Raw genomic sequence first — 288,358 nt, forward strand, 5'->3', positions numbered from 1 at the left:
AGTGGGATGCATTCCTGACTTTACAAGCCGTCCCGCGTGAGGACTTGTAAACAGGCACACATCCAGGCACTGACAGGGCAGCCAACCGTGTCGATCGCTGCCCTGCATCCTCACACGGCTCCTCATTCTTACCAGCCAGGAGAACAGAGTTGAAAGGCAGAGCAGCAGAGAGAAGGAAAGATATCTTCCATCTGCTGGTTCACTCCCTAAATGGTCACAGCCAGCTGGGAAGCAGGGGAGCTTGTACTTGAACTGGCACTACAACAGAGGAGGCTGCTGTCTCAAGTGGTGGCTTAACTCACACTGCCACAAAGCAGGCCCTCATCACAGTAAATTTTTGAACGATTTTTATTTGGAATCAGTTTAAGATGAACAAGACATTACAAAAAATTCCCGTATGTTCTTTACCTGGTTTCCACTGACAGTGTCTTAAACAAGAATTGTATAATGTCAAAACACCAGGAGCTTGATGTTGGGAAAAGTCTATTATATTATATCAGACTTTCAAGTAATATGTATACATCTCTTTTTTTAAATTTTAGCTTTAACATTGTTAACATTGTTGAGATGGATGCACACTCATGTGGGTCTCTGATTAGGGTGGGGAGGGTCAGGCACGGAGGAAGGTGGATGGGACAAATGTTTCGAAGTTTTGTTTTTTTTTTTCCTCCTGTGTCCATGGCGTTGGGGAATGGTGGGGGCCACTGCTTGTTGTCAAGTCACCTTGGGATAGGAGATGGTCGTTTGATGATGCCTCAGAGACCTTGATAGTGGAAAAAAGTGTTCTGAGGGTGTCACATGAGTAGTTTTGATAGTTCTGGGATGGCATTGGTTCCATTGCTCCAGGGATGAGAAAATCTGTCCAAGGTCTATGTGTTGACCAAGTCCACTTCAATGAGTGCACAAGCCCAGGAATATGCTGCAAAATTTGGCCAGGAGAGTGGTCCAACCTGTTTTGCTTTTCATCCTCTGATGCGGCAGTCGAGGTCCCCTGCTGACCTAGATAAGCTGGCTGTCATGTTGCCCGTGTGCATCTGGGCCTGTTGCCCACTGTGCAGGCATCAGCAACTGAGGAGGCCTAGTCCCAATAAAAGCACTCCCAGGAAGTACCACATCTATTGTGTTTTTCCCTCGGGTTTGAGTCCAGCCATACAGTTAAGGAGTCTTCTAAAGAACTTGCCCGGGGTGACCTCAGGCTTGACCCTTGTGCACTAGCTGCTGTCTGGTCAGGTTTTGTCACCTCTACCAGTCAACACCACATACCGGCAGATGTAGCTGCCTGTTGAGTTCTGCCCTTAGCGCCATCTCTCTCATGAACTGATGGGTACTGTAGCATACCAGTGGGTGCCACAGCCTAGTCTAGGTGAACCCCAATAACCCTGACTAGGCCCATCCCCAGCCCCGGTTTTTGCTTGTGTTGTCATGTGCTACAACCAGCTTGGTCTGTCCCACATCCCATCTGCCTCGCACGTACAACCATGGGGGCTGCAACACGTGTATAGTCTATATTCTACTAAGAAAAGACCTACTGTTTCCTATGAAGAGCCTTTATAATCTAAACAAACCACAAAGCTATCTTGCCAAGTAACAGAACTCAAATTCAGCAAAGTATATTTTTGGACTTTGGTTCAGGAAAGCAGGGGATTGTGGAAAGACTACACAGGATTTCAGATTGCCAACATTCTGGGCTGTAAGCTTTGCTGCTTAAGACTTACATGTCACTGGGAAAGAAATGCCCCTAATCATCATTATCTTCTTCTTTTTTTAGTTATAAAATGGAGGATCTTCAATGAAACACTAATACAGTCATCCCTTGGTATCCATGGATACCAACCATATCAAAATTCACAGGTATTCAAGTCTCCTCTAAACAATGGAAAGGCATATCTATAAATCTGCCGCCATCCTCTTCTGTCGTTTAAATCATCTTTAAATTACCTATGAGCCCTAAGATAGTGTAAATCTATGTAAATAGTTGTTATACTGCAATGTTAAGGCAGATGGTTTGGAAACAAAAAGTTGGTGCATGTCTAATACAGATACATTTTCCTGATTTTTTTTCATTTTACCCATTTAATTTTTTCTGAAGATTTATATATTTTTATTGAAAAGGCTGATATACAGAGAGGAAAAGAGACAGAGAGAAAGATCTTCCATCCAATGATTCACTCCCCAAGTGACTGCAACGGCCAGAGCTGAGCCAATCCGAAGCCAGGAGCCAGGAGCTCTTCCGGGTCTCCCATGCAGGTATAGGGTCCCAAGGCTTTGGGCCGTCCTCGACTGCTTTCCCAGGTCACAAACAGGGAGCTGGATGGGAAGCGGGGCAGCTGGGATTAGAACCAATGATCATATGGGATCCTGGCGCATGTAAGGTGAGGACTTTAACCACTATGCTGTCACACTGGGCCCTTACCCATTTAATTTATTGTAACTTTGTTTGAAATGCAGTTAGAGAGTTAAAAAAGCCAGATAAAGAGAGAGTTCCTGCCCTCTGGTTCGCTCCCCTGGATGCCCACAATAACCAAAGCTGGGCCAGCCGAAGCCAGAAACCCAGGACTCCATCTGGGCTGTTGCCCGCTGCCTCCCACGGGGTTCATGGCAGGAAGCTGGTTTGGAAGTGGAGCAGCTGGGACTCTACTTAGGCAATCTGCTATGGGATGTGGACCCACCACACATGTCCCCGATTTTTCTTGAATATTTTCGGCCCACAACTGGTTGAACCTGTGGCCATATGAGGCAATTAGAACAGTGCTTTGTACTTTGTAGGTATTCAATAAATGACCAATATAATGATTATTGATAAAATAGGAATCCTCAAAGTCATAAGGCCTTGGTTGTCGCCATGAGTTCAAGTTCTGCTCAGATACCACGAATGAGCCATGTGCGGCTTTGCATTGCAACAGAGAAGCCAGCAGGTGTTCCACATGGAGGAAGCGAGGGCCAGTGGGGCAAAACCACCTTCCCGAACAGACCACTCTGGCCACTGCCCTGGTCTCCCTGTTTGCACATCAGTGCTTTTGTGAGGTGCCAAGTTTTAACAAAATGCTAGCAGCTTCCCATTTCTGTTTTTATATATAAAAAAATCTTTGGTAAAATGACCATGATTCTTTTGGGTGTACTATAAGGTAGGGACCTACTTGAAATATCCATAAGGAGAGAGCCATATCCACTTCCCACGTTATCACCTCACCCACAGACAGATCAGCTCAGGCCCAGGGCTTTTGCTCCTGTCCCCCACTCAGGCCACATGCAGGTCTCCGGCTCTCACCCCAAACAGGATGTTTTTACATAGCAGGCATGGTGGGAATGGATGAGAACTGAAACACGCATCCAGATTCTACATTGATCTACACTAGACGTTTTGAACAAAAGCACCAGTCTGTGTTTGAACTTGGGACTTCCCACAGGCTCCTCCTTGGGCCTCCTGAGGCGGGCCGTTGTGACAGAGGCACACTTGGTGCCCTAGGTACCTTCATCGGCCTTGAATTTCATGCCCTTGGCATCCAGCACCCGGAAGGAGCCCTACCCGATTGCGAGGGCACACGTGTACCTTGGGGACTGGGGTGTATATCAACCGTTCCTGGAGAGGAAGGAGGCTGCCTTGCTTTGGAGCTCTGTTTGAAGGTTTACTGTGCAAGATTGGGAAGCTCTCACCATCTGGTGTATAAGATGTTGGTTGGGTGGAGTGTGTGCAGAGGGACCATGGCACGGGAGCCAGGGAGCAGAGAGCCACAGCGAGCATTTGCTTCTTCTCCCTACTGGCTCGCCCTAGGAACCCATCGTGATTCCTCTCTTCGTGACGCCATCAGATCTAGTGGTTCTCATGTCGCAGAAGAGGCGACTGACATAATGAGGGTCTGATGGAACTGGGACTCAAATTCAAGTGTGTTCGCGTTCCGCCCTTCCTCCTGGCCAGAACTAAGGATCCTGGTGGGGCTCCTAATCTCCCCACTTCCATGGGAGAGAGAGAGAGAGAAATTTCCGTCCTCTGCTTCACTCCTTAGATGGCTGCAACAGTGCTGAGTCGGGCACAAGACGGAAGCCAGGAACTCCATCCGCATTTCCCACCTGAGTGGTATGGGCCCAGGCACTTGGAGCATCCACTGCTGTCCTCCAAGGTGCACGAGTAGGGAGCTGGGTTAGAAGAGAAGCAGCAGAGACCTGAAGCAGCACTCCAACGTGGGGTGCCAATATCGCACGAGGCAGCATAACTCACTGTGTTGCAACTGCCTCTCCAAGATCAGCATCCTTGATAGGGCTTGGCACCCCTATTTTGTTCTCCCAAGAACACAGTGCCATTTTGATGCCTTTGCTTGTCAATATGAAGTTAGGGACTGTGACTGGTCAGGGTTATGTAACAGACAACAGAATCCACTTGAATTAGCTTTTAGTGGAAACGGGTTTATTACTGTTGGCTTTCAGCAGAGGGCTTTAAGTTAGTGTGCATTAGAATTGTCCAGAAGTCTTGTTGAAGCCAAGATGTCCAGACTAAGCTTCTGAATTTCCAATCCAGCAGTGCTGGAATGGGGCCTGAGAATCTGTAATTCTAGTAAGTTCTTCAGGTACTGTTGACATTGCTGTTCCAAAGAATACTCTTGGCAGTCCTCTACACTACAGAATGACCACAAGGAAGGGCTTGAGGAGGTGATTACAGGGCTGGGTCTGGGTTGCAACACCCAGAGCTGCACTGCCAGATGGGCCTGGCCAGGTGGCTGTTGTACTTGTTACCTCAGAAACCACACTTTCTCAGCTGTGGGCTGAAAGCTGCTGAACCGGGGATGTGGGCCAATGCTGACCGACACTACGCATGGTATAGAGCAGCTGAACCCTGTGCCTTTGTCACCCCATCAGGGAAGATCCAAAGGCCTTCCTTTCAGCTTCTGCAGGAGCAATGATCCCACTGCAGCAGGTGCCAGAGCACCTGCCCTCGTCGGTGTTCGCTCCATCTGGCACGTGGCTCATGGATACTCCACTGCAGGAGAGTTAAGAGAATGAGATTTTTAAAAAAGATTTATTTGTTTTTATTGGAAAGGCAGATTGACAGAGAGAAGAAGAGATAGAAAGTTCTTCCATCTGCTGGTTCACTCCCCAACAGTCACAACAACTGGAGCTAAACTGATCTGAAGATAGGAGCCAGGAGTCTTCCATGTCTCCCATGTGGATGCAGGGTCCCCAGGTTTTGAGCTAACCTCTGCTGCTTTCCCAGGCCACACACAAAGGTCTGGATGGGAAGTGAAGCTGTCAGGATACAAACTGGCGCTCATGTGGAATCCTGATGCTTGCAGGCGGGGGCGTGAGGGGGAGGTGCGGATTAGCCAGTTAAGCCATCACGCCAAGTCCATAGAGTGAGGTCCCTTAGTGTCACAGCCTTTAGTGTGCAGGAATCTCATTAGAAGGAGGATGGAATGGCTTTGAACATGGCTGGAGCCTCTCTGCCCCAGTGTGTGTTTTTCCTCTTGGCTCTTCAAGTACCCATGCCTTAGGAAGTGGCACATAGTAGGTCTTCATGAGTAAGTATTCCCTTCTTCTTTTCTCCCTGCCATATGCTTGTGACAGTCACTCCCCTACAGCAGTACCAAGTGTCCCAGCTGGAGGGGGAGAGGTGACCTGCTGGCGTCACGAGCCTGACTCCTGGATTGTGTCTTTTTTCTGCCTTTTTCCCAAATGGGAGGAGGGGGAAGTGCACTAGGTATTCAACCACTGCAAGGATTAGGACTGGGGTTTTAGGTCAACATGTAACATTTGTGCATTTTGGTGGAGTTCAGTGCAGTATTTTAACACATGTTTTGGTGTAAACTGATCAAATTAGGTAAGTTGCATTTCCATTTCCTCATCTTTATGTTTGGAGCCTGTAAGTTGACTCACAGTTCTTAGGTGTACGAAGCTAAATAACATGCTCCTGAACAATGTGTTGCTTAAGAAATGCAAAAAGAAAATCAAGAAGCATTTGTTAAGTACTTAGCCTGCAAGATGCTGGACATACAGAACTGAAAGAGACAACTGCTGTCAGGAGTCTCACATGATTGAGGCGGGGAGGCAGCCACACCCTCAGAATCAGATGGGAGCTGTGTGTGGTCACCGGGATGTGTACTGGGCTTAAGCCCCCAAGGGGAACTGGCAAGGGAGGAAGGCGAGATGAGGGTTGAGTGTCTGGACTGGTCTGGAGGGGCACTTGGCAGGATGCTGCGGGAAAGCAGTTGAGTGGCCAGAAGGTATTTGGCTTCTGGGTGCCTGTGGGACTTGGGTGCAGGGTCATGCTTTCAGCAGACATATTTTGATTGCAACAACCACACGACTGTGGATCATTCTCAGTAATTCTGATTCCAGTGTTAGTATACATAGCCAATTAAAAGTCAGGGTTGTGGATACAACAGCTTGGTCAAAGGGTCACACCAGGCTGTCTCCCAGAATTCTCAAGAACTCTGACTCAGCCACATCGCCAAGCACAAACCTTCAGAACTCAGGAAAAATTTCATACTTTATTTGCATGTGAAAACTGTAACAAGGAGGAAGAAATATGCTGTTAAAGTGATCTGGGAGTCCAGGTAAATCTGTTCAGAGGGGCAAGTGTCTGAATCTCCCAGCCGTGTGGCCTCCTGCTGGGGATCTTAGCTCCCCATCCACTGAGGATAAGTGGTAGGAAAATCCTGAGCTTGTCCAAGCCAGAGGTCCAAGAATTTCCTCCATCCACAGTGATCATGCTGTGGTCAGATCTCTGACGGCTCTGGGCATGCTCAGGATTATGGCTCTGCCCACTGCCTCCATGTTGGTGGGCGGAGTGCAGGTAAATTTGCTTAGAGGTGTGGGTGTCTGAATCTCCCAACCGTGTGGCTGTGACTGGAAGAATTCACACTGAACCAGGCTTCCTGCTGGGAATCCTAGCTCCCCACCCACCACTGCAAAGCAGTGGACAAATCCTGCCCTCATGGGCAGCCAGAGTGACAATAGAGCTGGGCTTCACCCACTGGCTGCCCGGCGGTGAGCTCTGGGGTCTTGGGAGTGTTAGTTACTGCCTAGGGACATCCATGCATAAGGCCACTACTTGTGTAGGTAAGGAATGAATCCTGGGGGACACTCAACAACGGGGCCACTGTACTTGCACGTAAGTGAGGGGACTGAGATCTGGAGGTTTGGAGGGGGTAGACTGGAAGATCTATATGGGTCGAACTCACGCATCAGCCCACATGGAAGTCCTGAGTTGGGCTTGATATCATGGAACGCTGCTGACCACTCCACACTAGTCCACGTGAAAGCTAGGACTGGGGGCCTGTCTGGCAGGACTAGATCCCAGTATCTGACTGAATGTTGGAACAGGAGACGGGTCACATTAGGCTGGGTCATGATACTAACCAGCATGCAAAAGAACCAGGTCCAGGGGTAGATTCTGTGGGGAGTATGTGGACTCAACCTTGTGGAGATACAAGTCATACTGGTTAGCTCAAGAGTTAGGGTGGTGATGGGCTGAGCTAAGTGTGACCATGGAGCCTGCTAACACTCACAGGTACAGGGACCGATAACTGTCTGGGCAGGTCTAGGCTGCATCACCTGCATGTGCATCCTAAAACAGGGTGTGGAGGGGGCCAGGCCACAACACTCACCAGCTCATACTAGACCAAGCTATATGGGCAGGCTAAGCCAGGTAAGGGCCTAGCACCCGCCAGCATGTGTGAGATCTGGGTCTGGGAGTGGGCTGAGTGGGGGAATGTGGGAAACTCCTCTAGTGGGTTATAGTTCCTGCTGGTGAGCATGTGGTCCAGGACAGGGGGTTGGCTGAGCTGGGCAAGGTAGCTCTAAGGGTTGGCAAATGTGTGGGTTGGTTTTGGGAGGGGACAGACCAGGCAGAGCTTAGCAAACCTTAGCTCACCGGCAAGTGTAGAAACCAGGCTGGAGTGCAAGTCATGCAGGGCTAGGTTGCACTTGCCAGTTTGCATGAAACCAGGGATGAGAGCAGACTGAGCAGGGCCAGGTCACCCGCCAGTGAGAATTGGGACTGGGAGCAGGCCAGGTCAGGCCAGCCTACATCATCCAATGGCAAAGATCAAGACAGGGGAGGGACTATGCCAAGATGGGTTAAAGTAACCACTGGTATGCACAAGATCTATTGCTGGGAACAGGCCTGAGAGCAAAGAGGACATCCTAACTGGACTGTGGTTCCCACTGGTGAGTGCGAGGCCTGGAGTGGGGCTGCTATCTGGTCTGGGCATGGCTGCAGTGTTCCTTGGCACAAGTGTGGACTGGATGTGTCGTGCGCCACACTGGGCTAGATTTTAGCATCCACTGGTGCTCTGGAGAACCAGGGTGTGTGTAGGACAGACTAAGTTAGGTCTTTGCTCCTGCTGTGCCTTATGTGAGCGGTGTCTGGGTGTGGACCAGGCTTGGCTGGGTTATAACATCCAACAGAAAAAACTGGAATGGGTGAGGGCTGGTCAGGAAAGGCCTATTAACCCACTGATGGACATGAGATCTGGGTTCTTGGGAGAGGTTCTGATGGAGGAGCTTGGGGAATTCCTCTGTCGGGACACAGTTTCTGCAAATGAGGGCAAGAACCATGCCAGGGAGCAGCCCAGCCCAGACCAGGCAAAGGTACCCACGAGCATACATACACCAGCAAATCAGACTGGACCAATTCATATTACCCACTGGCAAATCCGAGCACCAGAATGGACTGTGGGTCAGGCCTGGTTGGGCTGCAATACCAGCCAGTTTACATGAAGGCTGGAACTGGAGACAGGCTAGGCTGGGCTAGGCTGTAGCTCCTACCAGCGTGAACTGGAACTGGGGGTAGGCCAGGCCTGGCCAGGCTACAGCACCCACTGGCAAATGCTGAAGTGAAGCAGGTCATTCCAGACTGTGCCACAGCACCCAAGCAGCACATGCAAGACCCAGGGGGAGGGGAGGGAAGTAGCAGACACAGTGAGGGGTTGCATGGGGCTCCCCTGCTGGACCACCACTCCCATTGGTGAGCATGAGTTGGAACTGAGGCAGACCAGGCTGGGCAGAGCTACAACACCTGTTGGACTCGTATGAACTGGATCAGGGAAAAGCCAGGATGGGTGGACTGTACCTACTGTACATGCATAAGCCAGAGTGGGTATGGGTTGGTTGGGCTTTGCCACAGCATTAGCTGGCAGATACTGGCACAGGGGGCTAATTCTGTCAAGTTAAACTACAGAGCCACCTGGAGAATGCAAGATCCAGGAGTGGGAGTGGGCCCATTTGGGAAATAGTGGGCACCTCCCTCTTGGTTTACTACTCCCACTCGAGAGCATGGGAACCAGGACTGGGGCAGTCATGGCTAGACAAAGGGTGGCATCTGCCAGCATGTGTGTGGGCTGGATAGTGGGGCTGCTTGGGCTGAACTAGGCTTCAATGTCCATTGACATATATAAGAGCTTAACAGGATGTGGAAGAGACTAGACCAGTATGCTGTACATACTGGCAAGCACAGGAGCCAGGGCAGTGGGCAGGCCTGGTGGGGGTTATTGCAGGTTGCTCCGACCAAGCTACAGCTCCCACTGGTTTGTGTGAGGGTCGAGTGTGTAGTGAGCAGGATCAGGATGGGCTGCAACACCCATTGGTCTATGCAGAAGACAGGGCTGGAGACAGAACTGACCCAGCAATTGCAACCATCAGCATGGCAACAGACTGCCAGATTCTGTACTGGCAAACACACACAAGAATCTGGTCTGGGATCACCTGAGATGAAGTTTCTTTGGGGATGCCTCCCACTGAACTGCTGGATTAGGAACCATAACTATGGAAAGAGTTGCAGGTTCTGTGGTCTGACTGTGGAGTGTATGTGTCAGAGCTGGGTCTCCTCAGTGGCTTAGACGGAGCAGTGTACAGCATAAACATGTGCACATGGAGGATATGGCAGTATATTGGAGACTGCAGAGGACACCTGGTACCATAATAGAGGATGGAGGACAGAACAAATTGATCAACTACCCCAGGCAAATGTTTGCAGTGAATATCTGGGCAAATAGAGACTCTAAGTTGGACTGTGTCAACCAGTGGATTCTGGAGAGACTTCACCATGCTTCGAATGGCGAGATCGGCAGTAATTCAGAAATGTTAACTATCAAAACCTCTTAAGCAGGACCCTCAGAGCATGCCCCACGTCAGGGATGCTGGGGTGCTGTCGGGTGACTGTCCTCCATCCCAAGGTACAGAGGTATTTGGGAGGCTGGGTGTGGCTTCTCCCCTTATCTCTCCCTTTCTTCCAGATACAGGAAGGAAAAAAAGACAACGTGGAAATAATGGTTTCACCCACCTTCCTGTAGCCCTTGGCCCTTATCACCCTAATTAACATTGCAAAAATCATCAAAATAAATAAATCCTCAAAAAAAGTAAATATAAAAATAAGTAGAAATGGGAAAAAAGAAGTAAAAAAGAAAAAAAAAAGAGAGAGAGTGATCTAACCAGGTGATGCTTGACTCTCGGGGTTACAGTCCAGGCCAAGGCATTCAAGAGAACAGCAAGAGAAAACCAAACACCGGTGTAGTTGTCGAAGATTTGGGGGAACTTGGAGGGAAACTGCTTTCTCAGTTCGAAAGGTTTTCCTTCCAGGTCAGCTGAAGGCGGGCATTAATTGCAAAGAACTGAAACTATGGGAGGGTATGTTAAAAGGTAAGCAAGGAGGCCGGGCCTGGGTGTGAGACAGATGGTTCAAATGTCATTTATGTATGGAATATCGAGAATTCTCATACGTTTTACTCATGTGTGTGTGCGTGTGCGTGCTAGAAATACGTAGAAACAAAACTTGTGCTGCACAGGCAGGTTCTGATGCTGGCCACTTCGCTCTCTCCTTCAGACACCTTTGGGTCATCATGTTTGCTGCTTGAAAGCCAGCAGCTAGTGATGTTGGCCTCTTAGTGCGTCAGCCAGCCTCTCAGATACAAATGCATTTACTGTGGTCTCAGGCAGTGGTCCCCGCAACTGCCTGTCTGCATATCTGGTGCTGCATTGTGTAAGGGTGAACTGCCAGCAGCCAGAACCAATCCACATCAAAGCTTGCAGAAGGAAGACTACACAAACGTGAAATGAAAAGGTGGGGATATTTGGTGTCAAATACTTTGAAATCCACACAGACAAGGGATCTTCAAAAATTCATCAAGAGTGTGTATTAAGAAAAAAAAATGCAATAAGTGGTTTTTGAAGTTGTTTTGCACTGAAATAAACTCAGCATTTTAATGTCATTTATTCCTCTACCATTTTGTCTTAGGGAAAAGCGCAAGCTAGGGAGCCTTGAAGCTGAATGTTTGGTTAACCTGCAACCACCCCGAGCTGCCTGGCCAAAGGTGTGGCTCGCTGCTTCGTGGTGAACTTGGACCTCACAGCTGGAGGATTAAAAGTTGTTTGCTCACTTTGTTCAAAACAAGAGGTGTAGAGGAAGTTCAACAACAAACCAAGGATGACTGGATGACTCGCAACTTGTAACTGACTGGCCGTGCCTGAGGAACCTGGTGTGTTTGTAATCTTTCAAAGCCAAACGCAGAGGCCCCAGAGTGGTGAATCAGCGAGCTGCGACTTTGCTTCTGATCGGGCAATTTGCCGTCACACACCTGAACGGAAGCAAACCGGTCCCTCCCTAGGGTTTCCTGGTAATGAAAGAGACACCGCTCGCGCCCAGCTAAAGGCTTACACCCAATGTTTGTTTCTCGCGGCGGGCGCCTCGGGGCTGTAATTGCAGAAGTAGAACCTGGCGGTTGGACCACGTGGTCCGAGAAACTGCCAGGGCACCAAGCTGCTTCCTGCCAGATGAGCCTCTGCAGCTGGAGGCACTAGTCCCACCCTGTCTGCGGTCCCGTTCTCTGACAGCCATGAGACGGGAGACACACAAAATCTGGAATCCCGAGGCCTTTTGGTCGCCGCATCATTTTCCTGTTAATGAAGCAGCTTGGTCAAGTGTTAACTGACAAGCGTTTGTTATAAAGACAGCTTTTTTTTTCTACTTTATTTCTATTTACTGAAAAGAGCAGAGTGTTAGAGTGATTTCACACACAGAGGGAGAGAGGGGAGTGAGAGAGAAAAAGAGAGAGATTGAGACTGTTTTCTATCTTGTGCTTTGTTCTCCAGATGCCTGCAGCAGTTAGGGCTGAGCCAGGCCAAAGCCTGAAACCCCATCTGGGTCTCCCAGGGGAGTGACAACGACCCATGAACTTGAGCCATTATCTGCTGCCTCCCAAGATGAATTAACAGGGAACTGGATTGGAAGTGGATTAGCAAGGACAATCGTTGGCGGCAGTCCTGGGATTTGAACCTATGCTTGTACATGGATGCGCTTGCCTTTTGTCCCACAGTGAGCAGCACGGGTGACACAGAGCAGAGTGCCCAGCTGGTTGGCTCTCTAGACACTTGAACAGAAAAGGGTGTGATGGTGCTACGTGCTGCTTTTCAAACGCTCAGTCCTGTCTCTCTCTGTTTTTAAAGATTTTCTTATTTACTGGAAAATTAGAGTTACAAGCATACACACATACACAAACACATACAAACACACAAAAATCTCCCCAGAGGCCACAATGAGCAGACTGGGTCAGGATGAAGACAGGAGCCAGGAGTTTCAGCCCGTTCTCCTACACAAGAGTGCAGGAGCCCAAACACTTCGACCATCTTTCCTTTGTTTTTCCAGGTACCTTAGCAGGGTATTAGATTGAAAGTGGAAAATTTAGGGTTTGAATTGGTGCCCCTATGGGATGCTGATGTCACAAGCAGTAGCTTTACCTGCTGTGTCACAGGGCTGGTTCCCTAGTTGTTCTATGGACGCAAGAGTCTGGAGCAGCCAGAAGTCTGGTAGGAGGCCAACTCAGTATGGGGGTGGTAAGCTGTCACCAGATTGCTGCTGAGCCGGGTTCAAGAAATGATGGACATGCTATTCTGTTGGGAATCTTGCCACACGAGCAGGGAGAAGGCTCGAGGCCTTTGCGCGTGTTTGGGGAGTTAGAAGCGCCTCAGCAGACATTTGGTGGGGGGGTCCTACTGGTGTCTCAGCTTTCTCACATTGAAGTGTAGGAAGAAATTCAGGAATGAATGTGTGACCTCCCATTTCTCCCTTCCTCTGTTTTGTGAGTGGGAGGAGTGTGTGTTTTCATGTGCAAAGCTGGCTCAGAGCTTGAAGCGCTCTGGGCATGTTGGGGGGTGATGCGGCTGTCTGGCATTTACCCTGTCTCCTGGAGACGCTATCACTCCAAGGCCAAAGCTTGCTTTCAAGTCCTAGCTGTGTGTCACTGTTCTCTGTCTGGTCAGGCATTGCCCAAGGGCTTGGGAATTCCAGGATAGTAGAATCCACAGCAATAGGAGGTCAGAAATGAGCAGGTGCAGGGGATAGAAGACCAGGAGAGGAGCAGCTGTGCCTTTATGGCGGGGAGAGGCAGGGGAAAAGGCAGGGAGGTCAGGGCCCCGAGATGTTCCTGTTGCTCTGTAGAGAGATGCTCTGTGGCAGCGTGGGAGCTCAACAATGGCTGAGCCTGAGATGACGATGATGGTAAACACATACGAGGTGCTGAGGATCTCCGCTGGGATGGAGGTCACGGGCGAGCCAGGCACCTCAGGCTGTTCTGGTTGTTGCAGCAGAATGCCCGGGACTGGATCTTATAAAGAAGAGGAGTTTGTTTTTCACAGCTCTGGAACTTCAAGGTCAACGTGTCATCGTGTAGTGAGGGTTTTTGTGCTGTGACCTCCCGCAGTGGAAGATGAAGGACAGAAAGGGAAGAGAACACACGCAGGAGAGAGATAAAAGAGGGAGTTGGATTCGCTTTCTACTTACTCAACAACGGCGTTAATCCAGTCAGGAGGGCTGGCCACCTGCCCTGTTGGCATCACCTCCACACTTGGCTGCTCTGAGGATGAAGTTTCCAAGCCGTAAACTTTGAGGAACACGACTCAAACCATCGCACCAGGCAGAAAAGCAGCACCTGAGGTCTGACTGGTGACAGGGTGAAGCTGGATTCAAGGATAACGCCCAGGTTTCTGGCTTCAGTGGCCAGGAAGATGCAACAAGAAGAGGGCTGGAGAGGAGGTGATGTGCAATTGAGAAAATTAAAAAAAAGAGACACACACAGATAAGGACTAGGAGAGCAGCCCGAGGGAGGCCTCCTTTTCTCAGGAAGGTCGATCCAAGAGGCATGCTGCCTTGATGTTTTAATTTAACTGCTTGGAGAGTCAAATTACAGGAATCGATGTGGCACAAATGTTGATAACTCTGTCCCATATTGGTGTTAACCAGCCAATGTTTGATGATCAGAAAGCAACAGTGTGGCCTATGTGTAGAAGTCAGTAAATTTAAAAAAAAAATAAATAAAAGAAGTTGTCAGCACGTGACTGTCTCAAGGTTGCCCTAAAGCACACAGTCCTGTGGCCTTGGGCCCAACTGCACACCCTTGCCTGCAGGCCTCGGCCTCGGACTTTCGCCCACTCACAGACCAGTGCCTGCAGAGGCTGACATCTGTCTGCAGCACCAGCAGTGTGTGAACTTGAGATTCCAGACACAGTGTGTCCTGCTGTTCTTCGTTAAGTCACGTTGTCACTTTTTACACACTGCCTGTGTCAATGCTGGTCCCAGTGAGTAGAAAACGAAAGGAGAGGGGCTGAGTTGGAATAGGACATGTCAGTGTGGAACATGCTCAGAGCTTGAGGAGCCGGATGGCGATGGAGGCAGAAGGCCCAAGAGGCAGACCAAGATGCCTTGGCTAACATCGAACAGGTGCTGACACCCCAGAGGAGAGAGGGGCTCAACTGGGAGGCAGGTGGAAGAGGTAGAATGGGGCTCCAGGAAATGGACTGGGTAGTCCTGGCAGCCTGAGACTGGGGTGGCATCAGGAGCAGCAAAGGCCACTGCTGTGGACCAGACTGCAGTGGACAGAGGAGCTGCAGGGGCTTAGGCGGGCTTTGTAAGCATTGGGGCAGAGTAGGCCTCTTTCAGGGATGGGGACAGTGTGTCTCAATGTTAGTTCTACTGCAAGGCTGGGGAGAAAGGGCACTTGGATAGCTGACTTCTATAACTGACACACAGCAAGTGGTTATAGCCCGGCATCATCACTGTGTGAGCACTCTAGGGTCCACCCAAGCACATCAAGATGGCACAGCCTGCTACATACCTGGACTGTGTGCTTGCAAGCCACAGACCTGGCCAGCCTGCCCTGAACCTTGCACAGGGTTGTAAGACGCAGCCAGCATGTGTGTCTCTAAGTGCATCTCACAAATAGACAAGGAACATTAAAATCGCTAGGCAGTCAGGGGCATTCAGCTCCTTTCTGATCTCATACAAGCACTGGCAGGTGTGCAGCCCATCGGTGAGCAACACCATGCAGGGACAAATGCCTACCTGCTTGACTCAAACGCCGGGGCAGGGCAGGGTGTGTGTGTGGGTGTGTATGTGGCATCGGGGAAGTGCTGTGTGTTCTGGCTCTGGGGAATGGACCCAACCTTCTTTCCTGGTACTTTGTACCCTCAGTCTGCACCACGAAGAAGCGTTGCTGCTAGCAAGCCTGGTGCCAAAATCCTTCTTGGGTCTGGGAGGACCAGAGCCCTGCCCTCAATGCCTATTCAACAAAGGGTTCTTATGACACTCTTGTGGCCCCCACCCTTCCTGTAAAACCACCCTACTCTACATTTCTCCTTCATCTTTGTTGATAGGTTTCTCCCCTCCACTGCCTCTATTATTATTATCCTTAAGTGGTAAGGGTCAGGTTTTGGAATCATCCAGGTTTCAATTCCAGCTCTATTTAATTTCACCAGTTCCCCGCTGCATGCTTTTGGCAAGTTACTTAGCATCTCTGAGCCCCAGCACATGTATAAAATAAAAATAGTGTTGCTGTTTACGTTCAGGACAGTTCTGAGGCCAAGATAGCAGTGGCAGGCAGCTGTTTGACACATAGAAAGCTGACAATACAGTTTGGATATCATGGTTTAAAGAAGATGCATTTATTTGTTTTAAAGGCAGAGTGACAGTGAGGGAGAGAGAGAGAGAGAGAAAGAGAGAGACTGTGAGATCTTCCATCTGCTGGTTCATTCCCCCAAACAGCTGCAACAGCTGGAGCTGGGTCAGGTGAAAGTGTGGAGCCCAGACCTGCACTGTGGGCTTCGCATGGGTGGCAGTGGCCCCAGTGGCTGTTCTCCCAGGCTCGTTAACAGGAAGCTAGATCAGAAGCAGAGCAGCCAGGCCTCAAATCAGCACTCTGATGTGGGTTGGTGGTGTTGCAGGCAGCTGCTTAACCCTCTGTGCCACAGCACCTGCACTCTGATGTCATGATTCTGCCCTCTCTGAAGGTGAGAGTGTGTTCTTGGGGATCCTCGAGTCCCTGTACAGGAGCTAGCAATGAGCTTGTCCGAGGATTTCTGTGAATGCATGACATAAGAGAGACTGTGCTGAACAGGAGACTGGGAGCTTGGAGAATTATTTGAATATCTGACATCATCAGATGGCCTAAAAATGAAAAGCTAGGGGGCCAGCATTGTGGTACAGAGGGTTAAGTGGCTGCCTGCAATGCTAGCATGCCACATGAGCATTGTTGGATCCAGCTCCTGTCAATGTGCCTGAGAAGGTAGCAGAAGGCCCAAGTACTTGAGTCTCTGCCACCCATATGGGAGACTCAGATGGAGCTCCAGTCTCTTGGTTTCAACCTGGTCCAGCCCTGGACCATGTGACCATCTGGGGAGTGAACCAGTCAATGTAAGATGTCTGTTTCTCTCCCTCTCTTAAATTCTGGCTTTCAAAGAAAAAAACATCATTAAAAACAAAAGCCAAGGGCCCAGTGTGATAGCCTAGCAGCTAAAGTCCTCACCTTGAACGTCCTGGGATCCCATATGGGCACGGGTTCTAATCCTGGTGGCCCCGCTTTCCATCCAGCTCCCTGCTTGTGGCTTAGGAAAACAGTCAAGGACAGCCCAAAGTCTTAAGACCCTGCACTCACGTGGGAGCCCTGGAGGAAGCTCCTAGCTCCTGGCTTCAGATTGGCTCAGCTCCGGCTGTTGCAGCTGCTTGGGGAGTGAACCATCAGATGGAAGATCTTCCTCTCTGTTTCTCCTCCTCTCTGTATATCTGCCTTTCCAATAAAAACAAATCTTTAAAAAAAAAAAAAGCCACTGGAAGCCGAAGCTTTTACAAAAGCAGTGAGCTGAGCAGAAAGCAAAACACAGAGCAGGATGCCAAGGACAGGGACACAGAATTGTAATGTTCAAGGGAGATGCGACTGGGAGGGGGTCATGTAGAATCAGGTCAAGTTCTAGGGGAAAGAGGGAGTGAAAATGCATGATGAGTGAGTGCTAATTAAAGTGGCAAAGGAGAACAGCGTGAGGCAGCAGATGCCAGCAGAAGCAGCAGTGGCAGACTCTGCGACCCAACAACGCACGCAGAGAGGACAGGCGGGCACTTGCAGATCTCCATTCATCTTTTCTCCCATGCTCAGGGCCTGACAGAGGGGTAACGGGGCAGCCCAGGGCAGCCTCTGTGAGCTCAGCGCTTGCTGCCCGCCTGTGTGTTGGGCCGACCCTCTTCCTGCCCTTCCTTCCCTCTCAGCCTGGGTGTAGATGCTTATCCGGGAGCAGGAAGCGAGTGTATTGCTGGGCTTTTCTGCCATTAGTCTGCTAAAGAGGAAAACTAAACAAAGCCAGAAAGCAAGCTGTGCATGGAAGGATATCCTACAAGCTTTCCACCCTGCCTTGGCGGCTCCGGGGACTCCGTCTCAGGCTGGCCTGTGTGCAGTCTGTGTTTCAAGCACTCGGAAGGTTGGCTGGCAGAATGCAGCCCGGAAGAGGAAGCTCTGATTGCACTGTCACAGGTCTTTTTTGGTGGGAGAAAAGCTGCTTTGGGAATGCCAGGGAGAGTGGGCAGAAGGACAGGGTCCCTGGGGTGCCTGTTGGTGGCCAGTCCCTCCCAGGCTCTATGGGCTGCCGGCGGGGGTGGGGGGAAGCCAGAGCTGGATAAACTGAAGGTGCTGCTGGAGTCTGGCTGCAAATGGAGCCTCTGGGTTGGCCTTCAGTGTCACCATGGAAATCTGCAAATATGGTCCTCAGTGTTTTTCTTTTCCCAGCGGATCAGCTGTTAAACATTTACCAGCAGCTGCTGTGTGTAAACAAGATCCCTGAGAGCCTGGCCAGCCTGCTGGAGCTAGCACAGTTTAGCATAAAACTGGGCAGACACTCAGATAAGGTTAATGGTGTTGTGTATCCCCGCACTAATGGAGGCCTGCTAGGAATGCTGCCCACAGTGACTCAGCGCTAAGAACCTTCCACTGCCTGTCCTTGGGTGGAAGAGAAAGGGTTTTATTATGCCTCCCCACCCCCTGTCCTCAGTTGCAAGGCTTCTACTTGTCAGATTACATGTGCCTGATGGCCACAAAAAGTCTCCCACGGGGCTGGCGCAATGGCTCAATTGCTAAATCCTCCCCTTGCAAGTGCTGGGATCCCGTATGAACGCCAGTTCATGGCCCAGCTGCTTTACTTCCCATCCAGCTCCCTGCTTGTGGCCTGGGAAAGCAGTCGAGGACAACCCAAAGCCTAGGGACACTGTACCCATGTGGGAGACCTGGAGGAAGCTCCTGGCTTTGGATTGGCTAGCTGTTGCGGCCATTTAGGGAATGAATCAGCAGATGGAAGATCTTTCCATGTCTCTTGTTTTGGTGAATCTGCATTTCCATTAAAAACAAATACATTTTATAAGTCTCCCAGAAAGAATTTCCTGATGTGAAAATACATGATGTTGCCTATAACCAATGGCACAGATCCTTGCCTACAACTTACAGGGTGATATGCCTGATGGGATGAAAGAAAAAGGGAACAGGCACAGTGGCTCAACAGGCTCATCATCTGTCTACAGTACAGGCATCTCATATGGACTAGTCCTAGTCCTGGCTGCTCCACCTAATCCAACTCCCAGCTTATGGCCTGGGAAAATAACAGAGGATGGCTAAAGTCCTTGAGCCCCTTCATCCACCTGGGAGCCCTGGAAGAAGTTCCTGGCTTCGGATGGACTCATCTCAGGCCATTGTAGCCATATGGAAGATCTCTCTTTCTGTCTATCCTTTTCTGCAAATCTGCCTTTTAAATTAAAAAAAAAAAATGTTTTCAAAAAGAAAGGGCAAAGCTACAACAGACGACCTCAGGAATAGGCAACTGATGGATGCCACATTGCATTCCTCAACAGCTGCGTTCTTGGTGAACTGTGGCTATGACATCCTGGATAAGAAGGGTTTTCTGTGTAGACCAGGCACTTTTCGACTAGGAATGATGGTTCATCTAGTGGTGGATTTTACAGCTCCTCTAAGGAATTTGAGCAACACTAAAGTAATCTTCCCAGTTCTCCTGCTAAGAACTGTAGCCTTAGGCCCAGCTCAATGACTCAGTGACTAAATCCTTGCCTTGTGCATGCCAATATGCCACAGGGGCATTGGTTTGTGTCCCAGCTACTCCACTTCAGTTCCCTGCTTATTGCCTGGGAAAGCAGTAGAAGCTTTTGGTCTGTGTCCCAAAGCCTTGGAACCCTATACCTGTGTGGGAGACCTGGAAGAAGCTTCTGGCTCCTGGTTTCCCCATTGTGGCTACTTGGGAAGTGAACCAAAAGATGGTAGATGTTTCTCCTTCTGTGTGTAAATCTGCCTTTCCAGTAAAAATAGATAAATTAAAAAAAAATGTAGTCTTTGAGAACCTTCTATCTAATCTGCCACGTTGACTACCAGATCCACAATCACAACCATAGGAACTGCTAGAGCCTATTGCACCCAAACCCCCTTCCATGGGTCCGTCTAGTTCCAACATTCCCATAGTTGTGCTTGGGAGTGTCTCTTACTCTCACGGATCTGTGAGTTGCCCCATTTCTCAGAATATTCTCTCAAACTTTGTCATTTCAATGCTGAGTCCACCAATAAAATATTTTTTCTCAGTTGCCCTGCTCCTTTTGGGTTATGGCCCTCATTTTGAGACCAGACTCACTTTTTTCAACTCAAGTTTCAAATGGGACCGAGAGCCAAAGCCGAATTCTGACCCTTCTCTTTTCAACCGTAGAACCGTTTTCCTCCAGTGACCCACCTGCATGGGGAGGTGCTATGGAGCTTAGCTACATAGTAGAGCCTTTTTATGTTTTTGGAGTTACTCTTTATACAATCCTAAAAATGAGAGGCTCAAGCACCATGCCACTAGATGACCTACTTTTTCAGCTGAAGGACAAGGCTCAGCTTCCCTGCTGGGTAGTGATATGGGTTAAGGTAGTCAGGGACCAGAGATCCTATCACACCCTGCACTGCTCTCCCCCGTCCCCAGAACTGCCTCGAAAGCCACTCCTCTGGCCATTACCCCCAAATCACCATCATAGCAAGGCTTCTTTCCAGAACCAGTGCCAGCTGAAAACAGCCAACATGGCTACTGACGGTATCCCTGCCATGGCCTGTGGTGTATTATGATGTCACTATAGTAAAATTACTATGACTGACACTTGTACTCCCATCATGCAACTTGGTGCTGCGACACTTCTGAGACTCTCTAAATGTGCTAGGTTCCTGGAACTTTGTGCCCTTTCTTGGAAAACTCTATCCAAAGTACCACTTACTGTACATCAGGATCACACAGAATGACCCTGAACCTGACGGGCTGTGGCTCACTCCCATGCACCCTGCATTCTCTCTTGCATGTACACTTTTACTTTGCTAGTAATCCTTACTCTTTTTCTCTGCTAGCTTTTTTGTTCTTTTAAGATTTATTTATTTACTTGACAGGAAAAGGAAGAAAGAGGGAGAAGAGATCTTTCATTTGCTGGTTCACTCTCCAAATGCCCCAAAATAGCTGTTAGGCCAGTCTGAAGCCAAGAACCAGAAACTCCATCAGGACCTTCCACATACGTGGTAAGGACTCAAGCCATCCTTTCCTGTCTTACAGGCACATACACAGGGAACTGATCAGTTCAGCCAGGACTCCAACCAGTGCTCCTATGTGAGATGTCAAGATCACAAACAACAGCCTAATCCCCTGTGCCACAACACTCGCCCCTCTTGTAACCTTCAACTGCATCTCATCTTCTTTGTGTTAAAGGCACCCTCCCATCTCAACATAGTGGGATCCATGGTCTGAAGATGGGGCACGGTGTAACAGCAAAAGAAGAGGTTTGGAAAGTGGAGTGTGGAGTAGGAAGACTTTGGATCAAGGCAAAACTAACCTCTAGGGCAGAGGAAGACGACAAGGTGGGGGTTTACTGAGAAGGGGCCCAAGGAGATTTTCTGAGCTACTGGAATGGCTTTATTCTTTCTGGCTAACAGTTATGATATAGGTAGGCAGGTAGCTGGCGAAAGGCAAGGATCTAGCGATTGTCAACATCCAAGCCATGGACACCACTCAAATTCTCTATCTCTCCATGCCAACCCAATGTGGTGTGAAGGTTTGGCACACTCACTCCCTTTCAGGTACCAGATGTGGTGCCATCTTCCTGGAGACCACCACCCCAAACCCTGCGTCCTCCAGTTATTCAATCAAGCCCTGTTTTGAGCACCACCCCTTAGTCTAGAAAAGGAGCCCCTAGCCAGTGTGGATGAGTCTCACTTTCAATAAATCCTGCTTCCCAGCTCACCTCTGTTTATATCTCCTGGATGTATTCCTTCACATGGGAAGAGAAGAACCTGGCCCAAGCCCAGCAGGGAGTCTTCCTGAGGCCAGCCAGGTTCCCAGTCCTCATGATGAAACCTAGGGAGCCCTCAGCACCACAGCAGCCTCACAGGTGCTTACCCTGTGTTCATCAAACTGAACACTGAAGAGTCACGTCTTATTGGAGAGAATTCACATGGCAGCTTAACAAAAGACAGGTTCAAGGGTACAGAGAAGTTCTTCTCTTGTTTGGCTCTCCTTGTCTGTAAGATGGGAGTGCTGTGGGGAGGCATGGATGCTAATCAAGGCTGTGCGAGTCCAAATCGCCTTGTATCTGGTGAGGAAACCCTCTTTGCTTTCCATGACTGCTGGTCCCCCTTGTTGTACCCCATTGCTTTCTGGAGTGGACTCTACCACGCTCGGGCGAATCTGCAGGCTCTGCACCTCCCCTTGGAGATCTGTGTTGATCTATTTTCAGGACGCTCTGGGGACAGCACAAGGCTGCATCAAAGGAAATGGAATATGGATTTGCTGGGTAGAGTTGGGCGGGCTGGAAGGGAACGGTTGGGGGGGGTTGGGGGTGGAGAGAAAGAGACAGAGAGCTCTCCAATCCAGCTCGGCAGCAGCGCCAGGTGGATGCTGGGAGGGAGTTGCTAAGTGCCTGGGAGAGAATCGTGACCAGTAAAAGCAGCGTGAGCTTTAAAAAAAAAAAAAAAAGACATCCTGCCAAACAAACTGGGTCACATTCGTGATGGAGTTAGTCACCGAGCAGAGCTGAGAGAGCTGTGTGGGGCAGAAAGCGAAAAGCTTCGGAGAGCATGGTGACTCAGCGGCAGCGGCTACTCGGGCCTCCTGGGAGTCAGGACTCTCTCCTGAGGTTCCTGCTCCGCCTGCCTCTCGCGGTATTGCTGGTTTGAACTTGATCTGCATGCCTAGAGGTGATCGCAAAGCACCTTTCAACTGCCACGGAGAGTGCGAGAAACAGTTTCAAAGGGAGACATCTTAAGGAGAAGCTGAGTTAAGCCAGGAAGAAGGGAGAGCAGGAAGGCCTTGCTGGAATTCACCCTTGGAATGGAGTGGGAGGCCACAGTGGCTGAGCCCAGCCAAGCTCCTGAGGGATTAGGCCAAGTCCTTTCAATTTAGAAACTGAACAGAGCCAGTGTGTGACAAATTCCTGTCAGCCGATATGGAAACTGAATTGTAAATGGTTAGCCTGGAAAATGAAGTTAAAATAGGGAACCGTTGAACAGAAAGGCATCATCTACAAGAGAAGTGTGATGTGTGAAATTTTGATTTTTGTCCTCATTCTAAACATTTTGGTGCTTTCTGTGGGATAGTTCTGCCAAGAAATGTGGTATGCTGAGAAAGAAGAGGAAACGCTGTGACTACGCAAGACAGTTTAAAATGACACGAATCCGTCGAGGTTTTCCTAAAGACCGAGCTTACAAAATTAGGCTCTTCAACCAGAAAAATCAGGACAAGAAAAAAAAAAATCTTGAGCAAAGGCAACTTCTAAATTTATCTTAATAAAATTTCCATCATCCCACGATGTTTGTCTTTGCTCTGGGCATTGGAAATCGCTTGTGTCCTCCGTTTTTTTAGCACCAGAACTGTCCCTACTGCAACAAAAGCAGAGGGTTGCGGAGAGAGCGGAGAGGGTGAGGAGGCGCTGGGAACAGGTGGGCGCCTGAAACAGCCAGCACGTGCACACACGGCCCTTCAGTGCGTGATGCCAGCACCCGAATGAAGTCTGCATGGGAAGAAACTTCATCCAGCTCGTCATTTTGCTGCAGATCTTGAGACATACACCTGAGCCCCTACTTGCACTCAGTGGTCCCAGTGCCAGGCTCTGCCCCTCTGGGACCTGAGGTTGGTGCCATGTGTTTCCTTACCCCATATTTTTCCTAGGACAGAGGAAGAATTGAAGATGCAACCTTTCCACCAAATGTCTTGGGAGCTGAGTTCCAAGCAGAATTATCTCCACTTCCGGTTTGGGGGCTGCCAGACTGGAGTCTGGCCTGCATCCCATTGTTGATCAAGCCAACCAGCAAGCCTCTGTGAGCACCGGTGTCCTTGCTGTGGAGGAGCACGCGGTGGTGAGCAGCAGCCAGTCAGAGCTGAGGAGCTGTGGATGTGTTACTGCTGCTGCTGGTAACTTGACGAGAGATGTCCATGGCAAGTCGGGCCAATCATCAGATAGGCAGCTGAGGGCTGGAAATAATTTAAACATCTGACCAAGGGACTGATTCCTGTGGAATGCCAAGAAGCTGTTGAAAACAGTTGAAGTGGGGCCAGCATTGTGGCATCATGAGTTAAGCCATTACCTGTGACACTGGATGCTGGTTCAAGTCTTAGTTGCTCCATTTCCAATCCAAGTCTATTCATGTGCATGGAAAAGCTACAGAAAATGACCCAGGTGCTTGGGCCCCTGAATCCATGTGGGAGACCGGAAAGAATCTCCTGGCTTCTGGCTTTGGCCTGGTTGAGCTCTGGTCATTATGCCCATTTGGAGATGAACCAACAGATGAAACCTTTTTCCGTCTCTCCCCACCTCTCTCTAATTCTGCCTTTTAAAATAAATAAATTTTTTTTTTCCTTTTAATTGAACCCTCTCATGTGCTGACCAGGGTACAATTCAGGTTGATTTGTGAGAACAAAAGTGCTCAGTACTATGTACACAGTAATTCCAGTTCTTCCATAGCAATGACGGTGGTAAATGAATACACAAGTGTGTGGATGTTTTATCTAGGAAGACATTAATTGTGGGTGGGTGCAACTGTAGGGAGGGGAGGGAGGAATGGAGGCAGAAGTTTATGCAAATACATGTGTTCAAGGGATGGAACAATGAAATTTTAAAAAATCATTTTGTTTAGGTATAACAAAATGTTCTGGAATCAATACACAGTTTTTCTACAAAATGAATTTGCATTAATTTTTGAAGACCACTCATGCATGAATTTCATTTTTTGGTGTCAAAATAGACTTGTCTTTAATTTCTTCTCCTTGAACTCTTTCAGGTACTCTCCTAACGTGTGTAGATAGTTGGTTCAGTCAGGTTTTCACATCGGTGGTTTCCACATCCCTGAATTCCAGCAACCAAAGATAAAACATACGGGTATTTTTGCATGCATGTTATAGTGCAAGGTGCTAAGCCAGCACGTGGCATGTCTGCAGCCCCTATTGTCCTGCGGTCTGCTTCTGATCCACTTGCCTGCTAACGTATGCTGGTAGGAAGCAGACAGGGCTCACGTGCTTGGGTTACTGCCATGCATGGCGAAGACCACATGTAGTTTCAGAATCCTGTTTCAGCCTGGCCCCGTCCTGACTGCTGTGGCCATTTAGGCAGTGAGTCAATGGATGAAAAAATCTCAGTCAGTCTCCATCTCTCTTTATTGCGCTATCTTTCCTTTAGATGAAAATAAACTTTAAAAAGTGGATATTTGGGGTGCTGGCATTGTGACTTAGCAGGTAAAGCCATTGCCTGCAACACTAATGTGCCTGGGAAATCAGCAGAGAATGGCCCGAGTGCTGGGACCCCTGTACCCACGTGGGGGACACTGCAGCTCTTGGCTCCTGGGACTGACCTGGCCCAGGCTGCTGCTGCAGGTACCTGGGGATAAACCCACGGCTGGGAGCTCTGTAGATCTCCCTGTGTCTTTCTTTCAAATAAATGAAAAGAATTTCTTAAAATGATGACTGAAAGGATATGGAAGTGAACGTAAAGCTCAAAAGAAAGCAATACAGCATTTTAATGAAAGGACTTGAGCATCTGTAGATGTGGGTGTCTGTGGGTGTGCCGGAACCAGGTTCCCACAAATCCTCACAGGTGACTGTACACATATTTATCTTAAATTCTTCATTTGGTGCGTGCATCACTTCGAGGACCTTTAATAATTATTTCCTTTGCGCCAACTATTTGCTTTTTGAGGCTTCTGCCTCTGGAACAGGAGGACGTGGGTTCAAGTCCTGATCCTGCTCCCAATCGCTGCTTCCTTCCTTCCTACCTCCTCTTCTTCTTTTTAGGACTTATTTATTTTTGTTGGAAAGTCAGATTTACAGAGAGGAGAGACAGAAAGTTCCCTTCCCAAGTGGCTGTATGTTACAGTGCAAGGGACTATAACTTTCCCAGGCCACAAGCAGGGCGCTGGATGGGCAGTGGAGCAGCCCGGATACAAACCAGTGCATGTCATATTAGCTCCCAGTGCATGCAAGGCGAGGACTTTAGCCATTAGGCCACCATACTGCCCTCCCCCAGCTTCCTTCTAAGCAATATTTCAGTAGGCAGTAAGTGATGAGTCAAGTATTTGCTACCCACATGAGGGACAGGAGCTGAGTTCAAGGCCCAGCCCTGGCAGCTGCCAGCATTTGGAGACAAAACAGTGGTTAGAAGATCTCTTCCATCTGTGTTCCTTATCTCTGCTTTTCAAATAAATGCTATTTTTAAAATTAAAAAAATAAAACTGGGGCCCGGCATGGTAGCCTAGCAGCTAAAGTCTTAGCCTTGCATGCACCAGGATCCCATAAGGGCACCAGTTCTAATCCTGGCGGCTCCACTTACCTTCCAGCTCCCTGCTTTTGGCCTGGGAAAGCAGTCAAGGACAGGCCAAAAGGCTTGGGACCCTGTACCTGTGTGGGAGACAGGGAAGAGGCTCCTGGCTCCTGGCTTCGTACTGGCACAGCTCCAGCCATTGTGCTCACTTGGGGAGTGAATCATTGGACAGAAGATCTTTATCTCTGTCGCTCTTCCTCTCTATATATCTGACTTTCCAATTAAAAAATAAAACTTCCCTTTTAAGCCCTGGCTCACTGTCCGCTCCTTGTAGCTGTAAAGAACATCTCCTACCGCTGCTGTACAACAGCATGCATTCCACGCTTCTACGGTGGTCCCCTCCAGCAGCTCCTGTCCAGGCTGAACAGATCCATCTCCTCGCATCTTCTGTTGGGCATCGGGTCTCCTGCCTGTTCTCATGCTCGGCAGACCCCAAACCTGGGGGTGTTGTGCGGCCAAAGCAAGTGCCCAGCGAGCGCTCTTCAACTGGCTGGACCTGGAGTGCCGCGAGGGTGAGGAACACCCACTCGGGCAGTGCCACCCAGAGGGCCTGGCCTAAGCAACAGAGGGTGCTGGAGCCAAGGGAGTGGGGGTGGGGCGATGTGCCAACCGTGTTCCCCAGGCAAGATTACCATTAGGCAGAATAAACTAGAAAATCGGAGTCCTTTCTAGGCACGTGGCTACTTCATACCCGTAAGGAGATTTTTACACCGAGGCTGCATTTGCTGCTCCCCACAACCCTTCTGAGCGAAGGTCCGGGGTTATTTTTCCTCCTTTCAGGGGGAAGTGGCCTCAGCCTGGCAAATGAAGGATTTACCGTAACCCCAGTAGTGGCGCCGTTAATTAACACACAAAGGCAAGCAAAGGAACGACACAACCAAAAACAATCCCTCTCCCACCCCAAAGAAATTACAGCCAAATGTCAGGACTTGGAAAGATGGGGCAATTTTTATTTATTTACTTATTTATTTTACAGAGTCGCAAGTGACTGAAAGATGCCCCTAGGTCTCGATGCGCGCCCGGAGCCCACGGCTGTCTGCCGGACGCCCTTTCTATCCCCCCCAGCCCCAGCCCGACCCCCAAGCCCTGGCCGAGCTATCAGGGCCTTGCTGGCCAGCCCTGGGCCTGCCTTCCCAGCTCCGCCCGGGGACCTGGAAGGGAGCCGCTGAAGGAGGCAGGCGGGAAGTCAGCGGGTCCCAAAGGCAGTGGCGATTGGGCATCCCGAGGCCCGTGCGGTGTTTTGGCCGCTCCCCTGGGAGTCGGCCTCCCGTAACTCCGTGTTTTTTCTTTAGAGAATGAGCTCACTGGACATTTTCTCCTAATTTCATCAGGATCGCAATACGCGGGGGAAGACGAAGGAAGGACGAAGGGGCATATTTCCTTGCAGTCTGCAGCACCGGGCGCCCGTGGAGGCAGGAAAGCGCCTCTCCTCTCGCACAGGGGGAGCAAGAGCTATTCTGGGGAGGAGACGGGATAAGTTTTCAAACTGGAACCCGCTGGGCCAGCAAGCTCAAGAGGCGGCGAGAGCAAGGTGGAGGAGCTGCCGCAGGAAGTCGGCCCTCTGGCTTCCCGGTCGGCAAGCAGGGAGTGGCCTTTAAAATATTTAACCGGGGGACCAGGCCGATCCCAGCGGCCCCGGGCTGGGCCTGGCCGGCTCCGGGAGGCCCCCTGCTGGGCCCTGCGCGCTGGGGGCGGCGGCCGGCGCCCCGCGCTCCGGGCTGGACGCGTGTTGCTGCGTCTGTTGCGCAGATCCGCCCTGCTAGGGGGTGGGGGCAGGTGTGGGAGCGCTGGATCCTGTAGGCCTGTCCTGATGCCGCGCTGACGCCAGATGGCTGCAGGAAGCGAATGCCTCAGTCAAGTTCCCGGAACTGCAGCTGCTGCCTGGGCCACCCAGAGCTCACCCTGCCCCGCGGAAAGCTCTGCGCAACCCAGGCGTCCGCCGGGCGCGCAGCTCCTGCATTTTCCAAGAGGACTCAGACTCCCCTGGCGTCCTCCCTCTGGCGGGAATCCGGGGCGTCTGGAGGGATCCCCCGGCTTCCAGAGCCGCGAGGGGACGTCAGCGCGAGAGGGGGGCCAGGGTGCAAAGCACCGGCCTCTTTCCCGCTATTTGGGTCACGAGCGCTTGAAAAACTGGTGTGCGCTGCGCTACCGCGTCCCTCACGCAAGACCAGAGCTGACCTCCCAGGCAGTGAGAACTCAGCCGCGCTCCGCAAGCCGTGACAGGACATGCTGTCCTCCGAAGCCTTTTTTTTTTCTTTAATATTTATTTATTTTCATTGGAAAGGGAGATCTACAGCGAGGAGATCCACTGGTTCACTCCCCAAATGACCTAAAGGGCCGCAACTGACCCGATCCAAAGCCTGTAGCCTCCTCCAGGTCTCCCACGTGGGTGCAGGGTTCCAAGGCTTTGGGTCACTTGCTGCTTTCTCAGACCGCAAGCAGGGAGCTGGATGGGAAATAGAGCAGCCAGGACAGGAACCGGCGCCAATATGGGATTTCGGCACTTGCATGGGGAGGATCAGCCAACTGAACTAACGCCCTGGCCTCAGGAGGCCTGGATTTTTACATTTTAATTTATTTGATAGGCAAAAAAAAAAAAAAAAAAAAAAGAGGAAGACAAGGAAGGCGGACCCATCTCATTGATTTTTTATATTTATATGTTATGTGTATTTCTAATACATTTGCAAGAGTACTTGATAAAGTTTGTGGGTTAAGTTTGATAATGATAAACTCAGTTTGGTACAAAAAAAAAATAGGAGCCCATTCATGTGAGTGTCTTCAAAAAAGTTCATGAAAAATAAGTGTAATGGAAGATACAGGAGAAGGGGGAGAAAGAGAGCCACCCGTCATTCACTAGTTCTCTGTACAAATACCCACAATGGCAGAGATGACCCAAGCTCGGACTGGGGGACTCAGTGGGTGCCACCCCCACTTCTTTTTTGAAAATCTAAAAAACATTTTAGTTGGAAGGCAGATTTCCGTGGCAGAAGCGGGCTGCTGGAGAAGGGGGTAGGGAGTGGAGGCAGGGTGGAGAGCAGGGGAAGGGGCACAGTGGAGGGTGCCTTTTCTGAGGCCCGGAGCGGGCATCACGGCCGCGAGGGATTGGTGGACAGGATCGTGGGAGCCACGGGGGATTGGTGGACAGGATCGTGGGAGCCACGGGGGATTGGTAGGTGGGCGGGATTAGGAGACACGGCCTCAAGGGCTTCATGGAGAGGGCTGCCGGGCACAGCGCCACGGCTTTGCAGCGGATTGGTGGGACCTGGGTTACTGAATTACTGCGGATTGCCCAACGATAAAATTTTAATCTGAAGGACGTGCAAATCTTAAAAGAAAGACAATCTAGGGAAGCAGACATTTAAAACAGTACTGAGTCCCAAATGGCAGAGGCCTTTGAGGCTGATGTTTGAGTCAGTCCTCATAGAAAGGGTTCCTGGCAGGTAGCTGTGGACTTTGTGTCTTCATGCTTTCATTGTATTTGGCAGCTTGTCTGGGCGTTGGATTCTTGAGTCTACTAAGCAAATCGTTTTCCTCTGTGCTGGAGGCTTCTGGTACGCGTGTGATGGTTTTCTGCTGGTGCTTAAGTGACGGAGCTTGGAGACTCGTGGAGGACTCTAGCTGTTGTCACTGAGATCCTGCCGTGACCAGGACATGTCGCTAAGGGATGCTACAAGGTGTTTTCTCTTGGACTGGTCAGCTTCCCTGGCAACCAGGAGTTGAATCTTCTACCTGCGCGATGCTCACCGCCAGCATGCTGGTTGCCAAGGAGGGAGTGAGCTGCGGGGCTTCACGGCTCAGAGCGCGGGCTGTCTTCATTTCTGATTCTACGTGTGTCATGTGCCAGCTCTCAGTTGTGCTGGCAGTCCTTGAGCCTGGCCCTTCTCTGCGCCAAGGCTGGTGCGGGAGGGTGGTGGCTGGGCAGCACAGGTGTGCACGGGTGCACATAATGAATGGAGGGCACTGAAGGGGGTGTCTCACTGCTCCTTGCACATATTTCCAAAACCCTTGGTTTTAGCTGCCTGTATTGTGTTGTGCCCTGTGTCTGGTGACTTTGCTGCTGTGTAAACCTTCAGCGTTATCTTTTGTGCTGCATTCATGGCCTCTCATTCACCTGCTTTTTGCATTTCCAGCATATTGTTAACGTTCATTGACCCTGTTCCTGTTCTCCCTCTGTCCTTAAGGTGTCCAGGCAGTGGTGCCCTAGAATAGCTGACAAACAGCTTTTGGGAAGAAGAGAGAAATGTTGATCTGTAGCAGTCTGACTTGTGTGGTAAATACTCCTTCGGTGGCTAGTGTCAAAGCAGCACAGGGACTTCGCTGAGCATAGAGTCAAAAAGAAACGCAAAGTAGCACCCCCATATTCAGTATTTCCACCAGGTACAATGGGCACGGAACTAGAGAGAAATAACACAAGGAACTGCGTAGTAAGAGTATCGTGAAGTGAGCAGTGTTTTAAGTTTATTTAGTTGCTTATTTTACTTATTTTCATGTTATTTGGAAGGGAGAAAAGCAGCTCTCGTGTCTGCCGATTCCCTTGCCGGAGGTGGGCCAGGCTGAGGTCAGGAGCCAGGAACTGCATCGAGGTCTCCCGGGTGGCTGGTAATGACCCAGGAACATGAGCCATCCGCTGTGTCGGACATGCTGTGGTTAGCACTCTGATGGAGAGTGTGAGCCTTCCAAGTGATGACCCCGTACCACGTGCCCACTCCTGAGGCTGGGAAGCCGGTAGAGCCTGAGAATTTACTAGCTGTTCATATTAGCTACTCTCATTAAAGATGTATTTCTATGAAAGGTGGGAGACAGGGTTAGAGACACATTTTTCATCTGCTGGCCCACTCCCCAAATGACCACCATGGCCAGGTACCTGGAATTACATTTGAATCTTCTAAGTGAGGTCAGGGGCTCAAGCACGCAGGCCGCCCTCCACTGCTTTCCCAGATGCATTCGCAAAGAATTGCATGGGAAGTAAGCCAGCTGGGACTTGAACTTGCACTCACATGGGATGCTAGTAGCATAGGTGGTAGCTTAACTCACTGTGCCATGACACTAGCCCAGTTAGCTTTTGTTTTTAATATAAATGCTTAAATGGTGAGTTTATATAACTTAGCTTCTAAAGTGACTGCAATTCACAATCAGGTAGCACATTTGCTGAAAATTCAACTCTCAGATCTCACAATCTCAACTGCCCCTGATACGCCACTGGCTTTATGACTTTGTCATAACTTCATTGTCTTCTTAGCCTATTCATACACAATTTTTCCATTTTCTGCTCTACCACCAACAATTACCTTTCCTCATGTATTATTAACACAATGGTAATGCACAGGAAGTTCACATTGTGTAATTATAACTCTCCAACTATGAGGAAGGAAGGGTGACCGGCCCATGGCACGAGGAACATACAGCAAGGTGTGGGCAGAGAATCAGCGTAGTGTCAATGACATTGGCCGTGACCCCGTCCCTGAAGGACAAGGCAGTGACTGCACCAACGCTTCCTTCCGGTTTAATCTCAGCTTTGAAGATCATTGAGCACATCTGTGTTTCTGGGTGGTTCTCTGATGTGTTGCCAGACTGCCTCTTAGCCTAAACACACTCGGCCGTGCAAGGGCTGTGTGATAACGCTGAGCGCCTACACGGAGCCTCTCATTAGAGGAGCTCAAAGCCTTTTACCAAGGGCACCTCATTAAGTCCCATCACACTGCAGTGTGGGAGGAGAAGGGAACATCATTACCCCATTTTGCAGATGGATAAAGGCACAGGCCTTAAAGCAAATCCATAACAGCCGAGATGAGCTGGTTCACTTGAAAAGCCAGTGTGCCTGCTTTTCATGACAACAGAATATGGCGGGACTGGGGTTTGAGACATACATGTTCCGTATCGTTGTGCCTGTTCTCGTCTCCAGCTTCCCAGTGGCGTGGATCCCAGGAGGCAGTGTGATGGCTCCAGTGATTGGGTTCTAGTCACTGCAAGAGGCCTGTATTCCCAGATCCCATCTGTGACCCAGCCGTCTTGGTCTCTCCGCATGTTTTGGGGAATAACCAGTGCCTGGGTGCTGTTTTTTTTTTTTTCTCATTCCATCCATGTGTTCCTGTTCCTGTCCCCTTGCTTCTCAGATGAATGAATACATCTAAAACAACAGCAGCCATGGGTCCTGCTGTGTCAGGCCATGAGTTAAGCCACTGCCTGCATCCCAGTAGGCACGGGTTCATGTCCCAGCTGCTCTGCTTCTAATCCAGCTCCCTCATGATGCCCCTGGAGGATGGCAGAGTGGCCCAAGCGTGTCTCCCGTGTGGGAGATCCAGATGGAGCTGTTCAGGGAGAGTCGTGCCCTCTATCTCTGTAACTCTGCCTTTCAAATAAAATGCAATGAAATAAAAAAATCATTGAAACAACACTCATACAAATTTATTTTAAAAAGAAAAATGAAAATTGTGAGCATTGAGTTATATTTCTGCCTTCATTTGGTCCTGTGAAGGGCACAGTTGTTTTTTTTTAATTTTCCTTTTTAAATGCTGCTTTTGGAAAGATTTCTCCCTTTCTTCCCTCCTTCACTGTTCCCATCCTTTCCCCCTTTCTCCCTGCCTCCCTCCCTCCCTCCCTTCCTTCTCTACCCTCTTTCCTTCATTCCTTCCTCCCTCCCTCCCTCTCTCCTTTCCTTCCTTCCTCCCGGCAGAGTGACAGAGAATGGGGGAGAGAGAGAGGAAGAGAGAGAGAGGGAGAGGCACGGATGGATCTTCTATCTGTTGCCTCACTCCTCAGATGCCTGCAACAGCCAGTACAGACCCAAGCTCCCAGGTGTGTTGGCAGGAAGCTGGATCAGAAGCAGAGGGGCCCCAGGTCTCAAACCTCCACTCTGATGAGCTGCAGGGGCCCCAGGGGTGGGTGAGCCAGCGCCTGCCCCGAGGAGGGCTCAGTTTTGTTATCTGAAATATCAAGGAATTCTTTGAAGTCATAAATCGTATGGTGTGGTTTGGGCCTTTTTTGGACTTGCTACCTTCTTCCCTGTGTGATTTCACAGTGTTTCATGCTGTGTTGTCCAATATATCTTCAGTGCCACCATGGGAATAGGAGAGCTGGCCAAGAGGAGGAGCCAGTCTCATAAAAATGAGTCGACCAGGTACTGCGGTTTGATCTATATGGAGGACAGACAATCAAACATTACCAGTAGTTAAAACAACAGACTTGTTGAATATTTATTATACTCCAGAAATGGAATGTAGCACTTCATATGCCTCAGTGCATTTGAATTATTTTGTTTATTCATTTTAAATTTCTGCAGCCACAGAAATGGCTGGCATTAATGTGATCTCAATTTTATGGAGGAGGATAGTGAAACTGAGTGGGGAAGAGGATTGGGCGAGTATACACAGCAAGTGAGCGCATCTAATTCCAGACCCACAGGCTTGGCGGGGGGGTGCTGCTGAGTGGCTTCTCCCCTCTGCCCCCTTTTCTGTGGCCGAGCTGGCCTCTGTGTCCTCACCCATTGGAGCCCAACTCCAGGATCCCACCCACCAGGAGGCCTGAGTAGGGAATCCTGTATATTTCCCGGTCATAGAGTCTTTGATAGTTCCCACTGAGATAAACTCGTAAGTCTACTGCTGTGCGAAGACAGCCCTGTGTAAGAAGAGGGGATGAAATCCATACACGAGAGGCAGAAAAAACAGGGACAACAATTCTGAAGGCATTCCTAGTTGCTGCCTCCGTTACACAGGTAAGTTTGAGTTCAGCTTTTGTCCAATAGAATTTGTGCACCTGCTGGCCTGCTGCTTGTCAGTACCACGATGGGAACTTAAGAAGGCCTCCCTGGCTGAACTGCCCCTACCTGTCCCAGGTCAAACCTGTGTGCAGGTCACCTTCCCCTACTTTCCTTCTGATTCTAGAAACACTCTGTATCTCATTGTAAGACTCTAGATTCTTCTCTAAGCTTCCTATGGTCTATAGTGATGATGTAGACATTTTAGAGTTGCATTTTTTTGGTCTTCCTGACCTCAAGAGATAGGGAACAGCCATGGGATGAGTAACACGGACAAGAGGATGATGACATAACTGCCTTCAGCTGTGGATTGCCACAATTTCACAGGCCGGATTTTTTTTTAAAAGGGGCAAGGGTGGAAGGAAATACCAAAGCATTACCAACTTTCTTTTGCCAAATAGGATTAGTAGACTTAAGTTTACTCTTGCTTAACTCTATTTTTTTTTCCCAAAGATTTATTTATTTATTTTATTTGAGAGTCAAAGTTACACACAGAGAGAGACCTTCCATTTACTGGTCCACTCCTCTGAAGGTGGGTCTATCCAAAGCCAGGAGCCCATAGGTTCTTCCAGATCCCCCACATGGGGGCAGGGATCCCAATCCCTGGGCCATCCTCTGCTGCTTTTCTAGGCCTTTGGCAGGGAGCAGAATGGGAAGTTTGGCAACCAGGAGTCCAACCTGTGCTCATATGGGATGCCAGAGCTGTAAATGGAGGATTGGTTTGCTGTGCCACAATGCTGTCTCTGTCCCCAGTTCTTTTAAAAAAAGATTTATTGACTTCAGGTCTGTGAGAAATAAATGTCTGTTGTCACCAGGGTAGGCTATTCTAGCAACCCATTTTTATATAATATGAAGGAATCCCAAAAGTTCAAAAGAAAGACATTGGTATATATTTTAAAATTTCTGGCACCAAATAAGCTTGTTTTTCAATTTCATTTTTTCATTAAAGTTTTGAAACATTTTTATAAATAAAAGTAAGAATGAAGAAGAGACAAGATAGAACTTTATCATCAATGTTGCTGTAAAAACATTTTAGGAGCAATCAGGGATATGAAAAACACCCACACAAAAAGATTTTGATGAATTTCACCACAAGGGTATAAAAAAAGAGAAGTTCAAACCATTTACTTCAAAGCAGCTCTCAGGCCTGGCGCTGTAACCTAGTGGCTAAAGTCTCTGCCTTGCATGTGCCAGGATCCCTTATGGGCATCGGTTCTAATTCTGATGACCCTGTTTCCCATCCAACTGTAGCCCCAGAAGAGGAGCCTGCTTCCTGGAGGGCATCGCCTATGTATTCCCACCCATTTCGTGGTAAGATTGGTCAACACGGGCAGTACGACACAGCAAAGGTGAGTGGAACTGATTTCCTGAATTAGGTTTGAAAAGCTGTCGGGTTGGACTTTTGGCCTAGAGGCTCAGACGCAGGTTGAGGCATCCGGGTCCCAGGTCTGAGTGCCTGAGTTCGAGTCCTGCCTTTGGTTCCTGGGTCCAGCTTCCTGCTGATGCAGACCTTGGCAGGCAGTGCTGATGGCTCAAGCATCTGGGGCTCTGGCACCCAGGTAGGAACCCCAGCTTGCTGGGGACTGAGCCAGCACTTGGGAAGTGAACCAGCTTTCTTCCCCTCTCAAATAATGATTTACAAAATTAAAAAGAAAAAAGAGTCCACGACTTTCACACTGGAAATCACCCATTTAGTAAGCCATCTGTCACATCAGGACAACACAGAAACTCTATGGCAAGACCTTGAGGCAAGAAACCGAGGCTTCCAGCCGACCTCCAGGGAAAGCCTGAGGATGCTGGCGGTGATGCCTGTGTGCGTGGGAGTGGCTCTTCGACCCCAGCTGAGCCTCAGCTGTCTGTGCCCTTGCTTGCCTGCAACACTGGGAGAGACCCTGAGTCAATAGCACCTGCTCTATCACTCCTGGTCCTGGTTGAGAGTTCTTCCACATCCATCGTTGTGTGTGGCTATGTCTGCAGGTAACTCATTTTGGAGCCTTAGGTAATAGCGAGAGGGAGGGTGGTGTTTGTTCTTTGTCTCTGGCTGCAGGGGGAGGGGCATTCCCACTTGCTTTGCTGGACTAGGTGCACTGGCATTTTGAATTAGATATAGAAAGGAATTTTCACTTCGTTCATTGTTCTTCATGTGTAAGATCTTGTGTGGATGATGAAGCAGATAAAATCTAGAGGGTGGAGGCTGACATTGTGGTGTTGTGGGTTAAGCTGCCTCTGCCTGCAATGCTGGTACCCACATATGAGTGCTACTGGGGTCCTGATTGCTGTACTTCTGATCTGCTCTCTGCTTGCTGGTGCACCTCAGAAAGCAGCAAAGATAGCCCAACAGCTTGGGCTCCTGCACCCACACAGAAGACCTGGCTGTTGGTTTCAGCCTGGCCAGCCCTGGGCATTGTGGCCAACTGGGGAATGAATCAGTAGATGGAAGTTTTTTCTCCATCTCTCTCTTTCTGTGTGTAACCCTGCTTTCCAAACAAGTAAATAAATCGTTCTAAAAAATCTAGATGGTAGTGCCTAGAAACTCTTGTCCCTGTTCTACCTGCAAGGCATCCGAAACCGTTGCACACTTTAGTTCTCCCAATGAAAACAGGAACACCTGTGCTGTGAAAATAAGAAAGCAATATCTTTAAGTGCTATTATCCCTGCCTCCATGCATAAACAGTCAGCAAGTGGAGTGTGTGGTCACCCCGAGTCTTCATGGAGGGCTGTTTCCAGGGTTCCCTGCAGATACCCAGACTCACACAGAATGGTGGAGTATGCGTGTTTAACTCAGCAGTAAAGATGGTGCTTGGAGAAACATCATGCCGTATCAGAGTACCTGGGTTGGAATCCCAGCGCTGCTCCTTACGCCTGGGCACCCTGTGAGGCCATAGGTAGTAGTGTAAGTACTTAGATTACTGTCACCCATGGGAGAGAGCTGGGTTGAGTTCTGAGCTCTTGGCTTCTGCCCTGCCTGGCCTAGCCTGGGCTGTTCTGGGCATGGGGCGGGGGAGGGAGGGTGGATAAACAAGTGGATAGAAAACCTGTCTTTCTAGCTCTGTCTCTGAATCTATGTTTCTCCTCCCCTTCCCTTCTTGGCTTTTCAAATAAAAATAAATTAATTAGTTAAAAGGCATAGTGTTTGCATAGAACCTGGGCATTGTTTTTCTGTAGATTTTAAGTTATCTCTAGATTATTTGTAGTATCTACTGTAGTGTGATTGCCATGTCGATGGCTGTCATTCAGTTTTGTTTGGGGAGTGATGACAAGGGAAAAAAAGTCTATGCATGCTCAGAAGAGACAGAATTTGGGTGGAATATTTCCAGTCTATGGTTGGTTTGTATTCAGGAATACTGAATCGACAGACACAGAGGGCCAACTGTATTTGTTTTACACAAATAGGTCATTTAGTAAGTATTATTTGTATGATTCGTTTTTAAATTGCTAGACCATGAACATGTGTTCATATCATTAGCTGATTATGCTGACATGCCATATGAGAGTGCCAGGTAGTCTTGACTATTCTGCTTCCTGCCAGTGTCCATCCTGGGAGGCATAGGTGAAGGCCAAGTCCTTGAGTCCCTGTGTCCCAGGAGAGACTCAGATAGAATGCTTGGCTCTTGGTTTTGGCTTGGTCTAGCCCGGGTTATTGTGACCATTTAGAATATAAACCACTGGGTAGAAGAGCTCTCTGTGTATGTGTGTGTTACTCTGCCTGTCAAATAAATGCATCTCTAAAACATATACACATATGAAACAATTGAAGAAATCCAAGAAGACACAAAGCCTTGGATACTGCAACTGCATGGGAAACCCAGATGAAGCTCCTGGCTCCTAGCTTTGGCTCAGCTCTAGTCATTGCAGCCATTTAGTAAACCAGCAGATGGAAGATCTTTCTGTCTCTCCTTATCTCTGTAAATCTGATCTGCCTTTCCAATAAAAATAAATAAATCTTTTACAAAATTAAACTTAGCAACTATATAATAGTCCATCAATCTGTCTTCTTGGAACCCTGTACCTGAGTGGGAGACCTGGGGAAGATCCTCGCGTCTGGCTTCAGATTGGCTTAGCTCTGACTGTTGCGGCCATTTGGGTATTGGCCCGGTGGACAGAAGATCCTTCTCTCTGTCTCTCCTTTTCTCCCTCAATCTACCTTTCGAATAAAAATAAATAAATCTTAAAAAAAGAACAATATGGGCCTTGTACACTCTCATGTGGGAAAATGTTGCTTTATTCCCTTTTATTTTAATATTTATGTATTGATTGGAAAGGCAGTGTGACGGGGGTGTGGGAAGGGACAGAGAGTGAGAGAGAGAAAAGTTGGGGCTGGACCAGTCCAGAGCTTGGGACTCCATCCAGGTTTCCCACGTATGTGGTAAGGACTCAAGAACTAGGGCCATCTGTCACTGCTTGCCTCAGGTACAACAGCAGGAAACTGAATAGGAAGTAGAAGAGACAGGACTCAAACATGTCCTCAGATGGGATGACATAAACCTGTGCTCACATGAGATGCCAGCATTCCAGATAGCAACTTAACTCATTGCAGTGTTGCACAAGGAAATGAGGAAGTTAATTATCAACATCACTGTTGTGGTAGAGAAGGAAAACAGCTGCTGTTTGCTACTGCTCAACCCCCTGTGCATCTGTCTGCATTCTCATGTTGCATGTAAGGTGGCAGAAACTCAGCTGGGGACCCATGGGGCCTATCAGACAGGTGGCCTCACGCCTCCAAACTGGAAGTATGGAGGAATTTTCAAGATCCCAGGATAGACATGCTTCAATTTTGGTGTGGTCAGTACCAGAGCTTAACTTGACGGGCCTGAGATTGTTCTTTTTTTTACTATACGATCAGTAAAATGAGGATACTTCACAAAAATTTGGGGAAAAAACAGAATTAAAAGATAAGTTTACTTAAATACAAACTTTTTTCTTAATACATGTTTTCTGTGAATTTTTCAAGATACCTTATATGCTGAGAATTTAAAAAAAAATTGCACCAAAATAAATAAATGCTTAATTCCATTTCCATGAGTTTTTGACAATACCCTCATAGCAGACATAAAAACGGATCTTTCCCAAAACTGATGGATAAACTAGCACCTGATACGTCACTGCAGCTGCATTGCCACAGTTCAAGTTTCCCACACAGAGTCCTGGAAATCAGTTTGATGCAAATATTATGTTTTTGAAAATGATGCATACAAATGAGTCCTGTTGCTCTCGCTGCAGAGTAGTGTTGGGTAGCTTTCAGAAACTTCTGGCAAACAACCAACCTGGTGCCCAGCTGGGTCTCCAGCTCCCCGTGGGGGTTGTGTCCCTGCGTGGTACTCTCTTAGCTTCAGAGTGGGCCTAAGATCCTGTAACTCCTTGGGTATCTGCTCTGTGACAGCAGGTTGCTAAAGCTGTCGCAGGTGCTTCCCTTCCATTCTGTACCGCAGAATGACCACCTGCTAGTATGGCTGCCGCAGTAGCTGGCTCTCTGACCGTGAAAGCCTGAGGGCTAACACAGATCTGCCAGATAAGGGCAGGAAGACTGGCAGATCACCTGAAGGACAGGGTACCAAATCACACGTGAAAGTATGCTGTCAAACCAGCTCCCTCCCCTGCTGTCTTCTTATTGAATTGGTAAGGTAATGCTGAAACCTTAACCCATGTGCCACCCTGTGTGGGAAAATCTACAGCTTCTCATTAGATCCTCCATTCATCCTGCTTTGGAATGTTGTATGTAATAAACTAGTAAACTATTTTCTTTTTAAAATATTTATTTAACTTATTTGAAAGGGAGAGTTACAGAGAGGGAGAGGAGGAAACCGAGACATCTTCCGTCTGTTGGTTCACTCCCCATAGGACGGCCGTGGTTGGGACTGGGTCAGAGTAAAGGAGCCAGGAGCTTCATCCAGGTCCTCAGCACTCAGCCACCCCATGCTGTTTTCCCCAGGCCATTAGCAGGGAGCTGGACAGGAAATGGAGAATGCGAACTGGTGCCTGGAGGGAATGCTAGTGTTGCATGCAGCGGTTTAACTTGCTACACTACAGCACTAGCCTCTTTATTCTTCTTCTTCTTTTTTTTAATCTAAACATTTATTTATGTGGGAGAGAGCTGGGGGTGGGAGAAAGTGGAGAGAAAGGGAGAAAGGGAGACTGCTTTCTCCTGGGTCAATTCTCAAGCATCTGAGATTGCCAGACTGGACTAAGACTCAAGTCAGAATGGAGGAACACAGTCCAGGTTTTCTGTGTCAGCCACAAAACTCCAGTCACTTGAGACATGACTGCCTCGCAGAGTCCACATTAGTAAAGTGGATTCAGGAGCTGGGGCCAGGCATTGAACTTGGGCACTCCGAAGTGGGATGTGGGCATCCCAGCTGATGTCTTAGCCACTGGGCAGAACATCCACCTCTAAGCTCTGTTTGTACCTGGTACTCCTTTTATTCTTTTTTTCTTTACAGATTTATTTATTTTTATTTGAAAGACAGAGCGAGAGGGAAAGAGAGGGAGAGAGAGAGAGAATCTTCCATCCACTGGTTCACTACCTTAATGGCCACAGTAGCTAGAACCAGGGGCCTGAAGCTTCATCTGGGTGTTCCACACAGATACGGGGGCCCAAGGACTTTGACCATCTTCTGTTGCTTTCCCAGGCTACTATTGGGGAGGTAGTGGGAAGTGGAACAGCTGGGGCTCCAACAGGTGCCCAAATATGATGCCAACACCACAGGCAGACAGAGACGTAACTTACCATGCCATGGAGCCAACTTCCTTTATTCTTTAGTCTCAGGATTCCTGCTCAGTTTGGGGATGGTGGTCTTTACACACTTCCCCAGATTTCAGACAACCACAGGGAGCCGGGCCCCTTGACCCCGTTCTTACATATGTACGCAGTGTCTGGGAGTGAATGTTGGCTGACTACAGTCCAAGGACCAAATCTGGGAGCTAAGAATGGTGTCCACCTTTTTTTTTTTTTTTTTAAAGTGACTGGAAGGGAAGAAAAATAAAAACCAAAAGGAGAAGAAATACTATTTTGTGATATGTGAAAAATCATATAAATTTCAAATTTAGGTATCCCTAAATATAGTCTTACTGGGACAGCCTTACTCATTTATTTGTGTCTTCCTCGTCACCATGTGTGGTCGCCTTTAAGTCACAGTGACAGTGCTGCATGGTGTGACACACACACCGAATGGCCAGAAAATCTTAAAATAATTGTCATCCGACCCTTCACATAAGGCTTGCTAACCATTGTTTTGGAGCTTCCCACATCTTTGGAATTCATCTCCTTGCCTTTCCCTTTAAGGAGCCAATAGCATTTCCTCATGGATACTATGTCCTTGCTCCCGAGAGGATAAACCCCGCACACTGTCCCTCCTTCTCCAGGTTCCTGCTGGGTCGACGGTGGTAGATTTGGTTCAACCAAGGCAATACCTCTAAGGTGAGAACAGAATGATGGGCAGATAGCAGAGTGTCTGCTCTGATCCCAGATGTTTGTAGCAAGCCTTACTGTGAAATAATTAGGACTTGATTGTTAGCTGCATGGTGTCATTTTCATTCTGGGGAGTCAGAGCTGACAGGTCATGGCATGTAGGAACGCCGGACACCGTGTTTGGGGTTGTGGATGTGGATGGGGAAGACTGGGAGAAGGCAGCATCAAGATTCAGCTGTGATTAAATCAAGCTTATGATTCATGAACAGCACAAGTAAGACAACTGGTCACGTGAGCCTGAGAACTTGGCATCAGAACTTGGGAGCCATGGGCAGGTGGTTGGTAGGGAAAGTTTGTGGGAGGTGACGTTGCTAAGAGGGCCTGTGGGGATGGGAGAGAGAAGGCTTTGGAGCTGGTCCTTGCACATCTAGAAGTTGGGTAGAGGAAGAAGAACGTACAAGGGCCGGTTTCTCGGTGTCCCCAGCACTGCATGTCCCTAGTCCTTGAAGCAGCGCATTCTTTGTGTGCCAATCATTATGTGTTCACTCTATCAGGTAGGGGATATTGATCACATCACTTGTGGGCCACGTGGAATTACCAGCTTAAACCTTCAGCTGATGTGGAATTACTGAATGTTTAAATCCTGCCTGGAGGATTTCAAGGGCCTGATATAGCCCGCAGGCCAGCTCTTCCTCATCCCTGTGTAAGTGACCTTGAATTCCAATGATTAACCTCTTTCATTCAGAACACATTCTGCAATAGTAGCAACCTCCCCTTTGCCAAACTTTTCTCCCTCTTTCCTTTTAATCCTTTCTCCCTGGTCCCTCTTTTCTATCTGTCTTCTTCTCTGACGGATGTTAAACCCGGCAGGTTCACCGAGGCACCCAAACTTAAGGACTACAACTCTGGCTACAACTCTGGGTCTCATTGGTTGCTAGCCTGACAAATGAATCAATGTAAGTAGATACAGCCAGGGTTTTTTCTTTTTTTTTTTTTCTTTTTGTTTGTTTGTTTGTTTTTTAAATCTCACTCTGTTTATGAACTGCTTCCTGTCGGTTAATGCTGTTTTGAGTTCCTACCTTTTTTGGTGAATGCCTTTCAACTTGATGTCATCTGAGATCTCGGTGAAGAAGTCCTCAGTTCCATCAGAGGGGATGCAGAGAGGGTGGGTAACGCTCGGAATGTCTGCTTGGGCTCCCCTATGGCTTCAATGAGGTCATACAAGACCCTTCCGACTGAGACTGGGTCATTGATAGGTCGATCACCTTCTGTTATTTTGCTATTGGCACCTGCGCCCAAGAGAGGAAAGCATGTGTCTGATTTCCTTTGATGTAGTTGATGAAAAGTCACCCATGATGCAATCTAAGGTCATATTCCATTACAGAGAGATTACATCTCCTGCTCATTCCTTATCCACACGGCCGATCACTGAAGAAAATTAAATTGGTCTGCCAAGATCTTCACACACAATTGAGGTGAGTGCAGCTAGACGGCTTGTTGTTCCTGGATCTCACAGCTGACACTGAGGAGCAGTGGATCTGTGTTACAGTCTGCTCGGGAGTCATGTGGGGTAGGAAAAGGGAAACTGAGAGTTGGGCAAGGTGCAGGCATATCGGGCACCAGGCATCATGCCAGGCATTTGACGCAGCTTTTCTCATTTAGTAATAATGAAAGCCAACACAGGTTCAGGAGGTAGAGCATATACTTCCTTAAAGATTTAATATATTTGGGGCCAGTGCTCAACTGGCTACAAGTGCTGGCATCCCATGTGGGCTCCAGTTCATGTTCTGGCTGCTCCACTTTTGATCCAGCTCCCTGCTTATGGCCTGGTAAAGCAGTGGAGGATGGCCCAATACCTTGGGCCCCTGCACCTGCATAGGAGACCGGGAGGAGACTCCTGGCTTGGATCGGCTCAGCTCCAGCCACTGTGACTGGGGAGTGAACCAGCAGATGAAAGATCTTTATCTGATTCTCTTTCTCTCTGTGGATCTACCTTTCAAATAAAAATAAAGAAGTCTTTTAGAAAGATTTATGATCCTTATTTTATTTGAAAATATTTTTGTTTGAAGAGGCAGAATTACATAGAGAAGAGAGAGAGAAAGAAGGGGAGAGAGAGAATTTTCCATTTTCTGGCTCACTTTCCAATGGCTGCAATGGCCAGAGCTGTGCCAGGCTGAAACCAGGAGACCAGGAGAGGAGCTTCTTCTGGGTCTTCTATGAGGATGCAGGGGCCCAAGGACTTGGACTGTCCTTTACTGCTTTCTCAGGCTATTAGCAGGGAGCTGGATTGGAAGTGGAACAGCTGGGACTACAATTGGCGTCCATATAGGATGCTGACTGCAGGTGAAGGATTAACCTCCTACACTGTCAGGGAGCTGAGGGGAAGCTCACTAGTGAGCACAAGAGCTGGGGGTAGTGAACTGGGCTAGACATGGCTGTAGCATCCCTTAGCACGGGTGTGGACTGGGTTTGGGTGTGTCAGACTTGGCTAAGCTCCAGCAGCTACTGAAGAGCCAGGGTAAGTGTAGTACAGGCTGGGCTAGGTCTATGCCCTCCCTGAACCCCAAGAGAGCTGGGTCCAAGGGGTGCACCAGGCATGGTTGGGCTGTAGCACCCAATAATAAGAGATGGAATGAGTGTGGGCTGGTCAGCAAGAATGCTATTCTTGTCGGGACAGGAGATGGGCTAAGTCAGGCTGAGCCAAGGATCCCCTGGTATATGTAAGATATGCCACTGAGAGGTGACCTGATAGAGGAGCTTGGGGAACTCCTCTGTCAGGACAAGGTCCTTGCACATGAGTGAAAGAACCAAGGCTGCATGCAGCCCAGATCAAACCAAGTTATGGTACCTGCTGCCATACATGCCGGTCAGGTCTGGTGGCAGGCCAGGCTGGGCCAGTTCACAGCACCCACGGGCAGATGTGAGAAACAGGACAGGATGCAGGATGGGTAGGGTTGAGTTACAACGCCAGCTAATTCACATTAGAGCAGGGACTGGGGGCTGGCTGGGTTGGGCTAGGCTGTAACACCCATCAGCATGAGCTGAAAATGGGGGCAGGCTGCTGCACCTGCAGGTAAATGCTGAGGTGAGGCGACCCGTGTCAGTCTGGGCTACAGCTCCCATCCAGGATTGGGGCGTGCCTCTTGAGCCACTACTCCTGAGATTAGGGGAAGACCAGGTGGGGCAGGACTGTAAAACCCATTGGCCTTTATGTTAGGGGGAGAGCCAAGCTGAACTAAGCCACTGTATCCACTGGTGCAGGCATGAACCAGAGTAAGTGCAGGCTGCTTGGACTTTGCCACAGCATCAGTTGGCAGGTGCTGGGACTGGGGGCAAGTCTTGTCAGACTTAGCTGCAGAACCACCTGGAAAGTACCAGATCTGGGGCTGGGAGTTGGCCTAGGAGGAAACTGGGCACTCCTCTGATGGGCCGCAGCTCCCACCGGTGAACGTGGGAACCAGGGCTGGGGCAAACCTGGCCAGACAAGGTGGTGGCACCTGCCTGCATGAATGTGGGCTGGATAGTGGGGTCGGTTAGGTTGAGCTAGACTCCACTGTCCATTGATATGTATGAGAGCTGAATAAGATTTGGGACAGACTGGACTAGTCTGTTGCACATACCAGCATGTGCAGGGTTGTGGGCAGACTCAGTGGGGGTTACTGGGGGTCACTCTGACTAGGCTGTAGCTCCCACTGGTGAGCGAGAGGGCAAGTGTGTGGTGGGCAGGGTTAGACTGGGCTGCAGCATCCATTGGTTTGCGGTGAGATGGGGCTGGGGACAGAACTGACTAGGTGACTGCAGTTACCAATGAGTTATAGGCTAATGTGGGTGATGAACTGAACTGGACCCCGTACCGGCTGGCACAAATAGGAGTCAGGTCTGGGGTCACCTCTGATGAGATTTATTTGGTGACTCCCCGTCCCAACTGGGTCACTGGATTCAGAACTCCAACCACAGTGAAAATCGAAGGATACGTGGTCTGACCACGGAGTGCATGCATCAGAAGCAGTGGTGGTGGATGGCATGCCCATATACTCATGGGGGACATGACAACCAATTCACTGGGGCCTGCAGAGGATGTATAGTACCATAGAGGGCAGAACAAACTGGACAGTTCCTCTGGCAAGTATCTGGGTGAATCAAGACCATTAGGTAGACTATGTCAGCCAATGGACCTTGGAAGGATTTCCTCAATCTTGGAGCAACAAAACCAATAGCATCTCAGAACTATCAAAACTTCTTGAGCAGTGTCCTTGGAATGTGCTCCACATCAGCGGTCCTGGGATGGCATCCCTGGGTACTGATGTGGTTGGGTTCCTGGGAGAAGGCCTCTCCCCTCTCTCTCCACTTTCCCCAGATATTAGGGGGAAAAAAAGGAAATTGGAGGCAGTTATCTCATCCACTTTTTCCCAATCTTTGGCCCTCCTCACCCTAATTGGTGGTCCACATGGGCATGCATCCCTCTCAACTATGTAAACATCATCAAAATTAAATGAATTTATTATTAAAAAGTAAAACAAAACCAAAACCCTTTTATGCCACAGCACCAGCCCCATTATATTTATTTTAAAGACAGAATGACAGAGAGAGGGATTCACACACACACACGGCATATAAATAGAGAGAGAGAGAGAGAGAGAGAGACAAAGAGAGAAATATCCCATCCTCTGGTTCACTCTCCTAATGGCTGCAGCAGCCAAACTGAAGCCAGGAGCCAAAACCCCATCTGGTTCTCCCATGTTAGTTAGCAGGAGCCCAAATATGTGAACCATCACCCACTGTTTTCCCAGGCATATTAACATCGATCTGGTTCAGAAGTGGAGAAGCCAGGGACCAAATTGGTGCTCAAATGGGATACACCACAGTGCCAGTTCCCTGGAGGTAGAGTATATTGTGCCAGGCCACTGATAAGTAACAGAAGTAGAATTTGAACTTCTTGCCCTTCACACTGACTCCTGGCAGGTGCAACCATGGAACTCTGAATCGTATTACAGTTTAAAGGTGATCTTTAAACTGCTAGGGCTTCAAACATCACCATGGCACAGAGGGCTTCAAAATGCACCATTCTTTCCTCTCAAATCCAGTTCCCATCTCCCACGGCCTCCTGAAACTTTCTCCTTGGATGTTCTTCTCAAAGCAAGATCTCAGCTTATAAACTCCGTGGCTATCTTCCCTCACCAGTGTTGGGTGTTTAACGCTGCACCGTTCTTTCAACCTTCTCAAAACCTGAGTTATTTTAAACCTCTCCCTGGGGGTTCTGCCCCTAAAATATTTCTTGCCTACAGCTCCTATTTTCCATTTCTCTGTAGCTTTTCTCACCTGGTACTCAGATGATCACAGTAGCAAAATACAAAGGTACTTCAAAAAGTTCATGGAAAATGGAATTGAAACATAAACTTGAACCAGTGGGGGGAAAAAAAACCCTGAAAAGCATGCAGAGTTTTTAAACTTCTAACACACATTTTTGTGAACATCTTGAGGCCCACTCATATGCATGGTTTTCAAAATGTTTTTGCACTGAAACACATGTATCTAAAAAGAGGGGGGTTATTTATTGGAAAGGCAGAATTACAGAGCTACAGAGAGAAGAGATCTTCCATCTGCTAGTTCACTCCTCAAATGACTGCAATAGCCAGCCACGCCAGGAGCCAGGAACTCCGCCAGGGGGTCCCAAGGCATTTGGGCTATTTCCCACTGTTTTCCCAGGCACAGTAGTAGGGAGCTGGATCAAACTGGAGCAGCCAGGACACAAATGTGCTCATATGGTATGCCAACACTGCAGGTGATGCTTAATCCACTGTGCCACGTTGCTGGCCCCAGGCCTATGCTTTAATTCCAGTTTTTGTGACTTTTTGAAATTCCTGTTAATATTTTTCATCAGTTGTCAGTTTTACACTGCCTAATCAAGTAGTTCCTTAAAATATGTAGTCCTTTTTTTGTCTTCGGCTAGTTTTAAAAAAGATTTATTTATTTTTATTGGAAAGGCAGATCAAATTTATGGAGAGACCGAGAGAAAGAGCAAAAGATCTTTCATCTGCTGGTTCACTCCCCATGTGGCCACAACAGCCAGAGCTGAACCAATCCAAAGCCTGGAGCCGAGAGATTGTTCCAGGTCTCCCATATGTAGGTGCAGGGTCCCAAGGCTTTGGGCTGTCCTCGACTGCTTTCCCAGGCCACAAGCAGGGAGCTGGATGGGAAGTGGAGCTTCCAGGACACAAAACAGTGCCCATATGGGATCCTGGTGCTTGCAAGGTAATGATTTAGCCATTGAGCCAACATGCCTGGTGCTACAGTCCTCAATTTTGCATATTGAAACTTTCTGAGAAACTTATAAAGCACTAAAATTAAGTAAGGAGGGGCAGGTTTTTAGCACAGCACTTAAGATACTGCATGAGACACCTGCATCCCATATTGAAGTATCTGGGTTCAAGACCTAGTTCAGCTTCCATTCCAGCTTTCTGCTGATGCCGTGGGTGAAGGCTCAAGTTCTTCAAGAACCCATACCACTCATGTGAGAGAGCTTGATTGAATTCCTGATTGTCCTGGCTGCTGAAGATATTTGAGGAGTGAATGAGCAGGTGGAAATCTTTGTCTCTCTGCCTTTCAAATAAAAACTGAAAAAAAAAAAATAAAAGAAGTGTGCTAATTTCCTTAAAAAAAAAAAAGAATTAGCTAAGTTTCTGAGTTTCTCCAATTCAGCATTATAAGGGCTATGTCAAGTGTGTAAGTGTGTTGTGTCTTTGGTGCTATTGAGGTGGGAAGATGGTGAGAACAAACTTAGTCCAGGGCATTATGGCCACAGGACACTAGCCAAACTCTCGTCTCTGGATTATATGAAGGTGAGGGAGTTAGACTGCTGACAAAAGTGGATCAGGTGGGGCAAGCATCCTTGTGGTTCCTATGACCCTCTGAAGAGAGCCGCTGTGTCCAGTGACTCCTTCCGGTGGTATCGTTGTCAGCCTCTGACCTTACAGAAAAGGGTTATGTTTTGGACTTGCTGGATTCACAATTTATGTCTTTTCTGGCTAACTTTCTTAGAGCTCCTTTTCCATAACAAGGTTGTTTTTCAAATCTGGTCGATCAGCCCAGAGTATAATGGCAATTGCTTGTGTTTCATATAGCATTAGAACCACCAGACACTTTACACAGAGGAGAATCCCGTAGATAAATAATTTTAGCAACTCTATTAGAGACGCACTTTAGCATGTTAAATGCTGTGGGAAGGTCTGCGTTACACATTTTTGTTTAATTTGGTTAATCATTTCCAAGCTTATTTCACAATACAATTTTTTCTTGTAATTTTCAAGAAGTGTTTTCTAGAAGCTGTTGTGCAGTGCAGAATGAGTGCCAGTTCAAGTCTGGCTGTTTTGGTTCTGATCCAGCTCTCTGCTAATATGCCTGGGAAAGCAGTGAAAGATGACCTGACTCCCTAGACCCCAGCCACCTTGCGTAGGGGTGCTGGAGGGAGTTTCAAGCTTCAGCTTTGTCAAGTCCCAGCTGTGCGGCCATTTGGGGAGGGAACGGGTGGATGACAGATGTCTCACTCCGTGTGTGTGTGTCTCTTCCTCTCTCTGTCATTCAAGTAGATAAATCTCTTTTTAAGAACTATGTTCTAGTAAAAATAAGATGCTGTAATACCTACAAGTTGCTTCATGATTTCAAAGCAGTTCAAGCATAAGAAAAATGGCTAGTGGTGATTATAAACACATAACCAACAGTGTGATCTTAGAAATATGAAGAAGTAGGAGTTCAGAGCAAGCATTTGACGTAGTGAATAAGGCAGCATTGAGGATACCTGCATCGCATCTCCAAGTACCCGAGTTGTATTCCTGGCTCTGACCCCAATCCCAGCTTGCTGCTCACGCAGATCCTAGGAGGCAGCAGTGAAGGCTCAAGTCCTTGGGTTCCTCCCGCCCAAATGCGAGGCCTAGATTGAGCTCCTAGTTCTGGCTTCAGCTCCAGCCATGGAGGGCATTTTGGAGAGTGAACCAGCAGCTGGGAAATTTTTCCTTGTGTCTTTGTCCTTCCAACTGTCTCTTTCTGTCTCTCCAATACAATTCAAGATTAATTATAATATAATATAGAATATAATTATATGTGATATAAAATATTAATCATATAACAACTAATATAATTATATACCTAATATTATATATAATATAATAATTATATGATAATATAATATAATTAAAAATTTCTCAGAAAACCTGAATTAACTGTTAAATATACAAATTAAAAATATGTGTAAGACTCTGCATCTTAATCTTAATGAAATGTGGTGAGACACAGTAACATCCCTTGGACTGGGGCCTTGAGGAAACCTGGTAGGGAGCAGGTGGACAAGAAGGTTCTACTCCTGCAGGAATCTTCTGGATGGCGTGTCACATGGGTAGGATGGCAGGAGGCCCAGGAGAGCAGGCCTTGAGGGCAGGGGGATCTGCGCAGCTCCAATGCCTCATGTTCAGAAGTGGCCGGGAAAGGAGGGATGAGGTTTTCCTTGCCAGTACCCTGGGTTTGGGTTGGGAGAAGAGCGGGGAGGTCCTGTCCTGGAGAGAAACAGCATGGACTAGAAGGACAAAGAAGTAGAGGGTTCGCTCTCTGCCCACCTCCCCTGCTGGGGAAGGGTCATGGAAAGGGATCCTGGACTTTGGAAAGGTTTATGCCTTTGATAATTGGGTAGCAGGGGAGCCATGGCAGGTGGCTGGTAGGAAGGGCATGGAACACCCACCATGCCTATTCCGGAGGTCAGAATCTGAGGACAGTTCTTAACTTCCAGAACTTCAGTCTCTTAACATGTAAGTGAAATTCTTCACTCACTCACAGATCATACTGTAGCATCATTTTCTTTTTTTTTTTTTTTCAAAATTCATTTACTTTTTTTTTTTTTTAAGATTTATTCATTTATTGGAAAGTCAGATATACAGAGAGGAGGAGAGACAGAGAGAAAGATCTTCCATCTGATCATTCACTCCCTAAGTGAGCACAGTGGCCGGTGTTGTGCCAATCTGAAGCCAGGAACCAGGAACGTCTTCTGGGTCTCCCACACGGGTGCAGGGTCCCAAGGCTTTATGCCGTCCTCGACTGCTTTCCCAGGCCACAAGCAGGGAGCTGGATGGGCAGTGGAGCTGCCAGGATTAGAACTGGCACCCATATGGGATCCCAGCACGTTCAAGGCAAGGACTTGAGGCACTAGGCCACGCCCAAGCTGGGCCCAAGATACATTTGCTTTTATTGGAAAGGCAGATATACAGAGAAGAAGAGAGACAGAGAGGAAGACATTTCGTCCAATGGCTCACTTCCCAAGTGAGTGCAATGGCTGGAGCTGAGCCAATCAGAAGCCAGGAGCCAGGAGCTCTTCTAGGTCTCCCACATAGATGCAGGGTCCCAAGGCTTTGGGCCGTCCGCAACTGCTTTTCCAGACCACAAGCAGGGAACTGGATGGAAAGTGGAGCTGCCGGGATTAGAACCAGTGCCCATATGGGATCCTGGAATGTTCAAGGCGAGAACTTTAACCACTACGCTATCATGCTGGGCCCTGTAGCATCATTTTCTTCAAGAAGGTTCTTGATTTTCATGTTCATTTCTTCTATGACACATTAGTCATTCAGTAGCATGTTATTTAACTTCATGGCATTCTTAATATCTTTTTAAAAATTCTGTTGTTGGGCCCGGCGTGGTGGCGCAAGTGGTTAAAGGTCCTCGCCTTGCACGCCCGGGATCCCATATGGGCGCCGGTTCTAATCCCGGCAGCCCCGCTTCCCTTCCTGCTCCCTGCCTGTGGCGTGGGAAAGCAGTGGAGGACAGCCCAAAGCTTTGGGACCCTGCACCCGCGTGGGAGACCCGGAAGAGGCTCCTGGCTTCGGATCGGCATAGTATCGGCCCATTGCGCTCACTTGGGGAGTGAATCATCGGACGGAAGATCTTCCTCTCTGTCTCTCCTCTCTGTATATCTGCCTTTCCAATGAAAAAATAATAAAAATAAATCTTTAAAAAATTCTGTTGTTGATTTTGTTTTATGGCTTTTCATTTAAGGGGATGTACAGTAACTGTGTAATGGAGACTGTCATATCCAGACGTGAGGATACAATGCAGTATGCATCTCTACTTCCAGATCAAAGATAGACTCCCAATGAAACTGTTTACTATATCTTGACAATAGGATGCTTGACTCTGTGCCATTGTCCATGTCCACAAAGAAGTATACTATTGTAAAGATATAAGGGAAATTAGTGGGGGAGGCGAGGGGATTTGGGAGGAGGGAAGGGAAATCCCAGAGCCTATGGAACTGTATCATAAAATACTACTACTACTACTACTAATAATAGAAAAAAAGATATTGGGGGGAGTGACCCAGTAGATTGAAGAGTACTCTCCTTTCTCTTTCTCTCTAGCCCTCTGTTTTAATTAAAAAAAAAAAAAGAACTAAAATCCTGTGATATGATCAGATACATGACATTTGAGTTGTGGTTTGTGTAACAAAAAACTGATTGGCGTGGCTCCCTAAGTGGGGAGTTTCTTTTTTCTTGTATTTCTCAGGAAGTTTAAGCTGTAGGCATTTTGGAAAAGGGTGGGGACATCAATGTCCCAGGTTGTTTCTGCAGTGGCATCCGTTTGTCTTCACATTTCTCTCCTCATGGTGGCAACGTGGCTATGCTACCACCCACACAACTCGGCATTCCAGGCAGAGAGACAAAAAGATGGAGAGAGGGAAGGAGAGTTATATTTTTAGGAAAGCAAGACAGCCTTACCACAGCTAGATTCTGGTTAGAACACACCGGTCAGCATCATTGTCAGATGGCCACTCAGGGCTGCAAGGAGCTCATCCCACAAGCAAAACTGGTGGGTAGTTTGCCATCCTGCCAGAAACAAGACACGGGGATTCCACCGCAAACAGGGAGAAGGAGGCTTCCGAGTGAATTCCTGGCGGCAGGGCCCTCGGTGTTGGTCTCCTGGGGCTGTCAGGGTAGGTATGGCTTCACACATGTGCATATGCCCAGCCCTGTGCCGGGCACAAAACAAGCAATCAATCTTACTACACCCCCAGGTCCCATAATGCCTGCTGGCTTCCACTTCTTCCCCCGGTGGAAAATATGTTGTAACTTGCGGTTGGACCACAAGGTGGCACGTTACCAAGAGGGAGTGAGAGTGGTGGTGTGAAATCTTGGGTCCCAAGCAAGAGATGAGGCGTTTTGCAATAGGAAGCCTGGGACAGATGCCAACTGGCAAGCGGGACTGCAGGGCAGTAACTCATAGTCTTCTTTCTCCTTGGACAGAGTGAACAGCAGGGTTAAAGTCCTTCCCTGACGACCCACGGGGCTTGTTGCCTTGTCCTCGTCCTTTATGTCCCCAGGGGGATCGCTGTGTTAGTTACTTGTGCCCTTGTGCCACTTTGTGAAACCGCCTTTTTTTTTTTTTTTTTTTTACAGATGTGTTTATGTGTTTCTGATTTGTGTCATCAACCATGCTGTAAACTGTTTCAGGACAAGGCTTCTGCCCTGTTCACTTGGCTTTTGGCCTGACCCTGAGATGTTTCAATAGCTCAGTGCCTCTGGGAGCCAGCCAGGTCCCAGGTACTGCTGTGTTAGCCTGGGGTTGGCAGGCAGCACCTGGAAATATTTACAAGCTCTGCCCGAAGGCACTGAACTTTAAATTTTAAAAGTGAGCCAACAATGGGAAAGGATGGATCTTGGTGTAGATCTGTAGTGGCCACTTGCCTGATGGGAAAATAGCATTTATCTCATGTTCTCTGATGAAGTGCACCTCCGGGGGAGGAGTACATCGACAAACCTTGATACATCCATGAATTCATAGGACATCAGTGCAGCAGGAATGCGACCGGGAAGATCCAGACTGGGTTGGCTTTATGGCACAGTGGGTAAGGTCATTGCCTTGACTCCAACATCCCGTGGCAGTGCCAGTTAGTATTCTGGCCACTTGACTTCCAATCCAGCTTTCAGCTAATGTGCCTGGGAAGGCAGGGCAGGATGATCCAAGCGCTTGGGCCCTGATACCCAGAGAGGAGACCCAGCTGCAGCTCCTGGCTTCTGGCTCCTGGCTTTGGCCTGGCCCAGCCCCGAGCTGTTGTGACCACCTGGGGAGTGAACCAATGGATGGGAGAGCTCTCTGTTTCTCCCTCTATTTCTGTGTAACTCTGCCTTTCCAAGAAATAATCCGATCTTTTTTAAAAATGCCAGGAAACTGAAATGTGTGGAAGAGAAGCCTACGGATGCCTATCTAAGAGATTTGAGCGCTCTTCCAAAAGTCAGGGAAAATGCATAGGTAGAAAAACCTATGCATGGATTGCAATTTTTTTTTGAGCCAAAATAACTATTTAAAACATCTCTGTGAACTTTAAATAGTATCTTTCTATTTCAGCCCATCCTGATGTATACCTCATTTGGTTCCTGATCCAAACTGCAAAATAGGCTTTTGGCAATTAAAAAAGAATTTTCAATTGATTCGTTAGTGAATTTAAAAAATGGAGTCAAAAGGAGTGCAATACAGGGAGCATTCTCAGATGGTCATTTACCAAATGCCCACCACGGCCAAGGATGGGCTGAGGACATGGGTAAACACTGGGAATGCAAGCCAATTCGCCCACACAGGGGGTGGGAACCTGGGTACTGAAGCCATCCTGGCTGCCTCCCAGCCAGGGAGCAGGGAGCTGTCGTGCTGGGATGTGGCATGCAGGTGTCAGGAGTGTTGAATAGCACTCCTGGGATCATCAGAGATTCAGGCCTCCCACACCTCTTCTTGTCCCCAGACGACAACCAGCTGACTGAACCCTATTTTACACAATCGGTAAATGTTTGCCAATGTGATTTTAACAATACTTTTAACAAAGATTTTCAGACTTATACCCCAGTAGACACATCATGTAACAAACCTCAGGGACGCTTTCTCCATTCAAGAGAGCAGCATTTCTGCCCTGTTTGAGTGATCTTTTACTTTTTTCTTTCGTTCTTTTCTTCCCCCTCCTTCTCATCTCAAGTAGTTTTACTTTCTAGCTTCATTTCTTTAATAATCACGTATCATTAGCAGCACTGACCAAATCAGTAAAATTAGCAAAAAGTATTTAAGGCCCATCCAAATTGAAGTGTCCCATGTCAAAGGGATGGTTCTCAAGTGGAGATCTCCAACTATTGTTGCAGTATGAATATGAGATGAGAGCCACTTGTGCATTCTCTCCTTTTTTGCATTAAAAGTTCATTTCATTCAGGTCTTCCCCTTCCCCTTCCCCGCCGCCCGCCTGGTGACATCATTTGAAACTGTTGCAAAGGCTGACATTTTATGAAATGTAATTGTGCTTGTAAAGTTAAAACAGTTACACTTATCAGTGGCTAGCAAAGGTGAGTAAGGAAGATATTAACAAGTTAGCCAAAAGAAGAGCTTATCTGAAATTTAAATAAGACAACCTCTGGGTCTGCTCCATTTCTTTCTGCAGATAATAGCTGGCAGTCTGCCCTTAGCCATGACCTTTACTTGCAGGCGTGCCATTCAGTAATTACCTCATGTTTCATGTATGTTTTGCATACCATGCAGACCACTTTATAAAGAATAGAATAATGCATATTGTATGCAGTTTCTAAGAATACTGTATTCTACTAGTTTATTGAGCATCACAAGGTCAAGAACCAATGAATACACACTTTACATTAGCCAACGCAGTCTGCCATAACAATATACCACCAACCAGGTGACTCAGAACAACAGAGATTTGTGTTCTCACTATCCTGGAGGCTGAAAGTCCAAGATCAAGGCGTCTCGCCCTCCCTCCGTGGGCTTGCAGCTTGCACCTGCGCCACCTGCTGCGTCCTCCCGCAGCCTCTTCTCTGCAGGCCTGGATGTGTGAGAAGGGGAGAGAGCTCCCTGATGTCCTTCCTTCTTTTTATCAGGATGCTAGTTCCTCAGGATTAGGGTCCTCGCCTTAGGGCCACCTCTCATGGTTTTGTTTTTGTTTTTTAAGTCAGATATACAGAGAGGAGGAGAGAAAGAGGAAGATCTTCCGTCCGATGGTTCACTCCTCAAGTGTCTGCAAAGGCTGGTGCTGCGCCGATCCAAAGCCCGGAGCCAGGAGTTTCTTCCAGGTCTCCCACATGGGTATAGGGTCGCAAGGCTTTGGGCCACCCTTGATTGATATCCTAGGCCACAAGCAGCAAGCTGGATGGAAAGTGGAGCAGCCAGGACATGAACCAGTGCCCATATTGGATCCTGCAAGATGCAAGATGTGGACTTAGCTATCGTGCTGGGTTGAGATTTGACACTCTTAAGCTCGCCACCTCTGTGGCATGTGAAGAGTGAAACCAATATTAGAAAGTAGCCAGGAGGAACTGTTACCTTAGAAACTTTTATTTGAAAAGGAGAGAAGGTATATAGGGTCAGTGGCAGGTTTTTTTTTTTCCCCAAGTATCAATTTTTAGGAAGTGAATAAGTAAGTAGGGAACGTTGAATAATTGGTAATGGATGTGTAAGAACTCTCCAGAGATACTTGGTTCAATAGTTTCAGGTGAGAAGTTAGAAGTCCAGAATGGTGTTCCTCATTTTGGACGACAATCAGGCAATCGTCCAAGCTAGACGATTCTGGAACACTCTTGATTCCAACCCCTTCAGCCCCTGGGCCTCCTTTTGTTCCAGTCATTCTGTCACATCTTCATTGAACCTGTCTTTTGGAAGTCACGTGGATGCTCCCCCAGCCAGCGTAATCTTCTAAGTTCTATCTACTTCTGTCCTCCCCAGCAGCATCTCACCGGTCACTGGGAAGAACTCTTCCTGCACCTTCTAGCTCGGGCGATTGACTCGCTTACTATCTAAAATGAGTCAACCGAGGCTGGGCTGATGGGTTAGATGTCCAGTGACCCTGCCCAAGACCCTCTTACTTACTTTCTCTCTTTTTAAAAAAGATTTATTTTATTTTTATTGGAAAGTCAGATATACAGAGAGGAGGAGAGACAGAGAGAAAGATCTTCCGTCCGATGATTCACTCCCCAAGTGGCCGCAATGGCCAGAGCTGATCTGATCTGAATCCAAAGCCAGGAGCCAGGGTCTTCTTCCAGGTCTCCCATATGGGTGCAGGGTCCAAAGGCTTTGGGCCGTCCTCTACTGCTTTCCCAGGCCACAAGCAGGGAGCTGGATGGGAAGCAAGGTCGCCAAGATTGGAATCGGTGCCCATACAGGATCCTGCAATGTTCAAGGCGAGAACTTTAGCCATTACGCTGTCGTACCAGGCCCAGACCCTGTTCTTTCTCTCTCTCTCTTTTAAAGTTTATTTGAAAGATTGAAAAAGAAGGAAGAGAAGAGATATCCAGAGCAAGAGATTTTCCACTGGTTTACTCCTTTAAATGGTAGCAATATCTGACACTAATCCAGAGAAGAACCAGGGTCCTGGAACTCCATCCAGGTCTCCCACATGGGTGGCAGGGACTCCAAAACTTGGGCTATCTTCTGCCAGCTGCTGTCTCAGGGGCATTAGCAAGGAGTTGGATAAGAAGGAGCTGGATCAGCCTGGATTTCAACCAGTGCTCATATGGGAGCAGTGCTCATAAGTGTCACAGGTGACAGCTTAATCCACTGTCCTCTCAGATTCCGTGGAGGAGCTACGTCCTCCTTGTGTGTCCATGGTGCTAGGCGGACAGGATGCTGGCCAACCTTTGTAGGAGCAGAAGCCCTCACCCTGCACCAGGATTCCAGCTGTGCTCGACTCTGCTGTTTGGGCTGCATGCCTGGAGAGATGTTTCTCTATGCTGCTTCCTGGAATGTGTGGAGGGAATTTCCCCAAGTCATGCGAGCAAAATAACATTCAGAAGAGTGCAGGAAAATGCTGACTTCACAGCCCTAGCTAAAGAAATTAATAACACATTGAGAAAATCCTTAATTTCTGAAAGATCTTTTTATAAAATGCCTAATTTTAGAATTCATTCCCTTTGCTGACAAATGAGACTAAAAACGTGTGGAAGAAGAATTCTTGCTATTGTCCAAAGAGCTACATGCAATTGTCAAGAACGTTGACAGGATTTTTCCATGCTAATAAGCTCCTACACAGACTCGACAGGTTCACGGATGTTGGGACAAGACACAAGGCTTCTGGATCAGAAAGGGGGATGGTTTGCTGTTCACAGTCATCACAGACCACCAGCACATGTTGAAACAATTCCACTGGTTCTGCAAGTCTTAACAGAATGATCCGAGAGAGCCCACTGCACCTGCTTATGCACTGCACTCCTTCCTGGAGTGGGACTGTGAGTTTCAGGCCCTGAATCAGGAACAGACATTATCTTTATCTTCCTGTGATGCAGACAGATCTGCCCTTTGCTCCCGAGTGAAATGTGGTCTCTAACTTCAGGTTGTTGGGAACAGAACTATCCTTCAGCACGTGATCCGGGGAAAGGACAGCCTGTGGCTCTGTCTGGATGCACAGAAATGCAGGCTAGCTCCCCGGTGGTAATAGGTGGTTGTAATCTGAAAAATGTTGTGAAGGTTTATTTCTTTATTTAAAAAGCATAGTTACAAAGCAAGAGAGAGAAACACACAGAGAGAGAGACATCTTTTACCTGCTGGCTCATTTGCCAAATAGCCACAACAGCCAAGGTTTGGCCATGCTAGAAGCCAGAGTCAGGAGCTTCCCATGAGTCTCCTATGTGGGTTCAGGAGCCCCACCAGTTGGATTAAGCTCTGTTGCTCTTCCCAGGCACACTAGCAGGGTGCTGGGTTGGGACAGGTATCACAGGTGGCAGTTTTATTTGCTATGCTGCATTGCTGGGGCCCTGGGACTTCAAACTTTAAATAGACGGAATGAGCACTAATACAGTTTTACTGCTCCTTGTGTCTGTTGTACCCCAGATCCTCTGTGCAGCATCGCTATTGAAGAACTCCTTGGAGAGGTTTCCAAGTATCTCCAGGAGCTTCACGAGGGTCTTCCGTATGCCACTGCCTTTACGTCAGTCGTTTCTAGCTTAGGCACTTCAGACTCCTTCCAGCTAAGCCAACTATTCCCCGGGCATGCTTCTGGCCAGCTGGCAGCGTGCCAGCACGTCCTGCCCAGTCCCCTGACTCACTGATGCCTTCTCTCTGCCTACTGCCAGCCTTTTTAGAGCTTTTTTCCTGCTCATGCTGTTACTTCACTTGCTTTTGCCTTCCTCATTTATGCAAGAGGACCTTGAACATGTCCACTTCTGAATGCCTGCCTTCTATTCCCACATAAAGTTGAGAGGAATGTTGGAAGATACCTGGTCCAACATGCTCAGTTACAGAAGTGGCCAGCACATGCATGCAGCGTTTAGAAGTTACACATATGCAATCTGCTCTGGAGAACTATTTGGCAGAATTAATTTCTTTGAAAAATGTTGCTTGGCAGTTTTTGCAAAGTTAAACATCTAGGCTCTATAGCCAAGGAATTCCATTCCTAAATGTTTATCCAAGAGAAATGAAAACATGTGCATTAAAGATCTGTCTGCAAATGGTCACACCAGCATTGCTCATAGTAGTCAAAATCTCGAATCAATCCAAATGTCTAGGAACGAAAGAACGAATAGACAAATTGGGATGTCATTATTGGTTTACACACACATGCACACACACACACACACAGGAACAGAAAACAAATCAACACTGAAACTGATGAAACAGAGATCTCAAACTGAGCAAAAGGAGCCCAACTTGCAAAAATATATTATACAGCGCAGTCCAGGAGCAAGCCAGATCCCACTACAAGATGAGAGGGCAGTGGTTGGCTTGGAGGGGCTCCAGGACGTGAGGGGAAGGGAATGCAGGGAGGCCTTCTGGGGCGGGAGGACTACTCTCTACTGCCTTTTATTTTCTTAAGATTCACCTATTTTTATTTAAAAGGCTAATTTGCAAAGAGGAAGAGAGACAGACAGAGGCAGATCTTCCATTTTCTAGTTTACTCCCCAAATGGCCGCAAGCCATTTGCAGAGCTGATGCAAAGTCAAGAACCAAGATGTTCCTCTGGGTCTCCCTTGTGAGTGCATGGGCCCCAGTGATAAGCAAGGAGCTGGATTAGAAGTGGAGCATTTGGGATGTAAACCAGCATCCACAGAGGATGCCAGTGTGTCTGCTATGCCACCGCTCCAGCCCCATCTCGGCCTTCTTTTAGACGGTGGTAGTGTTAGCAGACACAAGGGGTCTGATCACTTGGGGAATAACAAAACACTGAGTCCGCAGTGGGAGTTACTCTGAGGAAAGCTTTGTTTCCTTGAGAGGGGTTGAAGAGTGGGTGGGAAGGTGCATTTCCCTACAGACACTAAACTGCCTGCCTGAGGAGTTTCCAAGGCTTTGACAACCAACGTTGGAGAAATAGAAGAGGATGAGCCAGCCAGAGGACTGAGTCTAGCGGAGCAACGTGCGTCTCCATGCCCTGCAAGTTCAGAAGATCCAAGTCTGGCATCTTACAGCTCTACCCATTTGTGATGGTCTGGGCTCCCGAGTGCCATGTTGCAAGGTGAATTTTACTGGAACATCTGCTGAAAAGCAAGCTGTGAGCACTCACTTGTTGCAGGTTCTCTGCTGGTTAAACAAAATGGTGTTCCTACACCCCCAACTGTGATAAATACAGTACTAGATTCCCAAAACTCATTAAGCTATAATTAATTATGATATATGCTTATTGGTTATGTCTCAATTTGTTTTTTTTCATTAAAGATGCTTCTTTATGATGCAACTTCTGAGAGGACTTAATAAGGAAAACTGTACTGTGAGTCTTTCGAAAGGAGACAGAGCTCAGGTATTTCTCGTGTATTTTGGAGAGGGTAGCAGCTCTGAGAACAGAAACCACTGGGTTATGCAGAGACCGAATGCACATCACTACACTGGTCACCTTCCGTGGCTGGTTTCCCTCCTTCTGTTTGTCATAAACATAGCTGCTCACGGGGCAGATGCTAAGTCCCTGGCTGTAACCCACTTCTCCCACCTTCCTGTTACCAGACTGCATCCTTCAACTGGCGCCTGCCTCTCCCAAGTCATGGGGTCACTGTCTACCCTCCGTCCGACCACCACCCCATTGCCTCTTCTCAGTGGCAAGGGCAAGGCAGCATGGCTATGGGTGACATTTGCAGGATTCTAACTGTATCAGTCACTCGAATGCCTCTATTCACTCAGTTCCAATCTACCTCTGTGTAAGTGCTTCTTATGGGATCCATCCATGAGCAATGCTCTGTAGACATGAAAACAAGTAGGGTACATGTCCTGATTCAGGAGAATAGAGAACTTTAACAACACGGTGTTAGAACGATGACAAGGGTCTTTCTTCTGGCCTATTCCTTCACCTGAAAACATATGATTCTCTCTTTTCTTCTCCTAGGGATCTGCCAAAGCTAAAAATTAGCACACCAATCACATGACACACAAAAGAGAATTTTGACCTTGATGCAAGGGGTGTTTGCTGCAGTAGACATACAGCACGTGCCAGAGCGGTGGGATGGCGTAGAAGGGAGGAACCTCAGGACCTGCAGGGTTTTGTTTTATTTTTAAAGCTTTATTTATTTTTATTGGAAAGTCAGATATACAGAGAGGAGGAGAGACAGAGAGGAATATCTCCTGTCCAGTGATTCACTCCCCAAGTGAGCGCAACGGCCAATGCTATGCCGATCTGAAGCCAGGATCCAGAAACTTCTTCTAGGTCTCCCACACGGGTGTAGGGTCCCAAGGTTTTGGGCTGTCCTTGACTGCTTTCCCAGGCCACAAGCAGGGTCGCCGAGATGGGAAACAATCCCGACGCATGCAAGGCGAGTACTTTAGCTGCTAGGCTACCCTGCTGGCCTGATCTGCTGGGTTTGAAAGCCAGCGACTGGTATGCCAATGATGAGGCGCGATGGATCTATGAGCTTTGATTCTGTTGTGTCCGATTAGGTCTTCCTTTTGGGGTAGAAGGCCGTCTTTACAGATTCTGTGTGAACAGGGGATATCTCACAAAAAGGCATGCATGCATACAAAGGATCTTCAAAAGTTCATGAAAAACACATGCTATGGTCTTTTTTTTTTCTTTTCTTTTTCTTTCTTTTTTTTTTTTTTGGTATCAAAGTAAACTTGTCTTTCAATTCCCTTTCCTCATGAATTTTCTGAAGGACCTTGATACTCATTGTTCAGCTCAATTATGTGATTTTTTATTCCCTTGAGCAGACAGCAAGGCAGGTGGGAAGGTAAATCAGGCTGTGAGTTGGACTAAGGGACGGCAGTAAAAGCCTGGAATTAAATATGACCATAGCTTCATTGATGACCTTCACAAGCAGGTGTACAAAAGTGGGGTGAAGTCCCAAGTGTTGTTCAAAGACTGGAAGTTTCTTGGGAGACAACATTGGTGTTCGCTGACTTTTAAAGATGGTGTACAATGAAATTGATTTTGTGTGTGTGTGTGTGTGGGGGGTAGAATTCTGTGTTTTAATATATTTTTACGATGTGCAGAACAACTTAATGACTGCTAGCCCATTTAAATCCCAGCCTCATCCTACTCCAGCCCCATAGCAACACTCGGCTAACCTGTTGCCATGGTTTGATTTTTGGGGGAGCACTACATACACGACGTTTGGAAGTGCTTTCTATCCTGGCTTCTTTTATATCGAATGATTCTATCTATAGAATTTTTTTTTCCCCAACAGTTTTATTTTGCTTTTTTTTTTTATTCCCAGTTTGATTAGATTGTGTCTGGGCCTATTTTATTTCTTTAAGATTTTCTCTGTTTGAGATCCACTATACTTGAATCTATGGGTTGTTGCCTTTTGCCAAATTTTGGGATTTTCCAGTCTTTGTCAAGTTTTCGTTTTGTTTTGTTTGCACAATACTGTTATTCTTGTCCACCTAAGACTCCAATGACACAAGTGTTAGACTCTTGGGGAGTCATTCCACAATAGCCTGAATTCTATTTTGTTCTTTCTTCCATCTCTTGTTAAGCATAACCAATTGCAGAGTGTAATGGTTCAATTGGCTAATCCTCCATCTCCAAGTACTTGTATCCCATTTGGGTGTCAGTTCATGTCCTGGCTACTCCACTTCCCATCCAGCTCCCTGTGTGGGGACTGGGAGAGCAGTTGAGGGCAGCCCAAGGACTTGGGTTCCTGCACCCACGTGGGAGACCAGGAAGAGGCTCTGGGCTCCTGGCTTCGGATTAGCTCAGCTCCAGCCATTGTGGCCATTTGGGGAGTGAACTAGCAGATGGAAGATATTTCTGTCTCTGCTCCCCGTAAATCTCCCTTTCCCATAAAAATACATAATTAAAAAAATAACCAATTGCTCTACCTTCATATTGAATGACTTTTTCCTTCATCATTTTCTCTTTAATTAGTGAGTCTGTTAGTGAATCGTTTCATTTTTTTTCTCAACTCAAACACATGTTTGGATTCATTTTTTGTATATTTCTTTTCTCATGCTTCTCCCCTGCCCCCACGGCTTTCTATGTTCATGCTCAGTCCTTGGAGCATTTTTATAATAATTGCTAGAAGTCTATGTCCAATAACTTCTCATTTTCACATTGACACCCATTTTTTCTTGTTAGTTGAGATTTCTTGTTAGTATGAGATTTTGAATCATACCACGAACATTTAGAGTTTATGTTATGAGATCATGGCTCTTATCTCAATCTTGTGGTGAGTATTTGCTTATTTTTTACCAGATAATTTACAGAGTTGGTTTAGACAAGTTTTGACTCATCTTCTACCAGTTGCAGTTGCAATGTCAATTCTGTTTTCAAAACTTTTACAGTGCTTTTGGGATTCCTCCTGCAAGCGTGCTGTCTCATGGCCAGGCTGAGCCTAGAGGTGGTTGTGGCCACTGATTCAGTTCTCAAAGTCTTTGTTGTGCTGTTCAAACCCATGCATGCACAATTTTGGGGGAGGAGTCTGAAAGTTAGCAACCAGCTACTTGCATTTGTTTGGCCAACCTCCTTCCTCTCCCAACACTTTCACTTTCCAGGGATCCAGTAAGCTGGGATTTCATTCTCCTTGCTCTTGCATGTTTGCCTTGGGATTCTGTCTCTGGCTGGGACCACGTGGTAGAGCACAGAGAGACGGCAGTGTGGGCTCTTGAGATCACTGCTTCTTGGGAGAAGAAAGTTGGAGAGGGCGTTCCCCTGGCTCAGTTTCTGATGCGCTGTGGGCCTTCCTAGCAGGAAGGAAATGGGCAGCATTCACTTATTTCACTGAGCTTGAGTTAGGAGGTTCCATGGGAGCTGTCTGACCACAATGAAGCCTGATTTCCAGGGAGTGCTGGGGGGGAAAGTGGTGACTCTTCGGTCTTTGGTTACTGACTTTCTTTCCCCATTTATCCATGACCGGCTCCTTTTCAAGGTTCTCGGAGGCTGCCGTATATGTTCTGTTCAGGTGCTGTCACTGTAGTCAAAGGGAGAAGCAGTCCGAGAGGGAATCCCTTGATTTGGGCTGTCATTTTTCCAATCTTTGCTTGATCTGGGAACTGAGGACAGGTTCCTCGTTACAACTGTGGAATAAACATGTCAACCTAGAAGTTGTCACTTAACATGTGTATGCTTAAAGGGCTGGTTCATTTATTTGAAAGGCAGAGAGAAAGAGAGAGAGAGAGAATGAATATCTTGTATCTGTTGGTCCACTCCCCAGATAGCTTAAATACCCAGATCTGGATCATGCTGAAACCAGGAGCCAGGGGCTCAATACTGATCTCCCACAGAACAGCAGAGGTTGAAGTACTGGGACCATTCACCACCACCATTTCAGTTGCTTTAGCAGGGAGTTGGGTTAGAAGCAGAGCTGCCACGTTTTTTTGTTTGTTTGTTTGCTTGCTTTTTTTTGTTGTTGTTGTTAAGGTTTATTTAGTTTTATTGGAAAGGCAGATCAGATTTATGGAGACAAGGAGAGACAGAGAGAAAGATCTTCCACCCACTAATTCACTACCCAAGTGGTCTCAATGGCCACAGCTGAGCCAATCCAAAGCTAGGAGTCAGGAGCTTCTTCTGGGTGTCCCACCTGGGTGCAGGGTTCCAGGGTTTTGGGCCATTCTCCACTGCTTTTCCTGGCCACAGACAGAAAGCTGAATAGAAAGTAGAGCATCTGGGACACAAACCAATGCTCTTATGGGATGCTGACACTTGGAAGGAGAGGATTTAGCCACTGAGCCATCCTTGCGGTGCCATTGATCACGTCAGGCTCAGCTGCCAAATCTTGAAGTAGTACTACTAGTGCTTAAATATGGGATTCCATCACTGGAAATGAGAGCCAAAACCACTTTGCCACAATACTAGGCCCAAAAAAGTGAATTGCATTCAAAGGCATATAAAATGTTAAACATGGATAGCACATGCTACATAGGGCAGTGTGAAAGCTGCAGGGAGGGCCCCAAACCTTCTCACAGACTGGAATGGTGGTCACTTCTTGTTACTCCTAACCTCTTTAGCTGGGAAAAGAGGGTCCTGCCTATTCAGCAGCTCAGCCCTGAGACTGTTGGGCTCATGTACTGTTTTAGATCTGAAGCTCATGGCCTGCATTTCTCTGCAGGTCCTGTCTGAAGCCTTCTTTTCCTCTACTCATGTTTTCTGCCATCCCCTTATCATATATGGCATAATGTGACTTTAACAGAATGACTCTTCCCCAGTAGCAGCAAAGGGCGACAGAAGGTACATGTAGAAGAAAGAGATTCCTACAGGCTGCACTTGCTGTGGTCTAGGCTGGAATGGTCTTAGTGGCCTGAAGAGCTGGAGTGCAGGAAAGCATTCCTTGATTGCTAGCGATCTAGCTGTTCTCACTCAAGCCCATCCAAAGGATCTGCAGCCTCCCCGCTGCCCAGCCTCCTTAGTCCCGCCTCGTGAATAAAGAAGGTGAAGATTTGTGGCGTCACCCTCTTGAAAACCATTCCTTGACAAGGTGTTTTGGGTCTCTTTGAGCATTTCGATTCACTTGTATTAGGTTTGCTTTCTTTTCTTCCTTGGAAAGAAAACATTCAGCCTGGTTTATCATTTTGGATTCCTTTTCAGAGAGCTAAAATGATTGCAGCTCTCTCCAGATGGAGTGCAAATAGCAGTTATTTGGCTGTATCTCCTAGTACCCGGAGTCTTAGAGTGCACTGAACATGGGAGGAGTGCCTGTGATGTGTTGGTCGATTTCTGTCCGTGCAATGTTGGGTCAGTTTGATGGCTGTGTATGTTGCACATTTGTGTGGTATTTTTGAGACAGTCATGAATCTGTAGTGGCAAAAAAAAAAAAAAACCAACTCTGAAATAGGCAATTGAAGTATTGTACTACTTTCCTTTTTCAACAAATATTACTTAGCTTTAAATTTTTTTAAAAAAAATTGTTTAATAGGCAGAGTGACAGTGAGCAGAGGATGGGGTGGGGGGGGGCGGAGAGACAGAGAGAGAAATCATTTATGCATTGGATCACTTTATAATGTCCGTAAAAGCTGGACCAGCGCCTGCTGATGTCAGGATCCAGGGAATCCATGTGGCTCTCCTCCAGGGGTTGCAAGGATCCAAGTCCTGGTGGCCTCACAGCCGCTGCCTCACAGGCTGTGTATTAGCAGGAAGCAGAAGTGCATTTGGGAAGTACAGGTGGAACCCTGGGCGCTCTGATAGGAGATGGGAAGTCCCAGGCATTGGCGGAGCCTGTTGTGTCACAATGTCCGCTCCTTTTACTTATTTTTATAAAAAATTTATTTGTTTATTTTTATTGAAAAGGCAGATCTACAGAGAGAAGGATCTTCTGTCTCCTGGTTCATGCTCCAAGTAACCATAACAGCTGGAGCTGAGCTGATCTGAAGCCAGGAGCCAGGAGCTTCCTCGAGGTCTCTCATGTGGGCGTAGGATCCCAAACCCCCGAGCCATGTTCTACTGCTTTTGCAGGCCACAAGCAGGGAGTTGGATGGGAAGTGGAACAGCCAGGACACAAACTGGCACTCACATAGGATGCTGGTGCATGCAAGGCTAGGATTCAGCCACTAGGCCATCACGCCGGTCCCAAGGGACTCTGCAACTATGTGGGAGACCCAGAGGAAGTTCCTGGCTCCTAGCTTCCGATTGGCCCGAAGCCTTTGTGACCATTTGGGGGATTGATCAATGGATGGAATATTTCTGTATCTCTCCCTCTCTATAACTTTAACTTTCATGTTCAGTTCTGGCCATTGCAGCCACTTGGGGAGTGAACCAACAGGCAGAAATCTTTCTCTCTGTCTCTCCTTTCTCTGCATAGTATAATTTAAAAAAAGATTCATTCTCTCAGCAAATACTTATTAAATAGCTCTGAATGCATAGATAGTGTTAGTATCTGTGGATGAAGAGAACATGCTAGGATCCATGATTGCTCAGGGGTGGCAAATCTCTTGTGAAGCTAAGACACATGAGCAGGTGGCATTGTCAGAGGTCAGAAGGCTGGGTAAAGTTCACCTTCACTGGCTCCTCATTTCCCACATGAAATTGGCTGTCAAGTTCTCTGGACCCTTTTTCCAAAATGCTTCTCAGCTTTGGTTGTCCTTGTCTGATTGCTGCTGCACCCGTTTGGGCTGTTACTAGGAGTGCCTGGACAATAACAGAGTTCCTTAACAGCCCTTTATTATGTCCAGATGAAGCCCCAGACTCCTTAATCCGTTCTTTTGCTTGTGTTGTCTGGCTCTAACTTCTTCCATATCTCTCTTTCACCAGACCTAGGTCAATTGCTCTCTGAGAAGGCCATGTTTGCACCTGCCATGCCTTTGTTCTGGCTATCTTTGGCTTACTATTCTCTCCTTTTTTTCTGCCAAGAAAAACCAAATTTGTCCTACCCATCAAATGTTATCTCTTCTTGTGGTCAACTAGTGGTTATAACCCATATTTCTTCTTTCCAGCGGTACTTTGGGTGTCATTTACTGAGCCACTTTAATCATTAATCAATATTGTAATCTTTCATCCACTGGTCATGCCCCCAAAGGGTCACAAAAGCTCAAATACTTGTGAGTTAGGATGCAGAAGGATTGCAGAGACCATAGCAGGGGCTGCAGAACTCAACTTGGAGATGATGCTAGGAGCCTCCTGCCTTGGATGGGAGTTTAGAAAACAGTCGTGGGTTCTATATCTGATTCAACCAAATGCAGTTAGAAACTATTTTAAAGGAAATTCTATACTAAATACACACAGGAATTTCTTATTTTTTCTTTCTAAAGATTTGTTTCTTTTATTTGAAGGGCAAAGTAACAGCAAGAGGGAGAGGCAGTAAAAGAGGTAGAGAGAGGTCTTCTATCAATTGGCTCACTCTCCAAATGGTTGTGGCAGCCAGGACTGGGCCGGGTTGAGGCCAAGAGTGAGGAACTCCATTTGGGTCTCCACTATGAGTGATGGGGTCCAAGCACTTGGACAGTCTCCTGCTGCTTTCCCGGGTGCATTTTCGGAAATGGAGTAACCAGCCTCAATCTGATACTCAGATGTAGGATGCTCATGGGGGGTGGCTAACAACACAGGCTCACAAACAACTTTCCTTGTCATCATTCCCTAAATTTATACTGCAAAAACTATTCACACAGAATCTAAATTATAAATTATTATATTTTATATTTATAAAATAAATCTTAAAATAAGATGATGTGTGTTTTTTTCAAAACATAAGAAGGTAACATCTTATGGAACTTTTTTTTAAGGATTATTTATTTTTATTGCAAAGTCAGATATACAGAGAGGAGGAGAGACAGAGAGGAAGATCTTCCGTACTATGATTCACTCCCCAAGTGAGCGCAATGGCTGGTACTGCGCCGATCAGAAGCTAGGAGCCAGGGTCTTCTTCCAGGTCTCCCATATGGGTGCAGGGTCCCAAGGCATTAGGCCGTCCTCAACTGCTTTCCCAGGCCACAAGCAGGGAGCTGGATGGGAAATGGGGCTGCCAGGATTAGAACTGGCGCCCATAAGGGATCTTGGCATGTTCAAGTAGAGGACTTTAGCCGCTACGCCACTGCGCTGGGCCCTGGAACTGTTTTAAATATAAAGAATCACTTTGTCCTCCCAAGTGTTCGCAGTGTTATTAAAAGAGCACAACATTTATTTCTGAGTGTTTGAACCAATGTAAAAAGTAAGCATTCCCATTTTCTTTCTATTCTTTCTACTCTCCCTGAAAATTCCTGCAAGATGGTACTGAACAATATTTATTTAAGTGGGTTGAATTTGACTGAAAATAGTAAATTCTAAATGTTAAAAATAATAGAGGAATGTTCTATTTATATTACTATAAAAACAACACTGATCTTCTTTTTAAGCACGTGGTTCTACATTGTGCATGCTGCTGCCTCTCCCTCTGTGGGCTGTGGCTTACACACACACACACCACGATTCCATGGATTGCTGGGTATACACCCCCAACACCATTAATTCTGCACAAGGCAGCTGAGGCTCTAAACTTCCAGAAAATGCTCCAGATGTCTGTGATGCTGTGAGTGAGAAACCACTCTTTGGATAGCTCTTCTTTTCACTGCACTGTCTCTATCACTAAATACAACACAAAGACCATACATCTGTATATTACTTGCTGAGTTGAGGGCTTTTCAAGAAGCTATGCAGACTAAGCTACTAGCCAAGCCCACTCAATGAGGTGTCAAGAAAAGCAAATAATTCTGCTTTCATGCCCCAATACTCACAGAAATGGAGCTTGATTGTTCTGCTTATGACATTTCGTTCATCTTGCATAAGAAATAACTCTATGACACAATATGAGATATGTTATCACACACATAATAAATGACATGTAACCTTCCAAACCACAAGTTGATGCTATGGAACAAAGGTAACTAGCCAGCTCAGCCTTTTGACTCGAATTTCAGGCTGCAATTGTTGTCATTCAACATCTTCAATTGTCCACGGCTATTCATCATCTTTTTACTACAATGACAAAATACCCGAGACAAGCTTCTTACGAAGGAAAGAGGGACGAATTTAGTTCATGGTTTTGGAGGCTCTTGTGAAGGCCACGTGGCAGTTGGAATGAGTGCAGAGATGGGATCACGTGGTAATCCAAGAAGCCGAGAGAGTGGTGGGCCCAAAGTCAGACTTCCATGCCTACCCTCTAGGAGAACTGTGACCTAAGCACCTCTCACCAGGCCCACCTCTTACAGCTTCTATCACCATGTAGGAGACCAGGCCTTTAATCTACAGGTCTCAGGTGGACGTTCAAACCCCAGCTCCCAGCGTCAACCCTATTTTCTTGTTTTATAAAGTTTTTGAGGAATAACCTAGGTGAAATAAACTGTTTCCGTTTGGTGAATGCCATAGTCCTCCCTTACGCTGGGGGTGGGAGGTGACATGCTCCAAGACCTTCCAGTGGATGTTTGAAACTGCTAGTGAGGCCGGTAGACACAGTATTTTGTCTTGTACATACGTATGATAAAGTTCAATTTTTAAATTAGACCTTAAGTGATTAACAATGACCAATAAAAAAAAAACAGAAAAATTACAATATAATAAAAGATATTTAAAATTTATGAAGTGTTATTTCTGAAATCTCCCATTTTAAAAAATAAAGCTGCAGGGGCCTGGCGGCGTGGCCTAGCGCCTAAAGTTCTCGCCTTGAATGTGCTCGGGATCCCATATGGGTGCCGGTTCTAATCCCGGCAGCCTCATTTCTCATCCAGCTCCCTGCTTGTGGCCCGGGAAAGCAGTTGAGGACGGCCTAAAGCTTTGGGACCCTGCACCTGCGTGGGAGACCCGGAAGAAGTTCCTGGTTCCCAGCTTTGGATCGGCGCAGTACCGGCCGTTGCACTCACTTGGGGAGTGAATCATTGTACAGAAGATCTTCCTCTCTGTCTCTCTCCTCTCTGTATATCTGACTTTGCAATAAAAATAAATAAATAAACCTTTAAAAAAGTAAAGCTGCAGATGGAAGTCTGACCTTTTAAACTACTAAAAGGACAAGCATTTAGTGTGTACATTAAAATGCCATATGGGCTGCCTCCACCCTGTATGAGTAAATCTGGTTTCAAGTTTTGGCTCTGCTTCTGATTCCCTCAACACACAGGAAGTAGACGGTGTATCTGGGTTCTTGCCACCCATATGGGAGACGTGGCTGGAGTTGTGGGCTCTTAGCTTTGCCCTCTCCATACCTGACATTGTGGGCATCTGGTGAGTGAGCCAGCAGAGAGAAGGCCTCTGTCTGCTTGTCTGCCTCTCTCTCTCTCCCACTCGCTTTCTGCCCCTGCTTATCAAATAAATAAAAATTAATTGATTACAAAGTTCAAAATTAAACTGCTAAACTCTAGGTTCATTAACTTACAATGGCACATCCAGTAAAGTCACTGTGTGTGACACTAGTCCATTTCCCAGCTGCTCCACTTCGAATCCAGTGCCCTGGTAATGGCCGTGACAATGGCAAAAGCAGTGGATGATGACCTAACTGTTCAGGCCTCTGCCACCCACATGGGAGACCCAGATGAAGCTCCTGAATCCTGGCATTAGACTGGTCCACTTCTGGCCATTGTGGCCACCTGGGGAGTGAAGCAGCAAAAGGAAGATCTTTCTTCTTTCACAACCATTTAAATCAATAAATAATTTTTTGAAAGAAAGGCTCGAGAGAGTAAATAGGACCCAGGATGAGTCTACAAGGACTTGAGGCCTGTAGCATCTTTGTCCTATCTCATCTGAGGAGGAGGAGAGGACCCCTGAACCCAGATGCCCTTGTGCAGGAGTCCAGCTCCAACTGAGTTTGGGGCTAGGGAAGGGTGCGTGGATTAGACGTAAAGAGGAAAGAAGCAGACCACTACAATTTCAGCTTCATAATGGACAAATGCAAGAAAGCTGTCCCCTTTATTTATACAGAAACCCTCAGGAGCTGTGGCACAGACTTTTGACATCCTTGTCAAGTGGGTGCATCCAAGAATAATTCTGCTGTTAGTTTCACCTTAAAGCTCTCAATAGAAGTTCTCAATAGACGGTGCATATCAAGCAGTAACAATCAGTAACACATTCCTACTACAGTCCTTATTCTACAACTTAATCTTGAATCCGTTAAGGGAAGAAATGTATCACAAAGAAAAGGAGAACCTAAAAATCCAGGAAAGAATGAAGCCCTAAACACAGACCTCTTGATCAGATAAGGGGTGGGGACAGCATGAATAATAAAAGGCCCTTTTGCAAGAGGTTGTTGACATTAACCTCCAAGCTCACACTGATAGTAAAAAGCCAACTCCACCGCAGCAAACAATGCCCGGATGGATTACAGAATTCTTCCACAGGGTGGTCCAGTGTCCGTGTGAAGGAAGGTGGAGCTGTATTCAGGTGGCTGTAGAGATATCTGCTGGGCCCTACTGTGTAGCAGGAAATTCCTTGCCGTCCTGCCTGCAAGGGAACAGTCCGGGACACAGTGGAGTGCCCAGTGGAGTTTTAGCTGTTTTTGCTATTATTATTATCCCGGTGCGTTCAAGGCGAGGACTTTAGGCGCTAGACCACTGTGCCGGGCCCATTAACAGACTTATTTAAAAAGCACAGTGATGGGCCCAGTGCGGTGGCACAGTGGTTAAGGTCCTCGCCTAGCACGCCCAGGATCCCATATGGGCGCCGGTTCTAATCCCGGCAGCCCCGCTTCCCTTCCAGCTCCCTGCCTGTGGCCTGGGAAAGCAGTCGAGGATGGCCCAATGCTTTGGGACCCTGCACCCACATGGGAGACCCGGAAGAGGCTCCTGGCTTTGGATCGGCATAGTATTGGCCGTTGCGCTCACTTGGGGAGTGAATCATCGGATGGAAGATCTTCCTCTCTGTCTCTCCTCTCTGTATATCCGCCTTTCCAATAAAAACATAATAAAAATAAATCTTTAAAAAAAAAAAAAGCACAGAGACAGAGAGGGAGGAGCAAGAGAGAGGAAAGGGACCTACCACCTACTGATTTACTCCCCAAATGGCCACAATATTTGGATCTGGGCCAGGCCAAAAGGTGGAGCCAGGAGTGCCATCCGCAGGTGGAGTGGAAGTGGAGTGGCTGGGGCTATCATAAGGGACGTGAACACTGCAGGTGACAGTTTAACTGGTACACCACCATGCCAGTCCCCTACTCTGCTGCAAACCCATTTCCTTCCTAGCACATCTCTCTCTGCTTCATATTGTGATCAGGGAGCATGCCCAACTGCCTGGGCTCCTCCCACCCACGTGGGAGACCTGGATGGAGTTCTTAGATTCTGGGTTTGGTCTGCCCAGCCCCATGGATGCCTCTTTTGCAAACAGGCAAAAATAAATAAGCATGTGGAAACCACAAAAAGCTAGGTCTTTGCTGATCTCTTACAGCAAATTTTATTCTGTATTTATGTATTTATATATATACGTATGTACGTATATATTTATAATTGGAAAGAAAGCTTTACAGAGAGGAGAGAAAAATCTTCCATTCACGGATTCACTCCTCAAATGACTGACACTCAGCTGATCTGAAGCCAGGAGTTTCTTCCAGATCTCCCGTGCGGGTGCAGGAGCCACTTCGGACCCTCCCCCACTTCCTTTCCACATGACAAGCAGGGAGCTGAATGGGAAGTGGAGCAGCCAGGAAACAAATGGGCACTCAAGGGGTTCCTGGCACTTGAAGGGGGAGGATTAGCCAATTCTGTCACTGTGTCAGGCTGGTAACTGTTTCTGTTGTAAATCAGAATCCCAGGGAGGTCCACCTTGCTGAGTTGCCCCGTTCACCAAATGAGGGTGATACTTGCATGTCCCTCCCAGCGATGCACGGAGGCGCAAATGAGACCAAGCACCCTCCGGAACACAATGCAAGCAGAAGCTGTCCCTATTGTTAGCAACTATGGGAAGAAACAGCGGCGTGAGAGGACAGGTTATTTACAATGCTGCTTTTCTGCCCTCGGTACTTCAAATTGTGCCCGAAGCATGGTTCATTTCCTTACACCATTTTCTGGGTGTGTTTTAATACAGATTGCATCTGTTTTCGGCTTGGTTGGCTCATGATTTTACCAGCCAGAGCCGCACCATCCACCTGGGCAGACCAGGCTGCTCGGGGTCAGAGAAGCACCTGGGGTTGAGCCACTGGATCCACTTTGGAATCATTGCACGCCAGACCACGTCCTAAGCCTCCCTCCAAGTCTCTAACATGCCATGTGGCCGCATTCTGGTTACAAGGGATTATTTTAGAAGCTTGCATCTGTCTTGTGGGGGAATTTAACCAAAATCACCTGAATAGCCCTTCTGGCGCTATCCAGGGAGGCACTGGGCCTCCCTGTTTGAAAGCAGACCTGTGCTGGGGAGCAATGTGTGAGGCATGTCTGAGGTTTCTCGCAGGAATTGGTTTCAAAAGGAGTGGAAGAAAGAAGCTCTTTCAGTCACTCAGCTGACTGTCTCTGAGCTGTCAGATGCAGTGTAAACGCGCAGGCAGTCTTTTTTCTAAATACAGGTCTTTGCATCTCGCTTTTAAAATTTAATACTGTGAAGTCTCGCTAATTTTTTCAGGAGTCTTTCCAGAACAAGGTTCTACGTCCTACAGATTTTCAATACTGTTGGTAGGAACGTCTTTTCTCTAGGACACCAACTTATTTGTTCACTTAAGAAACCTTGTTTCAAGTTTGCCTTTCCATCAGTACTGTGTTAGGGTTGGGCATCCAGGGATAGAGATGTGATCAGGCTTGCATTTCAGTACAATTATTCTTACTGCAGCCAGTGAGGTGAATGTGCGTGGCTGGAATGTAGCCCAGTGGCAGGTGCTGGGCAGCAATCTTGCACAGTGAGGCAAAAGCCACATGTTGTGAATGATGAATCAATGAGCAAGGACAAACTTAGGTTGCTGATGATTATGGAGCTGTCATATCAGTACTACACTGCCTATCCAGACTTCTAAATAAGAGAGAAGTAGGCCTCCAGTCCTTGCTAGTCCTCTGTAATTTGGTCTGCAACAGCAGAAGAATCACCAGTCCTAGTTACTGTATCTGCTGTGGTGGACAGACACTCAGGTGGGCTATAATGGCCCCTTATCTCGCTGTGTTCACACTTTTCTAGAGTCTGGATGCAACTGGGGCTTGCTTATAACCAATAGAAATGGCAAAGAATGACACTTCCAAGAACAGAGTATTTGGGATTCTGACTTCCTTCTTGTTGGCATTGATGAAGTGGTTGGCTTGCTACCAGCTGCACTGGCATGAGGCTCCAACAGCAAATAACTGAAAGCACCCCCTGATCAATAGCCACGTGGGAAGAAAATCTACCCATAGGAGGCAGATGAGGGAGCAGTGCTGTGGCACAGTGGGTTGAGCCCCTGCCTACAAAGCTGGCATTCTGTAACAGCGCTGGTTTGAGTCCTAGCTGCTCCACTTTTCAGCCAGCTCCTTGCTGGTGCAATGAAGAAAGCAGCGGAAGACGGCTCAAATACTTGGGCTCCTGCAACCCACCTGGGAGACCCACAAGGAGTTCCAGGCTCCTGGCTTCAGCCTGGCCCAACCCTAGCTGTTCTGGCCATTTTGGGAGTGAACCAGCTGATAGAAGATCTCTCCTTTTCTCCTTTCTCTGTAATTCTGAAAAGAATGAACACAGTTAAATTTAGAATCTTCTGATATTATAATAGAGGTGTATAAATCACTTATATTTTTTGGGTTTAAAGCTAAAAGCCAAAGTTATCTAAAAATCACAATCATTTGTTAAGTGATATACAGTTGTTATGGGTTGAATATGATTTATCTCTCCCAAGTTCATGCAGCTGTTCAAACTCTGATGTATTCATATTAATGTTGATGGATTGAACTGGCATTGTGGCACAGTTGTCCTGCAATGGAGCATCCCACATGGGTGCCGGCTCCAGCTCCTTGCTGATGTGCCTTGGAAAGCAGTAGAAGATGGGTAAGTCTTTGCGTTTTGCATCCAGGTGGGACACCAGATGGAGTTCCAAGCTTCTGACTCTGCCTAGCCCAGAAATGGCTGTTGGAGTCGTGAGGGGAGTTAGCCAGTGGATGGAAGATCTCTCGCCCTGACTCTCTCTCTCTGGTCTCACTGCAACTCTGCCTTTCAAATGAATAAAACGCATTTTCAAGAACAGGTGTTGACAGGGTGGAAACCTGATCCAAGCGAGGAAGTGGGGCTGGTGGAACTTGTTAGGCTGTCAGGGTGTGCCCTTGGAGTCTTTGCGAGGGGTCTGAGTACTTGAATTCAAGTTCTTCCTGGTTGTTCTTGGCTTCCTGGCTCACATGTGATCATTCCTCTGCACCTGCCATGATCAACTTCCAAAAAGCACTGTGGAGTCACTGATCCTGAACTATAACCCCCAAGCTGTGAGCAGAAATAAACCTTTTTTTTTTCTCCCAAGAAGCTCCCCTAGGATATTTTAGACAAAGTAATGAGAAGCAGACTACACAGCAATATATAAATATGCAAATGATGACATCAAAATGTGGAGGGAGTGAGTTACAATTGCAGAATTATGTGTGTGCTCTTGTGAGCTGTTATTAGCCTAAAATAACCTGTAATAAGATTTCTCCTCGAGTTTTATTACAACTGCAATACAAAAACATCTATCTAGTAGATATACAAAAAATAAGAAGCAAGGACTCAAAACACACCACTGAGGAAACGCCACTTGACCAAAAAGGAACATAGTGAGAGAGTCCAGGAGGGACGAAGGTTGCGGTATACCAGTTGTCTGATACTTGTCATATCAGAGTGCAAGTGCTGCTCCAGGTTTCAGCTTCTGGCTGCAGTCCTCTGGGTTGTGCCAGGCGGTCGTTCAAGCACTTAAGTCCTTGGCCAGCACAGGGGTTAGGGCCGGAGGTGGTGGGGTGGGTTGAGTTTGAGCTCCTTGGTTTGGCCTAGTCCAGCCCCAGGTGTTACAGGCATTTGTGGAGTGAAAAGTAGCAGGTGAAAGAATTCCCCTTACCTCCCTTTATCTTTGCCTGATGTTCTTCAAGGAAATAAGTAAAAACTAAAAAAGGAAGAGGCAGAGGGGCCAGCACCGTGATGAGCAGGTTAACCCTCATCCCGTAGTGCCAGCACCCTTCTTATGGCCCAGGAAAGCAGCAGAGACTGGCCCAAGTCCTTGAGCCCCTGCACCCACATGGGAGACCTAGAAGAAGCTCTCGGTTCCTGTCTTCAGATCAGCTTAACTCTGATTTTTGTGGTCATTTGAGGAATGAACCAATGGATGAAGATCTCTCTCTCTATGTCTGTAAATCTGCCTTTCAAATAAAAATGAACATTATTTTTATAAGGGGGGAAAAAAGGACCAAAAGATCTACAAAGCAACCAGAAAACAAAGTGTCAACAGTAAATCTTTAGCTACCAGTAATATGATTGAATAAGATGGATCAATTGTATTATATATCAACTAAAAGAACTAAATCAATGTTTGTGGATTCAGAAACATGATGTGTAATAACAGCAAAAAAGGGCAATCTCGGGAAAACATTGTATAACATTTACATAAAGCTTGCACATAAGCAAACCTATATGTGTAATTATGTATGTATCTTACATACACAAACATATAGCCTAGAGATGTGCAATAATAGTATTAAAAAAAAAACTGTGTATCTAAAAAGTAACATGAAAATCAGGATGTGCTGAGTTCTAGTTTTTTTTTTTCTCATTATGCAACTAGCTATGAATTTTTGCATTATATTGTGAATGTTAGGAAAACAAATCCTGGAATGTTTACCTGTCATGAAGGTGTAAGTCCCGGCAGAGACTGAAGAGCAAGGAACAGACGTTTCTTCTCAAACTTACGTAACTGCTGTCTTTATTTCACTTAACCTTGCTTTCAGATAGTATGAAGAGGTAGTGAGTGGTCTTGCAAAACAGGACGAAGCGGAGGTTGAACAAAGTCCCGCTAGGATGCTGTATTGTCCGAGAGGGATTTGGGGGAAATGTGAAAATCGAAGCGAGAATGGAGAAAGGCATGAGGCAGCCTGATGAATGTAGGAGGGCAGGGACGAGAAGTGCTTTCCCTGAATAGCCAAGCAGAGAGGAAGGATTCAAGCCAGTGGACATGGCTGAAAGGAGAATAAGAGGCATCTGAGTGGTAAGAGGGAAGGACAGAAACGGAACCTCCCTTCCAAACCCGTCACTTTGACTTCTCCGCAGCGGAAACATGGCAGAGCACCAGGGGCAGAGAGCAAGACCGGCCGTGCGGCGGGGGGGGCCTCTGAAGGCGTGTCTGTCCAGGAGGGACGTGGGATCCCAGCTGTTCTGTGCCTTTCTCCAGGCTGACTTGCAGTGCTCTGCAGCTGGGCTTGCTCGGCATAAGGCTGCCTTCTAGGAATGGAAAACCTGATTGCAAGCTGTTTTCTTCCTCTTGTGACACGCCACCCACTGTAACAGGTTCTAGCGGATAAATCACAAGAGGTGTGCTTCTAGTTCTCCAAAAGATGCTTTGTATGCTACCCACGTAGGAACTCTTCCTGCCATTTGCTTGAGTGTTTCATGTCTGCTAAAGGCCAGCTCCTTAAACAAGTGTAAGAAGTCTAGCTAACGTATTAGCTTGGAGCAGAACCCCTAAGATGACTTAGCCCACGGTGTTCAATGCAAGTCCTACCCCTCCAGCTACCACAGACAACAGGATGCAGTCCAGGGGCTGTGCACCCACAACACTGTAGAGTGCTACAATCCACTCAGCAGCCCCTCGGCCTTGGGCTTTCTATTTGCCTTTTTAAATGAGCCTAAAGAAATGCTAAAATCGTAAGCAAGAAGAATCCTAGACAGCTGCCAAAAGGCTTTCTGTTTATTTTGGCAGACATGCGACATATTTTGAATTCCTAAAACAGAGCAGTTCTTCTCATTAGAAATATGTGATTAAGTCTCTTGTAATAGGAGACAGAAATGTAAGCACAGTAAGTGGGTGAAAAATAGAACAAAATCTTCATTTTGCCTAGATGAGGAAGAGACAGGGGCATAAAGTCTGTTCACTTCCTGCTCTTGTCTCTCATCTTCTCACAACACCTGCTTGAAAAGGCAGTTCAGAGACAAAAGGGCAACCTTGAATATGCTGTGAGTCCTTCTCCGTTCAGCAAGTTCACTTGATGAGGTCTCTGGGACTTCGCCTTGGCTCTCTTCAGCATTAACTTTTTGCTGGTAAGGAGTAAAGGCGTCCCAAGTGAGTGAGAGGTCCAAGGTGGTTGAAGTTGGGGATTCATCTGAACTTGGATGGACAACTTGCGGGTCCAACAGTCGTGATTCCCACAGTGCAGGCTGGGCCTGGGGTCTGACCATGAAGCTATGTTTGGGTGGAACTGGGTCTTGATCCTCCACAGGCTTGAGATTCAGAGGACCCTTCAATGTTAAGACTGCACTCTCTGCAGTCAGGCCGTTGGGCCTGTTTATGCCCCGACTGCTCTACTATAGGAAGTATTCAATACATTTCAATAGGGAGTGTTTAACATAGGGCAGTGGCAAAACATATGCTGAAGGGCTAAGAAACTTGGAAAGTAAAATAACACATAGGCGTAAACTGCTACAAGCAGCCGCTGCCTCTCCAGTTGCGGATCAAGAGAGGAGAGCAGGTTGGAGCTATCAGGACTCAGCAGTGGTTTGGAGGGACCTCACAGAGCCAGAACTGAGACCACCGACAAGGGGTTCTGCCAGGCTGGTGCTGATGGGCAACACATACCAAGAGACTGGTTCTGACAGTGCCATTGTGGAGGTGACACTGACAAGTGAGACAGATCCAGAGGAGAGACAGGTCACTTGGCTTTGTCTAGTCTTGTGGTCTGCCTCAGTCGCCATGCATGTGCAAATTTTGTAGCCCCCTCAACACAAAGCTGGAGAGAGAGGGTAGGTGTGAAGCAGGAGAAGACAAGGTCAGTAACTGCCACTCAGTGTTCAGGCTGTGCTTTCCCCATGGCTTGAGCTTCTACTTCACTTTCCCCTTCGTGACTATAAGCTTGTGTGAAGTGTAAAAATGCTGCCGCCTGTGTTGTGGTGCAGCTTGTTAAGCTGCTGTCTACATCCCTGGCATTCCCTCGGGGACAGCAGTACAAATCCTGGGCTGCTCCACTTCTGATCCAGCTCCCTGCCTAATGTGCTTGGGAAGTCAGTGGACGATGGTCTAAGTGTTCGGGTTCCTGGAAGTTTTAGATGGAGTTCCAGGCTCATGACTTTGACCTAAAAGTCCGTCTTTGGCCAGCCTCGTCTATTGCGGTCATCTGAGGGGAGTTAAACAGTGGACATAACATCAATGTTGCTCTGTAATTCTGCCTTTCAAATAAATAAACAAATCTTAAAAACTATATAAAAACTGCAAGAGACCTATCACACTATGACCCACATATCACTGTGGGATCGTTTTTTTAAAAGGTGTATTTATTTTTATTGGAAAGGCAGATCAGATTTATGGACACAAGCAGAGACAGAGAGAAAGATTTTCCACCCACTGGTTCACTCCCCAAGTGTGCACAATGGCCAGAGCTGAGCCACTCAAAAGCTTCTTCTGGGTCTCCCACATGGGTGCAGGGTCCCAAGGTTTTGGGCCATCCTCGACTGATTTCCCAGGCCACAAGCAGGGAGCTGGATGGGAAGCAGAGCAGCTGGAATATGAACTGGTGCCCATATGGGATCCTGGAGGATGCAAGGTGAGAACTTTAGCCACGAGGCTACCACCCTGGGCCCGATTTAGCACTATTTTTACCTCCTGAACTGCTCCCATAGCAGCAGGAACTTAACGGGAATGTGTCCACTGAATCTGGCGGGACTACGCTTCCACAGGCATCAGGGATGACTTCACCTTTACAGGGCACCCATGTCCTGCATACGGTAGTTTTCTCCTTACCTGCAGTTTTATTTTCAACAGTTTCAGTTGCTCCTGGAAAAGAGCCATTTGAAAGTATTATACAGAATGTTCCATGAACAACCCATGCATTTAAAATGATTTGTTATTTTATATTGCTATAATTGTTCTATTTTATTTTGAGCTATTATAATTATGATCCATTATGAGCTATTTTGGTTACTCTCTTACATTGCCCAATTTCTAAATGACACTTTTATATATGTATGCATGGGGCGGGGGGAAGCCAGCACATACAGGCTTTGGTACTATCTGAGGTTTCAAACATCCAGTAACGGTTGCAGAACATCCTCTCAGTGGAGAGGGCGGGGGTGTGGGGATGATGATAGTACCAGAGGCGGGAGACTACCACACAGAGGAGGATTTGCTAAGGAAAATCAGGAATCACTGATCATGAACATTTATTGTGTCCTTGTTATGTGTGAGGTTTTAAGAAGGTGCTTTGGGGAATGCCCAGAAGTGCACATGAGAGGAGTCTGAAATACAGAGAGAGAAGAGATGAGAGTCAGTGATGGACTGCCACTGGGTTAGTTGTCAAGTGAGTGACAGGGTCAAGAGGCATGGTGAGTGCAGAGCAAGATGATGTACTTGTGATATGTTTGTAAGCAGGAATGACCTGATTCTGGGTAAAGGATTCATAAATTAAAGCACAGTAAGAGATGAACAGCAGTAACTATTAGCAGATTATTAATAATAACCATAGTTAACAATAAATCAAAATCATGGCATGTACTGTGTACAAGATAGACTGCTTAAAGCTTGTGAATTGTTGCTTCTGGAATTTTCCATAGAATTGTTCCATGTACCATTTAAATGGGACAAGGGAATGGCATCTCAGGTAGACAGACCAACGGAAGCAATGGCATAAGGGAGCACAGACCTGCTGGGTGTGGTACTGGAGCTAGGGGAGGGGGATGAGAAGCCAGAGAAATTCAAGTGTCAGAGCTGGGAGGTGAAGTCTCAGCAATGGAAAGGGTGTGGAGATTTGGTTTCAAGTGCTTCATGCATGTGCACATTGTGTGTGTGTGTTTGAACGTCAGACAGAGAGGTCTTCTACCCACTCCCTCCAAAGACTGAACAGTGGAGGTTGGGTCTGGTGGAAGCCTGGAGTCCTGAACTCCATAGGGCTTCCCAGGAGGGTGGCAGGGACACAGCAATAATGAGCCATCACCTGCTGTCTTCCATATGTGCATTAGCAGGAAGCTGGACTTCAGCGAAGCTAGGGCTCAAATCCACGTGTTCTGATGCAATGCAGATTTCCTAATCACTGTGCCCAAACACCCAAACTATGAAATAGTTTACAGAGATGAGCTATTGAGAATATAACACATTCAAGGAGCAGATGAGTAACACAGTTAAGTGTGGTTGGTAAGTTTTGAAGAGAACCACTGAAGAGGGAGAACAAAGCCAAATGTTTTGGAAAAACCTTTTTAGAAAAAACAATTTTTTTTTCGAAAGTCAGTTATACAGAGAGAAGGAAACATAGAGAGAAAGATCTTCCATCTGCTGATTCACTTCCCAAGTGGCCACAACAGCCAGAACTGAACCTATACAAATCCAGGAGCCAGGACAACATGTTTCTCATCCAGGTCTCCCATGCAACTGCAGGGTCATCCTCTTCTGCTTTCCCAGGCCATAAGCAGGGAGCTGGATGGGAAGTAGAGCAGCCAGGATACAAACCTGTACACATATGGAATCCCAGTGGATGCAAGGTGGAGACTTTAGCCACTAATCTATTGTGCTAGGCCCTGAAAAATTTTTTGACTTTGAGGACATGTGAAATCTCTTCTTTTTTTCTTCATTTTTGACAATCATTACATAGTTGATTAGGGCACAAAGGGTCAAGGGCTACAGGTATGTAGGTAAGACCATTGCTTCCGCATTATTTTTTTTTTTTCCTGTATCTGGGGTAAAGGGGGAGATAAAGGGAGAAGCATGCGATCTATGGTTGGGAACAGCCTGATTGGGGAGCTACCAAGGCACCCGAATTAGGTTGAGGTTCCCATTGGTGAGTGCCGGGACTGGACTTGGGGCTGCATTCTGTTCTGGACATGGCTACAGTCTCCCTTGGCAGTGTGGACTGGGACTGGATGCACCAGGCTGGGCTAGACTCCAGCACCATCTGGTGCTCTGGAGGACCAGGGTAGATGTAGGATAGACTAGGCTAGATCTCTGGCTCTACTGAGCCATGTGTGGGCCATGTCTGGGAATGGATGAGCCTTGATTGCTGAAACATCCAACAGTAAGAATCAGAATGGGTTGAAGGCCAGTCAGGAAAGGCCACTGTTCCCGCTAGGACAGGAGGTGAACTAAGTAGGGCTGGCTCATGGACCCACTAGTATGAGTGAGATTTGGCAATGGGAGAGCTTCTGATGGAGGAGCCTGGGCAACTGCTCTGGCAGGACACAGTCCCTGCAGGTGAGTGCAAGAACCACAATAGAGGGCCCGGCGCGGTGGCGCAAGTGGTTAAGGTCCTCACCTTGCACGCCCGGGATCCCATATGGGCGCCGGTTCTAATCCCGGCAGCCCCGCTTCCCTTCCAGCTCCCTGCCTGTGGCCTGGGAAAGCAGTCGAGGACGGCCCAAAGCTTTGGGACCCTGCACCCGCGTGGGAGACCCGGAAGAGGCTCCTGGCTTCGGATTGGCATAGCATCGGCCGTTGCGCTCACTTGGGGAGTGAATCATCGGATGGAAGATCTTCCTCTCTGTCTTTCCTCTCTGTATATCTGCCTTTCCAATGAAAAAATAATAAAAATAAATCTTAAAAAAAAAAAAGAACCACAATAGAAAGCAGCTCAGATTAGGCCAGGGAAAGGTGCCCACCGGCATACATTTGTCATGGGTTGGGGGCAGACAAGGCTGAACCAGTTCACATCACCCGCTGGTGAATCTGAGCACCAGAACAGAGTGTGGATCAGGCCAGGTATGGTTGCAACACACTCCAGTGCACATTATGGCTGGGATTGGTTGCCTACTGGGCTGGGCTAGGCTATAACCCTCACTAGCGTCATCTGGAATTGGGGGTGGGCCAGGCTACAAGCCCCACTGGCAAATGCCAAGGTGAGATGGGCCATACCAGACTGGACTGCAGCGCCCAACCAGCATGAAAACAAGGAAGGGAGGGGGCAAAGCCGGTAGGGGGAATGTGGAGGGCTCCCCTGCTGGACAGCCACTCCCACTGGAGCTGGGATGGGGACAGACCAGACCACGCAGGGCTATAACACCTGTGGGCCTCATGTGAGCTAGATCAGGTAAAAGCCAGGCTGGGCTGATTATTCCTACTGGTGCAGGCATAAATTAGAGTGGGTGAGGGATGATTGGATTTTGCCGTAGCATCAGATGGCAGAGGCTGGCACTGGGGGCTAAATTCTGTCAAGTTAAATGCCAGAACCACCTGAGAGTGCATAATCTGGGAGTGGGAGTGGCCTAGGTGGGAAATAGTGGGTAGCTCCTTCTCGGGTTACCATTCCCACTGGACAGCATGAAAACTAGGACTGGGGCAGGGGTGGCTGGACAGAGCAGCAACCGCCAGTATGTGTGTGGGATGGATAGCAGGGCAGGTTGGCTTGAACTAGGCTTCAATGCCCATTGACCTGTACGAGAGCTAAATGGAATGTGTGACAGACTGAACAAATCTGCGGTATATACTGGCAAACACCGGAACCAGGGTAGGGGGCAGGCCTGTTTATGGGGAGTCGCCCCAACTAGGCTGCAGCTCTCACTGGTTTGTGTGAGGGCCGAGTATGAAGTGGTTAGGATCGGGCTAGACTGGAACACCCATCAGTTTGCATGGAAGACAAGACTAGAAACAGAACTGACCCAGCAATTGTAACCACCAGCATGTGCATAAGCTGATTGGGTCGATGGACTGTGTCGGACCCTGTGCTGGCAAGAACACCCAAGAATCAGGTCTGGGATTACCTCAGATGAAGTTTCTTTGGAGATCCCTCCAACTGAACTGCTGATCTCAGAATCCCAACTATGAAGAGTCTATGTCAGCCAGTGGATTCTGAATAAGATTCATTGTGCTTGAAATAAAGAGACTGACAGCAGTTCATAACTATTGAACTATCAAAACTGCATGAGCAGGACCCTTGGCACATGCCCCACATCAGGGACCTGGGATGGGTGGGAGGCTGGGTGGGGCTTCTCCCTTTATCTCCCCCTTTACCCCAGATACAGGAAAAAAAAAAGCAATTATGTGGAAACAATGGTCTTACACACATATCTGTAGCCCTTGACCCTTTGTGCTCTAATCAACTATGTAAAGATAACCAAAATAAAACAATTTAAAACAACAACAACAACAAGAACAAAAGGGGGTTTAAAATGGTGGCTTTTAATTACTCTGGCTGTGTGGCTTAAGCTGTTAATATTTTCAGCTCCATCTTTCAGATCACCTTCTCTTTCACTTACATGGTGCAAAGTATCAGCTGAAAGCTGTTTGCTCCGTTTCTTCCCAGTGTGCATGGGCCGGATGGCATTGCAGCCTGTGCTCCAGAGGCCCAAGGTCTCCCCTCACCTGATTTTCTGTCCCTGGCTCATTGCAAAACAGATGTTTGCTTTTGCTGCAATCATTCACTCCCAAGTGGCTTGTCCTGCCGAGTTGATTCTCTGAAATCCTGGCTTCGAAACCCGGCAGGGTTATACATCCAAATTTCTTCAGCCTGTACCCCAGGCCCAGCCAGCTGCCCTTGCAGACAAGCGACTGGTCACAAAGGAAACCAGAGGAGAGATGACTGGATCAGGTGGACCCAGCATGCTGGCTGCAAAAACATGTGTTCATTAGGAGCAGATCAGTATCGCTTTCTCCAGGAGTGAAGGAGAATCTATTTCTAGTCTCATTACTTATGCACAGTTGTGACTAAACTGCTACAGGGGACAGGCTCAGGTGTTGCTTCTCTGACGATGTCATTACAGCATCGCAGATCTTCTGGACTTTATGCTTAACTGCTATCACGTCGCTTCCATAACAGAAGCTATGGTTATGTAGACTTTGGTTTCTTTTCCTCCCTCCGTATCTCTGAATCCAGTTATTCTCACCTGCTTCATCATCTACACCGAACAGAGTAAGCCACTATTATGAATGTAAGAATAAGGTTCCCCAAACTGTGCCAATGAAGGCAATCTTGACAGATTATGTGCCCAAGCTGCTTAATATGTATTGAGCATACCATGAAATACAATCATTAGTATACACAGATGTATATATAGGGGTGAAAATATTATTTTGATAACTAACCCCAAGCTTTTCCTGGGGAAATTACTTTCTTTGTGCAGAATATACTTTGGGTCCAGTGCTCTGGGATAGCTGTTTAACCCATCGCCTGGAGTGCCACTGCACTGGGTGCCAGTGAGTCCTGGCTCCTCCACTTCAAACCCAGCTCCCTACTACTACGCCCAGGAAAGCAGTGGAGGATGCCTAACTATCTTTGCCCCTGCACCAAGTGGGAGACCCGGAAGAAGCTCCTGAGATCGCCCTAGCTCCAATAACCATGGGCCATATGGGGAGTGAATGAGCAGATGGAAGATCTCTGCGTAACCCTACCTTTTAAATGAACAAGTCTTTTTTTTTTTTTTTTATAAAAAAAAAACACCCTTTTGAAAACAGTTAAGGAATGGTGGGCATGAAAGCATAGATTTAGAAATGGAGATGACTGAAACACGACATAACGAGAGGCTAGATGATGGACCATGTGAAATTGCCGCTTAGGGATAGGGTTGGGGGACAAACATGCCATGGGGGAACCGACATTTTTTTAAAAGAGCCTTTTATTTGAGAGAGTTGCAGAGTAAGAGGGAGAGATCTTCTATCTGCTGGTCTCTTCCCAAGCAGCTGCAATAGCCAAAGATGGGCTGGTCTAAAACCAGGAAGGACCCCAAGCTTCTTCTGGGTCTCTTCCACGGGTGTCGGGGCTCAGGTACTTGGGCCATCCTCCGCTGCTTTCTCAGGCCATTGGCAGGGAGCGGGATGGCAAGTGGAGCAGCAGCAACCTGCATGGGGCCCTAAGGGACCGTAGTATGCAGAAGTGCTAAGTGCTGTGTCACAAAGCTGGCCCCGACTGAAGGATTCTAACTTTAGTGTGTCCTTGCTGTTCTTGTTCGTTTTGCATCCCTTACTTAAAACCCCTCAGCTGCTGTATGCCTTTAGGGGAGTCAAAGAAAAGGAATGGATGTGGGCATTATGTGTTAGGAGAGGAGAGGAAACGAGGCATGGGGCGGGACGCCAGGGATCCCAAGTGCTGAGGAGCCGCAGTGACCCTGGAGCGTTAGCTGCGGGCACTGCCGGTGTGGAGGGGACGTGTGGTGGCTAGGGCACTGGGGCCAATTTCATTCCTGTCTCTGACACGCTGACCCTGATAGCTGCAGTACATACTACTAGTTTGCTACTTTCAAGCACAATTTCTCAAGAGATATTTATTATTAGAAAATAACAAGCTCAGTAATTGACTGTTTCCCTCCACACTCCTCCCCCTTTTTTCCCTTTTCCTATCGCATCTTTGGACCTCATCCTCTTCCTCTATAAAAAGTGGAGAGTGGGCCTACAATATCACTCTGGATTTGATTACACCAGTTTTTTTTTTGTTCCTTTTTATTTTCCCAGCACATTTACATGCTGCAAAATGTGTACTATTCCACGAATATCTGACAGTTGTGTGAGCTTCTGTGACCTAAACTGTCACATACAGAGCTTTTTCATTACACACACACACTCCAAGAAACCTTCGCTGCTCAGCCAAATTCCATCTCCGGAGCCTGGCCGACCAGTATTGGCCTTGATGAATTTAATGCCATGTGGAAGCGCTCCGTGAATGTCAAGCTTTGTCGAGTAGGGTCGGGCAGTGTCACGGCGGAGTTTCCTCTGTCCTAGAACGGAAGCAGGCGGTGGCTGGCAGGGCAGGTGGGTCAGGCCGCCCAGGACAGGCACAGGCTCAGCCCGCCACCTTTCGGGGGCGTCCACCATAAGCTCCCAGCCGGAGGGATAGTGCCGATGGAAATCCAATGGAAATCACCGCCACCGATAAATTCTAAGCCAGGAAAAACCCGCGGGGTGCCTTCCAGTTCCTTTCTAAACCTAAAAGGGCAGGCAGATGGCAAATGTGGGAAAAAAAAGACCACACGTGTTCGACTTCTCTGGCTCAGAAACAAACCGAGCGGACCGCGAGCTGGACCAGTCGCCCTCGAACCCGCCCACCCGGGCGCCCCCTCTCTCTGACGGCACAAACGACCCTTGGAACCCAGTTGGCAGAACGCGCCCTGCCCGGGGATGGGACGCCGCTCCGGCAGGCCCCTCAGAAACGGCCAGAGCGCTGCCCGGTAGCCGCTGTCCTCCTCAGGGACGCCCAGCGCGGCTCGTCCCCGCGTCCCGCAGCCCGGCGGGCTTCCCGGGCCGACCGCCCCGCGCGGCCCCTGCGGCCCAGCCCGCGGCTGCCATGGCAACCGCACGCCGCCGGTGCCGCCGCCTCTTCACGCACGCCGCGAACTAACGGACGGTGCGGCGACGGCCTGCGCCCCACCCCACCCCGCCGGACCGCAGCATCAACGGTCCGCCGACCTGCCGCACTGAGGTAAGGCGCGCCCGGAGGACAGGCGCGCCAGCGGGAGAGCAGCGGGTCGGGTGCCCAAGTGGACAGCCTCGCCCGGCCTCCCGGTGGCGGAGACGCCCCAACAGTGGCGGGGCGGTGGGAGTGGGTGGGTTGGAGGGTGTTCGCTTCTCGGGCCGTCGTGCGGGGGACCAGAGTCGAGGCTGGGAGCTGGGCAAGCGCGAGGCTCGCTGTGCATTCTGGGGATTGTAGTTCAGCGGCTGCTGTCGGGCAGGCGGCGTCGGCGGCGCGGCACGGATCGGCGAACTACAAAGCCCGGCGGCCCCGACAGCTGGCAAAGACCGATAAACTTTGAGCGGACCCGTGAGAGAGAAAGAAAAAAAAATCTCTCTTTGTCTTGAGGGTGCTCCTGGGTGGTCGCGACACTGGGCTCTGTGCGCTGGGAAAGGGAAGCGGAGGTGAGAGCTGGGCTCCCCGCCCTGAGGCGTGGCCTGGACTGCAGGCGCCCTGCCCCGTGCCGGCTGGGCCACCGCCCCGCCCGAGTGCTGGGGTGAGCAGCCGCCCCCGCTGCACGGGCCTCGGGCCTCCGGCGCCTGGCACCCTCAGCAGGCTGCTGCCTCTCGGTGCAGGTGCAGAACCGTATGTATGGCACGCATCGTGTGTGTGTGAGACCGGAGCAGCTTGATTTCAGCAGGCTCTCCGCCTTTCCCGGAGACGTGTCTTTCCGTCCTGTTCGTATTGCAGAAGTGCACAAGTGCTGGCATAGCCGACCCATCCGTTAGTGATTATTCAGAGGGCGGCAGTGTTGAGAGGTTAGTGTGGAAGTGGATTTAAAAAAATCGGTGTTATTGGGTGGTATCCGGTACTTCTACCGTTTTGCATTGTAGGGTTATGAAATGAGACGACCTACCCCCCCACCCCCAACTTGAATCAACACTGCCTACACATATATGACTGCAGCTTGGAGGATTAGTTCAGTTTTGAGTTGCTGGCAACTTTTAAAGCACTGATTTATTTATTTTTTTCTTTGTTGCTTTTTTATTTGGAGCATTGGGTAGCACTCGTTTTTTGCTTGGCTTGGCGCAGTGTATATTGGGAGCACGCGTTTAGACACAAGAAGGCTATGTTTGAATGGTCTGAAGCACACCTCTGTTGTAGGGTTGGCTCTGAGCCCGGTGGTCAGGAGGCTGACCCAGATGGCGCACATCTGCCTTGGCTGGCTGCCCTTTAAAATTTCCAGTAGGTAGACAACCATCCCAGAAATGCAGTGCTTTTATGGTTTAAGTTGAAGAATTTTCAACAGTATTATGAGTTTATTGTTGTCTCTGATAGAAAAAAAAAAGCCCCTTAAGACCAGGAATATTATATGATTCTGTTTTTCTTTAATTGAAATGAAGCTGGCTGTTTGTATTTTACTTCAAGCAATGATGTTGAAAAAGGAGATGGAAAGTAGGGTTGGTAAGACCATTGTGGGAGTGGAAGCTAACAGGAATTTGGAGCATTTTGTTTGTTCTTTCAGATTTTGTTGAGGATCTAATCGTGTGCCAGACCTTATATGCCAGCTGGCAGGACCAGAGATGAGTGAGAGATGGTCTGTGTGTCCTGGGCACCTCCCTCAGTGTGACAGGAGGTTTCTGCATATGATTCTAGGAACGCGAGTGGGAATAAGCAACTATGGAACGGTATAGATGGATGGATTTATTGAATATGTATGAACTGTGAACTATGAACTGTATATGTATGGGTTTATTGAATCCTCAAATGTGGCGCTGTGTAGAGGATTTTGTGCGCAGGTGTAGAATTGTGACTGTACATAGAGATGAGGAAAGAGTATAAAAAGCCTTCACAGGATATCTGGTGAATGGGAACGCTCATGTCAGTCCAGGTGGGTCTAACTCACACCCTGATGTCAGTCACTCCTGTCATTCTCCCTCCCCACTAGTTGAAAGATGTGTATGCTATCTAGCAGGTCAAGGGTGTGGCTTTTGACTTGTGCTAAGAAATTTGGATGAGTATCCATTAGAGGATGAGGAAGGTTATTCTTTGCAACTTGTGTCACCTGAGTCAAGGAGAGATTTAAGAATGAATGCTTTGTGTTCGGGAATCCCCAAGTAATTCTGAATGACTGGGTCCCCACCCAGAACCTCTTGTGCTGTTGCAGGAGAGACCAGATCTTAAATAACTTGATACAAAGGTCAGAGTTTTAGAATTTCATCACGGGACAGTCCTTGAAGACGTTCTGCTAGAGCAGTGTCGTTGGCAGGTTTGTGTATTTAGAAGGGCAGTGCCAGCTCTGCATGGTGGAGACGGTCCTAGGAAAGATCGCAGGGGTGTGGGAAGCCAGCTGCAGGGAGAAAAAAAAAATCCAGTAGAGGAATTAACAGATTCTGAAGTAAGCAATTGGAGATACAGAAAGAGATTTAAGGAATGTTCAACAGATGAAACTGCTGTGTGACTTAGTGGGAGTTTCGGTGTCGGTAGCCAGGAAGATTCAATATCCTAGGATGTGCCTAGATTGCTACTGAGGTACCTGAGGATAAGTGAAAGGGCAGGTTTTTCATGGAGGTGAAAGATGAGTTAGTTGAATTTTGAACATTTGTTCAGTTTTGAACATTTATTCAATACCAGACTTAAGAGATAGCGGCACTGGGTGTACAGGTTTGCTTATAGGCAAGTAGCTAAAATGATAAAGGACCTGGGTGGAGTAGAAATAAAGAAGGAAGAAGTTTAAATTTGCAGCTCCGCTGGAGGCACTACTGTTTAAGGTGTGTGTTAGAGAAGTGGAGGAGAGCCCACAAATGAGGCTGGGAAGATCAGGAGGCAAAGAGGAAGCGCAGGGCCCGGCGTGGTGGCGCAAGTGGTTAAAGGTCCTCCCCTTGCACGCCCGGGATCCCATATGGGCGCTGGTTCTAATCCCGGCAGCCCCGCTTCCCTTCCAGCCCCCTGCCTGTGGCCCGGGAAGGCAGTCGTGGACGGCCCAAAGCTTTGGGACCCTGCACCCGCGTGGGAGACCCGGAAGAGGCTCCTGGCTTCGGATCGGCATAGTATCAGCCCGTTGCGCTCACTTGGGGAATGAATCATCGGACGGAAGATCTTCCTCTCTGTCTCTCCTCTCTGTATATCCGCCTTTCCAATGAAAAAATAATAAAAATAAATCTTTAAAAAAAAAAAAAAAGAGGAAGCGCCTGGAGAGAGAGAGAGAGACAGCACAGGTGAGGGCCAGGGAGTGCTGATGGCAGGGCTGGGCCGGTCAGCGTGACAGGCGTCCAGCGGATGTGCTGGCTTTAGGTCACTTCAGGACTGCAGTGAAGGGGAATCAGGACACATAGGCTTCTTGGAGGTCTGGCTTCTGCTCGTATACAAAAGGGAATAATGAGCCCCTGCCGTGTGTATGTCACCAGCTGGAAGAAGGAACACATGACCAATTTTGTTTGATTTGCAACCCTCACCTCCTAAGTCAGATTATTTTGAAGTTAAACTCAGATGCTATATGTGATGATTATTTTTCATTATTATGTCTACATACATTTATGATTGTTAAGGATCATTTTCTTAAAAAAATTAGCCATATAATTATTCTACTTAACAGTACTTCCTTAATATAAAATTTCCAGGCACATTTCTTTATGAAAAAATATTTTCATCTACTTGAATGACAGAGTGTCAGAGAGAGAGGAGAGTGCTCTTGCATTTGCTGATTCAACTCCTCAATGTATGCAACAGCCAAGGCTGGGTGAAGGAAAAATCAGGGGCCTGGAACTCCATCGGGTTCTTCCATGTGGGCGGCAGAGGCCCAAGCATATGAACCATCATTTGCTGTATCCCAGGATGACTCCGTGGAGAGCCGGGTTGATGAAGTGTCTGAGATTCCAGCAGGCACTCTGATGTGGGGTGCAGGCGTCCCAAGTAGCCACTTCATCAGCCGTGCCATTCTTGTCCTGACATTTCTATTTAAAAGAGCTTGACCGTGAAGCTAGGAGGCAATAACTAAAAGTGATTTTTTTTTTTTTGCTTGTTTGTTTTTTGAGTGCTGACAACAGATGTTAGGGAAAGACTCAAGAAGGAATGTTTGAACCTGGAGTGGATAAAGTCTTAGAAGTCTGTTGGAAGTCTATAAAAGTATGAAATGGAATGGCATAAGCAGGAGGAGAGAATTGGTGAACTTATCACATTTAGCAAGTATTATTCAAGTGCTAGCTCATTTATGTTTCTGGGCAGTGTGCTGGCATTGGGTGGGAGGGAAGGTACCCTGGGAAAGGAAGAAGTGACAATGGCTGGAGCTAATCAGAGTTTGGGTGGCAAAACAGTGGACGAGTTCACAGCTGATTTTCTCTGAGAGGTGGTTAAGCGTAAGGGTCCACTGGTGCGAGAGGAGATGGGAGTGCTGAAGGGAGAAGGGCAGAGGTTTGCAGTGGCTCCACGGGAAAGAAGCTGGCCCAGTGCGAGTGAGAATTGGTTTTGTTGAACAGAGATTAGAAATCCCTGGATTTTCATCACAGCACAACATGAGGCTGGGCAATTTTACTCCTGACATTTTGATTGATTTACCAAGGAGGAGCTTCAAATATTGAGGAAACCAGTGAGCTTAATGTATTACTGAAGAATGTGTGAGTCAAGACGTGAGGGTCCCAGCATAAGCTGCTGTGAATTTACTTGTTTAGTTAATAATTACTGGCTTTTGTGTGAGTATACCATCTCAGCTGAAATGACCTGTATACATATTTCTGAGTCTTACCTTGTGTATCCTCTCTGGTTGTAGAGAACATGTCCTGAAGGCATTGACTGTGGTGCTGTGAATGAATCCAGCGAATGCGTCTGCTGTCAGTGCAGCTCATTTTCGGTACAGTCCTAGACAAGTTCTCAGGCCAGCAGTGAACTCTTACCTCCTTCATGGTTTTGGACAAGGTGAACAGTTCAGTGGACAGAAACCCTAAATGCTCAGCAGTTGGAAGCATTTTCTTCCCCCCTTGTCCCCTTTCTTGCCAACAACATGGCAGCACTGTCAGTTGTGTCTGGCAAGAAGGCTGTGTCCTGTGACTTTGTCTCACCCTGTTAGGCAGGTAGATGAGGTGGTACAAAACATTACAAAATGATTTGGTCTTGTGAAAGGATTCGTTAGCTTCTCTTCCTCAGAGTTGGGCCTTTGGCCTCGTGGGTAAGACGCTTGATGGGAGAGCAGCGTCCCACACTGAAGAGGGCTAGGGTCCCGCACTTAGGCTCGTAAATCCCAGCTTCCTGCTCACAGGGGCCGAGGGACAGCAGTGATGACTCAAGTTGGTTTCCTGTCGCCCATGTCAGGGGTGCGTGTATTGAGATCCTGGCTCTCCACTTTGGCCTCCTGGCCTTTGAAAGCATTTGCAGAATCCATCAGCAGGTGAAAGCTATTGCTGTGCCTCTTAAATAAACTAAATAAAAAGACACTCCTTAAATGCTAGGAAATGTTACTTTACAGGCCACGAATAACATCCTTGTCATAGTTTCATTGTCAAATACATAGGAAGTTTTGGATGTCTTGAACCCCAGAAGCTTTAAAATCCTTTGCACTCTCTTCTGTGTTGATCTGTATTATGGTCACACTGAAATTTAGGCATGTGTTTGTAAATACAAGTTCATATGCATTTATGTGCAGCAGGATTTGGCGCCTAAACTCATACCGACCTTTGAATCTCCAAGGTGAGGGTTGGTAGTGCCAGGAGGGTGAAGGATTGATGAAGACGTAGGACATGTGATGGGAGGGCCTTGGCTGACTGAGGGCATGCCCTGGAAAGGTCTTTCCAGCCCTGCCCTGTCCTTCTATGGTTCACACATGGCTGCAACAGTTGGAGCTGAGCTGATCTGAAGGTAGGAGCCAGGAGCTTCTTCTGGGGGTGCAGGGTCCTCTACTTCCTTCCCAGGCCACAGACAGGGAGCAGGATGGAAGTGGAACAGCTGGGATATGAACTGGTGCCTGTATGGGATCCCACCACATTCAAGGTTAGGATTTAGCCACTGAGCCATCATGTTGGGGTCTGGGAAGGTAGTTCTTCTAGTTCTAAAAGCAGAATTGGGCCTTGCCACTCTTGGCATCCTGGCTCCACACACACTATTTGTATGATCCTCTGGCCTCCCCAGGTGGCTGAACCAGTAAGACCTGCCTGGTCTTGACCTGTGAGCTTCCAAACCTGTGAGCCAGTTAAACCCTCTGCCTTCATGAGTAGCTTGTGTTCAGTTAAGGTAGGAAAAGCTAAGGCACAAGTTTATTACTGACAACTATTCCTGAAGGTGTGGAGGTTGCTTTGGCATTTGTTATAACCAGAGGAGAGCATGGTAGAGCAGGCTAGAGAAAGCCAAGAATGCTGTCAGTGCAGTGTTTGGTGCGTGATTCTGCTGGAGCTCAGAACACTTGAGTACGGGTGGAGGTGCAGATGGTAAAGGCCAATGGAGATGAGGTTTCAGATGGAAATGAAACTTCTGCTGGGAATTGGACAAGGCCAACCTTGTCAATGGTGAAGAACTGGGCAGGATTGTGCCCATGTCCTGACATTTTGTGAGAGGTTGAACCTAAAGATGATGAGCTAGCTTGCTGGAGGAGATTTTAAAACAGCAAAGTGTTCAGGCTTGAGTGTTCTTAGCTGCTGTAAGCTTTACAGTAAGAATCAGGAACAAAAAGGAACAGAATGGAAAGATTGGGTAAAATTGCAGTCTGGTCACAGAAGCAAGGGAAAACTCATGCCTTAAGTGCGGATAAATGGAGTCATGTGCTAGCACCAGCAAGATGAGGAAAGGAATACTCAAGGCGTTTTAGAGCTCTCCAAGCTGCCTCTTTCATTGCAGGCCCAGAGGCTTGCAAGGGCAGGTAGATTTTGTGCAAATCTAGGGCACGTTCCGAAAGCTTACCCAGGCCAACTTTGGGCTTCCTGTCCTTGTACAAGTTCAGCTGACAAAGTGCTGTGAGGCCCCGGTTCAAGTAGGTCTGTGCATAGCTCCTGCTGGTCGCTGGTCTGGGTGCCATGCACTTACTTCTGATTTTGCAGACATGTGGAAGGCAAGAGCTGTGAGGCCTTGGTGGCTTCCACTGAGATTTCAATGGAAAGCCTAGGAAGCCGGGCAGAGTTGTGCTTCAGGGTTGGAGCCCTTGCCTGCAATGCTTTGTGATGCTGCGTGAGTGAAGCTGGTATATGTGAAACACCTTGTAGAAAGCTACACTTGTTTTTGTGCAGCCTCAGAGCTCAGCTCTATTTGGATTTCCAGCCCGGGGGCCCAGCCAGAGAGCTGGTGCTGCAGAAGGTCCCTGTTAGGGCACTGCCTAGCGGAGCCACAGACTCCAGACTCCTGTGCCAACTGAAGCATGGGTCATGACCAACATAGCCAGAGGGGCAGGGCCGCTCCTGCCACTGTGTGCTCCTGGCGCTGGACCTGGAACTTTAGGATTTAATGTCTGCTGGGTTTTGGTCTTGCTTTGTTCCAATCAATCCTTTCTATTTCCCTGGCACCCCCATTTGGACTGGGTGTGTATTCCCTGTACCTGTCCAGCTGTTGTGTCCTGGTGTATGTAACTGGGAGTTTTATAAGATTGCTGCTCAGAAGTTGCCTTGGGTCTTGGAACGAGCCCTTGTAGTTTGGAATGATGTTGGACTGAGTTTAGACTTTGGGACCATTAGGGTTGGAATGTTGGAATGTTACATGTGAATTTCAGGGAGACAAGAGTGGAATGTTTTGGTTTGAGCAGATACTGGTGCTAGGAGGATAGAGGCTTGATTCAGTTGTGGTGCTGGAGAGGTGGGCCTGGTAGGAGGTCCTTAGGTCATGGAGCGCATTGGTTCTAAGGACGTTCGGTTGGTTCTAAGAGTGGAGTTGGGCCTCAGCACTCTGTCCCGGCTTGCCGCATAATCCTTCCTTTGCTGTTCCCCTCCTCCATCCTCTGGCCTCACCAGACAGCCAAGCCAATAGTGCATGCCCTAGGCTGGACTTGGAACCTCCAAAATGGGGAACCAAAGCAAACTTCCTTCCTCCATTAGTAATTTTCGTTAGGTATTTTGTTGAAATGATGAAAAGCTAATACAATATTTTTTATGTGCCCAACATTGTTTTAAGCATCTGTCTTTTCAGTGATAGCTACACTTAAAATTGGTAGATATAGGAAATTAAACCTTAGAATACTTAGTAAATTCAGATTTATCTATCTATATAGATATATGTGTATATATGTATTAGACTAATATACATACATAGATACATACATACCTATGGTGTCAGCAACGCCCGTGTCGTCACCGTGTACCCGAGCTGAGTAGAGGGACTAGGGTTACAAAACAGACAACACAAAGTGGGTCATTCTTGTAAAGAGAATGCCATTTATTCAAAGTCAATCTGCATCTTTTATAGTCTGCTTGGCTCCTCCCAGTATTTTCCCAGTGTTCAAGCAACACCTAAGCTCTCCAAGGGCATCTTAATAAGGAGAAGCAGGGAAGAGGGAACTTGCTGTCAAGCCAGGGGCTTAATGTACCAGGCCAAGATTGCCCATCCTGTTGCACCTTGAGAAACAGGCTAAACTGTGGAGTTAACCCTTGGGAGACCGGGGCCTACACTATAGGCATAGGCCAGATAAACTAAAGGTGTGAGTTGGGAGAGCAGCTAAGAATGCGGTGAGGCTGAGAATGGCAGTAGTGACAGCTGGGTGCCAGTTTTCTCAGCTTCCAGGTCAGTCCTGCTTACGTTTGTCATGTGATATCCACTTCATGTAACAGCCACGGCATGTGAAAGGCTTTTCCTGACTTTGTCCTGGACAGTGAAGTCCCACCATGCAGAGCACGAGAGAGTGGAGTTCATTTCCTACCCTGTCTCCGCATCAGGCGTGAACCCTTTCCCTGGGGAGGTGGTAACCAGGCTGTACTCCATGACCCTGGGTCAGCCCTCTTCCCACTGGCCGTGAAGATGAACTCTAGGGGCACCAATGGCCACAGCACTGATTCAGACCATCACTCTGCACATGGACCAGAACCTTTCTTTTGTGCATCGAATGGTCACATTTTTCTGGTCTTCCCTCCATTTGCTCATGGCAGGAGATGGCTTAAATAAACTGAAAAATTTGTTTTCAAGGTGGGTTTAATATCTACTGAATGCCTCTGAATATGTTTCTTTTTGCTAGGGATGGTTTGATTGTTGCTGTACTTGAAGTTAGGGGAAAGAAATCCGTGATCTTTTAAGTCCTTTCCTCACTTTGTGTTTCTGTTCAGTAGTCATTGTTAGAAGTTCCTCTTTAGCAGCTATTGAAATGTGAGTGATGCGGCTGGGTTGAAACAGGTTAAGTTTCTGTTTATAGTACCAGCATCCCATATAGGTACAGGTTCAAGTTCCAGCTGCTCTATTTGTTATTCAGCTCCTAGCTAATGTGCCTGGAAAGGAAGCTGAAGATGGCCCAAGTTCTTGGGCCCCTGTGTGCTGGAGTCCAGCTCCAGCTGAGTTTGGAACTCGAGAAGGGTGCGTGGATGAGGTGCAAAGAGGAAAGAAAGACAGACCACTAGGATTTCATGATCATAATGGACAATGCGGGAAAGCTGTCCGCTTTATTTAGACAGAATCAGTCAAACTGGCTCAGACTTTTTACGTCATGGTCAAGTTGGGAATTTCTAAGGATAATTCTGCCATTAGTTTTACCTAGAAACAATAGAAGTTCCTGCTACAATTCTTATCCTACAACTCAATCTTGTATCACAAAGAAAAGGAGAACCTAAAGATCAAGGAAAGAATGAAACCATAAATATAGGTCCCTTGATTAGCATAAGTTCAATGGGGACAGCCAAGACAGTAGGAATAATAGAAGGCCCCTTTGCAAGACATTATTATTGACATTAACTTCCAAGCTCACACTGAGTAAAAGGCCAGCCTCACAGTAGCAAACAATGCCTGAATGGATTCGAATTCTTCTGCAGGGTGGTTTGGTGTCCATGCAAAGGGAGGTGGAGCTGCATTCAGGTGGCTGTAGAGACATCCGCTGGGCCCTGCCAAACAGCGGTAAGTTTCTTGCGACCCTGCCTGCAATGGAACAATACTCTTCACACCTTCGTGTCCCCCACATCCACTGCACGGACCCCAACATCCGTGTTCATGTGGGAAAGCGGGAGGAGTCTCCTGGTTTTGGCCTGGCCCAGCCCTGGCTGCTGTGGCCACTTGGGGGAGTGAATCAGTGGATGAAAAATCTGTCGCTCTCTGTCTTTCTGTAACTCTGCTTTTCAAATAATTAAGTTTTTTTTTTTTTTTAAGGAGTGAATGTTGATTTGGAATATTTTGAATGTCCTTTTCGTAACTAAGTATTTTTTATAATTTTAAATCTTGTATGAGTACTGTCAAAACGTTTTGTGCTGAGTTACCATCATCGGCTGTATCTACTGATCACGTTATTCTAAAACCCCTTAGAACGATCATTTTCCTGGCATTTATGAAGCAAATGTTCCCAGCATTTCAGCTCAAGAAGCAGCTTGTGTGTGTCTGCGTTGTGTGTTGCACTAGACCTGATGACACATGGATGGGTCGGGCCCCTCTGCAAGGCTCTTCTGTTCTAGCCGGTGCTCTGCGAATGTTAGCTGTGTTCAGGCTCCTGGGTCGTTTAGGAGATGGTATTTTATTTCTTTCATTGTTTTGCAATGAAAAACGTGTTGCAGAGATAAATAGCACCACTTAGTATGCTGTACTTTGGTACCACGCTTCTTTATTCTCATTTATTCCTTTCTTCCTATAATTGTCTTCACATTTGCAAACCCATTCCTCCTTGTATCTTAGTTTCTGTTTTCTTTGTGAGGAAGGAGAGAGAGGGAAGCAGTATTTTTTCTGACCTACTTATAGGAGAATTTGTGGTTCTTGACACTTTCTGATGTGGTATAGATATAGTCATTTCTATACTTTTTCCCTGTGCAGTATTGCACATTCTTTGAAGTTAAGAATCATGACACATTCCATATGACCTTACATCATTTCTTACATACACATAGATATGTGTTTAATGGGGTTGGTACTTACTAGATTAGATGATGAATGGCTGAGTGGGTAGGCATGATAATAAAATCACCTTAAACACCACTTGATAAGGTAATGTAATACAAACCAGACAGTTTTAAAAAGTTTTATCATTCAAAACACTGAAGTTTTTAAGAAAAGGTATTATAAACACAGTTGGAGCAAAATTCCTTCCCCCCCACTCAAGTTTTTTTTTTTTGTGTGTGTGTGTGTCTAAAAGGCACAGTTAGAGAGAGAGAGGCAAGAGAAAGCTCTTCCATCAAATGGCCTCCGTGGCTACGACCAAGCCAGATTGAAGTCAAGAGCTTCTTCTGGATCTCTCCCTGTGTGTGCAGAGGCCGGAGGACTTGGGCCATATTCCACTGCTTTTCCAGGAATGGAGAGAAGCTGGATCGGAAGTAGAGCAGCCTGGCTTAAGTCAGGGCCCATAGAGAATGCTGGCGTCACACGCAATAGCTTCACCTGCCAGTGCCCCCAAAATACATTTTCTTCTCCGTCTCTCTTAAGATGTTGTACCCAGATTGAGATCCCCAGAAATCACCAGGAATCTGAAGTTGATCCAAGTGCACAAGGTCAAGCTCAGCACATTTGAGCCTGGTTCTTGGTAGAGAGCAGGCAGCTGGTCGGTTGACTGGCCAGTTGACTAGCTGGCCAACCCGGACCAACACCCCTTACTGGAGAGTGGCATTGGTCAGAACATTCATAGGGTTTTTATAGGGGCAGTCCACAATAGCTTGAAAAGGCAACTCAACAATAGCCTGCAAGGTGAGGGGAAATACCACACATTCCCTAGCTATCTCAGCAACTAAGAGAAGCATCCACTTAATTACTTGGAGCCTCCTGTGAGATAACCATACGTGGGTGGGCCTTGATTCATAAGAATTGGGACCCATCAGTACTAAAGGTCACATAGGCCGTTTAGCCTGCAAGCTCACACAGTTTCTTAATAGCAATGAGCCATGAGCAAATGGTTGTGATTTTGATACTGAAGTTCTTCAGAGACTTATTTATTTTTTTTGAAAGGCATATTTGCAGAGAGAAGGAAAGACAGATCTTCCAACTGCTGTTTTACTTCCCAAATGGCTGGAACAGCTGGAACTGAGCCGATCCAGAGAGAGGACCAAGAGCTCTCTTAGGTTTCCCACAGGGATGTGGGGGCCCAAGGATTGGAGCCATCCTCTCTTGCTTTCTCAGGACATAAGCAAGAAGCTGGATGTGGAAATGGAATAGCTGACATTGGGATGCCAATGCTGCATTTGGAGGATTAGCTAGCTAACCTACTGTGCTGGCCCCATTCTTATTAGCTTAGCTAATAAACCTTTTGTTTTCAGATTAGCTGCATGAGTTTAAAGGAATTGGTGCTTTTTTTTTTTAAGATTTATTTTTATTGGAAAGTCAGATATACAGAGAGGAGGAAAGACAGAGAGAAATATCTTCCATCTGATGATTCACTGTCCAAGTGACCACAATGGCCGGCTGGTTCTGCACCGATCTGAAGCCAGGAGCCCAGATCCTCTTCCGGTCTCCCACATGGGTGCAGGGTCCCAAGGATTTGGGCCGTCCTCCTTTCCCAGGCCACAAGCAGGGAGCTGGATGGGAAGCGGGGCTGCCGGGATTAGAACCAGCGCTCATATGGGATCCTGGCGTTCAAGGTGAGGACTTTAGCTGCTAGGCCACTGTGCCAGACCCTTGTATTTTTCTTAATTGTTTGTCCTTAGGACTTGCATTATGTGAAATAAACTTTTTTTTTGATGTGGTTTATTTTTAAAGATCCATTTGTTTATTTGAAAGCAGAGTGACACAGGGGGAGGGAGATCTTCTCATCCACTTACTCTTCTCTGGATGCCCACAATAGCCCAGGTGAGGCCAGAGCTGGGAGCTGGGAACTTTATCTGGGTCTTCCGTGGGGCTGGCAGAGTCCTAAATACTTGGAGCCGAATTGGAAGCATGGGTTAGCTGTGGCTTGAACCGGGCGCTCTGGAAGGATGTGTTGAGTGTCTCAAGTGGCAGTTTGGTCCGCTGTGCCCTCAGTGCCTGTCCACTGTGCCCGCAGTGCCTGCCTTGCATGTAGGCCTCTGCGTGGTGCTCAGTGCTGGAGGTCTGATGTGTTTTTGGCTGCTGCTGTTCCAACTACTGTGTGGTTCGCAGTGCTGTAGTGAAGGCTCCTTCATTGTTTTTGTTTGTACATTTTTTTTTACAACGGTTTCAGTTTAAAAAAAATCTTATTTGCTTTGAAAATCAAATTTAACAGAGAAATCATCGTGTTGTATGTATTTGTAAAACTGACTAGGATGAATTTAACATAAAATAACCTCAAGAAAATTCCTTTTCTTTTTAAGAATCATATTGTGGAGACAAAATAATGATATATATTACGATTTTGTTAGAAAACAATTAGTGACATCCTTAGAGATATTGGGTTCTGATCACAGGTTCTGATTATAAGCTAGCTTTTAATTTCCCACTTAATGTGTTTCATGAGATAAAAATTCCGGCAGAAGGTGTTGGTTGTAGTGGTTAAGATGTCCCGTGGAACAGTGTCTGTTTTTGAACCCTAGACCCCTTTCTCATTTCGGCTTCGTGTTGATGCACACCCCAGGAGGCAGCAGGTAATGCATCAAGTCCTGGCATCCTTGTCTCCCACACAGGCATGGTTGAGTGCCCTGGTCCTGGCGTGGGCCATGCCTACTCCTGGGTGTTGTGGACATTCTAGGGAGTGAGCCAGCAGATAAGAAATCTTTTTCTCTCTTTGCCATTTTCAGTAAATGGGAATAAACAAAAAAATTTAAAAATTGAAATCTGTTGGAGGAAAAGTATGTGTGTGTGTGGGGGGGTGGTGAATGATAGATTTAAAATCAAGAAGTGAGTGGTTGGAGGTATGGCTGAGCAGGTAGTTGGAATCATATGCCGTGTTTTAATGTTGAACTCTGAGTCATGAAAGAAGAACACTTGAGTTTTATTTTTATTTATTTTAAATGTGGAATTGTAGAGAGAGGAGAGACAAAGATCCCTTCAAGACTATAACTGCCAGTGCTGTCCCAGGCTGGAGCCAGGAGCCTGGAGCTTCTTCTGGGTTTTCCTTATGGCTCTAGGGGCTCAAGTACTCGGGCATCCTTTGCTGTGTTAGCAGCAAGCTGGATCAGAAATGAAGTAGTTGGAACTTGAACTGGTACCCATGTGGAATACCAGTATAACCTGTAACACCACAATGCCGAGTCTCAACACATAATGCTTTTTCTGAACACAGACTTGAGCTTCAGCCTGAATGTGGTGCTCTCCTTGCAGATATTATTCAAATCTTTTGGTATAGGGCAGCTTTATTAGCTCATTTTGGCAGTATGCATTGTAAGAAAGATGCCAAGTTCTTCTTTGAATTCATGTAAACTTAGGAGAAACCATTGTCAGATGTTAGAGATTGCTAAAATATTTCTTGTAATTTTTACATTTAACCTTTTTTAAAAATCTTGGAAACATCTAATTAGAGAAGACATTAAAAACTTTAAATTTCAAGATTTTAGTTAAAAGTAGTTAAAACTTTGGTATAGTTTCTAGAAATTTATAATGAAAACTAGGCCAGTCAGTTTATTTATTTATTTATTTTATAAGGCTGTTAGCTGCTTTAATCCTACTTACTGTGTTTGGTATTGAAAAATAATCCCTTACATCAGTTCAGTGCTTATTGTAAACCAGCAATGATGCCAACATGCTATCACATTTAATTTTCAGAATAACATTTTCCCTACTTTATATACCTCACATAGATTCACCTGAGCTCACAGCAGGAATTTGTAGTGCCTGGATTCTTGGCCAGGTTTGTCTGTCTGGAATTGTTATATTGAGTCATTTAGTTTGTCCCATTCCAGGTTGGCACATCCTTTCACCAGCCTGGTAACACCTGGAAGGTGTCATTCCACTGTTTACAGGGTTTAATTTTCCTCTTGAACAGTCAGTGGTCAACTCGATTTTCTCTTGCTGGTTAATCCATTGAATTGCTTTAAGTGATCTTAACACTTAATCTGTAGTCTAGGCGTGAATTTATTTTTATTTACATTGAAACTGAGGATTACTCAGCCATTGTATGTTTGAATATTGCTTTCTCCTTCTTTTTTTTTTTTTTCTTTAAATAAGATTGTGCTTGTTTGTTTTTTGAAGATTTATTTATTTTACTTGAAAGAGTTCTGGAGAGAGCCTTGATGGATGTTTCTGGAGAGAGCCTTGGTGGATGTTTCTTTGCCTGCTGCAGTCTAGGCAGTTTCTGCAGCGCTGTCTTCTGATTTATTGATTCTCCGTTCATTTGTCCAAGCTGTGCTCCATTCACCACGTTTTTAATGTCAGTCAGGGGCTGTATATTCTGCTCAACTTAGGTTATCTTGAGTTTCTCTTAGTGTTACTGGTAGTTGCTGGCTTGCAGATCTTAGGTGTATTTTGCTAGATTTGTCCCTGAGTATTTAATATTTCTGAATGATTTCACTGTTTTGTTTTAGTTTCCAATTATTTGTTATTGAGTACAAATGCAGTTGCTTGGTTAATGCTGATCTCGTATCCTGTAACCTTCACAAATGACTTTCTAGCTCTAAAGCTATTTGTAGATTCCCTCATTCCTTATCCATTGATATTCATGAGGCTTATGAGTCAAAGCAGATTTTTTTCTTTTCCACTCTTTTTTTTTCTTTAATTTCCTTATTTTTATTGGAAAGTCAGATTTACAGAGAGAAGGAGAGACAGGAAGATCTTCCATCCACTGTTTCACTCCCCAAGTGGCTGCAATGGCTGGAGCTGAGCCAATCCAAAGCCAGGAGCCTCCTCCAGGTCTCCCATGCAGGTGCACGGTCCCAAGGCCTCCTACATTGATTTCCCAGGCCACAAGCAGGAAGCTGGATGGGAAGCAGGGCCACTGGGATCTGAACCAGTGCCCATATGGGATTCCAGTGAGTGCAAGGTGAGGACTTACTTTTAATTTGTACTTATTTGGAAGAGAGAGAGAGGTATCTTTCATCTATTGGTTCACACCACAAAAGCTTGCAACAGTTCATGTGGGAACAGGCTGAAGCCAGGAGCCAGCACTCCTCTGGTGAGCCTTGGGCCCAATTTCTTGAGCCATGACGGTTGTCTCCCTAGGTGCACATTAGCAGGAAACTTGAATTGGAAGTGGATCTAAGGCTGGAACCCAAGCATTCCTGGGTGGCACATGAGTGTCCACAGTGTCATCTTAATTGCTGCCCCAAGTGGCCTGTTCCATGGTAAACTCAGATGGTAGGGAATTTTCCACACAAATTGCAATGCTTATGATGTTTCATTTATATTCTCTTAAAGTTTTTGTTGATTTTTTTAAAATGCAAAACATCATGCATTCTTGGGATAACTCCACTGGGTTTTTATGTGTTTTATGTAGTATTTGCTTTGGTTAGTTAAAATTGAAATAAGTTGAAAGTGTTTTATTTCTTTTATTTCCTGGAATACTTTTAGAATTAATTTCACCTGCAAGTGTTTGATAGAATTTACTAGGGAAAACATTTGAGTTTGGAGCATATTTTTAGGAAATGGAAGATTTTTAATTATAAATTCAGTTTCATTAATTGATTAAGGATCTTTAAGAACACCCACTGTTGCTTCTTGAGTAAACTGAAGTATGCTCGGCAATCAGAGAATTCATCCAGTTCATTGAGAGCTGTTTTTTGTCTTTCGCTACCTTTAAGGTTTGTGATAATCCTTCGCCGTTGGGTTTTTTCTTTCCTTTTCCTTTCCAGTCTTGCCAGATGTTTATTTATTTTATTGACTTTGGCTACATTGAATTTTTTCAGCTGTTTGCTTTCAATTCCACTGATTTCTTTATTACATTCTTCCTTCTGCATCTGTTGGGTTTATTAGCTTTCCTTCCTAGATTCAGCAGGTAAAATACTTATGGAAGGAGTTAGCAACTTGCAGTTCAAGGGTGAAATCCAGTTAGCCCATCTTGACTGTCCAAGAGTTAGGAATGACTTCTACATTTTTATTTTTTAAATTTTTTTAAGATTTATTTTTATTTTATTTATTTATTTTTTATTGGAAAGGTGGATATACAGAGAGAAGAGACAGAGAGGAAGATCTTCCGTCCGATGATTCACTCCCCAAGTGAGCGCAACGGCCAATGCTATACCAGTCCGAAGCCAGGAGCCTTTTCTGGGTCTCCCACGCGGGTGCAGGGTCCCAAAGCTTTGGGCCGTCCTTGAAAGCTTTCCCGAGCCACAGGCAGGGAGCTGGATGGGAAGTGGGGCTGCTGGGATAGAACCGGCGCCCATATGGGATCCCGGGTGTGCAAGGTGAGGACCTTAACCACTTGCGCCACTGCGCCGGGCCCGACTTCTACATTTTTAAATGGTTGAATCAGATGGTTATTATTTTGTAACACATTGAGATGAAATGAAATTCAAATTTTTTTATCCACAGATTTTTACTGGAATTCAGTAACTCTCAGTTGTTTTTATACCAGTACTGCTGCTATTTCTGTCTTTAGTGGCAGGGTTGAACAGTTCTTTTTTTAATTTTTTTAAAAGATTTATTTTATTTTTATTGGAAAATCAGATATACAGAGAGGAGGAGAGACAGAGAGGAAGATCTTCTGTCCGGTGATTCACTGCCCAAATGAGCACAATGGCTGGTGCTATGCTGATCCAAAGCCAGGATCTAGGAACCTCTTCCAGGTCTCCCATGCAGGTGCAGGGTCCCACAAGCAGGGAGCTGGATGGGAAACAGGGCTGCCAGGATTAGAACCAGTGCCCATATGGGATCCTGGGCGCATTAGAGGCGAGGACTTTAGCCACTAGGCTACCACACCAGGCCTAGGGTTGAACAGTTCTAACAGAGGCCCTGGGGCATTCTCATTTCTTAGGGCTATTCTTTGGGTCTCTAATGTAGCATAGCCCTGTGTTTTTTTTTTTTTTTTTTGTAAACTTAAATTACTATTATTATCCATGATACAGTTTTGAAGGTATAGGGATCCCCCTCTACCTCCCTTTCCTTCCTCCCCTGCTGTATCCCCCCATATTATTATAATAGTTTAGTCCTTGAGCAATAGTCACAAGTCCAGCATTTAAGTGTGTCATGGCATTGTAGGTGTAGGCAGTGGTAGGAAGCCTAGTATCATATTGTCATTGGGAGTCCTCCTTTTATTCAGAAGAAGAGATGCATACTGCTTGTTTCCATTATGCAGTTCATTTATGAGAATATATGTATATACATATTTACTTATAATATCTATTTGTTTTATATTTTGTATGAATATTGCTTTACATCAGAGAAAACATATGTTTGTCTATTTAGGATTGAGTTATTTCACCGAGTATTAATAGTCTCTGGGATCACTTTGTTGTAAATGGCAAAATTTCATTCTTTTTGATGGCTGAGTAGTATCCCATGGAATAGGTATACCACAATCTCTTTATGCATTTCTGAAGAGAATTGAGTAGCATAGTCTCGGTCCTGAAAGAAAAAGATGTTGTTAGTCCAGGATAACATAAACAGCAGAGCTTCCCTTACTTAAAATACTTCCAAAGCGAACAATGCCTGAAGGATTTCCCCTCTACAAATGTTGCTTAAATATCTGTGACAGAGAAAAAGAATAAAGGCTACCAAACCCAAAGGCAAACGTGTAGAACATCTCAATAAAACGAAAAAAGAAACTTAAATCAAACAGCGAGAATCCCAGTGCAAAAATGACAGGACCAAATCATTACCTGTTGATATTAACCGTGAAAATAAATGGCTTAAACTCCTCAGTTAAAAAACACAAATTAGCACATTGTATTGAAAAACAAGATCCTACAGAAGACACGTATCTCACTCATGGAAACTGAAAAGGATGGAAAAAGATATTCCAGGCCAAGGGAAAGGAAAAATGAGCTGGTGTAGCTGATCTTATATCGGATAATATAAACTTCAACATGAAAAGCTTTAAAAGAAATGAAGACATCACATAATGATTAAGGGATCCATTCAGCAAGAAGAGATCACCATGATAAATACATATGCATGAAATACCGGAGCACCTGTTGGATTTAAATAGAGAAATAAGCCCCAATACAATACAATAGTAATGGAGGATCTTAACACTCCACTGGCTTCGATGGACGGATCTTTGAGACAGAAATTCAGCAGGGAAACGACAGAACTCATCCAGACAATAGAACAAATGGGCCTAAATGAGGACTGCAGAGCCTTTTATCCTACAGAATATACTTTTTTTCATCAGTACATGGACGCTTCTCCAGGATCGATCACATTAAAAGCCACAAAACAGACCTCAGCAAGTTTGAAATGATTGAAATCATACCATGCATCTTCTCAGACCATCATGGAGTGATGGTGGAGACTGACAAGTCAGAATACCCCAGAAGATAAGCAGGTACTTGGAGACTGAACATCATGCTGCTAAATGAACAATGGGTTATAGAAGAAATCAAAGAGGAAATTAAAAAATTGCTTGAAACGAATGAAAGCATCAATACAACAATGACATAGTAAAACTTGTGGGACACAGTCAGGGGACAGCTAAGAGGGAGTTCATTTCAGTCAGTGCCTGTGTCAGGAAACTAGAAAGACGGGAGGTATAAGGGCTAACTCAAATGTCTGAACAAACTATAAAAACAATAGCAAAACAATCCTAAGATTAATTTTTAAAAAAGGAATAATTGAAATAAACCAAATAGAGACCGAAAGGACAGTACATAAGATTGGTGAATCAAAGAGCTGTTTCTTTGAGAAAAGTCAACAAAATAGATTTTCCCACTAGTAATAGTGGGAAAAATAATAAAAAATATAATAAAAAAAATAAAATAATAATAATAATAAAAAAATACAGTGCATCTCTGCTTCCAAACAAAAGATGGACTCTCAATGAAGGTATTTGATATGTCTAGACAATGGGATGATGGACTGTCTGACGTTGTCTGTACCAGCAATGTCGGGGCACACTTAAACAGACTGATGGAATTGTAACTCCTTATGAAGAGTTGTGACATTATGGGAAAAATCAGTTGGGGGGGAAATGGAGGGAGGGGAATCCCAGTGTGTACAGAATTGTACGATAAATAAAAAAAATAAATAGATAAAAGAGATGAAACAAAAAGTAGAGGGATAAGATACAATTCAATGAATAAGACAAAAAAGGAAATACAACAATGGATATCTCAGACATACATAGAATGATAAGAAACTGTTATAGGTAACTGTATACCAATAAATTGGATGAACTAGAACAAATGGATAGATCTCTGGACACACGTAATTTACCCAAATTGAATCATGAGGTAATTAAAAATATTTAATAGATCTATAACCAGGGGGAGATTAAATTGGTAATTAAAATCTCTCACAACAAAGAAAAACCCAGGATTGGACGGCTTCACTACTGGATTCTACCAAACATTTCATGAAGAACTTACCCCAGTCCTCCACAAGCTGTTCACAACAGTAGAGTGAGGCAGGCCTCCAAACTGCTTCTATGAAGCCAGCATCGTAATACCAAAGCCAGATAGATACACAACAGAGAAAGAGAGTTACACATCTATATCCCTAATGAACATATATGCAGAAATCCTCAACACAATACTAGCCAACAGGATCCAACAATACATCAAACATATCCTTCATCCAGACTAACTGGGATTTTAATCCTGGCATGCAAAGATGGCTTAACATATACAAATTGATAAATGTGATACACCACTTCAATAAAATGAAGAATAAAAGCCATATCATCTTAATAGTTGCAGAAAAAGCATTTGAGAAAATCCAGCATCACTTCATGTTAAAAACTCCAGCTAAGGCACAGAAGAAAGTTTCTACAACATAATCAAATAAATATATGAAAAATCCGATCCTAGTATCATACTGAATGGAGAAAGATTGGAAGCTTTTCCACTAAGATCGGGAACCAGACAAGAATTTCCACTTGGACCACTGCTATTCAACATAGTATTGGAAGTCCTCACTAGAGGTTTAAGGCAAGAAAAAAATTAAAGGAAATCAAATAGAAAGTGAGGAATTAAAATTATCCCTGCTCACAGATGACATGATTCTATATGTAGGAGAACCAAAAGATTTAATGAAGAGACTATTGGAACTCAGAGTTTGGTAGGGTAGCAGGGTACAAAATCAATGAACACAAATCAATGGTCTTAGTATATACAAATACTTCATGGTTGAGAAAGAACTTGTCAGTACAGTTCCATTTAAAATAGCAAAGAAGAACCTTAAATACCTTGGAATAAACCTAACCAAAGATGTGGAAGACCTCTATGATTAAAATTATAAAGCATTAAAAAATAAAGACATAGAAGATAGAGAAATTTACTGTGTTTCTGAGTTGGTAGAATCAACATCATCAAAATGTCCATATTTCTGAAAGTAATATATAGATTCAGTGCAATCCCAGTCAAAAAATCTCAACAACATTCTTCCCAGAAATGGGAAAAAATGATTAAAAATTCATTGGAAATACAAGAATAAAAATAAAGCTGGAGGAATTACAATTCCACACCTGAACACACTACCAGACAGTGGTAATCAAAATAGGCTGATACTGGGACGGAAACAGAAGATCTGTGGAACAGAATTGAAACCCCCAAGTGAGCCCATACATGCAAGGCAACTAATCTTGTCGCGCCCACGTTTCTTATCATCCAGCGATAAGAGGCAGACGCGAGTGAAGTCTTCTGCGGTAATCTTTATTGCGCGCACCAAGATGAGGAGGGAAAGGCTCAGATCCCGGCAGGCTGTCTGCTCTTATGTGCTGACTGGCCCCGCCTCCGCCGATGATAGGTCGGCGTCATGATTACGCAGGGTCCTGGGCGATTGGATTCGTCAGTCCCAGTGTTCATGTGCCGGCCACGCCTCAGCTCACTGGGCATGTGCTAGGCGCCTGCGCAGTACCACGAAAGCTACGTCACCAGGAACCAAGGTGTGGCTTTTCCGGCCGGCGCCATTTTGGGTACGGCATATAGCCAGTACATGCAGATGCGGCTGGCAACATCTCCCCCTTTCTTATACAATAGAAAAAATAAGCTGGTATGGGCCTGTCTTAGGTTGTAGACTCAAGGCGCACGATCCGTCATAGGGAGGCTGCGTAGCTTGACGTAGTCCCTGTCTTAGACCGATAATTGTCTGGGTCTATCTTACCCGTCATGGGCTACAACCGCGGTGGTTGTAAAGAGCAATGTCTCGACAAGGCAGTTATAAGAGTGACTACCCTCTCGCGTGCAATGGACAAGTCCTGCGAGGTGCAAGGGCTAGTCGGGCACATCATGCTCGAACTCAGTGCAATGCCATAATGGCCTGAGGTGCAGGAGCCATGATGTCCATGCTCTTAACTAAGCCTGTTGAAGCATGCTCAACCATACCATGGGGGAGTCACCATTCTGCATGGCTAGTAGGGCTTGATGTATTGCCACACGATTTCGCTGAGCGCGGCATCTCAGACGACACAGGAAAAAAGGCATAAGGCACAGCCTGCACACAAGAGCAGAATCAGCACAACCATTCCCACCCATTCCTTAATATGGGAAGTGATGTTCCAAATCCAAGTGGCCAGGGTTTCAGCAACAACAGGATCCACCCGTGTAGAATTAATCTGGACAATGGCAATTCACAAGTCAGACTGTAGAATATCAAATTCTCTCGTCCAGTTTCTTAAAAGGTGAGAAGAAAGCTGGCAGGAAAGATTAGCAGCCGTTGCCTCGTGTAAGCGTTCCAGCGGTTGCAGAAACGTCAGAAGGCGGTGATGGACAGGAACGAGTCAATCGAGCTGGAACCCAAACCGGAACTGGGGCGTCCTGTGGAAACACACAAATGGCTCCTCGAGCCTGCCTAATAACTGGGTCTGGGCCCTTCCATTTGGACTCCAGAACATCCTTCCACTTGACCCAAGATTGCTCTTGCGCCGTGTTAAGGGAATGACGATCTGCAGCACTAAGGCCTTGCTCATCCAGCTGTAAAAAATTGATGGTGAAGAGAGCCAGGGCTAGAGTGGCCTGAGGGCTCTGACTGGCGAGGCCAAGCGATTCCCAGGTGGTTTTTTGCTTTTGTAATAATTCTTTAATAGAGCGATGAGCACGTTCGATTATTCCCTGACCTTGTGGATTATAAGGAATGCCAGTCACTAATTTGATGCCCATCTTCATGCAAAAATCACGAAATTTGGCTGAAGTATAGGCGGGGCCATTATCAGTCTTAATACACTCAGGTTTACCCCATGCGGCCCATGCTTCTAAGCAATGTTGGATTACATGGATGGCCTTCTCCCCAGTTAGAACTGATGCAAAGAGCACACCAGAAAAGGAGTCCACGGATACATGAACAAATTGGTTCTTCCCAAAGGATGGGACGTGTGTCACATCCATCTGCCACAATTGATTAGGTCTCAATCCCCTAGGATTGACCCCCTCATGTGAAGCAGGTCTAAATTCGCAGCAGGCAGGGCAATCAAGAACTATTTGGCGCGCTTCCTTTCTAGTGATCCCAAATCGGAGTCTGAGGGTCTGGGCTGAAACATGAAATTGTGAATGAAACTGGCAGGCTTTCTCCCCTGAGGATGGTGGAGACACCATCATAATCATGATTTGGGTTCTGGTGGCGGCATCGGCAAGAGCATTCCCTCGAGCTAATGGCCCTGGTAAACCTGAATGAGCTCGGATATGGGTTATATAAAAGGGGTGGCTTCTATGCCAGATGGCCTGTTGAATTTGTTTAAAGAGATCCGCCACTGGGCCGGACCCTGAAATAGAGCCAGCGGCCTCCAAAACATTCACTGCATTAACTACATATTGAGAATCAGAAACAATATTCAAAGGTTCTAGAAAGGTTTGTAAGGCAAAAAGCACCATATGGCATTCTACCCTCTGAGGAGAGACCGTCGCAAAGGTCTTTTTTATCACAGTATCTCCGGCAACTAAGGCTCCGGCTCCTGTCGAGGAACCGTCAGTAAAAATTGTAAGAGCACCAGGGAGAGGACAGGCACTGGTTCTTATCGGAAAAACCACAGGATGTCGCTGTAAAAATTGTAGTAATGGATGCCTTGGAAAATGATTATCAAAAATTCCCTGATAGACAAACATTAAGATGGACCACTCATTGCTACACCCACTCAGCACTTGTAATTGCTGGACAGTATAGGGGACTATTATGCGGTCTGGATGACGCCCAAAATGAATTAAGGCTAATTTTAATCCTTTAAACACTATTGATGCGACTGCAGATGGATACCACTGAATAGACTTAATCTGAGAAACCTGAGAATGAATCCAAAGTAACGGGCCCTGTTGCCATAATACAGCAGTGGGGAAAACTTCTGTAGGCAATACACATAGCTCAAAAGGCTGATTTTGATCTAGGCGTACTAATTGAGCCTTTTCAATAGCTTCCTGGACTTTTATTATGACCTGTTGTGCCTCATGGGTGAGGGTTCGCCTGGAAGCGAGATCAGAATCGCCTTCAAGCAGAGCAAACAAAGGCCGTAACTCTTGAGAAGAGATCTTAAGGAAGGGTCGCAACCAATTAATATCCCCCACTAATTTCTGAAAATCATTCAAAGTTCGCAAATGAGAAATCTTGAGGCTTATCTTTTGAGGCTTAATACATGTTTCTGTAATTAAAGACCCTAAGAAGGCTTTCACCTGCTGCATTTGAACCTTCTCGGATGAAATTATAAGGCCATAATCCTGTAAAGCCCGCTTCAGATCAACGTAAATCTGTAACAACTGATCTTGCTCTTGAGCACAAATTAAAATATCGTCCATATAATGGACGACACGGGCCACTGGAAAACGATCTCGCAGTGGTTGTAACACTTGGGCAACATAAAGTTGACACATGGTAGGACTGTTAGCCATCCCCTGGGGCAAAACTTTCCATTGATATCGCTTATCCGGTTCTTCATGATTAATGGAGGGAATAGTAAAAGCAAACCTCTCCCTATCCTTCAATGCTAATGGTATAGAAAAAAAGCAATCCTTTAAGTCAATCACTAATAACGGCCATTGCTTAGGGAGGGATGACAAAACTGGAAGGCCACGTTGAACGGGACCAAAGTACTGCATCTGTGCATTTACAGCTCTTAAATCATGTAGGAGGCGCCACTTTCCTGATTTCTTTCTGATAACAAAGATAGGAGTATTCCAAGGAGAAACAGAGGGCTCCAGATGTCCCAAATGTAGCTGTTCCTGAACTAATTGTTGAGCAGCTTGGCATTTTTCAAGAGAAAGCGGCCATTGGGGAACCCAAACCGGCTCCGCTGTTTTCCAAGGTATGGGCAGCTGCGTGCCAATGGCCACTACTAAAAACCCAGACCTTTACGGCCTGGATTTCCCCGGGGTTCAATTGGCTGGACAATACCTTGACTCTGTTTACCTAAACCCTTTCCTTGAATATAGCCCATTTTATCCATCAACTTTTGAGAGACTTCAGAATAACCGGAGGCATTGGAGACTAGTCGTATCCCCATCTGTTGAAGAATATCTCTTCCCCAAAGGCAAACCGGTAGGTTCAGGACATAGGGTGTGACTGTCCCGCAATTGCCTTCCTTATCCTTCCACTGTAGGGCTCTGGCACTTTGGGATGGAGCTTGTTCAAACCCCAGACCGCGTAGGCTGTGAGAAGTTTGAATCAAAGGCCAATCACGCGGCCAATACTTGGAGGTTATGATGCTCTTATCAGCTCCCGTGTCTAAAAGCCCCATAAACGGTCTATTCTCTATTTGCAACTCAAGCATGGGTCTATCGATCATATCCATCATTAAATTTATATAAGGAACCTCTACTTGGGTCTGGACAGTCTTATCTGCACTAATTAAAGCTGGTAAAAATATGAGTTGGGCTATAGGATCACCTGAAGCGACAGCAAAAGCACCTCGTGCGACTGAGCACAGCACTGAAAAGGAGCTAGCTTCCGGATGTAAAATTCCAGGTGTTACAATAAAACCTTGAGAGCTCAAGGCTGCTCGGCCTATCACAAGCCCAACCGCACCAGGTGGTACCGTGTCTGTTAAGATGACCGGTACCGGCGTAATGCCGTCCTCTGGTTTTAAGAGGATTCCGGTGGCAGCACAGAGGTCCAGACTTGCAGGGTGTCGCTCCTGGCAGGGTTCCCTTGTGCATGACGGAAGAGTGCCCGATCGGTCGAGGGGACCTAGGCCTTCGATCCCCATCTCCCATTTTTTGACTCCTGGCTTAAGGGGTGTTTTGGCTCCTGACTCGAGAGAGGGCGTCCTTTTATATCCTTCACTGACTTGCATTCATTGGCCCAATGTCTACCTTTGCGGCACCGTGGGCATATCCCAGGAGGCTTATTGCTAGGCCCTGCACGGCATTCCCTTTTCATATGTCCTGGTTTGCCACACTGAAAGCACACGGGTGATGTTCTCTCCCTATGATTAGACCTCAAAATGGCGGCTGCTAGTCCATGAGCTGTTAAAGGGCCTCCTGTATCCCTACAAACCTTTAGCCAATCTGAAATTCCCTTGGACTTACGATCCTTGAGTAGGGCTCTACATTCTGCATTACACTGCTCCCAAATTATCTGCTCTACCATTCTAGTGTTCTGATCTCCCTCTCCAAAGGTCCTTTCCACGGCCTGCATTACGCGTGCCACAAAATCAGCAAAGGGCTCATCCGGCTCCTGCTTAACCTGTGTAATGCCCAGTTTCTCTTGCCCTTTAAGTGAAAGGGCCTTCCAAGCCTTTATAGCTGCAGTAGAAATTTGAGTATATACTGGCCATGGATATCTATTTTGATCATCAGAGTATTGGCCTTGTCCGGAAAGCATATTATAAGACCACGTCAAAGCGTCGCCGCCGCGCTGTTGATTTGCGCGGGCGGTCTCAGCCAAAAGCTCCTGCCATAATCCCTTCCAATTTAGATATGATCCCATATTAGGGAGAACAGCCTTCACCACAAATTGCCAATCAGAGGGAGTCATATTCATTCCTCCCATGCGTTCTAACAGGGACAAAGTGTAGTTGGCATGAAGACCATATTGCTTTACAGACATGGCCAATTCTCGCACTAATAATGCATCTACCTGTCTGTAAACTCTTTCCCTTTCTTCTTCTAAGACGGGGAACATATTTTGAAGTTCCCGGCGTGTGACTGGATCAATGAAGGAGGAGCCGGCACCACAACTCATGGGTGGGGCAGATGGGGTCACAGGAGGAGGAGCCATTAGTGAAATGGCTCCAGAGCCCTGAGGCCATGGGCCGAGCGTGGCCGGCGCAGTAGCACCGCAATTCTCTTTCTTCTCCTTTTCTGATCCTCCTCTGTTTCCTGCGGGTTGTTTGCGTTCTAAACGCCTATCCCGCTTGTACCCTTCCTCCGCGTCGGACATCTCCGAACTTGATGAGGAAGATCCTGCTTTCAGTTTCACCTTTCTTTTTTGCTTCAAACCGGTTCTCCTCTCCCGCTCTGTTTCTGAGAGACTATCCTGGGCAGACTGAAGGGCTTTGTCACTCTCTCTGACCGCTCCCTTAAGGAGGGCATAAACCGTCTGCAAAAATTTTACCAGAGAGATCTGTGCGCCCATGTCTATAACCAGAAGCAGTGGCTCCTATACCTCCGATTTATGCTCCTAGTCACCCGAAAGTTCTCCCTCTCAGAGCAGGCCACAGGGCAACTAATCTTCAACAAGAGAACTGAAAATAATCCAGAGACAAAGTTTGGTCTCTTCAACAAATGCTGTTGGGACAATTGCATAGCAGCTTGTAGAAGTAAGAAGCACCTTTCATCGTATATAAAAATCAATTTAAATGGACCAAGAACCTAAATCTATGCTCAGAAACCATTAAACTGTTAGAAACATAGGATGCACTCTGCAAGATACAGGTATTGGTGAAGACTTCTTAGAGAAGTCACCAAAAACGTAGGCAGTCAGAGCCAAAGTAAACAATTGGGACTACATCAAACTAAAAACTTCTGTACAGCAAAGGAAACGATCAACAAAGCAAAGAGACAGCCAACAGGATGGGAGAAAATCTTTGCACATTAGACAACAGATACAGGACTAACATCGAGGATTAACAAAGGGCTTCAGAAACTCACTGACAGTGAACAAACCTGTGAAGACATGAGTGAAAGAAATGAACAGGCATTTTTCAAAAGAACCAAATCAGATAGCTAATAGACCTGAAAAAAAAGCTTAGCCTCCCTAGCTACTGGGGACATACAAATAAAAACCACACTGAAGTTCCACCTAACTCCAGTGAGACTGGCCTACATTCAGAACTTTGCTAACAACATATCATGGATGTGGAGATAAAGGTATCCTCCGCCACTCTTGGTGGGAATGTGGGCTAATGCAAACACTGTGGAAGTCAGTATGGAGAGTGCTACGGCAACTGAAAATTGATCTATTATATGACCCAACCATCCCAGTCCTGGGACTATATCCAAAGGTAATAAAATCCGCATATGAAAAAGTGGCTTGCAGCTGTGTATTTATAATAGCATAATCCACAATAGCAAAGACATGGCAGTTCTGTGTATGTTGCTTTTTAAATTTTTTTAGCAATCTTTACCCCTTGTGTTAACATGTATGTATGTATACACACACGTATATTCTATATAGTGTTAAATGTAATAAATATAATACATAGTGTTATATATAACATAAAAATTATATATTGTGTTATATGTATCTATCCAAATATATATTTGGGTAGTTACGCTTTCCAAAGCACAGTGGAGTGTGACTTATTGAATTAGATGCTTATTATTTAGTGACACTGCATAATAAAAAATCCTGTGCTAAAGAAATACTACCAACATCAGTAGATAAAATATGTATCTCAGTATTCCCATCTCAAGGAGAAATAACGGTTAGAAAAAAAATAGAAACCTGAGGAAGGAATATCTTATTTCAGCAGAATTTCTTCACAAAACAAAAACGAGGCTGCACTCAGAGTAGATATTCGAGTGGCTCATTTGTTAGCCAGACAAGGAAGTCATTTAGGCATGGTAAGCTTTAAAATCGCACGTGGTTGCAGCAGGCATGGAATTGTGTCTGGAGAAAATAAACTTGTTTAAAACTATTAGATTTTTGGCAAGAGCAGTTGCTCAAGGAGTTGAGGACATCAGTAATCAATTAAGGGCCCAGCGCGGGGGTGCAGTGCTTAAGGTCCTCACCTTGCACGCCCGGGGATCCCATATGGGCGCTGGTTCTAATTCCGGCAGCCCCGCTTCCCTTTCCAGCTCCCTGCGTGTGGCCCGGGAAAGCAGTCGAGGACAGCCCAAAGCTTTGGGACCCTGCACCCGCGTGGGAGACCCGGAAGAGGCTCCTGGCTTTGGACCGGCATAGTATCGGCCCGTTGCGCTCACTTGGGGAGTGAATCATCGGATGGAAGATCTTCCTCTCTGTCTCTCCTCTCTGTATATCCACCTTTCCAATAAAAAAAAAAAATCAATTAGAAAACAAGAAAAATGATTTTGAGCGGTTTTCCTTGGCTCTTGATGAGTTGGCAGATGTAACCAATACTGCTCATTTGTTGTTTATTTGAAAAGTCAATGCTGAATTTGACGTTATTGGAGAATTAGTCTTGATGAATAGTGTGTGTGGAGCAACTGTAGACAAGAATATTTCCCAAAGTTTGAGAAAACATGGTTTCTGTACAAATGGAACTGGAATCTGCTGATATGTAACAGGGTGATAAGCAGTTGTGTAGAGCAGGTGGACAGATTTTAAAAAGCTGTGAAAATGTAGCATGCTTAGAGTCTATGGCTAGTCATTGTGTAATTAATTAGTCATGTGACACAGAACCAGTAGTGTCAATATTTGCTCCCGCGGACTTATGCACCTTCAGTTCCTTGAGTATCTTCTCTTGCTTGACAGTATGGTGATCTGATGGTGGTGTAGTGGTGAGGGTTGTATTGCAAGCTTTGGAGCCTAAGGCAGACAGTGAGTTTTTTCTCCATGAAGGGAATCACTCTCAAATCACTGCTGAATACCACGTGGTTAAGGCTTGGTTTTTGTGGTAGATTGATAATGTTTCTTAATGAATTCAGCCTGAAGTTGTGAGACAGAACAATGTTTATTTCAAAATGAATACTATGAGGCAGGCATTTGGTGCAGTGTGAAGACCCCCTTAGGATACCTGTGTCCCATTCTGGAGTCCTGCTTCCTCTACTTACATACCGACTCCCTACTACTGAAAGTCCTGGGAGGCAACAACACCTGTCCAAGCATTTGGATCCCTGCCACGCACGTGCTCCGGACTCCTGCTTCAGCCTGGCCAGTGCCTGGCTGCTGTGTGCGTCTGACGAGTGAATTAGCCAATTGAACATCTCTATCTTTTTGCCTTTCAGGTAAAATGAAAATACAGGAAGAAAAATAAAGCCAAGCTAATACTCTATAAAATCATTTCAATTTCCAACCAGTGTCGTTGGAATTGTAAGTAACATCAAGCTGTTTAATATTCTGACAAAAGCCAAAGAAATGAGTTCTCTGTATTCACCCTGAGCTGCGGTAGATACCCAAGCTGAGCATCTCCTAATCAAATGTATGAATGTCAAAATGCTGTGAAATCTGAAACTGGTAGTAAAATGACATCCAAAGTTTCAGATTTTGAATGTTTAGAGAAAGAATTTCCAACCAGTGAAGTCTATGAAAATGTTTCAAAATAAAAAAATGTTCCAAATCTGAAACGCTTTTGAACCTGAGCACTTCAGGCAGGGGATGTGTAACCTGTGCCTTCTGGGCTCAGGACACAAGCAGCAGCAGGCCACAGACTTGGGTGCAATGGTGAAGGAAGTTTCCATACTTCAAAATCCATGTAACTGTGCAGTCATGCGAGCGTTCGCTCTAGCCTATGCTGGACGTGATTGGCCCGCACTGCAGTGATACGCTGAAAGACAAACACTACGAGGAGAATAAATGCCTTAAAAGCCTTTCAAACGGTGACTTGGACGAAATCATATGCTTGTGATTTGATACCAATATGTGGCAGCTCCTAACGGGTACTTTTCAAAGGTGAAACACAAAACCTCTCCTTTAGGATCACCAATAATATTTGGACAGCAGATTTATTTTGATAACGGGAAACACTAGCTTTAAATCTCAGCTAAGGGAAATATCCTTGAAAACAGTTCCATTCCCGCAAGCGGCAGGCTTGTCTTACTGCTAGCCTGTATTGTTATCATTAGTATAATATTGTGAATTTCATCAGTAAAAGCCAGATACATCTTTTTAAGTATTTTGCCAGTCAGTTCTTAAAGTTTCACATGTTTACTGTTTGTTCCTTTATTAAAACAGTGTACTGCTCCTTGCTGTATGTCAGGATGTTTTTATCCTGCAAAGTCTTGTGCCTCTACTTTTTAGCAGAACTAATATTTTGGTCCTGCAATGGCTTTTTTTTTCTAAAGATTTATTTTATTTTTATTGGAAAGGCGGATATACAGAGAGGAGAGACAGAGAGGAAGATCTTCCATCTGATGATTCACTCCCCAAGTGACTGCAATGGCTGTTGCTATGCCGATCCGAAGCCGGGAGCCAGGAACTTCTTCCAGGTCTCCCACGCTGGTGCAGGGTCCCAAAGCTTTGGGCCGTCCTCGACTGCTTTCCCAGGCCACAGGCAGGGAGCTGGATGGGTAGCGGGGCTGCCGGGATTAGAACCAGCGCCTATATGGGATCCCAGGCGTGCAAGGCGAGGTAACCACTGCGCCACCACGCTGGGCCCCTGCAGTGACTTTAGAAGAAAAAAATGGACTAATTTTATTTCTGCTGGATTTGATCATTGCTTCCTACTTGTTGAATTAAGACATTATTGTTTGTGTTGATGTTCTAAATTTGAAAAAGAGTTTCTCTGTGGTTGCTGTGTTCTGTGTGTGAATAAACCTGCTGAACATTCTTGTGTAAATGTAGTGTTTTTTACACTATATGCTTTCCAACTTCTGAAGTAAGGGGCCAATTAATAGGACAAAGCAAATCAAAGTAATAGTTTTATTTTCAAGAATGTGGTGGAAGGGCTGCTGTTGTGGTTCTAGTAGATAAAACACCCCTGCTACACTGACATCCCATGTGGGCATTGGTTCAAGTCCTGACTGCTCAGCCTCTGATCCAGCCCCCTGCTAATGGCCTGGGGGAACAGGAAAAGATGGTCCAAGTCCTTGCTCTCCTGCACCCATGTGGGAGACCTGGATGTAATGCCTGGCTTCAGTCTGCTGCAGCCCTGGCTATTGTGGCCATTTAGGGAGTGAACCAGCAGGTGGAATATCTCTCTGTCTCTCCTACTCTCTTCTCTGTAACTCTGCCTTTCAAGTAAATAAAAATAAGGGAAAAGGATGAAAGGGAGTAGGTTGAAATAGCTAGAACCAGTGATAATTCATTTTGAAGGAGATTTTTTGGGCCCCTTAGGATCATGTTTCAGAATCAGGGGAAGAGCCAAATACCCAAAACATTTCTCAGTTTAATTCCCTTAGGAAGCCATTGAGAAATGTTTTGATTCTCCTCAGTAAGTGCATTCTTAGGCTTACTGTTCCAGAAACTAAGAAAAGGGCAGCTTGGACTCCTTCCTAGGATCCTCAGTATCTTTGGACTTCCCTTTCTTTGTAGTCTTGAGAGGAAAATCTCTTTAGCCTCGGATGTCCTGGGAGACTTTGAGAAAGCCGGGAAGTCACAATGACTGACTAGGCTGTCTTGTGAAGAGGGAAAAGATTGGTTGTAGTTACCTGCACAGCCAGAAAGTTACAGAGAACTGGATTGTAGAAGTTGGGGTACAAAAAGCACTCAGTTTAATTCAGCTTTTTTTTGTTTGTTTGTTTAGATTTTATTTGTATGAGGCAATTAAATGCATGTAGAGGATGCATGCACAAGTGTGTGTTCTCTAAGTGTGACTTTCAATGTTAGGGCCATACGTTCTAGCAGTAGCCTAATTCCATGGTTCCAACTGCATCAGTGTATAAATATAAGATTCATACGTTTATGTGATGTTCATATTCTTATTTTTGTGCTTTCAAGATTGAATCACACAATGTGAGATGGTCTTTTTTATGGTTGTAGCTTGTATTGATTATAAATGCGCCTGGAAAGCTGATATCTAATTGCTGTACCCACAGAGCATTGGGTAGAGCTGAGTTACATCTCTTTATGTTGTCTCCTGAGTTGTTCCTTTGTGATTTGCTTTGTGCTTCCAAAATTGAATTTTTTTTTTTAATATTATAAGGTACAGTTAGATAACTTCAAAGAATGAAAGCTAACTATTTGGACTTTCAACATGTTTTGAGCAGATATTTTGCAGAATAATTAAAAATATTTTGAAGTCAGTGATGAAAGCATTTTAAAAAGCCATTATGTTTTATGTTTAGGTCTCTGAAAAATGAATTTGGCTGAGATTTGTGACAACGCAAAGAAAGGAAGAGAATATGCACTTCTTGGAAATTATGACTCATCAATGGTGTATTACCAGGGGGTCATCCAGCAGATTCAGAGACATTGCCAATCAATCAGAGACCCAGCTGTCAAAGGCAAATGGCAGCAGGTAAGATCACAGCAGAATGTTCAGTGAAGGAGGAATGCCAAAGTTGATTGTGCTTGAAAATTAGAGTTGGAAAATTAGGTATGAGACTTTGCAAATTGTTCTTACTTGTCTAAATAATGAAATATGTTTAAAATGCAGTCTGAATAATTTCCTGTGACTTATCTAGTTATTATTTTCTATATTCTAACTGAATTTATTTTTTAAAATTACACGGTCAATTACCTAATCATGTGTGACTACAAGTTTTTGAATTTTATAATATTTCCCTTCACCTTTCTCTCTCTTGTTTTTACATGTAGTTTGACTCATTTCATGGAATATTTTCCTTGAAAGGCTTTTAAGCAAATAAGTTAGTAATCTAATAAAAAAATTAATACTTTTGCTGTCTTTTGACTTTACAACTTGATTATATAATAACAGTTAATAAAAGTTGAATTGTAATTTTCCTACTTATTATAAAAAGTTAAAATCCTTTTAAAATTAAAAGTACAAAGTCAAGCATCTCTTTGAAGTTTCCATTTTATGTACTAATGCCTTTCAAGTGTTCCAATTTTTCCACTAATCAGGAATTGATGTTTTACTGAGTTTGAGGGTAAATTTGGTTTATTTTCCAACTTAAATGCCACTAACTCATGTTGAGTGAGAACAATGAACTTGCCCAAATTCAAGCTAAAATTGTAATTATTCTTTATTATTATTATTTAAAGATTAGCTTACTTACATGTCTGAAAGACAGAAGGAAACAGAGAGGGAGGCAGGGCTGGAGTGGGGCAGAGACAGAGATCTGGAGAACAACCTCCATCCCCGGGTTCCCTCCCCAGATGACTGCAAAGGGCTGGCCCAGGCTCGAACCAGAAGCCTGCAGCTCCTTTCTGTCCTCCCACTTGGGTGCAAGGGACCCAAGTACCGTTGCCTTCTCCTGCTCCCTTTGCAGGAGCATTAGCAGGAATGCAAGATTAGAAGCAGAGCATCTGGGACTTGACCTGGCCCTCTAAAATAGGATGCTGTCTTTGCAACAATTTTGGCGTTGCCACAATTTTGGTTCCTAGTTCCATTTTTTCGTAGTAGTCACGTGCAGGGTTGCCCGTTAATCTGTTGTGGAAATACGGTTTTCGTGTTTTTAACTGTGTGTGTTAAGTAATGACTGTTTCTATTTAGGTCTTCCTACTCTGTTTCTTTCCATCAAGCTCTGAAGTTTTATTTTCTGTTAGTGTAGCTTATTATACTTAGGCATACATTATCAATTGAACTTCAGTTAGGTTTTTCTTTGGCTCTGGAACTCCAATATTCTGTTCAATATATTTTTCAAGATAAAAATAAGGGGAAATTTCTTAGGCACTGCTTTACAGTAAAATATGCTTTCTGGTGTAAAATATAAAATTGTTAAAATGAATGTATACATGTAATTATCCATTTTTTTGTTTGCTTTTGAAAATTATTTTGGGATCAGAGTTTGAAAACAAAAGCGTTTCTACATAGATGTTCAGCCAAGTTTTTGTAAATGTAGGCAAAAATCTTGCCTTTGAAAAAGCTAAAATGAACTTCACTCAGGACTTCAGAAAATTTAAACAAGTAAGTCAGATTTCAGGTGGAGAACTTAAATACAAATCCAAAGTATATAATTCATAACATGTAGCTTCTGGGCCTCGGGCACTCTTGACAGACGTTTTGAATTTGGTAATATTGGGTATTGGAAATGCTGTTGAAAACGTTGACACCTTTTTGTAACATATTCATAGACATATTAACAAGCTTCAGTATAATATTACAGATTTCTGGGGGTGGTTAATTTGTTTCCAGCTAGTTGCTTGTTATGATTTGTATTCATGATCATACAAATCTTGGTTGAAGAAATTTTCTTGGGAGAGATCTGTAGCTATTCCCCTTATAAAATAGCATAGAACTCTGTCTTGTGTTAAACCAGTCTTCTCTCTGTTGCTTTAGATTTGTGTGTGTGTGCTTTTGAATATGCGTGAACAGTTCCTTTTTTGCATGCTTTAAATGGCATTAAAACCTACAGTTTATTATTTATAGCGCACATGTTCTTTAAACAGTTTCTAGCATAAACCCCTCTTTTTTTTTAAGGTTCGACAGGAATTATTGGAAGAATATGAGCAAGTTAAAAGTATTGTCAGTACTTTAGAAAGTTTCAAAATCGACAAGCCCCCAGATTTCCCTGTGTCCTGTCAAGAAGAGCCATTTCGAGACCCGGCTGTGTGGCCACCACCTGTTCCTGCAGAACACAGGTAACCTGGACTTGGCATTCTCTTCAGTGTTTCACAGTGATACTGATGGTGAAGCTGGATTGGCAGGAACTATGAAAAAGCATATTGGGGGCATGCAGATTTTACTATTTTGCAGAATTTGTGTTTGATAAAGAGCAGAAGTCAGTCACATGTTGTGTACCTTGCTAATGCTGGAATTTAGTTAGGAGTTGTGTTGGGTTCACACTATCAACATTACAATTTGCATAGTTTTTCTCTTTCTTTTTTTTTTTGCTTGAAGAGACTTCATAACTTCAAGTGAAGAAATTCATCTGATTAGTCTTAACTCTGTAAGTTAGTTTGGCAGGAAACTTACTGATAATGTGTAAATGGCTTATCATTGCTTACAGGTCAAATTCCATAGGGTGGCATGTAAAGTAAGGTTCTAAGTTTATCTTATTTTTTCCTCTGACTCCTAGCTTACAAATTACATGCATTAAGTCTCTTCTTGCTTCTTGTGCATTAAACTTTTATTTGTTCGAGGAATACTCATAATTTCCATCTCTTCACTGATGGTCCCTTCTGCTACAGCCTTTAATTTTTTTTTCCAGGCATAGCAGTTTGTTTATAGCATTTGTTCACATCGCATTAGTCTTTTAGCAAGATTAGATTTACTTACAACAAAGCTGATGGTAAACTTTCATTGCTGTTGTAGGGCTCGGTACTTAATAGGCATTCAACCAGCACTGCGTGTGCAACTCAACTGATTTCACAAGTGGGCAAACTGAGGCCTGCAGGCTGGGACTTGTCTGTGGGGCCAGGCTGAGATCTGAGTTCAGAGCTTTCTGCTGATGTTCCTTCTGCTTTATTGTAGAGTGGTATTGTTGGCCAGAGTATTGCACCATAGAAAATCAGTTTTTATTTGGTTAGTAGCTGTAATCATCTATTTTGCTTATTGATTTCTTCAAGTTTTCTAAATGCGTTTAAAGAACTGTGAAAAGTGGTTAATTTATTCCTTCAGGATGTTTTCCACTGAGATACGGATGACTTTGTGATTTTCATGGTAAAAACAATAGATGAGGATATTTTTTGAAGTCTCCAACAAGTTTTTTCCCTTCATATAACCACCCGTAGGTATTTTGAGATTAAGTGACTTTTATCTTTAAAAAGATCGTATTTTAAGGGTCATAGGTGTCTCATTGGTATCTTTACTTTATAGAAATAAATAAGGGAATTTGATATCTAAGAGTGGCTTATAAACAGATAATTAAACTTAATGGTCAATTCTGAAAAATGAAGTATTGTAATTTTTTTACAGTAAAGGAAAAATAATAGAAATTTAGAAAGACAGCCTTTAAAAAAAGCCCCTTAAAAAGTCCCTTAAGCAATTTTTTTTTTCTCCTGGAAAATTCTACCGAAGTTGTTAGTTTTCTGAAAGATTGTAAATGGAGCTGGCAGAGAGGTTGTGACTTTTTAGATGTCCGCATCTCATGAAGTTGGGGGAGGCTGGTAGCTAGTCATCATTGGTCATTTACTGCATGTCTCACAAGCATTCTTATTTAAACCTCCAGTAATCATATGAAATTGGTGCTGTTATTGGGTGCCTGTATAATCATTGGTAAAATATTGCTTTGAGCACCATTTGTAGCTGAGGAAATGGAAGCTTTTAGAGTTTGTTATTCTTCCCAAAGTTGTCTGAACAAGGAAGCGACGAAGTCAAGATTGGAACCCAGTTTCCACAGCTTCAGGGGACTTGTTTCTCTTTGTCTGTATTGCCTTTGCACACCAACTCAGTGGTGTCTGTGGGTATATTTGATAAGTACCTTCTTACCCTAAAATTATTGATTTGTTAAATTTTACTACTATGGGTAGGTAGGGAAATAAAAACTGCCAATGCTGTATGAAGTAATACTGTAGTGTCATTTCTCCATGAGATCACCACACTGAAACTACAGTGGAGACCACAGGAAAGCATAAGGTTTCTGTACAAAGCATTTCAAGTATGCAGTCAGTGTGTTTGGCATCAGCCTGTTACTTGGTGGCTCTGTTGGCACGTGTGTCCTTTTTATTTTATGAAACTTGAGCAGAAAGTGCCATCTCTTTTGTTGTATACCAAAGTCATCTGAATATATGTGGTTCCTGACTATATTTTTTACTTTTTAAAAAAGATTTATTTATTTATTTTCAAATAATCTTACTTAGTTGATTAGGGTACAAAGGGTCAAGGGCTACAGGGTGAAAGTGGGTAATACCATTGTTTCCACACTAATATTATCATTTTTTCCCTGTATCTGGGGTTAGGGGAGAAACAAAGGGAAAAGCCCCACCCAGCCTCCTGCTCATCCCAAGTCCCTGATGTGAGGTGCGCTCCAAAAGTCCTGCTCAAGCAGTTTTGATAGTTGAACAGTTCTGAATTGCTGCCAATCTCGCTGTTCCAATTGTGATGAAACCTATTCAGAATCCCCTGGCTGACATGGTCTCTTCATGGTTGGGATTCTGAGATCAGCAGTTCAGTTGGAGGGATCTCAAAGAAACTTCGTCTGAGGTGATCCCAGACCTGATTCTTGCATGAGTTTGCTAGTACAGGGTCCAGCACTGTCTGTCACACCAATCAGCTTATGCACTTGTTGGTCATTGCAATTGCTGGGTCAGTTCTGTTTCCAGCCCTGTCTTCCTTGTGAACCAGTGGGTGTTGTAGTCCAACTTGATCCTACCCACTTTATACTCGGCCCTCATGCAAACCAGTGGGAGCTGCAGCGTAGTTGGGGCAACTCCCCATAACCCCCACCAGCCCTGCCCCCTACCCTGGTTCCCATGCTTGCCAGTATGCACCGTATGCACAGTATGCCTAGTCTGTCCCACATCCCCATCAGCTCTCATACTTGTCAAAGGGCATTGAAGCCTAGTTTAATCCAACCAACCTACCATCCAGCCCACACATACTGGCAGGTGCCTTTCTGTCTAGCCACCCCTGCCCCTGTCCTGGTTTTCGTGCTGTCCAGTGAGAGTGGTAACCCCAAGGAGGTGCCCGCTATCTCCCTACTAGGCCACTCCCACTCCCAGATTATGCACTTTCTAGGTGGTTCTGGCATTTGATTTGACAGAATTAGCTCCCAGTGCCGGCCTCTGCCAGCTGATACTGTGGCTTAGCTCAGCCACTCTAATTTTTGCTTGCACCAGTAGAAACAGTCAGCCCACCCTGGCCCTTCTCTTGTCTTCCTCACATGAGGCCCACAGGTGTTATAGCCCTGCCTAGTCTGATCTGCCCCCATCCTGACTCATGGTTTCCAATGGAAGTAGTTTTCCAGCAGGGGAGCCCACATTCCCCTGTCAGCTTGGTTCCTCCCCCTGGTTTTCACATGCGCTGTTTAGGTGCTGCAACCAGATCTGGTATGGCTTATTACACCTTGGTATTCCTTAATGTGTACTGGTATGTGTCGCAACCGAACCTGGCCCGACCTACACTCTGTTCTGTTGCTCGGATTCATCAGTGGGTGATGTGAACAGGTTCAGCCTGGTCTGTCCCCAGCCCATGCCAAGTGTATGCCAGTGGGATAATTTCCATTGCCTGTTCTGGGCTGTTTCCTATTGTGCTTCTTGCACTTACCTGCAGGGTCTGTGTCCTGCCAGAGGAGTTGCCCAGGCTCCTCCATCAGAATCTCTCCCAATGCCAGATTTTGTGCATACCAGTGGATCCATGAGCCAGCCCTTCTCAGTTCACATCCTGCCCTAGCAGGAACAGTGGCTTTTCCTGACTGGCCTTCAACCCAGTCTGGTTCTTGCTGTTGGATGTTTCAACCCAGCCATGGCTCTCCCATACCCACATACAGCTCACACATGGTTCAGTAAGGACTGAGACCTAGCCTAGTCTGTCACACTTCTATCCTGGTCCTCCAGAGCACAAAATGGTGCCAGAGTCTAGGCCGGTTTGGTGCTTTCAGTCCCAGTCCACACTTGTGCTATGTGAGATTACAGTCATATCCTGATCAGAACGCAGCCCCGATTCCAGCCCATGCACTCCTTGGTGGGAAACTCAACCTAGCTAGGGTGTCCCCTTGCTCTCCGACCGGGCCTGTTCACAGCCTTGGATAATGCGCAGGCCAGTGGTTGCCCTGACTTTGCTTGGCAGAGCCCCTCACCTGTCCTGCTCCCTGCCTATGATGCTGTGGCTTAGCATCCCTGGCTCATGCAGATCAAAAGTGCAAGGGCCTACTCGGCATGACCTGTGCTCTAGCCAGATTTCTTTTCTTCCTTGTGAGTGTAAGGTTTGTTCAACCTTGCTCATTCTTACCCTTCCAGTGGCAGTCCTGCCAACCACACATCCTGTTTTAGGATGCACATTTGGGTGCTGCTGCCTTGACCTGCCCAGAGTGTTGTGGGTTGCTTTACCTCTAAGTGATGGCAGGTGCCATGGTCACGCCTAGCTTAGTCCATCGCAACCCCAGCTTGTGAGCTAACCAGAGGGACTTGTATTACTACAGGGTTGGGCCCATATAACCCTACGGAGTCTACTCCAGACCAAGTTCTCTTGCGTGCTGGATCATGTTTTGACCCTGCCAAATGTGACCACTCCACCACTTAGTCGGGTAATGGTACCCAACCTTGCCAAACAGGCCCCCATCCATAGCTTTGGTGTAGACTGGTGTGTGGTCATCAGTCATGCTCTATGCTGACAGTCCATCTCTGAATTCCTAATTGGGCTGGTGAATCAGTCTAACCCAAATTATGTTATGGATACTTCCCTCCAAACCATCTGGTCTCAGTCCCCATGCATACTTGAAACTTTCATGACCCTGTCACTGGGAATCACCCAAAATTCACCTCTCACCTACATTAAAACTGGCCTTATTCATGGGTGTCCCCAGGCAGCAACTACATAACCTAAAAACCCCAGAGTTCGCCGCCGGGCGGCTAGCAATCAAAGCCTGGCACCACTTGGTGCAGTGGCCTCCCAAGGCCGAGGGACTTGTTCACTGTCTTCCAGCAATGTCTTTGGTTTGAGTCCCCAGCATTGGGTTCAATGGTGGCTGTGGGGAGTGCCCTGGCTTTATTTTAAGTAAAGGTTTTTTTTTTGTTGTTGTTGTTGTTGTTTGTTTTTGTTTTTTGGTATTAATTGAAAGGCAAGGAGACAGAGACAGACCATCCATTTTGCTAGTTTACTCTCCAAATATGTGAAACAGCCAGGGCTGGACCAGGCAAAAGCCAGGAGGCTCAGAATCTGCCCAAGCCTCTCAGGTGAGTGGTAGGAGCCCCACTACTTGAGCTATCTTGGGTTGATTTCCTTGGAATGTTAGCAGGAAGCTGAATTGAGAGCTGATCAGCTGAGACTCCATCTGATGCTCAAGGGTAGGAATCCACGTACTTTGATAGGGAAAACAGTGTCCCAGGCAGTGCCTCATGTCACCAAATGTCTGCCCCAGGGATGGCTCCCAACTGAATGATAACTCAGCTTTGAAACTTTTGCTCGCAATCAGCCCTTGTCAGGGAGGAAGGGGCGAGGCAGTCAGGGAGGACACATCCGGCTCTGTATGTTGTGCTGCACGGCTGGCAAGGTTAGGTGTAACACATGTACTTCCAGTGTATCTTTCAGTTCATTGTGGATTTGTCAGGAAGTGACCTTCTGTCAAGAATGGTTTCCCACCTGTGGTTTTGCCATACATTAGAAGCTAAGGCTTCTGTGTCCTGCAGCTGCTTAGCATAATCATGTTTTGATTCATTATATGTGTCTGAAAAATTGAAAATCTCTTAAAATAAATCAGATTCACTGCCTTCATTATGAGGAAGTTGAACTATCAAAGTGGGGGTCATTGCTGGGGGGGTAGGAGCAGTTTTAGAATTCACCTCCCAAGAGATGAAGCTTCCAGATGATTTATTTTGTCCTCAGTTAAAATGAAATGATTTTCATAATCTTTTACATGTAGGCTTATTAAGTATGTCCTCTTTTGTGAAGTGGTTGCTCATAGAAAAAGAACCTGTTGAATTGAGATTTTCTCTATTGGAGCAGTATTTGGCATGGAATATATCCAATGAACTCTTACTTATTTAGCCTAAAAATGAATTGTGAGAGGACAGTTAAACATTGTGTACAGTTAAGGTGTACAGCTTGATGATCTGATGTATGTATGCATGAAGAAATACTCGGGAGCCTGTGTTGTACAGAGGTTTAATCCTCTGCCCTTGACACCAGGGTGCAGGTACCAGTTCGAGTCCCAGCTCCTCCACTTCTGATCTAGCTCTCTGCTAATGCACTTGTGAAAACAGCAGATTTCCCAGGTACCTGCGTTACTGCCACCCGTGTGGGAGACCAGGATGGAATTCCAGTTTCCTGGCTTTGGTCAGGTCCAACTCTGGCAGTTGTGCCATTTGGGGAGTGGATCACTGGATGGGGGAATCTCTCACTATCTCTCTCTCTGCATCTCACTGTAACTCTGCCTTTCAAATAAATAACTCATTTAAAAATAAGTTATCAACCTAATTATCACATTCATCACTTTATGAAACGTACCAATTTTTCTGTTTTTTTTTTTTTTTTTACAGCTAAGAACTATTAAGATCTACTCACTTATCAAATGCTAAGTTATAATAACAGTGTGTGTTTTTAAGACTTATTTATTTGAGGGTGTTATAGCTAGGAGAAGGTGGATATAGATCTTCCACTTGTTAATTCATTTCCCAGAAGGCTGCAATGGCCAATACTGGGCTAAGCCAGAGCCTGGAGCTTCGTTGGGTTTACCATGTGGATATCAGGGACCCAAAGCCTTAGGTCACCTTCTGCTGTTTTTCCCGGACCATTAGCAGGGAGCTTGGTTGGAAGTAGACTTGACACCGGCCTTACCTGCCGTACCACATCAACCCCATACTTGCTGTAGTTTTGAGCTCCTAAACTTGCTTAGCTCATACAGCTTGACTGCCATCATCCCCCATATGATGCAATGTATCTACCACAATTCCTATATTGGGACTTTTTAAAGATTATTTATTTTTGCTGGAAAGTCAGATTTACAGAGAAATGGAGAGACAGAGAGAAAGATCTTCCATCTGCTGGCTCATTCCTCACGTGGCTGCAATGGCCAGAGCTGAGCCAATTCGAAGACAGGCGCTCCCGTCCAGCAGGACAGTCAACGGGGGTCGCAACCACCTAGGAGAGATTGGGGGACAAGAGACACGAAGAATGGACAGCAAGACAGGATGTCTGATCAAGCTGTCAGTTTATTGATTTTAGTTGAGGGTTTTTATATCCTTCAGTAACTAAGGCTCAGGGAGGAAAGGAGAAACTAGGACGCAAGCCATGGTCTCCAGACCAATTGTTCTTGAGCAGTCACCATATCCACAATAGTAACCAACATATCAACAATAGCATAGGTAATCAGTAACAAGATGTCGGCAGGTACAGCATAAATCATATTCTAAAACAGTTGCTACAAACAATTGAAGCTAAGCGTGTGATTAGTTTCATAACTTCTTTCTCAAGCATCTAGCCAGCCAGGGATTTTCCACTGGCCCATAGTTCTATATTCAAAATGGCTTCAGTGTGGCTATAGTGCACGGCTCCTGACATCTCCCCCTCTTTTCTATATATCAATGAAAGCGGCGAAAAGAAAAAGGTTCCTTGAGGCAAGATAAGCACTGCCTGTCTTAGGTTCATTCTGAGGGACCCTCAACTCTTACCCGTCTTTGGGCAGCCCTGCCAGTCATCCAGGGCTCCCTGTCTTAGGTTGGCGGGGTATCAGAAAGATGCCCGTCATTGGCTAAATGCTTACCCAGGAAAAGCCATGCCTCATTATATTAGATGAGCCTCTTTGAAGACTGGAGCCGCACAGCACAATGTGGGGTGTTATCACTTGGAGAGCTTGAGCCATTGCAGTAACCGTCAAGGTTTTTTAAGGCCATAACCTCACTGCATTTCTTGAACATGCAAGTTGCCAGCTTAATGCCATTTAGAATAACTTTCCCCGACATGGGTAGAACTGGGGTCTCAGTTACTTTAATTATACTGGTGGCTAACTGACTGGTGAAATTTAGGAAGGCGTTAGACCATTATCCCCAGAGGTATTGATTGATTTTTATCACTCTCGCCAAAATATTGTGAACTTATACTGGGGTGATACATATATGATGGTATATTGGGGAGCAGCTGGCTGGTGAGATTCAAGGAGACATACTTAACAATGTACAAGTATTGTTGAAAATACTAACATTCCAGAATCACATAGTGCTAAGATGTTACATGTATACAAAACAGTTTTATCAGGAACCAGAGATCCTAACTGCCTATCATCCCATCTGACTCCTACATTTTGAAACAGAAATGAACCCCAATTGTTTTTAGGGAGAAGGGGCGTTGTCATCCGCTCTTAGCTACTTCCTGCTGAGAAGGGGGCGCCGTTGAGTAACAGCAGCTGTAGGGGGTCCATCTTGTGGTTCCTGATAGAAGGCAGAAGTCATCAGGTGTTTGATGTACATCCTGGCACTTGAAAAGTTTCTCTGTGTTGAAGTCTAAATAGCAAAACATAATATAGTTATAACTCTTCCCAGCCTAGCATGTTGTGAGTTCAGTTAGCAGTTTGAATATTTGAACATCAGAACTTAGATGTAAAAGAATTGTTAGGTTTCAACTTTTGTCAGAGTGAACATTAATCTAAGACTATGGACTAGATTTATATCTGTCCAAATTAACTTCTTTAAGTCTCAAAATTTGGAACATACCCAATAAGCTCAATGGGACACATGAAACTTCTGAGCTGCATAAAATTGCTAACCTAGATCAATCAGAAGGCACAGTAACAATGCAAGGATTAGCATACAGCATCAGGATATAAGCCCATCACAGGACAGGTAAATGCAAGCTGACTTCTTAGAGCAAAAGAGTTAAATATTCAAACATAATCAAAACTGAGATGATAAATCTTTATACTAAAATACAGCAAGGTGTACTATGACTCTGAATATACAGCTCCTGCATTGGAAGACAGTGTACACAGTGACTCTAGTGGATTTAACAAATTAGCACTCTTATGTGTGATGTCAGTGATCATCTGAGGTTCCAGACAAATGGTGTTTAGGCTGTGGAAGCCTCTTGAATCCACAACAACCCCATTAGACAAGACCACACACAAAGTGGAAGTTCTCTCCTCCATTGAGAGAAGAGCACAACCATCCTTGATGGTTGCTTCTTTGCACTGGGGTGTGGACCACTGAGGTCCTTCACAGAGGGACACTCTTAGCAGCAGTGTCCTGGCATTCCACACCTGATATGCTTGTTCTCTTGCTGGCTCTCCTGTCAGACCAGAATGCCTTTTGGGCTGATTCTGAGGCCACTGAGTGCTACTCAAAATTGTCAGTCTATGAGTCTGCTGTAGGAGCTGCTTCCCATGTTGGAGCATTTTAACATTCTCTGAGATCTGAGTTATCATTAAACACTTGCATACACATACTCATATATTTTCCATTTAGCTTACGTGGATTTGGGCTCCCATGCCCAGTCTTGAAACTGTACCCTAGAAGTGAATGCATTTGAAATCATGTTAAACTATTGAGCTGAACAGATCTTGTAGATCCTGAGAAAACAATAATGGACATGACTCTCTAAGAGCCTAATTATGCATCTATACATTATTTTCAAAAAGGATTTAGCTTAACAATTCTCATTCATAAACATGCACATACATATTAGGTAACACACATATATCAACAGTTTTTAACAGCTACTTGAGAATTTTCTTATGTATGTTAAAATTACCAACTGTTTAGAATTATATTTTGCTCTTAGTAGTCTGAATAAACCTTACCTATAGTTTACAATTAAACTTTAGCTTTAATGGATACAATAGGTCTGCTGGAATCCTAGAAAACAAAGTCTCTATGTTTGGCACTGTGATATGACCTATAGGATTTTACACACTCTTTTACTTTTTAGACCTAGCCTTTCTGGCAGGATTGTATCTAGTTGTGGCTCCCCACTGGCAAGGTTTCTGCAATTCTCCCTGCCCCCTCAAATTTTTATTATTTTATTTATTTACTTATTTATTAGAAATCCCAGAACCAGAAGAGTTAAGTCTATTAATTATGCTAAGAGGCCTTAAAGTATTTGATTAAAGATTTCTCATTATAATAACCACCCATTTAGTCAGACTGATTCAAATAGCAACAGATCAAAAAAAACTTTTTTTTTGTCAATTATAAATGATCATCCAAACATTTTAAAGTAAATACATATCAGAAAATACTCTTGAAAACACAGTTTTTTTAAATCATGAGAATTTAACAAAGACAATATACAGAACGCAAGGGATTACCTAACTGAAAGGCAAAATGTATATTTCCTTAGTCAATCACCTAAATGGAAATATAACCTTAAATACAGGAATTACTGTATAAAATTATCTCATAACTTTTTCAGAACTTTAACAAATTCAAAAGTTGGAATAAGAATAGAGCTTACTGAAGCTGGATAGAGAATTGACAAATTCACCAATTAAACAGAGACTACCTAAGGTTCAATGCTTCAATTTTTTTTTTTAACAGCTTTCAAAATTGGAGATATTTTTATCTTTAGATATTTACTAGCATTTCTGTATATGCACACTTCAAAAACTTTTTGAACACAGATATCAATTCTAACATCAGCATGTATTAGGTATTAATGTTAAAGACTTAAACAATGTTTAAGTATAGTATCTTTAAAATTATAGCCAATTATATGTAAAGCTTATAAGATTTATTCCTCAACTTTTCTTAAGTCATTTTCTAAATAAAAGCATACCAACTTTAAAATATAATGCTTTAAACAATTTTTAACCATTTCTCCTAATTCATGGAAACATATTTTAGCACAAATCCACTTTAAAACCAGGAAAGAAAAGTTTTTTTTCAAACAACCTTCTTTTAGCTGATTTAATTTTTTTTTTTAATGAAAGTAGATAAGAATGACCACAACTGGGACAAAGTCAAAGTCCCAAATTCTTCAAAGCGCAGACTCCAAGCATGTTTCTTCCTTGTTTTATGGCTGATGGGCCTGGAGCTTTTCTTTAGCTTCTGTTTTATTGACGTCAAAAGAGCCGAAAAAACTTCAGTTTGGCTGTTGTCTTGAGAGACTACCTTGGAATTTACTGAAGCTAGATAACAGGTTTAGTTATTAATAAGATGAAAATAACTTACAGGAGATTTAAAACACTGTTGTTTTTTTACAAAGAATCAGACTTCAGTTCCATTGTTTTAAAGGCAAACATTCAGAAAATATACACATTTTGAGCAATTTTACTATATACATCTTTAAAGAATTCATTGTTCTCCTGCAAGGCAAAATCTCACATACTTCCTTGTAAATAAGAACACAAGTAATTTACAATCTGAATCAATTTTATGAATAGGAAATATTTTGACCAATAAACATAAATAATCACCTAGTTTAATAGCATATATGATGCAACAAATTTAGCATAATTTTATAATATTGTGAGATTATAATCCAAATTATTTTAATTGACAAGTACATTATTCAGATTTTGTCTCAAGCTTTGAGAGTTCCAGGGATCCTACTAGAACCCTCAAATTTATGAGACTATGAAGAATTTAGAGGTCTAAATGAGTTAAACAAAAAGTACCTTTAGCATTTAACTGAACATGTTAAATAGTGTATGTTAGACTTAATCAATGCAAGGACAACACTGTAAGTTGAAGACCAAACAGCAAGAAAATGACACAAGAACATTTCCCTGGTGGAGATGGGGAGTCTGTTCTGGCCAGGTCCTGTTAAATTTGTTAGACCTCTCTAAAATTATTTACCAGGAGAGAAAAAGGAGGTTAGTCTCGGTCCGTCCCAACTCGTCTGTCAGTCAGTCACACACGCACCCAATTCACAACAAGAACAACAACTTAACAATTCAAGATAAAGACACAACTGGAGGAAGAGTATTAAAACAAAATTTAGTTTTTGTCCGGACAAAAATAATAGAACACCAACAATATTGACAAAACAAACATAAACACAAACACCAAACATGTCAGAACAGAGACACATAACTATTAAATCTCTTGCAATTTCCAACCTCTTTTTTGAAATACTTTAACCTGGAGATATTTTGTAAAACAAGCACACATAATTCATCTCATGGTTTAGGTTAATTTAACAGTGGATTTGGACCACTCTATATCAGATTACTTTTGTTAAACCAAGTTACAGAACACATTTTTTTTTTGTTTTTTGTTTTTTTATATAAACCTTAATTGACTTATATAGAACCTTCCTGGGGATGCCAGGGAAAAATCTGACCAACAAAATCCAAAAAGGTTTTGAGGTCTTTTTTAATCACCCAAATTCCTCGTGTCTTGAATAAGTCTATAAGACTGATAAAACCTTGCAAGAATAATTCTTGCTGTGATAATGCTTGTCCCATCTTACCTTAACCCCGTAAGATTTGCGCCACGAATTTCCACGAGCACGACTTCCGGCGGGTCAACCGTGAAACTGCTCACCCGGTGTTCTACTCAACACCACTTCGAGAGGCCTCTCCTTTTGCGTGGCGATCTCCCTGTCGGTGGTCTGCACACCAGCCACGTTGGGCGCCAAATTGTCCCGTCCAGCAGGACAGTCAACGGGGGTCGCAACCACCTAGGAGAGATTGGGGGACAAGAGACACGAAGAATGGACAGCAAGACAGGATGTCTGATCAAGCTGTCAGTTTATTGATTTTAGTTGAGGGTTTTTATATCCTTCAGTAACTAAGGCTCAGGGAGGAAAGGAGAAACTAGGACGCAAGCCATGGTCTCCAGACCAATTGTTCTTGAGCAGTCACCATATCCACAATAGTAACCAACATATCAACAATAGCATAGGTAATCAGTAACAAGATGTCGGCAGGTACAGCATAAATCATATTCTAAAACAGTTGCTACAAACAATTGAAGCTAAGCGTGTGATTAGTTTCATAACTTCTTTCTCAAGCATCTAGCCAGCCAGGGATTTTCCACTGGCCCATAGTTCTATATTCAAAATGGCTTCAGTGTGGCTATAGTACACGGCTCCTGACAAGGCGCCAGAAACCTCTTGCTGGTATTCCACATTTGTGAGGGTCCCAAGGCTTTGGGCTCTTTCCGACTACTTTTCCAGACCAAAGGCAGGGAGCTGGATGGGAAGCAGAGCTGCCAGGACACAAACCAATGCCCTTATGGGATTCCCAGCACATGCAAGGCGAGGACTTTAGCCACTAGGCTACCATGCAGGGCTCTATGTTGGGAATTTATTATTATTATTATTATTTTTATTATTGGAAAGGCGGATATACAGAGAGGACAGACAGAGAGGAAGATCTTCTGTCCGATGATTCACTCCCTAAGTGAGCGCAACGGCCGATGCCATGCCAATCCGAAGCCAGGAGACTCTTCCGGGTCTCCCACGTGGGTGCAGGGTCCCAAAGTTTTGGGCCGTCCTCGACTGCATTCCCAGGCCACAGGCAGGGAGCTGGAAGGGAAGCGGGGCTGCTGGGATTAGAACCGGTGCCCATATGGGATCCCGGGCGTGCAAGGCGAGGACCTTAACCACTGCGCCACTGTGCTGGGCCGTATGTTGGGAATTTTTAATCCCCAATATAGCAGTGTTGCAGAGGTGGGCCTTCTTAGAAGTGGCTAGGTCAGGAGGACTCTTCCCTCATGAGTTAATCGACATAATTATTAGGAAAGTGTTTTAGCCTGTGGGAGAGTAGGCTTGTCATAAAGGAGCCTTCAGCCTTCTGCTCTTTCATACTCTCACTCTTCACCATGGGGGGTACCTGGCACGAAGCCCCCTTCCAGATGTATTTCTCTTGATCCGCAGTTTCTAGAACTGTAACCAAGAAATCCCTATTCTTTATAAATTACTTAGTCTCAAGGATTTTGTCATAGTACACAAAATGGATTAAAACTCCTAATTTCTATGAACTCCCAGGCCCCAGTAATTGCTCTGTTTTCCTTAAAATCATGCCCTCTAGTTGTATCTATAATGTTGCAAGTGGCAGGATTTCTGTCTTTTAAGGCTGAAGAACATTTTGTTGTGGATATGTGCAGCATGTCTCCCTTTGCCCAGTCGTCTGTTGATGGGTGTTTCAGCCATTTCAGTGTCTTGGCTGGTGTCAGGGAGGTTGGAACGAACATGAGAATGCAGATTCCTTTTTGACATACTGATTTCATTTTCTTTGTTTACATACCCAGAAGTGGGACCACTGAATCAGAACGTGATTCTATTTTTGATATTTTGAGAAACCTACCTAATGTGATTCATTAATGGATATGTCAATTTACATTCCCATGTGTTAGGTCTTGTAGAGTTAAATCTTTGGGGGGACAGGATATACAAAGCCTAAAATTAATCCTATGGCTTTTGCTGTACAGATAAAATAGAGTTGTAATAGGCCTTCTAATGTTATTTCATCAAGACCCAAGGGAGATAGTTAATGTGTTTCTGTGTATGGATAGATGGGAAGATTGATTTTTATCAGATGAGTGTATTCTGTAGAATTTCAGCAAGGTAGACATTTTTTATTGACTTGATATTTAAGTTGTTGCCTCATGTTTCTTTGGATACCCAAATAGATTACCCAGCGGATAGCATTTTTAGGTCCTAGTTTACGGTGGAAAAGATCAATTCAGGTCAGGACAGAGTACCTACAGAGAGTTTATTATCATCTCATCCTTCTAAGTGTTTCACCCACCCACTGACTCAGTTATTTTCCTGGGATTAAAAGGTTGGGGAGTTAGTTTCTGTATCAGTTCTACTCCTAATTGAATCTTTTTCCAATTTGACTTCTTATAATGAGTTTGCTTTTGTAAAATTGCCTTGAAATATTAGGAAGAAATGCTGTCTCTTTGGTTTGTCTGACACAACATTTTATGAACACGTTATCATGTGGCAGACTTAACTTTGGCTCTTCTGGGCAGGTGTAATCAAAGACCTTGTAGATCTTTGTCTCAAGAAGCAAATTGGAGAAATGAATTCGAGAATCCCAGAAGGCTTTAGCCAGGGTTCTGGAACCTACTCTCTGAAGGGATTTCAAAAAGTTCGCAAAAACGGTGTGTTAATGAAAAAATATGCATGGATTTCAAGTCTCCTCATACCAAAGAAACTCCACCTTTTAAAAATTCAATTTTCCGTGACCTTTTCAAAGTCTCCTTTTTACATCAAATGTTGCCCCACATGGCCTCCCATGTACTGTGGGGGTATAGAAACACAGTTCCAGCTCTTTTAAGAATATGGTCTTGTTCCATTTAAGCATATGGCAAAAGGGGCATTACTGAGGTAGTGTGGACTGGACCTGCTGATTAATGAGATAAACAGAGCAAGACCGAGAAGTTGGAGCCAATAATGAAACACTTAGGCCCAGCTGCTGAGTAGGAATTAGAGATGAGAACCAAAGGCCTTTGTTGTGCTGCAGTGGGTTAGATCACTGCTCATTGATGCCGGCATCTCTTGTTGGTGTGCTGGCTGCTCTGTCTCAGTTCCAGCTTCCTGCTAATGTGCATGTAATGATAGCATCCCATGTGGCTGCCAGTTTGTGTCCCAGTGGCTCCACTTCCAATTAAGCTCCTGCTAATGCCTTGGGAGAAGCAACAGTGAATGGCCCACGTGTTTGCTGCACACGTGAGAAACCTGGATGAAGCTCTTGGCTTCAGCCTCGCTCAACTTTGGTTGTGATGGCCACTTGGGGAGTGAAATGGAAGATTCACTAATCCTACTTTGAAATTAAAAAAATAAGTCTAAAAAAAACCCTTTAGTGTTTTTTTATTGGAACATTTAGGATAAACTTAAAGGTACTTTATTTACAGCTCTAATTTATTGTAAGATTTAAAAAAATGCTTGATGTGTAACTTAGGCTTGATTAAATAAATAAGATAATGAAAGGACTAAAAAAGAAATAAAGAGTATCAAATTTATAAATGTGGATAAAATCCCAGCCCTGTTTATAAACTGGATCAAATGTTATTTAGAAGTCTTTTGAAAATAATTTCTAAAATTTTCTCATCTTATATGTAGAAAAAAAGACTTAGAGCTAGATCTGAAAGCTTTAAGAGAGAAGTGAGTTTTTGCATTTTGTCACTTGAATAAGTTCACAAACACCGAAGCAAGCCTCTGAAGAACATACTTACTGCAGAAAGCGCCTTGTAGCAGGGCCAGAATAATTCGGCGCTGCCTGTGGCACTGGGTGTGTCCTGAACAGGACTGGTCTGCTCCTCCAGAGTGGGGAGTATCTTGGTCCTCAGGCTATACATGCCCTGAGAAATGGTTTGTTCTGGTCCTGCAGACACAACTGCAGGCAGGTCACCTACACCAGACAAATTTGTACACTGATTAGTCTGTTTGGCCTACAAGGAACACTCTAAATATCCTAGAGGCCCTGGGCAGAGAAGAGATTTTCTACCCCTGGCTTAGATAAGACAGGAAGTTAAGGTAGGAGTGCAGCTTTTTGTATTATGTTGACACAGTGTATTCAGAGTGTCCATGTTTCTGAAAGAATATGTTTTTTTAGCAGATTGCTTTTATTATCTTTGGATAGCAAGCCATTTTTGAGATCTTTTTTAGAACTGGAGCTCACCAAGCCAGGCACGGTAGCCTAGCAGCTAAAGTCCTAACTTTGCATGTGCCCCGGGATCCCATATAGACACTGGTTCTAAACCCAGTGGCTCCACTTCTCATCCAGCTCCCTGCTCGTGGCCTGGGAAAGCAATGTAGGATGGCCCAAGGCCTTGGGACCCTGCACCTGTGTGGGAGACCTAGAAGAGGCTCTGGGCTCCTGGCTTTGGATTGGCTCAGCTGTGGCCATTGCGGCCACTTGAGGGGTGAATCAATGGACAAAAGATCTTTCTCTCTGTCTCTCCTCCTCTCTGTGTATCTGATTTTCCAATACAATAAAATAAATACTTCTTCTTTTTTTCTTAATATTATCATTGTATGATATAGTTCTAAGGGCCCTGAGACTTCCCTTTTCTCCCTCTTCAAGTTCCCTCCCCCCTCACTGAGTTCCCCTGTATCATTACTGTAGTGTAGTTCTTTATAACAGTCGTATGTCCATCATTGTGGGCATGGACAACGGCAGAGAGTCCAGCATCCTATTTTCAGGATCTTTTTAGTAGTGTCATTGGGAGTCCATCTTTGATCTGGAAGTAGAGATGCATACTGCATTGTATCCTCACATCTGGATATGACAGTCTCCATTACACATTTACTATACATCCCCGTAAATGAAAAGCCATAAAACAAAATCAACAACAGGAAAAAAAAAAAAAAAACTGGAGCTCACTATTAAATTTCGAAGGACTAGATTCTGTGGAGTAAATTCATTTGGGAAGAAGGTACCGCTGCAATTCAGTAGGGTGAGGCGCCTTCTCTCCACAGTGGTTACTGGCTTCCTTCTGTACTCATTTTGTGGGGGGAGATATTAACATTATCTTGATCTACCTCAGAACACACAGAAAAATTCATTAATTTTAAACCAGTGCCTAGGACAGATTTATACCTACAATTTAAAAAGCCATATAATAAGTTTTCTGGAAGAAAACATGGGAATATATCCATGACCTTGGACGAAGATTAGATTTACTAAATTAGACATGAAAGCATTAAAGGTTTGTTACCTGGACTTCTACAGTAAGGAGTCTTTCTTCGTCATTACAGATACCATGAAAGACTAAAATGGGAAGCCATATATTTAGAGGAGATATCTGCCGTGCATCTGTTAGACAGAAGATTTGTTTTTGAGAATATAGAAAAACATTTTATTGCAAGGCAGAGCAGACATAACGCACGCACATGCACACACATTTACCGCTTGCTTGGTCTTGCCTATGTAGGTTTACTCTGCCAGTGCCTACAATAGCCAGCGCTGAGCCAGGCTGAAGCAGGGAGCCTACAGTCAGAGTCTCCCACAAGGGTGGCAGGGGTCCAAGGACGTGAACCAAGATGTGCAAGTGAAAGTGAAGCTGGGACTTGAACCCAGGCACTCTGATGCAGGATATGGGCATCCCAAGTGGTATCTTTACTGCTGTGCCAGATACTTGTTCCTGTGAAGCTGATTTTAATAAATAAACAGCCTGGAATAATCACTTTTCAAAGAATATTCACATGGCCAATCAATATTAACAGATGCTCAGTACCCATAGTTATTCAAGAAAAGTGCATTAAAACCATAATGAAGGCCAGTGCAATGGCTCAGTGGCTAAATCTTCATGTCCTTGCTGCTCCACTTCCCTTCCAGGTCCCTGCTTGTGGCCTGGGAAAGCAGAGAGGACGGCCCAATGCCTTGGGACCCTGCACCTGTATGGGAGACCTGAAAGAAGCTCCTGGCTCTTCCTGGCTTTGGTTTGCTTCAGCTCTGGCAGTTGCAGCCATTTGGGGGCTGAACCAGTGGATGGAAGATATTTATATCTTCTTTCTGTAAATCTGATGTGCTTTTCCAATAAAAACAAATAAATCTTAAAAAAATACCCTACCACAATGAGATGCCTTTCTTTCCCACTGGGTTCCTGGCACAACTGGCATCCTCATATATTGTTCAAAATGTAAAGCGACATGATCACGTTGGAAAATACACAGAGGAAGAGAAAGAGTGCTTGTGCAAATGAGAGAGTGATTATCTTCCATCTGCTGGGTCACTCCACAAATGCCTACAACAGCCAGAGCTGAGCCAGGGTAAAGCCAGAATCCTAGACTGCAGTATGAATCTCCCACATGGGTGGCAGGGATCCAAGTACTGGAGCCATCCATCTGCCGACGCACAGGGTGTGTGTAATGTGTGTGTGAATAATCATTTATGTACTGTGCGGCCCAACAGTTCCACTCCTGAATATGTATACCAGAGAAGTGCTTGCATGTGACTTTATTATATGAACATAACGTTCATATTCATAACAGCTTAATAATAGTCTCAAACTGGAAACAGCCAAAATATCCATTTACAGTAGTATAGACTGTAGCTTGGTTGCATGATACAATTACACAAGAGTGGGAAACTAGTGCTGTATATAGTAACGTAAATGAATTTTATAGGTTGATGTTGAAAGGTAAAGAAGATAAAATGTGTTCTTTGAACTTGCATTTTCATTCAACAATCCTGAGACATATCTGTTGTCATTGCGTGTGTCTGTAATTCATTGTATCTGTGTATTGCATTCTGTTATGTGAATATCTAATAATTTATGTATTTATTCTAATAATGGACATTTGTTTATCTCAAACAGTGCTAAAAGCATTTACATATATTGATAGTTAGCATAGTTTAGAAATAAAAATTATTGGGATTTGGAGGAAATCAGGTTTATTTGCATGTGATTGAATAAGGTTCCTTCTTCCCATTCCTGTAGTCGCTGTCCTGCAGCGATGGACTTGGTGCACGGAGCCAATAATAACACACGTGGACCCTGACTGATGGTCAAAGCCGAAGTTTATTAGTGGCATCAGACTGTATACACTGAGGGTCATATGGGATAAGGGAGGAAGTATTGAGCTCATCAACAAAACCCAGTAACAGTTTCTATGCTTTTGTTTGGAACTCCTTTTGTCTTGTATATTCCACCAAGTGTTCTCACACACACACTGTCCATTCAACTGTTCTTATACAGATAATATCCAATCAGGTATACAAAAGGTGGCCATTCGGTTGTTCTCATGCAATTATTATCCAATCAACTGTAATCCTGTGCTCGCTGACCCTCTAGGGTCACAATGTCCTCCTACACTGTAGGAAAATTTCAAACAGGAGAACTGGGCACAGTATAGAAGTTCTTGTAGTTTTTGTTTTAATCTGCACATCTAGTTATAAAATTTATTCTGTATTTGAAATACTGTAAACTAGCACAGTATTGGTCTGTTTGACCATTGGGGAAGAGGTCAGTGATGCTGTGTGACAACTCCTAAAGTCTTCTGAGAAGAGAGTAGGAAAAAAAGCTCCGAGAATCTGATTGTTTACCTAGACAGAAAGCAGTCACTGAGTCCTTAAATTGAAGCATGACATTGTGCAGTGGCGCACTAGTGGATGAAGTACAGAACAGAATCGAGGATGTCCGTTGGGAAGTTGACAGAATCTGCTACAAATGTAATATCAGACTGCAGTGAGATGGAACCGAAGACACATTTCCTGTGAGCCGTGGGGCTTGCCGCAAAAGGCACATGTGGCTGCTTGAGCAGTTCATTCAGACCATTTAGGAGGCCATTGGAATATTGAGTGGCAGGACAAGGTCAGTAATAGCAAACACTTGGAATGCCACCTGTGTACGAGCTATGAAATTTCCGCTTCAGCGCAGTTTTACTGAACCGACTCTGTTTGCAACGTGGATAACCACAGAGCTCCTCAGTGACTGTTAAATAGTAAGCTGGGCATGGGAAAGCGCATGTTGGGCAGGCACAAGGAATGTCTCAAGATTCATTGCAGAGTGAGGCCTAAGGGGCAAGCCCAGCAGCTGGTGAGCAGCCAGGCCTGAGGCTGTAATGGCTGGGCTTGCTGCTGCTGAGCAAAGGCTTCAGGGTGGCTGTGGAGTCTAAGAAGCAGGACCACAGACAACGACAGGCTGTTTAAGTAGCAGGCACAGCTGCTTCTGAGAGCAGAAAGACTCATGTGATGGGTGTTCTCTGTACCATAGACTGTTGGGTTCATTTGATTGTCTTTGTTTGTACTTGTGAATCTAGTTAAGAAAAGCACTGATTCATACACACAGTTTCTCTACTTTTGTCAAGGAAAAAAAAAGTCAAAAATAGTTGATTAGAAATTGTAGAAATAGAGATTTCACATTATTAACATTTTATGCTTTATCAGTCTCAGCACATTTTTATATTATTGACAGCTTAAATGATAATCATCCCAAGAACTAATGACATAACAGTGCTTTAAATTTCAACATGTCTGTAAGCATTTTACCATATGACTTTTTTTTAATGAAAAATGTTATTTTATTTTATTTTATTACTTTATGATATAGTTCCATAGGCTCTGGGATTTCCCTTATCCTCTCCCTAAATTCCTACCCCCCCCAATGATTTTTATTATAGCAATAATGTAGTCCTTCATAAGCAGTCATAAGTCCATTATTCTGCTATTTAAGTGTATGCTGACATTGAAGGCATAGGCAATGGCAGAGAGTTCAGCATCCTATGGTCAAGATGTTTCTAACAGTTTCATTGGGAGTTATCTTTGATTTGGAAGTAGAGATGCACACTGCATTGTATCTTCATATTTGGATGCGATAGTCCCTATTACAGTTGCTGTACATCCTCTGAAATGAAAGCCGTAAAAGAAAATTAACAACAGGAAGAAAAATAGAAAATTGGGAGCAACATAAAGTCAAGCAACATGCTACTGAATAACCAATATGTTGTTGAAGAAATGAAAAGGAAAGCACAGGCAGTCAAAGCCGAAATAAACCATGGGGGTTGCATCAAACTAAAAAGTTCTGTACAGCAAAGGAGACGATCAACAAAGCAAAGAGACAACCAACAGAATGGGACAAAGTCGCTGCACATTACAGAGCCAGTAGGGGATTACATCGAGGATTTAAAAAGAGCTTCAGAAGCTCAGTGACAGCAATGCAAACAACCATGTGAAGAAATGGGCAAAGGAAATGAAGACATTCTTCAAAACAACAAATTCAGATTGCTAAGAGAGCAGTGAAAAAATGCTTAGCTGTCAGGGAGATACACGTGAAAACCACATTGAGGTTCCACCTAACTCCAGTGAGACTGTTCTGTGTTCAGAACTCTACTAACGACATTGCTGGTGTGGATGTGGGGAGAAGGGTATCCTCCTTCACTCTTGGTGGGAATGTGGGCTAATGGAAACACTGTGGAAGTCAGTGTGGAGAGTGCTAAGAGAACTGAAGATTTTCTTGTCAAATGACCCCGCTATCGCACTTCTGGGAATATATCAAAAGGTAGTGAAATCTGCATATGAGGAAGGGATCTGTAATTCTGTATTCACAGCAGCACAATTTAACTAGCAAAGACACGGAAACAACCCAGATGCCCATCAAAAGAGGAGTGGTTAAAGAAACTGTGGCACATCTACTCCATAGAATACTACTCAGTCACTAAAAAGAATGAAACTCTACTATTTGCAACCAGATGGTCCCAGCTAGAGACAATTATGCTCAATGAAATGTCATTCCTAAAAGAACAAATATCATCTATTATCTCTCTGATATAAGGCAACTTCCTTGCAAAATATGAGCTCAATATCCCTTTCAGTACTGTTTTTGCTACATCTCATAGGTTTTGTTAATTTTTAAATTTCTTCAAAATAGTTTTTTTTTTCTCTAATTAAATTCTTCACTGTTTCGTAGGTCATACAGTAGCATCATTTTCTTCAAGAAGGTTTTTTTATTTTTGTTTTCATTTCTTCAGCAACACATTGGTCATACTATATACTCTTTTTTGTTGTTTTCCAATGGGTTTCATTCACAAATTCCCGTTTATCTCTGTGTAGGGCCAACACAATTGAAGCCATATACCGCCTAGTGGGAGTTTAATAAATAGATGTTTAACTGGACTGACCTCTAAGCAATACCAGTGAATGGTAGCCTAGGTGGTAAGCAAGTAGTTCTCACTGTACGGCCTCATCCTAAGCAAGATCATGTCACACTCTAAATCTAGCCATTTGACTGTGCTGTAATTAGACTTGCAACATGCAGCATTTCACTTTTTTAAGATTTTTTTTTTTTTTGCTTTGAGTTTGCAACCCTCATGACTTTTCTTCCATCTTCTGGTTTTGTTGGATTCCTTGCATTAAGTACATACATGTGTCATCTCTTCGGACAACAGGGGTAAAACTCTGTGATGAGTCAAGAGAATTACAAGCGTGGGGCTGAGAAAGAGATGACAGTGGGAATGGCTTGGGAATGAGGAAGGACAAGATATGGAGGGCCACAGAGCCACAGCTTTAGAGAAAGAGCAGGTATTCAGGGAGGACGCAGGAATAATGGCAGTGGTTCAAGAAAGACAAATCATGGTTAGATACCAAGTGATAGAATCTTTTACCTGTGTTCCGAAGATAGACAGCTAAATACTTTGTTGGGAAATTCAGCAAGTCCCCATGTGAAGGAAATGTGTGTCACAGGTCTGTAACAAAACATGCCACTTTGTATGCGTGGTTACATTTATATACTGAACAAAATTGTTAATCACATTGTGAGTCCTGTGATTTTTAACACTCTCAGAGCATACATAATATTTTTCATATAAACTTGCTTTTGTTTAAAAGATTTCATTGTGAAGCCTTGCTATTTGTAGTTTGATGAATGAAGTGTTGGTTTTTCCAAAACAGAAGCAGAGAAAGTCATCTTCATTGTAAAAAGGAGATTAGTGAACTAGACAGATAGACATTATAAATCCATGTCCTTTTGGAAAAAAGTTTTCATGCTGTTCACAAAGTTACCTTTTCTTGGTTTGGACTGTAATGACTAGTCAATGACCTTCCTTTACTCTGGTAAGACCGGTAAAGGGCATAGTCTGTGTTGCCCTCTGTTGGTGGTTAATAGTTACTTTTGACAAAGTTATAGTTGCTGTGTCATTTATATATGTGAGTATTTAATGGTTTTTATCAACAAATATGTTTTAGACAAAATAAATTTCTAAAATTAGAAATTTCTAAATTTCTAATGTGAATGGACAAAAAGTGGAATAATGAATTCTTAGGATTTTTGTTTTAACAGTTTTATTGATTAAGATGGTAATGAAATTCACTTATCTCTGATTAATTTTAACTCTTAATTTTTTTTTTTGTCAGAGTTCCACCTCAGATCAGGCGTCCCAATCGAGAAGTAAGGCCTCTGAGGAAAGAGATGGCAGGAGTCGGAGCCCGGGGCCCTGTAGGCCGAGCACATCCCATATCAAAGAGTGAGAAACCTTCTACGAGTAGGGACAAGGACTGTAGAGCAAGAGGGAGAGATGACAAGGCAAGACTGTCTCTTTGTGATTCACTCCCTAGAAGCCCATGACTTTTGGTAGATATGTTGATGTTTTGGTTGGATTTTTCAAGGTAATGTTTTAACGTGGAAGAATTGAAAGCAGTCTTATTCAAAACGTAAGGGTCTTTATGTTTGGAAAGCCTTGCCTTGGTGTGATTATCCCCAGAAACATTCAGAGTATCAAAACTATTTTGAAAACTATCTTAATGAAGCTTTCTTTCTGAGTTAAAATGAATAGTAAATGAAAATGTAAGTTTACGGAAGTGATTTGTATAAGGCAGTATATGTGTATATCCACAGAATATGAAGGTTGTGTTTATTTCTACAGTTAAAAATAAAAAAGAAAATCTCTGACTTACCTAATTGATTGATTAGAGCTTGATTTTGTTTTTCTTAATGAGAAAATTCTCTTTGTTTAGCATTCATTGTACATACTGATTTACCTGGGGAATTGAGAGGTCAGCGCAGCACAGAGAGGAAATTGTGTTACCCTTAACATGGATTTTAAAACACAGCTTTAAGTTGTTTATTTGAAAGAGAGGACAGATTTTCCATCTGCTAGTCACTCCCTAAATGTCCATAGCGACTGGGATGGGCCGGGGGCTTCTTTTTTTTTATTATATTTTTTGACAATCTTTACATAGCTAATAAGGGTAAAAAGGTTCAAGGGCTACAGAAAAGTGGGTAAGACTATTATTTCCATGTTGTTTCCTTCATGTGTCTGAGGTGAAGAGGGATATTAAGGGAGAAGCCCCACCCAGTCTCTCACCCACCCCAGGACCCAAATGTGGGGCATGAGGAGGTGGGATTTTAATCCAGGGCTCTCCTGTGGGGGGCAGGGAATTGAGCCATTGTCTTTGTCTCCCAGAGTTCTGGAATCAGAAGTGGAGCTGGGAAATGAATCCAGGCATTCTGATAAGAGCCCGTGGACATTTTAACAGCTGTGCCAAAAACCTGCCCCTTGATTTTTAAAAATGTTCATAACTTTGGAACTTTTGTATCATGAAAAGGTGATTCTTAACTTATACTTTTTTTGAGAATGTTGAGAGGTACTAATATGTTAGTTGTTTCTGCTGCTGAGATGTAATCCCATCTCCCACCTGTGAAAAGCTGAGTAAGTAGATAGGTGAATCTGCATCTTACATATCACCTTTTCTTTTTCTGTTCCTGTTTGCATTGTGGAGGATGAAATGAGGGCTGAAATCCAGACTTCACTCTACCAGTAGTTTGTAGATAAGTTTTAAGATAGTGTGGGGTGGGGAACTTTTAGTCTTGAATTTTACAACACTTGGACAACTGCGGCCATGGTTTATCGGATGCTGCCTTGCTAGCCCCATGGGAGAGATAACACAGTCACTCGTGGAGCAGGACCCTGGAGTGACCTCTCACCATCCCCACTTTACAGATGGGGGACTGTGGTGTGAGGAGCTCAAATGTCCTACTGCCGTGGTAAAGTAAGGCATGGTAAAGATGCAAGAATGATGTATGTGAAGTCACTTCTCTTTTCCCTGTTTGCGTTTTTTATATCGTGTAGTGTCCCTGCCTGCCAAACTAGATTAGTAATCTGGATTAAATTTGGAAAAAAGAGAGCCAGAACAATTAAATAAACATTGGCTTTTAGATGTGACTCCTAAGCAGTGAGTAAAACAATCAAGCAGTGTTTGTTCTATGTCAAGTAAATTTTTTTAGAGATTGTAAATTGTCTTTCTTGTATAATTTTCCAAATCACATCCTAAATGCTTATTCTTTCATGGACATTTAAGTATTCAGAATGTCGTTGAAAAATATGCCATTCATTTGAAGCCAACCAACCAGTTGTCTGAGTAACTGTGAAAATAAAAGGGATTTTTGCTCAGTTCTGATGATTGTGATTGCTTAGATATTCAGTGGAATACTAAGGTTCCCCAACTCATTGAAGGCTGAGATAGAGTTTGAGGTAACTTGGGTAAAATGGTGAATGTCTGCTTCTGTTGAAAGCTAAAGTGAAAATGCATCTTGTGAGCTCAGAGATATAATTTACAATACTATCTTTTTTTTTATTGGTATCTCTTTTTTTCTCTTTTTTTAAAATTTTATTTTGACAATCTTTACATAGTTAATTAGGGTAAAAAGATTCAAGGGCTATAGGAAAGTGGGTAAGACTAGTATTTTTTCCATATTGTTTCCTTCATGTTTAAAGGGGGGTATTAAGGGAGAAGACACACCCAATTTCCCACCCTCCCCTGGTCCCGGATGTAGGGCATGCTCTGAGGATCTTGCTCAAGTGGCTTTGATATTTCAACAGTTATGAATCGCTGCCAATCTTGCCACTCCAAGCACTATGAGGTCTTCGAAAAATCCACTGATTTACATAGTCCATCATAGCTGAGATGGTTGGTTGACCTGTTCTGTCTTCTCTCTTTTCTTGGTAAGGGTTCTGAGTCCAGCATTTAGATTAGGAAGAACTCCAAAGAAACTTTGTCTGAGGTGTTCTCAAAGAAACTTCTTGTATGTGCTAGCAAGTATAGGACCCAGCACAGTCCATCGCCCTGATCAGCTGGTAGTTGTAATTGCTGGGTTGGTTCTGTTTTCACTCCTGACTTCCACTGGAACCAATGGGTGTTGCAGCCCAGCCTGGTTCTGCCCAGCACATACGTGGCCCTCACGTAAACCAGTGGGAGCTGCAGCCTAGTTGGAGCAGCCCACAATAACCCCCACCAGGCCTGCCCCCTACCCTGGTTTGCCAGTATGTGTAGCAATAATCCAGTCTGTCCCACACCCCATTCCACCCCAGCTGCTGTCTTAGTTTTATGTCCCCCCGTGGAAGTGGTAACCCAAGAGTTGATGAGCCCACTATTTCCCTCCGAGGCCTCTCCCACTCCCAGATTATGCACTCTCCAGATAGTTCTGTGGTTTGACTTGACAGAACTAGCTCCCAGTCCCAGCCTCTGCCAGCTGATGCTGTGGCTAAGCCCAAACAACCCTCACCCACTCTAATTTTGTTTGCACCAGTAGGAATAATCTGCCCAGCCCGGCTTTTCCCTGATCTAGTCCACATGAGGCGCACAGGTGTTGTAGCCCTGCCTAGTCTGGTCTCCCCCCATCCCAGCCTACGTTCTCCTGCGAAAGTAGCTGTCCAGCAAAGGAACCCTCCCTTATTCCCATGCTGGCGCTGCCCCCTCCCTTCCTTGTTCTCAGGCTGGTTGGGCGCTGCGGTCCCTTCCAGTACGGGCAATCTCACCTTGGCATTCCATATTGGGCACTAGTCTTTGTTGCGACTGAGTCTGGCTCGACCCACACTGGTGCTTGGATTTGCCAGTGGATGATGTGGATAGATTCAGCCTGGTCTTCCCCCAACCCCTGCCAAATGTATGCCAGTGGGTAACTTTCCAGGGCCTGTTCTGGGCTGTTTCCTATCATGTTTCTTGCGCTTACCTGCCGGGTCTGTGTCCTGCCAGAGGAGTTGCCCAGGCTCCTCCATCAGAACCTCTCCCAATGCCAGGTTTCACGCTTACCAGTGGGTCCATGAGCCAGGCCTACTCAGTCTACCTCCTGTCATAGCAGGAACTGTGGCTTTTCCTGACTGGCCTTCAACCCAATCTGGTTCTTGCTGTTGGATGTTTCAGCCCAGCCATGGTTTGTCCATACCCACATATGGCTCACTCATGGCTCAGTAGGGGTTTGAGACCTTGCCTAGTCCATCGCACATCTGCCCTGGTCCTCCAGGACACCAGTGGGTGTTGGGGTCTGGCCTGGTTCTGTGCATCCAATCCCAGTCCACACTTGTGCCAAGGGAGACTACAACCGTTTCCAGATCAGAATGCAGCCCCCATTCCAGGTCACACGCCCTTTGGTGGGAACCTCAACCTAGCTAGGGTTGTCCCTTTAGCTCCCTAACCGGGCCTGTTCCCAGCCATAGATCACTCGCATGCCGGTGGTTGCTCTGACTCAGCTTGGCACAGCCCCTCTCCTTTCCCGACCTCTGCCTTAGACACTATGGCTTAGTGTCCCTGGCTCATGTGAACCAGTAGGTACAAGAGCCTCGCTCGGCATGACCTCTGCTCCCTCCTGGTTTCTAGTTTTGCTTGTGGGCTAAGGTTTGCTCAGTCGTGCCTGATCTACTCTGTTCCATTACCAGTTGATACATTAGCCAGCTGTTGGAGCTACTTTTCCCAGGTTGTCCAACAATACTATCTTTTAAAATCAGTTCTGTGTATTGTGTTCAGCTTAAAAAAAGGAGAGGGAATAAACTAGAGTTCATTGCCCATGGTAATGATGGTACTATTTTTAAAGAGAAAAAATTAGTTATATAAATTTAGAATCATTCAGTTATAAACATGTTCACCTTGTGATCTAAAACACACTTACCACTTTGTGTCATGGTCAGTGTTGCCACAGTTCAAGCACTTAACTGCACAGATGGAAAGACAAAGGGGAGGATGCAAGAAAATCCCCGTCTGCTCCCGGCTCTCCGCTGTGCTGGGGTTTTAGCTGCAGTGTTCAGTAGCAGAAGCAGCAAATGTTATCCTTCCAGAAGCACTTGCACCTCTTTTATTTTTTTTTAAGCTTTACAAAAAAAAAGAAAGAAAAACATGTTCCCCTTGAAAATTTTTTATGTGTGTTGGTTTATTTGCTTCCTCTGTGCTCCTAGAAACTCAGTGATATTTTGTATGTTTTGCATAGAACAGACGGAGGCATGGAAGCCGTAGCTGCAAGTAGATGGTGGAGCTAGGATTTGACCCTAGCTAGCAGTAACACGTGAGCTTTTAATCATGCTGTATGGCTTCTTGTTTGAAAATGCTTTCGGTATCATGTTAGTGTATCATTAATACTTTTTTCACATAAGAAGTGCAATCCTGGGGGTGGTTAACATTATTTTTCTCTTTTTAAGCTGCTGATAGGCTCCAGGTTAGGTTTAAGCTTAAAATATCATTGCTCATAATGATCACTTGACATAGTGTTTTTTTGTAGAACTGTTGTAACCTCCATCCCTACCCTCATCCCCCTGAGATCTGCAGGTTACCAATAGGCCAGATTGCACCCTTACTGTTTAGTTTAAGAATTATTTTCACTTTATTTGAATGGCAGAGACAGAAAGAGATTATTTCTGGTTATTGACCATTAAATGTTATTGACTGTTCCTGCCTCACAGCCTCAAATCCCTGCAGAGCCAGAATTGGGCCAGGCAGAGCCAGCATCCTGAAGCTCAGTCTGAGTCTTCCGCGTGGTGGCAGGTACTCAAGTGCTTGAGCCTTTACCTGATGTCTCCCAGTGCGCACATTAGCAGGAAGCTAGATTGGAGGTGGGCAAGCCAGCACTTGAACCACGCTGTCCAACATGGAATGAGGGTATACCCCAAGTATGTAATTTGTGACATATAACCAATGGCCATTGCATGTGAGTTAATTGTAATTAGTCTAAATAGATCTGATATAGAGATTACAAACTGTATTGGAGTGTTTTATATATATATAATAAGTATATATGTATACTTATTAGCTTTGAGAGAGAGAGAGGGAGAGAGGGAGAGACCAACTGTGAAAAGGAAATGTGCTAGTTCACTCCCTGAATGCCTACAGGAGCTGGGCAAGCCCAACAAGCCAAGAGCCCAGGAGTCAGTCCAGGGCCCCCGTGTGCATGTCAGGGATGCAACCATTTGACCTGTCACTGTTGCCCTCCAGGGTGCACCATAGCAGGAAGTTGGACTGCAGAGCAGAGTTGGCAGTTGAAGCCAAGTACTCTGATTGCAAATGCACGAGTCCCGAGTGGCATGTTAACTACAGTGCCAAATTCATGCCTCTGGCATATCCCTTTGGTAGCTATTTATTGATGATTAAAATGAATAGTAACTTGGAAAAAACCCTTTTTTTTTTAATTTCAGAAAAGTGCTTAAATATGCTATTTAATGAATGATCATCTAACTTGTACTGTTCAAGTGTATGTTTTAGTTACTATTTTGAAAAATAAGTGCATATATGCACATGTACACACACACATTCAGATACAAGTTTATTATAAACCTTACTGATATAATGAGAGTGTAGTACGTGATTTATAAGCAGTAAGAAATTCAGTTTCCTGTATTGTGAATTTCACAGAACTAGTGCGCTCTCAGAATACGTTAGCTGATACTGGCTCAACTCAATTCTGTCCCCAGTCTCTGGTGGCATTGTTGGAGGACTATGGTGCAGGCATGAATATTTGGTTGATAATTTAAATTTTTTTCATAAATGAATGAGATGGAATTCATTCATTAATGATTTGAGTAAATTGGATAATGGTTTTCAGATGCTTTCAAATTCTTATTTTTTTTAAGAGTTATTTATTTTTATTGGAAAGTCAGATATACAGGGAGGAGGAGAGACAGAGAGGAAGATCTTTTGTCCATTGACTCACTGCCTAAGTGGCTGCAGTGGCCTGAGCTGAGCTGATATGAAACTAGGAGCCCAGAGCCTCTTCTAGGTCTCCTATATGGGTACAGGATCCCAAGGCTTTGGGCCATCCTCGACTGTTTTCCCAGGCCACAAGCAGGGAGCTGGATGGGAAGTGGGGCCGCCAGGATTAGAACTGGTGCCCACATGGGATCCCGGTCCATGCAAGGCGAGGACTTTAGCTGCTAGGTCACCGCGCTGGGACTGAAGACTTTATTTTTATGCTGTATTTGTAATGTTTTGCTACAATAAAAGTCACAGGGTTTTAAATTTACTGTGCATTTCATGCTTTCTGTAGGACTAGACCATTCACAAAGGCATGTGTGAGGGCTGACTCAGCATTTGCTCTTTGCAGTATGAGTACTTCCACTAGGGCATTTTCTGATGTGATGTGCCTGAAGTCAGAGCCCTAATGAGATGGGGATTGTCACCACGGAGATTCAATAAACTAAAGTAATATAAATAAAGTAATTAGGAAGAGGGGAACTATCAGGACTATGTATTTTAAAGGCAGATTCTTGAGTTTGTGTCAGTTTTTATCGATGGCTCAGAGAACTACTAAAGATGTCTTAATCACTTCTGACAAACTGAGAGTCTGTGTCACCATAGTGTGTGTGACTCTTGTAATTGCCAGGTAACTGCCGTGGAACACACGGCATCGAGCGAGAGACTGTTTGGACTATGGAAGTGACACTCATGATCCTTCGTGATCCCAGCCACTTCCATGCCTCCCAAAGGCACCCATTATTCCGATTTCTAATGCCATCAATGATTTATGTCTGGTTTGGAACCCTGTTTGATCAGGAAATGTTATTTTGTGTCTGGCTTTTGCTTGACATGTGTTTGTAATTTTTTTTTTTTTTAAGATTTGCTTATTTTCACTGGAAAGTGAGATTTACAGAATGAAGGAAATACAGAGAGAAAAATCTTCCATCTGTTGGCTCACTCCCCAAGTAGCCGCAGTGGTAGGAGCTGATCCAATCCAAAGCCAGGATCCAGGAGCTTCTTCCAGGTCTCCCACGCGAGTGCAGGGTCTGTCCTCAACTTTGAGCCGTCCTCCACTGCTTTCCCAGGCCACAAGCAGGGAGCTGGAAGGGACGTGAAGCAGCCTGGATACGAACCACACCCATATGAGATCCCGGATATGTAAGGCAAGGACTTTAGCCACTAGGCTACCACGCCAGGTCCCTGTTATAGTCTTCCTTGCTTCTTTTTGTGTCTGTAGCTTGGTTGCAGTGTTTTATCAGAGTTAAAGCTTTTCATGGATATCTGCATTACTTCTAGTTTGACTCTATGATGAGCAGTGCTGCTTTGGATAGTTTTTTACTTCTCCCTTGGTTCCTGGTAAATGCATGTCCAATAGTAGATGTGTACGGATTGAACTTAGTAGACAGTACTGATAGTTTTCCAAAGTGGCTATGTCAATTTTTTTTTTTTGCTTTTAAAGATTTATTTATTCTCATTTGAAAGGCAGAGTTACCGAAAGGAGAGCCAGAGGTAAGTCTTCCATCCATTGGCAATGACCAAAGCTGAGCTGGTCTGAAGTTCAGGAGCTTCTTCTGGTTCTCCCACATGGTGCAGGGGCCCAAGGACTTAGGTCATTTTCTGCTGAGTTTTTGGGCCATTAACAGGGAGCTGGATGGCAAGCGGAGCATCCAGGACTTGAACTGGTACTTATATGGAATGTTAGCACCACATCAGTGGCCCTGGCTATACCAATTTCTGGCTTGTAGAGGGTAAGTTAAGTTGCTCCACAGTCTTTGCTGTCGGTTCACATTGTTATGCTTTCAAAATTTAATCTTCTCTTTGCAGTATTTTTTAAAAAAGATTTATTATTTCATAGTCTCAGGAAGATGGGTTCTGGTTTACCCCCAAATGGCTTTGACAGACAGGGCTGGGCCAGGCTGACGCCTGGAGCCTAGAACTTCACCCACGTCTCTCATTTAGGTACAGGGGGCCATGCACTTGGGCCAACTTGTGCTGCATTCCCAGTGATGCCAATGGAGTAGAGGGAACTTAAACTGGCACTATATGAGATGCTGGCATTGCAGGTGGCAGCTTTACCTTCTGTGTCACAGTGCTATCCCGCTCATTCTGATTTTACCAACAGACTCACTGTGTGTTGTTTATTTATCTGACAATTTATGATGTTGAAGGCCCTCTGGTGTGTTTTTGACCGTGTGTTATCAACGACTTGTTTATAAAGAAGTGATCTTTGTCTTTGGATATTAAATCACTCTACATATATTTTTTTTTTCTCGCAGCAGATAATTTATAGTGCAGGCTTTTGTTTTTATGTTTTACTTTTTTTCCTGATTGTATTAGGGCATGGTAAAGTAGTTTTGAGTCTCATTAACTCTGATTGAACTTCTGATTTAGAACTCCAGATCTGTTTGTAGAAGTTTGTCAGTTTAGTCTTCAAAGGAATGAGCTTCAAATTCAGAGAATATTTGGGGCCAGATAATTCCTACTCAGAAAGTCAGTCAGAAGGACCAGTGTTACGGTGCAGTAGGTTAAGCTGCTGGTTGTAGCAACAGCATTTTGCATTAAAGTGCTGATTTGAGCTGCTTCCCGTCCAGCTTACCCACATGGAGTTCCAGCTCTGGCTGTTGCGGCCATTTGTGGAGTGAACTGATAGCTTCATTATTTTAGAATTTGTATTTCCCGATTGAACTCTCCTGTGAGGACTGTCGTAGTAGGTTATGAGCTATGTGGAATGTTGATAGGCATGTCTTTTTAAGTCTGTTCTGCGTGAGTGGACCCACTGCTCCCCTGCTTGTTCCCAGCACACTGGCCAGGGAGTTCCCCGCTTAACATAGGTTGTCGGATTGTCTTGGAGCGACCCAGAGGTGCTTTACCCTGGATGAAGACAGTGCTTACAACGGACTCCAGGAGGTCTCCCTAGTTTGCCATCTCTTTGTGCTTGGATGCTGCCGCTAGTTCACCCCTCTTGTTTCATGTCTCTGTTGATTTCCTTGTTGCTGGCCCTAAGTCTTCCACAGCGTATTTACTTGCTTGGATATGATGACCCGTAACTTGAGTGCGTATCTCATGAAGACTGTAGTTTCTGCTCAGACATTGGTGCATCCTCAGTGCCCAGACCAGTGCCTGGCACATAGTAACAACTCCTAAATCCTGGTAAAGATTGCATGTCCTGCCAAATATGCAAAATGCCATGAGGGTCATTATTTCAACACTGCAGTGCAGGGCATGGCACCAGCGTTAGTAAGCACTGTTTTGTATTTATAGACCCATTTTTATTTTATGAAATGGTAGTCAGAGGTAAGTTGTACCTTAGAGAGCTTTTCTAACTTTTGCCGATGATTGGTTCTCTCACATTGGGGTAGGATGAAGCAGTGTGTGGCATCATCTTATTATGAATGTAACGGAAAAAGGAGGGACTAACAAAGTAATGAGATAGAACACAAAGTTCCATCTAAGAAATAGAAATAATTTTTAATAAACTAAGCATATTCCAACTTTTTTTGGAATTGAATACTTCTAAAAAAATACTTATTTGAATGGCAAACTGACAGAGAAAGCGGGAGAAGACAGGTAGCTTCCATCTGTTGACTTATTCCCCAAATTCCTACAACAGCCTGGGCTGGGCCAGGCCGAAGCCACAAGCCAGCAGCTCTACTTAGGGCTCCCACAGGGGTGGCAGGGTCCAAGTGCCCAGACCCTCATCTGCCACATCCCAGTGCGTACGTTAACACGGAGGTGGCTCAGAAACAGATGGCACTTGATCCCAGGCACTCTGGTATGGCATCTGGGCATCCCAAGCAATAGCCAACCTGCTATATATACCTCAGTGCCTTCCCACACAAAATCAGTTCTCTTAAAAAAAAAAAAGAAAGAAAGAAATCATGAGATTTGCAAGAAATTTTGCACTTGTCTTCCACCATTGACTTCAGGTAACAAATGAGAAGTGCAAACGTCAGCAGTAGGTCAACTCAGCCATGCCTGGGGTGGGGGCCAGAGGCCTTTATTGCTGAAAACCCTAAATTTGGTCCTTGGGTAATCGCTGTGTAATCAGGGAGTTGGTTCCATTGTTGGACACCATTCGCTGTTAGAAAGTTCTTTCTTTGATATGAAACCTGCCTCTTTCGTTCCTTTAAATTGGTCCTCTCTCCTTCCTTTGGAGCACATAAACTGATTGTCCTGGCTCTATCAACGTTTTCTGTTTGGTTCCCTTGGTCCTCTTCTCTATGACATGGCTTTTGCACTTCTGTCACCCCCCAATCACCTTTCCTTGGAGTTAATTTGTTAGTTTTTCTGTTAAAGTGGAAGACCCAAAGCTGTTGACTGCTTGTCTTTAACTTAAACTTCCAGTGTGAGGGGCTGCTTATAAAATGCAGCATTGTTTACATTTTAGCAAAAATTTTTTCATTAGCTTACCGCAATATTTGACCAGCCACTTTAAACTTCATTTTTCTCTAATAGAATGATTAACCAGTATGAATAAATAATGATTAATAAGACATTCTGGATATGAGTAATTTAGTTCCTAGTTTTAAAAAAGCTAAATGTTTTATCAGTGTATCAAACTTCAGGCCAATTATTCCACTTTAGTTATTGTTGGCCTTAGGTAACTGATATGGGAAACTAAGGAAATAATTATTGTTCAGATCATTTTAGTGTCTTAACTGAAATGATTTGCACAAGGCAGTTGTCTGTGTATAATGTTTGGAGTAAGGGTTGCCCCCCCTTGTTACCTGAGAGCTAACAGTTTCTCTTATATGTTGCAATTAATGTCTGACAGGTTACCTGATAATACTATTCTTATATTTGATATTCTTCTTCTCATTTATGAATTTGTTGAGAGGGATAACTTTCTGATGTATTTAGTTTTCATTTTCCTAAAACATTCCAGGTTTTTTTTTTTCCTCCCTTTAAATGATCTCACCGTTTTGATCTTGGTTGTGGTACCTCGTTTGTATTCCAGGCTCGTCTTTGTGGTTGAGAAACGTTGAGATGTCTGAGCAAGTCACAGACTGGCTCGTCTCCATGTTTGCTTGTCTGTGCAGTGAGATGCTTGGACTGCTTTGAGTGTCCTCTTTCACCCTCCACTTCTCTGAATAGCAGCCAGAGGGCCCTTCGTGCACTTACAGTCAAATCCCAACTCAACCTCTGCCCATCCCTGCAGGCTGTCCCCTCTGGTACCGGAGGAGTTTACCCTGGCCTGTTTTCTCTCTCATATTGTGGTCCAGGAGATTGAATCATTCTGGCCATCATTCTTACAGTGGACAGTAACTGTGGGGCTGAAGCTCTGCCTGCTCTAGTCACAGCAGTTAAGCTATCTGCTGGTGAACAGGTACATTTTAAGTTCTTCAGAGTTGGGGTTCATCTTCTTCTACTGCAGGTTGAGCCACAGCCTGCGATACTGACACCCCATTTGAGCACTGGTTTGTGCCCAGCTACTCTCCTTGTCTAACTCCCTGCTGATGTGCCTGGCAAAGCAGCCAAAGATGGCCAAGTTCTTGGGCACCTATCACATGTTTGGGAGACCTGGGTGAAGTGCCTGGCCATTGTCACCATTTGGGGTATGAACTAACTCACAGACGATCCCTGTCTTTCCCACTCTGTAGCTTTTTCAAATAAATAAGTAAATCCTATTAAAAAAGGTAAAGTTCTTCAAAGCTATATTTCATAGCATATAATTCTGCTTTGCAGCTACTATATTATTAAAGGAAGAATTAGGAGTAAAGCATATTGCTTTAGTGGTATTAGTAATACTATTTATGAAGCCCTTTCTACCTGTGGCAATACGGAGACATCCCAGTAAGGTCCTTGGGCAATTATAAAGCAAATTGAAAGCATGCTATTGCAAAAATTAAAAGAAAAATTGGAAAGGAATTAGGAGGGAGCGTGGGGAGTATAATTATGTTCTAAGACTCTGTCTATGAAGTACATTAAATCTGTACCCTCTATATAAATTAAAAAATTGAAAAAATAAAAACCCCGGTTCCAGATAATACATTTAGAATAACAGAGAAAAGGCTTTGTAAGGTGCCTCAAAAGTCTTGAGTCTTTCCTCCTCTGCTGTGTCTTTTCCTGCCTGTTTTCAAGGATCTAAAAGCTCTGACATGCACAACCCTGCCATTAGCTTTACATGACTTAATTAGGAATAAGGCGGCTTGATGCTGTGGAAGGGCAAGGGCTTAGGGAAACAGGGAGATCTATCCTGACATTTACTGCTAGAATTCCTTTGCTTTTTCTGAGGCCTGACTTCCTTATCTATAAAAAAGGAGTAAGTTAGTGTCTGTCTTGTAGGGTTATTATTGTAAATGAGAGGATGTGTGTGATGTTTTCTGCCACCTGAGTGCTCAATAAATCAGTTTTCTTTCTTCCTGTGTATCAACATCCTACACAGTGTCTAGCAGTCCCAGCCATACTCTGCATCTGCCAAGTCACAGACAGGTCCTCCTGGTCTACCAAGGGGCCATTATCTTACCTGCAGTTTTTCCTTCATTGATGCCAAAGAGGTTTGCCATAAAGTTGACTAGTTCTTGTATATCTGATGAACTCAGTAGGGAAGGGTAATATTTAAATTGTAAATTCTATCTTAATTACCATATTAATAAATGATAATAGTTTGAAAGCTCATTGAGGTGAATGAAAAGTATGCTGTTACTGATCCATATCTTTTTTTTACTACCTATCCCCAGGGAAGGAAAAATATGCAAGATGGCGCAAGTGATGGTGAAATCCCCAAATTTGACGGTGCCGGATATGATAAGGATCTGGTGGAAGCTCTGGAGAGAGACATCGTTTCCAGGAACCCTAGCATCCATTGGTTAGCATCTTTCATGTTGCTGAGTTAAAGTAGAGGACAGAAGGAAGCCAGTTTAGGTTGACTGTTGTTTCTCATTCAGCTCCTGATTCCGACCTCATTCCTAACGTGACTGTGTAGAATTGACAGGGGAGTTCTTTTAGAGCACAACCAAGGATGTTTTCCATGCTAATCTGGTGTTGACAAAACTGACAAAAGTAGTTAATTGAATAATATGTCTTAATTAATAACTGCAATATGTTTTCATTGATCATTTTATGCGCTAAGAATTAGAATAATGTTCCTAACATAAGAATAATTTCCTGAGTAAAATCATGTAAGAGAATGAGTGTTGACTGTAAATCAGAGGTGTCTCCGAGTGCGCCTTATGAAACCTCGCTCTTCTTGCCAAGGGACGACATAGCGGATCTGGAGGAGGCCAAGAAGCTGCTGAGGGAGGCTGTGGTCCTGCCCATGTGGATGCCCGACTTCTTCAAAGGGATCCGGCGGCCATGGAAAGTAAGGCTTCATTCACATGGCTCTGCCATGAACGTGTGCTTGCATGAAGACGAAGGACAGCCTTGCCTTTCTTAAAGGAGTTTAACAAAGTTTGTAAGTTTGGAGGTCTGGCTGCATGCCAACACCTGGATTTTGCGGCAAGGCTAGGGGGTACAGTCTGCACAGCAGGTGGGGTGACCTCTTGAGTTACTTTCCCCTGGGGTTCTAAGCTGGAGAGTGATAGGAATCTTCCAGATGCCTTTCTGTGACAAAAAGCTAATAAGTGGATTAATCAGTGGCAGCACATAGTCGTAGAGAATCCGTGTTTGATCGTATTTCTCACTATTGTGGTTTTGACTGTTGTGTCCTCTAGGCTTGATACACTGCCTGCAATCAGAAAGCCTGTTTCTTCTCGACTTGCCTTCCTTCAGGTTAAAGCCTGCCCAGCACTGGTCCTTCTGAGTCCAGCGTTTTCATTTTGGCTCTGTAGTGAAGTGTCTCCCCAGATGCCCGGAAACCCTTGCCTTCCTGGCACCTGGTTTTGTGTGTCTCAGGCCATGAGAGTCCGTTGCATGCTTAGACAAGGAGAATCCATGGAAGTGCGATTGTCTTTCTCTTTGCCCCCAGGTTGGCTGGGAAGATGTGTTTCCCTGCTCAGCCTCATCACCTCTCTGTCAGTGCACCTGCAGGAAGAGAGAAAGACAAACTGTGGGTTTACACAAAGAACTTAGGATGCCCAGGGCATTTTGATTGCTTCTCATGACTTGAAAATTCCTACAGGCTACATTTGTTTTTGAAGAGATTTACCTTATTTTAGGAAGCTATTACCTGAAATTCCTCATTTTCATAACGTTTGAAACTATTTAAAAACTAAATAAGGTTTAAAATAGTTATCTTAATGACATAAATTACTTAGTGTTATATATTGATGCTCCTATTTTTGTGAAGGGTTTATTATGATGATTGATGTTATAATTTGGAAGTGTTCTTTTAGTCTTATAAAGTTTGTATGCCAGAAAGTGATGTAGGCTAGCTTAAGAAAGAATGTAATTTTAACTTTGATATTTTAAAATTAAAAATTAAGTGAATCGAATAGCCAATAGGTTAGACCCTTGCAGAGTATTTAGAATTCAGTGCTTCTCTGATGTCATTTCTTTTTCCAGCACTGGTATCATCACCTATTCATGTATTTGATTTGCAACTCAACAAAACAAAATGAAACAAAACAAAGCAAAAAACAAGCAAAATGCCTTGGGCAGCTGAGTGATGCCTCTGTTGGTCTTGTTCTCTCTGTTGGTTTTGTTCTTGCTGGTCTGCTAGCCTTAGCGTCCAGCATCTGCCTTGCGGCATCCTTCACCTTGCCTTTAACTTGTGATGGGAAACATTTGAGGTATTTTTGTTCAGCTTGTCTCATCACACAGGAATATTAATAGGAGTTGCTGTTTATCTGGAATGGCAGAGTTTGATAAAATTGAAATGAACAAAGGAGTATTTTATTATTTTAGATCATTATAGAGTAACTTAATTAGGATAAGGTTTGTTTCTTTTTGATCTGCAATGCTGCAGGAGACGGTATATTTGGGAAGCTATGCCTACTTCAGACTTGAAAATTTCAAAGAAATGTGTAGGGTGGATGAAAAGATAAAGGGTTTCTGTACTGGTGGATCTAAACTCTGGTGTGAAATCCATCTTCATGGCCTGCTTGGTGCAGCTTCCTCACTGTAGGGCCACCACACAGTGAAAGTCATTTTCTGTGGCCGTCACAGATGGTGTCTGGTATTGCTGTAGACGTTGTGGGATCAGGGGCAAACGTTTTTGATCAGCTAAAGCTGATTATGATTTGCTGCTGATTATTTCTGAATCTTTTCAGTATACTTTGAATTTTCATAGTTTTTTTTTGTTTGTTTCTAAAAATGAGTGTATTTTTAGAAACTACATACACTGAGGAAGAGGTCTTCTTTGTATTGTTTCACCCCCGCAGATTCCTTCAGCACCCAGGACTGGGCCAGACCAAAGGCAGAAGCTGGAATTCAGTTCAGAGTTCCTAAGTAGATGACAGGGGCTCAAGCACTTGAGCCATTGCAGTGTCTCCCATGAGCAGGAAGGTGGCATAAGAGGCAGAACTGGGACTCGAACCCTGGTACTTTGATAAAGATGTGGGCATTGTAAGCGGTGCCTTAGCCACTGCCTCGAACACCTACTCTGAGCTATTTCTAAAAAACACTTGCATTTTTAAAAAGTTTATCATTTCATTACTACAAAAATGTGATATAGTTATATCCATTTATTTATTTCTTGTGATTTTGCAGTATTTATTGGCCAATTAGATGAAGAATAATTGTAAATGTTTGGAGTGAATTTTATTGCTGGGTTGATTTTTTTCTGTGTCAGTAGAATAAAATTCTAAACTACAATCATTCTCTTTTTTTTTTTTCAAGGTAACATTTGAATATTTTATAGATTTGTTAGTTTATAAAAATAGGTTAAAAAAGTTGATGTTTAAGGATTTGTATATGAGACTGCCAGAAAAATTTGTCAAATTCATAAAATTTGTCTTTAAAGCTAAATTGCAACATTTCAATACTGGAGTGAACCTTTCAGAACTTATCAGATCTCCATAATTTGACAGGCTGGAAAATTGAGGTCCAGAAAAATTGCATTGGTCATGATGGTCCTTCCAGCATGGTTTAAGTGGAGGGGCCAGCATTGTTATGCAGCAGCAGCTCAGGCCGCCGCTCATGAAAATCAGTGTCCCGTATCAGAGTGCCAGTTTGCGTCCTGGCTGCTCCACTTCCAGTCCATCTTCCTGCTAATATGCCTGGGAAGACAACATATGGTGGCTCAAGTACTTGAGTCCCTGACACCCCCCACGGGGAAGACCTGGGTGGAGTTCCTGGCTTCTAGTTTTGACCTGGCTGTTCTCTGGCTGTTACAGCTTTTTGGGGAGTGAAACAGCAGATGGAAGAGTCCTCTCCCTCTCTGTTTCTCTTGCTCTGCCTTTCAAATAAATCAGTAAATAATTCTTTTTAAAAATATGTCTCAGCTTTTGGGTTTATGGGTGCCTTTTTTCAATAACACACTTCCCTCCTGTGTAGTGTGATATTGCTTTATTTTCCCAGTAGATACTTGCTCAGGCCTGTTATGTATATTGTTCCTCACTAATGTACTTGGAAATTGTGTAGGGTTTCTGAGGTCCTGGGATGTGAGCCATCCTAGATGGAGAGTTCAGTACAAGGGAACCTGCCCCAGGTGCAGGCCAGTAGGCAAGCATGGCATCACTAGGAAAGGCTTTCTTTTTGAGAATGTGGGATTTTCACTGCGATTTTCAGGAGTGCATTCTGGTGAAGACATTTCTGATGATGTCGGAGCTTGGGGAGGGATGAGTGATCTGACCAGTGAAACATACATGAGAAAAATCTTTTTGTGGGTTTGGGAATGCTGGATTGGAGCTTTGTCAGAGAGGCAGCCCTGCATGCTAGCAAAGGGGTCAGAACCTGACCCAGACAGTCTGGGCTTTTCCCATGTAACAGCTCTGTGATCGATCTTATTTATTTATTTCTAATTTATTTAGGAAGAAAAGAAAGATACTGAAAGGGAGATCTTTTATCCACTGACTCACTCCAAATGTCTGCAGCAGTCCAGACCACACGGGTCAGGATTGTAAGCTGTCACCTGCTTGCCTTCCTGGGCATTAGGAGGAGCCAAGACTGAAGCAGACACTAAATGCCCACATCCCAGCCGCTGCACTAGATGCCCACTCTATCTGTACTCCTGAGCAAGTCATGGGACTTCTTCATGCCTCAGTCTCCTTATCTATGGATGGGTAAAATAACAGTTATCTCATAGGATAATGTGAAGATAAAAAGAAATTAGTGAAGTCTTAGAACAGTAGCTAGCAATGAACTGTGTGAATGTCAAATCAGTTAGGGGTGTGCCAGAGTGTGTTTTCCAAGGCGTTGGTTCTTGTCATGTAGTCATTAGGGAGTCATCTGTGAGCATGAAAGGTAGACTAGTTAGACCAGTGGCTTGGGAAAAGCGATTTATTTGCAATGAGTGGAGATAAACAGGAGGCAACTTGGCAATAATTTAGACTCATAATTCCAAGGGCCTGGATTGGGATGGTGAATTTGAGAACAAAAGTAGAAGTCAAAGCTGGTGTCACTTAATGAGGAGATGGATATAACCTTGGGGTGTAACATGTCAGTCTATGTGGAGAAGAAGGCAGGGAACGTAAATACCAAGGCTTTCTTTCTGGGTAATGGGGATGGTAATGCAACTGGGATGAAGATGCTACTTTAGTTTTACTGATCCAAACCAGGGTGCTTCAGCTGAGGGCGGAAACAGAGTTAGAAGTTGGATTTGCTGACCATTTTAAAGGGGGGGAAGGTGCTATTTGTTGCATTTTCAAAATTTATTTGTAGCGTGAAATTTGCTCTAATAGAATGAAATAAGACCCAGACTTACAAATTTCCAGTTTAGATAATATGATTTTTTTTAAGATTTAAGATTTTTTAATTGGAAAGGCAGATATACAGAGAGGAGAGACAGAGAGGAAGATCTTCCACCCGATGATTCACTCCCCAAGTGAGCGCAATGGGCCGATACTATGCCGATCCGAAGCCAGGAGCCTCTTCCGGGTCTCCTACGCGGGTGCAGGGTCCCAAAGCTTTGGGCCGTCCTCGACTGCTTTCCCAGGCCACAGGCAGGGAGCTGGATGGGAAGCGGGGCTGCTGGGGATAGAACCGGCGCCCATATGGGATCCCGGGGCGTGCAAGACGAGGACCTTAACCACTGCGCCACCGCGCTGGGCCCGATAATATGATTTTTAAGACAATTTTTTAAGTTATACTTAGAAAATAAGGAGATGTCCAGGATATAGATTGCTACATTTATTAATGGCTTAAATAAGTAAATAAATGTGAATATTAAGCAGAAGCATATCAACGAGCATGTAGAAAAGTAGAATTAAAAGGTAAGTTTATTTTGGCACAGAAAAATTTAATATCTGAGTATGATTCTTTCAAAAAGTGTGTTTTCCATGAGCTTTGTTGAGAACTCTCACATATATAGTTTTCAAAGTCTGTTTGCACCTATTATTTAGCTTATTGCTTATCTTTAAATTCCATTTTTTTCTATGAACTTTTGAAGTATTCTCATAGACTTGCATATATATGCATGCTTGGGTAATTCTTATGTTGACACTATTTTTATTCACCCAGCATATTTTAGCACTTTTAAATTGCACTATAATTTATTTTTAGGTTGACCCCCCCCCCCTTTTTGTTTTCTGCAATGCTTAGGGGACCAAAAGTATTTTAAAATTTTGGAATATTTGCACCTATGTATGGAAATGTCTTGGGGCCAGGACCAGGTTCTCACGTGCAGTTCATTTGTGTTTCATTTACACCTTATACACATTATCTGAAGATGCATTTTTACATAGTATGTTTGGAATGCTTATGCTTTTCTGTCACCTGAGATCAGGTGTGAAATGTTCTACTTGTGGCCTTAAGTTGTCACCAGAACATTTCATATTATGGACACTTAGACGCACATGCATCTTCTAGACTGAAAGCTTCTTCAGGGTTTGTATGTGGTTTTATGACAATTTCAGTTGGTCCGCTTCAGGACTAACATTTGTTAAGCATTCAAATAAATGCAAACTGAGGTACACATTTACTATTTACCATGTGTCAGGCGATAGACTGTTGAGTGCAGAAGATATCAGGATGAGTCATAGCCCCCAGGAAGCTCAGCGTCTTGGGAGGATAAACTGGTCTAGGTAATGCAGTGGAAGCAGTAGCAGTTCTTGAAAGCAGTGTGACGGACCAGAGCAGTGACAGGGTCATGAATAGATTGCTCCAGCAGCAGAAAGGAAGACTAACTGGTTCTGTTGTGGGGAATTCTATCTGGATGACCACCTGGAGCAGGTAGTTCTGAGCTGATTTGAAAGATAAATAGGAGCTCAACAGCGAGATGTGACGAGGAGAGGCCATGAGGTGGAATGGTTGTCATGCACAAACACTGGGAAAGTGTGTAAAGATAGAGGGAGTATGGACAATTCCCGTTGCTCTGCGCGACCTTTGAAGGACGGGGTGTTTATGTAGGTCACACGGGCTGGTAGGTGTTGTCTGCCTCCGCTAAACAAGCCCTGTAAGAGGGCAGGGAACCACAGTGAGATTTTAAAAGGAGGTGATGGGCAAATGTACAGATGGATGCAGGTGGGTGTAATGAAAGGAGCCTGATCTGCGGGCTGTTAGAACAATCTAGCTAAGCAGTGAGGACCAGGACAGAGGTGTTGGCTAATGGTGGAAAATGGGTGTATTTGTAGGAGATGGTTGGAAGATTTAAGTGATAATTTACAAGAAAGGTACAAGCTGTCTGACTCCCAAATTACAGGCCTGAGTCAAAAGACTTCCTGAGACCACTGGTACCCAGTGGGGAGCACCTTATGACTGGGAACAGGTTTTCATGACTGCCCCCAGATCACCCTTATGGAGGACTAGCTGGCCATGTACCAAGAGGGCATAACTGCCTCAGGTTCAGCCGTTCTCCATAATGACTCAGAGCTCAGCAAAGTGCTGTGCTGAAGATCATAGTTCTGCTACAGCCAGAAGCTGTAAATCAGACAGCTAAAGGGAGAAATGCCAGCACAAGGTCAAGAATTCTGAATCTGATGCTTTTGTCCCTTCCTGGTGGAGGCAGGTTGTTTTAGTGTCCTGGCAAAGGGAAGTGTGACGATGGAGAGCGCTTTGTATTAGGTTGCCAAACCTGGAAGCTGTTCCGAGCTGCTGTGGGCTTTGATGACGTAAGCATGATTGAGTGATCACTGTCCCTGGTGTTAGTCTGCAGGCTGAGAGGCGATCCCACGGCTCAGAGCGCTGCCTGCCTAATCACACGATTGGATGTTCTGCCATGCTCAGCCTCCATCCTGAGTCATCTTGTTAGCATAAACTGTATGGGGGCTCCCTGTGAATCACTCTATTAGCATAAAATTTCAGAGCTCATTGTGAATAACAGACATGCTTCCGTCTCACTGAGTGAATCAGAGTTAGATGCCACCTTCCAGAAATGGGGGACAAAGGCCAGCACAGTTCTTTATTTTGCAGGGAACAGTGAGCTGATACTGGAAACTGAGAATGGAGCAGATTTAAATAGAAGCAAAGCACGTTTAAAATCTCAGTGTGTAATTGCAAGTAAAAATCTGATGCTTAGGATAAATTGGAGTTTAGATCAAAATTGTGAGTTATAAATGATTGATGATGACATGGGCATAATGAGTTTGTTCAAGGAATTTTGTGAAAGGAAGGAGCAAGATTCTTAGACTTGCTTTGCAAATGAAAAGAGCAAGAGGACAAAGAGGTCTCTGAGAGACCCTGAAAACAGTAGGAGAAGTGTCAGGTGGTGTCCTAGACTGACTGAAGAGAGGCGGGGCTTGGGGGGGAGGGGATAAATGTCACAAGCCAGTGGCACCTGGGTCAGAGCAGAGGCAGGGGTGTAGCAGTGACCACTGGATTCATAACTTAGGTGTCTTATTATTTTTACATTTAAAAAATGTTATGTGTTATATTTTATGATATGGTTCCATAGGCAAAGGAATCCCCTTCTGCATCCGTCCATTAGCTTCCCCCTCCATTGTTTTCCACCTTATTATTACAATAGTTTAGTCTTTCAACAACAGCCACAAGTCCAACATTCTGCTGTTTAAGTGTATTGTGGCATTGTAGGTATAGACAGTGGCAGCAAGTCAAGGATCCAGTTGTTGAGTTTCATTGGGAATCCTTTTGTTTGGATGCAGAGACACATACTGCAATGTATCTTGACTTCCCAGTATGCTAGTCTTCATTAAATGGTTCATCTATGAGTAAAATATATGCACATTTATCTATGTATCTATTTATGTTGTCTATTGCATGAAGCTTGCCTTATTTGTCCTATGGGCATTGGCTTAATTCACTGAGCATAATGGTCTCTAGTAGGGACCATTTTGTTGCAAATGATAGAATATCATTCTTTTTTTTTTTTAGATTTATTCATTTTTATTGAAAAAGCAGATCAGATTTATGGGACGAAGGAAAGACACAGAAAGGTCTTCCATCCACTGGTTCACTCCCCAATGGCTACAATGGCTGGAGGTGAACCAGTTCAAAGCCAGGAGCTTCTTTTGGGTCTCCCACATGGGTACAGGGTGCCAGTGCTTTGGGCCATCCTCTATTGCTTTCCCAGGCCAGCAGTAAGGAACTGGATGGGAAGTAGGGGCAGCTGGAACACAAATCAACTCCCACATGGTATCCTTGCACTTACAAGGTAAAGCTTTAGCCATTGAGCCATCACACTGGAACTAAAATTTCACTCTTTTTAATTGCTGAGTAGTATTCCATAGAATAGATATACCACAGTTCCTTTACCCATTCCTCTTTTGATGGGCACCAGAGTTGTTTCCATGTCTTTGTTATTGTCGATTGTTCTGCTGTAATTGTAAAGTTGCAAGTCACTTTCTGATACACAGATTTCTTTTGTTTTCACTGTATTCTCAGGAGTGGTATGGCTGGATCAGATGGTAAATCAACTTTCAGTTGTCTTAGTACTCTCCATACTGACTTGCAGAATGGCTAACATAATTTTTTGACATGAGAACTTAAACCAGGAAAAATGTTTTGTCTCTTTAACAAATGCTGTTGGGACCATTGGATAGCAGCTTGCAGAAGTAAGAAGCAAGACCCCACCTTTCATCCTATATAAAAACCAGCTTTAAATAGATCAAGGACCTAAATCTGAACCCAGAAACCATCAAACTGTTCAAGGAAAGCATAGGAAGCACTCTATGAAATATAGGTATTGGTAAAGACTTCTTAGAAAAGTCACCAAAAACACAGGTAGTCAAAGCCAAAATAAACTATTGGGACTACATTAAATTAAAACCTTCTGTACAGCAAAGGAAATGATCAACAAAGCGAAGAGACAACCAACAGGATGGGAAAAAAATCTTTGCACACTAGACAACAGATAGGAGACTAACATCCAGGATCTACAAGGAGAAACTCAATAACAGTAAAACAGACAACCCTGTAAAATCATGGGTGAAAGGGAATGAACAGGCATTTTTCAAAAGAACCAATTCAGATGACTAAAGACCTGAAAAAATGTTCAGCCTCCCTAGCTACTAGGGAAATATAGACAAAAACCACATTGAGGTTTCACCTAACTCCAGTGAGACTGGCCTGCATTTGGTCTGCTAACACCTGCTGGCATGGATGTGGGGAGGATGGTACCCTGCTTTACTGATGGGAATATTGGCTGGTATAACTTAGGTATTTTAAATGAGGGGTGAAGGCAGAAGTCAGATTGTAGTTTGAAGAATAAATCAGGAACATAAAGGTAGGCAGTGAAGAGAAGTTCCGCTAGGTAAATAGTAGCTAGTGAATTGAAAAGTTCAACTGAAAAATTTTTTAAATTATTTCTTTGAGAGGCCAAATGGTTGGCTGGTGTGCGTACACACACACACACACACAAGCCTGAGAGATATCTGTCTAGTGGTAAATTTCCACTAAATGCTTGTAATAGCTGGGGGCTAGACCAGGTTAAAGCCAGAAAGCTGAAATTTCATCTGGATCTCCAACATGGGTAGCAGGAACTCAGGTTAGCTGCTGCCATCCAGGAACATTTGTGATGCTGGATCCGAAGCTCAGCTGGGACTCCAGGCATTACGATATATGGGATGCAGATATGTCAAGCAGCAGCTTAACTCTGTGCTATGTGCCTGCCACAAAGATCTATTTCTTTTAATATGACAGATACAAGTGTGTTCATATACTGAGAGGAAAGAACAAGGAACCAAGGAGGAACAGGACCAAGAGATGAATGAAAAAGGAATACCACAAGGAGGTGACATTTACAAGTGCTGCATTGTGTCCAGGTTGTGTGTGTGTGTTGACACCAGTGTGGGAAATGAACTCCTGTTGCAGGGGGGCCACACTAATGACATGCAGGACTGGGGGACTCTCGAAATGAGGTATTAGGAAGAGAAATAGGAACTTTGGGCAGATGTGCCTTGCAGCAGGAGCCGTAACGCCAGTTATTTTCAGAATCTCAGTCTCAGACACAGTTAAGGGCTCCCTACAGAGCAAGAAGCTTTTCTGAAATGAGTGTCTGAAGTCTTGGGTGTGCTGCGAATCATGGCTTTCTTTATTAATTTATCTTCATCTACTTGAAAGGCAGAGATAGTTGAAATTCTTTAAAGCGAGAAAAAGGCTTATGCAGTTTCTCAATTTGAAGTTTGTGAGACCTTAATATGTACATAATTTTCAAAGTTTGAATTCCCAGAAGCTTATCAAACTGAATTAACAGTTGGTTTATAATTCTGTTATCCTGAAGAAATGCAGTAATAGCTGGGTATCTAAATGCCCATTAAAGTGCTGGAAGAAAATAATAATGATTAAAAATCTGTTAGTCTTTGAGACTTGAGGTTTTGTTACTGATTTGCTGTAATAGAACATTTTTGTCATTTATTTGCAGAAATGAGAAGTAACTCAAGTTTGTTTCTAGCCCGTCTTTCATTTATTTTTCATCACTAACACTGGATGTTTTCTAATGGTCTGATAAACTGATACAATTGTAGCTAACTTGATTATTCTTGAATCACACTGGATAGCCGCCATCTTGTTAACTCACTATTGGATTTAAAATTTTTATGAAAATCTGTAACACACACATACCTGCACATATACTCACATACTTAATGTGTATTAAGTGCTTTGGGGAAGATGGTTTTTATGCCTGATGGGGAGCAGGGACGGCTTAATTTTTACCTGGGGCAGATGGCATTTTATTTCCGTTATACTTGGAGCAGTCATTCTTGAGCTGTACTCAGGACTAAATATACACATCTCGTGCCAGGTTCAGGAGAAAGGATTCTTTCTAAATGTATGAGCAGGTTCTTGGACCTTTTGTTAGCTTGTCTCACTACCTCTAATTGAGATGTTTCGTGAAACTACCCTTCATTTTTTGTACTCTTGCAAAATGCACCATGATTTGGTAACAATTGGTTTTGATGAGAAAATCTTCATGTACATTTTAATAATTGATGATATTCTATTAAAATCTTTTATGTTTCATTTAGTTCCTCTTTTGTAATTTCAGGGTGTGCTAATGGTTGGGCCCCCAGGCACTGGTAAGACTATGTTAGCCAAAGCCGTTGCCACTGAATGTGGCACAACGTTCTTCAACGTGTCCTCTTCCACGCTGACGTCTAAGTACAGAGGGGAATCTGAGAAGTTAGTCCGTCTGTTGTTTGAAATGGTGAGTGATGATGTATTCAGGTTTCTCCACCTGCCGCGTGTGTAGGCACACGATGCCCCTTCCCCCCCATGACCTGGGTCTGTTCCCCGAGGTGTGCTTTTTAAAGGGGGCACTGTGCTGTAGTGTGGGTGCACCAAGAGGGCGAGGTGGTTAGCTTTGTGCGAGTTGCTGCGTCTTGGGCATAGGTTCCTTCGTGAGAATGAGGACGCCTGTTGGTATCATGTCCGACGAGGGAAGACGGGCTTGTTGGATATGTTACAGAAACCAGTTGGAAATTTGTCTGTCATTAAAGTCTGTTCCCTTTGCATAAGGGATTTAGGTGATAATTAAGAATGTACATTTGAGGGCAGATGATTTATCTTTAAAATTTTTTTCCTTATGGAACTTTCAAGACACAAAAACAGGACAGTGATTCTATAGCATCTGTCGCCTAACTTCACAGATCATGTAACGTTCATTTCCAGAAATTTCCTTTTCTGATATGAATGACCGATTTAGCCTCTATCAATAACCAGATGGAGGCATTGATACAGTGAGAAATTCCAACTGTTCTGTCTTTGTTTTTAAAAACCAACAAAATGCTATGTGGTATTTTAAAAACTATTCCGATTGTTTTATGAGATCATTGAATTATTTCATTAAAATATTTTCATGAAGGCCAGATTCTATGCTCCTACCACCATCTTCATTGATGAGATAGATTCCATCTGCAGTCGAAGAGGAACTTCTGATGAACACGAGGCAAGTCGCAGAGTCAAGTCTGAGCTGCTGATCCAGATGGATGGTAACCTGCCTCTCATTACTGGCTCGGGACTCTCGTCTTTCCTTGCTGAATTCGTTTTTAATCACCTTTTTATCCATAAGTGTATTCACTTATTTGTGTACTTAAAAAGGATGTGTTGTATACTTGTTCTGAGCATACACCATTTCAGGGTCTGCTGTAACACTATAACAAGAAAACATTGACTTCCAGAGGCTGCTCTTTAGGGCAGCCTGCCTTCCTCCCTTCCTTCCTTCATTTTAAAGACTTATTTATTTTTATTGGAAAGTCAGATAGAGAGGAAGGGCTTTCATACTCTGGCTCATTTTCCAAGTGGCCGCAACAGCCACATCTGATTCAATCCAAAGCCAGGAGCCCAGAGTCTCTTCTGGGTCTCCCACACTGGTGCAGGATCCCGAGTCCTTGGGCTGTCCTTAACTGCTTTCCCAGGCTACAAGCAGGGAGGGAGCTGGATGGGAAGTGGGGCCACTGGGATTAGAATTGGCGCCCATATGGGATCCCAGCACATAGGACTTTAGCCACTAGGCTATTGCGCCGGGCCCTAGGGCCATATTTCTAGAGGTGTGGTACAGATTCTCAGGGGAGAGACTCTTGTAGAAAAGGATCTATAAGGTCTAAATTCTTTTCATGGTGTTAGTTACCAAGGCTACATTTGCACTTTTTGCTGTTATTCTTTCTTGGGTGTTCTCTATAATTCTGTGGTGCCTGTAAGATGCACAGTATCATAAAAGATGGAAAGCAGAAGTAGATAATGAGAATCCATTCACTGTTTGTCTAGTCAGACAGTGAAGAAATTTGTAAAAATGTAAAAATGACTTATTTTAGGAACATTTTTATAAAAGTGTGATTTCTGTTAACAAATAATGGATTGTTGTTTTCAAATGAGTATTTTAATGCTTTCTGTATTCCGCATATACTAAAACTCATTGGAACTGTCAAATTTTTCTTATTTCTGAATTGTTATTTATTTCAACGTCAGAGATCTCTCATCCATGGCTTACTCCACAGATGTTCACAAAGTGGGGGTTGGCCCAGGAGCTCAGCCCAGTTCTTCCACCTGTGCGACAGGTGCTTCCCCCTTCACGTATGCAGGACACTGCGAATAGACCAGGTCCCGCGTTGTAAGCTGTGAATGTCCTAGGCAGCGTCTTCCCCACCATACCAAATCCTGCCTGTCAGTGATTGTTCATAGGTCCCCGGGGCCAAAACATTTGAGAACTGCAGCTCTAGATGGGACTCAGATGACAACAACACATGACGAGTCCTATGGAGGAAGACCAGAGCACGTGCAGTAAGAACACAGCAGGAGCGGTGCCATCAGAGTCGGGGAGTCACCGGAAGGGCACAGCCAAGCTAGGCTTTGAGGCAATGCTAGAGTTACCCAGACAAAAAGAAAAGCCATTAGAGCTGCAGAAGGAAAAGTTCTGGGCTCAGGGCTGTTTTTAGAGATACTGTACTCTGATATATTTTGTAAACAAATATCCAGAGTGTTTCATAACAGCCATGTTATGCCTGCCACAGACGCTAGTAATATTTAGAATGTGTATTTTGTATAGTACCAGACACTACTGAGACATAGAAACAAGTGTATTTGTTTGTCACTTAAATAAGAGAGAAAAAAGTGACTGTTAAAGTTTATGGAGGGAATACAGAGGAAAACATGAGATATTTCAAAAATTGGAAGAGATGCTGGAATTGTAACATAGTAGATCAGGCCATTGCTTGCAATGCCAGCAACTCCTGGCTGCTCCACTTCCTATCCAGCTCCCTGCTGGTGCATTTGGTAAAGCAGTGGAGCACGGCCCGGATGCTCTAGTCCCTGCACCAACATGGGAGATCTGGAGGAAGCTCTTGGCTTCGACCCTGCCCAGCCCCAGCTATTGTGGTCCTTTGGGGAGTGAACCAGAAGAAAGAAGATCTCTTTCTTTCTCTTCCTATCTCTCTCCATTATTCTGTCTTTCATATAAATAAATCTTTAAAAAGTTAAAAAAAAAAAAGAAATCACTGAATGCAGGTTTACTCAGCCAAGTTTCATTGATTGGGGTCTGAGACTATTATTATTAACTGGACAGCTGGTTGAGATACATAGGTATTAAGTATTAATTTATTGAGAAAATAAATTTAATACTGTAGAACTATGTTGTTTTAAATCCACTACTTTGTTATACCAGTCTAGAAAAGCTTATCAATATCAGGTGTGGGCTTTTGTTTTATTTTCATTATGCATTTTCCAGAGTTTGTGTTGTATGACCTTTTTAAAAAGTTTACATTCTAAAACTTTAATTAAAAATTGAATATTTATGGACATATAATTGATTTGGTTAGAAATTTTATTTCCATCAGTGGTCTACGGCCATACCACCCTGAATGCAGTCTGGTTAGTACCTGGATGGGAGAAATTTTATTTCCATCAGTGAATATCAAGGCCATTCTTAAATTTCTTGTTTTTCCGAAGTCACTTGAAAGGTTCAAGGGCAAAGTTGCTGCAGTTTAAATTGTCTTTCAGCATTACAACTGCTTCCTAGTATTTCAAGTAAATGTGAACCCTCTTTTGTTTTAAAGATGTATTCACTTTTATTGGGAAGACAGATTTACACAGAGAAGGAAAGCGAGAGAAATCTTCCATCTGCTTGTTCACTCCCCAAATAGCCACAACGGCCAGAGCTGAGGCAAACCAAAGCCAGGAGCCAAGAGCTTTTTCTGGGTCTCCCCCGCGGGTACACGGTCCCAAGGCTTTGGGCCATCCCAAAACTCCATTGGAGGAGTTAGCCAATTGAGCTGTTGCGCTGGGCCTGTACACCTTCTTCTGGAGAAAGATAAATCAGATTTAAAATTTTTTTGTGGGGTGAGTGTTTGGTGGCAGCTGAGATGCCGGGGGGGATATCTGCCTCCCTAGCTGAGAGCTTGGGTTTGAGCCCTGGCTCTGCTCCTCAGTCCTGCTTCCTGCGAGGCACAGCTGGCAGACCACAGTGGTGGCTTGAGTCGTTGGGATGGGACATCTCTCAGCATTGAGGAGTGAACCAACGATGGGAGCACTCTCTACTTCTCCCTTTCTGTCTCTCTCTTTCTGTTTTTCAAACAAGTATTATCTTTCTGGGAGTAAGGCTAAAAGAGAGCCCTGCTTCTGTGCCCTTTTAGAAGAAAATATATTCATTTTCTTATAGAAGAAATACTTTTTCCTTATTTGAATAGAATCCTAGACTAGATTATGTGACTTCTACTTTGTTATTTTAATTGTCCTACATTCGGTTTTGCTGCCCCAAGGAGGTCAGACAGGTCAAGCTGTTTTTATCATGGATCATGCCAGTGTGCACGTTGGCTAACATTCGCAAATGTCGGCTGGATCAAAGAATAAAGCACTGTAAGAACACTTTGCTTCTTCACTTGTACAGGGGTCGGAGGAGCTTTAGAAAGTGATGATCCTTCCAAGATGGTGATGGTTTTGGCTGCTACTAATTTCCCGTGGGACATTGATGAAGCATTGCGGAGGAGATTAGAAAAAAGAATATACATCCCTCTTCCCACAGGTATGGCGCCGCCTTCCCCGCTGTGCTAGGCTGTTACCTCCTGGCGTTTATCTGCTTATCCAGATCTGTACTCTGTTGTCGTTTGTATTAAGAAAGTCTATAGCATCATAAAAATCATTTCTACTGAGTGGAAGCAGAGGCCATAGTACCCTATTGAAATTCTTTACATTAAAGAGAAATTTTTACATGCACACCAGTAGTTCTATTAATAAATTTGAGGCACATCTTAAAGTTACTTCTTTTATACTTGAGGAGCATTAAACCTCATGTAAATGATTAAAAATAAAGTTTGCTTGGAATCTTTTTCATTGTGGTCTACTTTAGAAAATGCAGATTTACCTTATTAATTTATGTTGTGATTTTCACAAGTAAACTTTTTGAGATTTAATTTATATATGGTAAAATACACATATCTTAAGGGTATAGTGTGATGGGATTTGACAGTCATATAGTCCTGTTTAATCAATAGCTTAGTGAGGTGTTGGAACATTTTTATTACTCCAGGGAGTTTTTCTCTATCCCTCCCTGTTCATTACAACTTCTTTTTAGGCATTAGTTTTACATTATTTTTATCACCATAGATCAGTTTTGCCTCTTGGTTAACTTCACGTAAGCAGAATCATGACAGCCAGCGTGTTTTCTGGCTAATTTCATTAACTAAAGGCTTTTGGGATTCATCCAGATATTAGTAATTTGTTTTGGCTATGGTTTATCACAGTTTGTTTTTTCTCCTGACAGTGAACTTTTACAGGTTGTTTCTGGATTTTGACTATTAAAAATAGAACTATAAGCCTTCTTGTACATTTGTGTGTGTGTGTGTGGGGGGGGGATATCTTCAATTCTTTTAAACAGTATAAACATTGAATAGGGGAGGTGTATATTAAACTTCACCAAAAAACACCCAAACTGCTTTCTGGAATGGTAGTACCAGTTTGTAGTTCCACTGTCAATGAATGAGAATTCCAGCATTCCCACATCCGTGCCAACATCTGATAGTGTCAGTATTTTTATTTTAATCCTTCTGACACATGTGAAATGTTTTAAATTTGTATTTAATGGCTTAGATTGCACACCTTTTCGTGTGCTTGTTGGTTGCCCATTGGTGTACCGTCTGTCCAACATCTTCTCGGGTCTTTTCTGCGGTTTTGTTTTATTGGTGCTTTGTATAAATTCATTCCTGAGGTGAATTTTTAAAATTCAGTTCCTGTATTATTCAGATCCAGAATTTCCGTTGGATTCTTTTCATGGGGTCTCTTTGTTGAGTTTTCTTCCTTTAATCATAATCCTTTTTGTTGATTTCATTTAGTTGCTTTTCTGCATTCTTTTGTATGGCACTGACATTCTTTAATATGGTTATTTTGCAATTCTTTGTCAGCTAATTCACAGTTTGCTTTTTTTTAGGATTTGTTTCTAGATTTTTTTTCCCACTTTGAGCTCTGTTTCTCTGTAAATATGTCTTGTTAATTCTTGTTGTCATCTGTGTTTTGAAAAAAGAAAAAGAGAGAGAGAGAGAGAGAGATCATCTCCTCCAGTCTTGGTGAACTGGCTTCGGGAAAATCTTCGCCAGTGAGCCCCGCTGAGAGCTTAGGGGAGTCTCAGTGCTGTTGTGGGGGTGCCTCCTCTTTGGGCTTGTGTGTGTAATTTCCCAGGGAGAGAGATTTCCTGCTTTTTTAGGAACTTTTATTGTCTTTCTCCGTCTGCTGTCTGTGGGTACCATTCCAGAACTCTCAGTGCTCCAAGGCACATGAAGAAACAGAGAAACATGCCTGATTCAAGAAAAAAAAAGTCGATCTCTAGCAGCCAACCCTAAAATGGAGACAAACTGCGGACAAAGAATTGAAAATACATGTATTACCTTAGTGCTGTGTGGTGGGACACTGCTAAACGGCCAAGTGGAAGCAGGAAAATGATGCATGAACAGAGTAAGAACCCAGTGGAGTAGTCTGCTTGGTCAGTCTCCTAGGGAGCCAGAACAGGAGACTAACCCTGTCTATCCCATGTGCTAGACGTGTTCTCCAGGCCGTGTGGAGCCAGGCCGTGTGGAGCCAGCTGTGTTTGCTAAGTGTCTGTTACCACAGTGAGCTACAGAGTTCTCTTTGGTTCTCAGCGGCTCCCGAGCATTCCCAGTGTTCTGCTTCCCTGTCGGTGCCCCAGGCTTTGTGAGACAGAGCCAGTCCTTTGGAAGCTTTCTGAAAAGCTGCAAGGTTGACTGTACCTTCCACCCTGTCTGTATGCCAGGTGGGAAGCCACCAGTTGGGATTTTCTACCCAGTGGCATGGAGCTGCGCTGACTTGGGGAAGTAGTAGACTTGGTTGAAATGAGGTGGCGTTTCTTAGCCATCTCAGTGTAGTCCTAGGCTTTGAGCCTGCCTGAGGTTCAGTGACTTCCACACTGATTTCTGGAGTTCTCCTTTTTTGATCATATGTTGTTCCTAAGCCATTGCTTATATAAGGGAATTGAAGGCGGACTTCCCATTTTCACTCTGGCTGAAGTCACTCCTGGCCTTTTGATTTTTGGTGTGCGATCAGCTGTGCTGCTATATTTCCCTGTATTATGTGTCTTTTTCCCCTCTGGCCACTTTGTTTTTTAAAAAATTAACTTTAGTGGCAGGAGTTTGGCTCAGGCATGAAGAGCTTGCTTGGAACATGTCCTATAACTCAATGCCTGGGTTCAAGTCCTGGCTCTGCTTCCCGTTCTGGTTTCCTGCTAAGCACACCTCTGGGAGTCAGCTGGTAATGGCTAAAGTATGCATGTCTGTGTTAACTCATGTGGGACGCTCAGATGAAGTTCCGAGCCCTGGGTTTCAGCCTGGCCCATCCCCAACCATTGCAGGGCATTGGTGAGTGACCCGATAGAAAGAACATCTCTATGTCTCGGTCTCTCTTTTCAGACAAAAATAAACAAGTAAGGTTAGGTCAACTTTATACGAATACTTTATATACGATAAACTTCATCCATGTAAAAATCCGCGAGTTTGACAGTTGCCTGCAGCCTTACAAGAACACGTCACAGTCAAGGTACAGAACACCTCTCGCATCCTGGAGTGTCTCCACGTGCCCCTTTAGTATTAGTAGGACTATGCAGTATGTGTTTTGTGGCCACCTTCTTTGACTCAGCATAATGAGGGTATGTGCCATTTTGTGTCTTTTTTTTTTTGATGCATACTGTTCCATTTCCTTTATTGACTGATCCATGGGTTGTTTCTGGTTTGCAGTGACTGTGAGTAAGGCTGTGGAGGACATTTGTATTCAGATCTTGTGTGGATGTATTTTCCATCTGTCTTAGATAGATAGCTATGGATAAAATGAGAGGCAGCATAATGTTCGCTTGTGCGACACCTGTTGGTGTTTTCCCGAGTGATTGTTTGCAGCGGTAGTTCTGAAGAAACTATTATCTTTGGGCTTTAGCAGTTGGACCTTGAGCTCTCTCTGTGGGGTTTCTTTTTATGTATCATCCATGTTTCCTATGGCTGGACTTTCTGATATTTTTGTAAGTTTTTTTTTTCTTTTATTTGAAAGGTAGAGTTTCAGAGTCCCCAAATGGCTGCAAGGGCCTAGGAAAGGCCAATCTGAAGGCAGATGTCTTGCGCTTCCTCTAGGTCTCCCAACATGGGCACGGGAACCAAAGCACTTAGGCCATCATATGTGCTCTCCAGGCAGTTGGATCAGAAGTGGGGCAGCCAGAACTCGAAGCTGTGCCTAGATGGGATGCCAGCACTGCAGGCAGAGGTTTAGCTTGCTGAGCCGTGATACCAGCCCCTGGACTTTCTGATACTATTGCACAAGTTACTGAAGCTCACTAAATCTTTTTCCAATCTTTTTTCTTTCTGTTCTTCAGGTTGTATAATTTCTCTTCATCTATGTTTTTGTCTACTGATGTTTTCTTCTGCCATTGACAATTTACCTTTAAACTGAACAGTGTGTTTTTCATTCCAAATATTACATTTTGCAAGTCTAGCATTTCCATTTGGTATTTTAAAATATACATATTGTTATAATATGCTCATATTGAAAGCCCCCTGGGAGTCAGTGTGAGTCAGTATGTATGTCGCCAAGGGTCATCAAGAGACAAGAGAAAGAATCAGAGAAATCTGTGGCCTGATTTGCTTTCCAGATGCCCACCGTAACTGAGGATGGGTTGAGCAGAAGCCAGAGCCCTGAAACTGAATCCGGAATTAACAACTGTGCAGCAGCCAGCAGCAGCTTAACTTGCTGTGCTATGGTGCTTGCTTTTTTTTTTTTTTTAAGGATCTGTTTATTTGAAAGTCAGAATTACAGAGAGAAAGGGGGTAAGAGATACAGAAAGTGAAAAATCTTCCATTTGTTATTTCACTCCCTGGAGGATCACAATAGCCGTGGCTGGGCGGGGTTGAAGTCAGGAGGTTCATCTAGGTCTCCCATGTGGGTTCCAGAGGCCCAAACATGGAGGCCATCTTGAACTGTTTTTCCCAGGCCTCTCATAGGGAACTGGATGGAAAATGTAGGAATTAGGGGGCCAGGCATGGTGGCGCAATGGTTAAGGTCCTCGCCTTGCAAGCCCAGGGTCCCATATGGGTGCCGGTTCTAATCCCGGCAGCCCCGTTTCCCATCCAGCTCCCTGCCTGTGGCCTGGGAAGGCAGTCGAGGACAGCCCAAAGCTTTGGGACCCTGCACCTGCGTGGGAGACCCGGAAGAGGCTCCTGGCTTCGGAAGAAGAGGCTCCTGGCCTCTGTCTCTCCTCTCTGTATATTCGCCTTTCAATAAAAATTAAAAAAAAAATCTTAAAAAAAAAAAAAAAGAAAATGTTGGAATTAGGACACAAGCTGGAGCCCATATAGGATACTAGTATTGCAGGCAGCGGCTTCACCTGCTATGCCAGAAAGCCAGCTTCCCAGCTACTTGAGCCATAACCTGCTGCCTTCCTACGTGCGCAGAAACAGGAACAGGGATAGTGCGTGGAGCTGAGCCCTGAACTCAGGCGGTCCACTGCTTGATGTGGGGGCTTCAAGCACCTGCCCCTGTTCAGTATTTATAGCTTCCGCTACCTTACTGGGATTCCTCAGCATTGCTCTTTGTTTTTTTTTTCTTCAATTATTTAATATTCTGCCCTTCAAATGTAAATTCCTTTCCCTGGAATATGGGTCAACTTAGTCATTTGCTGCTGAGGAACAGCATATGGCAAGAGTGACGCTGAGTGACTTCCAAGGGTAGATCATAAGAAGCAAAGTTTCTGCCTGGCACCCTTTCTTGGGTCATTGACTTTGGGCAAGGGCAGAGGTCATGCCACGATTGCACTCAGGCTGTGGAGGAACCCACGTGGGAAGGGATTGAAGGCTTCAAGCAGAAGCTGACACCGTCTTGCCAGCCTTGCCGGTCTGGCAGTAAGCTGCCTTTGGAGGCTGTCTTATTGGCCCATGCGTTGACTGCAGTTTCACTGGCGGCCTGACAGTATGGAGTTCTATAGAGAAATAAAACCGGTAGACTATGTATTTGTGTGTGTCAGCTCAAATGGTGCTGGCGGCCGGAGAGTCTGGAATGTGCAGCATGAGCTCTCACACCAGAGACCCGGGAAGAGCTGAGGTTGCAGCTCCAGCCTGATGACGGATTGTTGCAGAATTATCTCCTCCTAGGGGGAAGTCAGCTTTTGCTCTCCACAAACCTGAACTGATTGCATGTGGCTCTCCCTTGTTAGGAAAGCAGTCTGCTTTATTCAGAGTCCACCAGTTTAAATGAAAGTTTTGTCCAGAACACAGATATACAGAATACTATTTGATTATTGTCCAGCCAAGTTGACACACAAAATTAGCCATTATAAACAAAAGCTAGCACTTTTCACATATAACCAAGCTACTCCCAAATTCCTGATTAGTAGAAACTATGAAGATAACAAATTATTTTTAAGCCTCTTGGTTTTGGTATAATTTGTTATTCAGAAGCATGCAATTAATGTACTGCTTCATAGTCTTTGTTATCTAACTGTAACATTGAATCAAAGCAGTTGAGAACAGCCCAAAGCCTTGGGAACCTGGACCTGTGTGGGAGGCCTGGAAGGGACTCCAGGCTCCTGGCAGCCGTTGCAGCTACTTGGGGAGTGAACCAGAGGATAAAAGATCTTTCTGTCTCTCTTTCTTTCTGTAAATCTGGCTCTCCAGTTTAAAAAATCAAAATAAATCTTTAAAAATTATTTTGAAAGTCAGAATTCTTTCAGGGGGAGAAGGATGTTGTATCCACTGATTCAATCCCAAATGGCCGTAATGGCCAAGACTGGAATAGGAGGAAGCCAGGAGCTTCTTCTGGATCTCCCATGTGGGTACAGGGCCCAAGCACTGCTGCTTTCACAAGCTGTTAGCCAGGAGCTGGAGCAGACTGGATATGAATGTACATATAGGAGGCAGACATTAAAGGCAACAGTTTTTACCTGCTATGCTACCATACCAGCCCCTGTTGGTTACTTTTTAATGTTTCTTATGTAGGGGTCACATTTTTCTGCTTCTTCACATGTGAAGTAATTTTTACATGTACTGCTTTATGTGAATCTGGATGTCATTCTTCTTTAAAGCACTCAAATTATTGAAAGAAGTAAGAAGAATCCATTTTAATATTTTTTTTACAGATTTGGTTAATACATAGCATTTGCATCTTATATTTTGTCTCATTTTAAAGTTATCACAGCAGGGCCAAAAGAATAAGCTTGAGTAGTGAATCTTCAAACGGTTTTTTTTTGTGGCATGTTCCTTAACTTCTCTGTAAGGGGACCTTAAGGCTATGTAAAATAATTGAGAACATTTTTAGCTTCTAGATTCCTTACATTATCTGTTATCTTTCCTGGCCATTGCTTTGCAGGCCATTAACATTCGAATAATTTCATTACTTAAAATAAAAACTTGTTATTAAAGCAATACTTAATGTACTAATGGAAATCGTAAAATAGTAAGCTCATTTAAACAACAACAGAAGCAATTAGAAGCTGCAGACCACCCTGCCCGATTCTCTGTTACATGTTACATGAACATTGGAAAATTGAGTGGCTTGTTTTCATTTCTGATTTTATGGGTTTCCTCCCCCTCTCCTTTTTCTTTTCCTATTCTTTCCTGCTTTGTAAACAAAACATGTATAAAATAGTTGATACATTTGAAAGCAGTTAAAATTGTATTACCATTTTGGAGTGATCAGGATTATAGTGAATATTATTATATTTATTATTATAATAATGAAAGTTTGAGTACTTGAACTGGTACATCATTTATACTTTTGCTTCAAAATATGATTACAGGTGTAGTCAATGACAGTCATGTCTGAACCAGTGAGGAATGCTTAGGTATTCAACACGTAGCTGTTGACATAAAGGCGAGAATTCGGCTTCCTTTGGAAAGGTGGGGAAACAGCTTGGACTGATTAAACGGCTTCTTCTAAACTTACTTTTCTTTATGAAATGGGCATGACCATGTAGCTGATCTCCTCTAGCTGCTTGCTGGGGATATGAAGCTGTGTACCTTATGAACGTGAAGCTTGAGAAATGCTTGCTCTTAAAGGGTTTCCAAATAAGGAGCCTTAATTAGAGCTCCACTCTTTTGGAACTTGGCTTTCGTTTGTTTTAATCTAGCGGCCAATGCTTATTTAGCTACAAGATGTCTGTTGGATACTGTGGACGTATAAAGTTCCTTGTCATTGAAGAACCCACGTTGTCCCGGGAAAGCAGACACGCTCTTCACTGAGTTGCAGCGGGAACAGTGGAACATGGCGTACTGATGGGGAGAGTGAGGGATAATAAATTCTGGCTGATGGCTTAGCTAGTGGGGACTCCGTGGAAGAAGTTGCATTCAGCTGAATTTTCATGGAGGAAAGCAGAAAGGACGTTGAGTAGCTATTGTGGCTGGAACGCCTGGTAGAACAAGTGAGTATGGAAGAGAGAATAAAGATGTGTACAGATGCCAGGCTGGCAAGAATGGTTTGGAAACCAAGGATACAAATAATGGAAAATAGAAACATTGGAAGGCCTTTTTATGCACACAAGTAGCCACAAAAAGAACATTTTAACTGAAAAGGCAGAAGGTTTAATAAAGGGAAGAAAGAGATGAAACAAGAAAAGTTACACCAAAAAGGCACATGAACAGTTATGTAATTTACACAAAGAATAATGTGCATTTCTGTAAGATTGAGAACTAGATCTTGGCAGCAAAGAAAGCGTATCTGTTGCTGCTGCTGATTTTAGCACCCCAATACAGAATGTTGTGGAGCCAGAGAGTTGCATTATATTGCCCCAGATGGGGCACGGTGGGATGAGCTATGTCTGCTTCCAGCTGCCCGGATCCCATTCTGTCCTCTTTTACTTGTTGGGTCTGTGTGGGGACTCAGTCAGATTTCATATGTGGTAATTAGGGTGCCAGTTGCAGTTGCTCTGTTGTGGACAGTAGAAGCTGCAGTGCCTCTTCCGACCTAGCCTCAGAGTGGAAGCCGTGTCACTCCTGCCATTCCCTGGTCTCAGAGAACTCTTGAGCTTGCTGAGATTCCAGAGGAAGGAATTTGACCTGCTTTGGTTGCTGGCAGCATGGTCAACCAGAGAAACTAGCTGGTACAGGTGGAACTCTGATGTCCTTGAAGTCCTTCTTGACCACGTGTGTCTAAACTATGACAGTAGCCTTCTGGTCAGTCTATGAACTTCTTTGTCCAGCCCCTCTTCCTTCAGTTATGTTTTGCTTTCATTATTTATCTATTTTTAAGTTTGTATTTATTTGAGAGAGAGAGAAAGAGCACTCCAAATGCTAGTTCATTCCCCCAATGCCAGCAATGTCTGGGGCTGACCAGGTGCCAGGAACTCAGGAACTCAGTTACTTGATCCGCCACCACCGCTTCCCAGGGTCCACAGGAACAGAAGCTGGAGTTAGAAGCCAGAACTGACAATAAAACTTGAGTACTCTCGTGTGGAATGTCATCTTGCTTTAGATAAATGTCTGTTTGCACATATCACAATTAGACTAATGCCTAAACCTAGGTATTGCAGGGCATCTTGGATCAAGTGACTCTGGTTTTCAGTTATAGATACAAAGGAGGCCAGAGAAATAGATCATCAGTCTACTAGTTCATTCCCTAAATGACCACAGTGTCCAGGGCTGGGCCAGACTGATGCCAGGAGCCGGGAACTGCATCCAGATCTCCCACATGGGTGCAGGAGCCCAAGCACTTGGACCATCTGCTGCTGCTTTTCCCAAGCCATCAGCAAGGAGCTGAATCGGAAGCAGAGCAGCTGGGCGGGACTTGAACCAGCACCTGTACAGGATGCTGGTGTAACAAGCAGATGCTTTACCTGGTACACCACAGTGTCAGCCCCTTGTTATACTTTTAAAAAATAATAATAGCCACTCACGCCTTTCATGCCCTTGTGTGTGTTTGCACTTATCGGTCTTTTGTTGGCACTTTTCTAGGTACCCTTCATTCCATCTGGCACACACAGGCAGATTCTTGTTTGCGTTTCATGAGTTATGGGCTGCCATTTCCCAGGTTGTTTTCTCCTCCTGTTTTGACAAATAGTATTTTTCAAAGCTGTGTTAAGAGCATTCCTAATTCCATGCAGCCTCATCACTCGGGCCTGTGTTGTGTGTGTGGGCTTCACTTGCTGGAGTGTTTCATCTGTGCCGGTGCTTTCCCAGGTGTCTCGTAGCGGTACGTGTCCCGGGTGTTCCCTGTCTGCCCATAGTCCTGTTGGCTGATGGAGGTAAGAGCGCAGTGAGCACTGACAGGGGAAGGCTTGGCCTGTATTGACTCATTCAACCCTCACTACTATCTTAGGAAGTAGATTCTGTTCTCATCTTTAAAACATTACTTTTAGATCAGAATGTATCTATTTGGAGGCAGGGAAAGAGAGACTGTACTGTCCACTGGGTCACTCCCCAAGTGCCTGCTACAGACAGGGCTTAGGCCAAAACCAGGAGCTGGGAGCTCTGGTGGTGACTTCTCCCTGGAAGGCAGGGACCCAAGTCCTTGAACCACTTCCTGCTGCCTCTCAAGGTGTATGTTAGTAAGAAGCGGAAATCTGGAGAGGAGCTAGGATGCAGACCCAGGCCCTGCGGTATGGGATGCGGGCACCCCGGGCAGCATCCTCACTAACTGCTGTGCCAGACATCCTTCCCATTGCTTTATTTAAAACATTTTTTTTACTGTTTTCCACAATACATTTTCATAGGTATAGGGATTCATCCCTCCCCTTCCTCTTTCTCCCTCGCCATTTTCCCCTCCCACCATTTACTCTCATATTATCACATTAGTATAGTCCAGGCAAAGGCAGAAAACCTGGTAATGCATTTTAGAGGTATATTAAAAAGTTTCATTGGGAGTCCTGCTTTTGTTCAGAAGTGGAGACACATTACTGCATAGCACCGTGACTTCTGTGTCCTGCCCACTGCAGCCGGCCAGGCGTGTAACCCCCGATCATGTGCTGGGCTTCCTGGGGTACTCGAGAGGACCATTCCCAACAGCCTCCAAAAGTTCATGAAGCGTCTGTGTATGGATTTCAGAATTTTTTTTCACACTCAAATATATCTTTTAGTCTCGCCTCCTTGATTTTTTTAGAGTGTCCTTCTATTATAAGATGCGCTGTATGATTCCTCCAACAGTGTTTAAATTAGAACATGAATTAACTATGCTATATAGCATTGGTTTGTTTATAGTATTATTAACACATTAATCACTTGTTAAATCTTTTCAAAACGTTATTAAATATTAATTCAGTTTCATGGAGCTGATATATCTTACCTTAGAATCTGTTAACTTATCATTGTCATAATCAGTATTAAAAGTTAATTTGTTGGGGCCAGTGCCATGGTGGAGCAAGTTAATCCTCCTCCTGCAGCACCAGGGTGCCATATGGGTTCCACTTTGATGCCCCGTTGCCCCACTTCCCATCCTGGGAAAGCAGTGGAGGATGGTTCAAGTCCTTGGGTCCCTGCATTCACGTGGGAGATCCGGAAGAGGCTCCAAGCTCCTAGCCTCATATAGTTCCAGCTCTGGCTGTTGCAGATGTTTGGAGAGTGAACCAGCAGATGGAGACCTCTGTTTCTCTTTCTGCAATTCTTTCAAATAATAAAAACTAAATAAATCCTAAATAAATCCTTTCCAAAAGTTTAATTGAAAAAGAAAAGTTTAATTGTCCCCCAACTCCTGGTTAATAGGGAAAAGAAAGGGGCTTTCTGACTAAGCTTCAGTAGCCCAGGCGGCACAGGTTTGTGCTTCAGAGTGCTTTTTTTTTTTGGTAAGTGGTGAGCAAGGTGGTAAAGTTCAGTGAAGAGAAATGCACCGACAGACGGACTGAGAGACCAGACTGTGCTTGGATTGGAGTTCTTGGGAAATGTGGTGGGGGGCTGGGCCCTGTTTTTCTTCTTACTTCCTCCTCCTGAGCTATTGCTGCAAGGAGAGCCTTGTGGGCCTGGAATTCCTGCGTTCCTCCCTGGACTTAACAGCAGAGCCCCCTTGGGGCAGGACAGCAAGAGTCCCCAGTGCCACTGCCCCTGGGAGAGGGCTGAGACCCATCTAATAGGGTTATCAGACAAGAACAGCGCTGCAGCTGTGTAGCTACTGGTGTACTTTCGAAGCTCATATCTCCATTTTTCCTTATTCCTTTGCATGAGAATTTCCATTTTCTTAAACAAATTCACATTCTGTTCCACCCTCATAGTTCATTTGAAGTTGGCTGTCTGCGATTTTGTTTTTGACGAGTTGTCTTCAACTCAACTTCGTAGCTTAGGGCCTCAGACCAGGCTACAATAAAAACATTTGATTTATGTACAATTGTACCATTCTGATATTGGAGCAGTAAGAATTAAATGGAAGCCACTGACATCTACCTGCTGTGTATGGAGCATAGCAAAAGGATGCTCTCATGTTAGGATAGGGGTTTAAGGCTGTTACTGAGGTGTCGTGGGGGGAAAGCCACTGCCTGTGAGCACAGGTGTGAGGCCCTGTTGCTTCACTTCCTAACCAGCTCTCTGCTAATGTGCCTGGGAAAGCAACAGAAGATGGCACAAGTGCTTGGGCCCCTGCATCCATGTGGCAGATCCTGGTGTGGCAGATCCAGGTGGAATGCCAGGTTTCTGGCTTCGGTCTGCCAGCCCTGGCCATTTGGGGATGGAACCAGTGGATGGAAGATCTCTCTCTGTCCCTCCGTCCATCTCTGCAACTCTGCCTTTCAAATAAATGTAAAAAGCCATGTGTGTGGGTGGGTGTCAGGCACACGACATTGTGTGCAGCGCGTGTGGGAGTTCCTGCCTCGTGCTTTCTCCTCCCCTCTTGCTGTCTACCCAAGTATGAGACTTCTTTAGCTTGGAGCCACCTGTTTAGCAGGTGAGATGCAAGGGGTGGAGGAGCTCTAGAAGTAAAGGTTTTCTGATCATGCTCCTTTGTTTTTTCTGTCAATGCCAAGTGACAGCTGCTTGCCTTTCCTTTCACTGTAGCTACCCATATTGCTTTCCTGTGTGTGTGTTTGTGTGTGTAATTCAGATATGGAAAACACTTATTAAAAGGTCCTGCATATGCATTTATAGGCAAATCAGACAGTCATAACCACCCCCCCCCAGGACAAGAAATGGAGCATCCTCAGGGCTCAGCAGCAGTGCCACATGTCCCCTCCCTTGCCAGCTTCGTTCCTGCCCTTACGGCCCCTCACTGTTAGTACTTTAGAAGGAGTGATTTACAGCTTTTCCTTGTAATTTTGTCACCTACGAATGTATCTCCAGACATACTTAAGCATCAGAGAAGTGAGTCACTCTAATTGCATTCGTTTGTGTCTTGCTGCTTTTGCTCAGTCTGTTTTTAAGGTCATTGTGTTGTCGCACACAGACACATTCGTTTTTGTTGCTGTGTCATGTTTCATTGTAATACTCAGCTTGGGCTGCCATAGCAGGTGCTACAGACTGGGAAGCCTCAACCACCAAAAATAATTTTCTCACAGTTATGGAGGCTGGGAGTGGAAGCGCTGGCAGGGTTGGCTTCACTTCGAGGCCTATGTCCTTGACGTGTGGACAGACATCTTCCCCCTGGGTCTTCATGAGCATGTCCATGTCCCATTTTCCTCTTCTTGGAAACGTACCTGGCTTGTTGGACTAGGACACAGCCTCTTTGAAGTCTTGTCTCCAAATACATTCCCACTCAGAGGCACAGGCTTTCATAGTAAGAGTTTGGTTCAGAGGTGTAATGCAGCCACTATCATTTGATGGATATTTGATTGTTTCCATTTTTAGGCTGTGATGAACAGTGCTCCTGTAAACGTGTGCATGCATAATAGTGAAGATGCCCGAGTTTCCTTAGGCCAGGGTGTGAAATCCCATCTTTGCTGTGAGTTGCTGGGCCATAATTTGTAATTGCAGCATTGGTAGATGAATCCAGTGTTTTCCAGAGCAGGTGTTCCACTGTACACTCTTATCAGCTGTGTGTGAGAGCTGTCTTGTTTCATGTTGCTAGCACTCAGTGCTGCCATTTTAATTTATGCCAGTAGATTGATATATACAGTTATGTCATTGTGGTTTAAGTTTCCATTCCCCTTATTAATAAAAAAATGTGAGTATCTTTTTGTTGTTGTTGTCAATCATTTGGATTTTCTTCAGGTACAACTCTTCAGGTCTTTTGGCAGTTTTTCTGTTGAATAATCTTTTTTTAAACTGATTTGTGGGAATGTTTGCATACCCTAGATACAAATGCTTTGTTACTTCCACCTCCTCATTCTAATCCATGTCATTTTGCATTTTATACCTAAGTGGGGGTTCAGTATGTGGTAGGACTCTGTTTCATTGTTTCTGGTGTGTTGATAGTTCATGGAAAGGAAGCTTCGTCTTCCACTGCGTGACCTGCCTGTGTCATCAGTAGGGGTCTGCAGGCTGTGTGCTCAGGCCTCACTTGCACATGCCAAGTGTCCTCTCTGTCATGGCCCTTTGCTCTGTCTCCATGAGAGTGTCATGCTGGCTTTAGTCCTGTTGCTTGCTTGTCTTCTGTTTTGGAATCTGATGGGACAGTCTCTCTCTCACCCTGCTGTTGGTTGCACTTCCCAGGTATCGCCTCAATTCTTCTTTTCTTTCTTTCTCCATAAACATTCTAGTCTCTGCCTGCCCTCTTCCATACCTGGACTGGCTAGGAGGATCCTTGCTGGGGCACTTTGGCTTGGTAAGATCAGTGTCGTGAAAGAAGACAAGGCAAAACCAAGTCACCTCTGGGGAACTGCTTTAAATTGAAGGGAACTAATGACACTCAGTAACCAAATGCAACTTGTGGTTTTGGACAAACTTGTGAAAGGATTGGCCAGATGGGAAATTTTGCCTTGAATTGTGTGTTAGATGATACTAAATGTGCAGTGTTAAATTTCCCCATGACTGGGAAAATCTTGCATATATGTTTGTTGTTAGGAGAGAGATGTTGAAGAATTGCACGTGTATCTTGATTCCTACAGCTAGCACAGATAAGTGGGAAGAGAGGAAGCAGGTAGAGTGATAATGGCAAAGTGATCCTTGGTGAATCCCAATGAAAGAATGCACTGATTTTTTTACTATAGGTTTACTTTTTATTTCCAAACTAGAAGTTAAAGAAGTTAAATTTTCCTTTGTATTTCAGGAAAGAGTAGAGAACCAGAAAAACTCCGTGAGCATCATCTCAGTGCTCTGCATTAGTTAGACTTGCTACTAAAAGCAGTAGAGGAATGGCAAGCAGGACTGGTTATCGTAAAAGTTCTCAGTTTGAACTTAATCAGTATACATTTAAATTAGACTGAAACAGCAAATATCTGTAGGTTGGCTATCCAAGTAAAAAACACATTCATGAGCTTTTTGTGCCAATTGTTGGTTTCTAAGAAAAATTTCCAAAAACTACCAATAAGAATTTTGGAAACGTGCATCATACTAAAAGGTGAGCAAAGTCATTCATAGGGGTTTATCTGTTTATCTGTTTGATTCATGAAGGAACTGAGACCTTTGTTTCCATAGCAGATGTCATCACAGTCTACAAGGAAAACAGAATTTTCCTTCCATTTTTAGTTACTGAAGTAGGGGCACGTGGGAAATCACATGGTTCTAGGAATTGTGCAGTGAGTCAGCCGTGCGTTGATCTGCTTTTCTGGATGTTAATGTGTGACTTTTCAGAGAAATGGCTCGTAAAGTGAAACATCTAACAGCAGCAACAAAAATCTTCCAACAGCCAAAGGAAGAGCCGAGCTGCTGAAGATCAGTCTCCGCGAGGTGGAGCTGGACCCTGACATTCAGCTGGAAGACATAGCAGAGAAGATTGAGGGCTATTCCGGAGCTGACATCACCAATGTTTGCAGGTATTAAACACTCCGTTCCTCTTAGATGTTAGTTATTGACTTGGCAAGAGGACCAGGCTGAAGGTCAGCATAGTTAGCATATGACATAAAGCAGCTGTTTCTTTGAAGTGCTTTCCTGTGGGTATAGATATATATAAAACTGCATTGGTCATGGTGAGAGAAATAATTAGATAGCAACATGGCCACACATGTTTTTGATTCTTTGGCTTTTAAGAAATCGTGTGTCTAACTTGGTAGTCGTGACTGATGACCTAAGATTAATTCAGCTGCATCCAGATGATGTGATGTCAGTTAGGTTCGGTTGGCACTGTTTGAGCACAAGCACAAGAATGTGGAAGATACACAAACATGCACTCACACACTTTTAAAATTTCCCTTTTAATTCAGTGGTATCATGAGTTTTAGGCAGCTCAACTCAGTAAAAAGAGCTTTTTTTTCTTAAGTTTTTATTTTCCTAAGCACGCTTAATGCTTAAAACAACTTCAACAGGTTTTGTTTAAAAATAATAATACCTGTTTTTCTCACTTCTCTTCCAGTGCATTTAGACCCTGGCAACTCAATAAGCTCACTACAGTCTCTACTGTGACTGTAGCGAAATACTGGAAATATTTACATTTCTTCCAGATCTGCACATTTATTTCTAATTGATCAGATAGAGCTGAAGTGGCATTAGCAAAAGTCATAATTGATACTTAATAGTCCCCAACTACTTAATACATAGTTGCTCATAAAGAATCCACGTAGCTAATTCTATATCCAGTCTATGTGGCCGTGTGCAAGTTTCAGAGAGAGAGATTTCTGGGTTTACAGACCCCATGTAAATCTGCTGTAGACATACTGTTGTGTGCTTTGAGTAATCTTCAATATGTTCGTTTTGAAGTCTGTAATTTAATATTTCAAAATCTGACTTCACTTTCCTAAAGTTCTTGGCTGCCTTTGAGGAACAGGTGGAGAAAACAGTGCTGTTTAAGCTCACCCTAGATGTGTAGGGCCTACCAGCTAGGCATTTCAAGTTCTATGTTCTATTTTTCTGCATCTTGTTTTAACCTCAAGATGTCTCTTAGTGAAATATTTTTAGGTAATATCCTAAAAACATATCATCTTTGAATGTTTTTTGCTAACTCTATTAGGATCTTGAGGGTGCTTAGAGCTTTTGCAGAAATGACCAGTGACCAACGGTGTGTTTTTAGGGATGCCTCCTTAATGGCCATGAGGCGGCGGATCAACGGCCTAAGTCCAGAAGAGATCCGTGCGCTTTCCAAAGAGGAGCTCCAGATGCCTGTGACCAGAGGAGACTTCGAGTTGGCGCTTAAGAAAATTGCCAAGTCTGTGTCTGCTGCAGACTTGGAGAAGTATGAAAAATGGATGGTTGAATTTGGATCCGCTTGAATTTTTGTCAGCTCTTTGATTTCTGATAGTTTTGTTTATAAAAATGTGAAAAAAAAAACCTGCAATTTTTTTTAAACAGGTTCAGAATTCTTCATTGGAGACTTGTACTTACGGGGGGGAAAAAAAACCCAAAACACTAAAACCACAAAGAATCCTAATGCAATTATAAGAAAAGCTTACAAAGAGGGCCTGCTGATCTCTCTGTCCCGGCTTCATGCTGACATCCCTTCCATGTCTCAGGCCTTTAACACCGGGCAGCCTACCAGTATGCAGGGAGACTGAAGGAAAAGACCACGTGCTGTTACAGGAACTTGTTTCCAAAACACGGAGAGGGACCTGTGTGTCTCACAGGTTTTTGTCTTTTGATTTGTTTTGATTCGTTCAGGTGTGAGCATGAGAGCCCTTTATATGTTGACTTTTCCAAAATTCATTACTTGATCTCAAGGGACAAATGATAGTAAATTTTAGAGGAATGAATGAATTTGCTAGTTAAACCTTCTGGTTTCCATCGTTAATTCCCATCAGTCTAGCCTATGGGTAAACTGCTTCTCCTCCCTCCCCATTTATCCTATTAGTTGTATAACTGTGTCTTGAGCTTACCTGAGACATAGCCTCATGCTCTGTGGTTGGCAGTCATTTTGCTGGGTTGTTTCTCTGGTCCTGAGTGTGTACTGGCGGTACTTTTGTTTCCTGTTGGGAAGGTGGGGAGGATTCTCTGCTACAGGAGATGCGCTTCTATGTTCTAGACTTCCAAGTCTGTCTTCACCGTCCTCAAAGAAGAGCCGTAATTTTGCTCCGCTCCGACCTGGCTTTATTTCTGTAAGGTTGGACTAATAACACCAAGGTACTCTAAGCAAGTCCACTCTCTATGGCTAATGCAAGACAAAGTCTTGGAAACTTTTCAGATCGCTTGTTTAATTAAACAGCATCATACATAGAATAATACTCATTTTAAGTTGTCAGGGTTTCTCCTTATCCAAGTTGAGAACTTGAAAACATGATTAGGATAGAAGTCTCACACATGCGCGCAGTTCGTCAGAACTAGACAATACAAAGCCACCAGAGGAGATAAGTGCCACGGATCTGGTTTTTGTGATTACATTGATCCTGTTTTGGTTATTAGGCAGTCTGTGCTGTAATGATCAAGCTTTCTAAGATAAAAATTTGGTGATGCCCTGAATTCTTATTTTTGGATAGCATCTGTTGGTTTCAAACTAAAAATAATGTAGCTGTTAGGTACTTTGAAAGAATATCTTCTAAAGATATTTCCTTTTCTACCTACTAATAGCTATCATTAATGCCTGTGTTCTTTTCAGAGAGGTTACCTGGTTCTCCTTATGCCCCAGCATTCATCTGAGGCTGTAGAACACCTCTTATTTGAGGCACAGATTATAGTTCAGGTCATAAGGCAACCTGATTTCATTGTCATTGAATTAATTTGTCTTGAAAACTGAGCTTTGTTATTGATTCATGAACTTTTAAAATACACTAATAAGTAACCCCATTTAAAATGACCCCATGAACTGTTGCAATCCAGTAATATATGTTTTTCCTAAATTCTTAGGAGTAATCAGTTCAAACTTGCTTGTATTTCACTTGATTAGTTGGCCTTCTCCTGGGCTTTGTGTTAATTATCTCGGCATGCTTTTAACTTTTCCTCTGAATTCTTTATAGATTGTAATTTTTTTTTTTTATTGCCAGGTAAGCAGTATTTGGAGACTTCTGAAAGCTTTTTTTTCTTTCCCCTCTTTTTTCTTTTGCTCTATCTATAGATTATGTGAGTGGTTTGTGTATCCTAAACCCCTTTATCTTCCTTGCCTATGCATTGTCTTCATTGCATAATAGAGTGTGTTGCTTTACTTTGAATGAGAAAGAATTGTTTGTTTTGTTCTGTGTGGTGATAACAGATGCATTTTCAGAGCAGAAATATTTTAACTGCTGTAACTTCTCTGAAAAACATGATCATCTTGGGTTCTGGAGCACAGGGACTCCGGGACTGGGTTGTGTATGTTCTGCCATGTGAACGTCTGATCTGATAGTGCCTTCGCTGGCAGACTCGTGTTGGTTGCCTGCTGGGGATAGAGTGGTTGGAGCCCCGTGGACGTGAAGCTAAACCAGACCGAGTTGTTCTGATATGACACTTTTTCGGCTCACTCTAGATAACTTTCACTTTGAAAGCGAGAATTCAGATCATAGATGAAGAGGCGATCTGGGTATACTTTAAGAAGATAATATATACACGATTATCCCCCCCCTTTTTTTTTTTTACTGTGGCATGTTTTAAAATGATGTCATACCCATTTGAATGATAGGACCATTACAGACCTGATTCACTGAGCCAATTTGCAATATTTTCAAAACTACATGTTCATCTGAAAAATATAAAAATGTTGCTTGTTTACTGTAAGCATTTTATTCTCCAAATTCCTTTTTAAATTGTTGTTAAGAAAATGAATCTTGGAGAAGTAGAAAGACAAATGGCTCTTAACCTTGACATAGCCCTCTGGTCGGCACCAGGGTAGCCATTTCTCAATGAGCAGAACACTTCTGGCTACTGACTCTGTCTCCAGAAACACCAAGACGACTCCTGAAAGGGCAAGGCATGCTGTGCTCTGGCTGGATGGCCAGAGCTTCCTTTTAGTTCCTGAAGTTCCAGTCCTTATGATATAATATTTGATGCTCAAAGCCGAAGTCACTAATGACTCCAAAAGAGAGCAAGCGAGGATCTGCTGAGTCCGCTGTGAATAGACGTACAGATCCATCAGGGTGTGAGCGCAGTCCAGACTTCTGGCGTAGTTGTCACTCTATGCTAATGTTGGAATTACTGCACTCTAGCTTTGGAAAGCCCGAGTTAATTTGGATTCCTTCTTTGGCATTAATTCCCTGTGCACATTGCTGAATCTATGATGAAACTCATAAAACAGTAACCAGTTGACATGTCTGCATTTGCCTGGTCGCCTCCTCTAACTGCAGTGAAGGTGCTCGCTGGAGCAGGAGGGGTGTGTCAGGGGGCTTCCTCGCCGTCACTGTGTCTTGGTCCTTGAGCCTGCCTGCCTGCCTGCCTACTCTCTACCTTCCATCCTTCCTCTCTTTCCTCTCTCTTTTCTTCTCTTTTTTTGCATGTTTGTAGATTCCCACTCCTTTTTCATCTTTTTTTGTTAACTGAATTACCTTAGGGGTTATCTGGTATAATAGACACAAAATTTTAAGGGTGAATGTTGACATTTTTTTTCAAGAAAAAAACTGTCCTATGGGCATGAAGAAAAATTGGTAGCTGCTGTAACTTTATTATGTCCCTTCATAGTCATGATTGTGTCGTGTTTTTATATTCAATATAATTTGTAATGTACATAGTATTTATGTGGATCTAAAAATCTATCGTCATAGGAAGAAGTAACAACTACATTTGAAAGGCATGTTAGAGAGTTTAAAATACTTAAACCTCACATGTTTTACTCTCATCTCCATTGGTTGTGCTTTTTTATTATTTTGTAGAAAAAGCTAAGAATTCTGTTGTAATTATTGTAAGTTACTTATTTATACTGTAAAACTTTTCATACTTATTTATTTAATTTTTTTGTACATTTGCTTTTAATATTGTTTCTTAATGTGGACACTGTGTGAGTTTTTTAAGAATCAAATCCTTAAAATAATAGGTGTGTTTTTTAAACATCCACCTCATTAACAATAGTTCTTTGAATTTTTATTGGAGGTTTTGGCAGCACAGGACTCCTTAGCCTTAATGATGCTTCTAGATTTCCAGTTAACTCTTTAATAAAAACAGGGAAAACATTAGGGTCATGTCACAGAATTCTCTTTTTATTTTGTCTTTCTCACTTCTCAAGACAAATGTTAAAAAGTTAAAACTTGGATATTGGATATTGATTCATTACCAAAAATGTGTAGATTTTTGTGCATTTGGAAATTTGACACAGCAACTAGGGAGCGAATATAGAGAAAGTCCCCTCCTGTAAAAGACGCCCTTTTGATTACGTCCAGACATAAAGTGCACTTTCTCCTTTGCAAAGTCCGAACTGAGTGCAGCCCTTTGGAAGCCTGCATCTTTGCACGTTGTTCCGAGTCTACCTCCGTTAGCCAAGCGCAGTGAACTGCCTTGGAGCACGTTCCTCCAGGGAGCAGACTGCTCCCGAAGCGCTTCCTTCCCGGCTCCCGCCTGCCTCCCGTCAACTGTTTTTGTCACTCCTGAAATGTTCCTTGCAGACATTTGTGTGCTGCCAGCTCCGTCTGTGGAGCATCTGGGTCTCCCTCCCCTCCTGCTGCAGCCCGTTTCATGATGTGGATGTATTTCATTCCAAGGAACCATTTCCAACACAGCATGTTGGCTTTGTGAAGGCACACTCGTGATGACATGACAGCACCGGCGCATGCTGTCTGCAACCAGAGTGGACAATGCGTGGGCGCAGTCAGGGCCCCGCAGGGTCACTACACGGTACAACAGTTTGTAAGCTTGCTGTTAAGAGCTCTGTTTCAGTGTTTATCTCCCAGTATTTGAACCTAATTTACAAAAACAAACAGGCAAATAAAAGAAGTTACTGAACGGTATTCATCAGACATGTTTTTTTTCTTACTTAGCATGTTGTGCTGCGCTTTGCTCGTCTCCTGAGCTTTGCTGTGTTTGTGTGTGGGGGCTGTAATTTGGTAATAAATTTCTAGAGCGCCGTTGTCAGTATTTTCTCAGTGGTTCATCTTGATGGATGGTCGCTGGCACGCTCATGGCTACTGAAGGGAGCCACAAGCCCCTTGCTGGGAAGAAGTGCCCTCCCCCAGATTGTTGTTGCTCATAAAACCGTGTGCTCTGTACCTGATCTTTTGTGTTTGTGTGCGTCAGAAGTCCCGAGGTTGATGCAGGTAAGTTGTGTGATTTTTTTTCACATGATCTAATGGGTCTAGTAACTGCCCTTGTCTTATCTGTGCAGCACTGTGCTGCAATGATGTTTCATGGGGCCCATTTTCCACATGACTGAGTCTTACTTTATGACCCTGCCGAATGATTTGCTTTTAACTGATAGACTCTGTTTTTAGAGTAGCTTTAGGTGTAGGAGAAGTTTGAGCCTAAGGTGCAGAGTTTCCACGTAACTTCCTCTCTGTACCCCTAATCTCCCTTTTCAGTAAAGCATTGGGCATGACTTGGGTACCTTTGTTCCAGGTGCTGAGCCTAAAGGGAGCCACAGTCGTTACTCATATTCCTAGCTCCCACCAGGGCTCACTTGGTATTGCCCAGTCTCAAGGGTGCTGACCGAAGTGTGACGTTGTCTCTGCACCACAGCAGTATCGCACAGGACAGTGCTGGTGTTCTAACTTGCTCTGTCCTGCCCGTTCATCTGTGCGCCTTCTCCCAACCCCTGGCAGCCACTGAACTTTGATTATTGTTATTATTACTATTACTGTTTTTGTTCTTAACTTTTTTTTTTTGGGGATGCTGCTCCATCGGCTCAGGGATTTCCCCTCTCCTCATTCCCATCTCTCCCCTGCCTTCCCCCATTGTTTTCCCCTATGTTGTTACAGCAGTGTGGTCCTTTAGCAACAACCACAAGTCCTCCACACCACTGAACGCTTAACCGTCTCTCTAGTTCACTGTTTGCAGAGTCATACAAGGGGAACCATGTGGTTACGTAGCCGTTTCAGACCCAGCAGCGTCCATGCAAGGTTCCTCCTTGTCTTTTTGTCAAGTGATGCATCCTGTCTTTCTGGCGCTGAATTATATCCTGTTGTGTGGATTTGCCACGTTTATCTGCTAAAGGACATACTCATTGCTTCCAAGTTTTCCCAATTGTAAGTAATGGTACTGTTGGCATTCATGGGCAGCCTGTTGTGTACACGTCAGTTTTTAACCTCACTTGAGTAAAAATACTTTGAGCTTGGTTGCCTGCAGTTGTGGTAAGAGTGGGTTGTTTTTGTACTGTTTATGTTGCCAGTGTCAATGAGGGTGGCTTTTCTCCACATTTGCTGCAGCGTTCAGTGTTACCAGGATTTTAAATTTTATCATTCTAAAAAAATAAAAAAAAGAAAAAAGAAACAAGTTTTATCATTCTAGTAGATGTTTTGCTAGTAATGGTATCTAGTCATTTTTTGTTTTTTTCAGACAGAGTGACAGAGGGAGAGAAATGGGAGCAGTTATATATGGATGAGATAGACCTTTTTCTCTTTAAAGACCCACTTCAGCCGGGGCTGGGCCTGGCTGAAGCCAGGAGCCAGGGGCTTAATCTAGGTCTCTGCTATGAGTGGCAGAAACTCACATGTTGGGCCAGCATCTGCTGCCTCCTAGGTGCAGGAAGCCAAAACAGAAGTGGAGGAGCTAGGACCCAGTGCCTGGCACTCTGCCACGGACACAGGCGTTCCAAGCGGCAGTTTAACCTGTGCCACCTTACCTGCCCCATCTCGTTGTTTTAATTTTTATTTCTGTGATTACAGTTAATGTTGAACATCTTTCATATGCTGATACGCTCCTTACATAAAGTGTATGTCCCTTGGGCCGGTCGCCTGGTGCTGATTCAGTCACATCTCAGGGCAGCGTGCCTTGGCTGTGCCCTTAGCAGTGGGTAGAGCAGCAGCAGGGCATCTGGCCTCCCCCCGGCTGGTGATTGAGCATTGAGCACAGGCCATTTCCACTGCTCTGTGCCCCACTGCCCCACTGCCGGCCTTGCCGCCTCATGTCCTGCGTGCAGCCCTCAGTGCAGCAGGGGTTGGATTCACAGTCCTGGTTTGATTTTTGGCTCCCAGAAGTGTTCAGGTACACTGAGTATGAAATAGACTTGTGAGTGTAAGGTGTGTTGCCCTGCAGTTGTGTTATAGTTAGAGATTTATGGCCCCTAGAAGCAAGTATAATTCCATGGTCCCACTCTCCTTGCTTCCTGTGAACACTGGGTTTTAATCTTTTGAGGGAGATAAGGGAAAAAAACTGGGCAGGTGGGACAGAAATAGACCTTGGTGACAAGACCTTCCTTGCTCCCCCCAGGTCCTCTCTGCTCCAGCACCTGTGCCCAGTGTCTCTAGTTCATGTGCAGATTCTGGAGACTGCTGCCAAGGTGCTGCCCTAGGTGTCAGCCAGAAAATGCCACCGCCGTTGCTCCTGTGACACCAGAACATGGGAGAGGGGTCCTGGGGGAGTACCTGTGTGTGACTGCTGCCTGTCGTCTGTGATCACAAACACCTCATAGCCAGCTCTTCCCTTGCTGTGCAGTTAATAGTGTTTCTGCCCCTGTAAGTTTTGAAGGCTTGCCAGCACTCCACAACATTGAGAACTGAACTTGAAAGCCAATGGGATGTTCACCCCTCATCTTGTAAGTAAAGAGCTGACCCCAGGGAGACTTCAAAATATGTATTCAAGATCACATTTTGACCTGGGAAGCGGGACATTTGTTTGAGTTCTGAAAAGGCATTAAACAAGTCAGATAGCAAGATACTTATTAAAGACCTTTAAGATAGGGTGGCTTGGTACAGGTCCAGGGTCCCTTACTTGAAAGTGTTGGGATCCAGAAGTGTTTGAGGTTTTGGTTGATTGACTTTGTAATATGTGCATATACTCATGAGATACTTTGGGGATGGGACCCAAGTCTGTATACAAAATTCATTTCTGTTTCATATGTACCTTATACACAGCCTGGAAGTTTATACAATTTTTGGGCAACTGTGTTTTGAAACTTTGGCATTTTGAAGCATTTGTGTTTTAGATCTTTAGATCTGGGGTGTTCAGTTTGAACTAGTGAGACAAATCACTGATCAGAGTAAGAAATACAAGGGAAGTTGATAACAGAACTAAATTCATGTTGATGATGTTTAGTAAGTGTAGTGTATTTCACTGTCCCATTGAATCCGTGCATTACCTCTAAGGGATATTTGCTGTGGTTCTTTCTCTGTATGTGTGGTTCCCAAGTAGAGCAAGGAGCCTAGCTTGGTCTCACTCACAGAGACCATTGCTTGATCTTACCCCAGTTCCTCTCAGTGGTGTCAGACGACAATAACTACTTGGTTCTAGAAATAACGACGTTGCGTTTTTAACCATTTTTTCCCCCTGAGGTTATTTCCCTCCTGTATTTTCCTTTTTCCTTAACTTTTTCTTTTATATATAATTTCTTCACCAGAGATTTTTAGGATTACTATGATGTGCCGTCTCACAATGGGTATGTGAGTCTGTGTGTGGCGGTTGGTCTTTGTGTCATGAACTTCACATGAACTTGGGACTAGTGCCGCTGTTTGTTCCATCAGAATGCAGAGCCATGCCCGTTGCTTTTCAGGGTCATTTTGGGGAGCAGGCCTAGCATCCTGAGAGTTTCCAAGTGAGACCACCAGCTTCAGGGCCAGAGCCTGTTAGCAGTTCCTGTCACTCATCCGAGTCCCTCTGGGGCTCATCTGACCAGCTGGCGGCTGCCGGGTCCCAGGTCGCATGTCCCCACTGAATGTATGGCTGTCAACAGCCAGGAGCTTGGATCTGAACCCCTACCCAGAGCCTCTGTTCAGTTCTCAGTGTTACACATGTCTTCCAATTAGCACATCCTAAATAAATTTTTAAACAAAGAACTAATCACAGTGTGACTACTGTATTCCATAACATAAATCCTAAGGAATAGTGTTAGTAATTACAGCGTAATTAGAGATGGATGTCTCGAATTTCATTTGGGGTTTGTAGAATACCTCAAAGCTATTTTTCAAGCATTTTGAAATATATTTTGTAACATTTCTCAAACTTCACTTTACCCAACACATTTCCTTTAATTTTTAAACCCTTGTGTATTTCTGAGGGGAAATTTAATCCATATGTTCCTGATCCATTTGCACTAAACTCATCAAAGTTGTTTTTTTAGAAAAAAAGTTTTTTTAGAAAAAGTTCTGGTTTCCAAGAACCCTCAGGAACCCTTCTCATGAATTCTGTCAACCTTTAAAAGCCTTTTTTTTTTCCCAGTCAAAACTTGTCCCCCCAAGATAAATAAATGTGGATGAAATGTTTTGGTTCGGTTTCTAATAACTGAGCCCATATTTCAAAATCTTAAGATGGTTCTGAATTTAGGGTCATAAATTATTCTGCCTTTATTCGCTTCATTTGTTGCTCCTGAAAGCAAGGATCTGCCAAGGGCCCATTAGGGCCTGTGCTTTCCTGAAGACTGCAAGTGCTGAAACTGTTTGCTGAATTCCCAGATTCATAGCAAAGGTGACAGGAGTTACCGAACTATAACTGGATCTCTCCGGCCAAATATATAAATATTTAGACTTATTGACGTGTAGTTTTGTATATACATGTGAAAATACTCATTCACATTCTTATAGGTTGACTTCTTCAATTTGTACTTGTGTGAAAGGCACAGAGATGAGATGGAGAGACGTGCCATGCTCTGGTTCACGTGCCCAATGGCACTGGGCCAGGCTGAATCCAGGAGCTGGGAGCTCAGTCTGGGTCTTCCGTGTGGGTGGTAGGGACCCCAGCGCTGGAGCCTTACCCCTGCCTCCCACAGTGTAGAATCAGCACTCAAACCCAGACACCCTCACAGGGGAGGCAGGCATCCCGAGCATCATCTTGGTTGCGGTTCTCATCACCTGCATATCTCTTACCTGACTTGTTCCGGATGAGAGTGATGCTCGCTTTGTTGTGGTTTTGCTTTTGGGATTCTGGAATATTTGTAAAAGCTTTGTCAACTAACAGCATTGACTGGACTATCTGAAATCTGGAGCCAGGGTTGTGGAACAGTGGGTTAAGCTTCCAGATGGACCCCCAGCATCCCATGTGAGTCCTGGCACCCCTCTTCTGATTCAGCTTCCTGCTGGTGCATCTGGGAAGACAGCAGATGACGGCCTGCATACCTGGGCCCTGTTCCCTATGTCAGGGACCCAGATGGAGTTTCTGGCTCCTGTCTTTGGGCTGCCTGCTTGCAACTCTTTGAGAAGTGAATGGGAAATCTCTTTGTGTCTCCCTCTTTTTCTGTCAGTCTTTTTCAAATAATTTTTTTTTAAATAGAATATGCTCAAAAAGAATCAGATTTGGGAACCTCTCAAATTTCTAATTTCCTAATTCAATCTGTACTTAAATTTTTTATCAAGACATACCTGTAGCACAGAGGAAATTAAGAATTTATTGTGAATTTGCCGTAATTGTTCACTTCTGTTTTTAGAGATGTTCTTCACCTGAGATATTTCCCAGGTTTCTGTTGCCTAGCAGTAGTGTTTCGAGAGGAGCTTTCTGTAAAGCTTTAATTGAACAGGTTAATGGTGTGAAATCTGCCTGGAAAAAGCAAGGTCGTTGCCATGAAGGGAAAGGAAATAGCTGACAGCTAATTGGACAGGATGTTGTAAGCCATAGTGACTCTGGGAAAGACTTGCAGAAACATAGCAACAAAAGAAAGGGGCTGGCTCCAGGCAGCTCGCACTGCGTTTAGGAATAGGCTCAAAGCAAGGCCCCTGTCCGTCGGGTCCCATGAGGGAGCTGTGTGAAGCGCGTACCAAGCTGTGCCAACACGGGATAACCTCTGCAGTTCCTGCTTTAAGGGAAACTGCCTCATTTTTTTTTTTGCTCCTCCTTTTGTCTTAGATTATTAAACAGTAGAAGCAGCTATACTCAAAGTCAACCAAGTTCTTCCGTATTTCATTAGTTTGTCCTATGAAAGAATTCTTAATTTTTAGAGAAAAATTTTATGACTGATCCATTCCTTTTAGTAACACATTTTGGTTTCTTTGTTGAATCCAAAATACAGACTAACCTCTGGCATTTCAGATGGGTCTTTTACCTTTTACTTTCTGCCTTTCCAGATGGCAGTCCTTTTACTTTAAACAAGAAATAGGATTAGAAGATTGCTGAACGTATTAAAGCAGTTTTGGGAACAGTCAAGTCCACGCCCGACCCCATTCCTGTCTTTCAGAAGGCCCTGGTCTTTGCGTGGGATCTGGTTCTCGCTCCCCTTCTGTTTGGCCCATGGGGCCAGGCCAGGCTGTCACTGTCACAGAGGACAGCGTTGCTTGGCAGTGCTTCTGTAATATCAGAATGGCTGTGAGCTGTGCCCTACAACATCAGTGGTGCTTTTTGTAATGTACAGCATTCCTTTCATACAGTTTGTAGAAATGCTCCCAAACTATAGGACATTTAAAGTGTGGAAACACTAACAAGTCATTCTATGACAAAATATTGAGACTCTGTACAGAGGGTCATAAAATGAAATATGCTTTATTCCTTTATTCTTTTTTTATTAATTCTGGGATGACAGTTTAGGAATATTGCATTAGTGATTTCAGTGCTGATTTCCTTTTTTTTTTTTTTAAAGATTTATTTATTTTTATCGCAAAGTCAGATATACAGAGGGGAGAGACAGAGAGGAAGATCTTCCGTCCAATGATTCACTCCCCAAGTGCCACGGCTGGTGCTGTGCTGATCCCAAGCCAGGAGCCAGGAACTTCCTCCAGGTCTCCCATGCAGGTGCAGGGTCCCAAGGCTTTGGGCTGTCCTCGACTGCTTTTCCAGGCCACAAGCAGGGAGCTGGATGGGAAGCGGGCTGCCAGGATTAGAACCGGCGCCCATATGGGATCCCGGTCGTTCAAGGTGAGGACTTTAGCTGCTAGGCCATGGCACAGTACTGATTGCTAATGGTGGCTACAGCTGTGCAAGCTGCCTCTCAAAGGTGTGCAGCAGAAAGTGGAAAAAACAGATCACTGCTTACTTCTAAGTCTTGAACTCAATTTTCTTTAAGATTTATTTCTTTTATTTGCAAGGTAGATTTTGCAGATAGAAGGAGAAACAGAAATCTTCCATCCATTGGTTCATCCCCAGTGGCCCCAACAGCCAGAGCTGAGCCGATTGAAAGCCGGAACTTCCAGGTCTCAGGTGGGTGCAGTGGCTAAAGGACCTTAGCCACCCTCCTCTGCCTTCCCAGGCCACCAGGAGGGAGTTGGGGCAGAAGTGGAGCAGCTGGGACGTGAACCAGTATTGATATGCTAACTGGTACCACAGTCAGGGGATTAGCATGCTATGCCATCACACTGGCCCCGAACTCCATTTTAAAATCATTCCCACCAAATACACACTGAAGTTTGTGCTTAACATTGGCTGTTAAATTTGCATTTTCCTTGATGTCAATTTTTGCAAATTAATTGGAAGATTGCATTTAATAGTTCAAACCCACTGAACCCCTTCCCTTTAGAAGATTTTTCAACAAACAGGAAAATTGTTTCAAGTTTTAAGTTGTACTTATTAGAGTTTTAATAAGAGACTCAGTGTTTTTGGAAACAAAATCATGTAACAATGGAAACATTTCTCAACATCAGTTTTATTCAAATAGATTTTTTTTTCAAGTAGCAAATATCCTTTAAAAGAAAAAGTTACAGATAATTTGAGAGTAAACATTTCATGTTACACAGGTAGGTAAATGAATGTGTGTGTATATAACATATGCAGTAAAAGTTTGAAATGAAGTAACTTTTGCCATTATTAACATGTAACACCCTGCTGGCTTTTAATTGATTTCATTTTGGAAAGTGGCTGGGCCTCGCCCAGGAAATTGATTTCCTTTCTTGCTAGTGGTTGACCTCTTGCTGTTGAGAACTCCCCTGGTGCCACGCTGGCCCTCCTGGCACTTCCGGGCTGACTCCTGGTGACCCATTGTGGGCACGGACTGCTTTGTAGCAGCAGCCCACACCTGACTTCCTGAGAGCCCCGGGCTGCTGCTGACAGCTGGAGCAGGGTGTGTTGAACACTTGAAACCTGCTGCCCACGTCTCAAGGTTGGGCACTGGGCACCTGTCCACTGCATCCTCCCTGACGCTCATACACTCAGATTCCAGCTCCTTGTTCCACTGACGTCTGGCTTTTATTTATGCTGGATATGAACGGGCCTTGCATGGCTTATGACAGAATGAATTCCTGTTGGGTGTTAGCTTGTCCCCAGTCTGAAGATGATTTCTGATTCCTAGATAGGGTGTGAATAATTCCCTGGGCATCTAAGGGCAAGTGATCGGGGACTCCCAGGCCCACATCCACGACCTTTTCTCTGATGCATGTTAAGTTGGAGTTCCCCTGGGGAGGGACCAGGTCACCGTGGCCTTGGACTAAAGTTCCCATAGCTACTGCTTCTCCTTGGGACATCCTGGGGGCGGAGGGTGGCTGGAACTGTTGAAGCAGGGACAGTACAGGGCAGCCTTGCTGTGGCCAACGTAGCAGGTAGCAGGTGTATTTTGAGTCACGAGAGCCAGACTGGGAGGCAGAGCTGGGCAGCAGGAAGGTCTTGAGGCTGCAAGGAAAGGAAGCACTTTCCTGTATTGTGTGTGACTGGGTGAGGCACGTGGGCAGCAACCACTAATTTTTGTTCTCCTTTGAACAGTGCTGCTTCCTTTGGCTTGGCACATGCTAGCTGTTGAAAACCAGTGTTGGAGGGAACATTTTGGAACTCTAAGAAGTTCAGCTCACTTCCATGCTGTGGCGCTGGTGTTGCCTGGTCTTCATGTAGTGGTGAGAATCCCATCACTCTCCCTGTAGAACTGCTGAGAGCGCTAAGTGAGGTGCTTGGAACTGAGTTGCGTCCTGGAAGTTAGCTGTGGTGTGAGTTCAGGGGTACTTTCAAAAGTTAGCGCAAGGGACCCAGTGTCGTAGCCTAGTGGCTAAAGTTCTTACCTTGCATATACCAGGATCCCATATGGGCTTTGGCTCTAATCCCAGCTGCTCCACTTCCCTTCTGGCTCCCTGCTTGTAGCCTGGGAAAATAGTAGAGGATGGAGCAAAGCCTTGGGGTCCTGCATCTACATAGAAGACTCAGAAGAAGCTCCTAACTCCTGCCTTTGGGTCAGCTTCACTCCAGCCGTGGCAGCCACTTCAGGATTGAACCAGTGAACAGAAGGTCTTTCTCTCTGTCTCTCCTCTCTGTAAATCTGACTTTCAAATAAAAAATAATTTTTTTTTAAATTAGTGCAGGGACTGCCACCGTGGCCTAGCAGCTAAAGTCCTTGTCTTGAATGTGCTGGGATCCCATATGGGTTCTAATCCCAGTGGCCCCACTTCTCATCCAGCTCCCTGCTTGTGGCCTGGAAAAACAGTTAAGGACAGCCCAAAGCCTTGGGACCCTGCACCCACGTGGCAGTCCCGGATGAGGCTCCTGGCTTTTAATTGGCTCAGCACCAACTATTGTGGTTACATGGGGAGTGAATCATCACATGGAAGATCTTCCTCTCTGTCTCTCCTCCTCTCTGTATATCTGACTTTACAATAAAAATAAATAAATCTTTTAAAAAAGTTAATACAAAGGGGGAAATAAAGAGAAGTTTATTTGCAGTACATAAAGGTTTGGGAGTCATGCATAGTTCTTTCTTTTTAAGATTGACTAATTTTTGTTAGAAGGGCAGTTACAACGAGGAGAGCCAGGCAAAGATCTCCCATCCACTGGTTCACTCCCTGAAAGGCTGCAGCCGTCAGAGCTGAGGCAATCCGAAGCTAGGAGCTTTCTCCGGGTCTCCCACCCAGGCCTAGCAGGGTGCAGGGTACCAAGGCTTTGGGCCATCCTCCACTGCTTTTCCAGTCTACTGGCAGGAAGCTGAATAGGAAGTGGAGCAGCCAGGACACCACAAACCAGTGCCCCTATCAGATGCTGGTGCTTGTAGGTGGACGATTAGTCAGTTGAGCATGTTCCAGCCCCTAGTTTTTCTAAATATCCACTTTTTGTGATCTTTTTTGAACACCCCTCCCTCATATGCATAGATTTCACAAAGTGTATCACAGTAAACACCTTTTCATTCCGTCTCCCATGAACTTTCAATAGATTATTTTTATTCTATTTGAAAGAATGAGGGAGAGATTGCTCCATCTACTGTTTTCACTTCCTGAGTACCCTCAACAACAAGGGCAGGGACAGGCCAAAACCAGCAGACTAGGATCCAGTCCAGGTCTGCATGACTGCCAGGGCCCATCACCGCTGCAGCTCATGGTGTACGTTAGCATGCAGCTGACCTGGCAGTGCAGCCATGTCTCAAACCAGAGCACTTCAGTGTGGGATACGGGCATCCCTAGAAGCGTGTTAGCTGTGCTACACCATGGAAAGCAGCGGCCACTGCAAGTCATGGCTGTCGTCATCTCCCAGCCCCCTTGCAGAGCATGTTCACCAGGATATTATTGCTTGGTTGCATAAGATTGGGTGCACCCTCACCCGCCTTTGGCCGCTGCGTCTGAAACAGGCCACTCCATGGCAAGCAACCCTCCCAACCCCCTGTCACTCATGGGGATCCAGGCTAGCTTGACTTGTCAGGTATCGTCCTTGGGCCAAGGCCAACATTTGCCCTGGGCATGTGCCTGAGTTAGAGACTGCTCACTTCTCCAGGCCGGATATTGATCTGCCATCGCAGAACTTCCAAGATCTCAAGACACCAAGGAAAGTGCAAATGTCCCGCAGCCATCACTCCCTGAGGGATACAGTGTGAGCCAGAGCTGGACAGTCACCACGTTACTTTCAGCCTGTCACTGGAGGTGGGATTCCTCACTTGCCCGTGAGATTGTGAACTGCACAGCTGGCCTGGCTCTCCTCATGCCGTAGCAGATGCTTGCACACACAGGTGCTTTGCCAGAGACCACTAGGCTCCTTGCCTATTTTTCCTCACAATGCAGCCGAGGCAGGAGGAAGAGGAGTTTTGCTCACACCTACGTTAATACTTTGGAGTAATAGAGCTTAGTAGACAGTTAAACCGCTCTTGCTCATGATCGCCCCCTGGGTGGAGTTTTTAATCTGGTTTTGGTCTGGCCTGGCCCTGGCTGTTGAGAAAGTTTGAGGAATAAACCAGTGAATGGAAGATCTTGCTTGCTTTTCGTAGCTGTGCCTTTCAAACAAATGAATAAAAATTTTAACAAAAGAAGGACCACTGACTTAGAGCTACAGTTTGTTAGTCCAGTTTGCTTTTTACAAGAAAGATGAAGCGTTAGCTGATGTCAGGGGTGTCTTGTTCTGTAAAGTGGGTTTTTCCAAGGTCTGCTGTGAGTAAATTACACTGCAGTCCATGGCTTATTACAATAGCAAAGGGTGGGGGCTCTGGAGGCCATGCAGGACTGACCTCTTCATCTAGTCAAACTTGAGTCTCACACAAATCTTGGTGGTGAGGTCTGTTGTTTGGGCCTTTATGTAATCCATTCAAATTGTATGAAAATCCTGAAGCAACTCACGTGCTGGTGAAGAAGCCTTGGAACTGACCGTAGTTCCCTGTGCACAGTGAGGACAGAGCCTTGTTACTGAGAAACAGAGGAGGAGGAGGGGCAGGGCAAGGCAGGCTTCCCGGAGGAGGTGACGTGGGTCTGTTCTGCCACAAGTAGAGGAGTTTCCCAGGTGGCACGGGTGGGACCATGAACACACATGTAGGAGGGCAGAACCCATTTCCCTGGCCCTCACCCCAGTGACGTTTGCCTCTGAGGAGGGCAGTTTCTTGAATGGACCCTGGTGTCTTACTGGACAACTGTCACCTCTTCCTCCCTGAGGGTTTGCAGAATGTAGCACTCTGGTCCTTGCGTGCCCTGGATGTGGCCTAACTCCATCATCACAGGGTCCCCTGTCCCACGCAAAGTCCCTTCTGTTCTCCCAGGGCCTTGGGCAACCTTGGCGTTACCTACAGGGTTAAGTTTTCTCTGTACAGCCCAAGCCTACTTTGAAACTCAAAAGGTGCTTCCCAATTTGCAGTTGCATATTAAGTTCACACATTTCAGCTCCAAGTTCCCACAATCTATTTTGCATTGGTCACATTTAATAGTAATTTCCTTTGGCTATTGCTCTCGGGCTGTGTACAAATGAAAAACGTAGATTTGTATGCTCTATTTTGACTGTTCACAGCCCTCACATCTAATCAGCTCTCTGGGTCTTTTTCTCTTAGGTGAAACATACACATTTCTTTCCGAGCAAAGAATAAGTAGGGGACAGGTCGGCTTGATCATCATGTGGGTGTTACCTAAATGATCTTGTCAATTCACTTGGAAAAATTCATTTTTTTTCCTGCCCTAATTTCCTAACCCAGGTTGATGGGTGTCACTAATGGATGTCGTATTCTCCCGTGAAGTACTGAGGACGTGCAGGTCCAGAGTGGGTCATCTTTAAGGTCCCTGAGCGGTGAAGGGATTTCTCGGATCATTAGGCTCGTGCCTAATCATGAACTTGGGTGTTTCCAAGGTCACATGGCCAAATGAACAGGTCTGGAGGAATATGCAGTTAGAGAGTAGGTCTCCTCTGCACCCCATTGGACCCCAATTAATGAAACAATGAACTGCATGCTTGGCCACGCTGGCTGTGACATGCTGGCCCCACTGCAGTAGGCACCGTGTGTGTGTAGGGGAGCGGGGGGAGGAGAGAGAGAGAGAGAGAATAGTGAGTATCTGGAGCTATTGAAATGACAAGGCTTCTGCCGCCAGGAGCTGCCTTTCCAAGGGTGAATGTCAGACAAGCCATGCTTGCCAATGCTGTCTTTGTCCTGTGCGTCCAGTAGGGGCCGCCGCCACAGTTGGCATTCACTAGGTAAGTCCCTAAGTGAAGTGACCTTGGCGAACTCAGCAGTCCGTGGTCACACAAGTGAAGGCGTGGCTCTTGTTCACCTGTGTGGATTCCTGCATCACCCGCAGCTCTGCTTTGGCCCTGATTCTGCCCTGTGCACCGCATCCTGTGCACATCAGGGATGCCATCAGTAGTCCCTGTTGTCACTGCACAGGGAGGAGGGCGAGAGAGCCCAGAAACCTCCTGAGCTTCCCTTCCCATCCAGTGGTGGCTGTCACTGCTTGCATCCGCCTGGCTCAGAGAAGTCCTACAGCCAAATGTGTCGTCCTTGGCCCCCAGAGATGGTATTCCCTACCGCAGGCACTGCATGGCAGTGGGTGGAGGTACCCGTCTTCTGCCAGGAGAGGAGGTTGATCCGTCAAGAACAGTGACACCCCTCCTTCGGGAGCCGTCTGTATCATGTGACTCTGAACCTTGTGGCACGGTTAGACTTTGTTTTGCATTTTTGTTCATTCCTCTTACAAATTTTAGGATGAGAAAGTCTGAAAGCTTTAGGATTTGGTACACAGAGATATTTTTTAAATTTTTTCTTAGTGTTTTATTTAAAAGGCAGAGTTACAAAGAGGGAAAGAGTAACAGAGAGAGAGAACTTCCGTCCACTGGTTCACTCCCCAAATGGCCAGAGCTACCAAGACTGGGCCAGGCCAAAGCCAGGAGCCTGCAGCTCCATCTGCGTCTCCCACGTGTGGGGCAGGGGTGTCAACACTTCCTCTGGGCCTTCCTCTGTTGCTTTCCCAAACGCATTAGACATGTGGCTGAAAGTGGAGCAGCCGGGATTCGAACCATTGCTCATGTAGGATGCCAGTGTCACAGATGACAGCTTAACCCAACAACCCAGACTTAGGCTTCTCAGTAGTGCTCTGCTTAGCTGGCAGACCCAGTGAGGCCCAGGGAGGTGACCGCCCCAAGTTACACAGTAGGACTTCAGTCTACAGACTTCCCCATGTCAGCTTAGGGGAGACGTTAAAGGAGAATTGCTACTATACTCGTTGTCAAACACTTCCTTTTTCCTGAGTGATCAGCTTTGGGATGAAAATGAACTCAGTGTTCTGTGCTATTTTTTTTGGCTGCATAAAGAAATGATTTCAGTAGTTGTGAACAGCTCATCTTTCCTGTTTAATTCCCACACAGCTGTATCGTGACTGTGCCTCTCTGTCATTAAAATGTATTAAATTCACAATGTTTTACTTCTTTTAACCACAGGGTTCTGTTTTACATGTTGCTCTGATAGAATGCCTATCTGCTCACATGTGAACCAGAGGGGACAGTTGTGTGGTAACACTACACTTGACACCACACGACAGAGTCCAGATGTCAACAACAGACCCGCGCTTACCTAGCACAGCCAGAGCCAGACAGTGGGCTAGGCTTGCTTTGTGGCTTCGAGTTTCAGAGCTATTGTAAGAGGATTACTCTTAGCTTTCCACCAGGATAGCTAGAGGGTGTGTGTCTTTTTTTGGGCGTGGAAGAATGATCTCCATTCCATCTCCATTGATGTCCTCGGGGACTCGACAGAAAAAGGTGGACTATGTGATTGTGCTTGGATGTCTGTGGGTTCTTGACTAGCTGCATGATGGCATCAAAGAGTAGTAACTAGTGGGTCTTCTCTGGACTAGGAAAAAAGCCATTCATTAGGGCTGGCTCTGAGACATGCTAGGCTAAGCCTCTGCCTGCGATGCCAGCATCCCATACAGCTGCTCCACTTCCCATCCAGCTCCCTGCTAATGTCTTATAAAAAAGCGATGCTATGGCTCAAGTGCTTAGGCCCTGTACCCAACACTGGAGATCCAGAGGGAACTCCTGACTCCCGGCTTCAGAATGGCTCAGCTCCTGCTGTTATGGCCATCTGGGGAGTGAACCAGCAGATGGAAGATATCTCTCCTTGTCTTTTTAATTCTGCTTCTCAAATATAAAATAAAATGTTAAGAAGAAGCCATTCACAGCGTATCGAAGGCCTTGCATACACTCCTCCAAGTACTCTAATTGAGGGTCTAATGAAGAGACCAGATTTTCAAGCAAGCCCAAACTGGGAAGGACAGATGAAAACATCATTTTTACAAAGCTCAGTGGGATGAAAGGGATGGCTGGAATGAGTAACCTAAAGTGCAAAGGAGTGAAACGGGTAGGAGCAGATGCAAAAGCCCACACACATCAAGCTGCAGAGAATTGGCTTCATGTCACAGAATGACCAAAGCTGCCCCCAACACGTGCTGCCCACAGGATTTGGGCTTCCCACAAGTTGTCACAAGAGCCCTCAGAAAACTTCCTGATATATCAGTGGATCCATGGTCTCCTGGCAGGTACAGGGATCTCAAAAGCAGGAGCCAGGAGCCCACCCCATCTCCCAAGCACAGAGCCCTTGCACCCCTCCTGAGTCTAAAACAGGTCACAGCATGCCAGGCTGCGTGTGTGTCCATCTGCCCTGACTGCTACATCAGGAACTCCTCTAGGGTGAGGAACACATCTCACCTCTTCCAGAGTCCCGGGGCCACAGTAGCCTCACAGGCATTGAATACAGCTTAATTCCTTCTTCTGACACATACCCAGGAAAGGATTTTTGTCAGCTGTATTGGTTTTGTTCTCTCTATATCCATAGGGCTTAGAACAGTGCTTGGCATAGATCTCCAGCCATATTTCTTGAAAGAATGAATGACACATGTGGATGCTCGATTAATCTGAGCCGGTCATTCTTGATGCAGGCCTGTGTCCTGCTGAGTCACTGTGTGGCTAAATGTGTCGGGTTCTCCTTTTCCCTTCCTTGAACTTCTCAGTGCCTAGCCTTGTTCCTGTGCCTGACTAGAGTGCAAGCTGAAACAGACAAGCCCAGCTAATGCCAAAACATTAGCAGTCATTTGCAAAGACTCCAGTGACTCCCCTCCCCTTAGCAGGAAGCAGGAAGTGCATGGGTTGTGGTCACTTGGAGCTTGGTTCAGGTTCTGACTTTGGGAGGAAAACCTCATATTCTCGAAACCTTGGTTTTTCTCATAACTGGGAATGAAGCACCCCAGAAAGCAAATGTGGTGTGGACAACGCAAAGGACAGGCTGAATAAATGTCACTGTGATGATGATTTCAAAATGGCACTGGTTCGAAAAACAGAGTTCTGAGAGGGTACAAACCCTCCCGGGAAGAATCAAAGAAAAAAATGAGGGATGGCTGAAGGCTTGCCTTCAAGGCTGCATTCTAACACCTGCTCCTATTAGGCCAGCTCCTCGGAGGGGGGAGGTAGAGGCCAGCTCAGGAACGCTGGTCTCCATGGCAACAGCACATTCACTTCTGATGCAGGTACACCTGATCCTCTCAGGTTGCTCCTCCATCTGGCATCTCACATATTTCATCGAGTGGGGAAGGGGAAGCTGGCCTTGACCTCTGCGCTCCCGTGCAGGAACTTGAGTGAGCACCTACTCACGTGCTCTGCCTCCCAACCCACCCTGACAGTGGCACAGGGCCACTACAGCAAGGTGAGGCTCTTGTCACGGACACTGGAGACCAAATTCTGAAAACCCCATTTGGCCACGCCAAGGGCCGGGACAGTCATCCTTACTGCAGCTAGAGGTGCCCAGATGGAGTGGCTGCCAGCAAGCACTCTGAGGCTGCTGCAGGCTCAGGTGGGCCACATCCCTGCAGCCGGTGGACACAGCAGCCCCTGCCCCGAAGCAGAGGCGTGCCCTTGACCATTACCCATCCCCTCACACTGTGTGTCCAAGTGGCCTCTCCAGTTCTCCCTGGATTTGAATGAATGACCATTAAAGACTCTGCTTTGAACTAGTTTAAAAGGAGAAATTAAAAAATAAAAAAGGATTTCCTGGTAGGATTTAACAGCAACCACCGAAAAATGTAGACAGCCGGAGCTGATGTGTGACACGACCAAAGAGAGAGGAGGCTGCCCCGAGATTCTCTGCCTCATAGACAGACAGGTAGAGACCTCGTGTGGAAAAAGATGTCAGGAAGCAGGGACAAAAGTCCCCTTTCCTCGCTGCATATCAAAGTCTTCCTTTTCAATGGGCATCTAATTGCTTCACTTTCTTCACCGTATCTCCCCAGAAAGCCCACTTAAATTAACTGTGCAAGCTGCTCTGCTTGCCCGGGTGCAGGCTGAGAGGCGTGTATGCACTGGCCTTCATGAGGAAGCCTTTGAAGGCGGCGTCTTAAACAGCCAAATTGGGCAATCTCAAGACTTAGGATCTACAAGTGTTGCTTTACATATGGTCCTTGCAGTATTTATTTTTTTTTTCAAGTACCGTGGGTAGCTTGCTGCATAATAGCTCCTGATTCCCCAAATGTAGCTACTCCATTCATGACAGTGGGTTGTTCTCTGAGAAGTTTGTTGTTTGATGTTGTGAAACTGACTCGAATATACAAGGTTCCTGGATCATCAATTTTCATTCGTGGAAAGGACATTATGTTGAAAACAATAAAATGTTTCCCTTCTGTGTCACAGCAACCTTCTGGTCAGCGTTCTGGCTCGCTCTTGGCGTTCTTTCTCTGGCCTGCTGGGTCACCAGGGAACTCCGTGATCCTCTGGGAACCCCGGAGGGAGCTGGTTAGTCCCTGGAGGGCGTCTCAGCTGCCCAGGCCATGGCAGGGTAGTCAGACTTCAGACTCCTGAGGTTGATGCAGGCTCAGGTGAGCCACATCCCTGCAGCCGGTGGACACAGCAGCCCCTGCCCATTACCCATCCCCTCACACTGTGTGTCCAAGTGGCCTGAAGCAGCGCCCATCTTCCTGGCTGCTCCTTCTGGCAACCAAAAGACCTTGGGCAGGACTCAGTACAACAAAGGGTAGAAAACCCTTGGCAGCCTGCCTGAGGTCCCTGGGTCTGGTGGATCTCTGGCTTTTGCGTCTTGCCTGCTGCCTGTTTCTGGTGGGTCTCCCACACAAGGCTGCAACCTGGAGCGAGGCTGCAACCAAAATCTCCCTGCAGAGGCTGCTCCCCGTGGCCAAAACAGAAAAATGCAACCGAACAACTGGAGACCATTTTGTCGATGCTCACCTGGCTCCAACTAAGTAATAGTGAAACAGCATGCCCCACCTTGAACTCTAGCAGGGCTGACCTGCAAGCCCATCTACAGGACCCTGCTGCCTGCAGGAGCATGTCCCCCTGCCCTAAGAGGCCTTGTCCTCCATCTCTGATGTAGGGGCTGAGTATGCAGCTGGTTCCATGGCAGCAGACAGCACTCTGATTTTCCCCACCCCAGGATGCACCTGGAGGTCCGTGGCTAACATAGCCACACTCTGGCCTGACCCCCAAGAGGCAAGGTGGCAGTGGGTGTGGGGTCTCCTTGGCACCCATGGCATCTGTTCCCCTTGCTGGGTGTCCTCCGTAGGACTGGCAGGCGGCTGAGCTTCCACCCAATTCAGCATGGAGATGTGTGGGAGCCCTCCTGGATTCCCTGTCCGGAGGCCCAGGACAAATTCTGAGCTTTCACTTCCCCTCAGGGCAGCGTAACCTGATATGATCCTTTCACTGAGAGCTTTTCCACATTGCCTCCGGGTGAGTGTAAATCTTGAACTTCAAGAGGCCTCCTGGTACAGGCCAGGAATCTTCTCAAAGGCTGTGAGAGCCACACCAAGACACATTGTCATTATAGTTTTTCAAGTTCAAGACCAAAAAAAAAAAAAAAAAAAAAAGATGTTTGATATTTTTTCGAAAGGCAGCCAGTAAGAAACAACTCGTTTCTTGCAGGAGAATATCACGTGCACAATAGAGCATTTTTCAAGAACAAGCAAAGACATCATCGGATAAAGAAGAACGAAGGGGAACGTGCTGTTACAGAGGAAAGACGTAAAACTTCAGAAAGCAAGAAAAAACATCCGGATGGGTGAAAATGAGCTAGATGGGCCATCCTACCTCTCATACGTTTCTTACATTTTATAGTAGAAGATGAACCAGATGATGCTTCCATGACACTGAAAAAATGGGGCAGGTAGAGGGACCAAAACGGAAGGAAGGTTCCTGTTCCTCATTCAAAACAGTGAGCGTCAGTACGACAGACTGCGCCCATGTGTGTTGTGCATCACAGTTGCTGTAGCAACCACCAAGAAAAGTAGAGTTGATCCTAAACAAATACTCAGGTGGCCACAGGAAGACGAGATACTGAGGCGACGGAAGCAAGGGCAGCAAAAAGAACACACACACTAAAATGGCAGATTTGAGGCCCAGTGCATTAACAGTGACCTGAGACATAAGTGGTGTTAACGCACTGATGAGAGGATGAGAACCCACAGAGCGAATAGAAATTGTGGTTCAGTGGGCATTGCCTATAAGAAGCTCACTTTAAATGCTATGACACAGGTAGGGCTAGAGTAAAAGGCTGGAAAACATTATCAACATTATTAAAGAAAAAGAAGTGGCTGTATTCCTATCTGGTAATGTGGGCTGTGGAGCAAAGACTATTGCTAGAACCAGGAGGGGCCTTTCCATGATGCTGCAGGCTTGAGCCACCAAGAAGATGGGGGTGCGGGAAGATGGAAACCAGCCCCTGCTGGCTCAGTGGGTGGCCTGCCTGCCCAGGCAGGCTGAGCCACTGAAGCCAGGAGCCACACCCACTACTCTTGCTTGCTCGTGCCACCTACCCCGGGAGGTGACAAAGTAATATTTTTAGCTAAATGTAATGGAAGTCCCAGTCAGTTGCTGTCCGGCTCCCAAGCATACACCCCTTCTATTGGGGGTATTGGCTATCCGTGGTGCCATAGGTAGCTGGGCCTGAAGCTGCCGCCCAGTGTGCTTTAGTGGCCCTCCCAAGGAACCTGAGGGTCTTATGTCAGTAGCTTCCTGGCTGTTCTGAGGGCCATATGCAGATGAGGCCTCACAGTGACCCCACCCAAGAAGCCATAACCATAAATCACCTCCCCCCCCAAGGCACACCAGGGTCAGCCTGCAAACCCTTTGATTTAGTAATGCATTGAGAGGTGGGGAGAGGCCCCTCTCTGGACACAACGTCAGCCTGAGGGCCTGAACAGTGTGTGTGTGTGTGTATGACACATGGAGGCCAGAGAGGAGATTGTGTCCTTGGGAAATCTCCACAGGGACATTGAGAGATCACCGGTGCATGGCTGAGGCTTTCTGGGCCCTTGCTTTAGAAGTTCAGTTTTTGCTTAGTGCCCAAAATGTGACACAGGGGCGAGTTTGTTGTGGGAACCCAATCCTTGCTCCTGATGAGGCCCCAGGGAGTCAGACTTTGGCTACAAGAGGCAGACTTTCGGTCCTAGCACAATGGTGCTCATACAGGATGCTGGTGCTTGCAGGTGGAGGATTAGCCAGTCTAGCCCCTGTTTTCTGCAATTCTTAGTCTCCCTTGGCACCAGTCCCCCAACTGAAGGAATCTTAAACCCCAAGGGCCAATCACACAAAATCATCAACTGAAAATTAGCTTGGGGACTGTTGTGGTGGTGTATGTAGCAAACTTCTCCTGCACCTGCTGGCACTGACATCCCACGTAAATGCCATTTGAATCCCAGCTGCTCCACTTCTGATCTTGCTTTCCCCCATGTGGGAGACTAGGAAGAAGTTCCTGGCTCCCTGCTTTGGATCAGTTCAGCTCTGGCTATTGCAGCCATTTGAGGAGTGAACCAGCAGATGGAAGGCCTCTTTCTCCATGTCTCTCCTTTTTCTCTCTGTAAAATCTGCCTTTAAAAATAAATAAATCTTTTTGTTTAGTAAGCCTGCTGTAGAGTTATTGGATTTCATGTCCCACGTGTGTTGCCTTGGCAGGCTAGGCCAAATGTTTGTTATCCATCCACCCCTGCAGAGGGCAAAGGCCTGGGTTTGCATCATGCGTGTCAGCATCTTGACACATCCTGGGAACAGCTTCCTGAAAAGAAAAAAGTCTTCATCCAACTTTCAGGTTCTTTTCTAACCATGGTCTCTCATGTAGGCAAGAAGAACATGCAGTTGACTCTTTAATTTTCACAGCCAGTGCTCAATGTTGCCTCCTGGAGTTGTGGCCAGCCATGCTACAGACTTGCTTTTCAGTCAGTTCTACGAAGTCTGTTCATGGCACATGCTTTAGCGGCCAGCCTGGTTGCCACCAATCAGCATGTGTGTGACAAGCCTCAGTGTGAGGAAGTGGCCCTGGGGCCACCAGTCTTCTTGTCCTCCTCAACACAGGCCAGCCTCCAAGTGAAGGGCCCCTGGAAAAAGAATAATCAGACTCATCATTACATTTTTGCAAAATGAAAAATGATCTATTGTTTCCTTAATTGGAAAATGACAAAATGAAAAGCTGCATAAGTTGTTGTGGTGGATGGAAGGAAAGGAGAGGCTGTGTGTGTCCATCATCCCTGGGAGGGAGCAGGACCTGCACCTTCTTTACCAGACAGCACACGGAGCATGAGAGATGGCTCTAGGCTCTTCTAGGCTCTAACTAGACTCTATCCTACCTTGGGGTCGGCGTTGTGGCACAGTGGGCACAGCACCCTCCTGTGATGCTGGCATCCCATATGGGTAACAGCTGGAGTCCCAGCTGCTCTGCTTGTGATCCTGCTCCCTGATGATGGTCTCAAAAAGCAGCAGAGATTGGCTCAAGTGTTTGGACCTGATCCCATGTGGGAGTCCCGAATGAAGTTCTGCCTGGGTGGTCCCACTGTTTTGGTCATATGGGGAGTGACTCAGTAGAAGATCTCTGTCTCTCTTGTTCTGTCTCTCTGAAACTTGAAAATAAATAATTAAATCACTTAAATATTATTTAAAAATATATCCCTGATGTACAGCCATTCAAATGCCCGCAACCCAGATCGGCCTATCTGGGCTCAAGTTTTGCCTCTGCTCACAATTCAAGTTTCCTGCTAATGTGTACCTCCCCTCCCCTCCCCTCTCCTCTCCTCTCCTCTCCTCTCCTCTCCTCTCCTCTCCTCTCCTCTCCTCTCCTCTCCTCTCCTCTCCTCTCTTCTCCTCTCTTCTCCTCTCTTCTCCTCTCCTCTCTCCTCTGTTTCTCTTTCTCTCTCAAAGTCTACCTCTATTTTTCAAATTAAATATATTTTTGAAGTAATCAAATACAGTCTAGCCTGGAATGTTCAGTGTGGACATCTTACAGATAGCAATAGAAACTTCTTTCCATTTAGGGTACATGAGCAATAAGGAACACCCCAGTGACAGGATGCTGGGGCCACAAGTGAAAGGTCTCTGACATTGGCAGACAGCAAAAACTTTGTGCTCACCACACCTTCTTCGCATTCCCGGGGCCAGCCTGGTGTGGACACACCCAGCATAGTGTGTGAATCTCATCAACCAAAGCTATAGAGCTCTCACCAAGGACACATCTACAGCACCCTTGCTTTTGGAAGAGGATCCACGTAAGAAACTCTAATATCAAAGCAATGTTATGGAAGACGGCTTGTGACTGGTCCCTTTCAACGGCAAGGTGTAAAGCGTGGACTTGGTTTATTAAGGAGTGCAAGCTCTGCCGTGCGTGTGAGTTTCCTGCTTTCCCTCTGCTCTTCACCAGGTCTTGCGCTCAGACATAAAACCTGGAGTTAGCTTAGGCTTCTGATAGAACTCTCACAGTCGACACTGCTTTGCAGTTGGTCTTGTCCACCCTCCACTCCAATCCAAAAAAGAGATTCTTCTCTTTTTCTTTGCTTCTGCCCCTTTTTAGGTGGCGTATCATAGTAACAGTTCTCTGGAACTAATTTCATGTGCTGGCTTCTGTTATAAGCTATGTTATCTAAAAAAATCCTTTCTCTCAAACGTGTAATTTCAATACATTTTTGTATTGTTACCTCATTGCACATACAAACAGGGTAAGTCACAGTCTTACAAATCTATGAAGTTTTGCTATTCTGGACAATATTTCGAAGAACAGCTACTTCAGCCTTAGGGTGAAATTGTACATTCGTGTTCTTCAAATTCCTTATCTTCATGCCCAATTCTAAGCAAGAGAAAAAAAAATCACAGCATCTTGAACTGATACTAGAAGTTTCACTGATATTCCTTGCCAACCACCTGCACCAAAGGAACCATTTGTCCCATTTCAGACTTTGATGAAGTTCACACAGTCATTTGTGATAATGATAATGATGGGATACGTCGCTGTAGCGTCAGAGTTTTGTGAGGCTATGCTTTGTAAGCTATCTGTGCAAACACTGGGCAAGTCACCTGGTAAACCTGGCTAGGTTTGTGGGGAATGGGAACGTATGTATATGCGTGCATGCTTGTGTGTACTCACATATAAGATTGTTTCATTGTTCTGTTCCAAGCTATGCTTTCTTTTATAGAATTCGTTCTAGAGAAAGACAGCTCTCATTTACCAGTTTATTGCCTTAAAGACCGTGATGGCTGGCGGTGGGCCAGGCCAAGGCTGGGACAAGAACACAATCTGAGTCTCCCACCTGGGTGGCAGGAACCTGCTACTTGAGCCGTCTCCTTCTGCTTCCCAGGAAGTCTGGATGGGGAGCAGAGCTGGAACTCAACCCTGGGGACTGTGATACGGGGTGTGTGTGTGTCCCTAGAGTGGTTTAACCACTAGGCCAGATGCCTGCCCTTAAAACTGTGTTTTCTCAGCCCATTTGCATCAGAACTCTTAGCACACAGCTCTTTGTAGGCTGTGCGGGCTCAGGCCGTGCTGTATAGCAAATTGTCACTTCCTCTCCCCCTCACATTATGCACGTCGGGTCATAGTTCCCAACAGGAGGAGGCCTGGTTTTTAGGAGGTATTAACAAATGTCCAGCAGCTTATAAACACATGGGCTTCTTATTAGGCCAAACATAGTTTGGTTTTTATTTTTTTCGGTAACTCCCGGGTTTAGCCATCCTAAAACCTAATTTTCTCTTTCAACCCCAATAAGCTGTTTCCTTCTTAGAGCCAAGAGCTCCGAAGCTTTGAAGATGAAAGGCTCGGACTTTCCATGACATGCTGCTGAGACAGGAAGTGACTGTGCAACCCTTGATGAGTCCTGAGAGACCCGCTGTCCAGAGAGGTGTCTGGTGAGCAGCCATGACCTTTGCCCTCTGATCTGTGATGGTTGACCAGCTGCTCACTCATCTCCTGGGTCACAGGTGGGCCCAGGAGGGGACTGCCTTGGGCACTGGCTCTACCTTTCAGCAGGGTCAAGTGGAGACATCAGTAGGGAAGCCAGACCACGCCTGGTGTGGTGACATCTTGACAGGCAAAGGAGCACATCCTGTTGGAAAATGGGAAACTCCTATTTGTCAATGAACACACTTAAAAAAAAAAAAGGAAAAAGGACCAGAAAAATAATTGAAAGACCTCATGTAAAACACTTGATTAAAAGACAAAATTTAATAGAAGGATGTTTTATCTTCTCCATGAGGGCAAAAGCAGGACAGTAATAGGCTCACATTGGCCACACTCAACCAAGCCTTCAGGGGGGTCAGGGTGGTACATGGAACCTCATTTATTAAAGGATTGCATTTCACAACAGGGGGCAATAGGGGAAAACATTGGCAAACAAAAATGCCATTCTTCCTCCCCAGTTCATTTTCATGCTCAAACTGCCAGATAGGAAAAACACAGAAAGACCAAGTTAAAAGCTCTTAAACTTTAGGATATAATAGGATTGCTTCTTCTTGTGAAATCCTGTCTTAAGTCTGTTTACTTGGGAGTCAGGCCTGAATGCCACCTTGGGGTTGTGACATGCAGTAATGCCAACATGACAGTCCTGAGCTGTCAGGCAGGGACCTTGAGAAAGTCTCTGAACCCCCTGCATGACTTCAGGAATCCACCGAGCAAATACATTGGAGCTTGAAAAGCCATGCATGAGGAGCACAGATTTGTGAAGTCACAAGGGAGCCATTCTAAAAGATGGTCATTTGGGCCCCACCTACTAGCTTGACATTAAACAGGCCCTGTGAAAAAGCCAGCTGTTGCCTGCAGAAGTGATCAAGGAGGGGCCCCAGACTGGACAATGGCACTCCAGTGACTATTCCCACCATTCCAGGACATTCTAGTTCAGGGAGGATTTTCAAAGCATCCAATGTGATTTCAGACTGCCGGGAACCCCTGTGGAGTCTGTGGAAGGGGCGGGACAATTCCACTGGTATTGGCAAGTGACTTGTGGAGTCTGCCAAAGCATCGTCTGTGAGGACCTTAATGTTGGTGTCATTGGTGGAATTCTTGCAAGGAAAGCATGGCTATTGAGTGTGGAGTGGAAAAGCAGCACCTGAGTGTTTTCCAAGGCACGCCGTGTGCAGTCTGGCCCAACAGTGAGGAGTGAGGGTACTGGAGTTTCAACCCTGCTCTTCCAGTTCTCTGGTCACTGCTATATCCTGGCTGCATGGATGCTGCAAGATTCTTTGCTTCATTTTCTCTTGCCGATCTTCAGTTTCTTTCTTTTTAAAGATTTATTATTATTATTTATTTATTTTTTTTTGCCCAGAAAGGCAGATTTATAGCGAGAAACAGAGGCAGAGAAGATCTTCCATCTGCTGGTTTGCTCCCCAAGTGGCTGCAAATGGCCAGAATTGAGCCAATCCGAAGTCAGGAGCTTCCTCCAGGTCTCCCATGAAGGTTCAGGCTCCCAAGGCTTTGAGCCATCTTCTACTGCTTTCCCAGGCCACAAGCCGGGAGCTGGATGGGAAGCGGGACTGCCGGGACGTGAACTGACTCCCACTGGGGATTCTGGTGCGTGTAAAACGAGAATTTAGCCACCGAGCTGTTGTGCCTGAGCTTCAGTTTCATTAATTTTTTTCTTTCTGTTTTCTATCTTCTGTTTCATTTATTCATTTCTCTCAGCTCATTACCTTTTAAACTGTACTAATTTATTATTTTTTTAAGACAGAAATTGAGAGAGAGTTCATTCCATCAATGCCCTGTACAGAGCCAGGGCTGGCCAGGCCGCATTCAGGCAGCCAGAATTTCTGGACCTCGTGTATCCATGGAGCCACCACCTCATGCCTTCCAGGGCGCACATTCGCTAGATGAGAAGTGATGTGGGGATTTGACAGGGGACGCACTCATCCCAGGTGGAGACTTGACTGCTACACCAAATGCTTGCCTTACTACTCTTTATTGTCCCATGCTTTCTGCTTATTGTCTGGACTTAGTTTTTTCCTTTTCTACTATCTTCAGGTAGAATTGGAAGCTACTGATTTCCAGGTCCTTACAAATACTCCTTGAGCAGCATCTGTACGTTTGGTATGTTTTGTCTTCATTTTTCATTTTTTTGAAAAGTTTTAATCCCATGTTTCACCCCCTGATGGCTTCCAGGTTGACGTATTTTATGGTAATGGTTGGTTTTCTGGTCAACTGTCAAGCCAGAGAGGGAGATGGTGTCAGGTTAAAGCCAGTCACCACAAAGCTCACTGTTCAGACCTTGACTCATCTCATTTTGCTGAATTAAAACTCCCCCAGATAACTGCCTATCTTGGATGGATTTTCCAGGATTTTGGGAAAAGTTCGTTTAGACCATTTTGGTTCACTTGGGAGTTTTGAAATGATCAATTATTGATCAATCAAGTTGGATGATGTATTATCAATCAGACGAATGCTTTGGAAGATCACTCTGATCCAGGTAGGCAGAAGACAAAGGGTGTGGGGAAGCCTGACGTCACACGCAAGCATTGTTTGGTGATCTGCAGGTAACTCTTGATGAAGACCCGTGCTGTGGTGGGGACAATGCAGATAGCACCAGGGACAAGGCAGGTGTATTGGATGATTCTGTTTTCACAGTTCTGTGCCCAGCCCTTCATCAACTTTTCTGTAAAACATTGTGCCCACTCTGAAGATGATGGAACTGCATTTAGAGAAGTTCACTTGCTCTTCAACCCCAGTGAGTTTCCGACTCCTCACTAGCTTGCCTTTCAAAATTCACGCACTCCAAGCAAGCTTTATGAGCGGTAGAGAAAAATTCCCTGTTCCACAAACTAAGGACCGACCGTGGACTGGGTATTTTCCAGGGGCAATGGCTCCAGTGGAGAAGATGTCAACAACTCCTTGTTCTCATAGAGCTCACATTCTCGCTGCTCAAGACAGACACACTCAGTTATAATAAGCAAAATAAATCTTCTGTGTCGGGTAGTGTTCATTGTTACAACAGAGTCAGGAGAGGAAGAGCGAGGACAATGATGTGTGAGTCAGAGAGTGACCAGGAAAGTGATAGTCACGTCGAGGCAGTGCATTCGTGTGTCTAAGGGAATGGCATCCAGTGCCAACGTGCTGTGGCCGGGCAGCAAGAGGCCAGGGAGCAGAGGGAAAGAAAGGGACATTAGACCCCAGAATGGTCAGAGATCCAGGTCACAGGGGCCTCACCAGTCAGAGGAGCTAAAAGTGACATGCCTAAAAAGTTACTCTTTTATTTTAAATGTAGAGAGATGGAGATCTATTCCAGCTGCTGATTCACTCTGCAAATGCCTGCAGTGTCCAGGGCTGGGTCACACCGCAGCCAGGAGCCCAGGACTTGGGTCTCCCAAGCAGCTGGCAGGAACCCAGGTACTTGAGCTATCCATTATTCATTGCTTCTCAGTGCTTCCCAGGATGAATATCAGCAGGAAGCTGGATTAGAACTGGAGGAACCGGGACTTGAACCAGGCACTCTGCTACAGGATGTAGGTATCCCAAGAAGTGACCAAACCGCTGGTCCAAATGCCTACCACCAAAAGACCCATCTTAGTTCTGTGTCAGGGATAAGAGTATGAAGCCGGAAGCTAGCCAGCTCTGTACTGAGCTGGAAAAAAAGTTGCTGGTGGAAGAGGTGCACAGGGATCAGGATGAGTTTCCAGGACTCACTGATGGTCTGGAGGGTGTGGCGGGGAGTCAAGGGAGAGACTGGTTAAGGATGACCCCAAAGTTCTGGGCTTGAACAATTGAAACAATGAGGTTGCATTCATTGGGTGGGAAAGCATGAGAGGAGGAGGTTTGGGGAGTGGGGAGAAGATTCTGGGGTCCTTACTATCAGAATCTTCTGGTAGGTATTGTCTGAGCAAGTGTGTTCCTCAGGAAAGCCTGGGCATACAGACAGTATCACACTGGAAACTTGTATGAGCAAGAACGGATCAAGCACCAGCCATTTTAACCCCATGGGAAAAGGAGGGGCATGCAGCTGGAAACCAGACTCAAAGCCTGAGCTGCACAGCTCTTTGTCCCTCCTCCAACGGGCCTTGACTGCGAAGACACAGGAGTCCTCCACCGGTACTAACATTCACTCCCGTGACCTTGAATTATACAAACAAGTCAAATAAAGAGACCAGCAGGGGGAGCTGCCGAGGTCCCCGCTATGAGCTGCCTCCTCTCAATCACCAAAACTCAGCTGGGGAGAGTGCTGAGATTCTTACGTTGATTTTTCAAAGATTTTTCATGCACCCAAAGTTATACTTCAGATAACTGGACGTGGGTAAGTCATCGTGTAGGGTCAAATGAATTTCTGTGTACTGGCTTGTTTTCTTAAAACAAAATGGGAGGGTATGGAAAGCCATTAGGGGCAAAGGGCATTCCAGGGTCCCTCATCTGGAAACTCAGCTCCCTCCTGAGGCAACAGTAGGGAGAGGAGAGAGGAGGGGAGGGGAGGGGAGGGGAGGGGAGGGGAGGGGAGGAGAGGGGAGGGGAGAGATAAGACTGCCAAGTAGAGCACTCTTCTTTGCAGCCCAGGTAGCTTGCTTGTCCTTGGAGACAGCCCTTCCGACATGAGAGAGTGCATTGTCCTTCCCCTCTTCCTGGCGGCTGGCCCTCTGCCCGCTACTCCCCCCCCACTCCACCCCGTGGAACCTTCTTTCCCATCTGTGGCCACAGACGGCTGGAGCCTTCCTCTGCAGCGTCTTCTTGCTGCAATCTGTGGTTGCAGTTCTTAAAGACTTAATAGATGGATGTGTCTCTCTGTGCCCAAGCAAGGAAATGAAGATTTCCACTTGGCGTTGTAGCGCGCCATCATGTTTTTGTTGTTGTGCTAGAAATGGAGCAGAAAATTGTTGTTGTTCCTTTATGGCTTGACTGCCCATGACACTTCCAGTTCTCGGGATGAAAAATCAATTGTTTTTGTAAATTGTATTCAGACACTTGGGTTAATATTTGCTGAAATCTTCCTGGCTCTGTCTGTCCTCTGACCAGCCTATACTTCTGAGATGGGAAAAGAAAGCTCTATTTCCATCTCCATGAAAAATCAGCCGGCAGTGTCTTCTCCCAGTGTGTGAGAGATCACGCACTTTGCCACGAGATGTCAAGGAAACGGATGCAGTGCTTATGCCTGAATGGCACATTCCTCTCCTGACTTTTTACCTATATGCCAAATGCGGTGTTCATTTTCTTCAATCAGGCGATGCGGATTTGTTTGAAGATGTTCAAAAATTTTTGAAAGGGAGAGAGAGAGAGAGCAAGAGAGAAATCTTGCATCTTGCCGTTCACTCCTCAAATGGCCTTGACAGCCAGTCTATCTCCCCGGTAAATCCCAAGTTCATAATTTTGCGCAGCAACTTCAGCTTGAATCAAAATATTTAATGATTCATTTACTGCTAGAGATTTTCATACAGTCAATGTCAGCTAAGACATAAAAACTACACAAATGCGTGTGAGAAACAGGTGTATGCAAATGGCTTGACTGAGAGCAGATATTTGGTAGCACTTTAAAACTTTTGATTATGCAGCAATCAACTCATTATAAAATATGAGCTAGAGTATCACATTTAATTAATGCCAGCCAAGAAGCTCAGGTGAAATAAAGATGTTCTGTGGCGGAACAAGTCCTGTAATGCCAGAAACCCGTATGAGTGGCAGTTTGAGTCCTGGCTGATCCACTTCCCATCCAGCTCCCTGCTTGTGGCCTGGGAGAAGCAATGGAGGATGGTCCAAAGCCTTGGGCTCCTGCACCTGCATGGGAGACCTGGAAGAATCTCCTGGCTTCAGACTAGCCCTGCTCAGGCTGTATTGACCATTTAGGGAGTGAATCCAGGGATGGAAAATCTCTATCTCTATAATTCTGCCTTTTAAATAAATAACAACATCTTTTCTTAAAAAAAAAAATTTATGTGTCATCCACTAGCATTATCAATTAAATCTTAATGTGGGGGGCCGGCATTGGCAATGACACCGGAATCCCATGTGCATACTTGTTCAGGTATTAACTGCTTTACTTCCAGTCTAGCTTCTCGTTAATCCTTCTGGAAGGGTAACAGAAGATGGCCCTAGTCCCTGGGTCCTGCTCCCCATGTGGTGGACAGGGATGGAATTCCTGATTCCTGGCTTTGGCCTGGCTCAGCCCCAACTATTTGCAACTATTAGGAGAGCGAGACAGACAGCCTCTCCCTGTCATTCTTTCTGTAACTCAACCTACCAAATAAATAGATAAATCTTAACTCTTGCCAGAATACTAGCAGAAACTGTCTAGAAGAGGAAGAGTTGATCACACACATCTTGAAGTCAGTTGGCAGGCAGTGGTCACACCTGCTCACTGAGGTCCTGAAGGGACAATTAGGGATGGCCTTGGTCCCTGTTGTTGACTCGGCTGTCTGCTTTGTGAGATTGGCCAAGATGCTGACCCAGGGGTGGTTCAGACCTATCAGGGTCTCCATAGACAAGGGTGAGGATGGGGATGTGGGAAGACGGCAGAAGGCTGCACAGGAAGCAGCTGGGACCAGTAGACACAGTCCCTGCAGCATCTGTTTTCACTCCATGATGGAGTAATCAGCTCATGGTGCTAGGAGTACCCATGAGCTGTGGAAGGAGGAAGGCTTGGATTAGGCTGGAAGATGCTTCTATTCTCCTCCCAACAGGGCCAGGCTGAGAGCTGCTGTGTTGCTCTGCTCTGGCCACTACAGCAAATGCCCAAACTGGGGACTGAAACCACAGACATGGATCTGCTCACAGCCCTGGAGGCTGGGCACTGGGATCCAGATGTGGCAGGGCCAGTTCCTTCCAAGGCCACTCCACACCTTGTGGATAGCTATGTTCTCCTTGCATCTCCATTTGGTCTTTCTTCTGTACATTGAGGCGTATAGGCCTATTATAATCTGTCTTAAGAGACTGAGTTATTGATTTGAAAGTCAGAATTTCAGGGAGATAAAGAGGGAAAGAGAGAGAGAGAGAGAGAGAGAGAGAGAGAGAGAGAGATCTTCTATTCACTGCTTCATTTCCTAGACACCTGCAACAGCTGGAGCTGGTCTGGTCTGAAGGCAGAAGCTTCTTCCAAGTTGTGCACCAGGGTGTCGAGGCCCAAGCACTCAGGCCATCCTTTGCTGTTTTCTGCTGTTCTCCTAGGTATTTTAGTAGGGAGCTGGATAGAAAGTGGAGCATCCAGGACTGGAACTGTGCTTATATGAGATGTTGGTGTTGGGGGCAGTAGCTTAAACCAAGTCAACCCTATACCCTTCACCTTTTAAGTCAGGTCTTCTGTTATTGAAGCGCAAAATGTTCTAAAACAGCATCTAAACTATAAATTCTGGGCCTGGCACGATGGCTTAATGGCTAAAGGTATGGATTCCATGTGGTCACTGGTTCTTGTCCCAGCTGTTCCAGTTCCCACCCAGCTTCCTGCTGGTAGCCTGGGGAAACAGCAAAAGATTGCCCAGAGCCTTGGGACCCTGTACCTACATGGGACACCTGAAGATGCTCCTGACTTTGGATTGGCTCCACTCTGGCAGTTGTAGCCATTTGGGGAATGAACCAGCAGATGAAAGATCTTTCCCTACATCTCTTCTCTCCATAGATCAGCCTTCCTAGTTGCCCCTCCAGAGAGTTGTAGGGGAGCAAAGAACGTCAAAGGTGTCCGTTACATCTGTGTGGTGTTGGTGCCCCCAGGACACCCTCAGCACTGGTGGGAGACAGCACCCAGCTTCCTGTCCCAGAGTCACTACATGGGCTTGATTCTCAGGTACTTCATGAGTGGCCATCAAATGAACAAAGGCTGCAGGGATGTGGGCCAAGGCTCATTCCAAAGAGACCCCCACCCCCACGGTGCTGCCCCCAGAGGTAGGAAGCTAACAGTTCCTGAGTGCAACACATACCAGGCGTGGTCCAGAGCATCCCCCTGCAGTTTCCAAATGTGTCCACCTGGAGAGGTGACTTTCCCTGCACCAGCACAGGGCTGGCAAATTCATGAAGGACAGGCAGTCTGAGTTGGGGACATGATGGCTTCATCTGGAGGCCTGCCTTGCACTTGGTGTTCCCGGAAAATTGCCCACTTGCTAGCCTTTTTCTAGCCTCTCTTTTCTGTATCATGCAGGTGGTTTTGTTCTCTTCCTCTGCTAGAGTGAGCCTCTAATTAAGGTGGGCTGGCAGTATGGACTTGGCATCTGAGCCAAGTTTTTGCAAGGGCGGTAAGGATTAAAGTGTGTGTGTGCACGGGCATTGCCATCATCTCCCCAGGGCAGGAATTGGCTCCTCAAGAGCAACCAGGGGCACATCTTGAGCCCCAGAGATGCAGAAGAGTTCACACAGCTCTACAAAACATCCAAGGTGTGCTCTTTAGGAGTCACATTTTCCAGAATGAAGAGATTCTGGGGAGGCAATGTGAGAGAATGGGACAGGGTCGAATGGGCCAGGAAGAGGTTCAGTCCTATTGTCGCCACAAAGCACCTCGTGGCCTCAGCAAAGCCACCTAGTCTCCAAGGACCTTGATCTGCCCAATCTCAGGCTGCCGAGGGTGAGACCTGGGCCTCAGGTGGGTACAATCGGAGCCATGCTGATTGGCGGTGAGCAGGAGGCGTGGACGGGAACCCCTCCCAAAGCCCAGACTGGCCCTGGTTCCCGGGAACCCCCACATTGTTGGAATCTGAGCGCTCCTCCCCAGCCTGTTAGCAGGAGGTGGCTCTCTCAGTTCGTTTTCAAAGCATTGCAGGGAAAGCTGCTCTTCACACTAGCTGTAACCTGGCCTGGGAGTGCAGCTGTCAAGGAGACCTTCAGACCCTGGGCCCCTTGCTCGCCTGGCTGACAACATGCCAACATATAACAATATGCCAGTGCCCTGTCGAAGCTATCAGAGAGCTACTGTGGCAGCGAGGACGTGATAGAAGTCACAGAAGGAAGCATGACATAGGTGCTCTGACTCCAGTGAGGTGATTGCCAATGGCGCTTGGAGGAACAAGTCGAGGTCAGGGCCTGCTGAGGAGGAGGAGACTTGAGTTACACTCCAGGCATCTGGAGGGTAGAGAGAGACAAGCTGAATGTTGCCCTGGGGTACAGGGGCAATCAGAAATGGCTAACAGGAGATCCCATTGGTCTGATCCTGCCAAGTCAACCCCAGATGAGACTGGAAATCCAATACACGTACAGCAGGATTAGATAAATGTGTGTGTCCTTATTTATTTGTTTGAAAGATGGAGTAACAGAGGGAGAAGGAGAAACAGAGAGAAACAAAAATATTCTGCTGATTCACTCCCTGTAAGTGCTTGCAACAGCTAGGGCTGGGCCAGGCTGAAGCCAGAAGCCAGGAGCTTCTTCCAGGCCTCCCACATGAGTTCAGGGGCCCATGCATTGGAGTGATCCTTTGCTGCTTTCCCGGGTGCATTAGCAGGGAGTTAGATCAGAAGGGGAGCAGGCTGCTGCCCCACAATGCAAGCTAGTTTTTCAGCTGATGATTTTGAATGGCCCGTGAATGATGTCACGAAGGGTCCTGAGAAGGATAAGAGCCTCAGCCTCTCTATTGTTTGGTGTTCAAGTACCCATAATAGATGTCCGAAGAAGGATGAGATTGGTTAAGAAATGGCTGCATGTCACCTCAGTGTTTTCTGCGGCTCTCTGTGTGTGTGTGTGCGCGCCAGTGTGGTATGTCACAGCATGAGTTATGTCACCACAGGAGGGCAGCTGCGTGGGAACAGGCCCGCGGGACAGCACTAACCCTGAAGCTCTACGACAAAGCACAGGAAAGATGCAGGTTCTCGGACCTCCCCTAAATAGCCTCATGGGGTGTGAAGGTCATGTTCCCAGTTTACAGAGGGAAAAATGGGCTGATGTCCTTGTTCATGAAGGTTATGGAGTGACAGGCTCCAGGTGGAGACCCATAGTCTGTGGGTTAGCCTTGGTATCTGGCCTAAGACTTGGCAAAGCGAACCCTCCCTCGGTTATTAGACTGTGCTGGGTACAGACAACTGTGTGTCAGCATGGCAGAGCATGTAGCATCTGTTGGGAAATGCATCACACCATCTGGCTGGGACTCCAGTGTCAACTTACAATTGGAGTCAGTTAAGTGGCCTATGATACCCACAACCAAGATGTGCCGGTTCCAGTCCTGGCTCCGCCACTTCTAATCTAATTTCTTGCTCATGCACCTGGGAGAGCAGCAAAGGATGGTTCAAGTGCCAGGGCTCCTACATCCATGTGGGAGACTCAGAAGAAGCTCCTGTTTCCTGGCTTCTGACTGGCTCAGCTCTGGCCACTGCAGCCATTTGGGGAGAAACCAGGGTGGAAGATGTCTCTCTCCCCCGTCCCCGTCACTCTGTTTTCAAACAAACAAACCAATAAATAAGTAAATATTTACTTATTCATTTATCTATAGTGGAAAGGCAGAATGGCAGAGAGGAGAGACAGATCTTCTACCTGTTGATTTAATCCCCAAGTGGCCAGAGCTGAGCTGATCCAAAGCCAAGAGCGTCTTCTGGGTCTCCCATGAGGGTGCAGGGTCCCAAGACTTTGAGGCATTCTCCACTGGTCTCCCAGGCTGAACACAGGGAACTATATGGACACTGGAGCAGCCAGGACATGAACCGAAGCCCATATGGTGCGTGCAAGGTTAGGATTTAGCCATTAGGCCATTGTGCCAGGCCCATGAATAAATATATATTTTTTTAAATCAAAAATACCTTTTAATGTCAAGAGGAAGTTGCCAGAACATGGGACTGAATCCCGGGGGCCACACATAGGGTTCAACACTCTTTCAAGCCCCTTGTGGTTAACGTCTCCTCAGTCTCAGCTCCAGCAAGTTCAGGTGCAAACCTAGAGCCCCAGGGAGCCACAAGCCCTTGAGACTCTTGGAGGTTCTCTGAGGCCCTGGGAGTAAGGGTGACTGGGGACCACGTAAAGGTGGGCTGACCTTACCTGATAAACATGACCCTGACCACAAAGGGTCTCATTGCTCAGTATCTTTTATTAATTTCTAGCAACAATAACACACTGATACAGAAGAAGGGTTCCACACCTGAAAAAAAAAATGTTGAAGGAGTCTTTTTGACCTGATGTTGGTTAAAATCTATTTTGAATTAATTTTATATTTTTTGGAAAGTCACATCAATAGAGGGGCAGGTTTTTTTTTTTAAAAAAAGTTTTATTTTTGATGTTGTTTACATAATTGGGCCTCTGATTAAGACAGGGAGGACCAATGTATGGAGGAAGGTGAGTGGAGCAGTTCAGTGGTTTCTTTCTCCTGTATCTGCTGTGAGGAAGGAAGGGGACCATTCCTTGCTGTCAAACTACATCAGCATCCAGGTGTGGGGAACAGTCATTTGATGATGCCTTAGAGACCTCAATGTGTGGAAGAATGTTCTGAGGGTGTCACTTGGGTGATTTTGATAGTTCTGAGACATTGTCAACTTTATGGCACCAGGGTTGAGAAGATGTTTCTAAGGTCTGTTGGCTGACCAAGTCCACCTCAGTGTGCATCCATAGACACAGATACTTGCTACAAAGCTTGGCCAGCAGAGTTGTCCAACCTGTCCAAGCTTTCCATCCTCTGAGGAGGTACTTGACATCCTCTGCTGGCCTGGATGAGCTGGCTGTCACGTCGCCCGTGTCCATGTGGGCATGCTGTCCACTGCACAGGTATCCACAACTTAAGAGGCCCAGTTCCAATACATGTTCTCCAAGGTCGAGCTACATATCTTGTGATTTTTCCTATGGCCAGGGTTTGAATCCAGCCGTCTAGTCAAGGAGTCCCCTGAGAAACCTCACCTGGGATGACCTCAGACTTGACTCTTGCGTGTGCCAGCTACTGCAGGGTCAGGTTCATCTAACACCCACATCAGCCAATGCACATACTGGTGAATGAAGCTGCCTGTTCAGTTCTACTGTCTAGCCCCTTGCATCACAAGAACTGATGGGTGTTGCAGCCTAGCCCAGCTTAGCCTACCACAGGCTTGCTCTTTACAGACACCAGCAGGTACCACAGCCTAGTCAGGGTGACCTGTAATAGCCTCTACCAGGCCTGCCCCATCTCTGATTTTTGCATGTGGCAGCATGTGCTACAGTCTAGACTGGTCTGCTGCACCTCCCATCTGGCTCTTTTTCATACCCATGGGTGCTATGGCTTAGCTCAGTCCACTCCACCCCTAGACATGGCACACACATGCCAGTAGATGCTGCCACTTTAATCATCCTGGCACACCCCCAACCCTGGCTCTCATGCTCACCAGCAAGGGCTGTATCCTAGCTGGAAAGTGCCTATAGTTCCCCTACCAGGCCCACTCCCTACCCCAGGTCTTGTGCTTGCCAGTGGTAGTGTAGTCCAGTTTGACATGACCTATGCCCCGTTCTAGCACTTGCTACCTGGTACTGCAACCTAGCCCAGCTGGCCAATGCCCACTGTGGCTCGAGAGTCAGTCTTCCATCTGTTGGTTCATTCCTCAAATGCCCACAACAGTTTGGCCTAGGTGTGCCCAGAGTCAGGAGCCTGAAATTCCAGGTCTCCTGGGTGGGGTGGCAGGGGATCCAGTGTACCCATGTCCTCCCAGCAGCCTGCCTTGCTCCTCCTTCTTTGTACCCCTCCCAGCTGTGGCCACCACTGGCACTCCCCCTGGGTCCCACTGTACTCTCCTGAGTGCGCCCTGAGTTCACCGAAGATCTCCATCTGGGGAAGGGATCTGTTTTAGGAGAGGAGACCAATTTCCATGTGCCCTCCACCTACTGCATATGCTGCCTGTGCAGGTGGCAACCTGGGCACGAGCCATTTCCTGGCTGACCCCAGGAAATACCATTTCGGCCTCTTAGGAATCCCCAAAGTGCTTCCATCTGCCTTTCTCTTTTTTTCCCTCATCCTTGACCCTTGTGACAAATGGCCCAGCCTGGACATGCTTCGACTTACCTGCTTTCCTTTGCTCAGTCATAGCCCCTTCTGCAAGCACAGTCGCACCTGACTTTCATTTCAGCCTGCCACACAGGCATCATCGGGGGTGCCCTAGCCTTCCTCGTCTGCCACATCCTGACAGGCATTGCCCCACAGGTCATTCTCAACTCCAGCTGCTTTCCCCCATCAGCACTGCGCTTAGGCACGGGCCCCTCTTGCCTGCCTGTCTCCTCTCCAGGTGGACTAAGCAGGTACCCCCTTCGCCCAGCTCTTCATGCAGGCCTTCCACTCTGCGCACCTGTGCAGTGCCTGGCCATTGGTGGTGGGGGAGCACAATGCAGCCAACAGGAGGACTTTGAGCAGGTATGACCCATGGCTCTCAGGTCCTTCTGCATGGAGAATGTAGACCAAGGCAGGAAGTAAGGAGCCCAGAGGAGGTGGCATGAGAGGAGTGATGGAAACAGGTGCAGGTGAGGAAAGGGAGGTACAGGGAAGTACATCAGGCCAAAAGAGAAGGTGTTGGGGTTGGGGGCAAGAGCTAATGGCACCTGCTAATGTGGTTGGGATGGGGGAGGAGCAATGAGGAAAATCAACTCCCAGGTCTGTGGCTTTGGATGTGCGGCGAAGACTACACTTACAGGAAGCTCCTTTTCCTCACCCAGGTCTCTCTGCTGTTTGCACACCTTGGGGGCCAGAGCGGGGTGGGTCTGTTCTACTGCACAAGCCAGCTGCCTCGGGACCACAGAGTGGTAGAAAGGTATGTGTGTGTGTGAGGGGGCGGGGATGGGTAGCTGATGAGCCCCAAGCTTCCGGCAGGAAAAGTGGCAGGCAGTTTACCAACAGATGTGGTGGTTGCCTGGGCCACGTGCCCTAGAAGGGGGAGCCAGCTGGTGTTTTTCCTTTTGCAGCAGCTACCAGGCACTCTCGGGTCCACGCTGTGTGGAACCCTGCTCCTCAAAATAGCGCATGCAGCCCTTTTGGGAAGCTCTTCTGTGAGAAATAGCCTGCATTTCTCCCCCACGGACCCAGGTGGGGGATGAACTTGGAGCCACTCCTCCATCCCTGGTCAGAAGGTTACCTGCATGGTCAAGCTCAATTAGGCCATCAGCCCAGTGGGCAGGGATAGTGGGGGTGGTGTCTCTGAGCCCTATGGTGGGGTCACTTCAGCCCCTTAGTGGGCTCCCGAGCACAGCCTGGCCATCTGTGAGCACTCGGAGAATGAGAAGCAGGTGCGTGGCACAGCCCCTTAGCCCAGCTTTCCGTTTATAGCACTGAGTGTGACCTTCACAGTCCACTGTGATTGCAGGGGTAAAGTCTCAGTGCAGCGCAGGCAGGCTGACCCAGGTCTTTCGGCACAGCTCTTTCTTGATGACGCATGGTCTCTGTCCCTGCTCTGGGCTCGCTGTGGAGTGTGTCCTTTCTTCAGGTTGTCATGACAATTTTTGCCGAGAAGCCTTTTCTGAAGAGGGAACCAGGAAAGAAACAGGAGGGGAAAAATTGCTTATTAAAGCCAATCTAATGAGTCCGAGTATCCCAATGGTATCAGTACATTTTGCAATGACCTCTCATGAAAAATCTCTGTTTCTGCCCCTTGAACGGCAAGATGCTGGGGACGTTGCTGTCATATGGCACCAAAGCCTAAGTCCAGAAGCCACTACATTATTCTCTCATTTCAGCAGTCATGACAACAATTATAAAATGGGAGCCTGCAAAGCCAGGTTTCTCTAACACCATCTGCTAAGGCGGGAGAGGCACGGCGTGATTTGACATGATTCTCCATCCTTCAGGCCCTGGCTCACTGACTTCCAAGTCTTCCATCCCAGATCTCAATCACATGTCCAGCCACAGCTCAGGAATCCTTGCAAGCAGTGCTGTAAAACGAGAAGAAATGGGGTCCAGCGTGGTGGCCTACTGGCTAAAGTCGTCGCCTTGCACACACCAGGATCCATATGGGCACCAATTCATATCTCAGTGGCCCTGCTTCCCATCCAATTCCCTGCTTGTGGTCAGGGAAAACAGTCGAGGACGGCCCAAAGCCTTGGGACCCTGAACCTGCATGGAGGCCCAGAAGAGGCTCCTGGCTTCAGATCAGCGCAGCTCCAGCTGTTGCGGCTGCTTGGAGAGATTCAAAAGAAAAATGAGATTTTTTTAAAAAAAAATTTATTTATTTTTACTGGAAAGTCAGATATATAGAGAGGAGGAGAGTCAGAGAGTAAGAACATTCCATTCAATGATTCACTCCCCAAGTGACTGCAACAGTCGGTGCTGAGCTGATCCGAAGCCAGGAGCCAGGAACTTCCTCTAGACCTCCCACACGGGTGCAGGGTCTCAAGGCTTTGGGCCATCTTTGACTGCTTTCCCAGACTACAAGCAGGGAGTTGGATGGGAAGTGGAGCTGCCAGGATTAGAACCGGCGCCCATATGGGATCCCAGCGCATTCAAGGTGAGGACTTTAGCCACTAGGCCACCACGTTGGGCCCGGAAAAATGAGATCTTAATGCTGGCCTTGAGGCTTATACTGAGGAAGGAAGGATTTGACCTGCGAGTATATCACTTTTGTCCACCCAAGCTTGGCAATGGCCACGACTCAGGACAGGATGGGTTTGGGGGTTGTCTGGGAACTGGAGGGAGACAGGGAGATTCTAATACACTTGCCCCTGGCTGGTTGACAACATATCCCCAGAGGGGTTGTGTCCAGTGTGCACCTCCTAGACGGCCACTTCTGCAACAAGCTGTGTGTGGGACTCTGCATGACCCTTCACGGGCTTCAGCTCATTGGAACTCAGCAACAAGGAACCTGTAGTTCCGTACAAAGAAGAGCTGATCTTTCAGGCCCCATCCTGCATTTATGGAAGCACCATGAGCAGCGATGGGAAGAAGTTGTCCGCTTAGCATCGATGACCTGGGACACAGATGCTGGAATCCATTGCTCAGTGAGGCTCATTTTGCAGGTGGGCAGGTGCAGGCAGAAATGCCACTGGGTTGGTAGGGTCTGGGTGTAGCAGCTCTCAATTTTAAGATCAAAAACCAGTTGATGTCTGCAATGAGACAACCCCCCACAACAGCCCCCAGTGATTCTTACCTCCTGATATTTGTGCTTGCTGCAGTGGTTCTCCACCCTGCACCGGCTGATAGGAGAGCCGACGATCCGCGGCTTCCAAGGCCAGGCATGTGAAGGGTGAGGCTTCCACATTGCTCACATGCACACTCATTCTGGATGAAGTCAGGGCTGAATGTACCTTCAGGACTCTCTGATGTCAGAGGATGAGAATGAGAAGCTAGCAGTCTGCTCATGCCAGCCCATGGTGACTCATTAGCCATGCAGGTGAGAGCAGAGGATCCCACGGTGCAGTTCCAGCTGAGCCTTTAGAGGACCATCCAGCCCTGGCTGACCCCTGACGTCAGCTTCGTGGGACACCCTGAGCTGAGCCAAGCCCCTCCTGAATATCTGAACCACAGAAACTAAGGCGATATTGTTGCTATGTTTGAGTCAATCTGTTGTGTTGCATTGGACAATAAATATGGTAGTACTTGTTGCTCTCCTGGAAAGAATCCCATAATTATCTCCTGCTTTCAAAGTTCTTATTGTGTGCTGTGCACTCAGCTGAGGAGTTTCCACTTATAATCTGACTTAATCCTTAGAATAGGAAGGTAATAGTATCCACCAGCCAAGTCTTATTTTTACTTAGATGTAAAGGTGTATTCAGGGGGAGTTTGCCCAAGGTCAGGCAGGTGTAAAGTGTTGGTGCCAGTGTGCAAAGACCCCAAAGGCTGACCTCTTAACCAAAACACTTGTGCTATTTTCTCATAATTGTACAATCCAGGAGACCCAAGGCAGCTTCAAGCAGTTTGCAGAAACATGGAGTTACAAGAAAATACCAATTTCCTATGAACTTTTTAGAGCCCCTCATAGTTATGAAGACTTCACCACATGCCAAGCTCGTTACCCCATGACCCAGTGGGGAGGGCTCTGGCCCCCAGGGTAGCCCACAGCCTCAGAGCATGCTCCCGTCTTCTTTCTCAAGTGCTTGTTGTGTGGCAGCAAACCACAGGAATAACGTCTCTTGAGTCTCTGTCTCTTTCACCTGCTAGCCTATGTCCACTCTCCAGCCATAAAGTTTGAGTCTTGAGCACCAGTGTGGCTGATAAGGTGGGAAAACCTGGCAGGATGCTACTAAATGGGTTATGAATACACAAAGGGATGGTCCTCTGTTGACTTATAAGTGTATACCCCTTCTAGTACTCAGGAAAAATAAGTCTGATCGCCTCACGTGTAAGTTGTTCTAGTGAACTCTTCCTATATGGAGCATCCTTCAGTCCTGGCTCTCTGCGTTCCTTCTCAGTTTGTGAAGCATCTAAAGTCCTTGGTCTTCAGTCACCTGTCCCTCTTGTTAGTATCAGGCCCTTGGCTCACCCTCCTTCCCCCCAGAAAGGGCTGTTCACATCTTGCTTGCCTACATTGCTTCTCTTCCATGTCCAGCAGGAAGACTCAGAGTTCCCATCACCCCTTTGGCCTCAAGCTGTCCCATTGGCCCTGTTCATATCAAGGGTTTCCTTTGCTCATCGCCTTGGGAAACATGCTGGGAGGATAAGAATGAATACCAGAGAGGAAACCACTGCAGTTCTAGATGCTCCTAGTGTCTGCTGAGTCCTGTTCCTGCCTGTGCCAGCATGGATGGTTATCTGCTGTGTGCCAGGCGTTGCAGAGGGCTCATGGGGGTCAATCAGCCAAGGAGCTCAGCACTAACTGGGGAGGTGCAGCCAACAAACTGCAGATTCAACTATAGGATATGTCAGAGAGCAAGAAGTGCTCTGAGCCCAGGGAAATGGAAAGCAGAATGCCAGGGTGTGGGAATGCCGGGGGAAGATGGGCAGAGGGCTTAGAAAAAGTGCCTCAGTTGAAGGAGGCCTCCTGTGGAAGGAGGCAGAACAGGTTTCATGGCCTCTTCTGAAGGCTTAGAAAGCTGCCTCTCTTTGCTCAAAGCTGGCAAGGTGTGAGTGTCCTGGATCAAGTCTAGAAAACTCATGGCTGAGATAAGGTGGCTACTCTTGAACTTGGCTGACATGTTGGGGCAAAGTGCGCAAGGAACCAGCTAGAGCAGTGGTTCTCTACTGAGGTTGATTTTGTTCCCAGAGAGGCAGCTGGTAACAACTGGACACATTTTTGGTACCAAACTAGATGCTCCTGTGCTGGAGGCCAGCTCCAGTTGAGTTTGGAGCTTGGGAAGGGTGCATGGAGTCGGCGATAAAGAAAGACATGGACACTGTCACTTGGTGCCCTCTTGCAACATTTCAAGAAGCTGTCCTTTTTATTTACTCAGACACATCACAAGCTTCTACACAAACAACTAATTGTTCTATTTTTACTTCAAAACTAAGGGGGCATGCACAGACATTTGCTTATTATTCTGCACTTCAGGGCTGAGCAGGTGTCCCTAAAGATAATTCTGTAAAATACTGCATTCATATTCTTCAAAGCAAGCCATTATTCATTCTTCAGTAGCAGCTATGGAATGACAGCCAGGACTCCAAGGCCAAGGCACATGTGATTACCTGCTAATCAGGAATACATTCCTACCACATTTCTATTTCTACAAGTTACCCGTTATTTAATGGGAAAATATGTCACAAGAAAAAAACAAAAATCCAAGACAAAAGTTTCAAATGTTAAATTTCCCCTAAAACTATAGGCTCTACAACCCAATAAACAACCAACAATTTAAAGCGTACTTCTTTAATTAAAGCTTCCTTAATTCCTCTAGCTAAAAATTATAAAAGTGGCTTGAATAGTTACATTTTCTATGCTCCAAAGAATTTGTAAAGACAGGCTAGCCTTTGAGATAACGGTAAATATATTTATTGCCTTAGCAGTTTCAGCTCTCACTCCCATCACTTGCAATTAATATTTAGAATATTTATCAAGCTCTTTCCCAGAAGGTTTGCTACATGTCTGGACCAGATTCTGAGGCAATGGTTAAGCACCCAATAAGGTATCCAGAAATGGCATGGCTTAATTGTGCTCCTGTGTGTAAATTGTTAAAGACCCATTCACCAAGACATTGTCAGCGACATTAACTTTCAACCTCATATCAGTTGCAAAACCATCTCACAGGGGCAAACAACAATGCCTTAACAGATTACAGAATTGTTAGTGGGGTGCTTGAGTGTCCATGCAAAAGGGGGTGAAATCGCATCAAGGTGGTCAGGGAGACGTCCGCTGGGCCCTGCCAAACAGCTGGAAGCTCCCTAGGCCCTGCCGAACAGGGGAGCTGTTCTCTTCACACCTTCGTGTCATCCACACCTACTGCACAGACCCCAGCACTCCTGGGATCTAGTGGGTAGAGCCAGGAAGATTATGGGACAGCTTCCTTGGCCAGAACAGCCTCCCTCAGCTGAGAACCGTCTGGCCCCAAATGCCCAGAGAGAAAAATGAAATCTAACCTTGAGTTAAATTCTTGGTATTTAGTTTTCTGTCTCACTTCTGACATTCTGTTTGCCTCTGTTTTTCCTTTCTGTTCCTGGGAAGGAGTACTCCTATGACCACATGTAAGATGTAAGCTTCTGCAGGAGGAAGCTAAGACACCCTAATCCTACATTTCAGCACAGAGTTCGAGTCCAGGAGCTGGCTCTTGACTCCAGCTGTTTCTAATACAGACCCTGGGAGACAACAGCAGATGGCTTCAAGTGCTTGAATCCTGGCTACTCATATTGGAGATCTGGATTGAATTCCCAGCTTCTGGCTTTGATCTAGCCCAGTCCTGGCTGTTACAGGCATGAGTCAATGGAAGGGAGTTCCAAACAAAAAACAATGTGGAAAAAAAAAAAGTTACGTATAAAGACGTTCTTCCCTCTTCCTTCAGAAGGTGCCTCCAGTCCCAGTTCTCCTGCATAGGAATGTGCAGTGTTAACACAAACAGACTGGCAGGTGCCCATTCCACGGTGATACCAGCTCAGCCGCCATCAACTGGGATGCCTGAGGAGGAACTGACAAGTTTCCTTGGTGCTGGCTACTGTGTGGTTGCTCCAGGAGACCATGAACCAGAGCTGAGTTATCCCCTACAAGCCAGCAGCCCCTCAGCAGAACATTTTGGAATGCTCTGTGACCAGGCCTTGGAAGGGAAGGGTTTTCTGTGTTCAACTTTGTGTGTTGTGTTGGGCATGGGATAGGTCAGATTTTTCTTAGTTACTTAGATAAGAATCAGAGCAGAGATGGCCTCACCTCGAAGACTCTGCAAGGACACACACTGCCCTTCCACCTCTGAAGTCATGCTCATTCTTCCCATGTTGGAGCAGCCTCCTGCCATCGGCATAGGAGGACAGCAGGCAGGTAAAAGGTCGTAAGTCGTTGGGCTGCCTGAATGCTCCACCTCCTGTCCAATTTGTAAGGCAGAAGCTGGGTTTTGTTGAGCCGTGGTTTTGTGGGCATATTCTCAGGGATAGAGGGAGGAGGATGTATTCAACGTGCAGATTTCAGATTCCCTGAGAGCTTCCTATAAGTTTGCAAAAGGCTGCATCTTTAAAACATTCCTATTGAACTCTATATATCAATATATCCATATACACAACATATACTCTATATATCTATATATCTGTATTGGGTCCTGCTTCTTCAACTGCAAAACACCAACTCTCTGGCTCCCCAGCTCCTTGCCTTGTCCCACAGCCAGGCTGAGAATCAACCAGTGGTGACGTGTGCTGGACAGTGTGGCTGACAAGCTGGTCCTGTGTGCACGGGGGCTTGGCATTGCTGAGTGCCAGGCACTTGCTCCTGTGCATTTGGGGCTATGAGCTTGGAGCGGATCCACCGCTTAACAGAGTGGAGTGACAAGCAATCACCCCATGCCAAGAGAGCCTTCCTGCACAGAGCGTATGGTGCGTGTCCAAGGGCTCTCGAGGTGCCCGACACCATGCCAATTTACAATAATTAAGCAGTAGGCCCAAGTGGACAGGCTTGCCATTGCTGCTTGGCAGCCAGATGCCTGGGCTGTGAACCGAGGCCTCATGCATGCCTCCCTACACTCAATGGGGAACATTCTTGTTGGAACTGCAAAGGCTCAGTTTTGTTGTTGTTGTTGTTGTTGGTAGTGGTGGTAGTGGTGATGGTGGTTTTTGGTTTGGTTTTATTTATTTATTTATTTAGTTGTTGTTTTTAAGAAGCTGGAGCAAGAGGCTGAGAAGGCACAGAACGCAGGCCCTCCTCCTGTGTGGCACCCACACGCATGTCCCACAAAGGGCCACTTCTTGAGCGCTGAGGTAACCCCTTCCCCAATCTTCCCCATTACAAATGCCAGTCCCCATCCAGGCCCTTTAGGGAGCATCCCACCCAGAGCCAGGGGCTGTATCAGAGGGTAAGAGAAGGGCCTGTAACTTCTCAGTTCTGTCAAATCACTCCCAAAGGTACCTTATCCTAACCATTGAAACCAAACCAAGCTCCATCTGAGGCTGGGCAGGCTTGCCTTGACGAGTACATCTGGAGAAGAGGTGAGGGATGACACCCAGAGATCTGTCAGGAGCAAAATGACGGAGGCAGGGACAGGATGACTTACTGGTGGTGACAGAGACTTATCATGGAATCATGGATGGTTTTGCAAGGCCCTCTCTCACTGGAGCTGAAAGACATGCCAAAGTACAGGCACATTGTGCACAGGCACATGGTGACTTCAGACCTTCCTGGTGGAGGCTGCACATAAAGAACATCTGAGTTCCAGGGTATCCAGGTGCCCAGCCTGCAGCCTGGCCCAGTGAGCCCATAGTCTCTGCGGTGCAACTCAGGCTCTTCTGCTTTCCAATACGCAGCCCAGGCAAGGGAGCCAGAGTGGTAGGCTCTCTTCCAGTGTGCATTGAGCTTCTCCAGGAAGAGACAGGGACGGGTAGGGTAGGACGAGACCACCATCTCACCCTTGCTGCGTGGTCCCAGGTGTGCCTGCTCTTTTGGGGAATTCTCACAAGGGCATGGCTTTCTTCTGGTGGGTGACAGAGTTCGTTGTGTGACAGCCACCTGCTCACACTGGAGCCTGAGCTCAGGGCGGGGGACGGGTGGTTTGTGCTGATTGTGGGCACAATTTGAGAGTCTGATCCATGCCAAGAACAGGGCAAAGGGAAAGGCAACCAGCCAGGTTGGCAGACACATGACAGCGTGCAAGAGCACGCAGGGAGCATGGCTGGCCTTCAATTGTGCCAAGGAAAGTCTTAGGCCAGCACCTGGGCACGTGTTCTCCACGCACACACATAGACTCTTCTGAGAGTATTTGATAACTTTAGTTTTCTGAAAAAAAAAATCACAGATTTAAAAAAATCCCTGTATTACTCTAATGGCAAAATCAAGAAAACTTAAAGGGAAAAATAACCTTTAATAAAATATTATGCATTAAAAATATACATGCTCAGGCATGGTGAACCCATGGTAACCAATAAAAGTGGTTCCAAAAGTGTAGACATTTACATAAAACCATGAGTGATTCTTCCCAAGGGCCAACTGAAATACTGCAAGTGGAGGAATTGACATTTTTTTTTCGAAATTGTGGATAACCCTTGGAAGAGATTATAATTAAAGCAAAATAGGTACTAGTTTCATTTCTAGAAATATCAGTGTCTACTGCAATGGTGTGACATGTGCTTAATGTGTCTATGTGAAACTGAGTTCCTTTCTAACCTTAGGTACGTTCAAAGTACCTAGGAGTTCTATGGAAATGAAACTTAAGGATAAGTCTGCTGGTGCCAAAATATGTGACATTCATGCATCCGAGGGGTCCCCCAAAAGCTCATGGAAATATATATATGTCATGGAAATCTATGCATGGATCTTAAAATAGCTTTGCACCAACATACACTTACCTTCTAATTCTGTCTTTGTACAGACTGCTGGAAGTATCCTGTTATTAACTTTAGAAGCCCCAAGGACATGAAGAGACCTTTCCTTGTGTGGAACTGTCCCTCACATAGCCATCCTGCTAACAGCCCTCCAATCATTGTGACCTTTTAAAAGCATCCCCAGTCCACTCCCTCACCCCAGCAGCTTGTCCCCACTGGGGATCAGCTCGCTGCACACTGAGCCTTCACTCCCCACTGATAGGGGGCTTGCCCCTGTGCCCTTGCCAACCACAGCCTCATGGTCAGAGCCATTGCATGGCCTTGGGTAGCACTCACAGGGAAAACCAGCAGCTGCCCTTTAGTCAGGCAGCCTCGGTGCGCCCCAGGAATCATCCTGGGGAACAAGCCCAGGGTCGGGCGGAGCAAGGGCATGAGCTACTCCAAGTACCAGGGGCCAGGAGACCGGGAATGACTGCTGGGCGGGGCGAGAAGGCTGGCAGCTGCCAGTGCCTCCCTGCACCCGTCCGCTCCCATGGCCGCTGCTGTCTTCCCAGTCACATCCCGGCACCACTGCAGAGTGCACAAGGCCGGCTGTGTAGCTGGGACTCCTATCCTGCTCATTGTGAGTAGTTCACAGACCACCTGCCATGCCTTGAAGCCCAGATCTGTTCATCAGAGGCCCCACTCCTCTCTTGTCTCCAGTGGGAGCAGGGCTTCCTGACCTCCCAGGGACACAGGTGTGGCTGCTTACAACCCTGGGAGCTGGCCCCCTGATGTGTACTGGGAGGCCCCTGTGCATGCACAGCGTCTGAATCCCCTGCAGCGTTGTCTCCTGCCCTTGGAGCTCAGGGATGCCCCAGCTGGCACCCCTGGCACCTCAGGGTGCCTGAGCTCCAGCTGAGGGCTGCGGATCTCAGGAAACCTTTAGCAGGAATGCTAGTGGCTTCTGGATGAGCCAGTCTTTGGGCTGATGAGGAAACTTCTATAAGCCAGGAGGCTTGTTTACCCTGCTGTGTTTTGGTGCTTCTTGTCCAGTTTTCCCCACCTCCCTGCCAGCCTCTGGTACCTTCAATCTTAGTATTTCAAATTCAGATAATGTGATAATCCATAACAAAAATAATTATGTGTGTAATGATTTTTTAAAAAAATATTTGTTTATTTTTACTGGAAAGGAAGATTTGTAAAGCTCCAGAAAGAGAAATTTTCTGCTCACTGTGTAACTCCCCAAGTGACTGCAATGGCTAGAGCTGAGCCAATCCAAAGCCAGGAGCCAAGGACTTCCTCCAGGTCTCCCATGCAGGTGCAGTGTCCCAGGCTTTGGGCCATCCTCCATTGCTTTTCTAGGCTACAAGCAGGGAGCTGGATGGGAAGTGGAACAGCTGGGAAATGAACCAGTGCCCATACAGGACCTTGGTGCTTGCAAGGTGAGGATTTAGCCACTGAGCCATCGTGCCTGACCCTACCGTTTAATTTCTCAGACAGATTATGCAGTGCTGTCTTGTGTCTGCTTTATTTTACTTGGCAGCCTCCAATTCTACCCATTTGGGGTAAATGTCAGGATTTTGTTCCTTTCTAAGGCTGAATAATGTTCCACTGTGTGAATTCACTACATTCTCTTTATCCATTCATCAATGGACATGTAGGTGGGATCCACATCTTGGCTGTGTGAATAGTGCTATGATGAACACGGGGGCACAAGAAACTCCTGGTGTGCTGACTCCATTTCCTCCAGATACATACCCGGAAGTCAGATACTCAGATCAAAGAGCAGATCTACTTTGAACTTCTTGAGAATCCTCTATCTTCTTCTCCCTGATGGTGGCACCAGCTTGCATTCCCACTGGGGGTGTGTCAGGTCTCCTTTTCTGCACATCCTTGCCAGCACTGGATTTTTTGGTCATTTTGGGACTAGTCATTCTAACTGGAGTGAGATGAGACTTCACTGTGTCTGATTTGCATGTCCCTGATGACTAGTGACTGAGCATTTTTCATGCATTTCCTGGTATTTATTTCTTTCAAAACTGTTTATTCAGATCCTCTGCCCATTTCTTAATCGGACTGACTTTGTTGTCGATTGTTTTAATTTCTCATATTTTCCGGAAATTAATCCTTTGTCAGATGTAAGGTCTGTCAATTGTCTCTTCATCCTGGTGATGATTCCCTTTGCTGTGCAGAAGCTTTGTGGTTCGAAATAATCTCATTTTTCTTTTTGCTTTAGTTGACTATACTTTCGGGGGTCTTAGCTAAAAAAGTTACTGCTTGTGCTGAGATCTTAAAATGTTTCCCCTGTGTTCTCTTGCCATGTGACCACAGTTTCGGGTCATACCTGTAGGTCTTTGATCCATTTCAGCTGATTTTGGTATAGGGTGGAAAGTAGGGTTTGTGTGATATTTCAGTCTTTCGCTTTTACTCGACTACCCAGTTCTTCTAGCTTCATTTACTGAAGAAACCTTCTCTAGGACTCCTTTCAGCTCCTTTGTCAATGATAAGGTGGCTGAAAATGCATAAATTTACTTCTGGGATTTCCATTGTGCCCCATTGATCTAGGAGGATACGTTTATGGCAGTGCCACACTGTTTTGTTTATTAAGCTCTAGAACGTCCTGGCACCTGGACTTGGAATGCCTCTCACGGGGTGCCTTCTGTTGGGGATCGCTTTGGTTATTCAGGAGCTTTGATATTTCCATTCCAATTTTAGGATAGATTTTTCTGCTTCTGTGAAGAATGACATTGGTATCTGGCACAGACTTTATTGAATTTGTAGTATGGACATTCTTCTAATCCATGAACTTGGGTGGTCTTTCCATTTTTTTGGTGTATTTTTTTCAATTTCTTTCATGAGTGCCTTGTAATGTTTATTGTCGAGGTCTAACATTCTTGGCTACATTTATTATTAAGTATTTTATTGTTTTTGTGTAACTATGGGATTTGGGGTAGTTATGGGAAATGGGATTACTGTTATAATTTCTTTTTCAAAAACTATTTGTTTTCAATTTACTTGAAAGTCAAAAGTTACATAGAGAGTGAGTGTGAGAGATGGAGAGAGATCTTCCATCTGTAGGTTCGCTCTCCAAATGGCCACAATCAGATCTGGGTAGGTCCAAAGCTGGAAACCAGGAGATTTTTCTGGGTCTCCCACATGGGTGCAGAGGTCCAAGGCCTTGGGCCACCCTCCACTGCTTTCCCAGGCAATTAGCAGGGAGCTGGATCAGAAATGGAGCAGCTGGAACTTAAACCAGCGCCTACAAAGGGTGCTAGTGCCACAAGCAGATCAGGCTACTAAGCCATCACACCAACCCTTACAATTTCCTCCTTAGTGAGTTTGTTACTGATGTATAAATATATTACTGATTGTGTGTTGACTTTTTTTTTTTTTGGTCAGGAAACTGTATGGGATTCATATATTGGTTCTAATAGTGTCTTGATAAACTCTCCTGGTTTCTGTGTATACAGAATCATGTCTCCTGCAAACAGGGATAGTTTGACCTTTTCCTTTCCTGTTTGAATATCTAGTATTTCTTTCTCTTGCTTAATTTCTCTGGCTAAAGTTTTCAGTACTATATTGAGTAGGAGCGGTGAGAGTAGACATTCCTGGCAAGTTCCAGATCTCAAAGGAAATGCTTTCAGTTTTCTCTTCCAGGATTTCCTCATTGAAATGTTGTTGGCTATAAACTTGTCATATATGGATTTCATTATGTTAAGATATTTCCTTAATATCTAAATTTCCTAAATTTTCTTTATATCATGAGTGGATGTTGAATTTTATCAAATGTTCTTTCTGTATTTATTGAGACGCTCATGTGGTTTTGATCTTTTATTTTGTTGATGGGCTGTGTCACACTTATTGATTTGTGAATGTCAAGCCATCCTTGTATCTGTAATGAATCCCACTAGACAAAGTGAATGGCCTTTCAGATATGTGGATGGACTCAGTGTGCTGGTATTTTTTGTTGCAATAATTTTTGTGTCTGTATCCCCAGTGACATTTTCTTGGCTTATCCTGTGTCCTTGTCTTGTTTGGAAATCAGGGTAATTCTGACTTGTTAGAATAAGTTTTTAAGGGCTCTCTTTCTGATTCTTGGTTTTGAAATAGTTTGAGATGGATTGGTGTTAGTTCTTCCTTAAAAGTTTGATAGCTTTGGCAATGAAGCCACTAGGTCCTGGGCTCTTCTTTGGAGAATTTTAGTAGTGATTCAATCTCATTACTCATTGTTGGGCTATTCAGGTTTTCCGTGTCTTCATGGTGAGAGCATTCTGTGTGCTGATGAAGACAGTGTGTGCTGTGCGACTGTTGGATGGAATGTGCTGTCAACGTGTGCTAGGTCCTTTTGATGTGTAGCATAGTTTAACTCTGATGTTTCTTGTTCAATTTTTTTTGGGGGGGTGTGTGATTTGGATAATCTGTTTATTGATGAAAGTGAAGTGTTGGTGTCCCTCATTATATGAGCTTACCTTTTCTTTAGATCTAATCATGTTTCTTATTTAGTGAAACTGGGTTCCCAGCATTAGATGTATACATGTTGATAATGGTCACATTTTTGTTGTTGTTGTTAAAGGTTTATTTATTTAAAGATTTATATATTTTTATTAGAAAGGTGGATATATAGAGAGGGAGAGACAGAGAGGAAGATCTTCTGTCCATTGATTCACTCCCCAAGTGACCGCAACGGTTGGTACTGTGCCAATCTGAAGCCAGGAGCCAGGAGCTCTTCCAGGTCTCCCACGCGAGTGCACCATCCCAAGGCTTTGGGCCATCCTCGACTGCTTTCCCAGGCCACAAGCAGGGAGCTGGATGGGAAGTGGAGCTGCCGGGATTAGAACCGGTGCCCATATGGAATCCCTGTGCGTTCAAGGCGAGGACTTTAGCCACTGGTATCACTGGATATCCTGTTCACTTTTGGTTTCCGTTGGCAAGGAATGCCTTTTTCATCCTGGTAAAGACTGGAGTCGCCCAGCAGGGGGTGATGGGGGTGGCAGGAGCCAAGGCGGATGTCGGTGGGAGGGGCAGGTTCAGGAATAAGGGAGGGGAGAGGTGCCTGTACTTCTAGAGTCTTGGGGCAGATGCCTCGCTGCCTTGCACGCCTGTCCCTTGCAGGTGCAGTGTGCTGTGTGCCCGAGGGTGCCCGCTCCACCCCTACTATGCTGGGTCAAGTGGGATTTGTAGAGTCTGTTCTGCTAGAGTGGTAGAATGCTCCTGGAGCCTCTAGGGTGGGGACATGCAGAGAGTGTCCCCAGAGCAGCCTGGATTCTGACAGTGACCCTCTCTCTCCCCACGCTACAGGGCCTCCACTGTGCACTGGGCGCTGCAGGGGGTATAGAATGTGAGTCCCTTGTTTGACTGACAGCCACCCACCGAGAGCTCCCCAGGGAGCTCCCCTTCCTGCAGTCCTACTGTGTGAGCCTATGGAGTTCTCCTGTGTCGGGGACTGACCTTCCCCTAGCTTCCCCCTTTTAGGCTGCAGTCTTGGTGGCCAGTTTGCGTTCTTTCTTTATGTGGCACCCTGAGACTCGGTACCCTACAGCTCCACTATGCTCTGGTTCGCTTCCCCCAGCACTCACCTTGAGACACAGCTATTTATTCATTGCTTTGGTTCTTTCCTGGGGAAGGGGAGGTGCAGCCTCTGAGAGCCTCTCTCCAGCCATCTTGGAAATCCTCTGATTGCAAAAGATTTGTGCACCCAGACAAACGCCTTTCTCAATGTCACGGTCCCACAAGCTCTTTGAAGCACTGTTGTATTTGCATGGGTAGGGAAAAAGACAGAGCTGTTTTTCATACAGCTCCAGTGTATGCGGAGAGCCCCCCTTGCACCTGCTGAGAACAGCTCTTCCTCCCCCTCGGAACCAGTCTCTTTTTTTTTGGGCTAAAACGTCTGGGAGCTGCATTCAGGTTGCCTGGGATACGGAACTGCTTAATAACTCCGGTGAGGCCAAGAGAATATAAAATGATGGATCAGAAGGAACACCCGCCCTTCAGACGGCCTCTGGGCCCAGCAGAGTCTCACACACATGAACAAAGACGGCATTGCCTGTGCCGGCCAGGCCAGAAAAAGCTGCCTGCAGGCTAATCAGATGCTGACATGAAGAGGAGATGGAGGCCCCACCAGGGTCACCTGTCATGGACCCCAGAACCTCTCACTGCAGAGCTGATCAGGTGCTCGCGGGGGGTACAAGCCTAAGGCTCCCCTTCACCTGCACCTGCATTCTTCCCACTCGGCACAACCCTGACCCATTTCCCTGCGAGCAGCAGGGAGCCAATTGGCCCCAGGCATGCCTCCCTCCCTGGTCCTCAGAGTCTGAAGGAGCAAACGAGGGGGGCTCTGCAGGCCCCCCTCCGGTTGGCACAGCTGGATGGCTCTCAGAATCTCTTCATATGGATTTCCTGACATGATCACGTACCTCCCGTGTCAGGTATGGTGGGCTGTGGAAATGTCCCTGTTGCATGGACCGGCTTGCAGGGGACAGGCTTAGGAGGAAATTCGTAGGATACAAAGAGTTCAAGGATGAATGAAGGGATGTAACAAAGAGAAGACAATCATATTCCCAGATTAATTAATTAATTAATCACGCTTTGCTAAAATAACACATTACATCATGGTCATGTAAGGAGATTCTTTTAAAAATACTTATTCATTGGAAAGGTAGAATTATAGGGATGAGGGGGAGAGAGAGGTAGAATGAGAAAGAGTTGAACTAGGCTGAACCCAGGAACCAAGAACTTTATCTAAGACCTTTACACAAGCAGCAGAGACCTGAGCATCTGGTCTACCTGCTGCTGCTGCTTTCCCATGCTGTAAGCAGGAGGTAGGTCAAAGTGGAGCAGCTGGGACTTGAACTGATGCTCATATAGGATATTGGCATCCACAGGTGTTGCTTAGTCTGCTGCAAGGTGACACTGGACCCCATAAATTCATTCAGATGCACATGAGGGTGCTTCCAAAAGTTTATGAATACATCTAAAGAAAACCTCTGCCTTGATTTCTAGATATTCCTGCAGCACAACAAATACATCTTTCAGCTTCACTTCCTCATGCATCGCTCAAAGCACCCTGAATGGCTGGCGGTGAATGTCCATGGCTTCCATCTCTGCGCCTTCAACTCAGTGCCAATCAAACAAGGGCAGAAGAAAAATGGCTTCTGCACAGGGCACTGTCGGTCATTACTCCTGATATGACACAGTGTAATGGTGTACACAGCACTTACATTGTAGTAGGTCTTGCAGTAATCTATAGCTGATGCAAAGTCTGCAGGACTCTGTGCAGAAGCTCTGTGCAAATACTGTGCCATTTCCTACAGGGAACCTGAGCATCCTCGGATCTGGGGATCTGGTGGGTACCGAGTGCCAGCTCCACTAGAATTGCAGGCAGGTTGCTCTGGGAGCATGGGGAAAGGGGCGTCTAGGGGAGTCTGGTGAGGTCGGGGCAGGAGGCAGGCACAGAATGGAGAAGAGGACAGGGGAGGCATACTGCTGGGATTGTAAGGCCTCTACCAGGGAGACATGCCAGGTAGATGGGAGGAGGTGCGGCTGTCTGGCTGCTGCAAATGGCTCGTTATGGAAGTGGAGCAGGAGATCCCGCATGGCAAGGCCAAGTCCAGGGGAGACCTTGGGCTCTACATCTGCTGTTGAGGATGTTGGGATCTGGGAAGGAGTCAGCAGCTTGGTGGCCAGAGAAGCTGCAGCCTGGATAAAGATAGGGAACCCCAAGAAAGGACCAGATTCAAGAGGGAGACAAAGTGGGCAGGCATCAAGGGCCCCTGACAGCACTCAGGGAAGTCACAGGATGAAGCCATTGAAGACTCCAAAGGGCACAAGAGGGACTGCAGAGAGGAACGGATAGTGCTGACTCCGGTTGCCTGGGACAGTGCCTGGTGGCCAGCTCAGCAGGTGGCCCCAGGCCAAGCCCGCCTCAACAGCTCATCCTACATGCTTGGCTTCTGTGCATTTGCTGGCCAGCTGCAGTGTCCACACTCCCCTGCACTGATCTGGCTCTGTGAGCTCCCTGCTCCCTCCATGCTACAGCAGCCATGTTCCAGTGATTTGCCCTGCGGACCTCAGACTCCAGGCACAGCCTCTCCCACGCCCAGGTTCTTGTCTCTCCCGACTTCTTCAGTCACTCCTGCTCCTGGGAGTGCTCCATTCCAGGCCGGTCTGGGGCTGAGGCCTGTCTCAGGAATGTGATCAGTGAGGGTCACGGCCAGCAAAACTCCAGATGTGACCCCACCCCAGTGTCTCCTCCATGGGTGCGCACATACACACACACACATTTTGAAAAACTGCAAACCGACGGACAAGTTGCAAGCCCAGCGCAGCGAATGACTCATGTGGATTTGCCAACATCTTGGCACCTTGTCTCCCTTTGTTTACTGTCTTTTCTGGCCCGAGACACCCAAGGAAGCTAGCTCTATTGGGAATCTGATAGCAAATAATGGGCGGCTAAACCTTCTAGTGGGAAAGACACTAACAACTTGTTTTGCAACGAGCGAGAAATTGGTGGCATATTCCTTTAAGATTCTGTGAACATCCTGTTTCCCCAGCAGCCCTTGGCAATGGCCTTGGCATCTCCTGGCAGTCCTTGTCTGAGTCATGATGACGCTGGTGGTTGCAGGAAGTAAGCCCTTCACTTTGTTTTATGAGTGGTCTGTAAGCTAGCACCGCTAACCATCTATTTTCTGTCTGCTTTGTGTTGCTATAATCAAATACCTCGCGTTTACGCACTGGGCTTAGTGGTTAAGACCCTCCGCCCATGCCTCACCTGAGGGTGCCCTGCTTCCGTGCCCAGCTGTTGCTTGTACTAAGGTGCAACCTGGGAGAAAGCAGATGGTGGCTCAAAGTGGTTGCCCCCTTAACATCCACCTGGGAGAGGTCAATGGGAGCTCGTGATACCTCCCAAATTTGGCCCTGGGTCAGCCTCCAGCAGCTGCAAGCATCTGGGGAGGGTACCAGGATAAGTGTGTGTTTCCCAGCTAGTTGCTAGATAGATAAATAGACAGAAACACAGACAGTAAAGTAAACAGGAATAACCGTTGTAGAGGTCTGAGAACATGCTGCCAGCATCTGTTGAGATGAAGGAGTGTGTGCATGGCGAGGTGGGCAGCAGAGGCCAGCCAGGCTTGTCCTTTGATAGCAACCCACTCCATCCCCAGGGACCCAGCCATGCTGTCCCCTTCACCATCACTCCTCTGGTTGCACACCTGTGAGCTGGTGTTCCCACTGCACAGAGGGCGAGAAGCATGGCTCTCGGTGGATGTGTGAGCCGCCTGAGATCGTCCACCCACACGGAGAGCCGGGGTCAGGCGGTGAATTGCGTGGTCTCCACATCTCTACTACTTGGGTTTGTGGACAAGGCAGTGTCCAGGGCAAGGGGAAGCTAGGGAAGTTCTGGGGCTCCCACTGCCCACCACCCAGTTTTTCCTTGCTTCAGAAGAGGGCTGAGAGGCCGGAAGGAGCAAGGACCAAAAGCCTGGGAGTGAAGTGGCTGCATGGCCACGTGGCTCCTGCATCAGGCTTCCGGTTTCCCGGCTGAGAGTAAGGGGGCAGGCTGGATGCCACATTTTATGAGGCTTGTGTCAGGACAGGAATGAAGAATGGGGAACGCTTGGGCCAACAGGCATGGGGTCGCATCTTATCTCTGTCACTTCTCTGGGAGACACTAGATCAGTTAGTTTTTCATGAAAATCTCCCAGCCTCAGTTACTCCATCAGAAGACTGGGGCTAACAGTATGAATATGCCTTCTAGGGTCAATGGGAAGATGAGCCACAGGAGGTGTTGGATATGGAGCCCGTTGCATTAAAAATGCTGGCTGAAGGCCCTCTGACCACATCACGGAGGGTCCAGGCATCCAGCAGGGCAGCCTGAAGAAGAAGACGCTTTAGGGCACAGCTGGCTTCTGACGGGCTCAACTTCTCCTTATCAGGCGCCAGCGACTTAAAAAAAAAAGTTACTTTTTAATTAAGTGCACGAGGGAAGTGCAGTTTGGAGATGCCTTGCACACCTTCACGCAGCTCGCTGGGGAAACCTCCTGTGTCTGTCTCATCAGGAGGCGCGGCTGAGCTGTGCTGGGGGAGGGGAGGGATGGGAACGCAGGGATGGGGTGGAAAGAGCAGCAACGGAGAGACGCAGCTCAGGGTGGTGTGTGTGCATGCGCACCCCCCAGGGCATCCCTCAGCCACTCTCCACCTGCCTGCTTGACGTGCCCTCCTGGAGGTCAGGAGCCATGAGCGGTCCCCTTAAAGACCCAGAGCTCCCCAAGCCTAGCTCTTCCTCCACGGACATTTCCAAATACACCGCCTGGGACGGAGAGGGGCAATGGCATCACCTGGTCCCTGGGCTGGTTCCAACTCCTTTGGGATTCAGGCAGGGTCTCCCCTGATGGGGGTGGGAGCCAATCAGGTCTGGGGAAGGGAGTGAGGGAGGGGCAGGGAGGAGTGTCCAGGCCACTGTCCCCCTTGTGCAGGGCCTGCCGTGACACAAGGAGAGCCGGCTGGGCAGAGGGCAGCAGCTTCCTGAGGACAGGGGGAGCAGGTACCTTTCTTCAGCCCCGCCCTAGTGTGCAGGACAAGCCGCTGGCCCCAGCTGGATCGTAGGGCCGCCTGGACCCCATGCTTGCAGTTTGTTCTGTGCCTCCGCCACCCATTCTGCAGGCAGCAGCCCACAGCATGAACTGCTGCACACCCAAGCCGGGCCTCCAGCTTGCCCCCACCTGGCAGTGTGCTGATCCCCAGTCAGGAGCTGCCCCAGGTGACCAGCTGAGCCACGAAGTCCCACTGGGTTCCCCAGAAGGCCTCCTTGCAGCCACACCCTAATTGTACCCCTGCCCCAGCCTGGAGCGCCTTCTCATTGCCCCACATGTCTGCCTCCGTAGTCACCTTGTTTCTGCAGTGGGTCTGTGTGTCCCTGCTGGCCCAGGGCCTGAGTCCAGCCGAACAGTGTGTGTTTCTATTCCCAGCGGACCACAGGTGCCCAATTAGACACAGGCTGTGGTGAGTGTGTGTGTGTGTGTGTGTGTGCACGCGTCTGGCAGAGGTTGCAGATATCCCCAAGTGTTTTGGGACTTGCCTCTCAGAGCTGGCATTCGCTGGTGATGGGGAACGGGAAGGGCAGCGGGGTGGGTGGGTGTCACTGGCCTGCTCCGTAGGTGTGTCTGTGACCCCAGCCTCCTCCTTGGCCCCTGCCTGTGCTGACCAGCTGGGGACAGGGGAGCAGAGGAGAAAGCCTGGGCCAGGCAGCCCCAGCTGTGGGTTCCACTCTGAAGGGAGTGGGGTGCAGAGGTTAGCCAATCCCGAGGCACAAGGAGCGCGTGGGTGTGGTGTCACCCACTGCCGGCTTTTCCTCTCAGCCTCAGGGGTTAACTCTCGCCTGCCCAGACCTCGTCCCAGGTGCGCGCTCTGCAAGCTGCACCCGGGAATAAACGTGAGTGTGCCGCTGACATGAGTGTGCGGGAAGAACTGGTTCTTCAGCAGCCGCGCCTGGGGAGATGAAGAGTACGAGGCTTCCTTACAGTTCTCGTCGGGGAGGGTCGCAGTTGGGGCCGTACCACCCACACCTGCCTGTCCCCCGGAAAACAGCCGCGCCGGCCACCAGGCTTTCGGCTTAGCCAAGGAGGGGCCGCCCTCTGCTGGCCACGGGCGGGAAGGCCGGGTCCATCCTCCGCGTGTTCCACGCCTGTGTCCACCCCGCGCTGCGTGCACCCTCTTCTGCCGTGGCCCTAGGGGTCACTTCCCGCTAGTGACCCCAGGAATGGCAGTGTGTTGGGAATCATTTCATCTCAGGGGATGAGGAAATGGCTCACGCTAGGACAGGAATAAAAAAAATAATCATTGAACTCAAACTCATCACCTAGGTCACGGGTTTCAAAATTGACCTTTTATTTCTGCCTAACAGATGAACTTTAACACCAAAATGAATGTGTCTTTCTTTATTTGCTTATTTCTTTTTTACTATTTGAAAGGCACGGTTAGAGAGGGAGAGGCAGAGACACTCCCCAAATGATTAGCGAGGCCAGAGTTGGCCAGGCTGAAGCCAGGCACCAGGAGCTTCATCTGGGCGTCCCCGTGTGCGCGCAGCGGCTGCGTCCTTGGCTGCCTTCCCAGGCCCTAAGCAGGGAGCTGATGGGAAGTGGAATAGCCGGATGCTGCAGATACAGGCCATGTTTATTTGTGATGAGTGTTCGGTGAGAAAGCCTGGCCACCCCTGTGTCCTGGTCAGTTCACAGGCAGGTTTCTCAGCAGTGCATCCCCTTGTGCTAAGCCGCCTGCACGGCCAGGTGGGCTGTGAGGTCTTAGAGATGTTGCATTACGTCTGAGGGCTGCTCTTGGCAGTCAGTATACTTAATACCATGCTTTTAATGTTTTACAATTTAGGTCACGGAGGGAGCCCATAATGCGTGCTGACCAGCACGTCCTGCACCGAGCCTCTGAGAACGGAGCCCAGGAATTAGGGGAAGGAGCTCCTTGCACAGGAACTGCAGCAGGTGCTGTCAGCACTATGACCCTGTGCCGCAGGGCAGCCACCTCCAGGCCTGCTGGAACTCAGCTGGCTGCTTCTCACCCAAGTGAGTCATGTGCAAACTCTTTTTTTCTTTGAGGGATCGGTGCCATGGCTCAAAAGGCTAATCCTCCACCTTCAAGTGCCTGCATCCCATAGGGTTACTGGCTTGTGTCCTATGGCTTGTGTCCTAGCTACTCCAGTTGCCGCACAACTCCTTGCTTTTGGCCTGGGGAAGCAGTGGAAGACGGCCCAAAGCCTTGGGATGCTGACCTGCATGGGAGACCTGGAAGAGGCTCCTGGCTCCTGGCTTCCTCTCTGTCTCTCCTCTCTGTAAATCTGCTTTCCCAATACAAAAAAAAAAAAAAAGAATTTTTTTAAGAAAAAAAAGAGCTTATTTTAAAGCAGAGATGCACAAAAGGATAGAACTAGAGAAACTGTCCATCTGCTAGTTCAGTTCCCCAACAGCCACAGCAGCCAAGTTCTTAGAAAGATGTATGTATGCATTTATTTGAAAGGTTAAGTACAGACTGGGAGGAAGAGATCTTCCATCCACTGGGGTTGGGGTCCAGGCTGAAGCCCAGAGCTTGGAGCTCCATCCAGGTCTACCACGTGGGTGCAGGGGCCCAGGCACTGGTCTGCTGCTTTCCCGGGAGCATTAGCAAGGTGTTGGATCAGAAGTGGAGCAGGCAGAGAGGCAACTGGTGCTCAGAGGGGATGCTGGAGCATGCAGGTGACAGCTTAACCCACTGTGCCGCAACACTTGCACAGGATGGTCCCCTGCAGGGTAGCGAGTGATACTGATTGGATGGGCTCAATCAGAAAGTGTCCGGTTTTAAGAGATGTATGCATTTCTGAGTGGTTGGACTCGTTCCATTTCCTTTTTCAATTTTAAGACAGAGAGAGACAGAGAAGGGACAGTTGAGTTCTTCTGCCCCCAGGTTCACCCTCTAAATGGCTGTAACATCCTGGGCCGAGCAAGACTTAAACCAGAAGCCAGACATCCATCTAGCTCTCCCACATGGGCGGCAGGGACTCTCAAGCTGTCACCTGCTGCCTGCCATGGTGCTCATGAGCGGGCAGCTGGACCAGAAGAGGAGCTTGGACACTAACCCAGGACTCTGGTGTGGGATGCAGGTGTTTCGAGCTGCGTCTTGGCCACCATGGCAAATGGTGGCCCCTAACTTGGACTCTTAACCTTGCTGAGACCTGAGAGGCTGCGAGTAACGAGACCTCAGCTTCAATTCCTTCTGAGATCAGACGAGATCGGGCGCGTTCAGGGTGGTATGGCCGTAGACCGCTTCAATTCCTTCTAACTCCCCGTGTGCCTTAGGTCCCCAGCCACCGCTCTCGTTGTACCAGAAGCAATTCAACCAGATGATTTGTATGGTTTCTTTTAACTCTCAGATCTCATGATTACATACAAAGATTTGAGGAGAAAATAGAAAAAAAAAAAAAAAAACAACAACCCCACTTTTCTTTTTTAACCTGACACACAGCAAACTGTTGGCCCACGAGTTTTTGGAGTAAGCAACAAACTGAGCTGTTATTTGTCCCTCCTGGCCCGGATGTTCCCAGAACACACAGTTAGAATTGTTCCATGGGTCACATCCTTTCCATTGGTGAACATTCTACACTTCGCAGCCCACAGCCTTGGTGGCTGCACGCACTCAGAGCTTTGGGCAGCCCTGCCCACGCCTGGCCCAGGTGAGGATAACTCACAGCCCACTAGCAGCTTTGCTCCATCCACTGCCCTTTGCCAAGCTGTGTTCAAATGGGAATGGTTCACTAGCCTTATGCAGTACTAAGTGTGGCAGAGCAAATGGCAATGGGGAAGTCCCAGAAGCTCAACACACACACAGTGCACAGGGCCTGTGCTCATCTTTTGTTTGTTTGTTTTTAATAAATAATAACCTGATATCATTTTTTTTTAAAAAAAGGATTTATTGGGGCCTGGCACGATAGCATAGTGGTTAAAATCCTCGCCTTGAACTCGCCAGGATCCCATATGGGCGCCGGTTCTAATCCCAGCAGCCCTGCTTCCCATCCAGCTCCCTGCTTGTGGCCTGGGAAAGCAGTTAAGGATGGCCCAAAGCCTTGGGATGCTGCACTCGCGTGGGAGACCCAAAAGAGGCTCCTGGCTTCGGATCGGCACAGTACTAGCCGTTGCGGTCACTTGGGAAGTGAATCAATGGACAGAAGATCTTCCTCTCTGTCTCTCCTCCTCTCTGTATATCCGCCTTTCCAATAAAAATAAATAAGTCTTAAAAAAAAGGATTTATTAATTTAAAAGATAGAGTCACAGAAAAAAGAGATAGATCTTCCATCTGTTGTTCATTTCCCAGATGGCCAGATCAATTGGAACTGGGCCAGGCTAAGGCAGGAGCTTCCTCTGTGTCCTCCAGGTGGGTGCAGGGGCCCAAGGACTTGGACCATCCTCTGCTGCTTTCCCAGGGCGCTGGATGGGAAGTAGAGCACTCAGGACTCGAACCAGAGCCCTTCTGGGCTGCTGGTGCTGCCGGCGGTGATTTAACGCCTGCCCGCAGTGCCAGCCCTCGGAGGCCCTCTATGGAAGGCAGGAAAGCCTTGCTGTAGGTCATCGGGCTCATGCTGAGACCTGGGCAGCATGGAGGAGGATGTGCACATGTGGCTCCCTCCCGGGCCAGCTGCTGCTGACGCTGTCACATCTGAGAAGCCGCAGAGCACACACGCGTGGCAGGGGAGCCCCCCTGGGCAGATGGCCGACCACGCCGTGCCTCTGCCTCCTCGTGGGTGAGTGAGGATGACGGGGCTCTTGTATGGATGGAAGGAGAAGCTCCATTCCGGTTACACAGCACAGTGCTGCTTCTTGCCACTTCTCACCTGAGCCGTGTGGACTTGATCAAGAAGAGAGGCTTATGGAGCTTGTGGTTCTGAGGCTGAAAGTGTAAGATCAGACGTTGCCGTGTGTTCAGACCCTGCTGGGGGCTGCGTGGGCTGTATCACCAAGGAGGAGGCAGCAGAAAGGGAAGCAGCCGCATGCAGGAGGGGCCTTGTGCGTGGAGTGGCCTTGCTTTAAAGCAATATGATCTGGAGATAACTGACCGAGTCTTGGAGAGCTACGTGAGTCCCTTCTCAGGGCAGTGCCCAACGCTGGGAACTAATTCCCTGCTCCTCGCTCCCTACCCCCACCTGCAACAATTCCTACCATCCCAACAGTTCTGTATTAGGGCCAAATCTTCCTGTACATGAAACCACGGAGGTGCACTCGTCCTGTGCCAGCCACAGCACCTACAGCTAACACCACCACAGTCAGTAGCCTTGTGGGTATCTTTGTGTGTAGACACAGTTTATACCTGACTGTGAGTTTGTCCTCATTCTGTAAGCAGTAGAGCTGCGGGGGGCTGCTACGCTGTTGGACTGTCCCGACTCAGGCTGTGACTGGGCCAGATCTTCCTAAGAGTGCTTCTGCTTTACCAGCAATTAGATATTTTAGACATCATCCCTGGATCTGCATTATCATTTTTAAAAAATATTTATTTGGGCAGGTACCATGGCGTGGTAGGTTAAGCCTCTGCTTTCAACACCAGGATTCAGTCTCTTATACAGACTCTGCCTGTGGCTTGGAGAAGCAGTAGAGGATGGTGAAGACCATGGGACCCTGCACTCACAGGGGGAGACATGGAAGAAACTTCCAGCTCCTGGCTTCGGGCCAGCTCAGCTCCAGTCATTGCAGCCACTTAGGGAGTGAACCAGTAGACACATGATCTGTCTCTCTCTCTGTCTCTCCTTCTCTTTGTAACTCTGCCTTTTAAATAAAAAATTACTTATTTGTTTAGAAGGCAGAAAATTAGAGAGAGAATCTTCCATCTGCTGGTTTATTCCACAAATGCCCGCTACAGCCAGGATGGGCCAGGCTGAAGTTCGGCTCTAGGAACTCTGTCCTGGTCTTCCACTTGCGTGGCAGTGGTCCAAGTACTTGAACTGTCCTCTGCAGCCTTCCTGGGAGCATTAGTGGGAACAAGAGGAAGCTTAACCTACAGTGCCACGATGCTGCCCTCCTTCCTTCTGAAGTCATCTTAACCTAGCTTTGCACATCACAGCAATGGCAAACAGACCGGCCTGGCTGCTGTTGCCTTGAATTCATGCTTGCGGCTGCTGCTCATGTGCAGTTGATGGAGGTAAAACCCAGCTCAGGCTCCCTGTCCGCAGGTCGTGGCCCCCAGACTGGGCCATGGATCCCCCACAGCATCTCTGTGGCTGAGAGGCTCCCCTAGCCAAGGCCACAGGTGCTCAGCGCGTGGGGAAGCTCAGGAGCGTGCAAGGTATACCTGGACTTGGGGTGGGGGTCTCAGTGGAGCGGGCTGTGGTTAGGAACAACAGCATCATCTATGTAAAATCAGACGCATCCCGTGCCAGGGCTGTTATTGGCCCAGCTTAGGTCCTGCTGAGACAAACTGAAAGCATACAGATTCCTGGGCCTTAGGCAGGGCTTGAAAAACTGTCATTTCACAAAAGGTTCTTAAGTGATTCTGGATCAGCAAGCTTGGATCTGCTGTTTTGCCAACTACTGGGAATCAAGACAATCCAGGTGTTGCCCTTAGAGATTCTTACTCAAGACTTGGGCTTGGCCGTTGGCCTTGTCATTGGCTTGAGATCCATTCCCTGAGGGCTTGGACGCCCCTCCTCACCTCTCCAGGGTGTGTCTATATGCTTCTGTGAATATCTGCGTGTATTTTGAGGGGCAAGTGGAGCCAAAAATTTGCTAAGAATCTCAGAGGGGACAAGGCTGAAAATTCGTTAAGTATTTCAGCTATAGACAAACGCCATCTACGAACTAAGCCATCCGTGAACCAAGCCATCTAGTGGCTCAAACCACCTAGCTAGTACTACTTCTGCCAACATTCCCCCACCCTTTTCAAGGGACCATTTCAGTGCTCTGCTGAAAAAAAAAAACACCTCGAATCTAGGTTTCATGATACTCACTGAGCTTCTAGACTGGCAGCTCCACATAATTAAAAAAAAATGTCTATGTCTTGAGTCTGGCATGATGGCTCAACTGGCTAATCATCTGTCTGCAGGTACCAGCATCCTATACGGGCACTGGTTCAAGGTCCAGCTGTTCCACTTCCCATCCAGCCCCCTGGTTGTGGCCTGGGAAAGCAGTGAAGGGTGACTCAAAGCCTTGGGACCCTGCACCCATGTGGGAGACCCAGAAGCAGCTCCATGCTCCTGGCCCAGTAGCAGCTCAGCTTTGGCTGTTTACTGTAGCCATTTGGAGAGTGAGTCAGCAGATGGAAGATCTTTTTATCTGTCTCTCTCTCTCTGAAAGTCTGTTTTTCCAATAAAAATAAATAAATCTTTAAAAAATTTATTTCTTAAGCCTGGTGCACTAGCCTAGTGGCTAAATCCTTGCCTTGTATCCACTGGGATTTCATATGGGCACCAGTTTGTATCCCAGCTGCTCTGCTTCCCATTTAGCTCCCTCCTTGTGGCCTGGGAAAGTAGTGGAAGATGGGCCAAAGCCTTAAGACTCTACACCTGCATGGGAGACCTGAAGAAATTCCTGGTTCCTGGCTTCAGATCAGCTCAGCTCAGGCCGTTATAGCCACTGGGGAGTAAATCAGCAAACGGTAGATCTTCCTCTCTGTCTCTCCTTCTCTCTGTAAATCCGACTTTCTAATAAAAAGAAATAAATCCTTCCCCAAAGATAATTGTCTTGACTTTAAAACTCCCAATACCATGAATACCTCTTTCTTTACCACTGGTCATCTGCTTAATATTCAGGTCTGGGGTTACCTTGGTCACTGACGCAGGCTTGAAGCGTTGTTTGCTTCGTCCTCAGAAGCGGAGGGTTTGGTGGATCATTCTCTTCACGTCATCACCGGCTCCAGCAGAGCCCGGTCTCAGCCATACATGCATGACTTTTTTCTTTGTTTCCATTCCTCATCTACTTCTTCCTTACCCTCTCAATGCATGTTAGCAACATGTGCTCTATCCAAAATGCTGTGTTTAATGTGTATGAAATACACATTATATATATATAATGTGCATATAAATCTCTATCTACCCATCTGCCTATCTATAATAGGTACATGAAATACACAAGTGTCCCCAAAAGGCCTACAGCTGATTGCATCTTAACGCCTTGACTCAGCACTATATTTTATTAAGTTTTGAGTTGTTTCTTTAAGAAGCAAGCGAGAGAGAGTGAGAAAAAGCTTCCGTTTGCTGGTCTACTCTCCCAATGGCCTATAGTGGCCAGGGCTTGCCTGGCACCAGAGCTGGCAGAGTCTCCCACAGGAGCGGCAGGCATTAGTCATTTCAGACACCACTCCTGTGTGGCAGGAGCCTCCCGAGCAGAGAACTGCATCTCGGAGCTGGGGCCAGCATTGAATGCAGGCATTGGGTTCATGTGGGACACATGTATCGTACCCGCCAGGCTAAACAGCCAGTCAAGCACTCTACTTTGAAAGCTCCATCCATGTTGCTATGTGCTCAAGTTGTCTGCTCCTTCTGATTCAGTTTCTCTGTGTGAAATTCCTCCCCCTTGTACCCTCATCCCTCAGGGCTGGACACCTGCGGCCATGACTAGGACTGCAGCCAAGCCCCCGTGCCTGATCTCTCAGGGCAGTAGGAGGATGTGTCTGGGATGTCTGCTCTGGAGTGGCGTTTCCAGGCCACAGGAGACAAGTACCTGTAATCTGACAAAGTGCTGTTCTTTCTACTGATTGGAGGCAGGGGCCTTGGGCCATTTCAATGTCCCACATCCCACCAACCCCCTGGCGTCATTCAGCTCACTAATGTGGCCTCAGAGGCCAATAGAATGTATGTAAATGACATCACTATTGAATTTTTATAGAAAAGTTTATTTGAATGACAGATTGACAGTAGGGAGGAGGCAGAGAGAGAGAAGTAGAGAGAGGAAGAAAGACCTATCTGCTCGTACTCACATCCCAGTCACTCTCCTTTCTTTCCACATTCCTCCTTTTCTTCGTTTGCACTCATTTCCCAAACAGCAGCAATAGCGGAGTTAGGAACTCCAGCCAGGTCTTCTCACAGGTGGCAGGGGTTCAAGTGCTTGAGCCGTCATCTGCTGCCTCCCAGGTGCATTAGCAGGAAGTTGGATCAGAGACAGAACCGCTGGGACTCAAACTGGAGCTCCAATGTGAGATGCAGGCGTCCCAGGCTGAGGTTTAATTCACTGCCCCACGAAGTCCATCCCAGCAATTTAACTTTTATTTCTCTAATGACTTCAAGACTCTGAGCATCTCTCACTCATTCTCATCCCTGAAATGCCTTTTGTGGTCCTTCGTCCGTTTGAAGAAAGAAGGTTCCCAACCTTTTTGCTGATTTCCTGGGCTGATGCACTGTCCAGAGCTTAATTGCTTGAAAACTTTGAAATTGCAATGGCTTTGGCATCGGGTCCTGCCTGACAGCCTTGTTCTTCTTGGGACAGACTCCTTGAGGAGCCTGTGTGTATTCAAACCAATCAGCGTCTACTTGACACTTTGCCTCTTTGAGAATTTTGCTCTTCTCTGCTGCTGGGCCAAATGAAAAATAGCATCCTAAGAGCCTTATCCTCTGCTTACCCAGTGCATGTGCTCCCAGAAAGAGCTGTCTGTCTTATTCCTTATTCTTGCTTAGTCTAAGTGGCTCAAGGCGCTGAGTAGGTACCCAATAAACATCCTTCTCTCTCCAAATTCTCGCTGCTGCCAAGGGCTCGTTATTTAAGCCTCCAAACCTTTTTAAAAATGCATTCCTTCCTCCCTGTCTCCTCAGCCACATCCGTGCCTGGGGTTAATGGTTGTATGACTGAGTTTTTATAATCCTTCATACCTCCTTTCTTAATGCCTGCCTGGGCTCCAGGGAGAGCAAAGAACTGCAGTAAATCACCCAGCTCAGAACCCCTGCGCTCCCCAGGACCTTCCTCGGCTTCCGCCGCAGCCTGCAGGCGCCTCTGGGGCCAGGGTCCCTTTGTGGTGCACCCTATTCCTTGTGGGGGCTGTGCTCGTATGCTGGGCTACTTTCAACCCTGGGAGAATCGCCTCTGAGGCGCTTCATTTCCTCTTCTTTTAGAAAAAAAAAGATTAAATTTTATACAAAAAGTAGAGTTAGAGAGAGAGAGAGAAATTGAAATATTCCATCCTCTAGTTCACTCTTTGAATGGCCACAATGGAGCTAGCTGGAGCCAGCAGCTTCTTCTAGGTCTCCTTTGTAGGTGCAGGATCCCAAGGACTTGGGTCATTCTCCACTGCTTTTCCAGGTCATCAGCAGGGAGCTGGATGGGAAACAGAGCAGCCGAGCCTCGAACTAGCGCCCCATGAGATGCTGGCACCACAAGGCAGGGGATTAGCTTGTACATTACTGTACCGGCCTCTGTTCATGACCCCTTCATTCAGTCTTTCCTTCTTTGAATCCAAGACTTGTCATCTTGGAATTTGCACTGGTGAGTCCTAACTTTCCTTTCTGACACTATTTGGGAAAACTGCTCATGCCTCTTTTGGGAAATGCATTTTCCTGTGTCTGGTGCTCGTAACCAAACTGACCTACCCAGAATTAGCAGTAGGTGAGTGGGACAGCAGTGTCTTCTGTATCCTCTGTGTTAGTCCCCAGAGCTGCTGCAGGAAGGTGCCACCTATCGGCAGCTTATACTACAAAGTTTTCTTTTCATCGTGCTAGAGGTTGCCATTCTGGAATCAGTACTTCTGGCCGTAAACCAAGGTTGGGCTCCCGGACAGACTCTATTCCTCACCTCTTTCTACTTGTGATGGCTGCCAGCATTCGTTGGCCAGCTGCATCACTTCAGTCCTTATGGAAAGCATCTTCTGACTCTCCTCTGTCTTCACGTTGTGTTGTGTAGAGGGTGCGGTCAAATTTCCCTGTCTCTAAGCACTGGGGTTTGGTGCTGGGGCATGGCCACTGCTGTCTCTAGCGCTGGCATCCCATAAGGGCATTGGTTTGAGTCCTGGCTGCTCCACTTCTGACCCAGCTCCCTGGAATTTCACTCAGGAAGGCAGCAGAGGATGGTGGAACTGCTTGGACCCCTGTCACCCACATGGGAGACTCAGCAGATGCTCTTGCCTCCTGACTTTAGTGTGACCCAGACACAGCCATTACAGCCATCTGGCGGAATAAACCAGAAGATGGAAGAGTGCCTGCCTTGCTTTGAAATAAATAAATCTTTAAAAAAGGAGGAAGTATTAATTGCATATAGAACCCACCTGGATAATGCATGCTGCCCCCCACTCACACCCCAATTCTAGATGCCTGATGTCATCAGTCAGCACAGACGCTGTCCACTTTCCATGTAGAGTAATATCCTGCATGGGAGAAAAGGTGAGCCCATTTTTTTTTGCCCATCACAAGGTCATTGTTGGCATCCTATGACAACAGACAGACTTCCGAGAGAAAAGCAACACAGATTTATTTAGCCATGGTTTTACGTGAGTGTCTTCAGGAAAGGGAAAACCAAGTATTTATATGCTAGGTGTTGATGAATAATGAGCTGTTAAAGTTCATGGGCAAATAAAATGAAAAGAGAGTTCATTTTTGGTATCCCCCTCAAATTGGAAATCCATGAGTAGCATTTTCCTTGAACTTTTTAAAATCCTCTGTAGAGTTGGACAAAACGGTGATAGTCTGAAAGCAGCAACCGGGAAAATGCTGGTCAGCCCCTTCTCTGGCCTCCAGGGAAAAGGCAGGGCACCTGCCAGTGGAGGGCGCTGGGAGCCACCTTCAGGGGGTCCATTCAGAGACAGTTTCATGGTTGAGCTCTGGCATGCAGAGGGAGGCCCTGCACATGCCCTTTGCTCCCTTTCCAAGGTGTCATAGTTTGGGGCAGGAGGGTTGGAGCCCAGGCCGTTCCCAAGTACTGGGGAGTAGGGTCTGGAGATCCTGGGATGCAGGGAGGCAGGGTGCATGAGTTTCGGTTGATTACCCAAAAGACAGCCCTACCTAGGAAATACCAGGCTCTCAGGAGCTCTGGTGCTCACATCCTGCTGCTGCTGGCTGCTTGGTTTTGCCTATAAACCACAATCCCAAAGGCATGACACAGTCTTATCTCCAGAGCACTGTTCCGGGTCTGCTGATGTGTGCTCAGGCGGCTCAACCAATCACTGGAGACGTTGGCCCATAGAGTTTCATGTGGCTGTTTTAGATTGGGTAAGCATGGGCTTCATGTTATCAGGGATTGTGTATGGGCTTAAGGGATGAAAGGGTTGAGGCACTCCTCCTGTGGCACTGGGTTCTGCTAAGTGCCATTTCATCCTTTCTCCCAAAGGCTCTCTGATGGCTTAGGAGGGTATCTTTGAATGGTTAGAAGTTGGGCGTGGTTGTTTTTCAGTCTCTATTTCCCATATGCCAAGTCTTGGGTCTACTCTGATTTTCAGACATGAGCCAGAGCAGTAGTTCTGAGACCTTGGGGAGGCGTGGGGTGGCGGGGGGAGGCATTGGAGGTACTGGAAGGCTTTGCTGCCTCCTCACCTGTAGAACATCTATGTCAGGAAGTGCAGAGAGAGGCCTGCGACACGTGCTTTAAGTTCCCAGGTGACACTGATGCTGCCCGCTGTCACTGCCGAGAGCACAGCTCGTTGTCAGGCAGACAAGGGTGGCGGGGCTTTTTCACTTCCTTTGAGAATTTTTTTTTTTTTTTTTTGCCACAACAGGTACTTAATCTTTTAGTCAAAGCAATGGGCAGACACTGGCATGTCTTTGGCATCATGGGTTCTCTTTAAGATAACAAAAGCTATTATTTCACCAATGCATGTACAGCAAGCTGCCTTCTTAATTTGCTAATTATTCTGTCAGATTAAAAAAGCTAGCAAATGTCCGATGACTTGTGTCAAAAGGCTTAGCACCAGGAAGACAGTGTTCTGTATGCTGTTTTCATTCGAAGCATGGAGCTTGAAGGAGATTGGGGGGGGGCAGTTGTTTGATGCAGTGGTTGAGACTGGGACACCCACATCCCTCATTGCACTGCTTGGGTTTAAATTCCACCTCGCTCTGAATTAAGTCCCCAGTTCCTAAGGGCAGCTGAGCTCAGCCCTAGTCATTGCAAGCATTTAGAAGGTGAGTCATTGTGAGCTGTCTCTCCCTCATCCCTCCCTGTCCTCACCTCCTTTCTGTTTCTACCTGCCTCTCATGGGAGCAGAATAAACGAATATACGAATGATTCCCTAGCTGCACTTCCCCCAAGGAATCTCTGCTCCCCAAATGCAGCCCAGCCTCCGGACGCCCTGGCACATCTGCTTCATCTAATGGAGCCTGGACCCCTGTGTTGTAAGCAGGGAGGCAGCCAGCAAGGAAGAGCTGAGGCCGCCCACACCTGCCGCAGCCTCACTCGCACTGCAGTCCTGCCCGCACCACCCTAACCCTCTCCCACTTCCTTGCAAGAGAAAACTGCAGCTTCCGTGGTTTCTCTGCTTAGAAGCAGCCCCAGCCAAAAATATCCAGGGGCTGGCATTGTGGTGCCACAAGTTAAGTGGCTGCTTGTGAAGCTAGCATGCCACATGGAAGTGCCAGCTTCCTGCTAATGTGCTTGGGGAAACAGCAGAAGATGGACCACATGCCTGGGTCCCTGCCACCATGTGGGAGTCCGTGAGGGCGTTCCTGGCGCCTGGACGCACGTTGGTAGTGAAACAGATAGATTTCCTGCTTCCTTTCTCCTTCTCTCTCTGTCACTCTGTCTTTCAAATACACAAATATACATATAAGATGCTGGCACTTGAAGGTGAAGGTAAGCTCAATTGAGCTATTGCACTGGGCCCAATAAATAAATATTTTTTAAAAGTTGAAAAATAACAATTTCCAGTATTGCTGCTTGCTGTATCTCTAGGATGATCTTTAGCGAATTGCCAAGATCATTGTAATAAAACTACCATGGTCAACATTTTAATTCCGGAAACGGGCAGTAGGTAAGCCCCGCTCCACACTTCCCACTTGTTTGAACGTGAAGTAAGACCGGCCTCCACTTCAGATCCTACTGGGATGGCCGCAGCCATGAGTGCAGCCGACTCTGGAGCATGCGCACTCTTCCGAGGGTGTGGACTCTGCTTGCACATCCCTCTCCCTTCTCTGTCGACCCTTTCCGCTCTCTGGTCCTTGAATTTCTTCCTGCATGGAAAACAAGGACCTGGATCCCCGGCCCATCCTTCATTCCCAGGTATGTGGCCCCTCCGGGCAGAGGCGGAACCCTGCTTTAGGTGGCTGAGTGATGGAGACAAAGCTGGCTACCTTGCTGGCAGAGCGCGGAGGAGAGAGCCGTGAGGCAGGTGCAGCTGCGGCCCGCCCAGAAGACACACTCCCTGGCTTAGCACCTCTGGCCCTTCTGGTTTGTTCAGCCTTGAGAACCCCAGACCCAGAGGGCTACGTCCCAGGCTGGCTGGTTTATCTGTGCAGGTACTGTGCACTAAGCCTCTTGCTGTACCACTCAGAAACGTCCCCTGTGGTTGTTGTACCTGTGCAACAAGAGACCCGAGGCAGGGGTCCATGTCAAGCGACTGATGTCCCGAGCTGGATGGTGGGACATCGCAAGTGCCCACACGTTTAAATGCTTTATTATGAGGACAATCCATGTGCTACCGGTGTGTGTCCACCCAAGATTCGCGGTCATACCTCGCCACCAAGGTGATGGTGCTAGGGCTTGTTTGGATCGTGGGGTGCACCAGAGTCCTCATATTGGTTTAGCGTTTGCAGAAGGACTACCCCTCCACCCTTACAGGGAGCCCCTTCTGCCTCTCCGTAGGGCAAAGGCACAGCCAAAAGGCACCACCTAGCCCCACACAGTTAGATCAGGGATGTCCCCTTAAACTCACTGCACGCGCTTTTTCAGACGCTCCTATACACTTTATGTATAGCGTCAAATCCTTACCCACCAAAGACCTCGCGTCGCATAGTTCAGCAGCATCACAGCCATCCCTCTCCTGCCCCATCAGGCTGTCCAGGGCATCCCCGCTCCCGTGGGACTCCTGCCACAGGGCTCCCCGAGAGAGCAATGGGAAACTTCCTCCATCGTTTTCTTGAGCTGAAAATCGCCTCTCAACCAAGCAGAGTGGCACCTGCGGAGCGCTGGGCACCGGCGGCCACGAGAGGGCGGCGCGGTCCCCGTCCCTGTCCCGGGGATGGCCGTGCCTGGGGGGCCTGGGGGACGCGCACTCGGCCCTGCGCGGTGCTGGGGAGCTGTCCCCGCCCTCCACCCCTCATCCCAGCGTCGCAGCTAAGGCACGCCCCGGGAAGCCGGGTCGCCGAGTGCATCAGGGCGCGCGGCCCCCGCCTGCCAGAGGAGGAAATGGCCCTGGTCCGGATTGATCTCCCTGGAAATGGCTGAGTCGGCGCTGCGGTTCCGAGGAGTCTGGCTGCCGCGCAGCGGACGCCCTTCCGCTGCCGCCCCTGCAGCCTCGGGCTGCCTTTCTTTCTTTCTTCTTTTTTTTTTTTTTTCCGTGCCCATTTAAAAACAACAGTCCAAAGCCTGTTTAGAAATGTTCAATCAGGGTCCCGTTTTTCCAAGTCAGAGATGAGTCTTTCGTCCACGTCCACACCCGCATGACCATCTACACCGCACACCAGGCTCCTCTCCGGGCTCCCTGGAGACAGGGGCAAGTTCAGCGTTCCCAACACTGCTCCTGCACAGTTTGGGGACCCCTGCCCTCCTGCACACTGACAGCCAGCCCAGGGCTAGGCACAATGGCAGCTGTGCCTTGTCCCAGGATATGCGGCAGATCAGGCCTCAGCCACAAGTACTAACTTACTAACGCCCACATACCACTTATGAGCTAGCCAGGTCTGTCATCCACCTCCCCGCCTTGCTGGAAGTCTCCACCACACTCCCCCTCAAAAAACCTTTCTGCATCCCAAAAGCCAGTTCCAGGACCTGCACCCCCTCTCTGATCACCGGTCAGGGTCCCCACTGCTAACGTGCCTGGGAAAGCGTGGCATGACTTCCAGACGTGGGTCCCTGTCCCCCACGTGGGTGGCTCGGATGGACTTTCTGATTCTGCCTTGGTCCTGTTTAGGTCGGGCCACTGTGAGCAGTTAGGGAGTGAACTAGCAGGTGCAAGATTCTTCTGCCTCTCCTGTGCTAGTCCTTCTAGCTCCTCAGTCAGTACATCTTTAAACAGCGAGAACAGCCAGCTACCCTTCAGGATCCACAGGTATATAACTAGGGGATGTGAAGTTCGCTCCAAGGTGCTCAGTGTGGAGTCATCAACCTTCGGTGGACGCAGGGTGCAAGCACTTCCGGGCTATGGGAGCATCCAGGGACCCAGCCTGGGCGGCCCCAGCCACAGAAGCTCCGGGTGGCGGCTCCGGAAGCGCAGTGTGCCAGATCCAGGCCTGACAGGTCTGGCATTCCGCAGGCATCTCTCAGGATTGCAGGAGCTGACTTTCTGAGCTCTTGCTCTGTGCTCATACCTTCTGCCTCCCACGCTTTTCTCGTTAAGACCACAGTGATGTTGGCTTAAGACTCAACCTCCATCCCCCCCCTCCAAAAAAAAAACCCCTGTAAATCTTCTCCAGGTCTTGTACACCAGAGTGTGGGGGTGAGGGACACACAATTCCACCCCTAGCGGGGACCTGAGTAAGCTTTAGTCATGTGATGCCACGTCTTACAAGACGTGCATCCTTATTCTGCATGCAAGTCGGTAGGGTTTTTGTTGTTGTTGTTGTTTTTTTTTAATGAGGGCCCAAGAACAACTTCTCAAAACAGCTGGGAGAAAAAACCCTGCCAGTGTACAGCTTGTAGGAGTCACGAGTCTTTGGTTTAGCTCCAGCAAAATCATGTGTGAAATCCAATAAACGAGAGTTCTCTGTTGCTCAACCGCTTTTGAAAAACGTCTATCGCAGAAGCCAATTTCTCTCCCCCCCCCCCCCCCTATCAAGTCTCATGATTTTCTATAAAATCTTTGGAAGAAAAAACTCTGGGAGTGTAGTGCGGCCTGGCGGGCACTAGATGGCGCCCCTGGTAGAGGCAGGGAGAAGACAAAATGTCCGCGGGCTGGGCTCTGGCGCTGGGCCTGGGGTTCGTGGAAGAATGCGACCATTCTTGAAGTCTTCTGCGGGAAACGCAACATGCTGTTTTCAGTCTAGCCGGAAAGACAGGGTTTCCACAGGTTTGTCCGCTGTTGTCGGTGAAGGGCAGTCAGTCATGCAGGCGTGGTGCGGGAATGAGGTTGCATGGATACTGTGACTGCAAAGTCACTGCTCAGACCGGCAAGCTATGTCAGACGGGCATGCTGCCTCAGTGTTGGTTCTCTTTGGGATTGCAGGCGGCTCTGTCGCTCCTGCTCCCTAAAAGGCTCGCTGCCCGCTGGGGACGGGCACAACCCGCAGCTTTGCTGTGCAATCCCTCGCCTGCTAAATGTGGGGGCTAGCTTGTGTGTAGTCCGGGGGTGCCAACAGGGCTCACTACGTAGGGCCAGGAGAAGAGGGGTCTGGTGGGGTAGGCAATGGGAAATTGTAAAGTCTTCTGCAGACAGTGAACCTTGTGCTGGGGTGGGAACTGAGTGGGGTCAGGGGTCATTTGGCTATTTGGGGGCGCACGGGTGGGGGAGTGTGAGAGTGCTCCTGGGCTAAAGCGACCGCAGAACAAAAGATGGTGTATGAATTACTGCACCTGTTGTCATGGACTGTCCCTAATGTGCTGGTTCTAAAGCCATGTTGGGGATTCAGGTTTTTTGTTGTTGTTTTGTTTTTGTTTTTTAAGATTTTTTATTTGAAAAGCAGAATTATGGAGAGGGAGGGAGGGAGGGAAAGAGAGAGAGGGAGAGAGAGCGAGAGATCCTATTTCCTGCTTCACTCACTCCAAGGGTTTTGAAGTCCAGGGCCGGCACAAGCCTAAGCCAGGAGCCAGGAACTCCCACCTGCTCTTCCCTTACGGGTGGCAGGGCCCAGACGCTTGTGCTGTATGCTGCCTCCTTCCCAGATGTGTGGGCAGGGAGCTGAATCAGAGGTGGAGCAGCTAGGCCTGGAACCAGCAGCCACACAGGATGCCGATATTGCAAATAGCGTCTTAACCCGCTATGTTGGGGCTCACTTTTCCATGCCGAGTACTGTCTGGCCCCACATTCACTGGGAGAAGCTGCACGCTGCCAGAATGCCCAAACCTGGCACCACCATCTCCTGTCCTTGTCTACTTGCTTCCACAGGACCCCCCACCCCTTACCCATTCATTCTCCTTCCTTCTCCTGCCCAGACTGTCCAGTTCCTGTCTGCCCCGGCCTTGCCCCTCCTGCTTCTTGTTGGATTTGGACGTTGTGAGTGGGGAGAGAGAGGTGGGGGTGTCTCTCTTGCTGCTTCGTCCCTGCTGGCCTGGGGCCAGGCTGTTGCCCTTCTCACTGAGTGAACACCTGCTGGCTGCCTGCCCTGTCCCTCCCTCCACCTCCCCCAGCTGCTTAGCTGCAAAGGAGTCCAGCCCTGCCATCCCTGGTTGGTTTGCTTACTCCTGCCCAGGCATCTTTAAATAGTCTGTTTATTCAATTCCTTTTCGCCATTCCCTGCAGGTATCGGCTGTTGTCCGCAAACCCTGGATTCATTCACTGCATGGGCACCCCGAGAGCTTCCCTTCCTTCTTTCTAAAGTGAGGACAGCAATACCCACCTTCCCGGTAAGGAGGATGAAATAGAATAAGTCTTATAACATATAAATAGATATTAACAATAATAAGTGATATGAAACCATTTGCCAAGTATTCATTTCAGGTAAATTCTTCCAGTCAAATGAATGCTCCAGTTTAGGTCCTTGATAAAGACTTCATTTGTTTTGATTCCTTTTTTCACGAGTGGGTAAATTCATGCTGGAGTAACTGGGAGGGATACAGGTGCCCCAGGCTTTGCGGTTTGTAAGCACACAGACCACCTGTGCGAGACCCCCGGCCTTCCCAAGACCTATCTGAGCCCTGGTTTCCTTGCCTAAGGAGAGTTAATGATGGGCGCCCTCCTGCTGTGGCTGGAGCGAGGATGACAAGAAGTGACATATGTAAATTATGTCTTTTCAATAATGTCTAGCAGGGATAGGGAACCTTTTTTTTTCTGCCCAGGGCCATTTAGGTATTTATAACATTATTCTCAGGCCACACAAACCGCTCAGTTGAAGAATTAACCTGTGATGTATTTATTGATTGTAGAATTCTGCCGGCAGTTTCCTTGGCAGAGCCAGAACTAAGGATTTTGCCGGTCTTACCCGGCCCATGGTGGAAGGTGCCCACCTCTGGAACGCGGCTGTTTCATTCCTCTCTAGTGCCCCCCGCCCCCACTTGCGAGGGTGCCCCGCAGCCTTCACAGGGCAAGATCAAGCCACAGCCCTTAACAGAAAGGGTGCGAGTTGCTGAGTGCTACTTGCCCTGAGGTTAACCGGCTCCAAACGTGGCCCTGCTGCCCTGCGGAGACCCCAGAAGGGCTGCATGAGTACCATCACGCAGAGGGACTCGACCCCCTGTCGCTCACCTCTGCAGGGCACAGGCTGCAGGTGACTGCCACTGTGGCTGCTGGCTCTGAGCAGAGTGCGCTTCCAGATGCCTCAGGCTCTTTGCCACTGGAGGATCCTGCCAATCATGGCTGCCTTCTTGCCAAGATGTAAGGGGCCTCTCCACCCGCCAAACCCTGGGATTTCTCATGCCCAGGTTTCCTGCATGAGAACTCCCTGCAGGGGCACACTGCCGCCCTCCTGGGGTGCCCAGGGCTGGCAGCCTGCTGCTGCAAAAAGGAGAGCCTTTAGGTTGGTTTCTAGCAGGGAGGGGTGGTGGAGTTGGGAGCAGGGCTGGTGAAGTTCCTGTTCATATTATCACAGTGCTTTATGAACAAACTCTCCTAAGGTGAGGCCCAAAAAGACTCCATCAGCCAGCGGTCAGCACTGTGCTGTTGGGAGGGATGGTGCCACCTGCCCTGTTGGTGTGTGCAGAGAATACTTTGCACTTCAACAAAGTTATTTGAGATTGGAGAGAGAGAGAGAGAGAGAGAGAAATACACATACCATGAGAGCGAGCAGGTGAGTGAGCTGCGCCAGGGCAGAAGCCAAGAGCTGGGAACTCAGTCCAGGTCCCCCATGTGGGTGACAGGAACTCAACTAACTGAGTCCCCATGGGCTGCCCTGCAGGGTCTGCATTAGCAGGAAGCTGGCATCAGGAGCTGCCGCTGGGACTTGAACCCACGTACTCTGCTATGACTATGGGCATTTTAACTGCTGTCTTAACTGCTAGGCTGAACGCCTGCCCCTGGAGTGAATACTTTTGAATGAATGCTTTGTCCTTTCTCGATGCGTTCAGTTTTCCACCCCTTTAGAGTCCGGCACTCGCTGCAGAGCAACAACATCGACGGCGCACACCGTGGGAAGCTGGGACGTTGTGTTGTCTAGTGGGTACATGGCCGACTTAGCTTATGTCAGCTACGAGGAATGGTGTCGTGCCGCGATGGTCTCCCTTGATGGGGGAAGGGTGACCGCACACGCTCACAAACCCTGAATAACTTCCCTCTGCTGTCTCAAACCTTGACTCATAGCACCGCTACTATTTCTTGGCAATTTTTAAAAAAATTTTACTTCCTTTTATTATTATCATTTTATGATACAGTTCCATAGGCCCTGGGAATTTCCTCACCCCCTCCCCAGGCTCCTCCCCTCCCCCCCGAGTTCCTCTATATCATTACTGTGTTCTTCATGCACAGTCGTGTGTCCATCATTGCGAGCAACGACAATGACAGAGAGTCCAGCATCCTATTGTTAAGATGTAGTAAGCGGCTTCATTGGGAGTCCATCTTTGTCTGGAAGTAGAGATGCATACTGCATTGTATCCTCACATCTGGATATGACAGTCTCCATTACACAGTTACTGTACATCCCCTTAAATGAAAAGCCTCAATACAAAATCAACAACAGCAAGAAAAACAGAAATTTACAATGCCATGCAATTTTTTTCCTTATTAAGTTCTTCTATTCTTAAATTTTTAGGAGGACATAAACAAATGTGTGAGTGAATGCCAAAACAATGTGTGGAAAATAGAATTTAAGATCCATGTATGTGGTTTTAAAATTTTTGAAATCTGTGTAGCCTTTTTTAAAAAAAATTATTTTATTTTTATTATGAAGTCAGACATTCAGAGAGGAGGAGAGACAGAGAGGAAGATCTTCTCTCTGATGATTCGCTCCCCAAGTGGCCGCACAGTTGGTGCTGCGCTGATCTGAAGCCAGGATCCAGGAACTTCCTCTGGGTCTCCCACGAGGGTGCGGAGTCCCAAAGATGTTGGGCCATCCTCGACTGCTTTGCCAGGCCACAAGCAGGGAGCTGGATGGGAAGTGGAACTGCCGGGATTAGAGCTGGCACCCATGTGGGATCCCGGCGTGTTCAAGGTGAGGACTTTAGCTGCTAGGCTATCACACTGGGCTCAATCTGTGCAGTTTTTTTTGTTTTGTTTTGTTTTTTTGTTTTTGCACCATTTATTCCCATGAACTTCTTGGAGAGTCTCATAGTTACGCTAGGGCTTCTCCTTTGTTTGTTTTACAGTGACATCTTATCTCCAAGGTATATTTCCTCTGAACTGTGATCTGGCCTCCTGGGCCCTCCTACACTTTACCCCTTCCTCTTATTTTGTGTCTCTTCTCTGTGCCGTTGCCCAAAGGGATCCATCACTTCTTGTCCCTGTAGAATGTCATCTTGTATGTTTTTAAGTGTATTGTGTCATATTTTGTTTTATTTTTATTATGATGAGCAGAGAGAAAGAGAGAGATCTTCTAACCAGTGGTTCACTCCCCAGAGACCCACACAGCTGAAGCTGGGCCAGGCACAAGCCAGGAGCCTGGAGCTCCAGCTGAGTCTTCACCTGCTTCTCTCCCAGGCGCATTGGCAAGACACTGGAGTGGAAGCAGCAGAGGAACTTGATCTCAGGCACTCCAGATGGATGGGGAGGGTCCAGAGTGACAGCTTCACGTGCTGCACCACAGCTGTCTCAGGGCCAGAGTTTGGAATTTATTTCTCTGTTCCCAGAAAGTCTCTTGAACGCTTGGGTCACTGTGTTAAGTCCCTGTCCATCCTCTGCTGTTTCTGATTCCGCTGCCACTTTAAAGGGTACCTCCTTGATTTGGTGATTCAGCTGGGGGGACCACTCTCCCATGATATCACTCTGCTCGCTGAGTGGCCTCATGAGGTTCCCAGCTCCAAGGCGCCCCAGGCCTCTCCCCACTCCTGCTGTCCTGGAGCACGGGGACTGCCGCTGGCCTCCTTTCCTTCCAGCTGACACTGGAGCCCATGATAAAAGAAAGCCCTTTTCCTGCCCTGTGCCAGGAGCTGCCACCGCCCGTGAAGCCGGAGGGAGGAAAGCTGGGTATTGCACAAGGCCGGGGTGGTTCAGCCAGGTTAGAGTCTGCTGGAGGTGGCAGCAGCCACCTTTGGCAGGAAGGGGGTGGGGACGGTAATGTGTGACTCCCTCCTCCGCACCCTGCCTCGTCTCCAGCTCTGCCTGTCCTGCGATTTCATCATGCACACCTTTGTAAACAATCCATTTAGCAACCAAATTATACACCAGGTAATTATAGCTTGCAGCGTAATGTCAGGAGTCCCCAGCTGAACAACCTGCTCCAGGTGCTATCCCAGCCTTGGGGGGGCCAGGGGAGGTGGATCCGCTTTTGCTAGAGTCTTGACAAGACATCAGGGAGACATAGGACACGAGGGTGGGCCGCCTTGGCTTCTGTTAATTGTGTCGGGGCTACGGGTCTTGTTTTGACAGTCCTGAAATTGTGTTTGGACTGCAGATTAGATCAATGTGGGAAACCTGGGCCTGAGTAGTTTGTCTTTGAGCAAGAAAACAGCCTGGATGAGGTGAGACGTGATGGTGTGAAAGGAGAGTCCCTGCACGGCGCTCTGTTCCAAGCTGGTCCTCTCCGCACCGGCTATGAAGGTGGCATCAGGGGGCGCCTGCCAGGGATGTGGCTATCACTGGGCAGCAAGGCCTGGATTGAAAGCCATCCCAGTCATCCCCCTAGAGCCCTCCAGTGCTCTGCATGTGTGGCCTGGCAGCTGAGGTGCCTGCATCTCATGTTGGAGTCTTGGCTTTGCTCTCAATCCAGCCTTCTGACCGTGACTTAGGCAGCTGGGTCTCTGCCACCAACTTGGGAGACCTGGCCTAACATGGTGTTGCAGGCAGTAGGGGGTTAAGCTGACACAGGGAGATTCTCTCTCTTTCCATCTCCCTCTCTCTCTCATAAATTAAAAATGAGAACTAAAGCAGTGTGCACACTCTACCCTGCATAGGGATCCGGTGTAGTCGGGTACCATGGTAGGGAGGGAGGGCATAGATGTGGAATGGAAGCAATAGAGGACGGGGACCATCACAAGCTACGGGAGCCTGGGTAATAGCTCTGACACAAGGAAGGTGGGTGTGTTTCTCATATTTGTATATTTAAACAATTTATTTGAAAGTTAGAGAGACAGCAAGGAAGAGGTAGAGAGAAAGAGATCTTCTATGTGCTATTTGCTTTCTAAAATGGCAAAGCACCAAGGGTTGATCCAGACTGAATCCAGGAGCCAGGAGCTCCACCTGGGTTTCCCACATGAGTGGCGGGCACCCAGGTTCTTGGGCCATCTTCCACTGTCTTACACAGATCGGGAGAGAGGAAGTGGTACAGCTAGGACTGGAACTGTCATTCCAGTGTGAGATTGGAATGTTGGACACCAGTGGTTGCTTAACACACTGCACTGTAACACAGCGTTGTTGAGACGTGTCAGCAGGTGCTGCTTCAGGAAACTCTTGACAGTCACTGAGAAATGATGACTCCTTATACCTCTGGTGACAAATGCATGTCATTGAAAGAGCTGAGTTCAGGGGTCCCCTTGGCCATTCCTGGTAGTGCAGGTATGTCCTGCCTGTCGTTCCGTGGCTGGAGTGCTCTCTGCAGAGGCAAGCTTCCTGCACAGCAGAAGCTCACCGGCCCCTCATGAAGGGAAGGCAACAAGGAAGATAGAAAGAAAACACAGAGTACATGAGTGAGTCTCTGTGGCTCCCTGCCTGGCCCAGCGAAGAAGGCTCTGGCCTTCTCTGCCTGTGCCCTGGGAAGGGGCCGCTTTGGTCTGCAACCCTCTCTGCATACTCAGGCTGTGGCTGGTGAAGAGTTCCCCAGGAAGTGTTAAGAAGAGGTAAGCGGGAACCCAGGCATATAAAACAGAAAAAGGAAAGATTGCCTTGGTTGTGTGTCACTAAGAAATGCATCTAAAGGATTTTAAAAATCTTTTATTTATTTTCATTTTACTTGAAAAGTAGAGACCAAGAGAGGGAGAGAGATCTTGTATCAGCTATTTTTGCTCTACAGATACCTACAGCAGCCAGGACTGGGCCAGGCCAAAGCTAGACGCCAGGAACTCCACCCAGGTCTCCCCCATGGGTGGAAGGGACCATGTACTTGGGCCATCATCTCCCGCCTCATGAGGTGCTCTAAGATGGAAACTGGCTGGAAAGTGGAGCAGCTGGGCCTCGCACCAGGCACTCCAGGATGCGATGCAGGCATCCTTAGCAGTGACCTAACTGCTGTGCTCAGTGCCTGCCCCAAGCAGCTTCCATTACCTGGGAGGTAATGCTGGTGTCCCTGGATAGGGTTTCTTAACTCCAACATGAGACCCAGTAGGTTATGATTTCAACAGGACCATGAAATGACTTTACACGGGCACACAGGGGTGATTAGCAGGCAGCAATCCTAGTACTCTGCATCTTTGTACAGACCAGGAGTAAAGGTTCTGGCATACAGGCAGCTCTGAGGATGCAGGCGCTGAGCAGAATCCAGAAGGTTCAGCAGGCGTTGAGGGAAAACATTTCTCTCCCCGGGCCCCTCCCAACACATGCTCATGAAAGCTCTCCAAAGCGCTGTGCCTCTGAGCCAAGCTCACTGTGCATTTAGGAGTCTCTGCACACTCCTTCCAAGCCTGTTTCTGGAAGTCCTTGTCAGAACTCTGATCCCACTTCAGGGTCTTCCCTCAGTGCTTCCTCAAATGCAGTGGGTAATTGGCCTGGCTCTCCTATTATCATAAATGTGCATGTTTATTTCATAAGTAAACTACGAGTGCAAATAAAAGGCAGATTATACACCCGAACTATGTGAGACATCAGATTAGAACAGTGTAAGATCATTTTATTTACTGGCTTCAGGATCCCAAGCAATCTCTTCTTCGCCGTTAAGGACTCATTCTCATTACAGTTTCAAATTTCATTGTGTGCTTATTGCCATGAGGGGGCATGTCAAGGGCTGGGGAGCTGGGAATTGAAAGTGCTCCTGGACTCCAGGAAGAATGGACTCCAGTTCGGGGAGGAGCGTCAGTCAAGTGGGTATAGCTGGAAGTTACATCCCCTCTCCCCAACAGAAGACTGGTCCTGGGCACCTTGGGCAGTACAGCCCTCCCTCGGGGCTGCTTCCATCTTGGCTGCCAAAATCCATAGATGCTCAAGTTCTTTATATACAGTGTTGTGGTGTGTATACGGGGCCTACACCTGTCCTCCACAGGCTATAAATCATCTCTAGACTGCACACAACCCCTACTGAAATGTCAATGTTCCTTAACTATCAGAAGAAAAAAGTCTGGATTTTTCAGTTCAGATGCAATATTTCCCCCCCCAAACGCTTTAGAGCCAAGTGGTTGGTAGAATCCACAGACGCTGTGTGCAAGGACAGCAGAGGGCCGACTGAACTGGTAAGTCTCCAAATCTGAATTGGAATGGTGGGCTTATTGTTACCTCCTAATTGTGTACATATGATGAGGTTCTTTTGAATGTACTGAATATCGCTCCATAGTTCTGAAGAATAGGATTAAGCAAGAGTGAAAGCTGATGACAACAGAGTTTGGGCAACATATTATGAGCACAGAATGGTACTGAGTGATCCAGCTCTTTTTTAATAAGAGCAAGATTGGGAGAGTTGCTGACTGTGCATCATAATGCAAAGTTCAGTTTCTTTGATTACTCAAAGTGCTGAAGGGGAATCTTTTAGGAGCACAGAGAGCAGAATGCGGTAGTGTGGACACAGTTTTGGGAGCTTCTGATTCCATGTTCTAGAGCGTTCCTGGTGGCCTTGCAACAGCTGTGGCTCCCCTTCTTGGTGCAGACAGGGGTGTTCATAGCAGTGGCACTGCTTGGGCCTGCACCAGTGGTGAAAACCCGATTTTGAACTTTCTGATGAGACCCATTTCCTCAAATTCAAGATCTCTGGATTCTCACATCATCCCTCTGAGGTGCACTGAGGCTTCAGGAGAGAACTAGGACCCACACCACCAAGGGACCCTACGCCTTGCCTCCGTCTTGGTCTCTTGCCATGGCCTCACTGTGAGGTCAATGCAGTGAGCCCTTGCTGGCAGGTGTCCAGGAACAGAGAGGGGACGTGATGCCTCCATGCCAGTCCAGCCCTCTTCTTCTCCCTTGTCCTCCTTGTTCAGCCTCCACATCCAGGGCTTTCCTCTGTGGCTGGGCCTCACGTCTTCCTCTCGCTGCTGCCACACTGGTCCTGGTCTCTCACTTGTTCACGCCTCAGTTAGTGACACAGCTTCCTGAAGGAGCTCTATTCTGTCCTCTGCGAGTTAATTCCTCTGCCTTGGACACTCCTGACTCTGCCCCTGTGCCCACAGGAAACGATCCTCCTTTAAGCTGTTATTTGAGACACTTGATGCTGTGACTTCAGCCAATCTCCTGCTGTGAGGGAGGTGTAATTCCCAGCCTGCTCTCTCCTTGCTGCTTCCCAGCTGGATGCTCAGCCTCAGAGCCTGCTTCTTGCTGCCTATGCAATTTTCTCTCCGCCTCTTGCCTTTTTCTTTTGATAGCCTGGAGGCTCACAAAGTGTGAGACTAGAGAGGGGTGAAGAAAATGTACCAGTAAATGCCTGGAAAGATACAGGTTGATCACTCTAGGAGGAAGAAATAAGCTCAACCATCCAGGTACAAATGCCTAAGCCACTCTGTCCGTCTGTGCCTCCCACTCTGTGACCCCACAGGACAGCTCAGTCACCAGGAACCTTCAGGTGTTCCTTTGCCAAGGGCCTGGGAGTCATACCTTCCTTCTGAAGGTCGCTGTCTCAACCTCAGCCCAGATACTGCAAAGCACCTGTGTCTGTATGTTATCCAATTCCTTCCTAACTTCAAATGCATGCTGTTCCCCGCTCCAAAGTGAGGTTTCTTACAGCTAGCATCTTTCTCTGAACAAAGCAGTTCATCACTCCATGCCATGTACAGATCTCAGGCCTCCAGTCTTGACCTGGCATTTGAGGCTCCAGTGTCACTTCTCTATATGTGTTTTCCTTGTGGAATCTGACACTGAGTAAGCCAGTCTCTTGCTCTGTGAATATTATTCTCATGTTCTGACCCCTGCATTTTTGCTTCCACTGTCAGCCTCATCTCACTATATACTCTCGATCAATAGCATTGAACACTGGCTACATGTTCGGTGGTCTTTTTTTTTTTTTTTTCAGGTCAGCAAAGAAAGAAAAGGGTGCTGGTATTGTGCTACAGTGACTAAAGCCATCATCTGCAGTTCTGACGCCTCATGTGGGCACTGATTCAAGACCCGCTTGTTTCACTTCCAATTGTGTTCACTGCTAATGCACCAGGGAGAGCAGCTAATGATGATCCAAGTGTTTGGGCTTCTACACCTAAATGGGAGACAAACAAGAAGCTCCTGGCTCCTGGTTTTGTCCTGGCCCAGCCCCAAGTGTTGCAATCATTTGATGAATGAACCTGCAAATGGAAGATCTTTATATCACCCTCTCTTTTTATGTAACTCTACCTTTCAAATAAGTAAATAAATCTGAAAGAGAAGAAGGAAGGAAGGAAGAAAAAAGGAAGGAAAAAAAGAAAGGAAGGAACTGCTGGTTCTTATCTTTAGTCATCCCATGCCCAACTCAATTCCTTTCTCCTTGATGGAGTCTGTCATTAAATCATTCAAGATTTCACCTGGAGCTGTGTTCTAGAAGCTGTGAGAAACACAGGATGGAGGAAAAAAGCCAGTTGTTTCCCTTCTAAAGCCCTATGCTAGGCAGTTCTTGGTCCACAGAGTTTTATGTTCCTCCCTGCCCATTCAAGCACACAGCCATCTGATTTGCCTCTGAAATTCCACAGCTCTATAGAGTTGAGTCCTTGGATGGCAAGGAGATAGGAATTTGAATGCCCTTCTTGTTTGTCTACTTGATGGCTGAATGTGGGCATCTCCCCTTTTTGGCAGGTCCAGAAGTCAGAACAGGACCATCCTAGTTCTGGGGCAGGATTGGAACTGACGGTCTTATTACAGCCCCTGACCCAGAAGGATGTGTTTCTGTGTTTCCCTGCACCTTGCCTGATCTTGTTGATCTAGTTGTTGGTGCTGCTTTTATTGCCCCATGGGGTCACCCCAGTCACCATCCCCTCTGCGGTGTGGTTGCCTTTTCTCTGCCTTCCACTGCCTTATGGGTCTTCTATTCCCCTCAACCAAGATCTGTGGGAGGAGATCCCTGCAGGAGAGGGACCAGAGATGGAGCAGGCACTGTGTGGCCAGATCCAACAGGGGCTGGCCTTTATCCATGATTCCCCTTGGCATGTAGACTTGTCTTCCCCACTGAGAATATAAACCCTGAAGAATTGGGGTTGTGTTCCTTTGTTTATGCCATGCAAAGCAGTCACTCCCTTACTGCACAAGATCACCTAGGGAGTTTTTAAAAGCTATATGTCTCCAGAAACCATGAAAGCAGGAGATTGAAAAATACCTCCCTCCTTCCCCCCCCCCCCATTAAAACAGAGCAAAATAAAAGCCGTGCATATAAATTAGCAGACAAATTCATGAACCGGTCAGAGGAAATTATAAATAAAGGGAACAATTACTTGGGATGTAAATGAGCACACTGTTAAAGATCTTTAATTTGCAGAGAGTACTTGTAAGTCAGAAAAACATAAGCAATGCATGCTTGGCAGAGAACAATGCCAGTGAGCACTGAACAGCTGGAGAGTTGGAGAGCTGGAGAGCTGTTGCACCTCGCTGCAGCCATGCCCAGCTCTTCTTCAGGATTGGCAATGATGATGAAGCTTGCCAGGGGAAGCAGGGCTGCAGATGGCAGTGGGTGCCAGCTTGGAGGAATTTGGGCATCCATTGAGGCTCGACACCTGGATGAACTTTAGAATCATGTGTTTGGCTTTGGAAAACATACATTTCCAATACCCCACTCCAGTACCACTGAAAGACAGCTGTCATTGGGAGCAGTAGTTGTGAGGTATAAATAGCCGTGGAGACTGGGCGGTGGGTAGTCATCCTTCCTGGCCTATGCAGAGGTCATGAGGGCACAACACACGCGTCCCCAGGGAAACCGGCAGGAGGGCTTGGTCAACTGAGACCCTGCTTTGACCTGACGGCTGACAGGTGGCCCAGGACCATCGGATGTACATATCCTGTTTTCCTCTGCTTGAAAAGTCCTCACCTTGCAGTGGGGAAATGAGAGAACCGATCAGGGGCCACTGTGGTCAGGTCAGGCTTACAGATTGCTGTTGTCTGGAAGGATTGTTATCTAAAGCTGACCTTTGATTTGGTGGCTATGGGTGTTGAGGGGACCAATCAGGTTACTGTTCCTAATGCTGAGGGGACCAATCAGGTTACTGTTCCTAATGCTCTGGGCTTCCTGTTGATCACCTGTATCTAAGCTTCACTATTAGACTTAATGGATCGGTTGATTCCTGGTCATCTCCTTTCTCTGGTAGTCTTCCACGGGCCCTCCATTGCCTCACTTTGGGATTTTGCAAGTGGACTGCAAAAAGAAACTTCGACTTGGCCAGTGACCTTCAACAAAGGGATTTTGGCAAAATTTATTGACACCTTAAACTTTTCTTTCTTTATTTACTTCCATGAAAGGCAGAGTGACAGGGAAAGGGAGGGACTGAGACTTTTTTCTTTTTCTGCTGAGTCACTCTCCAAATGTCCTCAACAGCCAGGGCTGGACCAGGCTTAAAGCCAGGAGCCCAGAACTGCATCCAGCTCCTTCATGTGGGTGTCAGGAACCCAAGTCTTAGGCCAGCTTCTAACGCTTTCCAAGCGTGAAACTTCGTAGGAAGCTCGATGGGAAATGGAGGAGCTGGGACCTCAACCTGCACTCTGATATTGAATGCAGGTGTCCCTAGCAGTGGCTTGTTCGGCTGCACTGCAACACCCACTCCACATGAGCATTTTTAAAAATATAAATGATCTTTCACCCAGGAATTCCACTGAGTTGGGCTGACTCTGGCATCTCCACCCAAGAATGCTGAGGTCGATGAAGAGGGCAAGGTGGAGGCTGGAGGATATCGGAGCAGCGCTGTGGGTGGGGAGAACCACCCAGGTGTCTGTGGCTAAAAGCTGGTGTGTTCTGGACCCTTTTCAGAAGCTTCAGAAGGAAAAGCAAAACACAGAACAGCGTGATCCATTTTCCATAACTGATGTGCCATGTGTTTGGATAAATGCACCGTTTTGTTTTTTAATTGGAATGGTACAAGAAGTTGAGAACAGTAACACCGTTGGGAGAAGGGAGGGAAGAGAAATTGTTACATTTCATTCCATACAGAGTGATTTTCCTACTTGTTGAGATGATTACTTTTATGGGAAAGCTTCAGCAGGTGTCACTTGGAGGGTAGGATTATGGGACAATTTTGGTTCCACCTTTATCATTTTCTATCTATCGAACTTGAGAATTGCAGATTCTCAGGCTGCTTACCAGATACTACTGGGTCCAGGGGCAGGGCTGTGGGAAAGGGGTACCAGGAATTGGCTTGTGTGGGATTCTGCTGCTCAGGTAGGTGAAACTCCATGGAAACTTCCAGAAGACATGTCTTCCCAAGGCTAAGCAGACATGGGCCCTGGATGGCTTTAGTGGAAGAAGCCGAGCGAACAGGTGCAAGCTACAGAGAAAGTCAAGAATTGTGGGCAGGTCAGGGGCACTGAGGGTCTTGATGACGTTACCAGGACGGCCCTGTCTTTTGATTCATCAGCTGTGATGTCAATAAACCCTCTCTGTTGCTGAAGGTGACTTGATTTCTCAAGCACAAGCAGCATTAAGGGTCCTGAAGGATAGTCCTCCACTAACTGAGACAAGCTGGGTGTGTCCGTATTCCTGGCAGCCTGAAATTGCCTAATTTATAAGCTAAGTAATGATGTTTTCCAGGATAAACCCTTGTCTGCCACCCTGGGCTATATGGAATTGCCTGCTATTTTTCTCTCTCTCAAAATAAACTGTCAAAACAAGAAGTATGTTCTTGGGGTCCACCCGTCACATTACTGCAAGAATGATGGGTTTGGTTACTCTTCATCATAGAGCTCTTGAATAAATTTGGATTCAGCAGATGAAAGAAGCAACCAGGTAACATTTTTTTGTGATTTAACCAATATCTGGGTTTGCATACTTAATCATTTCATCTAACAAACGTGTGTTGAGGTCCTGCCACAAGCCTGGTGTCTTACATGGCACTGGGTGGGGCCTTGTGCGGTAACTTAGTGGCTAAAGTCTTCGCCTTACATGTGCTGGGATCCCATATGGGCGCCGGTTCTAATCCCAGCAGCCCTGCTTCCTGTCCAGCTCCCTGCTTGTGGTTTGGGAAAGCAGTTATGGCTGGGCCAAAACCATGGGACCCTGCACCCATGCAGGAGACCCGGAAGAGGCTCCTGGCTCCTGGCTTTAGATCGGTGCAGCTGCAGCTGTTGCAGCCGCTTGGGGAGTGAATCAATGGACTGAAGATCTTCCTCTGTCTCTCTTGCTCTGTATATCTGACTTTTCAATGAAAAAAAAATCTTTAATAAAACAGAAGGCACTGGGTAGATACACCAGAGGAAACAAAACAGAAACATTATCTGTCCTAAAAAAATTAATAGGTTAATAAGAGCGACAGACATGGAACCAATTAAAACCACCAGACACACAGATAAATGAGAAATTTTGTATTTGGATAGCTGTAGGAAAGGTAAGTGCTGAATACCATTTGGAAGGTATAGCAGGTTTTTCTAACCTACATGAAGAAATTTACCAAGACTCTTCCAGGGAGCCGACTTTAAGTCAAGCACTGAAGATGGAACAGCTGTTAATGAGGCAAAGAATGAGCAGAAGAGTATTCTAGGCCAGAAGAACATCACGCACAAGGGCTTTGAGGCATGCAGGAGCAGGAGACAATGATACGATGGGAGTTGTGGTTTTTGAAAGATCTCTTTCTTTTGTTGGAGGATGGGTCGGTGAGACTGAGGGTAGAAGCAATGAAACAGGTCCAGGGTTCCTAGGCCCTTAGGGTAGCTGCAGGGTGATGAGAGCAGAGGCACTGGAGACCTAAAGTTTTTTCTTTTTGGGGGGGGGGTGCGTAGAATCAGCAGGGCAGGGTTGGTGATGGGAGTGTTGATGGGAGGGAGGGGGACCTCATGAAGGACTCCCAGTTTTCTGATGAAGCCACTTGGAGCCACTGATGGACGGAGGGGGTAGAGCTCCTTGGGGTTTTTATTCACCCTGCCAGCTCAGCAGGGAGAGGTTTCCTCTTGCTCTCTCAGCTGATTGACCAAGGTGTCTGGAGTTCATGCAAATGAGGGCAACCAATCCCACTTGGCTGTGGGAGAGCAGGAAAAGCAACCAGAGGCAGTGGAGCATCAGGATGGGAGACGAGAAAGGCTCAAGGATGGGCTCTGCTTTACCACCTGTCCCCTTCTCCATCTGGGTCCTCATCTCCTCGCACTGGGACCTTTGTAAAGGTCCTCCTCTGTCCAATGCTGCCAGCCTCAGGCAGGACCACGACAGCCCAGAGAGAGTGACGGGACCTGCAGCCTCTCAGCACAGGGAACATTCCAACAGGCTTTGGCTTGTATTTTCCATTTGCTTAAGCTTTTTACTCCCTTGGCCTACGCACGCTAGTAGCATCTAGGGCACTCTTTTTTGACCTATTAACTTTGCCACAAACTGTGTAGTAGTCAGTATTGCGTTACTCACATACTGACCTCCCACATGAGAGGACCAGTCCTGGTTACACTGCTTCTAGTTCCCCATTAAAACATGCTGGGAAGACAATGAGGGACAGATGTGGGTCCCTGCTACCCAAATGGGAGACCAAGATGGAGTTGCAGCTGTATGCCTTTGGCCTGCTCTAGACCTCCTGGCAGTTGCAGCCATTTGGGGGGTGGGGAGGAAGGAGAGGTTGGACCAGTGGATGAAAGCGGTCTCTCTCTTTCACTTCTCTGCAGCTTTACCTTTCAAATTAATAAATAGATCTTTTTCTAAAACAAAAACTATATGAAATAAGTTTTTAGGAAAACACATTCCTGGTCCCATTACCACATACAACTAGGATCTTTTGGATTTGATTTCATTTTGCATATAGCGCCAGAGTCCCCAGTGCATTAATTCACCAAATTCTTGTTGAGCATTTACTGCATGCCTGGAACTGTATCAGGAATACAAATGCAAACAAAACAGACCAAATCAACAAGCATGAATATTTCAAATAGAGTCTCTAATATGCCATTTTCAGCATTTAGGAATTTTAAATGCTATTTACATTTTTCCTAATTACCATTTAATTCCTGTCTGGTATGCCGGTATGTTTAGGATGCAATTTATGAAAGCGTTCCCCGATTGGGGATCACAGCCCTTTGTAATTAAGATGAAGGAGGGTGTGCTCCCCCAGTCCCCCAGCACCTCTGATGGAAGCAAAGACGAGCCGGAGTGGATCTTTGCTTCTCTTGGCTTCTGGCTTGGGAATACGGAAAACACTGCAGCAATCAACTTTGC

At 46.1% G+C, this 288,358-nt stretch overlaps 1 protein-coding gene across 1 annotated transcript; it reads left to right on the top strand.

The window, feature by feature from the left end:
* Positions 1 to 87,735: 87,735 nt before the first annotated feature.
* KATNAL1 (katanin catalytic subunit A1 like 1) lies at positions 87,736 to 194,889 on the top strand. The gene is made up of 11 exons (XM_040979834.1): positions 87,736 to 87,932; positions 120,783 to 120,955; positions 123,041 to 123,201; positions 146,895 to 147,063; positions 160,154 to 160,281; positions 160,671 to 160,776; positions 171,895 to 172,053; positions 172,711 to 172,837; positions 176,227 to 176,361; positions 191,508 to 191,634; positions 192,825 to 194,889. The coding sequence occupies exons 2-11, from the start codon at positions 120,794 to 120,796 to the stop codon at positions 193,021 to 193,023; spliced, it is 1,473 nt and encodes a 490-aa protein (XP_040835768.1). The 5' UTR covers positions 87,736 to 87,932; positions 120,783 to 120,793; the 3' UTR covers positions 193,024 to 194,889.
* Positions 194,890 to 288,358: the final 93,469 nt, after the last annotated feature.

The sequence above is a fragment of the Ochotona curzoniae genome, unplaced genomic scaffold (genome assembly GCF_017591425.1).
Source record: "Ochotona curzoniae isolate NIBS_2020 unplaced genomic scaffold, NIBS_Ocur_1.0 contig_3332, whole genome shotgun sequence".
NCBI classification, from domain to species: Eukaryota; Metazoa; Chordata; class Mammalia; order Lagomorpha; family Ochotonidae; genus Ochotona; species Ochotona curzoniae.

Coding starts and splice junctions, on each gene's coding strand:
- KATNAL1 (XM_040979834.1), top strand. CDS start 120,794: ATGAATTTGGCTGAGATTTGTGACAACGCAAAGAAAGGAAGAGAATAT. Junction 160,777..171,894: donor GGATCCGGCGGCCATGGAAA/GTAAGGCTTCAT, acceptor TTGTAATTTCAG/GGTGTGCTAATGGTTGGGCC. Junction 191,635..192,824: donor GACATCACCAATGTTTGCAG/GTATTAAACACT, acceptor GTGTGTTTTTAG/GGATGCCTCCTTAATGGCCA.